Source organism: Tasmannia lanceolata, unplaced genomic scaffold (genome assembly GCF_043159265.1).
Source record: "Tasmannia lanceolata isolate RefF3 unplaced genomic scaffold, GAP_Taslan_0.1 ptg000023l, whole genome shotgun sequence".
NCBI classification, from domain to species: Eukaryota; Viridiplantae; Streptophyta; class Magnoliopsida; order Canellales; family Winteraceae; genus Tasmannia; species Tasmannia lanceolata.
This window is the reverse complement of record NW_027518700.1, coordinates 287,268-536,113: the sequence shown is the minus strand read 5'-3', so window position 1 is coordinate 536,113 and position 248,846 is coordinate 287,268. Positions and strand designations below refer to the sequence as shown.

At 37.9% G+C, this 248,846-nt stretch overlaps 4 protein-coding genes and 1 non-coding gene across 9 annotated transcripts; 3 read left to right on the top strand and 2 right to left on the bottom strand.

The window, feature by feature from the left end:
• The first annotated feature begins 9,363 nt into the window (after nt 1-9,363).
• LOC143856282 (aspartyl protease family protein At5g10770-like) lies at nt 9,364-11,732 on the top strand. Its single transcript, XM_077366464.1, has 3 exons — nt 9,364-9,517; nt 9,932-10,834; nt 11,148-11,732. The coding sequence occupies exons 1-3, from the start codon at nt 9,373-9,375 to the stop codon at nt 11,510-11,512; spliced, it is 1,413 nt and encodes a 470-aa protein (XP_077222579.1). The 5' UTR covers nt 9,364-9,372; the 3' UTR covers nt 11,513-11,732.
• An 11,924-nt stretch (nt 11,733-23,656) lies between these two features.
• Nucleotides 23,657-85,668, top strand: LOC143855700 (sodium/hydrogen exchanger 6-like). 2 transcript variants are annotated; one of them, XM_077365776.1, is made up of 22 exons: nt 23,657-23,998; nt 24,580-24,631; nt 24,734-24,793; nt 24,934-24,958; nt 25,060-25,145; nt 25,243-25,354; nt 33,794-33,856; nt 33,965-33,984; nt 34,078-34,175; nt 34,426-34,454; nt 46,526-46,557; nt 47,078-47,125; nt 47,217-47,277; nt 47,381-47,478; nt 47,585-47,660; nt 47,765-47,784; nt 48,381-48,478; nt 48,566-48,675; nt 62,174-62,257; nt 84,123-84,223; nt 84,316-84,398; nt 85,230-85,668. In XM_077365776.1, the coding sequence occupies exons 1-22, from the start codon at nt 23,827-23,829 to the stop codon at nt 85,238-85,240; spliced, it is 1,539 nt and encodes a 512-aa protein (XP_077221891.1). In that variant the 5' UTR covers nt 23,657-23,826; the 3' UTR covers nt 85,241-85,668. The 2 variants fall into 2 exon arrangements, with proteins under 2 accessions (XP_077221891.1, XP_077221890.1); XM_077365775.1 differs by having other exon boundaries at nt 23,670-23,998; nt 85,246-85,668.
• Nucleotides 85,669-87,475: 1,807 nt separating this feature from the next.
• On the bottom strand, nt 87,476-155,918 carry RUS1 (root UVB sensitive-like protein (Protein of unknown function, DUF647)). Of its 4 annotated transcripts, none has more exons than XM_077366245.1 (8): nt 155,019-155,913; nt 153,777-153,807; nt 153,532-153,647; nt 150,313-150,369; nt 149,889-150,087; nt 119,045-119,160; nt 88,349-88,525; nt 87,476-88,223 (listed from the first exon to the last, which is right to left on the bottom strand). In XM_077366245.1, exons 1-8 carry the CDS (start codon nt 155,685-155,687, stop codon nt 87,942-87,944), a joined length of 1,647 nt encoding a protein of 548 aa, XP_077222360.1. In that variant the 5' UTR covers nt 155,688-155,913; the 3' UTR covers nt 87,476-87,941. The 4 variants fall into 4 exon arrangements, with proteins under 4 accessions (XP_077222360.1, XP_077222359.1, XP_077222357.1 ...); XM_077366244.1 differs by having other exon boundaries at nt 153,532-153,807; nt 155,019-155,302; nt 155,372-155,912; XM_077366242.1 differs by having other exon boundaries at nt 153,532-153,807; nt 155,019-155,912.
• On the bottom strand, nt 116,900-117,018 carry LOC143856836 (5S ribosomal RNA). Its single transcript, XR_013238381.1, has one exon. It is a non-coding gene; the product is annotated as a 5S ribosomal RNA (ribosomal RNA).
• LOC143856701 (uncharacterized) lies at nt 136,695-138,015 on the top strand. The gene is made up of 2 exons (XM_077366970.1): nt 136,695-137,080; nt 137,171-138,015. Exons 1-2 carry the CDS (start codon nt 136,732-136,734, stop codon nt 137,386-137,388), a joined length of 567 nt encoding a protein of 188 aa, XP_077223085.1. The 5' UTR covers nt 136,695-136,731; the 3' UTR covers nt 137,389-138,015.
• Nucleotides 155,919-248,846: the final 92,928 nt, after the last annotated feature.

The window sequence follows — 248,846 nt, the reverse complement described above, 5'->3', positions numbered from 1 at the left end:
GACACTAAGGTGTCTCATATAGTATTTCCTATTCAAGTCTTTTGCTAGACAGATTTTGCTCCAATAGGGAAGAATGCAAGGAATTTTTCATCTTTGGAAGAATGTAAGGAATTGTTGCGCTTTGCTACTTAATAATTTATTTTAATCTAATTCATCTTCCCTTTTTATTGCATTTAATGCGGATTTCAGAGTTTTAGGGATAATGTATGGAGGTTCAAGGAGAATGCAAGGGATTCTTGAGCTTTGACACTTCATGGTTTAATTTATTTGCTTTAATATGCTTAGAATGCAATCTATCAATTCAAGCCTTAGGGGGTGGTCCATAGTTTTCAGTAGAGATGCCTTTAGTACGGCTATTCTTGCCATCATGATCGAATACACAACACGATCAACAAGCAAGTCTTGCCTCCTTTTATTGTAAAATATCAATGAAGTTCGGACTGAATTGTTCCATTACAAAACTTTGTAATTTTATCTCTATTTTAGGTGGTCTGCTAGCCCTTAGCTGTATCTCTTTCCTCACATCTGTCTATTGGTCAATCAGATATTATTTTACTTAAAATTTCTTTTTGTCATCTGTCATATATTTACCTTTTAGTTTCTAACCCGATTTTCGATCCTATGTTCTCTACCTTTTTTTCACCCGTCTCCACACTACTTTTTTGGGCTTGCTTTCTAAAAAATTACATTTCTAACGATTTATCTCTCATAGTATTGGCATCCGTATCCATCCTTCTGTTTATGGAGTTTCATTTATATTTATTTTTTATTTTTCTGATCTCAATGTCTTCTTATGGATTCAAAATTAGAGCTCGATAAATCCGTGATTGCAGATAATTTAAGAGGCAGAGGTAAGCTCACCAAATTCCGATCTAACTATGGGTTGTTTATTAATAAAAGGAAGGTTGTATTGTTTTTCTAACTGATCAAATGTTTCTACTTGTGCTTCATTTTAGCCAAAAAACAAAAAAGAAAATTCAACTTAGTACAATGATGCTAAATCTTTTTAATAATCGACTCTGATCGTGTAGGACTTGGATCCCTAAGGCTTGGCTACATTGAGATTGTTTCCCTTTTTTTCATATATTTGGAGGTTTGTACATTTCTTTCTTTCTTTTTTTTCTAATATTTCTTTTTCATTTTTTGTTTGTCTTCTTTAAAACATTTTCAAGATGCATATATGATCCTAATTTATCACTAGATTTTTTATTTGGAAAATATATGATTCCTACTTCATAGATTACATATATATGTGTGTGTGTAGATTCATATAATTAGTGGGTTATCCCCGTGCATCGCCCCGTTAAATGTGTGATTCATATATTTCTAATGGCTGTTTCACACTAGATTCATTTATGAAATTTCATACAAAGTTTTTATTATTTATCATATATAGGATGCATATATCGGAAAACATGCTACTTCCCTCATTATTTCATTTGTTTAATCCATATTGGGTAAGTTGCAATTTAGCCTTCCTTGTGAGTACAAACGGAAAGGGCCCAAATAGAAACCATCTTACAAATTGAAGATGCCAAAGACGGAAAGCGGGACATCTTCATTGCTTCGCTCCCATCATGTTTTGTCAAACTAAGGACTATGTGAAAATTATGCAATTGAGATGTATGTTATTCCAGCTTGGGCAATTGTACATATGTCTTAGTTTGTTCGTATGCACATGGTTAACCAAGAAATTTAAATAGAATCACTTGCTATTTTTGTTCTCATTTTGGAACCCATTGTAATCAATTCCTTTGTTTACTTTAATATATTTATTTATAATGTCAATAGAATATGGCATTTCTTTTCAGGTTTATCAACTTATGACGCTCTGTAAGTTGTTTTAAATATCATATTCAGCTTAGGATGATTTTTTGGGCATGGTCTATGTAACGGCTGTAACGGTGATGAATTCGATCATCCAATAACATGCCTAAGAAATGGATAAATTTTATGAATTCCTTAATTTTTGTGCTTTAATTTGTTATGTATTTTAATTATTCGTTCTTTTTTGTTGAAGATATATATGTCTTTGGATTGTTTTTGTTATGACCTCTTCTCTTGAAATTTTCTCTATATCTTCCTATGAATGTTTCTTCTTTCTTTTTCTTTTTTAAAACAAAATATAAGTTATAAAGCTTTCTTTTTTGGGCCGCCCCGTGCATTGCACGGGACTGCAACTATATATATATATATATATATATATATATATATATATATATATATATATATATATATATATATATATATATATATATATATATATATATATATATAGGAATGGAAACTAAGGGAATTAATGGTTAGGTTGGATTGGGTTAATGGTTAGGGTCAAGTGAGTCGGGTCTAAGTTAGGAGCAAACCCGAGACTAGCCATGGTCTAACCGGGAGGAAGCAGGGTATGAACCACGGTGCGGACCAGGGTGAACCAGGGTGCAAACCAGGGTCTAACCAGGGGCTAACCAGGGGGAACCAGGGTGTGAACCAGGGTGCGGGCCAGGGTGCGAACCAGGGTACAACCAGGGTGTGAACCAGGGTGCGACCAGGGTGCGAATTAGTAGGGAACCAGGGTGCGAACCAGCAGGGAACCAGGGTGCAACCAGCATCGAACCTGGGTGCAACCAGCAGCGAACCTGGGTGCAACCAAGGGGAAGCAGGATGTGAACCAGGGTGTGAACCAGGGTGAACCAGGGTGCGAACCAGGGTACAACCAGGGGCTAGCCAGGGGGAAGCAGAGTGTGAACCAGGGTGCGGGCTTAGGGTAGTGGCCGATTGATAATGGAGTAGGTTCTACAGAAGTTTGGAGAGGGCTTCAGATTGTAAAAATATAATAAAGGAAGATAGATTGAGAGAGATGAGAGATGCATCATATGATTATGAAATTTTCATTAATATGATTCTAACATAAAAGAAGATGAGAGATGAACATGAATGTGGGTGCATGAATAAGATGACCATGAAATCTAGCTCCTACATGAATTCTAATTTAATATGGATCTTAAACTTAAATAATAGCAAATAAACCAACATCTCTCGTTGTTTGATGTCGATCCTCTCTCCTTTGCCTCTTAAAAAGTGATGGAGATTTTGGGTATCCTTTGAATACGACAAGATTTGAAGGCGGGGATATGGAGGATTTCTCTAGTAGTTTTCTTTGAGTCTTATTCCTCCTCTCCTAAGAAAGAAGAGAGCATGGGTATTTATAGGTGAGGGATGAGTCAGGTTGCCATCTTTAAGGCCTAGAGGTGTAGGGTGGAGATTGAGTGATGGAAAAAGGAAGGGGAAAAAATGGCCAAGATCGGATTTTTCTAGAATATTCTCCCTCTTCTTTGGCATCTTCCATTTAAGCCATAGCTATGTTCAAAATGGCAGGCATTTATGCGGCCATGATCAAGCACTAAAGATTTAGGAACAATTCAAGGTCCAAGATGATGCCACTTGTCCTTGGAATCTTTGTAGATTTGGAAGCAAATTTCAAGGCAAGGGAAATGTCCAATTTGGTTGCCTTTGTAGAGAATGGCAACGATTTGGATGGTTGCGATTAACTGCAATCTTCATGTGATCGAAAGAACGGGCGAGATCGGGTCTCCAAATATCCTGAAATCTTTGCAATGATATGGAATAAGATTGGGTGGTTGAGATCAATTTCGATCGAAAGAATGGACGAGATGATGCCTCTAAATCTCCTAGAATCTTGTAAAAGATTTTTCAAATATTTTGAATGTGAAAATCGAAAAACGCGGTTTTCAGGAGATTTTGAAGTCCGATTTCGATAATTCTTTCGCCATTAAAATCGTTGATTTTTCCTTTTTCATTTAAGCCCAATATTGCCATAGAAATATTATTTTCAGAATTTTTGACCAATGCGAGCCGTCGGTTTTCCTCGGCAGATCATTTTTCCAAAGATTGAGCAAATCGGCGATCCAAATGAACCAACTGATTCGATCAATTTTGGATCAACGACTAAAACTATTAAACCATGACATCAACACCAATTAAGATTTAAATTTTTTTTGTTATCGATGATTTAATGAAATAATTTTGACGGTTCTCCTTCATCATGCCTTGATTCGTGATTTTTCACTGGGTTTTTGCTCAATTAAATGACACAATGTTTAATCTGAATTTGATATTAACCTTGATCGATCCTATTTTGACTAAATGGTCACAAATTCTTGGTAAAGAAAGATACTCACGTCAAGATTTGTCCTCGATCTGGCGATTTACGAAAATCGGGTCTCGGAATGGAATCAGGGCCCGGGCTGTGAAGTGACCCTAACTTATTCTGTCCCGATTGATGATCCGTAAAATCAGATCGAGATATTAATGACCTAAAACATATAAATCCATAATAGAGGGGCTCTCACATGGATTTAACACACTAAATTCACCAATCATGACATTTTTTCAACTTTTCGGATCTAATCATCTCACTAGGTACATCTCTTTATCATTTTGGTTTTCAGAAAATTTGAGGATGCATACTTTACCAATGAAATTCCACGGATCAATATATTAGGTTATTGTTGGTTAAAGTGTAGCTAAATGAGGGTGTCTACAGATGCCTCTCTTTGGTAGTGGTGACGTAGTAACCAGATGCCAAAGCAAAAGAGACAACAACATTTTGCGTAGCTTTAGCCAACAAAGGACCCTCTAGACAAGATGCAACCTAAATGCGAATGCATGCGACCTACATAATGCAACATCCTAGATGAAATCCTAGAATTTGAACATCTATAAAAAAATCATTTACTCTAAAACACCATGAGATGGCAGTTTAGAATAATGGAGAATCGGGTTTACTCTGGGTGCAAAAATCTTGCAATCAAGAATAAAAGATGATTATGATGCAACGTCGTTTTAGAACGGTCAATGAAGGAATGGGATACCATTTTCAAACGGATTTTCGGAGAGAAAAGAATACCATTTTTGAACGGTTTCAGAGGAAATGAGACGCCATTTTCAAATGGTCTTAGAGAGAATAATGGATGACTTTCGAAAGATTTTTAAAGGAAACGAAGCATAACATGCTTAGATAAAATGTGATATATATATATATATATATATATATATATATATATATATATATATATATATAGAGGAATGAAAACTAAGGGAATTATTTGAATTTTTCCCAAAAATCTGTGAGAATTACACATTACTTTTTTTAACTTTTTTTAACAAAGGCACCCATTCAACCTACATATTTACAATCATACCCCACCTTTATGCTTTCTATCAAAGGCCCCTGTTAAAACCATATAATTTCAATCCAACCCCCTCCTTTATGCTTTTGTAATAAAAAATCTATAGGGTGATCTTAACCATCAGATGTAAGAGGAATAGCATATTATGGAAACCTCTATAGATTGAACGGCTAGGATCAGCGTATGGAAATGATTTTTGGGGCACAACCTGTTGATGTTGTGTTTCATCACATGGACGGTTTGGATCAACCTATGATGTGGTTCGTACAGTTCTTGGGCCGGATACGGGTCTAAGATTCGTGACCCGTAAATTTTCTCTGGTCATTTTGACCTTGGCGTGTCATCCGGACCCTTACGGGTCGGGTCAAACCCTCCCATATTTTTCAAAATTATTTTTTAATGGGCCCAAAAATTAATTTCTTCAAATCTTTGAACTGATCTATCCCCCAACAGTTGGTGGGCCCAAAAATTAATTTCTTTAAATCTTTGAACAAGGTAGGCCCCACCTGTATTTTTCAAAATGAATTGTACGCACCACCCCATGATCCAAACCCTCCATTTGATAATCATAGCCCTCCGAGGAGTTTCGGCCGAAAATACCATAAATGTCCCTATTTTCTCTCCAATCCATATCCCATTCTAAACGAGGGAATAAAGTTTTCTCCGTCCACGCGTCTCACTATGGAAGAATTAAAATTTTAAGTGATTTGCTAGCGTCTATCGCAGAAGGCATTTACAGTTGAGAGCAGCCGCCTCATAAGTGTAGTCAAAATCTGCTGAAAAGTCAGCCTTGGTGGCTGTCCTCACTTCAAGCAGACCATCCACGAAATAACTTCTACGATGGATGCTAGCAAATCCCACTTTTTAATATAAGATATGGATGGAAAGTCAACAATCGCGGGTGTTGTGAAGAAACCCTCAAATACCCTCTCTCCCTCTCTCTTGCATATCTCTAACCTTTATATGTTCTGTGGGGCCCACTTAGGTAGATCTTCTACTACAATAGTCACTCCTATTTTGCAAAATGGACTATACAGCCCACACCATAAGATGATCCAAACCGTCCATTTGATGGCCACAGTTTAAATAGGTTGTGTCCCAAAATTGTTTTCCATAGGATGATCCTAGCCCTCCGATCTATAGAGAAACTCCATGTAATCAAACCTCTATAGATTAGACGGTTAGAATCATCCTATGGAAATGATTTTTGGGGCACAACCTATTGATATTGTGGCCCATCAAATGGACGGTCCTTTATGCTTTTTACCAAAGGCACCCATGAAAGCCACATAATTTCAATCTTACCCCCCTCCTTTATGCTTTTTTAATAAAAATTCTATAGGTGATCTTAACCATCCGATGTAAGAGGAACAACATATTATGGAAACCTCTATCGATTAGACGACTAGAATCAGCATATGGAGATGATTTTTGGGGCACAACCTGTTGATGTTGTGTTCCATCACATGGACGGTTTGGATCAACCTGTGATGTGGTCCGTACAGTTCTTGGGCCGGGTACGGGTTCAAGATTCATGACCTGTAAATTTTTCTGGGTCATTTTGACCTGGCCCGTGTCACCCGGACCCTTACGGGTCGGGTCAAACCCTCCCATGTTTTTCAAAATTTTTTTGATAGGCCCAAAAATTAATTTCTTCAAATCTTTGCACTGGTCTATCCCCCACAGTTGGTGGGCCCAAAAATTAATTTCTCTAAATCTTTGAACAAGGTAGGCCCCACCTGTATTTTTCAAACTAAATTGTACACACCACCCCATGATCCAAACCTTCCATTTGATAATCATATCCCTCCGATCTCAAGAAAAATTGCATATTACGGAAACCTCTATAGATTGGAGAGTTGTGATCATCCAATGGAAATGATTTTTGGGGCACAACCTATTTACATTGTGGCCTATTAAATGATTGGTTTCGATCATCCTATGGTGTGGGTCGTGTATTAACATTTAAGCCAAATTGTAGGCCCCACCCAGATTTTTCAAATTAAGTTTGCGGTCAATGCCACAGGATTACCCAAGCTGTCCATTTGATGGGCCATGACGCAAATAGGTTGTGCCCCCAAAATCATTTCAATGGGATGATTGCAACCCTCCAATCTATAAGGTTTCTGTAATATGCAGTCTCTCTATTATCTATCATGAGAAGCTAAATATAATGTTTTCCCACTCCCCGTGCATCGCACGGGGTGTCCCACTAGTATATATATATATATATACACTAGTAAAAAAACCTCGTGCGATGCACGGGCCGACAAAGAACTATACGGACCACATCATAGGTTGATCCAAACCATCCATGTGATGGAACACAACATCAATAGGTTGTGTCTGTAAAATCATTTCCATAGGCTGATCCTAGTCCTCCAATCTATAGAGGTTTCCATAATCTGTTGTTCGTCTGAAGGTGCCTAGAATTTGTAAATATTTTTACAGGTGTGCGGAATTCGTAATATCCTCAAAAAAATTAATAAGGAGAAGTAGTTTTTTGTAGTTGTCATATTTTGATACCTCTTCTTTGTAGTTTTTTCCGTAATTGTCATATCCAAGTACCCGTTGTCCGTAATTTCCCTCCCAGACTAAAATACGTAATGATTATTATTGATAGCTTTTTTCTTTCTTTATTATTGCTAGCAACATTTCAAGAAATAATATTTCCGTGCAGTTTTTCATCACATCTAATAAGACAAATCTCTGAATACATACAATTGCAAATGATGGGCGAGACATAGTGTTTGGAGAAGGTGGCTAGCGAACATTCATACCTTTTTTACCCTAGGGGAAAAAATGGTAAAAATCATCCACACTGACGTGTTAAATGGACAATAATTCTCCAATTTCTCTTCTGCTATATATATATATATATATATATATATATATATATATATATATATATGAGGAAAAGGATTGTACGCTCGAGTGTACCTAACCTTAGGTACGCTCGAGTGCCAAATCACATGGGTCCCACATTTTTTTTGGTCATCTAAACCATTCATTTGCAAGGCCCCATCATAGATAGGGTGCATACCAAAAATCAGCTCCATAGGATCATCCTAACCCATCCATTTGTGGAGGTCAAAATGGATAGACACTATTTGTCCACAAATCTGCCCATTTTGCCCTCCAGTTCTTACTCTCCGAAGTAGATAACTTATCTACTTTGTGGGCTTAAAATAATGTGGGGGCCACATTGTCTGCATGATCCAAAGCATTCATTTGATGGGCCCTCACATCGATAGGATGTGCCCCAAAAATCAGCTCCATATGATCATTCAAACCCTTCGATTTGTGGTGGCAAAAATGGACGGGTATAAACCTTCACAAATCTGTCCACTTTTTGCCTTCACAAATCAAAGGGTTAGGATGATCCATGGAACTTATATTTTGGGCACACGCTATATTTATCACTCTCCCTCCTCCCGGAAAGGAAAAGAAATTAATTACTCTTTTTTCCCCTCCCTCTAAGCCTTGAAAACAGAAACCCTTCAAGCTGCGAGCTCAACAATGTTTCAGTTTCTTTTCCACTGCAACTGTATGCACAGTCAAGGTTTGTTGACGGAAAGATGTGCAGTTTTCGCTTTCTTTCCCTGATAAAGAAGACAACTGAATCCACCCTAAAAGAAAGAAAACAAGCGTCTTTTTTTTTACGAGAAAGTTGAGGTCAGGCAAGACCTCCACCAGAAATAAATAAAAACAAAGGAGAATACAATGTCAAGGCCCAGGAGCCAAAAAAAAAGGAAAACAAACGACAAGCGTTGGGCCACGTACGGCAGTAGCACAAGCAGAACGTAAATTGGACTTACTACCCGGTCCAATCAGAGTAGAGAGGCATTCGGTACGTGTGTCACGGGCTGAGAGATAAGCTGCCAAATAGAAAGAAAGACCAAGTCATGTGATTGTCCCTAGTCTACAAGGAGGGCATATTTTTCTTTGCTTTCCTTTTCCTTCCTGTCACACGAGTCACGACCTTGACTTGAGACTTGAGACTTGAGACTTGAGACTTGAGACTTGAGAGGGATGACGCGGAAAAGGTAAAAAAAATTTATTTTAGTCGTTGCTTTCACATTCGTAACGCGGAATATGTTACATCTCTCTCTTTCTATAAATAAATACACGTAAAAAGCAATGTTTGTATCACGGCCCTCATCCAATGGCTAACCGTGCACGCCTTATCTTCTTTTTGCTCTCCACTTACCTTCTCTTTGCCTTTGGATTTGGAGCCGAGTCTGAGAGCTATTTTCACGTCATCAAAGTCACCTCTCTGCTACCACCCCCTCGCTGTTCCACACCCAAAGGTTTAAGATACACACTCCCCACTTTTGATTTTATTATTCTTCGTTTTTCTTCACTCTCCCTGATTCTTTAATAATTAATATTACATTAAAGAGTGACTTTTACTTTGGGAAATGATATCAGCACAACAATGTTTTAATAATTGCACAAACCCAGATTGTATTTTCCTTTTTAAATGGCATCGGAGAGCTTTTTGGAACCGAAATAACGATTTGACAGCTCATTAAATACTAAAAGACAAGATGAATCGGTGAAAATATCAAAACACGGCTGTGCTGATATCATTTCTTTTTATTTTTTTACCATGCTAAAATCATCCAATAAACTTTTATTTTTCCTATTTGGGAAACAATATGCGAGAGATCAACATAGAGAGAAGCTAATTAATTTTCGTGTGTGCATATTAATTATCACAGGTTCCAATCATCATGAGAATAGAAAAGGGGTGCTGAAACTAGACCACCGTTACGGACCTTGCTCACCCTTGGGCCATCGTGGAAAGCCCACTCTCCGCGAAATCCTGAGCCAGGATCAATCCCGAGTCAACTCGCTCCAATCCCGATTCAAGGCACAATTCCGCCAAGTTGAGGACACCAAGACCACTACACTCCCCGCTCATCTAGGAACCCTGATCGGAACTGGCAACTACGTGGTCACCATCGGATTGGGCACGCCTAAAAGTGACTTGACCGTCGTCTTCGACACCGGTAGCAACCTCAATTGGGTTCAGTGCCAGCCCTGTGCAGGCCAATGCTACCCTCAACAAGACCCCATTTTTGACCCATCAAAATCATCTACTTATCTCAACATATCATGCTCCTCCCAAGACTGCTCCCTACTCCCTTCTGCCACCGGACGCTCAACCCGCTGCGCCGCCTCCACCTCTACTTGTGTTTACGCCACCGCCTACGGAGACGGCTCCTTTTCTACGGGCTACTTTGCCCGCGACACCCTGGCTTTAACAACCTCCGATGTGTTCCCAAATTTTGCATTCGGCTGCGGCCAATCAAATGACGGTCTTTTCGGCAGAACGGCCGGCTTGCTGGGGCTCGGGCGAGATGCACTCTCTTTAATTTCTCAGACAGCTAAAGAATATGGCAAAGTTTTCTCTTACTGTCTCCCCCCAACGTCGAGTTCCAACGGAGGATATCTCAAGTTTGGGTCCGGCGATGCCACCTCCGTGAAATTCACACCGCTACTGACAAACCCCAACTCACCCTCCTTCTACTTCCTCCAGATGGCCGGAATAAGCGTCGGTGGACAACAATTGAATATCGCCCCATCCACGTTTGCCTCTCCAGGAACCATCATCGATTCTGGTACTGTGAAACAACCAATTAGTACTCCTCCAAAAGTAAAGGTTAAGCCGTTAAGAGTTTGTGTTATTTAATTATATTTATACTTCAATACCTCTATCCCCTCTAGCCCCCTTTTTGGGGGCTGGTCGTAATACGAGGCACATGTGGCTCCTCTTTGATATCAAGGAGTTGTTGCATGGGTTTTGAGCAGAGGACATGCCGGGAGGCAATTTCTCTGATACCAAGTGAAACAACCAATGACTCCTCGAAAAGCTTATATTATAAGTTGATGTTAGAGTTAGTGTTAGTTAATCATTTATATATACCTCAACAGGTACCGTCATCACTCGGCTGCCAATGTCAGCCTATGTTGCCCTCCGATCAGCTTTTCGGGAATTCATGTCCAACTACACGATGGCTCCAGCATCCTCCCTATTGGACACGTGTTATGACTTCACCCAACAAGATACAGTGACAGTCCCCAAGATTGTGTTACATTTTGGGGGAAATGTGGACGTGGACGTGCCACTATCGGGAATTTTTTCCATTCACAGCGCATCACAGGTCTGCCTGGCTTTTGCCGGAAACAGCGATGCAAGTGACCTGGCCATCTTTGGGAACCATCAGCAACAAACACTCCAAGTGGTTTACGACTTGGCAAGCAACAAGGTCGGATTCGAGGTTGCAGGTTGCACCTAAAGAAAGAAAGAAAAAACTTCTTCCCTTTCCACTGAGCTATATTACTTTTGCCTTAAAAAAACAATAAGGATAACAATAGTCGTAATACATATGTATTAAATATTCTTCTGCATTCCCATCTCTCGAGGAAGATATGAGAGTAGTAAAATGTAATAGTGTATTCTTAGTGAGAGAAGATATGAATCATAATAAGGAATGAATAAGCTTATGTATTCCCTCTCTTAGTTTATATGTCTTAACAAAAAAGAAAAAAAAAAACGTAAATATAGGGAAATGCAGCACTACTGTATTTTGATGAGGGCGCTACTCACTTTATTAAAAGTACGATATGGCCCACACCATAGGATGATCCAAACCGTCCATTAGATGGGCCACAGCCTAAATAGGTTGTGCCCCAAAAATCATTTCCATAGGTTGATCCTAACCCTCTGATCTGAATGTTAGAAGGTTGATCCTAACACTCTATAGATCGGAGGGTTAGGATCAACCTATGGAAATGATTTTTGGGGCACAACCTATTTAGGCTGTGGCCCATATAATGGACGGTTTGGATCATCTTATGGTGGGCGCCGTACCATACTTTTAATAAAGTGAGAAGTGTCCTCATCAAAATACAGTTACTACTGATAACATTTTCCTAAATATATTTATGATCCCCCCCTTAGTTTATATGCCTTCCGACAAAAAAAAAAAGCTAGTGCGATTGTTTGGATGTATAAACATTTTTTTCACCAAACAAAAAAAGCCTCCATGGGATGTTTGGATGTATAAACATTTTTGTTCATGGAAAATGAATTTCTAGCATTTGGTAAACTAATTTTTTCCCAAGATAAAAAATTTACCGGTTTTCAAGGAAAATTTCAAACCTATCAACTCTGGAATACTGTTAGCCCAAGAGTTCAAGCTTGATCTCTTTCTCAGTCATATTTTGATGACCCCAAACACAATATGGTCTTTAATATCATTTGTGATACTAATGCTTGGAATATGTGTAAGAATGTTTGTTTTACGCAAGCAAGGCATGGACCGAAATTGAAGATCATTGGAACTAGAGGAGATGCATGGATCCAACGCATGGACTAACTTGAAGATTATTGGAGCCAAAGGAAGAAGATGATCCATGGAGATGAGAGCTCCAGACTTGAAGAAAAAGATCACAATTGAATAATCAAGTCAAGTCTTGTCTAGTTCGTAAAATCTAGCCCCTCATGTAATTACTTATAATGGCACTTAAAAGATGATTAAAAGTAACAAAAATCACCGTTGGACATAATACAATAAAGGGACTGATCTTTGGCTTACTCGGACCCAAGTTGGTGCAACTCGAACCCAAATTTGATGTTACTTGGACCCAAATTTGTAGTACTATTGTAAATTTCATAATGAAAATAAAATGAAGAAATCATATTTTAGTTATCGATTTTGACGAAAATTCCTTTGCAAAAAATCAGATTGTTGATGAAGAAGGAAGAACGATTGAGTCGTGCCATGTGGTCATTATCTTTAAGAATCATATTTTCCCCCTACGGTATAACCGGAATTTGCAAATCGACACTCCAAGGTAAAACAGACCTAACATGCTCCAGTAGACATGCACTCGATTACCAGTACACTTCGAATCATCTTAAAATTATGCTCCGACATGAAATGGAACGGAGGAATAGAGAGTGAAAATGAGTAAAAAAGATTTAGTTTCTGTACACTAGTAGGTTTTTTCTAACAAACAGTGTGCTCTTCTCTATATATTGGACGAAGATTAGTTATATTTTTTATAGACATAACACCACCCCTTGGAAGGAAAAAAGCCCACTAAGGAGAGAAAAACATATCTTTCCAACAGTCATTTATTGTGGCTGCTGGAGAAGATGAAACAGTTCAAAATGGTAACATAATTTAATTGGCACAATTACAAAAAATGTTTAGGAAATAGAACCCAAGATAATTTCTCTTATAACTAATAACTAGTACTAAAGAAAACCAAAACCATTTTTTTACTAAAAAGATATTTTATTTATTTACCCAACCCAAGCCAGGAACCGGACCCTGACCTCGGACCACGGACCATGATCGCAGCCACGGTCCAGTGTGCATGTGTGTGTTATATGAACTTTGGTTCATGTAAAACTGGGTCACTCAACAAATTCGAATGCTTCTCGAAAGGCCCAAGCCCCCAAGCCTCTCCTTAGTCTCCTTAACTTTCCAGTGTGGTACTAAAAAAATGGCATTGGAGTTCGAACCCACTCATGCATCATAATAGGTTTTAGGTTCAAGTCTCAAGGCAACGTAAAAGACAAGTAGTTTTTAAAAAACACGAGGGAGATTCTTTATTTTGAATCTTCCCTCCAAAATTTTGGTTCAAATTTCACACTTTGAGTTCAAATTTTCTAACAATCATCCACAAGATTTGAAATAGAGTTACAATTAAAAATGGAAGTATCTGAGCACATTAGAATAATAGGGTAAATTCATAACTGTGTCTTATGGACTTCAGCCGATATTAAGGATAAACAGATTACGTTACCGAGTATGGGTGGAGTCAGACTCCTTCAACCTTTCCTCGTAGATATAACCGACTGTGGAGCCCCGCCCAAGATCTGATTAGGATCCGGTGGCACACCCACAAGTGTTGTCGTTATAGGCTTTGCTGGTTGTTTGTTGGCGTTTGCTCTATCCAGGTGTGTTGCATTCGATTTTCCTCGCTTTTTCGTTAACTAAGGATAAAGGATCTGAATTTTACGATAAAGGTATTGACCAGAGTCGCCACCTAGGTTGGGGCCTAGGACCCATGAATGACTCTGTGAACTAAGTCTGTGTTCCAATAAGATTGGGTTTGTTGCCTGATTACGAGAACGGAAGGTGTTAGACACCGTTCTAGCCCGGTTAAAACCGGTCTTTATATTTGAGAACTTTATTTATTTAAATGCTAACTAAAAGGGGTTAAAGTGTTTATTGAATTGATTTATTCAAAGGAACCTAATATTTTATTGAGTTGTTTTAGCTGTTCACTGTTTATACTCATGCGGGCCAAGAGTTTTGGTCTTAAATGCCTAGCTAAGATGCTTAAATGCCTAGCATGGATCTTATGTATCTGAGTATGGTTTGATTGAGTCTGAGAATGGGATGTTCATTGAATGTTAGTGAGAATATGCCTAAAATGCTGGTTCTATATGATCCTATAACTAATGAATGGAATCCTAAGAGCCTAAGCTAAAGCTAAGATTTGAGGTGAGGGATTCGGTGTCCTAGATTTCAGGATTCTAGGCCAGGGATTCCTAGGATGGGGGTAGGATTGAAATTATGTGGCTTTAATGGGTGCCTTTGTTAAAAAGCAGAAAGGAGGGCGTAGGATTGAATGAGTGCTTTTGTTAAAAAAAGTCAAAAAAAGTTATGTGTAATTCTATTATAATTTTAGGAGAAATTCAAATAATTCTCTCCTTTTCTCTTCTGCTATATATATATATATATATATATATATATATATATATAGAGAGAGAGAGAGAGAGAAGTGTTCTTGCGCAGCTCCTCAGGGAGCTCCTGCGCTTAAGTGGCTTAAAAAACCAACGATTGGTCGCCTTTTGTGGACCCCACAAAGGTGGACCCACCATACGAACCAATCGGTGGCTTTTTAAGCCACTTAAGCGCAGGAAAGCTCCCATCATGGATGTGGTGTGTACCAAAATCAGCTTCATTGGATCATCATAGGATGTCCATTTGTGGGAGTGAAAATGGACAGATACTGTTTGATTACTAATCTGCCAATTTTTTCACCCCACAAATGAACACCCTATGATGATCCAATTGAGCTGATTTTTTGTGGACACTCTATCCATGAAAGGGCCTTCCAAATGAATGATTTGGATCCCCCAACAATGTGGACCCACCTTGTTTTACGCTAGCGTAGCAGGTAAGCTTGCACGCTAACGTTAGCAGGAACCCTTTCCTCTCTCTCTCTCTCTCTCTCTCTCTCTCTCTCTATATATATATATATATATATATATATATATATATATATATGAGAAAAATGTTCATGCGCAGCTGCTCAAATAGCTTATCCATGGAAGGGCCTTTCAAATGAATGCTTTGGATCACCCCAAAAATGTGGGCCACATGAGTTTTTTAAGCAGCTGCTTATATAAGCTATCTGAGCAGTTGCACAGGAAAACTATATATATATTAAGAACATCACTATTACTGCCATTTGAGACATTAAATGAAAACAACATTATTGCTGTTATTCAAACCATCAAATGAGAATACGAACGTCGCTACCAATCAAATGATTAAATGAAAACAACACCAATGTTGCCATTTACATAAATCAAATGAGAATAACAACACTGCTGCCCTTCGAATCTTCGAATGTAAACAACCTTACAGTTGTCATTCAAATCATCAAATAAGAACCACAACATTGCTGCCAATCGAATGATTAAATGAAAACAACACCAATGTTGCCATTTACATACCAATGTTGCATTTACATCATCAAATGAGAACAACAATATTGCTGCCCTTCGAATCTTCGAATGAAAACAATATTACAGTTGTCATTCAAATCATCAAACAACATTGCTGCCATCTGAATCATTAAATGAAAACAACATTATTGTTGCCATTCTAATCATCAAAGTAGTCGTTATTTCTTGCAAGAACATGTCTACTGTGAACACAAGAAAATCAAGCGAATGATTTTTTGAAGAGCATGTCTCCTGTTATACTAAGAGATCAAAGGAATCATTTTTTTTTAATTGTAATGATTGAATGGCCTACCTCTTGTAAAGCTTGATGAAGACACTTAATGAAAGCCTTTGATGATGATGGTGATATTAGCTTAGTTGACTCCTCTTCTTGAATGATTTGAGAATGATCTTGGAATTGAATGAGAGCGTGCCAAATCCAGAACTTTAACCGAAGAAGGATTCACCCTTGTGTTGCTAGGCTTGAGAGGGGTTGAGAGGGGGGTCAAATGTACTAATTTTGGGGAAGGCTATGGGATTATGGGGAGAATAGGCTACTGAAAATTATAATGGGGAGAGCAAGCAATTGAATTCTTCCCTCAAGGGTTGGGGTTGGGTTCTATTTACAGGCCAAATCGGGGTCATTTTAGGTTTCTCACAAAGGGGCATCAAAGAGAGGGAGCCACGGATGTTCAAGATCAAACCCAAAATGGAGGGAAAATCCTTTCTATTGTGCACATGGGGGAATGAGATGGCGGAGAGAGAGAGAGAGAGTTGGTTGGATTGCCATCAAATGGACGGTTTAGATTAACTCATGATGGGAGAGATTGAAAGAGAGATTTGACATTCGTTGGGGGGGAGAGAGAGAGAGAGAGAGTGAGTGAGGTGGAAGAGAGAGATAGAGAGGAAAAGTAGGAGACGAATTAGGGGGTGAGAGAGAGGGGGTCAGTTGGGAGAGAGGGGAGAGAGGGGAGAGAGTGGCCAATGGACAACCTCTCTCTTGATCTTATCATTTTCCTATTTCTTCTCTTCCTTCCTTTGTGAAATGACAAGGTTATCCCTAACCTTTGTGAGAATTGCGGGAATGTCTTGTTTTATTTGCAAATGGCAAATCTACCCCACTTTTCTGGCCTTTAAATATAGTGATTTTGTCTTCCAAGTGACGGTTGATATGCGCTTTTATTGATTATCTTGAGATCATCTCTCGATTTGACGGTCAAGATTACATTTATCAACAAAGAATGAATGGGAATTGTTTGGACCGACGAGATTATGCCATGGGGCATTCAAAGATGGGAAGCATTTTATTTGGATAATGATTTTTCAGGAAAAACGAATCCAAGGAAAGTAAAACGATAAGGGAAATATTTTCTAGGAATATGAATTCCAAGGAAAATACTATCTCGATCTCAAATGCTCCATCTTTAACGAGAGCCATCGATTTCGCGGATAATCTAAACCTTTGTATTTTTAAGTGATCAGCGATAAAAAAACTCCCATCTTGATCATCGAGTTGAGATAAGATGGTCTCGGCCGTCGGTTCGTAGAATTATAGTCCAAAGTGATTACAACTTGCCAATCATCGCTCAAAAATTGATCTTGGCTCTTGATCTTGCAATCATTGGTAACCCTTTATTCAATATGGGCCCGGGAGAGAGAAAAACAAGAAAGTAGGGTCACGACGGGAGAGGGAAAATAATGAAAATAAAAAAACAAGGCAGGAAAATGATTCAAGGGGTTGGGTCCTAGAACATTGGGATCGACTCACGAGTGAGGAGTCAATGAGACTCTTTGATATAGACAATGTCCTAAGATATAAGAACTACATTTTAGGATTTTTCTGAATCACTCCGAAACGACTTGAGACACAAGACACTCCCTTAAGACACGAAGATTGTCCTAAACTTTAGGAAATACCTTAAAATGTAAAACTCAGATTGCTGGATATCTTTCCCGGGTTCGAAGGTTTCACCTAAAATGTTGGAACTACCTTAGAACATAGGACTCTCCTACAATTTAGGACATTTCCTAAAATTTAGAAAATAGTCCGAAATGACTCGGATTACCAGATATTCTTCCCGGGTTCAAAGGTTTCTCCTAAAATGTAGGAACTATCCTAGAACATAAGACTCTTCTACAATTTAAGGCATTTCCTAAAATTTAGGAAATGGTCTGAAACAACTCAGATTGCTGGATGCTCTTCTCGGGTTTGAAGGTTTCTCCTAAAATGTAGGAACTACCCTAGAACGTAGGACTCCTACAATTTAGGACTTTTCCTAAATTTTGAAAAATGGTCTGAAACAACTCATATCGCTGGACATCCTTTCCGGGTTCGAAGCTTTTTCCTAAAATGTAGGAACTACCCTAAAATGTATGGCTCTCCTATAATTTAGGACTTTTCTTAAATTTTAGGAAATGGTCCGAAACGACTCAGCTTACTAGATGTTCTTCCCGGGTTCGAAGCTTTCTCCTAAAATGTAGGAACTACCCTAAACCGTAGGACTCTCCTACAATTTAGGACTTTTCTTAAATTTTGGGAAATGGTCTGAAACGATTTATATTGTTGGACATCCTTCCTTGGTTCGAAGTTTTTTCCTAATATGTAGGAACTACCCTAAAATGTAGAACTTTCTTACAATTTAGGACTTTTCCTAAAATTTTAGAACTTTCCTACAATTTAGGACTTTTCCTAAATTTTAGAAAATGGTCCGAAATGACTCAGATTGCTGGATGGTCTTCCCGGGTTCGAAGCTTTATCCTAAAATGTAGGAACTATCCTAAAATGTAGGACTCCCCTACAATTTAGGATTTTTTCTAAATTTTAGAAAATGGTCCGAAATGACTCGGGACAGCTAGAAAAGACCTTAGGATCTGCGGAATGCCTCATTTTCTCAAGGAATCCCATGTCTACAAGACTTTCTTAAAATTTAGGGAATTTTCTAAAATTTAAGAAATGGTCTGAAACGGCTCGGAATAACCCGGTAGTCTTCCAATAGTATTTACTCTAGAGAGTTCTCCAAGTGCTTTAGCATGGAAGCCCTAACTAGTTTGAAATGGAGCAAAATGAGGGTGTCTACACTGACTAACCTATCACTCACACTCTACCTTCGATTCCTTAGTGATTCTTTCATATTTTTTGAACATTTTAGCCTTGTCTTCATCTTGGTTCTTATGAATGTTCTAGATAATCGCCCACAATTTCTCATATATAAGAAGCAGCCTCACCTTTACATTCATTTAGGTCGGTTATCAAGTATGCACCCCAGGTAACATACCACATATTTCTTGTTATGAACTGATTAAGAGTTTAAAAACTCATCCTCACGCATTTGTAGTGAACACTGTCTTCTATCTTTTTTATCTGGGAGTAGGGGTAATTGATAGTATTGACAAACCATCCAACGTCTTGTTGGTACCCATTGAACATAATTACAAGGATCTTCTTTTGCATAGGTTTGGTGTCCATCACAAATGACGTACGCTATGAGCTTTAACCTAGTTTCTTGTGATGCTTCATAAACCACCTTATTTATCTGTGACTTTGTCAGAGGATCTGTCAAATTCCTCTCTGACTCAACAAAATCGAGTGCTATCGTTCCCGCACTTAAATATTGCTTTACCAAATTATGCCTCGAGGGTATATCACTTCTTTTGCCATTATAGGTCTTACTTTTGGCCTTGTAAAGCATCTTGACATTCACATTGCAGTGAGATTCAGGGAATCCGTCTTTGCCATAAAGGACATCTGCCACAAAATTCATGAGCCATCCGGCTTCAGCTCTTACTATGGCTAAACTTATAAATTCTACTTTAATAATGGAACTTGTATTACATGTTTAATCGATTTTTAAGAAATCACACCATCATTTAAGGTGAATATATATGCACTAGTAGACATAGAATCCTTTGAATCAAAGATCTAATTAGCATCAATGTAGCCTTTTAAAATAGCATGATACCCTTTAAAGTGTAGATCAAGCTTTATTGTACCTTATAAGTACATTAAATGTCTAGCTAAAGTTTGTCTTTGTTCATGTTTTGATCTATGCGTGTGTTGGCTAAGTTTACCAACAACAAGGTCTACCAACAGCTAGGTCTATGTCAGACCTAGTACAATTCATCAAACATGAAACTGAGCCCTTAAATCTTGAGTATTCTTTTTGAGATATCACTCCACCTTTATTTTTCTTTAAGTGAACCTGACAGTCTAAAGGTGTCTTTACGGGTGTACTCTCATATTGTTCGAAATTCCTTACAATGTTATCTACATAATGAGATTGCGATAATATGATCTCTTCAGGTTCCCTGATAATTTTCTGACATCGGGAATCTTCTAGTAGATTTTACAATGTCTAAACTAGTACCCATAATCAGTGTATTATATATACATAATATCACACATTTATAGCCATACAATTAGACTCATTTATCTTATAGTCATTCGCAATTAACACACCATCAAACTTTTCATCCTTAGACTTGTAGACTCTAAGCAATGATATAAATAAAAAAATGATCTTTTTATAGATTTCTTCTATATCACATCATCTAGAGATGTTGTTGCTCCAGTGTAGGTTTTAAGATCTTTATCTATTAGATGGGTGAACATCCCATCTCCTAGATTATTTTTTCTTTATCTTTGACTTCTTCTAAGTTCTTGAACTTTAGATTCTAATTCATTACTTGTTTGTATTTGATTCCTTGAATCATTATTAATTTCCTTAAGGATTATCTTTTTTGTAGGAAAGTAATGTCCAAAGAACTCTGCATCCATTGATTCTATAATTGTGTTGTATTCTAAGATGTTCTCCACTGATTTCAAGACTAGATATCTATACGCAATACTATTTTGTGTGTATTCTCTTATTTGGGCGTGTTCTCATGGGATATGCACAATCACATGTTTTAGGTCCTAATTTTATTTTCGTAGGTTCAAGTATGCCAACCTTAGCCAAACAACCCACACTTTAAACGAGTCAAGCTAGGCATTTTCTTATACCACAATTCATATAGTGTATGGCCCTTCTTCTTTGGAGGTATTATGCTATATAAATAACATGCTGTTAGAAGCGCCTCTCCACAAGTTCAAGGGTAAACTAGGACTTATAAAAATAACACTAAACATGTTCTTTAAGATTTTGTTCATCTGTTCTATCATACCATTTGATTTAGGTTGGTACAGGGCTGTGGTCTCATGTATAATATCGCTATCATCACAAAACTTAGTTACAGAGTATTCAGTTCATCTAAATGTCCTAAGTCTCTTTATTCTTTTCTCTAATTAATTTTCTACTTCATTCATGTATTTTATAAATGCTTGTTCTGCTTCATCTTTAGTTATAAGTAGATATCCTTTGGTGTACCTAGACTAATCATCTATAAAGGTAATATAATACATTTTTTTCACCTTTAGATTCAAGTGATTTAAAATTTCCTACATCACTATGTATAAGTTCTAGTAATTTATTTTTTCTTTCGACACTAATGTGGGGTTTCTTTGTAAATTTGCCTCGACACAGATTTCATATTTTTTCTTTACTTAGTTCAATATTTCCATTTATTAAACCTAAATTATATAGTCTTTTAATGTATGATGCACTCCTATGACCTAATCTATCATGCCATATATCAAAATACTCAACTATATAATCGGAAGAAGGTTATTTTTTCATTCATAATTTCAATTACATTAAGTACAAATAGTCCATTGGCATTATAATATTTTCCTACAAATATATTGTTTTTGCTAATGATAACCTCATTCGCTTCGAAAGTGAGCTTTAAACTATTCTTGTTGAGAAGAACGCCTAACACCAAGTTCCGCCGCATATTCGGCACATGTATCACCTCTTAAAGTGCAAGTATCTTTCCTAAAGTAAACTTCAGTAGGAACGTGCCTTTTCCAATGGCTTTCGATGTCTCTGAGTTACCCATATAGACTTGATCTCATATTTCAATCGTAATGTAGTTGTAGGAGTTTCGGTCTCCGTAAAGTTGCTTGGTAGCACTGGTGTCCAACACCCACTCTTTTGAATTTCCCACCAAGTTCACATATGCAACAACCAATGCAATCATACCAGCCTCGGTTAAATTAACCTTAGCACTGGAAGAACCATTCTTCTTTCAATGTAGGTAATCCTTCCTATAGTGTCTGTGTTTTCCACATTCAAAACAATTACCTTTCTTTGGTGTATGTTTCTCAAACTTGTTTTCACTTTTCAATTTCATGTTCTTAAACATATCATTTTCATTTCAACTATATTTGCCTTAAAGATAAACTCCTTGGCTTTCTCTTGTTTATCTTTTAGCATGTTCTTTTCCTCAATTTTAACTCGAACCATACTTAGTCTAAGGTCCATTCTTTTGTCTTGTGTTTCATCCTGATCTTAAAATCCTTCTAAGATAGTGGAAAGTTCTCAGTAAGAGAACGAGCCACGAATCCATCAGGTAGCTTCATACATTCCTTAGCTAATTCACCAACTAAAAATTGATACTCATTAATTTGTGCAGAAATGGTTTTATCATCTTTCTTCATAAAATCCAAAAAAATCTTCTATCACATATTTCTTATTTCTAGTATCTTCAGGTTCATAGTTTATAACCAAGCATTAAGCATGTATATAAGAATAAGAAACATTACAGAGATCATTTGACAATCCATTCAATATGTGATTTCTGAAAACATAATCATCATGATTCCATGTGTTAAAATGAGTTCTATCTTCTGTTTTTTTGGTTGGGTAAGTGCAAAAGCCGACCCAATTTGTTGTAGTGCAAACAAAATTTGTTATTTTACCTCTTATAATTCGAACTAGTAAACTGTTCGATTTTTTAGAAATTAGGAATGACGGTTACGATTCGGTGCTGGGATCAACAAAACTCGGTTTGGGGTTTTCGGAAGTCAATCCCATATAATACAATTCTTAAGATTTGGAAATAATACAATAGATGAACTGATCTTTGGCTTACTCGAACCCAACTTGATGCATTGCGAACCCAAATTTGGTTGCTTGAATCCAAATTTGGTGTTACTCAAACCCAATATTTCTAGACTACCGTATAATTCGGAGATGATAAAATGAAGAAATCAGATTGCACTTATGGATTTAACAAAATTCTCTTTGCAAAAGATCAGATTGTTGATGATGAATGAAGAACGTCTGAGCCGTGCCACATGGTCACTCTCCTTAAGAATCATATTGTCCCCTACAGTGCAATCAAGATCTTCGAATCGACACTCCAAGATAAAATATTCCTAACAGGCACCATTAAACGTGCACTCATGTACTGGTCCACTTCGAATCACCTTAAAATTGTGCTCAAACACACAATGGAATGGAGGAATAGAGAGTGAAAAGGAGGATTGAAAACGATAATGTCTCTGTTAACTAATATTTTTATTTTATTTTTTGGGTAACAAACAGTGTGCTCTTCCTTATATTTAATGGGCACAATTACAAAAACTGTTAAGGGAATAAAACTCAAGATATTTTCTCTAAAAACTGATAACTGCTATCAAAGAAAACTAAAACTATTTTTACACAAAAGATATTTTTATTTACAATTTAGGAATCTACCATAGATCTCCTATGTCAAGGGTTCAATCGAAAAAAACCATCAAACTCAAACTGGGGTAGTGTTGCCTGTAGAGTCGTTTTGGTGGTAGAAAACGCAATGTAAAATCAACATTGGATTTGTATTCATTTGACATCCCTTCATTGAAAACTTTTTCAGTGAAAGTTTTTTCCAGTGAAAAAGTTGAAATTAAGAAATTAAGAAATTAAGAAATTGAAATTCGCCTAGAAATTGAAAATATAAGGAAGAAAAAGGAGAGGAGGGGAAAGGGAAGGAAGAAGGATGTCGGAAGTTGAAATATCTCCGGCAGACCCGTCGGGAAAGGAGCAGCAGGCGGCGGGCTTAGGCATACTCCTGCAGATAATGATGCTCGTCCTCTCCTTTGTCCTCGGCCACTTGCTCAGGCGTCGCAAATTCTACTATCTTCCCGAAGCCAGCGCTTCTCTATTGATTGGTAGGTTTGCTACCACCAAGTACTCACCCACGCTTCTTTTTTATTCTTCTTCTTTTTGTTATTCACTAATTTCCCTCACTGGGTTGAGATCGATCGACGCCCCTAGGGTTAGGGTTAGGGTTAGGGTTTGTGTTTAAATTTATTTATTTATTTATTAAATATATAGAGTGAAACATGAAAATCGAGCGAGCAGCTTTGAAGCTGCCTGCTGGGGGTGTGATAGTGTTCCTTGTTAGCTGTTATGGGATTGCTTGCTGGAATTCTCATCCATTCCAAGGGGCAAGGGGGGTTGCTTATTGATGATATGTGAGCGTTGGTCACTGGATAAGAGGAGAGAGAGAGAGAGAGAGAGAGAGAGAGAGAGAGAGAGAGAGAGAGAGAGAGAGAGAGAGAGTAAAGGAAGTGTGGATTTGCGCATAGCGCTCGCTGTCTTGTATTAAGTAAATGTGTTTCTACAAAGTTTCGTATTGTTTACTTGTCTTCTATCTAATGAAAATTAGAATTTCACCCCCAGTATGCGCAAATTTCATGATAGATGGTATTAGAATAAAAATGATTAATTGTTTTTTTTTCATTGGTAGGTTTGATAGTTGGCGCGCTTGCTAATATTTCAAATACAGAAAACAACATTAGGTTTGTGTCTGCTTTATCTCATTTTGCAATGGGATTTATTATATTTATCTATCAAACATACTTTTTTGTTCCCATAATTTTGTATTGTCACTTGTTTTGCAGGGCGTGGTTCAACTTTCATGAGGAATTTTTCTTCCTGTTCCTCTTACCTCCAATCATATTATATCCAGACTTCTATGCTCCCAAGCTCTTGTTGCTTCTTGAGATAAACATTTTTATATTAGTCTTAATGTTAAGTTAAAATTACATTTGTTGGCTAACATAGAGTTTTGTATAGACTGTTTCCCTTGACATCCGTATACTCAGTCAGGTTTCAGCTTGGCACCTGTAAGTTTATCTTTTGGCTTTAAATTTAAGAGATGTAAAGGCTGGTGGGCTGGTCTTGTGGAGTTATTGTCTGATGTCTTTTCAATTTGTTTTTCTATCAGAAACCTTTCTTTTCAAATTTTGGGGCCATCATTACATTTGCTATTCTTGGGACATTTATTGCTTCGATTGTTACTGGAGTTTTAGTGTAAGTATGTCTTCGATGCCACAACCCTCACTCTGCTGTAAAAGTTCTAATTATGCTTCACATCTATTGATTTTGTTTGGCATTTCTGTTGTTACAGTTACCTTGGGGGAGTTATTTTTCTCATGTACCGACTTCCGTTTGTTGAATGTCTGATGTTCGGTGCTCTTATATCAGCAACTGATCCTGTCACTGTCTTATCCATATTCCAGGTGTGCGAGTGCTTTCCATTTCTACTTGCATAATATAGGGTCTGATTTTTCATCTGCCACAAAAAAATTGCCTTGCCTTGGAGATTTAGAAATGGTTTTGCCTGCAACTTCTTTAAAGCAATATTTTCCCTAAAAGGTTGTATTTGTGATGTTCTTAGCATTTTCGAGAGAACTGAGAAGGTAAGGGGCTTGCATTTATTTGTCATACAGGGGTGTGGTGAGTGGGTTTTTTTTTTTGTTGGGGGAGGGGGGGGGGGGGATTTTTTTTTGGTAAAGAGGGGGTGGGGTTTGAATCTCACGCCACACCATCTGAAATGTAGGCTGTGCGATTGGATTTTTAGAATTTTGTTTTGTTTCAGCTAACGCGTGAAACACTTTGCCTGGGGAGTACGGTCGCAAGACCGAAACTCATAGGAATTGACGGGGACATTTAGTTTGGTTCCTGGCTACTTGTTGTAGTGGATTTTCCTCATTTGAAATTAGTCTATGGACTTTTCTTTTTGAATTTATCTTATGAATGGCCCAACTTATATGTGAAAGAAATGGGTCGTGTGAGGCAAGGTTTTAAATTTCAGTTTCGTCGTTGGTTTCGGCCACCACCAAAATTGAAATATTTCTATTTCGGTGGAAATTTCGGCTGAAATCATGTAAAATTAGTTTAAAAATTTTGGTAAAACTTCAGCGCGAGGAATATTTTAGTGGCTGTTTATTGGTAATAACTAGATGCTCGGGGACAATACATTATCCATTAAACCAAAAAATTTCGGCCGAAATTTAAAACTATGGCGCAGTGTTTAAAAACGCAGATGTGATGCGGAATGCGGCGAAGGAAAATACTTGTTGAATCGGCGTGGACACGGCCAAGACGAAGACGCTGGAACTCATAGTCAGCCCGAGATAGCGTGAAGGAATCATCAGCTGGTGTAGTGGCAGAAGTAGTGGGCTGAACAGGTGGGCCAAGCGAGCATGACGAAGCTCGGGATGAAGTGTGTAACAGATGTCGATGTGATGGCCCTCTCTCTGACAGTGAGTACAAAATGACCGACCACGGTCGCCACCAGCACGACCACCTCCCCGGCCTCCACGACCACGGCCAGAGGAGGCACCACCACGACTGGGACGACTATCATAGGCCGCAAGGGTTGATCCATCAGCCGGCACAGGAGAGTAAGAGTCAGTAGGAGAGCACTGCTGGACACATGAGTAAACCTCGGTGAGTGACAAAATATCGCCTGATCCAATAATCTGTTGACGGAGATGAGTGTACTCCGGACCCAAACTCTCAAGATACTGAATAACTGGGATCTGATCCCTCTGGCGGGCAGCAACACGGAGATTTGTCGTGAGAGGCATGTAGACATCAAACTGCTGGCAAAGGGCAACAAACTGACTGTAGTGAGTAGCAAGGGAAATGTCACCACGCCGAAGACGGATCCACTCGGAGTACGTGGAACAAATACGACTAATGTTGGTAACGCCAGAGTAGATAAGGGTGATCTGATCCCATATCTCCTTGGCAGTAGGAAGCAACATCAGAGGGCGAGAGATTTGAGGAATCATACTCTGCCAAAGTAGGGAACGAACTAGAGCATCCTCCTGTTCCCACCGATCAAAGGTGGAATCAGTTTTGGGAGGTGGGTCACGACGGATAATATGGGCCTTGCCATGAGCAACAAGATAGGTCTCGACAACGACTTTCCAAGTAACACAGTTCACCCCATCAAGCCTGACAGTAGTCATCGGTGGGAAGAAACCATCCACCGAGATCACAGACGAAGAAGAAGCCGCAGAAGGAGTCGTACTAACCACAAGAGCCACTCCTGTTGATGGGTTGACGATCACTGGATCCATAATGTCAACAACAATGAGGGTGAAAACCTTAGCAACGGCGAGACACACAAACATAACGAGAAAGCGAAGGGATGGGGCAAACAAAGAGGAGCACTAAACGCAGCTCCACGAAGGAAAGTAATCGAAAGCACACTCCCAGGCGGAGTCCATGAGATAGAAAGGTAGAGCCGCGAAGACAAGAGCCAGAGAAAATTTCAAAGAGGAATCTAGTACATGAGGGAAAAACTAGGGTCGAAAATTAGGTGAGGGGGGGGGGGGGGTTTCCATTGGGGACGGAGGGGGCGGGAGAGTAACAGAGGGAAGGGAGAGGGATACGGAAGGGAGGAGGTGGGTCGGGAGATTGCAGAGGTGTGGGGTGCGCGGGGGGCGGGGGGGTCGTACGGCAGGGAGGAGGGGGGCAGGAGAATGCAGAGGGGGGGGGGAGGGGTCTTACGACAGGGAGGAGGGGGGTGGGAGAATGCAGGGGGGGTTGGGTGGGTGGGTAGTACGACAGGGAGGAGGGGGGCGGGAGAATGCAGGGGGTTGGGGGGGGGTCGTACAGCCTGGAGGAGGGGGGGGGGTGGGGATGGTTAGGGTTAGGGCTTCTGTGGGGATGGGTGCGGAGAGAGAAGGAGAGAGAGACGAGAAATGGGTAGGGTTATGGTTTCAATACATGGAGTCGAGCAATGGTGGCGGGAGGTGGGGGAGCGGCGATGGGAAGAAGACAAGGGTCTTCAATGGAGGTCCCTAGGGCACACTAACCTTAGGGCTCTGATACCATGTTGAGAGAAGTTTGAGAGAAAATAATGCTTTGAGAGAGTGTCTCCCCCTCACTCTATTATATATATGAAAAAAACATGTACAAAGTCTATTATGCCCTTGGGCATATCACACATATTCTAACAATTGTCTTTATTGATGACTATTCTTGCATGACATGATTGTATTTACTTAAAGACCGTTATGAGGTCTGCTTTGCCTTTCGCATGTTTCATGCTTAAATTCAAAATCAATATAAATGCAATATCAAATGTCTGCGAACTGATAATGCTAGAGAATTTTTATCTGGTTCAAATGGTTTTCAGGAGTATCTTTCCACCCATGGCATCCTTCATTAGACTTCCTGTGCTCTAGTAAGCACGGATACTCTCCCGGGGCTCCCGTACCCGTACCCGACACATATTGGGTGCGGGTACGCTCGGGTACGTCTTGGGTACGTACCAACATTTTGAAAGAAAAAAAACCCAAATTTAGTTGTTGGGTGCGTGTCGGGTGCGTTTAGGGTGTGCACCCACGCGCACCCGACACATCCTGCTTCTCCCAGCTGGTGTAAATCCTTCCTGCTTCTTCTCTCCTCCCCTGTACTTAGTATTTACATGTAACCATTTAAGTAAATGTCTTTACTATTTTATTGTCCATTTTCTTAAGATTTACATGTAAATAACGGAATACCCCCATTTGGATTGATTAAAAATAGTTTAAGACCCAAATCTAAAAGGAAAAAAAAGTCAACTCTCCTGTTCTAGTACAAAATTCGAAAAAAAGGGTCGGGTCAAAATTTTAACTTTCGTAACTTCCAAACGGTGGGGTATTTTCAAATTTTAAAAATTCATAAAATCTATCATGTCTAAACATTATTAATTCCCAAAAGTCCGGTATAAAAAATCTTATAATTTGGTCTTTAAAAATTATTCATCTTGTCAGGCACTGGTCAACACACTGACGACAGACTTTTTTTTCTAATGAATGATGTATTGATGCCTCATGTTATGAAATATGGAACTTAATCACTTATGAAATGAAGAGTAATATTAGAAATTTTTATTTTGGTGATGTTATTGTTATTTGATTTATGTCCAATTATTTTTTTTTAATTTTTATAAATATATAATAAAATATTAAAATATATTATTATATTTGGTGTATCCGAACTTACCCGCTCCCGTTTTTTTTCTTCGGAAAATCACGTACCTACGTACCCGTGTCGTGTCGTACCCGCATCCCGTACCTGTACCCATGCTTCATAGCCTGTGCTTACACCTCTCAGCAGAATGGTGTTGCTGAGAGGAACCTCCGTTGCTTACTCGAAGTCACCCGCACCCTACATTTTCAAATGCGGGTACTTAAGCATTATTGGAGTGATGCTCTGCCTGTTATTGGGCTAGTCGCCTTCCTTCTTCCATTCTTCGCGGGGAATCACCCTTCATGGTTTTACATCCTGGCAAGGATCCATTTCCGCTTGCCCCTCTTGTTTTTGGATGTGTTTGTTTGTACACCACCTAGGTCCGGGTCGTGACAAACTGGATCCTCGCTCCGACCGATGTGTTTTCCTGGGGTACTCGCCTACAATGAAGAGGTATCGTTGCCACAGTCCTCGTCTTCGTCGATGGTTCGTGTCTGTTGATGTTACATTTTTTGAGTCTGAGCTATTCTTCACTCAGCTCTCTGAGCTTCGTCCTTCTCTTCCAGACTCAGAGATCGCTCTTCCTCTACCGGCTCTGCCGGATTCACTCGTGTTTCCGTCTATTCCTCCTTCTATTCCCGTGGCTCCTTCGCCAGCTCCTGCGACTTTGCCCCCTCCTGTGGCACTGCCAGAACCTCCAGTTATTATGAAGCAATATCAACGCCGCCGGCAAAAGATTGATCCCACACCACTCCCAGCCGATCTGTCCTCCTCTCAGGCGATGATCCCAGTGTCTTCTTCTCAGGTATCCACTCAACCTTCTTCTATTGAGGTTTCTGATTCCCCTATTGCTTCCCGCACTCACTCTCATTCTAGTGCACATTCTCTTTCTAATTTTGTTTCATATGATAATCTCATACCCTTTTTCAAAAGCTTTGTATTTTCTTTGTCTTCTGTCTCCTTACCGCAGACTGTGGTTGAGGCTCTCGCCCATCCTGGCTGGCGTGAGGCCATGGACCTGAAAATGGGTGCTCTTCACACTAATGAGACTTGGGATTTGGTTCCTTTACCATCTGGTGCTCGCCCCGTTGGTTGTCGAGGGGAGTTCTTCATTAAATACTTACCAGATGGCACTATTGAGCTCTTGTAAGCACGTCTAGTGGCAAAAGGGTATACTCAGACATTTGGTGTTGACTCCCATGAGACGTTTTCTCCAGTTGCAATGATTCCATCCGTTCGAGTTCTTCTCTCTTTGGTAGTAATTGGTGATTGGTCCCTCCATCAGTTAGATGTGAAGAATGTGTTTCTTCATGGGGATCTCACAAAGGAGGTGTATATGGAGCAACCATAGGGTATGTTGCTTGGGGGAGATGTCCTCCTCTATGTGCCATCTACGGAAATCTCTTTATGGACTCAAACAATCTTCTCGTGCGTGGTTTGGAAGGTTTGGCGAGGCAGTCATGCGCTTTGGCATGAAACAATGTGCAGTGGACCACTCAGTGTTCAGTCATCACTCCTCAAAAGGTTGCATTTTGCTGATCGTATATGTCGACAGCATCATCATCACAGGTAGTAACTCAAGAGAGATATAGAAATTGAAAACCTTCTTATTGAAAGAATTTTCAACTAAAGATCTGGGTTGTCTTAGATATTTCCTTGGAATAGACGTGGCACGTTCTTCTAAAGGGCTTTCTCTATAACAAAGGAAGTATGTCTTGGACCTACTGGAAGAAACATGCAATCTTGGGGTCAAGCTAGCATCTGTACCCATGGATCCTAATGTGAAACTGGTTCCAGAAGAAGGTGATATATTGGAGGACCCTGGTAGATATAGAAGACTAGTGGGTAAACTCATATACCTTACAGTTACCCGGCCAGACATATTATATGCTGTAGGATTAGTCAGTCAGTAGTACATGAGCTCTCCTCATACATCTCATTGGGCTGCAATTATTCAAATCCTTAAGTACCTAAAAGGCGCTCCAGGAAAGGGTTTGATGTTTAAAAGACATGGCCATATGAAAATTGAAGGGTTCTCTGATGCAGATTGGGCTGGATCTCCTGCAGATAGGAGGTCGAGTACTGGTTATTGTACCTTTGTAGGCTGTAACCTAGTGTCATGGAGAAGCAAGAAGCATGATGTCATAGCCAAATCTAGTGCAGAAGCAGAATACCGAGCAATGACACATACGAGCACGAAACTCGTTTAGTTGCGCTCACTTCTATCTGAGATTGGCTTTGGTCCCTCTTCTCCTTCGCAGTTGTATTGCGATAACAAGGCTGCGATACACATTGCTATCAATCCAGTGTTCCTTGAGCGCACACAACTTATTCGTCAAATAATCTGGAAAAGGGAAATAAGAACCGAGTTTACTCGTTCAGTGGATCAGCCACTTGGCTGCACAGTTGTAAATTTCGTTTCGTTTCATCCGAAATGGACGAAACGTTTCGGTTTCGGCCGAAAACTGGAACGAAATGACGAAAATTTCGTTTCGTTCTGGATTTTGGCCGAAATTGACCAAAATTGACCGAATTCGACCGAAATTGACCGGAATTTACTGAAATTTATAGAAATTTGACGAAATTTACCGAAAAGTTTCGAACGAAATTGTCTGAAATTATTCGAAATTTTGTTTCGGTGGCCAAAACGAAATGGCCACCGAAACGAAATTTACGACTATGGTTGGCTGACATGTTTACAAAGTCGTTAAGCAAGTCTAAATTGAGTGTAACAAGCTATGAATGTATGATATTATACATTCCAGCTTGAGGGGGAGTGTTAGAGTGTATGATATGCCTAAGGGCATAATGGACTTTGTACATGTCTCTCTATTATAAATATAATAGAGTGAGGGGGAGATCCTCTCAACTCACGTTTCTGTATTCCATCTCCTCTTCAACAATATTATCTTCTTGAGGGAGTGTTGTCTTCATGTCTTGTTTTCTTATCGTCTTTTCTTGTTGATGTGTTGTGTTGTCTTGTTTTCTCCGTGCTCATGTAGTTTCGACCGAGGGGGAGTGTTGTTGTGCTCCCTAGTCAGTCTTTGTCTTCTCGGCTTTACGCCTTATCCCCTATTTTCCGGGCGATGGCTTCCATATCTATCGTTAGTCGGCTCTCTTGGATCTCTTACTGGTAACGGTCTTTTCCCGTCGACCTCTCTTTTCCGGGCAATGGTGTCCCTATTGTTGGTCGGCTCCTTTTCAAGCGACGATGTTCATGCCGTCGACCTTGTCTCCAAGCGATAGTTTCCACATCGTTGGTTGTTTATCTTCTCCCTCATTTTCCGAGTGATGGCTTCTATATCCATTGTTAGTCGTCTCTCTTATATGCGACAGTCTTTTCCCGATTGCCTCTCTTTTCCGGGTGATGGTGTCCCCATCGTTGGTCGGCTCCTTTTCAGGCGACGATGTTCATACTGTCGACCTTGTCTCCAGACGATGGTGTCCCCATCATTAGTTGGTTTATCTTCTGCCTCCTTTCCTTCCTATCTTCAAGCGACGATGTTCATGCCGTCGACCTTGTCACTAGATGATGGTTTCCCCATCGTTGGTTGGTTATCCTCCTCCTCTTCTTATCTTCAGGCGATGATTTCCCAGTCGAATCTGTCTCCGATGATTTCCCCGTCGACCCTGTCTCCGATGGTTTTCCCATCGGTGGTTATCTTCTATTGGCGTGGTGCTGCTTAGCTGGTGTTTCTGCTCATGGAGCTTTGCCGTTTCCCATGTGCGTGTCCTTGGTGTGCTTATTTTGCTCGTTGGACCGTTGCTGATTTCTACCATCTCCATTGTTCGTTGATATGTGGGTGCGTTCGCCGTGCTCTCATTCAGGGGGAGGCCTTGTTTGATCGCTCTTGTTGTAGTGCTACTTCAGGGAGAGCTGCTCTTTTTGATGGCCGTCGATCTCACTGTTGTACTCTTGGCTATTGCTGTCTTTTATTATGTATTCACCACACCAGCTTGAGGAGTGTTATACCAAGTTGGATGTATATATGTGCTAATTGTACTTTTTGATGTATCGTCTTTTTTTTTCTTTTAGTTGTTGTTTTAGTTTCTTTGTAGCAAGCTGGAGTTCCATAGTGTATTAGCTTGAGGGGGAGTGTTGAATAATGTATTAGGGGTAGTGTAGTCATTACTAGTAGATTAGGGGTATTGTAGTCATTGTACAGTGTTACCCTAGTTTGGGCCTATATATACATCATTTACATGAGGAGCTCCCTAGTGGAGACTCCCCATCCTTCACTCCTCTTCTTCTTCCTCTTTTTCTAACCCTAATATGATTTCTAGCATGACCTTTTACATGTAATTCATATAAATATTTATACATAACGCATACACGATACACCACATTTTACATGCAATTTACACACACATAATTATGTAATGGATACTGATATTGTATACTAATACCACTAATACACTTATGGTTTTGGGTTCTTAATGTGAAAATAAGATGATCGATGATTGCTTCATGGTTTCCGAATTTCTGCAATCTTTTCTTTAGCAGCTGGGGGTAGTAATAACCTTTAAGTCAGATGATTAGAGATTCATTATTCGTTTAAAGTTTGTGTGTCTTGCCTCATTAGTGCCTTTTCTTTGGAGGATTATTTTGTTTGTTCTGGAATTTTCCATTTCATGCTAAGATTGTCTTATTTTGTAACTTGTAATTCCAATTTTCTTAAGATAAACTTGTTGTTTTCTATGTATAGGAACTTGGCACAGATACGAATCTCTATGCCTTGGTGTTTGGAGAATCCGTTCTAAATGATGCAGTATGTGTTTATATATTTTCCTAGGAAAAATATACAGTATTCCTGTTTTAAATGTGATTTTTGCTGACTGACATTATTCTGGCTTTGGCTTTGTTGGGAATGGTGAAGATTGCAATTTCATTGTACAGGTTAGCTTCAAGGGCTTTGCATGTGCTCTAATTCATTATCTTATTAGCTGTTTCTTGTTGACTGGTTTTGGTGCTTACTCATTTTTACTCCAGGACAATGTCATCAGTAAAGAGTCATGCACCGTCTAATCAAAACTTCCTGTTGGTCATTCTGAGGTTTCTTGAGACATTTGTTGGCTCATTGTCTTCAGGTTAGCTGTTCCATATCCCCATTTAACTATTATTCATACTCTTGCTATGAATTAATCTACTGTGACCAGAATATCAATCTTCTGACAGACCTTAATTATGGTGTCTTGGCAATTGAACTGCTAATATGTCTCATATAACTAAATAAATTTTATGTTATGGTTGAAAATTTCAATCTATTCCGATTGTACTTTTTGTTGATTTCACTTGATTGGATGTTTTGCAAGGTTGCTGACACATTCCTTTCTACAGGTGTTGCCGTTGGATTTACTTCTGCTTTGATATCCTTTTAAAAATTTACAACTTGTCATCATTTACAAAGTTATACCGATATCCATTTATGCTTTGGCTCTTGCCATCACCATTTTCTACTCTTTACTGGATGTTCTGATTGGTCTTCATCTTTTTAGTGGCTCTTGCCATCACCAGTCCCGAAAAATTATGTTGTTTAAAGTTTAAACTTGAATAATTATGTTGTTTATGGGATATAAGAATGTTTATGAGGGGTGAAACATTTGAATTTGGTTATCTTAAATGAGTTGTTATGGGGAGTACTGAAAAACTTCGATCAAGGTTCTTGGCGGGACTGGTTCTTAGAAAATAATTCCATCTAGGAGGAAGCCCTAGCTGTATGACATGCCTTGGTTAACCTTTCCTCGGTTCCTGCTTAGAAATAGTATACATTCTTTTACATGATTTTAATTAGTTTTCATTGACACATTTTGCATTGGTGAGTCTGGCTCTTTAATATAAAGGTGTTTAATTCCTATCCATCCTTTAGCGCACAGTGAAAAATACTGTGAATGTTGCTCATTGGAGATCTCAAATATAGTTTTTGATATTATATGCTTGAACTGAAACCTTTCTTTCTTATTATTTTCTTTATTGTGCCTTTATGTTATGCTTGTGCATTATTTTGTTTGTCCTTCAACATTCAACTTTTAGCTCATTACATTTTTCTAAAACTTGCTGATCAACTTGGAATTTGGATTATTTCTAAGTTCTAAACCAAGATTTTAGGTTTCTATTTCGGTATGTGTTTCAGTTGTGATGGAAATGGAAAAAATGTCGGTTTCAGATGTGGAAATTTCGTTGAAAATCCTATAAAATTTTGGTAATGGAAACATATGCAAATATTGTACAATTAAATAAGAAACTTGAGTAATTGACAGAATAAGCACAAATGCACGCTCGAAAACTATCATATTAGGAAAAAGCCACTTATAATGGTTTAACATTGAACGCCTAGTGACATTCATTGTTTTGCATGTATGATAATTCAATACAGACAACATTTCATATGTAATTCAAATAAATCTTTATATATATTACATAGACCACATTCTACATGCCATTCATATAAATATAATGATATAATACTTACCTTTTTTTTTTTTAGTTTGGGTCTGGATTTCGGTTTCATGTCTCGGTGGGATGGAAACATAAACATTTTGGTCATTTTGTGTAGATTTCGATGAAAATTTAAAACTAAGATTCTAACCATTGTTGAGCATTCAGCCAGAGTCGAAACTTCAATTTTAAAAGAAATCTCATAAATGTATCTTGTGGTATTAAAAACGTATGACGGGCTTTTAATTGACTAAGGGATTGCCAAACTCGGAAATCAAATGATGATATCCTGAGTTTAGTTGGACTTTTTGAGCAATGGCCATTCTTGTGGTAATGTTTAGTGCGAATTTAATAAATAGGGTGTGCCCAAAAAATCAGCTCCATAGGATCATCCCAACCATTAGAACCGTGGAGGCAAAAAATGGACAGATTTGTGAAGGTTTATACACGCCCATTTTACCTTCACAAATCATAGGGTTGGGATGATCTTATGGAGCTGATTTTTTGGGCACACCCTTTCTATGTGAGGGCCAATAAAAAATGAATGCTTTGGATCACCCAAACAATGTGGCCCCCGCTGTATTTTAAGCTAATGTGTAGATAACTTATCGACACTAGTGTGTAGAAACTCTTCTCCCCCCCCCCCTCTCTCTCTCTCTCTCTATATATATATATATATATATATATATATATATATCTTATTGGTGAGAGGGTGATTTATCTATCTGACATTCGTCCTCTAATTCCTTTTCTTCACTCAGCATGTTATCAGAGCCCTAGGCTTATTGTGCCCTAGGGACACCATCGCAAGCCGCTGCCCCTAGGGTTGCAAGTCTTCGCCCCCAACACCACCACCTCTTAATGCAAGCCGCCGTCCCTACCTTTCTCCATTAAAGCCACTGCCCTCCATTCTATTACATGCCGCCCCCTCCTCCCTTCTCTCCATTAGAGCCGCCCCCTTCTCTCCATTAGAGTTGCCACCCCCTACGCTTCTCCCTTCGCTTAGTGCCTCCTGTCTCCTTCCATTCGTGCCACACACCTCCCTTTCTTTCTACCCTAACCCAACAACGTCCAATACATTAACCCTAACCCAACAACTTCCAATACCCTAACCCTACCCAAACAGTTCCCATTACCCCACGCCTCCAAAACCCATTCGCCCAACCCTACTATTGCCCCCCCCCCCCCCCCCCCCCCACACACACACACTTATAGTCCACCCACGCCTTTCATCCATTATTTCTCTATTCCCTCTTCCTCACCCATTATTTGGGATTTCTCCCTCGTTCTCAATCATATTTTGATGATCTAAACTCTTTTTTTTAGCTTTCCAACTTGTGTTTGGCGGCTCCGGACAGATGTGATTGCTGATTTTTCGTCATCATTGGTGGTTGTGTGTATCGTTGGCTTTTTTCTATGTTTTGGAGCCGCGTGATGGTGTGTTGGACTGCGTACTTATCGCCGTCGTGGTTTTCTTCGTTGTCGTTGCTGGGTTTTTTTCTCTCTCTTTGTTGGTGTGCTGGTTGCGATTTGTTCGCTTGTTGGTATTGTCATGGCTGCGCCTACTTACTGTTGTGTTGGGAGTGGTCACATTACAAGCTCCCTTAATGGAGGGGTATTTCTGTCTTTGCATGTAACCCCATTTATAACACACACACACACACACATACTAGTATTCCAGGCCCATGCTATGCATGGGTGTAAATTGTTGGTCCACACCCATCAAAACATGGATCTCGCCCTAATGTAGAGGTTTGGGTAGAGACGGTTGACCTGCCTCGTCAATAATATTAGGGTTAATCTATTAGGATGGCTTGCATATCATAACGAGTATTATAAATACAATTTAAGCGTAAAGAGCATTATTGAAATTTACTTGGGAAAGGGGAATTGAATCGGTTTAGGGAATGATGGTAGAGAGCATTGTTGGGGGGTCAAGCATTCGACAGAAGTAATTTCATCCGCTGCAGTATAGAAAAGGAAAAAGAAATAGCAATAAAAATTGAACAGTTCTCACCGTTCTCATCTTTAAGAGGGAAGGGAGCACGAAACAAAGAAGAAAAATCTTTATTTTATGAGGAAAGACAAATTTACAACGGTAGGTATTTATTTTTTTCCTGAAAGAAAGTCAAGGCTATCTTTTTGAGTTTTTTCTTTGTATTTCTTTCTACTCCCATAGGGGCCGTGCCTTTCAAACCTCACTGTCTACAAATTACAGAAAATAAAATAAAAAAACAGTAAAAAATATGCAAATAGCAAGACACATAACAGCACACTGATCAGTAGCAAAACCAGGCCAAAAGAAAATACGTTCTTAGAAATTGTTGCTATACATATATTCATATTCATACAAAATCAAATGAAATTAATGTATAAAATCAAATGGAAATACCTTCGTAGAAATCTTGTTTTCCCAAACCTTGTATGTCTCATGAAGTAGAAGTAGATGAGAAATCCATGAACCAGCAGCTCCTGCATGGTTGGCGTTGGATGTGCGTGGTGGGCATCAAAACTAAGATGATAGAATAGATGTTAATAAAATCGAAATGGAAGAAGCTCTTCTTTTGACGTAACTTTACAATCAAACTCGATGAAAGGAAACTAAGATGAGAGAATAGATTTGTTTAGAGCAAAAATCTCTGAGAGTGGTTTATGGAATAATCAACCAATAGAAATCCTTTCCGGGGGGTTATTGCATGTTTGGAATGCTAAAAAAAAAAATTGAAAAGGGGTTATTATTGGAAACTAAATGAATATATATATAGAGAGAGAGATAGGGAGGGAGGATATGCTAGAATTGGTATTAAATCCCTCAATTAATGGTAAGAAAAATCAATTACGAATAAGTAAGGTAGCAAGCAAGCAGAAAACAGAAAACAGCTATAGTAATCGAATTTCTAGGTTGCAAATTAGTAATGGTAAATTAAAACCAAATTAGTAGGAGAATCTATCGGTTATCGTCAACACCTAATTAATAGCTACAAAACAAATTTGTAGGGGTCGTTTTAGTAGGTAAAGACGGATTTTTAAGGGAAAACTAATTTTGGGTGATCTTCGATTTTGTGGTGTATCATTGAAAGACTTTCAATTTTGTAGCGGCAAATTTAATTTTGTTGAGTTGGCAAACCAAAATTAATAGTAATAAACGATTTTGTAGGAGAAAAATTTTCCAAAAAAAAACTTTTCTTTTGAAAAAGACGAATGACGGGAAAGAAACATGCTTAGTGTGTGTGTGTGTGTGTGTGTGTGTGTGTGTCTATATATATATATATATATATATATATATATATATATATATATATAGGGCAAAGGTTTTCTGAGGTATCGCGCAGGGTGAGCAGCCCTTTATAAAACACCACCTACATGTTGTTTGACTCATCCTACCCATTCATTCTATAGGACCTCACATAAATAGGGTGTCCCTAAGAAACCACCTCCATACCATAATCCTAACCATTCGATTTATAGGAGTTTAATTTGCAGCCATCCATTTGAAAACCTCCACTAATCATAACCATAACCATAACCCATAACCCTAACCCTAACCATAACCCTAATCCTACCTATAACCTATAGAACCAATGGGTTGGATGACTCAACCAACTATTGGAAATGGAGTATCTAGAGGGCTGCTCAGGGTGAGCGATACCTCAGAAACCTTTTCCCGATATATATATATATATATATATATATATATATATATATATATATATGCGAGAGAGGACAATAACTCTCTTCTCACCGTATTCTCCATCTCTTCTCTCTTCTCCTTACCTCTTTCATCTCTTCCATTTAATGTAACATGGTATCAGAGCTTCAGGTTGAAGATCAAGAGTTTCTATCATTAAGATTTATTACTCCATCAACCCTAACCCTAACCGTCGCCAATTTACTTGATTTTTGGTAAAATGGGCTGCCGTTAAAAATCGACAGCTCTCATTAATCCAAATAACTAAATTTGGAATTTCTATGGCAATATTAGACTTAAATTAACAAGGAAAAATTAGGGGTCAAGAATTGGAAAGAAAAATTCAAAACTAGTTTCGAAATCTCACCCAATTTCCAAAATTCCCAAATGCACATTCACTTTCTCTCTCCTCTACCACACGCTTTTCCTTGGGAATAAGTGCCTTGCTGTCCCACCCTTATTTTTTAGGAATTAGTTAGATTTTGAAGATTTGGTGCAAATAAGTCCAAAATTGGGAAATGACATGTGTCATGATCTTACCAGTGTAGAGAATTGCTTGAAATTGAACAGGACACTCATCCTCGTACAATTGGATTGGGTTACTAAATTTCCAGCAATAGGGGCCAATTTAGATGTTTCTTCTTGTTCTCTAATTCATTCCAAAATTACAATAAGTATGAGGACAAGTGGCATCATCTTGTGCACACAATTGTTTCCCAATTTCCATGTGTGATCTAAACCATACAAAAGACCTCTAATTTTCAATTCCCACGCCCAATTTGGAAATTCACTTTTGCTCAAAAGGATATTGCCAAATAAAAAAAGAACAATCTGGTTCCTTTTTACATCTTACCCTTGAATTATTTCCTAATTTTGGCCATTCAATCTTAACCTTTGCCTTTTCTCATGCTTAAACTTAGCAACTCACCCAATTCTCACTCTATAAATACCTCATATCCCTCCCCAACTAGAGGACATGTTTTTCAAAGCCCTCCCCCTTTCCCAAAATTCGTGGTCTCTCTCTCTCTCTCTCTCTCTCTCTCTCTCTTTCCTCCTTAAAGATCCAACCATCCTTTGTGGGCCCATAATTTCTCACATCCCTCCTCTCTTCAACCTTCCCTCCATCATCCCTAACCTAAGAACAAACCCACTTCATCTCAACCCCACCACCATAGCCAATATCCTTGTTTCTTATCCCCGATTTTGATTAAAACCCCATTGGTCGAATTCTTTAATTCGACCACTTCGGATCAGATTTCTACATCAATTAAGAAATCGTCTACAAAGATCAAAATTTTGCATTAAGGAATCATTATCTAAGGATCTTCTTCAAGGAATTCAATAGGGGATCTTCATCAAACTACAAAGAAGGCAGGCCACCCAAAAATACGGGTTGTTCATGCATGCATAACGCTCACAATGTATAGGTTTGGCCATTCAATCCTTTCACAGGCACAACACTTGTAGGATTAGAGTGATGCGTACGGTGCATATTGAAGTGGGCTTGAGTTATTAGTATATAAAAGATTTGGGTGATGCACGCAATGCATATGTTTGGTTGTTCCACACATGTGCTTTGTACAATATGCTTAGGTACTCATAGGATGGATCCTTGGGTTCAACCAATAGGATCTTAGATTTTTGAACACTAAGGTTTTGGGTGCATGGTTTATGGCCAAGTAGGCCAAACTGTTCGGGTCTTAGGTTATAGTAGAGTGCGACTAAGTGGCTTTGGGTATGGTAAGGTGTAACCGAACGGTTTTGAGTAACAATAGAGGTTATAGTAGGGTGCGACCAAGTGGGTTTCAGGTCTTATTTGCCCTCAAAATTTTACAATTTTCAATTTTAATAAATGCTTGCCAATTTTCAATGGTTTCTTACCAATTTTGAACTTTCTTACAAGCTTACTAAATTTGGATCCTTCAATTGATTTTAGTACCTTTCTTATATTTTATTTCCAATTTTAAGGATTTTTCCCAATTTTAACAAAACTTTCCAATTTTAACTTTGTTAAATTAGAAACTTACCAAAAATTGAATAAAGGTCCCCATCTTAGGAATTTCGAATTTTGGGAACTTTTCCAAACTTGAAATTCGAATTTGGAATTCCCAAAGGGAAATGATTTTTGCGCTCCTATGTTTTGATAAACATGCACTCCAACTTTTGTCGTGTAGTATTTAAAGGGCTAGGAATATTACGGTTCTCAAAAAGCTCTTAAAGCCCTTAAATACTACACGACAAACATGTGGAGCGTATGTTTATCAAAACGTTGGAGCGCTGAAATCATTTACCTTCCCTAAATTCGAAAATCCTATTTGATTAAAAAGATTTGTTAAAACAAAAAAAACGAAATTGCGTGGTTTACCTTCTTTATTGGATTGATAAAGATTCCTTTTGAATTCTTTGAAGAAGATCCTTGACGATAATGATTCCTTAATGCAAAGCTTTGATCTTTGTAGACGATTCCTTACTTGATGTAGCATTCCGATCCGAAGTAGTCTAATTAAAGAATTCGACTGAAGAGGTTTTAATCAAAATTAGGGATAAGAAACAAGGATTTTGGCTGTGATGGTGGGGTTGAGATGAAGTAGGTTTGTTCTTAGGTTAGGGATGGTGGAGGGAAGGTTGAAGAGAGAGGAGGGAGGGATATGAGGTATTTATAGAGTGAGAATGGGTGGGTTACTAAGTTTAAGCGTGGGAAAAAGCAAAGGCAGTGATTGAATGACTAAAATTTGGAAATAATTTAAGGGTGAGATGTGAAAGGAACTAGATTGTTCTTTTCTTATTTAGAAATATCCTTTTGAGCAAAAGTGAACGTCCAAATTGGGCGTGGGAATTGGAAATTGGAAAGGCCTTCTGTATGGTTTAGATTATACATGGAAATTGGGAAACAATTGTATGCACAGGATGATGCCACTTGTCCCTATACTTTTTGTAACTTTGGAATGAATTGGAGGATAAGAAGAAACGTTCAAATTGGTCCCTCTTGCTGGGAATTTAGTAACAACCCAATCTAATTGAATGAGGACAAGTGTCATTTTCAATTTCAAGCAATTCTTTGCACTGGTGAGATCATGACACATGTCGTTTCTCAATTTTATACTTGCACCAAATCTTTAAAATCCAACTAATTCCTAAAAAAATAGGATTGGGGAGAGCAAGGCACGTTTTCCCAAGCAAGGGAGAACATGTATTAGAGGAGAAAGTGAAGGTGGATTTGTGAATTTTGAAAATTTGGTGTGATTTCGAAACTAGTTTTGAATTTTTCTTTCCAATTCTTGATCCCTGATTTTTCCTTGTTAATTTGAGTCCTATATTGCCAAAGAAATTCCAAATTTATTTATTTGGATTGATTACAGCCGTCGATTTTTAATGGCGGCCCATTTTCCAAAAAAATCAAGTAAATTGGCGATCCGATTAGACCATATTAATTAATTTTGGATCGATGACCCAACCATTAGACTATAGATTTGACACCAATTAATGCATTTAAAACTCTGTTATTAATTATTGGATTTAATAATTTCGACGGCCCACATTTATCTGCATTGATCTGTGAGTTTTATCAGGATTTTTCTTCAATTAAGTGATCCGATGTTTAATCTGGGTTGGGGTTGACCCTGATTGATTTAATTTTAATCAAATGATCCTAAAAATTATTGGTAAAACACTCGAATTAATCGCAACCATCGATTTGATGATTTAATTAGAAATTGGATCTCGCAATGGAATTGGAGCTCGGGCTGTGAAGTAACCCTACCTAATTTTATCCCGATAGATTATTCGTATGGTTGGATTATTGTTTTGACGACTTGAAGTATATAAATTCATGGTAGATGGCCTCTCACATGGTTTTATACACTTAAGTCACCAAACATTGCATTTTTCCAACTTTTTGGGTCAAATAAGTCTTGCCGGGCAAATCCTGTTGCATATTTAAGACCTTGGGAGTGTGGATTTTAGCAATTTACCAGTGATACTCCACTGATCAATATTGGAATATTGGAAGTTCAAGTGCAGCAAAATGGTGGTGCGTATAGAGGGACTCGCCTCTTCACACACTGTCTTTTGGAGGGACATTTAGTTGATTACTGCTATGATTTACATCCTGAGTTACATCCTCCTTGTTCGCTCACCATGCTTTCGCCAGTGTCTGAGGGAACCGCATAGCCTTCCTCTGGTCCTATAGAGCAGGATGATTCTATGCTTATATCTCGTGCCGAGTATGATGAGCCACTGCGTCTGAGCGGCAAAGGCAAGCAATCGACTGTCACCTTCACCTAATAACGTAGCAACTCCTCTTGTTTTTTACTGTTACCTCTTCTGAATCCTGGCTCATTGATTCAGGAGCCTCTAATGAGGCCACTCTGTTACATTATGACTAGTAAACTTAACATTCTTTCCTCCTTTCCGTCATATTCCTCATCAGGCCATTCTGTTACTTTAGTTGATGGGACTGCATCCCCTGTTTCAGGGGTTGGTGGTCCTCACTCTGCCCTTACTTTGTCTTCAATTCTTTGTGTTCCTATGTTCCCCTTTAATTTACTCTCTGTTAGTCAACTAATTAAATATCTTCACTGTTTTGTTTTCTTTTCCCCCTTTTATTATGTCTTTCAGGATCTGAAGACTACGAAGACGATTGGTTTAGGTTGAAGACTGGGAAGAAGATTGGTTTAGGTCGTGACATAGATGGCATGTATTATCTTGATCAGGGAAGTGATGGCATCACACTACGGAGCTCTGTTGATGCATATTAATGGCATTGTCGATTGGGCCACGCCTCTATTGAGAAGCTTAGGAAGTCTGATTTAGTGCATAGTCCAGTTCAGTCCTTTAATTGTGAGTCTCTTGAGTTGGAAAAACATCATAGAGTGTTGTTCCCTTCTAGAGTTGTCAGTCGTGTTTTGCGTCCATTTGAGTTAATGCACTATGATGTGTGGGGTCCTTGTAGAACTCCATCCTTGTTTGGATTTCGGTATTTTATTATATTTGTTGATGATTACCCCAGCATGACATGGTTATTTCTAATAAAAGACCGTTTTGAAGTTTTTATTGCATTCCGTACCTTTTGTTCTGAAATTACTCATCAATTCAAGTGTTAGATTTGTTCGATTGACTGCTTACGTACTGATAATGCTAGAGAATGTTTTTCTATGTGCAATGGGTTTCAACAATTTCTTGTTTCTCATGGTATTATACATCAATCTTCGTGTCCTATACATCTTAGCAGAATGGAGTCGTTGAGAGGAAAATCCAATTATTTACTAAATATGGCTTGGACACTTATGTTACAGATGAAAGTCCCTAAACTGTACTGGGGAGATGCAATCCTCGCTGCATGTTTTTTGGAATATCGTCTCCCTTCCTCTGTTCTTTTTTATCGGACTCTATTTTCCTTGCTATATCTATTGGGCACACCATTTCCCTTGGTCCCATGCATCTTTGGCTATATGTGTTTTGTTCAGAAGTTGGTTCTTGGTCTTAATAAGTTGGATTTTCGTGCGAAAAAATGTATATTTTTTTGTTATTCTCGCACCTAGAAAGGTTATAAGTGCTACAATCGTCTATTGAAGAGGACTTTCATTTCCGCCGATGTGACCTTCGAGTCTACCCGCTATTTTTCTGACTCTGCGACCGATCTTGTTGGTGGGATTGGATTACCTCTTCCATTAACGTCTGTTCCTCTAGATGTTCCTACTTCTCAGTTGTAGGTTTATACATGTGGGCCTTGTTGGACTCTGCAAGCTACTGCAAATGCATCTTCTCCACACGACTAATCTACTCTCCTGTCCTCCAGATCACCTTTAGGTAATCCGCCACTTGTTGATCCATCTAGTTCTACTCATTATGATTCTCCTATTGCTTCGCGTACCCTTTCCCGTAGTGTAGCTCATCCTATTTCACAGTTTATTTCTTATGACCGCATCTCACCAAGCTATAGTTCTTTTCTTTCTGGTTTGTTTGTCATCACTGTGCCTAAGTCTGTTACAAATGCTTTAGCTCATCCTGGTTGGCGTGCTTCCATGGATGCTCTCCACTCAAATGGTACATGGCAGTTGGTCTCTCTTCCATCTGGGGCTCATCCTGTTGGCTGCCATTGGGTATTCACTATTAACTATATATCAGATGAGAGTGTTGAGTGCCTTAAGGCGTGTCTTGTCGCGAAAGGCTACACTCAGACATTTGGTATTGACCATACAAAGACCTTTTCACCCGTTGCCAAGATACCTCTTGTTCGCGCGTTGATCTCCTTAGCTGTCAACTGGGGTTAGCCCTTATATTAGTTGGAAGTTAAAAACGCGTTCCTGCATGTTGATCTTATTGAGGAGGTGTATGTGGTGCAACCTCTTGTTTATGTTGTTTGCTCCTCAGTTTGTTGTCTTCGCAAAGCCATTTCCTCGAGCATGGTTTGGGAGATTCAATGATGTAGTTTTGAGCTTGGCATGAAGTTGGGTGTGGTTGATCACTCCGTTTTTAGCTACGAGTCTGATGTCGGATAAATCTTCTTGATAGTGTATGTGGATGATATTGTCATTACTGGGAATGATAGAACATGCATACAGAAGCTGAAGACTTTCCTTCGGAAGGAATTTTCCACTGAAGGCCTGGGTTGTCTCTGTGAAGCTTTTTCACCATTGATGCTTTTTCAGCATTGAAACTGTGAATCTTTTTCACCATTCAAAAGTTAAAGAAGACAGACTGATTACTGGTTTCTTATATAATTTCTAAAAACGACTACTGTGAGGCCACAAGTTAGTGAGAAAATTCTCCCGGTAAGCTTTGAAGTTTGAACAAATAGGAATGCCTTATCCCCTCAATAAAGGAGACGCCGATACTGCATTTTATTCTTCTTCTACCTTCTTGAAAGGAAGTGCACCACTAATATAGTTCTTCTTTGAAGCTTTTCAACATTGAAAAGTAGAGAGGAAAGACTAAATACTGGTTTCTTACATAATTTCTGGAAAGAATACCGTGAGGCCAAGAGTTACTGATAAATTTTTACCTGTAAGTTTTGAGCAAAGATGAATGCCTTACACAAGTTCTAGTCAAACTTTTGATGCAATTTTTAATATCATCCATATCCTATCTCAGACCAAAAACCCACATTATTTATTTTTATTTACAAGGTTACATTGCGGCACTATATGTTGAGGCATTGGAATTAATGAATTAAAGTTTATCTCCTCATGAAGCTTTTGTAACGGTGTGGTGATATTTTCCCTTTCTCATCCTACTTATTTTATTTGCTGAAGAAATATGTTGGATAACCATTCAAAAAAAACAGTATGTTGGATGACCTTAACCACAGCGTACCTTTTCAAGTATGCAGGCTTGGATATTGACAAGTAAGTGCTGCCACTCTCTCTCTCTCTATATGTATATTTATGTATGTATGTATGCATGCATTTATGTCTGTATGTAGAACATATTGGTATGCAGCAGTACACCAAATATATCTGATCCATCCAATACATAGGCACCATCGTGGATCACCTATGATTTTAAGGTCTCTCCTATTGGTTTGATGCCATGTATATGTTCAAGGCCGTTGAATGTGAACCATTGGTAGAGGTGGACCATTAATCTAGCAGCTAGCATGTCCCTGACTTTGAGATACTCGACTATGAGATATTTGGGTCATAGGCAATCCATGGTGGGGCCTATCTATTGAAAGGGCCTACATGCTCAAACATGTGGCATGTGTCCAGAATAGGAAACTACTTCAACTGGACCGGTACTACTTTAACCCAACTCTCTCTCTCTCTCTCTCTCTCTACATATGCTTGTGCATGCATTTATATATTTATATATACATATATAATCTTGAACAGACTCTCACATGGTTTTCCATTCATTTCTCTCCAGTCTTCAGAACTTGGAGTGCTGTCTTTTTGTCCTTTTTCCATATTTCTCGTAAGCAATTGTTCTTCTGCTTTTTTCTTAGCTTTCTTGTTTAATTTCCATCCGAAATGATTTTGTTAATATAATACCATTTTCTCTCTAGGTACATGCTAGCAGAAGGCGTTGGCCTTTCTGGTATTGTTTCAATATTATTTACAGGAATTGTAAGTAAATTTCTAGTGTCTGGACTCTTCACATTTCAGTCATTCTTCTTTATCTGATAAATTTTTGGAGGGACCATCTCATGTCTATCTTTTTTTCTTCCAGGTTATGAAGCACTATTCATTCTCAAACTTGTCTGAAAATTCTCAACGATTCGCTAGTGCTTTTTTTCATTTGATATCATCTTTGGCAGAAACTTTCGTGTAAGATTTTGCTCGCTTTAATGGTAGCTTACTTTATTTTTTTGCTAGAAAATATCCATATCAGCTACTGCTATAACCATTTTGATTTGGTCGTTTTAATATGCAGATTTATATACATGGGCTTTGATATTGCTATGGAACAACATAGTTGGTCTCACATTGGGTTCATCTTTTTCTCAATTGTATCCCCACAATATCAGTATTTAAAGGCTTAATTACTCCTTGAAATAATTATTTAGAGCTGTCTTCTGTCTTTCCTTAACTCTGTACCTTCGTGATGCCCCAGTTATTTATAGTAGTTGCAAGGTATGTATTATCAGCTCATGTTCTGTTCAACTTTAAAATGAAATTATATAATTGTGGGACCAACAGTTTGGATCACTTATCTAGATACCATCCCAATTGATTTTTCTTTTTAGTGAACAAGTAATACCAGCATTGATAAGTAGCATAAGCTCTCTCTTCCTATAATTTATTTATTTTATTAACTGGTAAAGTAAACTTTATTAAAACAGAAAAGCAGACATCTTTAGAACAGGATGAGAGATTACCCCACTTACATGGAATCCCTATTTACACTGACGTTAGCGAGGCAATCAGCTTTTTCCTGTGAATGCTTATATTATGCATTTTCCTACCATGTTTCCTAACTTCTATACTTGTTAAAATAAAAGTCGTGGGGCATCTGCCTTAGGGATTTGATTCATTTGCCTCTCTCTTGGGCAAGAAAATGACCTGCCTAAATTTTTCCCTATAGAAACATTGGTCTAAAGTGTACCCTTTGGTAGTGTATTTTTTCTGATTTACAAGATTTTATTTATTTATTTTCAACGGTTACAATGATTTTATTGAAGCCTTGAAAAATAAAAATTATTGACTGAATTCAGTAATTTAATTTGAAGGGCGGCAAATGTTTTCTCATGTGCATATTTGGTTAACTTGGTTCGTCCAGCAAATCGGCAAATACCTTTGAAACATCAGAAGGCACTTTGGTACAGCGGTGAGAAAATAAGCTGTTCTTCTATTTCTTAAGGAACTAATATTTTGGGATTTCATGCTAGATGATCAGTGATATGAACTTGAACAGGTCTTAGAGGAGCCATGGCTTTTGCCCTTGCTCTGCAATCTGTTCATGATCTCCCAGAAGGACATGGGCAGACAATATTCACTGCCACCACTGCAATTGTCGTTCTAACGGTAGGCATTCCTGTTTCTTAACTGGCTTGAGTACCAAATGTTAGATACAGAAATTATGCAATCAAAATGAACTATAAGAACTTTTATACACGCATCATTGCATACACATGCATGCATTTATTTGTTAAAATATTCATGTAAATGCACTTGATTGATCCATGAATCCGGTCTATTCTTCATTAGAGGAGCATAAACTTTTTATATTGTGGAAACATGCACTATAGGCTTTTTTCCATTAATTAGATTCCCTGTAAAAGAAAAAGACCTCTAATTATTTTCTTTGAAAGATGTCAAATTTCATTAATATCTATAAAGCATTTGGGACCTGTAGTCTCATCCTGTGATACAAAATATTAGTTTGAACTGGGTTGAGCATACCCAAACCCAGAGTAATGTGGACAAAATTACATGAGCCAGTCATTCCTTTCCTTAGTTCTACTATATGTGATACTGGAACAAACCCTTGCTCTTAAATTGGCTCTAATTCATTCCTCTATTCTCTCATCAAAACCACCATTCTGCACCAAAAAAACCAAGGAAACAGACTAGGAAGAGGATTTCTTTAATTCCAGGATAAGGCTCACGACCTCAGACGCATATACCTCCTCATCAAGACCCAAAGCCAAGATCTTCTCATCAGATGAGGTTTTGTCAACTGAAGCTTTCTTCCTGAAGATCATTTCCTCCAATTTTTGAATCCCTACCTTCTTTTCCTCTTCCCACTACAGGTGCCTTAAGGTTCGTTCTTCCTCCAAAAGTTTGATGAATAGAGGGTGCTTATACATAGGAGAATAAGATCTTAATGTGCCAAAAACCAGTCAACCTAAACAACATTTCAGGAGATTTGTTTGCCTCCTCCTTAAAGACCTTCCAATGTCTTTTTAAGGAATCCCTTGTGATTTCTCTTGGAGTGGGCAAGGACTTGGAGGCAAGTTCCTCTAGGTAGGCCAACGATCTCAGAGACTCTAAGGCCACCTCCATCTCAAGGAGATCAACCAAGGATTTCCTTTGTATGCCCCTGAAGGACCTTGAAGAGCTAGTACAAGAGGCCGAATCACTTTGGGCTTCCATCTTAGACCCAAGAACCCGAATCCAGAACTAGTAAGAGGGATAAGAACCGGGGAGAATGAACCGCCACAAAATGAATTTGCAAAAAACCATCTCGGGCTGAATATTAAGGGATGGCCAGATAACCATATTATGAAAAAACTCCCGCTATGATGAGGTACCATTAAAGGCGCTGAAGCAGCGGTTTCCAAAACTGCCTTAATTTTTTTAAATCAGAGATTATCCCCACTTACTATTAGGCTACCCTCCAATCCTAGTAGAGTAGATGACCGTCACGATACAATCATCATTACCTCTAAGGGATTGCTTATCAGCAAAAACCGCCAAAACTCAGGGTACTAAGACCTTGTAATCTCCACACAAGAAGGGGCAACAATTTGTACAGTAGGTAAATCAGGCAAATCTAATCCATCTTCTATCGAATCCGTAAAGCAACCAATTATACGTCATCTTTTGGGATGACCACAAGGAAAGTTCCCAAAAATACTAGAACCTATCCGATGAGAAGAATCCAGGGAACATAACCCTACGCCAAAAAGCCACATATTCAGAGGGGGAGGCTTTTAGGAATCCGGGCCATATTTCCGAATCATGACTAACCCCGACAATAGAAATGTGTATACTCAAACCAAGCAAGATACATGTCAAAATCCACCGCTTCTAACACTCTTCCCAAGAACCTGATTTGAAACCCTAAACTATCTATGCTTTATTTTTGTCCTAGGAAAGCTACACCTAAAGGGGGTAGAGGGCTTTTCTCCAAGCCTGACGACCCAATAGATGTTGCATGAGTTGACACGTCCGGAACAAGCCAATCTTTGAAGAAGAAGAATGAGGGTTTAGATTTTGCCCCAAAACGCTCCTCAAAAGGTTCCCTAGCAATTTATATGCTTTTGGATTTGACCTTCGAAACCTTTTGGAAGCTTGTCCTTGGCGCCCCCCTTGATGACCCGACGATACTCCACTTCGATTAGACAACTGATTATGAGATTTGACCTTAAAATACGAATCCTGGGCACCGCCCAAGTCAGAGCCTTGCACAGAAACTTTTTCATATGAAGATTTGAAATTTGAAAATTCTCCGGGGTTCAACGGCTTGCCAAGCAAGGAAGCCTCAATCACCAGTCGAATGGGGCCCACCAGATCAGGAGGGGAAAACCTATCAGCCACCGGAGCACTTTCCGCTGGCGAAGAAAGGTTATTCTTTGAAAGCTCAACCCCAACGATGTATGTTTGATTTAAAACCCTGAGCTTAACACCATAGGTAGGGAACATCCAACGGGGGGCCAAGATTTTAGCCGATACGTAGCTCATGCAATTCTGATTGGAACCTTCCATCTTGGTTTCCACAACCTTACCAAATAGGCCCCCTAATGCCTCCACTGTGGATACAGCCTCTATCAAAAGGTTCCCCTACAAATTAGATTTACAAAATTTACAGAATAGAACATCAGCATAAAATATATAACAGAGTCTCCATAAGTAGAAGTCTTGAGCTGGAAATCTTGAGCACCTACTTCGAGAAGCTTAAGGTAAGGGTAATCATCGATAAAAAGGTCATAGGTCTTAAGGTTATGGGGATCTGGTCGTAGGTTGTAGATTTTTAGATGGGCTGTGGCAGAGGTGGAATTCTGGGTAGTCATATACTCATATGGCCGGGATGGAATTTTCCGGGCAATTGTGTGACTGGGTGGAGAGTTCTGGCAGATGTAAAAGCTGATATGGGATTTCTCGGCAGTAGCAGGAGTGTAAGATTCGATACCAGAGTGAAAGTGGAAGGAGAGGGTGTCGAAGGTTTGATATGAGAAGGGGAAAAGAGGAGGTGAAGGTTGCTGGGTGAAAGCTGAGGCGGAGGGCAGTCATGAGGTGGGGATGTGGTTGTTCGTTTGTAGAGAAGGGGAAGAATGGTGGTTGATGGCATTCATGAGGTTGAGGGGTAACAGGTAAGTGGTCGTTGTAAAAAGTAAAAACGAAAAGCTAGAGGGGTTGAGAAGAAGAAGAGAAGGCGAAGGTAAGGGAAAGTATCTGGCGTCACATCACGTACCAAGCTTCACACCTATGAAGAAGAGGTAAGGAAAAGTATCTGGAGTCACATCACATACCAAGCTTCACACCTATGAAGAAGAGGTCTTACCCGATCTCAAGCAAAGCAATATTTATTCATTCAATATCAATTGCATTCATTAGAGGCCTATATACATATAAATAGATAAGATACTCCACAAAAACTTAAACAAAAATACTTAAACAAAAATAGAAACTAGCAACAGCTACTGGCACTCTTAATTTGACTTTTAATAGGATTCTAAATGAGCATAGAAAACCTCCATTCGACTTCCACGAAAACGATGAGTGGGCCTCATGTGCACTTAAGTGGCTTAAGTGTTAAAAGGGTTGAGGTAAAGATAATGACACCCAATTTAACAATGGTGTCAAAATTGATAAGGGCACCCAATACACCTTGGATAATGTAGGAAGTTAGGGATGATCCTCATCATTCTCCCTGACTTGAAAATATTGGAGCATTTATAGTATAATGAATTGTGTTACGTGTGGGAGTTCGTTGGCTCTCGTCCTCACACATGTTGCAAACAGTTGGCCTTTCCAGCAGACTAAGTATTTGTAACGCACAAGAAGCTTTGGGCAATTTTGTCTTTGGTTTGAAGTAATGTGATCACAAGCTTCTGCTTGCTATGTCAAATTACTTTACTTTTCTAGGTGTGCTTGATGACACTTGTTGTCCTTTTGATCCTCATATAATGCGCTTGTGCCAAAGATCGTTAGCACCAACGTTGATTGATGATGGCTACTTTCGTTTGTTGCTTTACAACGAGCATTCTTAGCACTGCCAATCCTAGCACACAAGCTTGAATTTAGATGGCTAAAGTCACTTGCCTCTTGTATGCTTGTTTGACCCTATACATCTTCCAACTCTTCTGGATTCTTAGACAAGTATAGTTGGGTCTCTAATAATTAATATTGTTGGTGGTCGCATTTTATATAAGGTGTTAGAGAGTATTAATTACCGAATATGTGTTATCCATCCCCCTACCCCTAGCCATGTGGCACTTAATTCGTCCATTACGGGTTTCCATCGTGGGAATCTAGGCTTTGAGTGCCAAGGAAACACTAATTTGGAGCTCTAATACCAAAATGATTAGGACAGATAAGGGAAGATCACCGAGTTTTAAATTTCGGTTTCGGTTTTGTTCGGCACCGAAACAAAAATATTTCAGTTTCTGTAGAATTTTTTGTGGAAATCTTGTGGAACAACGGAACGTATGAAATGATGAAATTTTAAGATGAAACTTTGGGAATTGCTAGAATTAGCACAAATACATACTTAGAAACCATCACACAAGCAAGAAAGCCGTCTATAGTGGCTTAATCACATCGAACACCTAGTGACATGCGTCGTCACACATGTCTGGAATTGAACAGTAAAGTGATAAAGAAGTGCAATGTAATAAAGTATAAGAACCATTGAAAACGCCTTCCTACATGGTGACCTCTTTGATTCATGTGTTCCTTTTTTTGGCAATTAACTGTGGTTGGCCTCTCTATCAGTTGGATGCTAAAAACGCCTTCCTACATGGTGATCTCTTTGAAGAGGTGTATATGGAGCAACCTCCCGGGTTTGTTGCTCAGGGGGAGATTGGTTCTGTTTGTCGACTTCGGAAGGCATTATATGGGCTGAAGCAGTCTCCACGAGCTTGGTTTAGCAGATTCAGTGACGTTGTTTGGCGGTTTGGTTTGAGATAGTGTGCTGTTGATCACTCCGTATTCAGTCCTCCTTCTGGTGATGGCTATATCTTGTTGATTGTGTATGTTGATGATATTGTGATTACTGGGGATGATGCGACAGGTATAAGACGTTCCTTCAAACATAATTATGTACCAAAGACCTAGGACGTCTTCGGTATTTTTTGGGTATCGAGGTGGCATACTCTAGAGTCTAGAGGAGGTCTTTTCTTATCATAGAGGAAATCTGTTTCGACATATTAGAGGAGATGGGATCCTTAGGAATAAGGCCGGCAGTTCCTATGGATCCCAATGCGAAGCTCTTTTCAGATCAGGGGGAGTTGTTGGATGACCCTAGGAGATACTGGAGATTGGTTGGGAAGTTGATATACTTGACTGCGACTTGTCGTGATATATCCTAAGCAGTGGGAGTGGTTAGGCAGTTTATGAGTTCTCCTCGTACTTCACATTGGCCAGCTGTCCTTCAGATAGTCAGATACTTGAAGAGTGCTCCTGGAAAAGGTTTATTTTTCAGGAAGCACAATCTGGAGGGGTTCACAGATGCCGATAGGGCAGGATCTCCAGCAGATAGGAGATCGACTACTTGTTATTGCACTTTTGTTGGAGGAAATCTTGTGTCCTGGAGGAGTAAGAAGCAAGTCCTGGTATCTTGTTATAGTGCAGAGGCAGAGTATCCAGCCATGGCCCATACCTGTGGGGAGTTGTCCAGGTTGAGGTCTCTATTGTTGCAGATCGGTTTTCCTCCTTCATCACCAGCATAACTCTATTGTGATAACAGAGCAGCACCTCACATTGCTTCCAATCCAGTGTTCCATGAGAGGACAAAGCATATTGAAGTAGATAGCCATTTTGTTCATGAGAAACTTCAAAATGGAAAGATTAACACCTCCTTCACTCGTTCTGCAGATCAACTAGCAGATATATTCCCCAAACCGTTGGCAAAGTCTAAGTTGAGAGATAGTTGTGACAAGCTGGCTTGTAGGCCACATGCAATGGTCCTGAGTTCAAACCTCCTTGATGTCAAAAAAATCCACATGCAATGGTCAACCCAAAAGTGGGGCCACATGTGCCACGTGTAGGCCAACCCAAAGAAATAGGGGTTGCATGTGAGGGGGAGTGTTAAAGTATAAAAGAATAAATAACGCCTTCTCCAACAGCGTAAGCTTTTGGAGTAACGGGTAGTTTCACATGATATTAGAGCTAAGATCCTAAGAGGGGAAAGAAAGGAAGAGTCCCTCATCACCATCTCCACCACCGGCGGCACCTCCACCACCAGCAGCACCTCCGGTGACCTCCACCACCTTCGGCCACCACAACCTTCGGCTCTCTCTCTTTTCGAAATACTAAACCCTAAATTCGAGAACCCTAAACCTTAAATCCATGAAACCCTTCCCCTTATCCCTAACCCGAGCTCAACCCCAAATCTGTGAACCCCACACCGTAAATTTGTGAAACCAACCCTTCCCTTCTTTTGAGTTCCTAAAGTCCACCCTTTTTTGTAAATACCATTTGTGAATCCATAAAAAAAAACCCAAGAAGATCCCCTTGTGTATATTCGTTTCCTTCTTTTCCCCATTTATATCTTCCTTATTGTTCTTTTTTATTCTATCCCCATAAATCTCTTTCTTTTTTCCATCAATCTTGATTTTTTTGTTCTAAATCCAACGATCCCTTTTTTAAACTCTTAGTCCATTGTTGGGTTCCTTCTAGTTCTCTTAACCATTTTCTTTCTGGTTTAAACACCCCCCCCCCTCTCTATGTTTTGAAACCCTCACCCTCCCCTCCATCATAATCTTTGTTTTCACTCTCTATATTCATTATGTTCTATGGTGTCTGTATTGATCTCAAAGGTGCACACCAAGTGTTTGGTGAAATGTCTAAGAGAGTGTTGTGCCTTGCAAGTCCCCTTTCGGCCTCAACTTGAGGGGGAGTGTTGAAGGCCTCATGTAGTTCCAAGGATGGAGTATTGTCTTGCTGTTGTCATCTCCGGGTTGATGTAGTCTTGCCCTCTTCGTTGGTGTGTTGTTATTGACTCCAGTTGATGTCATTTCACTATTCCTCGTTGGTAGTCTTGTTGTTGGTGGTTGTCTTGTTATCTTGTTCTTCTTCGCTGGTCTTTTTGTTAGTGGTTATTCCACGTGGAGTTCCCTGTTGGTGGTTGTTCCACATGGAGTTCCCTGTTGGTGGTTCTTGTTGGTGTTTGTTCTTCCTCTTCTGTCTTGTTGTCTTCTCTAGTTGATGTTGTTCACCATTCTTTGTTGGTAGTATTTTGGTTGTTGATGTGTTGGTGGACATGGGTTGATTTGTTGGTTGTTTGTTTGTGTTCATCATTGGTTGGGTTGGTTGTGGTTGTGTTGGTTTGTTGGTTGGGTTAATTGTGGTTATGATCCTCGTTGCTGTAGTTGGTTGTGGCTGATTGTTTCCACTTGATGTTGTTGATGCTTCTACATGGTGAATGTAGTTGCTTAGCGTAGTTTTACGCCTTTGTTGTGATTGTAGTGGTTTGCATTGCCATCCATCTTGATCTTGTTGGTGTTTCTACACGTGTGTAGTTTCCTTGCATAGTTTTATGCATTCATTGTTGTTGTAGTGGTTTGTGTTGCAATCCACTTTGTTGGTGGCGATATGCTCGGTCTTTAGCGTTGCTTTTGGCATTTTTGTTGTTGGTGGTTGTATGCCCGGTCGTAAGCGCTGCATTCGGCCTTATTGTTGATTCTCCAGGCGATGTGTTGTGTGACCGTCGTTAGTTTGTTGTTGTTGTGGGCTGATTTTCAATCGCCATTTTGTTGGTTCTTCTCACCTTTTTGGTGATTGACCTTCTTCTTCTACTGGCGATGTGCTGTGCACCTTATCTCTACTCTTGCTTCGTCGTTGTTCGCTATGTGCGCCCTTGGTGTGCGTATTTTGTTCTTAGTTCGTTGCTATTTCTCTGCTGCGGCGCTTCTGTTCGACCACTGATCCTGCTGTTAGCCATTGCTCGTTAGTATGTGGATTAGTTCGCCGCTGCTCTGCTTCAGGGGGAGGAGTCCCTTCAGGGGGAGGCCCTGTTGTGATCGCTCTCGCCGTAGTGCTAATTTAGTGGGAGCTGTTGTTTCTGATGGTTTTTGATTTCGTTGTTGTGCTCGCTTTGATAGTTGCTATTTTTTGTTGTGTTTTTTTTTTTTCACTGTGTATTCACCACAACAACTTGAGAGGGAGGGGGTGTTGTACCAAGCTGGCTATGTGTATGGGATTATCTTTTTTTATGGGTATTATAGTTGTTTATTGTAGTTTTATTTGTAACTAGCTGGAGTGTGGAGTTGTATGGTATTTACACTCCAGCTTGAGGCGGAGTGTTGAAGAGTGTAGAAGGGTACTTTGGTCATTCCATGTATGTTGGAGGGTATTGTCATCTTTGTACCATGTAACTCTATTTGGCTCCTATATATACGTCATATTACATGGGAGCTCCCTACTGGAGACTCCTCATCTTCTTCATCACTCTTCTTCTCCTTCCTCTTCCTCTTCCTTATCCACATCTACTTCTTAATAGAAGGTTTATAAATGGTAAATGTCCTTGAAAGGTTCTTGAATTTTTAAAAAGTTTAAAGAAAGGTTCAAGAAAGCTAAAGATTTGATAAAGAATAGGTAAAGAATGCAAAAACGGTAAATATCGATAAAAATTGGTTGGGATTCGCTAGGGACCATCTCAGAAGGCATTTCGCGGTTGGGCTGTTGCATGTGAGAGCTGCCACATAGGCTCAGATTTTGTCTTATTCACTTAATTCATTTGAGGTGGCTGCTCTAAGATGCAATGACCCAGCTACAAATGCCTTCTATGATGGTTCCTATCAAATCCAAAATTGGTTATATGGGGGATGATTGACAAAAATTGGTTCTTGAGCAGTTGGATGGTTTATAGGTTGTGTAAGGGAAGAGATTGTGGGTTGATTTGGGTTCGAAAAGACATTGAAATGGAAAAGGGAATGAGGAAAGGAGAAATGGGAAGGTGAAAGAGAATGCAGAAAAGAGGAAAATGAAATGTGGAAGAAAATAGAGAAAATAAATAATTCAAATAAAGAAAGAAAGACGAAGAGAAAAGAATAGAATAAGAATAATAAAAAGAAATAGTATAGGGCTATAAAACTGACCTAGAGTCACACAAGGGTTCTCTTAAGCATCACACCTTAGGATATTAAGCGTCACACTTTAGAAAAAGTATCACACTCAATCATCACCATCAATTTTCATTCATATTCAACTGTTTTTAGGACCAATAAGCATTTCATATTTATAAACTATGCAAGCCATACGAAAATCCTTAACTATTCTAAAAGCGAGAATGTTAAGTTTTAGGCACGTTCTTCAGTTGCTCTTCCCGCTGAGTCCCCTTTTATGGGGCCATTTTCGACATTTCCATGCATTGCATACTCTCGCATATCCATCCAAAAAATCTTCCCACTTGTCTCTTGATTTCCTTCCTAAACGAGTTTTTGTTGTTGTCGTGTATAGCGTCTACTCCGCCATCTACCTCCCAAATCAGCGCTTTGTACAACTGTAAATCTGAAACCAGCGTCATTTGTAAATTCCTTCTAAAAATTAATCTATGATACGCGCCATCTGTCGCCCCACAACCTTCTATTTCAACACGTGCTACCATCTCCCCCCCCCCCCCCCCCCACACACACACACGCACACGCACGCACACGCACACTTTTTTTTCTCCAAATGTCGGGTTACTGATCTATTATGTTATGTCGCTTCTATTACTTTTCTATTTGAACTTCGACTTGAGCTTTTATTCTTTGATAGTTCACAATGCTGGTCTTGCGGATCGTGATTTCTGAACAAAAAATTGTGGATGAAACAATGGGATTGCAACTCACGGGTTATTTTGAGGATTGCATCATCTTTCTATGCTTCAATAGGGGGTCATTTTTTTTCCAGAAGACCCATCTGGTATATTCTGATTTGCGAGCAAAAACTTGTGGGGAAAACAATGGGACTGCAATTTGAATCATCATTCTATGCTTCAAGAGGCAGTAACTTTTTTTTTCAGAAGACCCATCTGGTATATTCTGATTTGTGAGCAAAAAAATGTGGCAAAAACATTTTTTTCTCATTGTTTTTCCCACATTTTTTTTTCAAAGTTGAAAAAAATGTGGGAAAAACAATGGTACTGAAACTGTATGAATATTTGGAGGATTGCATCATCAAGCTGATTACTAAGGTTTCCCCAAGTTATTTCAACATTTGAGAATGCAATGGCGAGCTTCAAAAATTCACCATGCTGTTATTTTGTGAGTTTCTTGAGGAATTTGTGATGTAGAAAGCTGTGTGAGTCTTTTTTGTCTTGAGGATAGCTTTGAAGATGAGTATTTCAATGTGGATGGCTTGAAGAATTTGTGATGTAGAAAGTTGTGACTGTTTCTTCTCTTAAAGAAAGCTTTGAAGATAATTATTGCAAAGTATCTCAAATTAATGATAGATTAGAATGGAGAAGGTGAAATATGCTTTATTTAGTTTTCTATACATCTTTGTTGGTTTCTCGCACTATGGAAAGATGAATTGAGAAGGAATGCTGCAAAATATAGTGAAGTCATCAAAGGCTTCTAATGAATTGCTCTCTTATGCTACTATTCTCCTAATGATAGGGAAATTGATGAAATTTGTGTCCAAGAGCTTATGTTTTACTATGCTGCTGAGATGATGTTTTGTAGCACTATCTTCTTATTCATTTAAATGTTAGAAGGATCCCCTTTTTATTCATTTATACGTTAGAGCACTGCACATGCATTTTTACTAGTTTAAAAAAAATCCTAATCTTTGTTGTAAAACAACTCCTAGTCTAATTAGGACTCCTATTACACTTAAAACTACAAACTCCTCATTGAAATCAATATATTACATGGACTCTTCCTACTGCAAGTAAACTACTAGTAAACTAGGACTCTTTAAACCCATTAGGACTCCTAACTCATCATGGAAACTAACAAGCTTTAACTCCCACGAACACAAGGACTCCCTCACGTTGCAATGTGGGCCCTTATGGTCACTAAAGAACCTAAGTGATTATTTACAAATGACTTTAATGCCTCCATCATTCAAGATTTTCGTAATACACTTGTAGGTCCCATTGTAAACACCTAAAAATTAAAGAAACCAAGTCATATTGATGGGAAAAGACCGTGATACACCTTTATAACTTAAGGGACTTAAAGGACACCTAAACATTAATGTTTAGGCCTTAAGATGGTCCCCATCACTACGTGTGATAAGTGCATTTGCGTACCTTGTGTCCCTGACATTTATCATCATATACATGCACGCTGCCCTCTAAGTGGCAAGTGATGTAAATCATGTAATATCTTCTTATATTGAAATCATCCAAATATGTGGGTGATTAGACCAAGATTGCCAGAGCGGGAAGCGAAGGCTCTCAGGAAGGTGGGCTCTTAGGAAGGTGGGATGCGGGAAGCGGAGAATTTTTTAATAGTTAAATATTTAAAAAATAATAAAATAATAAAAATTACTAAAAAAATATAAGAAATAATTATATGAAACAAATATTAAAAACAGGAAAAGGTTTTTGAGGTATCGCGCAGCCTGAGCAGCCCTCTATATACAGCATCTCCCATGTTGTTTGACTCATCCAACCTGTTCATTCTACAGGACCTAATCAAGGTTTTAAATCTCGGTTTCGGTTTCGGTACGAAATTTCGGCCGAAATCTTGTAAAAATTTCACCGAAATTTCGGGTGAAATTTTGGCCGAAATCTTGTCAAAATTTCACCCGAAATTTCGGGTGAAATTTTGTACTTCACCGAAACGTTTCACCGAAATTTCCGAAACGTTTCTCCGAAATTTCCGAAACGTTTCGGCGAAATTTAGTACTTTTCCGGCTCACTGTGAATTTCGTTTCGTTTTCCACCGAAACCGAAATATTTCGGCTGAAACGAAACGTTTCAGCCGAAATTTAACACCATGGACCTAACATAGGTAGGGTGTCCCTAAGAAATCATTTCCATAGGATCATGGTATCTGTTGATTTGTGGAGTTTTAGAATGGACGGCTAGAAAGTGGGCTTGTACAGATCGAGTGGTTAGGATGATTGTATGGAGATGGTTTGTTAGGAACACCCTATCTATATGAGGTTCTATGGAATGAATGGGTTGGATGATTCAAACAACATGGAGATGATGTGTTTATAGTGGCTTGCTCAGGCTAAGCTATAGCTCAGAAACCTCCCCCCATAAAAAAAAATACTTTTTATTAAATGATTCATCATTTACTTAAACGAAAATCACTATGAAATGCCTCTGTTGACCAGTGCCTGGCAAGAAGATTTTAAACAAATTATGAGATTTTTTTACCGGATTTTTGAGATTTAATAATGTTTGGACATGATAGAATTTATGAATTTTTAAAATTGGAAAAATACCCCATCGTTTGGAAGTTAAGATTTTGACCCGACCCCTTTTTTTCGAATTTTGTACTAGAATTGGAAAGTTGACTTTTTATCCTTTTAGATTTTGGTCTTGGAACTATTTTTAATAGATTCAAATGGGGGTTATTCCCTTATTTACATGTAAATCTTAAGTACTTAAACGACTTTACATGTAAATACTAAGAAGAGGAAGAGAAGATGACTAGCAAGAGACAAGGAGTGTAGATAGGAAATACGCTTCCCATAGAGTGGTATATGTGTTTCTCATAGAGTGGGAATCAAATTTTTCATAGAGTGGGAATCGTGTTTTCCACGTTTCCGAAACGGGATTCCAAAAAATCGGGGAATCGAGAAGATTCCCGTTTCGGAATCTATTTTTGGGGAATCGAGATTCCCCATTATGAGTAGAGACTCCTGCTTCCCACGGATTAGACCATGTTCGCTTTGAACAAATGGGCCTTTGTGGAGCGAACAGGTGAAAGTTGACCTTCTTTAATGGGTGTTTGCTCAATTGCTAAATTCACCCCCTACATTCCTCGAAGAAACAAGGTGCGCCAAACTGCTTATGGAAAGAAAATCATCTCAACACTAAACTAAAACTATTGGGCCACTTACGACAATTGTTGAAACCCGCATGATTTTTTATTCCCAATTGCAACACCAGGTGTCACATTTTGCACTGAAACTAAGCCAGAGTTGTGAAAGCTCACCAAGCTGAGTCAACTACTTCTTAAAGGGGTGTTGGAAGTCACAACAGAGGGAATTTGAAACAAGAACCTTGATATTGAACAATCTAACCTACATTTTGCTATGAAAAGGAAAAATAGAAAGTTATGACGAGAAATTGAAATGTTGGTTTGGGAGATGCGTATGGGAAACTACTGGACCTGAGAAGGCATCAGCTAGTATTGACAAAGCATGTTAAACTACTTTACCAAGAAATAACAGATGCACCTTTAGCATATCATTTTCAAACAACATTAATGCGTATAATCGTCTTCGAGTTTTTGTCAAAATCAAAATATACTACTTATGAATCTTGATCAAGCTTTCATTGAACTACAAAATCTCTAAATCTTTGATAAATTAAGATAGTCATCAATTTTTTTTTTTAAACTTCCAGTAATGTTAGCTTTTGTTTACAAGTGCAATCCATTCTTTTCCCATGGTTGGTCATTTATGTTGTATATGTCGCATCATATTCACTTGATTCATCATTGATATATGAAGGGAAATGATGCAGGTCTTATTGATTGGAGGGTCAACGGGAACTATGCTGGAGGCTCTAGATGTTGTGGGTGATGGTCATGATGGCCCACTAGGAGAAGTAAGTTCCCTGACAAAAGTAACACATTTTCCTTGCAGTTTACTGTAGTCAAGGAAACCCTAAGCTTCCGAAGAATTTTTTTAGGAAAATCCACCGCAATAACTTTGAGTACTAGACACATGTTTGTGGTGCTAAGATCTTGTGTGACGCACCCTATCTATCCCTCAAGCTTCAACTCATCTCACGTCTGACCTATTTCTTTTGCTTTATTCTATCTTATTCATTTATATCCATTCTTCTGTAAGAACATTATTGTCATTCTTTTCCTCCATTGATGTTATTTTTAACATTTGTTGCCTGGAAAATATCTTTCTTTAATCATGTACCTCTCGGAAGGATAAACTCTATGTTTCCATGGATTCATCTCCATGCCCACTAATGCTGGCTCACTTTGGTTCATACATCTTTTATTGCAAGAAAGTCCATCATTGATATGTCCTTGACATCATTTGCATTCAGGAGATTTGTGTGCCACATTGACATCCGCAAGCATAAAAAAGAAAGAACAAAGATGGTTTGTAATTTGATGTGACATGACCTAACCATGCGTAACATTCGACTCTAGTCTCTAGGTACTTTTAATCCAAGTTAACATGTTTTGGGCTCCTATATACACTTTTGACTTTCCAATTTGGAGTCTCAACTTCCCACCTCTCGTATATATAACGATTTGAATTTTTTCCTAAGTACAATTAATTATGGACTCAAAGCAAGCCAAACTTCCAAACCGAAGAAGCCTACCCCTAACGTACAGATCTTTATGAAAGTTGCGAACTGTGAACTTGAACCAAGCAACCGATGAAACATGCTGTAATACCTCACATATAATAGATGGGATTTACCAAATTACAATGTCAAAAAGTGAAACATATGAATTTAGGGAGTCGAATTCACATGTAGTGCCTAGAGATGTAGGTAAATTCATGTAAATTGACATCACTCCAGCATGGATTTTTGTTGTTCAATTTGTATTGTGCATGGCTTGGTTTATGTGCCTGGGACTTTGCCTTCGTTTCCAAGAATGTTTCCTTTATATTCTGTCATTTAAATCTCTTGCTTATAACTCACTATTAATAACTCCACAAGTTAATCATTGACTCGCCGGAAATCATCTGCCTTTTACGTTTGTCGAGTTATAGTCCGTGGACGAGTTATCCCTACCAAGTCAATCAAAACTCCTTTGGCTTGTGCTAGTTAATGAAAAATTGATCGTGTCAATCTTTGACAACAGCCTTTTACGTTGGCTGAGTTATAGTCCGTGGCCGAGTTTTTTCCTACCTAGTCAATCAAAACTCCTTTGGCTTGCGTTAGTTAATGAAAAATTGATCTTGTCAATCTTTGACTTGCTGGAGTTGACTTCCTTTTAGTTCTCGTACTAGTTCGAGTTTTGAAACACTATTTTAAATTACAACTCATGGAAATGTCTTATGGTTGTAAAAGAGAACTCATCATCAATTTGCTTTGCTGCTCTTAGTCTCCGAGTGGTTTTCTAGTTGTAGTAGAAAGGATATTGATGCAGTGCAGATTCATAGATTCTTCAAACCAGAAATTGGAGAAGAATTATCATTAAGAATTTTTTTCATTATTTTTTTGATATTATTTGAGCTTTTGAAAATTTATATGGGTTTTAGAATGCCCATGTTTTGATGGAAATTAGGTTTCGTAAAGCTTCTAGAGTTTCTATTTTGAATTGAGGTTGTTTAAGCTGTAGTAGGAAGGTTTAATAATACTGGCTTATAATTACAAACATTTTAAAATTGAAAGTATGGAAAGCTTCTATGTTTTCATGGAAAAACCCTGCTTATTTATAATTGTTTTGAAGGTGTTTTAAAGTTTGAAATTTTTTAGGAAAGATCTAGGATGTTTGTGTCTAGGAAGAAAGTGTTCTGAAGGCAAAAATAGGCTATTTATATGATATTAATACTCTCTTTGGAGAGTTTTTTTTTTTTTAATTACTAAAATTGAATTTTATGCAAAATGTTTCTCTTTTCTCTAGTGTTTCCTCTTTGATGTAGCATTGTATTTTAAATTTTCACCAACATCTGTATCATTCGATTCGGTTTCACCTAGTGGACCAGAAAAGCCCGCTTATTGTCATCATTGACCTCGAGGATGAGAACCTACAAACCTATTGATCATGGATTCCTAAGGCTCGAGCCATAAAAATTGCGCTTCGCACTTCCAAGGGAGCGCCCATTATGGACTCAGCCTGTTGGATATGATCTTACTTATCCAAATCTTAGCCTATGATCTACACAAAAGAGGATTTTGATATGGCCTAAAAATCAAAGAGGGCCTCGACCCATTGCACTATCAAGGAGAAGATCTTCTGTTTGATGTTATAACTGCTTCTAGTCACGCCTTCGAAAACGTGGTTGTTTCTTTTCAAAAAAATTCAAACCATCGCTAAAAGATCCATATGCCACAAAGTTCGGTCCCTCTTAGGCCAAGGGATGGAGGTCCACTCTATCCAATCCGCTACGTGCTCTTGAAAGACCCAATTCATCTTGAACAACACTTACAAAATTCCATCTCTCTAGTTGTCCTGCGGTAAATGAAAATTTAATCCACTGTTTCACCAGCTTCTAAGCACTTCTAAGCATATGCCACAATGATCAATGATAAATATCCCTCGGTTATGCAAATGATTCAGCCCCAATGCCCATGGTTCTGCCAGTTTCACCACTTATTGCCGACCATATCAATGCTATACTTGCCGATGAGATCGTTATGTCACACCAACGTGGATTTCAGCGCTATCTTGTCAAGTGGCGTCGTCGACCAGATTCTAATACTACTTGGCTTACAGAGGAGGACATTCGCCATTTGGACCCGACATCTTGGAGTAGTACCACACTCTTCGCTCTTTGGATGAGAGTTTTTTTTTTAGCAGGGGGAGTTGATAGGGATCATAGACATCTGTTGCGGGTCTATTCTAGGTGGGGCTGCACTCCAGGGGGGGGGGAGGATATTTTTATTGTCCATGGCCCCGTAGGAATATTTATTATTCGGAGGGATATTTTTATTATTCATAGGGATATTTTATTGTTTGTAGGGGTATTTTAGGGATTTATTTGTGATTATTAGGGTTATTTGGTCTTCTATTGATTTCAGCGGTATTTTAGTCTTATTATTGTTGTTTGCCAATATATAGGTCAAATTACAGATTTTATGGTCACTTTTGATGCTTAATGGAATTGATTACAGATTTCTCCCCTAAAGATCTCTCTCCTTCTCCCTTATTCCCCCTTTTCTTCTCTTCTCTCCCTGGCCTACATCACTAACCATTGTACCCCGTACCTTTTCCCAGACCGTGTACCAAAACGAATCTCTTTATAGGTAACATTGGTCCCAAAAAACACCCTATCTCTTTTGCACGCTTCAAATCAGATTCGTCCAAGAAAAACTGGCAAACCCTTCTTGATATCTCTCTAAATAGTGTCCTCAGTGTTTCGATAGCAGTCGAGTGGATTACAACCTCCGAAGCATAGCACCATTTTTCTCCTTAATCACAATCTGCCACAAATTGGAACTGTCCTCTCCAAAACTCCACAACCAGTGGCCTAGAAGAGCTCTATTCATAGTCTTGATATCCCAATCTTGGTGCAAACCTGGGTTTTTCAAGTGAACTTCTAGGAATTTAGGAGCATTATATGAGTTCTCATTTTAGTAAAACCGCAAAATGCATTTCAAAGTCAGATTAAATAGGTCGTAATAATTAAATCAGCCTAGCTTCTTGTAGAAATTGTTAGTTTTTGTTCGTTCATCTTATATAAATTAAACAACCCAGGCAAGTCTCGTATAATAAGTCCAAATGGGAAATAACAATTAATGAGAAATAAAATCAGATCGCAACTAAAATTCTGTTGTAGCAATCAGATCTATAAATGTCTACCTAACTATGGCCCGAATGCTATCCTAGAAAGGTAAGAAATAATGCGTGATAATATGATCTGTGGATAGTGTTCAGGGTGACAAGCGTAGGGCTGATTAGGGAAATTAAAGTTGTAAATTTGATGGAAAAATTTTTGGGGTAGGGAATATGGGGGTAGGCTACTAAAATGAGTAGAAAACGATCTGTTCTTGGGGTGACGTGCCAGGCTTTGCGCCTTCATCTTCTGCTGTAAATAATGGTTGAGAGTAGAAAGAGAGAAAGCTAGAGTGCAGGAAAGAATGGATGATCTCAGCTAAGACTAGGAGAGATGAAGGAAAGAAGGATTAAGATAAAGAAAGATGAAGCTCATTGAGATCAAGAAATGATTGGGATTAGGACGAGAAAGGAAGATCAAGATCTAGAAAAGATCAAAACCAAGATCCAGTAAAGATCAAGAAAAGAAATTGAGATCAAGATCCATAAAAGATCTAGATCAATAAGTATGTTTAGTGTTGTTGGATATATGTATTAACCCGTAATTATGCTTATTCATTATTAATAAATATATTAGTGAGGGGGAGATCATTTCTCGAACTCACTTTTTCTCTTCCCAACTTCTCTCTCAACATGGTATCAGAGCCAAAGGTCTCGAGTTCAAACCTCCCGGATAGCAAACATCCACATGCGATGGTCGACCCAAAGTGGGACCACATGTGCCACGTGTTTGCCAAGTGGGCCACACGTGTGGGGGAGTGTTAAAGTATAAAAGATAAATAACGCCCCAATAGCTTAAGCTTTTGGAGAAGTTGGTAAGTTAACATGGTATCAGAGCCCTAGGGTTTCTGATCCCTAGGGAAATCCATAGCCTCCATCTTCTACATCTCCCACCATCATCTTCCCAAAACCCAAACCCTATCCACCATCATTTCCTTAATTCCTTCTACTCTCACCTCTACCCTAACCCTAACCCACGATCCCCCGCTCTTCCCACGCCCCCCTCTCTGCCCCCTCGTCCTCTTCCCGCCGCCCCCTCCCCCGGCCCCTGGGGCTCCTCCTTGGCCGCCACCCTCCCAACCCTGGCTTGCCCCCCCAACCCCCAACCCATGAAATTTTTCGGCCTGGAAAATTTTTCCTTGCTCTCTGAATTTGCAACCCCCTCGCCAAAAATAACTTACCTAGAAAATTTTTTCTACCCCTTATTTGCACCCAAACCCAATTTTTTTTTTCCGCCCCCCTCAATTCTTGGGTTTTCGGGTAAGCCTCCATAGATCTATGTGTTGAAGAATTTTCTTTTTTTGTCTTTCGTTCTCACCTAGCCTCTCTATGGGTCTCTCTCTGCACTTAGTCTTTTCTTGTGCGATCCTTCTATGTGCTTCTTGGTGGATTAGTTAGTTCTATTTTATCTTTTCTACGTCTCCTCGTTGGTGCCCTTGGTTGTGGTTTCTTTGTTTCTCGACCTTTGTTGTCCTGATGGACCCTCTGTCATCATTGATCCATCTCTTGGCATGACCATTGAGGTTCATGCTTCTTCCACACCGTCGGTTCCTTCTTCATCGTCTCATCCTACCTTGGCACCTGTGGAGGGTTCATACCCACAATTAAATATTGCCAAGTTTGATGGAACTAATTACCTACCATGGAAAGTTGCAGTTGAGACCTATCTCCTTGGACGAGGTAATGTCAGTTTTCTTCGTAAGGATCCCCCTTCACCTACGGATCCGCCCTTCACTCGTTGGGAAATGGAAGATGCTTTGATTCGTAGTCTTCTATGGTAGAGCATGACGCCAGCTATTTCGTCTATGATGATTCTCCTTCCCATTGCAAAGGAGATCTGGGATCACACCGCTGTTACCTACTCTGGGGTTGAGAACCTCAGACATATCTGCTCCACTTACTCTGAGTGGATGCGCCTGCGCCGTGGTGACATGTCTCTGGAGACTCATTATGGCCAATTTATCTCCTTATGTCAGCAGCTTGACTTTACTTACCCCTCACGTCTGACATCGATATCCTTTGCCGCCAGCGAGACCAGATACGGGTGGTTCATTATCTTGAGAGCTTGGGTCCTGAGTTTGCTCATTTCCGTCAGCAGATCCTTGGCTCTGGCACTATTCCTTCCCTGCGAGAGGCCTATTCATGAGCGCAACAGTGCCTTGATGATCCATCTCCCAGCCTTTCCTTTGAGAGTTCGGCTCTTGTTTCCTCTGACAGCATTGGTGGGTCTAGGCCACCTAGAGGAGGTGGCTCCTTTGCTTGGACTCGTGGGCGTGGCCTTGAGGTGGCCGCGTTGGTGGTGGATGTGGCCGTCCTTATTGTACCCACCGTCATAGGGATGGCCACCAGATTGAGACATGCTACACGCTTCATCTAGACCTTCGACCATCGCCCCGATCAGCTCATCTCACGACTTCTGGTCCAGCTAATAGTGTTACCCCTCAGCCTGTTTCTACTTCCGCTGATGAGTCTTTCACCTTCACGCGATCAGATTATAAGGAGCTGCACCGGTTCAGACAGAATGTCACCCACCCATCTTATTGCTGGGTTTGCTCAGCCAGGTAGCTCACCCACGACCTTACTTTCTAGCTCTGGGTCCTGGATTGTTGACTTGGGAGCCTCCAATCACATTACTGGTAACTCTTCTCAGCTTTCTTCTTTTCATTCTATTCCGACAGGAACTCAAACCATTACTCTTGCTGATGGGTCCACTTCCCCCATCATTGGTATTAGCACCGTTTGTCCTTCGCCTCATATTTCTTTATCATCTGTTTTATGTGTCCCAAAATCTCCTTTTAGCTTATTGTCTGTTAGCCAATTAACGAAACATCTTCAGTGCTTCATCTCATTTTATCCATTGTATTGTGTCTTTCAGGATCTTTCGACTGGGAAGACGATTGGATCGGGTTGTGAGGTGGAGGGTCTCTATCGCCTTGACTGCAGTCGTTCTCCTACAGCCTTGCACACCTCAGTTGACGCATATCAGTGGCACTGCCGTCTTGGTCATCCGTCCCTTTAGCGGGTGTGAACTTGGGAAGCATCACCGGGTGCGAGTCGTGTGAACTTGGGAAGCATCACCGGGTGTCCTTTCCTTCACGAGTCCTTAGTCATGTCTATAGTCCTTTTCTTTTAGTTCATTCTTGATGTATGGGGGCCCTCTAGGGTCGCGTCAAATAATGGATTTCGGTATTTCATTGTTTTTATTGATGATTATTCCCGTAGGACATGGTTATATTTGTTGAAAGACCGTTCTCAGGTCTTCAATGCCTTTCAGAAATTTCACGTTGAAATACAGAACCAGTTTAATTGCAATATCAAATGTCTTTGTACTGATAATGCTCGCGAATATTTCTCTTCCACACATGGTTTTGAGGATTATCTTACAGGTCATGGAATTATTCACCAATCTTCGTGTGCTTACACGTTGCAGCAAAATTGTGTCGCGGAAAGAAAATTGAGATACCTTCTTGAAGTTACTCACACACTCTTGTTTCAAATGCGAGTCCCTAAGTCTTTTTGGGGAGAGGCCGTATTGACATCTTGTTTTCTTGCAAATCGTCTTCCATCTTCTGTCCTTCGTGGTTCCTCTCCTTTTCATCTGTTGTATCCTCAACAGAGGATCCTTTCCCTCTCCTCCCTCATGTATTTGGGTGTGTCTGTTTCGTCCACCTTCTTGGACCTGGTAGGGACAAATTTGATCCTAGGTCAGAACGTTGTGTCTTTCTGGGATATTCTAAGACTCAGAAAGGTTACCGTTGTTATAGTCCTCACTTACGACGATGGTTTGTCTCTGCAGATGTGACATTCTTTGAATCAAAAACCTTTTTTGGTCCTTCGACTTCCTCTATTCCTAGTTCCATTCCGGATGAGGTACCATTGTTCCTTCCTTCGCTTTCTGAATCTGTACGGGTACCACTCCAGCCTGCGCCGCTCTCAGGACCGTCACCCTCTTCATCAGTTCCACTGGTTCGCCCACTAGTTACAAAAGAATATCAGCGACGATTGCAGAAGAATCGCCCCTACCTCCTTCTCCTCATCCATTGCCTGCTACAATCGAGGTCCCACTCATACCTACTGAGGTATCTTCTTTACCACCATATGTCATCACTTCTGATTCTCCCATTGCTTCTCGTACTAGGTCTCATTCTACAGCCTATCATATTTCTCATTTTGTTTCTTATGATCGAGTGACGTCTTCTTTTCAAGCCTTTGTTTCTTCCTTGTCCTCTGTAGAGTTACCCAAGTCATTACAGGAGACTCTTCAACATCCGGGCTGGCGAACTGCTATGGATCTAGAAATGGGGGCACTTCGATCCAACCAGACATGGGACCTTGTTCCTCTTCCAGCTGGGGCTAGACCAGTTGGTTGTCGTTGGGTCTTCTCCATTAAGTATTTACCTGATGGGAAGGTTGAACTTTTGAAAGCACGTCTGGTTGCCAAGGGGTACACTCAGACATTTGGGGTTGACTATCATGAGACTTTCTCCCCTGTGACCAAGATTCCTTCAGTTCGTATCATACTATCTGTTAGGCCTAAAATCGGTAACAGATGTGACAGTGACGTAAGAGCCGAGCTGGAGGACTCGAGAAACCGAGGTGAGAGAGCTGAGTAGCTGAGTCCTGCGTAAAGAGCAAACGAGGTCAGAATGACCAACCCGGAGTGTTACTCCGGACAGGCCCTTCGACACTCAAGTCAGTATGAGCAGGAGTGCAGAGCGAGTTTTAGAGTGGTGGGTGAATAGTTATTACCCTTGTTTATGAGCTTTGGAAGCCCTTTTATAGAGGGAAAACTGGGGTAGTTGGGGAGTTATTGCTCCAGGACAGGTGTCGGCCAGCCATAGGTTCGAGCTCACCTACTCTGCTGTAATTACCAAACTACCCCTGCTGACGTGAGATTTGCGGTGGGCCCCCTTTGGGCCACGTGTCGACAGCTAACAGGCTGCTGTTTTTATACCCCATCACTATCCATGGTAGCTAATCATGGTTGGCCTCTGCATCAACTTGATGTGAAAAATGCCTTTCTCCATAGCGATCTACAGGAGGGGGTTTATATGGAGCAGCCTCCAGGGTATGATGCTCAGGGGGAGATGTCCTCTGTTTGTCACCTTAAGAAATCCTTATATGGCTTGAAACAGTCTCCAAGAGCATGGATTGGCCGATTCAGTGAGGCTGTCATTCGTTTTGGTCTTCGACAGTGTGCAGTAGACCATTCAGTATTCAGTCATAACTCCTCTGCAGGGTGCATCCTTCTGATTGTGTATGTTGATGACATCATTATTACAAGAAACAACTCAGGTGGAATTCAGAGATTGAAGAGTTTCTTACACACAGAGTTTGCTACAAAGGATTTGGGTCGGCTTAGATACTTTCTAGGGATAGAGGTGGCTTCCTCGCAAGGAATATCTCTATCACAAAGAAAGCATGGATTAGACCTACTGGAAGAAACAAGAAATCTTGGAATAAAGCCTATATTTGCGCCTATGGATCCTAGTGTGAAGCTTATTCCAGAGGAAGGAGATCTCTTGGAAGACCCGTGGCGAACCAAGCGTCGAGTACCCTAGTTTTAGTGAACTGGGTTTCCAATTTGATGAGTACCCAAGTTTTAGCGAACTGGGTTTCTGAGGAGCTTTGGTTTTTGCATCCGGACTGGTTCCGGACCAGGAGTGCGCTCCCGGTCTTTGCGGAGACGAGCCGTGGCGAACCAAGCGTCGTGTACCCTAGTTTTAGTGAACTGGGTTTCCAATTTGATGAGTACCCAAGTTTTAGCGAACTGGGTTTCCGAGGAGCTTTGGTTTTTGCATCCAGACTGGTTCCGGACCAGCAGTGCGCTCCCGGTCTTTGCGGAGACGAGTCGTGGCGAACCAAGCGTCGACTACCCTAGTTTTAGTGAACTGGGTTTCCAATTTGATGAGTACCCAAGTTTTAGCGAACTGGGTTTCCGAGGAGCTTTGATTTTTGCATCCGGACTGGTCCCGGACCAGGAGTACGCTCCCGGTCTTTGCGGAGACGAGCCGTGGCGAACCAAGCGTCGAGTACCCTAGTTTTAGTGAACTGGGTTTCCAATTTGATGAGTACCCAAATTTTAGCGAACTGGGTTTCCGAGGAGCTTTGGTTTTTGCATCCGGACTGGTTCCGGACTAGGAGTGCGCTCCCGGTCTTGGCGGAGGCGAGCCGTGGCGAACCAAGCGTCGAGTACCCTAGTTTTAGTGAACTGGGTTTCCAAGGAGTACGAAGAGATTTGCAAAAAGAGCTTCTTTCATTCACATTCAGTATATATTTACAAAGTCACTTTTACGCCGCGCAGCTTACTACTGATAGTATTTCCGGAGATTCTTGGAGTTCCAAGCATGGGGTAATAGGTGCTCCTCTGGCGTTTCCAGCTTATAACTTCCCGGGCGAATCACCTCTTTTATTCGGTGCGGCCCCTCCCAGGTCGGGGAGAGTTTTCCGGCCTTCTTTGGTTGGGAGATAGCGGCTTTCCTTAAGACCAGATTCCCTGCTCGGAATTCTCTGGGGCGCACCTTGGAGTCATGATAGTTGGACACTTTCTGCTTGTAGGCGGCGACTCTGATTCAGGATTCTTCCCTGGCTTCCTCCAATAAATCGAGATTTGCGCGGAGCCCGTCACCATTGAGCTGTTCATTGAAGTTGGTGACTCTGGGAGACGGGGTGCCTACATCGACCGGTATGACTGCCTCTGTTCCAAAGGACAAGTTGAATGGTGACTCCCCCGTTGGTGTGCGCGGGGTGGTGCGATACGCCCACAAGACATGATAGAGCTCGTCTGCCCACCAGTCAGCTTTTTCGTCCAGTCTCTTCTTTATCCCCTGCAGTAGGATTCTATTTGTCACCTCTGTCTGCCCATTGGTCTGCGGGTGCGCTACTGAAGTAAACCTCTGCTCGATCTTCAAGTCGGAGCAGAACTTTCGAAAGTTCTGGCAGTCGAACTGTTTACCGTTATCTGTTATCAAGACGCGTGAGATCCCAAATCTGCAAACCACTGACTTCCAGAAGAAGTTCTGCACGTTCTGCTCTGTGATCTGGGCTAGAGGTTCAGCCTCCACCCATTTGGTAAAATAATCAATGGCCACTACTACGAACGCGCGCCTTCCGGAGGCCGGTGGAAAGGGGCCCAAGATGTCCATCCCCCAAACTGCGAAGGGGAGTGGGCTGATAATCGGGGCCATAGACACAGCAGGCTGGTGAATGGTGGGAGAGAACTTTTGGCATCTCTCGCACTTCTTGACCAGGGTCAGCGCGTCTTGTCTTAATGTGGGCCAGTACAGAGCTCTCAGCAACACTTTGATCGCCAGGGCCTTGCCCCCTAGATGCTCACCGCAAATACCTTCATTTGTCTCTTGCAAGGCGTACGCGACATCGCTGGGCCGGAGGCACTTTAGGTACGGGAGGGTGTAGGACCTTTTGAACAGGCTCTCACTATCCAGGGAAAACCGGGCTGCTCTTTGTGTCACTTTGCGGGCTTCTTTCTTTCTTCGCTTCAAGTAGTTTTCCACTACGTAGGTAGTCGATGATCTCGTCCATCCAGCAGGACTCGTGCTCCACTTGCATCGCTTCAGCGACCTTATTTTCGATACTGGATTTCTGGAGAAATTCCATACATATATTCCCGAGAGTTGTGTACCTGGACGCGGCCAGCTTAGATAGCACATCTGCTTTTGTATTTTCTGTTCTGGGGATTCTGATGACCTCAAAACTTTTGAACTTGCTGGACAACTGACGGACCTTGGAGAGGTATTTGATCATGCGCTCGTCGCGGGCCTTATAGACCCCTTGAATCCGGTTTGCAACCAGCTGAGAGTCACAGTAGGCTTTCAGTATTTGGGCGCCTGTTTGGACTGCGAGATTTATTCCGGCGAGGAGGGCTTCATATTCAGCTTCATTGTTGGATGTGCGGAATCCGAACCTCAGGGCGTAGTCTAAAGTGAAGTTATCAGGCCCGGTTAAAACCAGACCGGCTCCACAGCCACCCTTGTTTGAAGATCCGTCCACGTATACTTCCCAAAGTGGTCCGGCGGGCGATGGATCCTGTTCTGCTGGTATGGAGATGATTTCTTCTTCAGTTCCATCTTCCGGTCGCTCCTCATTCGTGATTACCTTTTCCACAGCTGGGGTTTGGACAACTTCGGATTCGGTGATCTGCTGGGGGATGGTGCATTCAGCCACGAAGTCTGCCAGTACTTGTGCCTTGATTGCTGGCCTTGGCACGTACTGGATATCGAATTCACTCAGCTCCATGGCCCATTTCACTAGCTGTCCTGAGGTGTCTGGCTTATAGAGAACTTGCCCGAGCGGTTGATCGGTCAAGACCTTTATTGTGTGGGCTTGAAAATACGACCTCAACTTCCGGGCTGCCGTGATCAGGGCGTATGCCAATTTCTCGACCCGCTGGTATCTGATTTCGGCATCATGCAAGACCTTGCTAACATAGTAGATTGGTTTTTGTTGGCTGTGCTGTTCACGAACTAGGACAGCTGCTAGAGCCAGGGTGCTCACGGACAGATACAAGAGTAGCTCCTCGCCTGGTTCCTGCTTTGTCAATAGTGGTGGAGAGGACAAATATTGCTTTAACTCCTCGAATGCGGCCTGGCACTCCTCTGTCCAGGGCGCTGTCTTGAGTCCTTTGACTGCGTTGAAGAAGGGCAGGCACCTCTCTGCAGACTTTGAGATGAAGCGCCCCAGCGCGGCCACCATTCCTGTCAGTTGCTGCACTTCTCTGATGGTTTTTGGTGGAGTGAGCTCCACCACGGCCTTGATCTTTTCTGGATTGGCCTCTATCCCTCTTTGCCTTACCATAAACCCTAAGAATTTTCCCGAGCCGACGCCGAAGGTGCACTTGGCGGGATTGAGCTTCATCTTATGCTCTCTCAGGACTTGAAATGTTTCTTTTAAGTCGGAGACGTGATCTTGTGCACTTCGGCTTTTGACCAGCATGTCGTTGACATAGACTTCCATATTGCGGCCGATCTGATTCCGGAAGAGCTTGTTCACGAGCCTCTGATACGTGGCCCCGACGTTTTTAAGATCGAAGGGCATGACACGGTAGCAGTAGGTCCCCTGGTCTGTTACAAAGGAAGTCTTCGGTATATCTGACTCATACATTCTGATCTTATTATATCCGGAGAAGGCGTCCTTGAAGCTCAGCTGTTCGTGACCTGCAGTGGCATCAATGAGCTGATCGATTTTTGGGAGCGGATAGCTGTCCTTGGGACAGGCTTTGTTCAGATCAGTGAAATCCACGCAGGTCCTCCCCTTTCCATTTGTCTTCTTTACCAGGACTACGTCTGCCAACCAGTCCGGGTATTGAATTTCTCGAATGAAGTCAGCTCTCAAGAGTCTCTCCACTTCTTCTTTGATCACCTGCCGTCTTTCGAGGGCGAAGTGTCTTCTTTTCTGCTTCACCGGCCTGCAGGTTGGGTCAACATCAAGTCTGTGCGTGCTGACCTTCGGGTCTATACCGGGCATGTCCATGGGAGCCCACGCGAAGACATCTGCGTTGTCTTGAAGAAATTGGGTGAGGCTGTGCCGGGTGCTGCTGCTTAGAGAGGAGCCGATCTGAACGATTTTCTCCTTATCATTTTCGCACAAAGGGATGGAGATGAGGTCATCAGCGGGCTCAGTCCCCTGGGCTTCATCCCTCAGATCTAGCAGCTCAATTGGCAGCGATTCCACCGCACTCTTGCCTTTTAGTGCCATGGCGTAGCACTCTCTGGACTGAGGTTGGTCTCCCCGTACTTCTCCCACACCGTTTGGTGTTATGAATTTAATCTTCTGGTGATACGCCGAAGCAACGGCGCGGATCAGGTTCTAGCCAGGCCGTCCCAAGATAGCGTTATAGACTGAAGTGGCCCTCACTACCAGGAAGTTGACCATGGCAAAAGCTTGGCAGAGCGGCTCTCCTACTAGGACTGGGAGTTCAATCTGTCCCTCTACCTTGACGACCTCTCCTGAGAAACCGAACAGATCTGAGTTCACCGGCCTTAAGCGGTCGTCTCCTATCATCATTCTCTCGAAAGCATGATAGTACAAGATGTCAGTCGAACTCCCGTTGTCAACCAGGATTTTCTTCAACTCTCAATTTGCGACGAGCATGGTTAAGACCAGTGCATCGTCATGTGGCAGTATCAAGTTGTCGAGGTCCGCGTCCTAAAAGGAGATCTCATTGTCAGTCTTCATCTTCTTGCTGCATGTGTGCACGGCGTTGACTCGGCGTGCGTATGCTTTTCTTGCAGCAGACGATGTGCCCCCTACGGCGGGTCCGCCCATAATCGTGCCGATGACACCCCTTGGCTGGGATCGGTGTGCCTCTGGTGGTGGACTGGATGGCGGAGGAGATTGACCCCGGGCAGGGGCGGCGGCGACCGCCGAGGGCTCTGGCCCTGGGGACTTTTCCTCTTGCGCTCAGTTCTGTGGCTGTCGCTTCGGATGCATTTTTTCAAATAGCCCCGGCCAATCAACTGCTCAATTTCTTCCTTGAGCTGCCAACATTCATCCGTGTCGTGACCGTGGTCCCTGTGGAACCGACAGTACTTCGACTTGTCTCTCCTGTTTCCCTTGGAGATCATTCTGGTCGGCCACTTTATGAATTCTTCTTTACTGATAGCGGCCAGTATGTGTCTCCGGGAGGTGTTGAAAGGGGTAAAGTTCTCCTCCCTCCTCTGGGGGGACTTTTCTCTTCTGGCGGCCTTGTCATCCCTACGCTGGTTGGTAGGGTTCTTGTCTTCAGAGGTTATCCTCCGATTTGAGTCCAGGGCCGCCAGTGTCTCTTCCACTGATTTATATTCCTTTGCCCCGGCCATTAGATCTGCTAGTGAGTGCGGATTCTGGCGGGCCACTTCTCGGCGGAAATCAGTAGATCTAGCACCTGCGAGAAGCGCGTTTGTAGCGGCTGAGGGATCTAGATTTGGCACTTGGAGTGCCTCCCTGTTGAAGCGGCTGACGAAGGCTTTCAGAGGTTCATTATCCTCCTTCCGCAAGGCCATCAAGGATGCTGTTGTTTTCCTTGGCCTACGGCTGCTCATGAAGTGGCGGACCAGATCGTCCCCGAAGTCATCGAAGTTGCTGATGGAGTTTGGTTTGATCCTCGAGTACCAGTCCCTTGCTGCACCAGTCAGTGTCGTCGGGAATGCTCTGCAGAGGAAGCCGTCCGACGCACCGTGGAGGAGCATCATTGTCCTGAACGTCTCCAAGTGGTCTACAGGGTCAGTGGTTCCGTCGTACTGCGGGACGGTTGGCATTTTAAATCCTCTGGGTGCTGGGGCACCCATGACGTCGTCGGTGAACGGCGTTCTGCTTGAGAACGCCCTAGAAGCGGGCCGGCTCTGATCCTTTGCCAGCTCTTCTATTTGGTGGTCCATTTCTTCCATCCTCTGTAGCATCGGATCAGCTCTACGGTCTGGTGACCTGTTTCTCTCCACCGATAGGCTCGCTGCGGAGCCAGACTGGCTTTCTGGACTCCTACGACGAGGCCAGAGTTTTTCCTGTGGCACGCGGTCTTCCTGGGCCCGATGCTTTCGTGCAGAGCGTGACCGTGATTTCCGGTGGTGGTGAGGTTCTGTGTGGGCGTGCCTGGCTCTGGAGTGCTGGACTTGCCTCGTGGAGTGGTGAGTTCGGTCCTCACCGCGGCGCGCTGACTCTCCCCTGTTGATATTTGACCTTTCTTGGACAGGTCGTGAAGCTTCTGGGGGAGGTTGGGGAGGCGCCTGGAGTAGTTGCTGGTACTGACCAACAAGGGCAGTCATCTGCTGAAAAAGAGCTTGAACTTGATCCGGAGTAGGAGTAGGATTGAGGTGGTCCGAACGGGCCGGGCTCTGTTCGGCTATAGCAGAGGTAGCCACCACCTGTGAGGCGATTCGCTCACTCCGAGTCCTGCGAGGTAGCGCGACTCGGGTAGCCCTTGCAGTCGGTACCCGGGCACTCTTCAGTCCTGCCATTTTTATAAGGGATCTGAACAGCTTTTAGTTCGCGGTCCCACGGATGGCGCCAATCTGTTAGGCCTAAAATCGGTAACAGATATGACAGTGACGTAAGAGCCGAGCTAGAGGACTCGAGAAACCGAGGTGAGAGAGCTGAGTAGCTGAGTCCTGCGTAAAGAGCAAACGAGGTCAGAATGACCAACCCGGAGTGTTACTCCGGACAGGCCCTTCGACACTCAAGTCAGTATGAGCAGGAGTGCAGAGCGAGTTTTAGAGTGGTGGGTGAGAAGTTATTACCCTTGTTTATGAGCTTTGGAAGCCCTTTTATAGAGGGAAAACTGGGGTAGTTGGGGAGTTATTGCTCCAGGACAGGTGTCGGCCAGCCATAGGTTCGAGCTCACCTACTATGCTGTAATTACCAAACTACCCCTGCTAATTACCAAACTACCCCTGCTGACGTGAGATTTGCGGTGGGCCCCCTTGGGCCACGTGTCGACAGCTAACAGGCTGCTGTTTCTATACCCCATCACTTACCCCTGCTGACGTGAGATTTGCGGTGGGCCCCCTTTGGGCCACGTGTCGACAGCTAACAGGCTGCTGGTTTTATACCCCATCACTATCCATGGTAGCTAATCATGGTTGGCCTCTGCATCAACTTGATGTGAAAAATGCCTTTCTCCATGGCGATCTACAGGAGGGGGTTTATATGGAGCAGCCTTCAGGGTATGCTGCTCAGGGGGAGATGTCCTCTGTTTGTCACCTTAAGAAATCCTTATATGGCTTGAAACAGTCCCCAAGAGCATGGATTGGCCGATTCAGTGAGGCTGTCATTCGTTTTGGTCTTCGACAGTGTGCAGTAGACCATTCAGTATTCAATCATAACTCCTCTGCAGGGTGCATCCTTCTGATTGTGTATGTTGATGACATCATTATTACAAGAAACAACTCAGGTGGAATTCAGAGATTGAAGAGTTTCTTACACACAGAGTTTGCTACAAAGGATTTGGGTCGGCTTAGATACTTTCTAGGGATAGAGGTGGCTTCCTCGCAAGGAATATCTCTATCACAAAGAAAGTATGTATTAGATCTACTGGAAGAAATAAGAAATCTTGGAATAAAGCCTATATCTGCGCCTATGGATCCTAGTGTGAAGCTTATTCCAGAGGAAGGAGATCTGTTGGAAGACTCTTACAGATATAGACGACAATTGGTAAGCTCATATATCTCACAGTTACTCGCCCAGATATCTCCTATGCAGTTGAAGTAGTTAGTTAGTTCATGAGTGTTCCTCCTACTTCTCACTGGACAACAGTAGTTCAGATTCTCTGCTATTTGAAAGGAGCACCAGGGAAAGGACTACTATTCAAGAAAAATAGACATGTTAGAGTAGAAGGCTATTGTGATGCAAGATTGGGCAGGATATCCAGCAGATAGGAGATCAACCACGGGCTAGTGTACATTTGTTGGGGGCAATATAGTGTCTTGGAAAAGTAAGATGCAAGAAGTTGTTTCGAAGTTAAGTGCTGAGGCAGAATATCGAGCTATGTCCTATACTAGTGGGGAGCTCCTTTGGTTACGTTCCCTCATGACAGAGATTGGTTTTCCTTGTTCTTCAGCTCAGCTTTATTGTGATAATAAAGCTGCAATTCACATAGCCACTAATCCTGTTTTCCATGAGAGAACTAAGCATATAGCGGTGGATTACCACTTTATTCGTCAGAAAATTTATAAGGGGGGATACAAGTTTCTTTTACTCGATCCGTGGCCAGTTTGATGACATTTTTACAAAACCCTTGCCTAAGTCAAAGTTGAATGATATTTGTAGCAAGCTAGGAATGTATAATATCTACATTCCAGCTTGAGGGGGAGTGTTGGATATATGTAATAAGCCTGAGGACATAGTTGTAATTATGCTTATTCATTATTAATAAATATAATAGTGAGGGGGAGATCATCTCCCGAACTCACTTTTTCTCTTCCCAACTTCTCTCTCAACAAGTGTGAAAGTTGCCTTGTTGCCCAAGACATACAATTGGTTTGGAACCAAGAATTAGGAAAGATTTCTTTTTAGGTTTTTTGGAAACCTAAATATAAAAGCTCTCATGATATGGATGTTGCGGAAAGAGTAGCTTGGGCGTGAGGTGAGAGAGAGAGAGAGGCTTTCTTCTCGGGTTTTTCTCTAGGGTTCTTTTTCGGGTTTTTCTCTCGGGGGTACTCTCGATGTGCGGTCTTGGGTGAGACAAGCAACGAAAGGGTGGCAGGTTTTTGGGTTTGGGTTAATCCATTGTAATCCTTGTATATTGTTTTCTCAAAGTGGAAGATCATGTTCTTGCTCGTGGATATAAGCATCTTCCCGAACTACGTAAAATCTCAGTGTGTTGCTTGTTGCTTGTTTTCTCTGTTTTTTTGTGCATGATCATATCGGATTTGCCCTGCGGATTTTCTCAAGTGGTATCAGAGCTGTGGTTGGAGTTATTGTTGAAGGCGGGTGGAGTGATCGTGGGTGTCGTGATTGATCGCGATTAGAGCGATCTTTGAGGGTAGAAAGATTGTCCAAGAAATTGTCGTTTGAGGTGAAGTGCCACATCGAGAAGTGTGGAGTAATATGAGATGATGGTAAAATCGAGTTCTTCGTAGTTCAATATCGACAAATTTGACGGAAATGACAGTTTCACCCTATGACAGATGAGGGTGAAAGGCATCCTAGTTCAACAGGGCTTGGCGAAGGTAAATGATGGGAAGCTGGAGAAGATGACAGATGCCGAGTGGGAAGATATTGAGTCAAAGGTGGTCATCACGATTCGACTATGTCTGACAGATAACGTTATGTTTAACATTATGGAAGAAGATGCGCCTAAGTTATGGGGGAAGTTGGAAAAGCTTTTACATGTCAAAAAGCTTGGCCAACCAGTTGTATCTAAAGTGGCAATTGTATAGGTTGAAGATGTACGAAGGCAGGAATCTTCTAGAACAAATTATTGTGTTGGGCTTGTGGATCAGCTTCACAAGGTTGAAGGAAAGACGAATTAAGAAGACAATGCCATATTACTTTTTACATCACGTCCTAATTTGTACGACAATCTGGTGACTACGTTATTATTCGGTAAGGATACCATGAAGATGGAAGAAGTCACAACGGTGCTCTTATCAAATGAGACTAGGAGGAGGCCTAATCAAGATGTTGGTCAAGAGCATGTGTTGATTGTTCGTGGGGAGAATCAAAGAGGAAGGTCGTCTAATAAGGGATCAAGAAAAGGCAGGTCAAGATCAAGTGTGAACGTAAAGGGTGTGTAACGTTACCGTTGCAAGGAATATGGCCACATCAAGTGAGATTGTCCGAAACAAGCTGACCAGGCGGACCATGGTGGTAAGAATACTGTGGTGGCCGTAATGAATGAGCAGAACAAAGAGGTTGGAGACGTTCTCACAGTCTCCACATGAAATCACACTTCTGCTCATAATGAGTGTATTTTAGATTCAGGGTGCTCTGTTCATGCATGCCCTAGGAGGGAGTATTTTGATACGTTCGAGGATACGACGGCAAGTGTTGTGTCCTTGGGTGACGGGTCTACATGTGACGTCACGGGAGTTGGAATTGTGAAGATCAAGATGTTTGATGGAGTGGTTCATATTTTAGATGGTGTGATGTATATCCCAAAGATACGAAAGAACCTAGTATCGCTCAGCCGGTTGGACTCTATGGGTTGTAGGTATTCCAGCTACAGGTGGAGCCGTAAAATCACACGTGGCCATATGGTTCTGATGAAAGGAGAGAAGTGTGGCGTATTATATCGTCTGTTCAGGGACACAGTGACTCGTGTTCTTAGGATCTCGATGGCTTATTGGAAACATGGTAATGGCCTGCACACGCGTAGAATCTCTTTCACATTTGGTGCAGAGACTGGTTTCCAGGTTTTTAGATGATGGTGAGAAGGTGACAATACTTCTGTTGGGGAGGATGGATCAAGATCCCTCTCCAGGGTTGACTGGTTGACTGGGTGAGTCAATAGGTTGGTAGCTACACATGTGCATTGGTCGTGTTGATCGAATCAGGTAGAGTCAGAACATGATGATTCGATGGTGTGTAACTGGTACTCCAGAAGGCCAATGGTGGTTTGCGGCGACTACAGAACGATGGTGTCATCACCGAAAAGTCTTCAGATGATTGGGAAACAAGCCAAGGTGGAGATTGTTGGGAAAGTTGCCTTGTTTCCCAGGACATATAATTGGGTGGGAAGCAAAAATTAGGAAGGATTTCCTTTTAGGTTTTTTGGAAACCTAAATATAAAAGCTCTTGTAAACATGATTTGGTTGTAAGAGTGGCTTGGGTGTGAGGTGAGAGAGAGAGAGAGAGAGAGAGAGAGAGAGAGAGAGAGAGAGAGAGAGAGAGAGGTTTTCTTCTCGAGTTTTTCTCTAGGGTTCTTTTTCAGGTTTATCTCTCGGTGTACGCTCTTGGGTGAGACAAGCAAGGAAAGGTTTGTGCGTTTTTGGGTTTGGGTTAATCCGTTGTAATCCTTGTATATTGTTTTCTCTTAGTGGAAGATCGTGTTCTCGCCCGTGGATGTCGGCTTCTTGCCAAACCACTTAAAATCTGGTGTGCATCTTGTGGCTTATTTTCTTATATTACTTTTCCGATTATTTGTTCAGGATCAAATTGGATTTACCCGGCGGATTTTCTCAATATATAGCATACCCCCTTCATATTGCGTATCGGGCCAAGCATCAGACTCGTACCTGTTCCCTGACCGCATGCTCGAATGAACCGTGTTTTAGGTAACATTGGTCCAAAACAACACCCTATCTCCTTTGCACACACTGAATCAGATTCCCCTGAGGAAAGCTGTCAAACCCATCATGATACATCTCTAAATAGTGACCTTAGTGTTTCAATATTGGTCGAGTTGATTCCTCGCCTACTGTCTTATGCTTGTAATCCTCTCTCCCCTACTTAAACCTCTTCCCTCCAAGTCTCCAACATAATAATGATCAGGTCCTAACTCCTATCTAGTCTCCTACTCCGTGCTCCACTTGAATTGCAGATCTAGTAGCGATATGGACAATGAAGAGGAAGCCCAGCTGGATCATTCTTGGATAGTGATCTGCCTCGTTTGGGGGGAGGATATTTTGGTCTCCTTTTTGTCTTCTATTGAGGCATGCGCTTGGTTTTGTTTTGAATTTGAACCTGCATTTGTTCTATTTGTTCTGCACCGTAATTGGTATCAAAACAAGTTTGATCTTAGGACTTATATTTGGTTGGCTATACAGAATTGTGGTCATAAAAATTATATTAAAGGTTGAGGGAATATCAACCGGTGTTCAAAAACTGTTAATGCCATTAATAAGACAACTAGATGCGTTAAGGATACAATTGGATTGAGTTATATGCGAGATTCAATTCGTTTGTCAGGGATTGGCTGAGAGCCAAGACTACATTGATGGAGAGGCCAAAATCCTTAAGAGAGTTCTACCAATCAACTGGAAGATCTCCAATGTGGAACTCAAGCCACAACCCAACGAAGAGGTAGAAACAAGGTTCGATTTGGTAGAAATCAGCATGGAGGGGTCTTTTGGGAACCAAACTCAACACACCAAAATGGAGGATGAAGCCTACGACAAATAGGTGTTCAACTTCATCCAACAGGCTAGTGAATGTGAAGAGCTGTTGAAGGAATTCATGATCAAGATTACAATGGATATCTGGAAGAGAAGGCGGATGATTCATAGTTGATGGGGTCTTGATAGAAGGAATTAATGATCTAGATTACAATGAATATCTTGAAGAAAAGGCAGTTTTCTTCTAATTGATGTATGTTTGGTTTCATTGCGCATTAAATGCATGTGCCCTTTATCCTAAACTATCGTGGTAAATGATCTATTTTTCCAATAACCTTGCCTGTTTCGTTAATTTATACCTTTGTGTTTTATCACATAATTCAATGTTATGGATATCATATGGGTCGTCTGCATTCATTCAAATTATGTATTGAACTCTTTCTAGAAATTACTCAGATTGATACAAGCTATTTCTTCTCCAAATTTTTTATTTTCCATTATCTGGTTTCAGAGCTTTGAAGGGAACAATGCCAACGGCTACATTGCACCTCTTTATGATGAGGGCACTTCGTCTGGGAACAAGCTGAAGATGAGACTCAAGGAGTTCAAAAAGTATTTTTTTATGTGTTACCCTCTGGATCTTATATTTTCACCACAGTTGCATTTTTTTCATTTGTTAACCATCTCTTTTGGGCTTCGTGCAGTAGCACTGCATCTTTCACTGCATTAGATAGGAATTACCTCACACCATTCTTCACAACTCAAAATGAAGACGAGGAGGAGCAAGGTAAGATAAAAGCTCTGTGATTCTCTTTACCTGCATTTCTTTTTGTATGGCATGGACGCATGGTATCTAACATGGGGCGCACAATGTGTTCATACTATTGTGTGCTACCGTTTAAGTATAAAACATGGAAGTAGAAAACTATATGATATGATACTAAAATCAAAAGAAAAAAAATGAAGCATCAAGGTTGTTTAGGGTACAATACATTCTGAAATTGGGGTTTATGCAAAAGGTGCACCTGCAATGTGCATGGAGAACGTGTCAAGCATATTCTTTATGTATACTACTTGGAGGGTTCCTCGCACCACATGACCTTTTCAATTAGTTTTACTTTGGGCTGGTAATGGCTTATGCTTTGTTTATTTTTCCTATCAAAGCAACGAATTATTCTTGGGTCTCAGGAGGCAGTTTTTCGGCATTTCCTTTTCTTGGTAGGAGTTTCTACAGTCCCGAATAAGTTGGTTCGCAGCACTCTGTTCGTGTTTGCAGCTGTAATTTGACCTAGAATCTTGTTCCTTAAATGAGGATTATACTTTCATTGATTCACACGACAATGTGAAAATTTAATTGGAAAAAACGTTAATTCTTCTCCATCATGTCCCAAATATTATATTTCTCTCCGTTCTCTCTGTCACTTGTCTTTTCAAAGCTTCGTCTTTTCAGCATTTTTTTTAGCACTCTGCAAAGAACCTCAAAATTTTAGGCACATGCCTCATCTCAAAATATGTAAGAAATAACAGTTTCTGTGTAACATAAGAGCCTCTACACATTCGTGTTTTAAATAAGCTTTCATTTCTTTCATCTGTTACCTCTTGCCTAAAACTCGTGCAGCTTTGCTTTGAAACAGAGGAGGAGCCAGCACGAAATTCTAGAAGAGCAGGAGTTTCCCGTGGGCATGGGTAAATTTGTCAAGCTGTTGATGTGATTTGATAACGACTGACTGTCCCAACGTCTGTGGATACCAGAAAATCGAGTTTCGACAACCTATGGGGAAAGTAAGGACCAAATTGCAGAAATGATCACATTGCTAATCATAGTATCAGATATAAGGTAAAGTATTAATGAGAGAGAATGATTTTAACTACAGATGTAAAAAATGCCTACTTATTTGTTACCCAAAATTAATATGATACTGGAAAGAATGAATAACAGCATAGTTGGGTGATGAGCTACACAGAAAACAAGCTTATTGTGCACCTAGCGTGATAGTCTGTCTGTATATCACATGTTTGTATAATATACATTGAAAGAGAGAAAAGATTCATCTGTCCGTCCCTGCTTTACATCCAAATCTTATGGCTGTTGCTGAGCTCAGGTTTGTTTCGCTCTCTGAGCAGAGGCATTGAAATCATGCTTAACTTGGCTCTTACGTTTAACTGCATACATTAAAAGAGTTCACACCTCCAAGCACAATAATATTTGCAACCCTCTTGTTTCAGTATTCTTTATTATTTTTGTTTGGTGGGTAGTAAGTAGTGACACACGTGTTAGTTAAAGATTAACAGATGGGGGCTGGCCTTGCTATCTGATGGGAGATATATATATATATGCTTGAATTCTAGACCATTTTTCAATTGCCCGACTAATGGCTGGCTGGCTGGCTAAAATGGGAGAGCAATGGCTGGGCTTCAGTTGACCACCCCAACTTAGCCGACATTATTACATTGGGCATGCATGCTCTCAAAAGCTATCATTTATGAGGCCTTATTACAAATTGTAGTGTGTTTCATAATCAATTTATAGTTTGGTCCTACATGTAGTTGGTTATGCACAGACAAACATAAATTAAGCAAATGATTACCATATCCTCCCCTTTTAACCTACTTGTACTGAAACCATCCTTCTCATTTTATTTGTTTTTGGATTTCCCCCTTTTTCCCCTCAGGCCGTCTCTTTCTACGTAAAATGGGCATAAAACAAATTTTACATGGGCTGTGATAAATTCACCCCCCCTTCACTGGTTATGAAGCCACAATCGGTACAACATGGGTACCCTATTATACTGCTCTCTCTCTCTCTCTCTCTATGAACCATTGGTGGGACTCAACAACTTAATTGTTTAGATCTTTAAACAAGGTAGGCCCCACCCACACTCACAACAAGCACTCTCTCTTCTCTCTTTGAAAATGAATCCTTAGTGGGGCCCAAAAAGTGAATGGTTTAGATCTTTGAAGAAGGCAAACACCATAAAGTGTAATTAGAAAAAAATAAGTTAAGCTCACTTTGTTTGAAGATCCCAAAATTCATATCCCTAAGATGACGCTAACTCTTCCAACCATAGAGTTTTTTATACGAGGGTCATCATGTTTGAGGCACAACCTCTTTACGCTGAGGCTCAACAGCTTAATGGTTTGAATGATCCTAACTCTTCAATCTATAGAGATTTCTATATGGCACAGTTTATCTACGAATTAGAGGGTTAGGATAATCCTCATATAACTCCTTCACTACCCCATTTTGCCACGTTGGTCTCGTCACTACCCTCTTCCAGCCATTGCCAAAATGGGTGGAATGTGGCTTCGTGTTAGATTCAATTCTCTCTAAGCTATTTCTAACGTCTTCCTCCAAGTCCTTTTCTTTATACGTAAGCTGGTTTTGGCAGACTCCCTAACAGATGTAATGACTCCCAATCATATAATTTTCTATAAAAAAAAAAAACCAGTTTTGAAGATCCATAGCTCAAATCAATTGAGGCAAATTCGTCAATTTTTACATGCAAAGAACATGAGGAATTCAATTTCTCATCATCATATCCAATACGCTTCGAAAATTCGGTTATCACCGCTTTTTCTAGATCGAAATTAAAAAATCTCAAGCAATCAAAGACTCAACACTCACATCCTCATCTGTACAAAATCTACAAAAGAAATCAGTCGTTTTAAAAAAAAGCCTCTTCACTGAATTCACCAAATACCTACTGGCAAGCCACATCATAATAAACCTTAAAAGTCTGTTTACTTTTAACAGCTCCACTACAAAAAAACCAACCTCAATTTATACCATAACAAATGAGCAGAAAGTAATATCAACCCACAAGAAAAAAATTATTTTTGAACCTATATAATGCAAAAACAGCAAAGAGAAAGGAAGGCTCTCATTTCTCAAAAATCAGTCCTTCATTACAAATGAAGAAAATGTAAAACCACAAAAACTTAATCCATTCCTATCGGTAGCGATTGACCATGAACGTAGGGATCTCATCCACATACTAAAGTAGCTTCCCTGAATGCAAAATAATGATAAACCCACCCTGGCAGCTCCCATTAGTAATAATAATAATATAGTAATCCAACATTAAGACCCTTAGGTTACACATGCTTTAATGGGAAATGATATCAGCCTAACCATGTTTTAATAATTGCACAAATGCAGCTAGTCTTTTTCTTTTTTAACTTGCTTGTGTCAGAGCTTTTTTGGAACGGTAATACCTTTAGCAGCTCTCTTTTTTTGTGCAAATATCAAAACATGGTTGTGCTGATAACATTTCCAGTTTTAAAATTTCTAGGAAAGTCTTGAAAATATTTCTTTTCCAATGCGTGGGATTCAGTGAGTAGAGGCGGCTAGATAGCCTGGACGAATCCTGTTGGGCAATGGCCTTGCTATAAGCCCTTCCATCACCCACCCAGCTACTTGCCCATCATTCTTCACATGGTTAAATTCCCTTTGAACATAATCCAAAGATATTTGCAATCTTCCACCGCGTGTGCAGTCAGCAACTACACCCTTTGACCTTATCCCCGCATTTGCCTCCAGCCAATACAAATAGTTGACATGGAACATTGACTTGAGCATGTCTTCTGGTGAGGAGCGCTCTTTAAGTATTACCTGATCCCAAACAACAAACATTCACCCACAAAACTACTACACTCATAAAAAAAATTGGAAAATCATAACAGCTCATAACAGCCCTTTCCCTCTTTTTTTTTTTTTTTTTCTTTTTAAAAACTTACACAGAACCTTCCTTTGTGCTCAGTCAACATGTAACTTTCGTTTCTGAATAGATCAAATAGAGCAAATGCATCCTCTTTATTGTTGATGACTTCACTGAGCTTGGATCCCAGTTGCAGCCGATGCCCAATTTTCGCTGCAGCATCTATGGCTTCCGCAGAGAGTACCCCTGACTGTGCCTGAGTAACACAAGTCACAATTTATGGGAATAACAAAACATGTATTTCTCATGAAAATAGAAATGGATTTGTCCCTAAAGCCTCTTAAGCACTGCCCATTGCTAATGAGCAAAGCACCTGCACTAGTGGAGAAAGAGGGCACACTGCAAAGTGGACCCTTTATTTCCTGCAAAGTGGACCTTCAGAAAAGGAAACATGCAGGTCGGCTTATTGCAATTGATAAACAAAACAGTAAAAATCTTAGCTCCAGCAAGTCACAAGCAATTCTTAACAGGTCCAGTGAATGGATGACTATAATGCTTTGGTGTAGGGGAAAAGAACCAAAGTACATAGAAACTGGAATCCTTAACCCCGTTACAGGGGGAAAAAAGTGACATAGTCTCCCTCAAATACATAGAAACTGGGTGGAAGTGAAAAACCTGAAGTGTCACGGTTAGAAGTAAATAGAAACTGCAATCTCCAAAACTTGACAGCGCCACAGCATTATTATTCCATATAACTAGCATCACATTCCCAGTTGGATTGATACAATGATCTTGTTTGTAAATTTTAGCTAGAATTTTACTGTATACAATCAGGAATAGTACATATGTGGCATAGATACATGGGTGGAAGTGAAAAACCCAAGTGTCATAGATTAATAAAAAAACTAAATATGCAAATCAACTATACAAAATATAACAGGTCCCCTAAAAGAGTATTCCAGATTAAGAGATGCAAGAGTTCCAGTCGTGGTTGGGGAAAGGAGAAAAATATTAGGGCGGGAGTGTTCAGTAACCACTCTCCCGATTCCGTTTCTAGAATGCGGAATCTCGATATCATGCCAACAAGTCGATGAATCCACTTTGGATTGAATCTACCTATGTCTTGGTCACGATCTGTTCGGATCCCATACCAGTTGAGGCCTTTTCGGATTGCTTTCCGGATCGTACTTTTTGAGTCTAAGCCACATCGAGTTTTGATTTAGATAGTCTATCGCAGTGTCCTAGATCCTACTTTCTGTACACATAGTGGGGGCTTAGGCAAGGTTTTTAAATTTCATTTTCGGTTTTGGTTTTGGTCGCCACAAAAAGACAAATATTTCGGTTTCAATTGGAAATTTTGGTGGAAATCTTGTAAAATCACAAACATATGGAAACATATGCAAATGATAGCATTTAAAGATGAAACTTCAAGAAATACTAGAATAAACATAAATACACACTTGGAAATCATCACATAAGCAAGACAACCATCCACACTGGTTTAAAAACATCAAATACCTAGTGGCATGCACCGTCGCGCACCTATGATAATTTACTACATACCAAATTTCACATGTAATTCATATAATTATTTATAAATAATACATGCACCACATTTCGCATGCACTTCATATAAATATAATACATAATAATATAGTATACCACTACCGACAAGTAAATTTTCGCCCCCCTGAATATTTGCTCTACCTGTCAATAAGGGTGGATTAAACAAAAGTTTGATGGGAGTAGTAAATTATCTAATGTGAACAATACAAAGGTAAGGATGACAGGGTTTGGATGCACTATCTTGGAATCCATTGGCAACATTAAGTTTGTCAGCGGGTCCCGGCCAAAGATTGTGGGTAATATTTCATGTAGGGTACCTATTTCTTTTCACCATTTCCATGTGATAGGGCATGTGCTTGTGTATATAATATTCCATGAGGGGTAGTTTTTTCCTTTTATGTTAGTAGGGATTAGTATAAATAGGGAGAGTTTTGTCATGTTCGAGGACATTTTATATACGATTTGGAGGTTTTTCTTCTTTGCTGGGGTTTTCTCCATGGAATTCTGCTGCCACTGGAGCATACAACATCCCTATGAAAGCTCTAAGAACAAGGCTTGTGTAAGTTTCTGCTTCTTGGAACTTCTACCTGTGTTTTCTTGTTGCATGCAAGAAAGTTACTTGTAATTTCCGTGGATCTCTCCATCTCAACCCCTTGAATGGAGTTCCAGTCCTGTACCTCTATCCTTTTTTTTTTGAATGAAAAGTATATTATATTAAAATGGCAAGGGGCCCGAAAAAGAGTACAAGAGAGAAATACAACTCAGAAAAATAGGAAATCAAAGAGGAAGGAAATCAAATCTCTGTATGCTATCCCTAGAAACCCCCTCCCTGGCTAGTTTGTCGGCAACACCATTAGCGGATCTTTTTACATGATAGGCTTGAATATGATAGTCACCGATGATATCTTGAATTTCATCGAACCATGCAACAAATCTCCATGGAATTGAATGAGATCCACAAATCCATCTAATCACATTCTTCGAGTCCCCTTCGATTTCAACTTTAGCGAGGTCATCCTTAGATAATAACTTTATACCGAAGTGAATGGCTCGCACCTCAGCTTCATTTGCATCCGAGATCCCAATAGGACCCGAATAAGCCCATTTGACTCTTCCAAGATAAGTACGCCTCCAATACCGGATGGCCTCGGATTTCCCAAACTTGAACCGTTAAAGTTTAATTTCGAAAATCCATGCATCGGAGGTTCCCAAACTTGATTCACAAATGGGGCTCCCCTAGTCCCATTACAAATCACAGTCCACCTGTGCCAAAGATCGAATGCTGACACAAATGCAAAACTGGGGATGATTCTCACCCAAGAAACAATGAGAGCAATAACCTTATTAAAGAGAAAGGCAGGTCACCTAGAGAAACCTTTGAACACCCTTCCATTTCTTTCTTTCCAAAGGACCGATATTGTGGCAAGAAAGGATACCTTCCAAAGAGTTTTCCCTTTACCTCTCCATGGCACCATTTCCAAATGGTCAAACAAATCTTCAAGCTTTGATGGGAGAACCCAAGCAACACCGAACCTGGATAATAATCTATTCCATACCTCTCTTGCAACCCTGCACTGTAATAATAAATGATCAACCGTTTCCCCCTCCTCGATGCACAATGGACAATAATCGATAATCAATATGTTTCTCTTCCTAAGGAAATCCACAGTCTGAATTCTTCGAAGAATAGCCTCCCATGCAAATACTTGAACCCTAGGAGGAGCTTGGATGCTCCAAACTTTGGCTACTTTAGAGGGTGCAGCGCATGGCAACAAATGATGGTAAAAAGATTTAACTGAGAAAACCCCTTCCGAATCAAGCTCTCTGTCAAAAAAGTCTCTTCTAAAAGAAGGAACCCAGGTCACTTTACTATCCTTTCGAACAAAACAATCCTTTACAAGAACATCTTTGTCTAATGCCACAACAAACAAATCAGGAAAAAGGTCTCTTAAAGGATTTGCCTCACACCAAGCATCCCACTAGAATCTAATACGATTCCCTGAATACACCCTAAACCTTATCCCTTTTTCGAATTTAGATTTGAGTTTCATCACTTCCCGCCACATAGTGGATCCCTTCTTTCTGTATTTGTCCCCTGATTCCCATTCACCTAACTTGGCACCATACTTACTATCAATCACCTTAACCTAGAGCTGACAACTTTCCTCCCCAAACCTCCATAATCACTTACCTAACAAAGCTTGATTCGTCTCTTTGATTCTCCGAATTCTAAGGCCTCCTGCCTTAATTGGTGTGCATACTTTATCCCATTTTAGCAAAGGAATGCCATTCTTTTCATTCGATCCACCCCAAAGAAATCTCTTTGAATTTTTCCCAATCTTAGTGCCACACTAACAGGGCATTTGACCATAGATAATTGGTATATAGGAATATTTGCTAAGACATCTTTGATCAAAGTGATTCTCCCCCATCTGGATACAAGATTTCTTTTCCAAGTGTCCAGTCTTCTCTCCACCCTTTCAACAATTGGTTCCTAGCATTCCTTCTTAGGGCAACCCATACCAAGTGGGAGGCCTAAATAAGTAGAGGGAAGGGAATCTACTGCGCAACCCAAAATACCTGCCAAATTAGTGATCGCTTCCTGATTCATATTGATACCAAACACCTTTGATTTATGGAATTTAGATCTTTGTGTAGACACCCCATTTTAACCGGACCCAAGCTCGCTGCGTTTGTGCAAAACCTCATCCAATCACCAAGCTAAGATCCCAAATTGCATTACAAGTTAGGATCGGGTCTCACCAGGGTCCCCGCCAAATTTCATCAAAATCCGACCAGATTTGTCAAATAAGACAGGCAATGTAAGAGGCATAGTATAAATCTAAAGGGGGGTGAGTTATCTGCAGAGGGGGATATCCATTTGAAAAGGGGGGCAAATTATCCTGTGATGGTCGCGCCCAGGCCAAATAGGACAAAAATGGCGGGCGCGACTCATCCAGATTAGCGCGCCTCATCAAATGGGTAGTGCGGATATCGGCTTTCAGATTTTTAATATAAAAAAAAATATTCGAAGAACAGAGGGGAGGAGGAGAATCATTTTCGTTTTCGAGTCTGAGAAAAGAGAGAGAGAAAAAAAGAGAGAGAGTGAAACCCATTTCCTTCTCCGATCATTTTCTGGTGTGTTTGCCGGAGGTCCGATCAACTCCGATCCTCGTCGTTACCTTCATTTTCTTCTCCATCGACTCCTCTTCATTCGATTTCAATCATTCATCACAGCCATCATCGGTACCTCTAATTCCTTTATCCTTTGCAACCATTTCTACTAGATCTCAGAAACTTCAGTAATTTCGTTGACTTCCAACGAAATCCGATCATTTCTTCATCTTTTCCGGTGCGGTGCGTATCTTGCCGGAATCCGGCTATTGCCTCGGAATCCGACCTCATTTTTTTTCCCCTTTATTTTTTCTACCGCCTCTCCTGTTTTCATTTTCTCCTTCTACCTCAAGCCATCCCCATCTCTTTTGCTTTCGAAACCCTAACTGAGTCCCTTCACTCTCTCCGACCGATTCGTTTTCTCCGATTGAAATCCGGTGAAATTTTGGTTAAATCGCTGCCCTTTTTGTCATCGATCTGAGAGTCCTTGGCTTTGATTTGGCCGTTTTCAGCCAAGATCTGATAATTTCTCTTTCAGATCTGATGAGCCTTAAGGCATTTTTTTTTATATCTTCCTGCAGATCTGAGCATATGCCTCAGATCCAATCGTGTAAGGTGAATCAAAGCCTGATCTGAAAGAAGGAGTGGATTTGATCCCTTGTAGCATTTTCATCTTCAATTAACAGGTTCATGTTGATCCTCGATCGTTGCTATGAGATTCATTTACAATTTTATTGGCAAATATGGATATATATTTTCATTATCATTATTATTCTAACGCCAGTTTAGTATATTTGTTCAGGTTTTAATCGTCTATAATTAAGGAATGATCTGTGTATGGTGGAGGTTCAAGTAGATTTAAAAATTTAGTATAGTCCTAAAGCATTTTAGTGATGGCTGAGAAATTATTCATGATTTGTGCTTGGAATGATCTGAAATTTCAAAGGCTTTTATGATGCTCGTGATATTTTAATTAGTCTCTTGAGCAATTTTCTAAATTGAAATTGGATTTTCCTGTGTTTTGAAGTGTTCGTTATTACTCTTAATTTAATCTGAATCAAAGGATATGTTGTTTCCAGAATTATTTTCTTATTGAATCTGATAAGATATTGATGGATAATCTTGTCGATCAATATTTCAGCTGTGATTTTGAAGAATTCTTGTGCTAAATTCATTTTACATGAGATTTGATTATTGTTACCAGTGGTTTAAAGAATTTTAGACTAAGATTGTTTGGCTTTATTAACCACTTGAATTTTATTTTTATTTGTTGTTCTAATTCTCATGATGAAAATTGGCAGGAATTTGATTAATTCTTTGTGATTGTGTGACTATTATTAACTTATAGTTCAGTCCCTGTTTTGTATAATACACAATCAGCTTATAGAGCAGTAAATATATATGTATGTCTATGTAAGTCTCTATATGTTTATATGTACAGGGGTATGGCTGTAAGTGAGTGTGAATGGCTGTCCGTATATGTGTGTACGTGTTTGTGAAGGCATGTGAATATATATGTGAGTGTCCATAAGGATCAGGTATTTGGTATTCTTGTGGGAGCAGGTTGATCATTTTTAGAAGAAAACAACTGGATTCTGTCATTGGATGAGTTGTGCAGCTTATAGCATAATTTGTAGCTTTCGTGAGAGCAAATTGATTTTAGGTTGGATGTGTCAATGGATGGAAATATATAGTGACAATCTTACTTGTTCATGTTACTAGATGGAAGGACATAATGATAATCTCAATTAATTGTTTTAAATGGATAGATAGCATGATGTCATGTGCATAGTTGTGCAGTTTTTTTTATTTTTTTATTTTTTTAGAACATCTATTTTGGGTTTTGAGAACTAAGAACTTTATTTTGATTCACCATTGGCTTTCATCCCCATCTTTTCTTCCACATTTCCAACATTGCTTTCTCTAACCCCATTAAATCAATGTCATGACTGCTTTCGTTTCCTTCAGCTGATCCATCTTCAAATAAATCTGAACTTAAACTCCCATTCATCATCACCTTTTATCCCATCTTTCAACTAGTAGACTTACTTAGTCTTTTAGACATCATTAGATGGTAGTTCGTCTCTTTCTCATTACAAGGGCAATGAGAGAGTTATCTGGCCCCCATTAGGAGACATGATTTGTCTCACTAGGCAGCTCTCCTCTGGGGACAAGCCTCGTTGCTTAGAGCCTCCCCCTTTAGGGAGTCAACCTTCGTCTCATTAGCAGAGTCCCCCATAGGAGACACACTCTGTCTCGTTGAGGTAGTTCTCTTTTGGAGACAAGCCTCATTTTGGACCTACCCTTAGGGAGGTCACTTTAGTTTGGTAGGGAGTATACCCATAGGAGGCATGCCTTGCCTCATTTATAGAGTCCCTATTTGGAGACAAACCTTATCTCATTTAGAGGGTTTCCATTTTTAGAAGGCTTACCCAGCCTCATATTAGAGCGGCTCTTTTTAGAGAGTCGTTGACTCCCTCGTCCTTCGTGTAGTGTTGTTAGAGAGTCTTTGACTCAGTTGTCTTTAGGTAGTTATTAGAGAGTCTCTGACTCATTTGTCCTTAGTAGGGAGTCTTTGACTCGGTTATCTTGCTTAGCAGTGTTATCGGAGAGTCTTTGACTCATTCATCTTTTCGTGGTGTTATTAAAGAGTCCCTGACTCATTTGCGCTTCTCTTTAGTATTATTAGTTAAGAGTTTCTCCTTTAGAGTTGTCATTATTACGCTTTGATTAGAGACTAACTCAGTCTTATTAGAGTTTGGCTTGTTTGAGATCTTAGATTCATTTTCTCTGTTCTTGGGGCACTTCTTTGCGTGTTGTGGTTCGTCTCTTTAAGACGCATGTTGTTTGTTCGGGGTTTCCCCTTTTGATTTAGGGCTTTGCCCTAGTTTGTGGTTATGCTTGCGTGTCCCCTTGAAGGGTGAAAACAATTAAGAATCCAAAAGCATTGGAATATTTTAAAATCCAAAAACATCAGAAATTCGAAACTTAAAAGCATTTGAAAACTTTAAAAATGTCAAAAACATTTGAAAAATATTAAAAACCTTAAATCTTGTGGATTGTTAGGTTTTAATTAGGAGAGTCCGTTTCGAACTACGTTGGCTTGATCCTCTTCCGAGGTACATAGTGCAGCTTGGGATTTATATCCCAAGTCCAGCCAAACTTTTGTAAATAGCGTTTTAAACCTTTTTGAATAAACAGCATTTGATTTCGAAAAGCTCTTCCTTTAGAGTTAGGACTGTGTCCTAGATAGAGAGTTTTAAGTTAAGTTTTGATCTTTGTTTTGTTGTGTGCTTGTTTGTGATTGTTTTAGAGTTAGGGGTTTGTCCTAGAGTTATAGGAGCGCCTCTGTCCGATCAGTCGGCGATCTATATCGCCGAGTGATGACTAGAGCAGGATACGTTAGTCCACCCTTTGTTTTCCTTAGGAAGCACAGCCTAGTTACACACAGGTTGTAGGAACCACCTGCATTAGTTTAGAGCTAATCTGCATTTAGTTAGGGCATATAGGGTAGAGGTCTTTTAGATAATCGTACAAGAAACTTTAATAACTGGTCCGGTCTTTTAGATCGAGTCTAGGATAGAGGTCTAGGTGTCTTAGGCATCCTAGCTTAGAATAGGCGCGAAGAACTACGTTGCCTTGATTCTCGTGGAGGCGGGGATACGTAGGCTTCTTTGGATGAATACCAGACCATCCGAAGACTCGGGCAAATCATTTAGAGTTTTAGGATTTGTTTAATTATTGTATGTTTTGATGTGTTTTCTTACTTTCTAGTACTGATCCTATACCTTTTAGCTATAGCTTGCATGTGTTTGCACATCAGAACTTAAATACCCATTAGGCATGTCACTCATAACCTAGCTATGCTTAGGTGACACATCTTTCATTTTATTTTATGTGTTTATTATCTTTATTCTCAGAAAATGCATGCTTAGGTAGACGACTCTTGAGGATTGTTCCCATTTCACATGATTTTTTACCCAAACTTCTTTGGAGTTAATAAAAATGGCATAAGAGACCAAGTGCTTGCACTCGGACGAATTGGAGGTGCTCTCAGACCTTCTCCATTTGTAAGCAGGCACGAACCCATATATATTTCTGGTTATCCATTGCACAGAGGATTTGATTTTAGGGTTCCATGGCATATCCATGGATGGCGACTCTGAGTTTATTTTAAGTATGTCTCGGTTTCGAGCCTTGGCTCCGGATCAAGACATATCTCTTTCTTTTTATATCGCCACTCGTGCTATGCTATGAGGGTGGCATCCGTTTCGAGAGTTCCTTGGCAGAGCTCTCCTTCGTTGTGGAAGATCCAGAGGGTGTTAGGGACCAGTTCCCTCGCCGCCTCTCTCGGATCGGGGTCCACAGGCTGGCGACTCTGCTGGGGAGTTTTTGAAACATTGCCTAACTCTATAAAAATGCCATTTTTACTAATTTTGGAGAAATTTGGGATTAAATCATTTTAAATGGGAATTCTATCGTTAGAATCCAGGGGCACCAGATAGGTGCGTAATTAAAACGAGGGATTCACACACTACACATCATGCATTATCATATTTGTTATTTCTTTCATCGTTTTTCCTTGTTTTTTATTCTTGGCTCCGCGGGATAGATTCAATGCGTGCCCGACTGGGATGTCATTACACCTTGATGGTACTGTTGAATCTATTTCCAAGCTATGCGCCAGAGCTGCAGTCGTAGACATTGGGCGTACTTTTGTCTACAGCAGCCGATGAGCAATGAAGCATACTATGTATAACACGGGGCGTACTTGTGTTATACATGTTAAGTATGTTTCATACGCATAGTACCCATTAGATTGAGTCTGGAGCCTTACTTTGTTTTATATATTATGTATATACTTATTGACCTAGTGAAACCCAACTAGGAAGTACCCGTGTTTATATAAGTATATTGCATTCATATAGGGTCGAACATGTGTTGCTCACACATGTATAGCCTAGAGTTAGGAGCTTTGCCCCATTTGTAGACTAGGGTAGCTCATTTTATATGGCTACAGCACGGTCCTAGCACACTCATCAGTCTGTCTTGAGTCGAGACTTCCTTGACTCCGCTAGATTAGAATTAGGGCTGGTGCCCCTGGTTAGGATTTGTGTATATGTGTATATACCTATATATACTGATTATGTATATTATAGTTCTCCTCTTAGTAAGAGATTCCTTATTCAATTCAATCAGTTATATCCATTCCGTTATTCAGATCTAGGTCTAGTCAGTGGTTTTTTATCGCCATTACCTTGGCCGGGTTTAGTCCTTGATCTGTTAATTATAGGGTTTGACCCATTGTTGTATATTCTCACCTTTGGTTAGTCCATCTGTTGATCACCTTTCTCTAGTAACCGTTATTCAGGTACTTTCGATTGAGCTAGGGTGATCCCTTGTATAGCCGTTATGCTGCCGGATTTTATGCAGAACATTTAGCATAACCGCTATTTCTTAGAGTTAGGAAAACCATGAGTTCACATTTCCCTGACTTTCTTGTTTAGCCGTTATGCTGCCGAATTTTTCGCAACATATTTTGAGCATGACGGCTACTCTTTAGAGTCAGTTTACTTAGTCAAGACCTTGACCTCCTTGTATAGCTGTTGTGCTACCGAATTTTTCGCAACACATGTTGAGTATGATTACTATCCTTTGGGGTCAGTTTACCTTATCTTGATTCCCGTATACAGCTTTGATTAGCTTGAAACCCACTTCCAGTGAGATCTTCTGATTTGATCAGTTGTATTTATATCCTTTCAGTTTCATTTGGTCAGTGGCTTGTATATATTGTTCTTGTGGTCACAATTTATTTGTTACCCTTTGATTATGTATCCACTCTTTTGTTATGTCATAAATTCATCCTGTGTATTCATTGCCCAGTAGGATTAGATCCTTACCTGTTTTGTCTTGAGATCTGGCCGATAGCTCATTTGCTATTCCTATGACCATGGTCTATCATTTTGATCCTCTTGATGGCATAGTTGATGATATTCATCGCCAGATTTGGATCCGGTTTGCGACCTACTTTTGTCATTTTATGGCCGCGGTCTATTGTCTGATCTCTTGGTGATCTCTCATCTTTGATGAAAAATCCAATGTCCCCGATTGTATCCTTCCTGTATGTTTGATTGTCAAGTGTATTCTTATTATTTACTTAAAGGTTATCTTCCCTCCCTTATCATTTTGTTCTATCTGAGTGTCAGGTCTGATCATGGCGAACAATTTGTTAGACAAGTGGATAGTTGAGACTATTAAGTCTTTTCCGTTGAGGTGTGAAGAATGGAGTATCACTGAGCGTTTCATCGGTTCATCTGAATAGTCGCGGTATAAATTGGAAGTTTTTTCAAGCAACTGCTGGATGTTGGGATCCTGTTTTCCATGTCTTCCGATATGGGTCTTTTCAACTTTGTCCTATATTTGAAGATTGGTGTGCCTTGTTAAAGCTTCCTCCTGAGGGACTTTGGATCCGACCTTCAAGCGTAGACTCCCCTCATGATCTTTTTTGCAAGCTTTTTGAAAATAAAATCATGAAAACTCTGCCATGCTTAACTGAGAAAAATGTGCAATTTCAAGCCCTCATTGAGCTTTTTTCTAAAAACGTCGATCTTACTGACTCCCGTTTTCAGGAGTGTCGACGTAATGCCTTAGTATTTGCTGTCTTTGCACGTCATGTCCTTCGCAGAGACTCTAGTGCCGCCCCTTTCACTTTGTTGACAATAATAGATCAGATAAATGAGGGAAGAAATCCTGTCCCTACAATGCTAGCTGAAACCTTTTATGGGTTAGACTTTATTGCTAGTAAAAAGGTGCAGGATAACTTTTTCGGCTGTGCCAAGCTGTTATACGTGTGGTTATGTGAAAAACTCACTATCCTTCAACCACCAAACCGCATTGAGTACACCCTTAAGAGTTTTCATTCCTGGAAGGTAAAGATTAAGCAACCTCAGCTTAATGAATGGCACCATTGGTTGCAGAGCATAGGGGAAAACCAAATTCGTTGGGTGAGTCAATCATGTCCACAAATTATTATCAGTACTTGCCCATACTCATTTGTCCATCTTATGGGTTTAGAAAAATCATCTTTCTATGCACCTTTATGTTTCCCTTCTCAGATTATTGGAATCTTGTGTCCTCCTAAGGTTATCACACCACCTTGTTGTGAAGACCTTACTCCTGATCTCATTGCATCCATAGTAGCTGGTTGGAGAAACAAAATCACGGAGAGGAGATCCGCTTTCATGTTTAAGCTTCGAAAGGGAGGAGTATTTGGAGAGCCTGCAAACCGAAGAACTCGAATTGGTGAACCATAAGGATCTTTAGATCAAGATTGTCATTTCTTTTATTGTTTTCAAGATTGTAAATCTGATTTCATTATAGATGAAAATTTAAAGAAAGAAATTTTACTTGATACATGTTATAGACAGTCAATGATTCATAGTTTCAGCATTTTACATTGTAACCAATCGTTGTCAATATAATCAATACAAAGGATATTTGTTTTTCTTTTCTCTCTATTGGTGCAAACTATCTTATTTCATTTGTCAATCATTTAATCTAGTTTGTTAACTTCCAATCAGGATTCTGAAAGATAGCAACCATCGCTCCCAAAAAGGACTCCCAAGCTAAACCTACCTGGTCTAGACCTACTTCAGTGTCTAGACTTGTTCGTCACTTTGATTCCCCTGTGTCATCCATAGTACATTTACCTTCTTCACCAGAGTCTTCAAATTCCTTTGAAGTAAATCAAATGGCAGACCCAACTGACCTTCTGTTGAGCATGCAAGAGATGATGAAAAACCTCACCCGAGATATGGCGGGTATGAAAGAAGAGATGGCAAACATGAAGACCCAGATAAGTGATAAGACTTCCACCTCTAAACCTGTACTTCAGCCTACTCGTGCTACATCTCCGGAAGCACGTAGACCTGCTATCTCGCCCTTTGAGGTTGATATAGATGATGCCCAATATGCTGCAGAGTATTGTGCTCCAGGGGTTGATAGAGAAAAAGAAAAGTTCGAAAAATTTGAGAAGGAAATGTCTGAAAAATTTAGCAAGATGGCTCATGAGATGGAGCAGATGAAGGTACAGGGGCCAAAGAAATTTAATGTCTCCGAATTAATACTGTCTTCAACAGTATCTCTACCGCCCAACTTCAAAGCTCCTGATTATGATAAATATGACGGAACCGGGTGCCCGCGTAACCACATGAGGTGGTTTATCATTTTATCCCAGCAGTACGGTTTGAGCCGTGAGCAGATGGCCCAGTTATTCCCGATCTCTCTGACTGGAATTGCGAAGAAGTGGTTCCTAAGGCTGAAACCGGAAGAGGTGAGAACCCTGGAGAAGCTGATAGAACAGTTCTCGATGGAGGAAGGTATTGAGGTCACGAAGAGAGACCTAAAACAGTTGAAGCAAGGTTCTCAGGAGACCTTTACTTTCTTTATCAGGCGCTGGAGACGCAAATCTGCCCAGCTAAGCCAGAGAATGACTGAATCAGAGCAGATAAAGCTGGTTCTGAAGAGTTTGTCTCCCCAATATTTTCATTTTCTTGCTCCTCAGCATTACCCGAGTTTTGACCATTTAATCAAGACCGGTACTCAGACAGAGGATGCTATAGCAAAAGGCTTGAGAGCCAAAGTTTCTTCTGAAATCCGAGAAGGGAAAAGACCTATGGTTCAGCCCAAAGAAATTCACGCTGTCAGTTATACCACGCCTGTGGCCAGAGTTGCTGCAGAAGCTGCCAGAGCACCGAAGAGAGTTGCATATGACAGAAAGTTTGATCCTCTTCCATATCCTATCATAATGATATTCAAGAGGCTTATGAAAGACAGAAAGATCCGGCTCCCGGATATCAAACCTCCACCCAATCTCTTGCCCACATTCTGGAAAATGGATCAGTACTATGAATATCACAGAGGTCCAGGGCATTTGACCGAGAACTGTTTAGCCTTGAAGCATGCCATCCAGAACATGATTGACAAAAATGAGTTGGCAGTGGAGAGACCAAACGTCACTCAAAACCCACTTCCTAACCATCATGCTAGGCCTCCTCCTACCACCAATGCCATCTTTACTGATGAACCTCTGCTTGACCCATCCACCCTCATTTGTGCCATTACCACAGAAAAAACCTATGTCATGAAGTTTGATGATAGGGAGCTGGAAGCGGCAGAAAAGAGAGAGCGTTACGTGATTTCCTTCAATGATGATGAATTTGCTGAGTCGTCTTCTTCTCAGTCTTGTGTATTTCAGACTGACAGTGCCAGAAATACGAAAAGAGCTCCGTATGTCCTAAGGGCTGAGGATTTTGAAGAAATAGACGATAGAGAGCCGTATGTTGTCCGCATTGATGAGGACGAGCTATTGTTATTAGACGACCATTGTGACGAGATGCGTCACGTGACCCGTGGTGGGCGTGTATTCAAGCCTCAGGAATTGTTCGTTGAAAATCCTGCAGAATTTGCAAGGAATGCAGAGAATCCGAGGCAGAATAAGGTCAGTGTAGATGAAGAGGAAGAGAGCTTGTTAAAACAGTTGAAAAAGACTCAGGCTAATATTTCAGTATGGGGTTTACTCATGGCCTCATCTAAGCACAGAAAGTTAGTCCTTCAAGAGCTTAACTCAGCACAAGTCTCTGTAGACACTACTCCTGATGAGCTGGTAAGCTTGGTTGCCATGACAAGAGTGTCTAAGACTTTGTCTTTCACTGATGATGATCTGCCTTCTGAGGGCCGAGACCACACTAAATCTTTGAAAATCACAGTAGTTTGCAACAAAAAGAGGGTACCAGAGGTGTTGGTTGACAACGGCTCTGCTTTGAATGTCTGCCCGCTGAGTACTGCTACGACTCTTGGATTTGGTCCTGCGGATTTCATCCCATCCGAGCAAGGTATTCTGGCGTACGACGGTACTCGCCGAGATGTCATCGGAACCCTGGTAACTGAGATACAAATCGAAGGAGAAGACTTCGAAATAGAATTCCAGGTTTTGGACATCAAAGCCTCCTTTTTGCTGTTACTTGGGCGCCCTTGGTTACACAAGCTCGGGGTTGTTCCATCCTCTCTTCACCAAAAGCTGAAATTTCTTCGCAAAAACGGAGTGATAACTGTAAAGGGAGACCCAGACCTTGAAGTAGGGCTGATTACTCAGGACCTGACTATGGAGAAGGCTGAGGATGTTAGTTTGACTGGATTTTCATTAGAGGTGACTGCCATCACCTTTAAAGAAGCTATGAATGAGGAAATTTGTTTCCTGACCAGTACAAACTCAAATGTTGTCAGGATGATTCGCCGACAGGGATACGTGCCAGGCGCAGGGCTGGGTAAATACCATCAGGGTTTGACCGAGTACCCTGAGTTCAAAGCATTCAATGGTCTATTTGGGCTGGGGTACAAGCCTTCAAAGAAGGAAGTTAAAGAAATGAAGCTGCTGATGATGAAATGGGCTGAATGTCGCCGCAAGGGGTTAGAATTACCAATGGCGCCGATTAATTTGACAATGAACGGCCGGTTTAGACAAGAGGGTGCTGATGTCCCTTTCTGTGGCTTTGCCGAGACTTGGCTGGATGAGAGTTCAGGGCAAAGGTTGCCAGGCTTTGAAATTTTCTTCGATTTGCAGTTAGAAGATAAGCAGATCGGTGTGCAGACAGAAGTTGAGTCAGAAGCTGATTGGGCTGAGCATATAGAGCCAAGCCTGCTGAATTCAATGTTCCTTGAAGATTCGCAGACTATTGCTATGATTGATCGGAGGGCTGTAATTCTGAATCCTACTCATTTAATCACCCCGGCAGAGGAACCATTGACCAACTGGACCTTTCAGGTCATACCTCAGGTTACTTTCCTAAACAGTCATGTCCCTCCAAAAGAGTCGGTTGTCCGTAAGTCCACGTCAGTCTTTGGGTCTGATTCAGAGTCTGTTTATTCTAACAATTCTTTTGATGCAGGTACTATAAAGGTCGAGTCTCCTGAGGTCGATGGTGATTCCTCTTCTTCCAGCGAGATCGAGTCAGATGCTGTTTCTATCGTTGATTCAGATATTATTTCCGTACAGAGTTCAGAGTCAATTGACACAAATGTCAATCTATACGTTGAGTCTGTAAATTTGTTTCAAGAATCTATTGTAAAGCCCGATGTGGGTAATTCATCATTTGATGTACTTGATTCAACATTCAATGAAATAAAGGATTCTTCTGTGTACATTCCTGTCTCTACTTTTATTTCTAAAGTTTCTGCTTCAGAATTTGATAATCGTAATAATAACAATCAAGACTCCCCCTCTGATGAGGATGCCGACGACACTCCCCCTGAAATCAAATACATGATTCAACAGGATGAGAGTCGCCGAGCAAAACCACTCGAAGAAGAAATTGAAACTGTGAATATAGGTGATGAAACCTTGATTCAGGAAATTCGAATTGGCAAAATTTTATCTCCTGAAGAACGCGAGGAATTAATCGCCTTACTTAAAGAGTTCAAGGAAGTTTTTGCTTGGTCATATGATGACATGCCAGGGTTAAGTGAAGAAATTGTTCAGCATCGCTTACCCTTAATCTCTGGTATTAAGCCAAAGAAGCAAAAACTCCGAAAACTTAAAACTGAATGGGAGTTGAAAGTTTACGAAGAGGTTAAAAAGCTGTTAGAAGTAAAGTTCATTCAAGTGGTTGAATACCCAGAATGGCTTGCGAACATTGTATCGGTACCCAAAAAAGACGGAAAAGTTTGAATGTGTGTCGATTTTCGAGACCTGAACAAGGCAAGTCCTAAGGATGACTTTCCTCTTCCAAACATTGATCTCCTGGTTGATAATACAGCTGGTCATGCTCTTCTATCCTTTATGGATGGGTTCTCAGATTACAATCAGATTAAAATGGCGCCAGAGGACATGATGAAGACAGCGTTCATTACTCAGTGGGGTACATACTGCTACAGGGTGATGCCGTTTGGTCTGAAAAATGCTGGTGCTACATATCAGAGGGCTGCTACAACTCTTTTACATGATATGATCCATAAAGAGGTCGAAGTATATGTCGATGACATGATTGTAAAAGGCAAGACTCGACCTGAGCACATTGTCGCCCTGAGAAAGTTCTTTGAGCGAATCAGGAAATATCAGCTTCGCCTAAACCCGAGTAAATGCGTCTTTGGTGTTACATCAGGAAAGCTCTTAGGGTTTATGGTCAGCGAAAGAGGGATCGAAGTGGACCCACAGAAGATCAAGGCGATTCAAGAAATGCAGCCGCCGAAAACAGAAAGGCAGATCCGAGGTTTCCTTGGCAAAGTTTAGTATCTGAGACGGTTCATAGCACATCTGACGATGACGTGTGAACCCATTTTCAAGCTTTTGAAGAAGAATTCGTCAAAGAAATGGAATGAAGAATGTCAAGAGGCTTTTGAAAAGGTTAAGCAGTGTCTATCCTTGCCCCCTGTTCTATCGCCTATCATTCCAGGCCGGCCATTATTGTTGTACTTGTCTATCACAGATACAGCGATGGATTGCATGCTTGCTCAGCAAGATTCAGAGTCTAAAAGAGAGAAGCCAATTTACTACATCAGTAAGAAGATGCTAGAGTACGAGTTAAAGTACACAGTTTTGGAAAAGACTTGTCTAGCATTAGTTTGGGCTACCCAGAGGCTTAGACATTATTTACTTTCGAGCAAGATCTTTTTGCTTTCACGAATGGATCCGCTAAAGTACTTGTTTGAGAAGCCCGCCCTTACAGGAAGAACTGCAAGATGGTTGTTGTTATTGTTTGAGTTTGACATCACCTATGTCACTCAGAAATCAATTAAAGGGCGTGTCGTTGCTGAACAGTTGGCTGATGCACCTGTTGAAGAGAATGCTTTTCTGAAGGCAGAATTTCCTGACGAAGAGATCATGGATATTGAAGAAGAAGCGTCAAGTACTAAGTGGCTCATGTACTTTGATGGAGCTGTCAACAATCGAGGACAAGGAGTAGGAGCTGTGCTTATATCCCCTCGGAAAGAGTATATTCCTGTTTCTATCAAGCTACAGTTTGAATGTACGAACAATATGGCTGAGTATGAAGCTTGCATCGCCGGGTTAGAGGCAGCCTTAGCTTTGGAGATTCCGGATATTGATGTGTTTGAGGATTCTATCTTGATCATTTGCCAGATTAATGGGCTATGGAAAACTCGAGAAGATAAATTGATTCCTTATAACACTTATTTGGAATCTTTGGTCAGAAAGTTCAAGAACATTACGTTCACTCACTTGTCAAGGACCAAAAATCATTTTGCTGACGCTTTGGCTACTTTGGCTTCGATGTTAGACATTTCTGTATCAATGGAGGTTCAGCCGTTAGTTGTCAGACTTCAGTGGGCTCCTTTGCATGTGAATGCAATAGAGATTTTAGCCAGATGTTCGGATGGGAAGCCTTGGTATACGGATATCAGGAATCTTATTTCAGGCGAAGGGCATCCTCCAGAAGCTTCGAGTAAAGAAAGAAAGACGCTTCAGAAGTTGGCTGCCAACTTCGTTATTTGTGGTGAAGAGTTGTACAGAAGGTCATTTGATGGCATACAGCTTCTCTGTGTTGATGAAGACAAAGCTGCAGAGCTTATTGAGCAGACCCATGAGGGAGTTTGTGGACCTCATATGAATGGGAAAATGTTGTCAAGAAAGATTTTGAGACTTGGATTCTATTGGCCCACAATGGAAGCAGACTGCTTCGCATTTGTGAAGAAATGTCATAAGTGTCAAGTCTATGCAAATCTTATTCATGTACCTCCTTCGGAGTTGCACTCTATGACTTCTCCATGGCCGTTTTCAGTATGGGGAATTGACATAATTGGGAAGGTTCATCCGAAGTCTTCGAGCGGGCATGAATACATTCTGGTCGCAATTGATTACTTTACGAAATGGATTGAAGCCGCTTCGTATGCTTCCATTACTTCGAATACAGTTGCGAAGTTCATCCATGCCAATATTATTTGCAGATATGGAGTGCCTCATGAGCTGATTTCAGATAATGGGTCGCATTTCAAGAAAGAGGTGTTACACCTGTGTGAAGAGTTCAAAATAAGACATCACAAGTCATCTCCTTACAGACCTCAAACAAACGGGGCTGTAGAGGCTGCGAATAAGAATGTCAAAGGCATTATTAGCAAAATGACTGAGACTTCCATATGCCTTATGGGCTTATCGGACATCGATCAGATCTTCAACAGGTGTAACTCCGTATTCTTTGGTATACGGAATGGAGGCAGTCCTCTCTGTTGAGCTAAGAATTCCCTCTTTGAGAGTGATGATGGAAGCTGACCTGTCAGAGTTTGATTGGGCTAGAGCCAGACATGATGAGCTGCATATGATAGACGAGAAGAGGTTGAGAGCCTTGTACCATATCCAGAGATATCAGAGGCGAATCGAGAGAGCTTTCAACAAAAAAGTTCGCGTCCGAGATTTGAAGCCTGGAGATCTTGTTTTGAAGTCCTACAGGGCACCGGTATTTGATCCAAGAGGTAAATTCAGGCCAAACTGGTCTGGTCCTTATATAGTTGATGAAGTCTTGCCTGGAAAAGCCGTAAGACTCCTCAATGAAAATGGAGAAAAATTTAAAAAGTATTATGCTTAAATACACCAAGAGGCCGTCTTTGATCGACCTGAGCTTTGAGCCAACAACCTAAATGTTTTAAACCGTTTTGCAAACCCTTTGAGCCTATAAACAATTTGTTTCTTTGATAAACCCAAACTAAGGGCATTTCTTTTTATAGATATATATAAAAAAAAAAGTAGTAGTTTGAACTACGTTATGACCTGATCCCTTTTTAAGGGTACGTAGGTAGCCTGTTCAATTCAGGTTCGGTCACGTCTCTTGCATCTTTTGCAAGTCCAAATGGGGCGAACTACGCAGACCTGATTCCCATTTTCTTCAGGGATACGTAAGTAGTCTGGAGAGTCCAGATTCGGTCTAATGACATGCAAATACATTAGGGTTTAGCCTTTTTGAACCTAAGCCTACCTGAAAGTCCTTCTGGTGTATTTAGGCCCAGGTTTGTAGAGAAACAGAAAAAAAAAATGGAGTCTTAGACCCGCTAAGCTGAAAATCTGAAAGGGCAGTTTAGGCAAAAATCAGGGCATTGAGCCTGCTGGATGGAAAATCTGCAAGGGCAGACAGTCCAGGCAAAAATTAAGGTATGCGGTCCGCTAAATCGAAAACCCAAAAAGACGATTTAGTCATGGCAAGACTTCATGAAGGACAGAGCTTTCTGAAAGCCGGTTGAACTTCTATTTTTCTCTTTGGCTCTTCTTTAATGTCTGAGTAAGTGCCATCAGAGCTTCTTTTGTTACTCTTTGAGTCAGGAGATTAAAACTAAACAATCTGAAGGGATAATAACCATGATGGAGATCTTGAAAAGAGGTTGAAACATCTTTAAACATGGTATTTAAAAGACTCTAAGAGTGGTAGACCTTTAACCATTTTAAAATGTTTATCAGTTTAAGAAGCAGATTCAGTCTCTTTTGGAGTCTTGTTTAAAACTCGTCAAAGTCTTTGGTCATTATCTATCAAAGTCAATCAGTTGTCGAGTCAAAGCCAATTTTTAAATTCCTGTTTAGTCAGTATTCCTCCCAAAGCTGGGGTGATAAAAGCTCAGAGGTTCAGTGAAGCAGAGAATTTGTGGTTCCTGTGGACAATGTAAAGCAGAGCAGTGTTCAGATATCGACAAGCTTTCAGCTCAGTTCCGATATCAGCAGATGGCGGAGATGAGAAAATTTTGAGCGTAACAAGTTTCTTATACCTGTGGAAAGCCTTGTAAACCGGTGTTTATCAGAAAAATTTGTTGTAATCTCAAATGTTCAGTAATAAAGGCCTTTGGCCCATTCCCTTTTTGTTGCTCTCTAATGAATTTTGTCATGGAAGTAATCATACTAGGAGCATCTTTTATGACTTGCGTCATAAAAGATATTACACAATGATAACTGGGATATCTATTCTTAGCAAATAGAAACCAGAGAAGCTTGAGCATACTCTTTGACTTGAATTCCTTGATCAAATTGTTTCTTTTGGAGTCAGTTTCAAAAACTTCAATTCTCAGCAGAGTATAGAATCTACTCCTGCATCCTTCAAACCTCATCAGAATGCTTTTCACCTGTTAAAGAGAGTCAGCACCTGAAAATCTCATCAATCTACTTGAGTTTTGCTTTCAGCAAAGATCGTGCGCTCCTAGTTATTCTCGGTAAGAGATAACTGGCCCATTAGTGAAATCAATCAAAGATGGTAAATTCTTCATTCCTTTTGAAGGTTTTTAATAAGGATAGAAATTGATGGTTCCGTGTTCCACGGTTTGGTTTTTCTTCCATGGTTTTAGAAAGTTTTCAATAAAGGAAGAAATTACTATATTCTGTGTTACACGGTTTGATATTTTCTTCCATTATAAAAAAAAAAAACCTTTGGTTTGCACTTGTTTTGACAAAATTTAAAAAAAAAAAAAACACCAAGCTCTTTGAGTGATTAGTGTGTACTTATCTGATTTGTACTCTTTGAGAGTTTGGTTTTTGTTTGCTTTGACAAAGTTTTAATTCGATGACAAAAACTCTTTGAGTGTTTTTAAGAGATGAAAATTACCGAACCTGTGTTACACGGTTTGGTCTGTTTGAAAGGTTTTAATGGGGAAAATATTGCTGATCCTGTGTTACACGAATTGGTCTTTTCTTCCTTCTCCCGGGTATTTAGTACCACGATGATTAGTAGTGTAATGTCAAGTAGTGACTTACCTAATCATCGTTCCGCAATGTGCAGCTTCCTAACGTGTTAGGAGTCATGCGTATCTGCGAAGAGGTTTGTATGGGACTGTTTAGCAGGACATACGAATTTGGGTTTATGTGGAACTGTTTAGCAGAACCGCGTGATCCGGAGTGATTCGCTACCTTGAAAGAGAGGAGTCAGAATTACTCTGATAGTTAAACAGATTCATTTTCAGCAATGATCTGTATATCTATCGCCTGGCTTGAGACTTAGTCTCGCCTCGGTATTAGGAGTTTGAGTTTAGCTCAAATATTCGAGTACCTTGATGATTAGTAGTGTAATGTCAAGTAGTGACTTACCTAATCATCGTTCCGCAATGTGCAGCTTCCTAACGTGTTAGGAGTCATGCGTATCTGCGAAGAGGTTTGTATGGGGCTGTTTAGCAGGACATACGAATTTGGGTCTATGTGGAACTGTTTAGCAGAACTGCGTGATCCGGAGTGATTCGCTACCTTGAAAGAGAGGAGTCAGAATTACTCTGACAGTTAAACAGATTCATTTTCAGCAATGATCTGTATATCTATCGCCTGGCTTGAGACTTAGTCTCGCCTCGGTATTAGGAGTTTGAGTTTAGCTCAAATATTCGAGTACCCTAGTATTTGGTCAAGTTTTAGACTGATCAGAGTGATATAAAAAAAGGAAAGCTCTTTGAGTGATTGAAGTGATTAATTTGTTTGTTTTGTTGCTGCTCTTGGAGCAATTGTTATGTTTACTTTAGTTTAGCCCGATAAAAAAAAAAGAGTGTTTGTGTTTTTTATAATCGTTCGTTCATCTTTGTTAACTAGTTTAGATAGTTGAGTCATGAGTACTAGGGAGAGACTATCTCTTTGAGATGTCTTAGTTGCCGAGTTAAGAGTCGGTGAGAGGCTATCTCCTTATTGTTAGTGGAGTCTTACCCTTATAAATACTGTTCTTAGAACCAAAAATCAAAAAAAAATTTGCTTTGTTTTGCTTTCGGGTCAGTCAAAATGTGTCGTCTGTTCAGCTTTGCCATTCGCGTGTTACACACGCTCTGCTAAAGAGGGGCATCTGTAGACACCCCATTTTAACCGGACCCAAGCTCGCTGCGTTTGTGCAAAACCTCATCCAATCACCAAGCTAAGATCCCAAATTGCATTACAAGTTAGGATCGGGTCTCACCAGGGTCCCCGCCAAATTTCATCAAAATCCGAGCAGATTTGTCAAATAAGACAAGCAATGTAAGAGGCATAGTATAAATCTAAAGGGGGGTGAGTTATCTGCAGAGGGGGATATCCATTTGAAAAGGGGGGCGAATTATCCTGTGATGGTCGCGCCCAGGCCAAATAGGACAAAAATGGCGGGCGCGACTCATCCAGATTCGCGCGCCTCATCAAATGGGTAGTGCGGATATCGGCTTTCAGATTTTTAATATAAAAAAAAATATTCGAAGAACAGAGGGGAGGAGGAGAATCATTTTCGTTTTCGAGTCTGAGAAAAGAGAGAGAAAAAAAGAGAGAGAGTGAAACCCATTTCCTTCTCCGATCATTTTCCGGTGTGTTTGCCGGAGGTCCGATCAACTCTGATCCTCGTCGTTACCTTCATTTTCTTCTCCATCGACTCTTCTTCATTTGATTTCAATCATTCATCACAGCCATCATCGGTACCTCTAATTCCTTTATCCTTTGCAACCATTTCTACTAGATCTGAGAAACTTCAGTAATTTCGTTGACTTCCAACGAAATCCGATAATTTCTTCATCTTTTCCGGTGCGTATCTTGCCGGAATCCGGCTATTGCCTCGGAATCCGACCTCATTTTTTTCCCCTTTATTTTTTCTACCGCCTCTCCTGTTTTCATTTTCTCCTTCTACCTCAAGCCATCCCCATCTCTTTTGCTTTCGAAACCCTAACTGAGTCCCTTCACTCTCTCCGACGGATTCGTTTTCTCCGATTGAAATCCGGTGAAATTTTGGTTAAATCGCTGCCATTTTTGTCATCGATCTGAGAGTCCTTGGCTTTGATTTGGCCGTTTTCAGCCAAGATCTGATAATTTCTCTTTCAGATCTGATGAGCCTTAAGGCATTTTTTTTTTATATCTTCCTGCAGATCTGAGCATATGCCTCAGATCCAATCGTGTAAGGTGAATCAAAGCCTGATCTGAAAGAAGGAGTGGATTTGATCCCTTGTAGCATTTTCATCTTCAATTAACAGGTTCATGTTGATCCTCGATCGTTGCTATGAGATTCATTTACAATTTTATTGGCAAATATGGATATATATTTTCATTATCATTATTATTCTAACGCCAGTTTAGTATATTTGTTCAGGTTTTAATCGTCTATAATTAAGGAATGATCTGTGTATGGTGGAGGTTCAAGTAGATTTAAAAATTTAGTATAGTCCTAAAGCATTTTAGTGATGGCTGAGAAATTATTCATGATTTGTGCTTGGAATGATCTGAAATTTCAAAGGCTTTTATGATGCTCGTGATATTTTAATTAGTCTCTTGAGCAATTTTCTAAATTGAAATTGGATTTTCCTGTGTTTTGAAGTGTTCGTTATTACTCTTAATTTAATCTGAATCAAAGGACATGTTGTTTCCAGAATTATTTTCTTATTGAATCTGATAAGATATTGATGGCTAATCTTGTCGATCAATATTTCAGCTGTGATTTTGAAGAATTCTTGTGCTAAATTCATTTTACATGAGATTTGATTATTGTTACCAGTGGTTTAAAGAATTTTAGACTAAGATTGTTTGGCTTTATTAACCACTTGAATTTTATTTTTATTTGTTGTTCTAATTCTCATGATGAAAATTGGCAGGAATTTGATTAATTCTTTGTGATTGTGTGACTATTATTAACTTATAGTTCAGTCCCTGTTTTGTATAATACACAATCAGCTTATAGAGTAGTAAATATATATGTATGTCTATGTAAGTCTCTATATGTTTATATGTACAGGGGTATGGCTGTAAGTGAGTGTGAATGGCTGTCTGTATATGTGTGTACGTGTTTGTGAAGGCATGTGAATATATATGTGAGTGTCCATAAGAATCAGGTATTTGGTATTCTTGTGGGAGCAGGTTGATCATTTTTAGAAGAAAACAACTGGATTCTGTCATTGGATGAGTTGTGCAGCTTATAGCATAATTTGTAGCTTTCGTGAGAGCAAATTGATTTTAGGTTGGATGTGTCAATGGATGGAAATATATAGTGACAATCTTACTTGTTCATGTTACTAGATGGAAGGACATAATGATAATCTCAATTAATTGTTTTAAATGGATAGATAGCATGATGTCATGTGCATAGTTGTGCAGTTTTTTTTTATTTTTTTATTTTTTTAGAACATCTATTTTGCGTTTTGAGAACTAAGAACTTTATTTTGATTCACCATTGGCTTTCATCCCCATCTTTTCTTCCTCATTTCCAACATTGCTTTCTCTAACCCATTAAATCAATGTCATGACTGCTTTCGTTTCCTTCAGCTGATCCATCTTCAAATAAATCTGAACTTAAACTCCCATTCATCATCACCTTTTATCCCATCTTTCAACTAGTAGACTTACTTAGTCTTTTAGACATCATTAGATGGTAGTTCGTCTCTTTCTCATTACAAGGGCAATGAGAGAGTTATATGGCCCCCATTAGGAGACATGATTTGTCTCACTAGGCAGCTCTCCTCTGGGGACAAGCCTCGTTGCTTAGAGCCTCCCCCTTTAGGGAGTCAACCTTCGTCTCATTAGAAGAGTCCCCCATAGGAGACACACTCTGTCTCGTTGAGGTAGTTCTCTTTTGGAGACAAGCCTCATTTTGGACCTACCCTTAGGGAGGTCACTTTAGTTTGGTAGGGAGTATACCCATAGGAGGCATGCCTTGCCTCATTTATAGAGTCCCTATTTGGAGACAAACCTTATCTCATTTAGAGGGTTTCCATTTTTAGAAGGCTTACCCAGCCTCATATTAGAGCGGCTCTTTTTAGAGAGTCGTTGACTCCCTCGTCCTTCGTGTAGTGTTGTTAGAGAGTCTTTGACTCAGTTGTCTTTAGGTAGTTATTAGAGAGTCTCTGACTCATTTGTCCTTAGTAGGGAGTCTTTGACTCGGTTATCTTGCTTAGCAGTGTTATCGGAGAGTCTTTGACTCATTCATCTTTTCGTGGTGTTATTAAAGAGTCCCTGACTCATTTGCGCTTCTCTTTAGTATTATTAGTTAAGAGTTTCTCCTTTAGAGTTGTCATTATTACGCTTTGATTAGAGACTAACTCAGTCTTATTAGAGTTTGGCTTGTTTGAGATCTTAGATTCATTTTCTCTGTTCTTGGGGCACTTCTTTGCGTGTTGTGGTTCGTCTCTTTAAGACGCATGTTGTTTGTTCGGGGTTTCCCCTTTTGATTTAGGGCTTTGCCCTAGTTTGTGGTTATGCTTGCGTGTCCCCTTGAAGGGTGAAAACATTTAAGAATCCAAAAGCATTGGAATATTTTAAAATCCAAAAACATCAGAAATTCGAAACTTAAAAGCATTTGAAAACTTTAAAAATGTCAAAAACATTTGAAAAATATTAAAAACCTTAAATCTTTTGGATTGTTAGGTTTTAATTAGGAGAGTCCGTTTCGAACTACGTTGGCTTGATCCTCGTCCGAGGTACGTAGTGCAGCTTGGGATTTATATCCCAAGTCCAGCCAAACTTTTGTAAATAGCGTTTTAAACCTTTTTGAATAAACAGCATTTGATTTCGAAAAGCTCTTCCTTTAGAGTTAGGACTGTGTCCTAGATAGAGAGTTTTAAGTTAAGTTTTGATCTTTGTTTTGTTGTGTGCTTGTTTGTGATTGTTTTAGAGTTAGGGGTTTGTCCTAGAGTTATAGGAGCGCCTCCGTCCGATCAGTCGGCGATCCATATCGCCGAGTGATGACTAGAGCAGGATACGTTAGTCCACCCTTTGTTTTCCTTAGGAAGCACAGCCTAGTTACACACAGGTTGTAGGAACCACCTGCATTAGTTTAGGGCTAATCTGCATTTAGTTAGGGCATATAGGGTAGAGGTCTTTTAGATAATCGTACAAGAAACTTTAATAACTGGTCCGGTCTTTTAGATCGAGTCTAGGATAGAGGTCTAGGTGTCTTAGGTATCCTAGCTTAGAATAGGCGCGAAGAACTACGTTGCCTTGATTCTCGTGGAGGCGGGGATACGTAGGCTTCTTTGGATGAATACCAGACCATCCGAAGACTCGGGCTAATCATTTAGAGTTTTAGGATTTGTTTAATTATTGTATGTTTTGATGTGTTTTCTTACTTTCTAGTACTGATCCTATACCTTTTAGCTATAGCTTGTATGTGTTTGCACATCAGAACTTAGATACCCATTAGGCATGTCACTCATAACCTAGCTATGCTTAGGTGACACATCTTTCCATTTATTTTATATGTGTTTATTATCTTTATTCTCAGGAAATGCATGCTTAGGTAGACGACTCCTGAGGATTGTTCCCATTTCACATGATTTTTTACCCAAACTTCTTTGGAGTTAATGAAAATGGCATAAGAGACCAAGTGCTTGCACTCGGACGAATTGGAGGTGCTCTCAGACCTTCTCCATTTGTAACCAGGCACGAACCCATATATATTTCTGGTTATCCATTGCACAGAGGATTTGATTTTAGGGTTCCATGGCATATCCATGGATGGCGACTCTGAGTTTATTTCAGGTATGTCTTGGTTTCGAGCCTTGGCTCCGAATCGAGACATATCTCTTTCTTTTTATATCGCCACTCGTGCTATGCTATGAGGGTGGCATCCGTTTTGAGAGTTCCTTGGCAGAGCTCTCCATTCACGTGGATGATCCAGAGGTGGTGTTAGGGACCCAGTTCCCTCGCCGCCTCTCTCGGATCGGGGTCCACACTTTGACCCGAAATCACTTCATAGCAACGCAAAATAGCTTTTAGGTTTGCGGTTTTCAACACATCAGGAGAACTAAACAGTAGGGTATCATCTATTTGCTAAGTGCGAGATCTCTAAGCTCCTGTACTCAATCCTATTGTCGCATTTTTCTGCATACTCAACTCAACAAAGCCTTTGTCCCAAACTAGAAGAAAGTTTATCAAATTTTCTGCATACAAAATTGATAAAATCCCAGCATCATAGAATTTGCGTTGAGACTTGAGAGATAAGTACCAAGACTAGAATTTGTATGCATGAATTTATTTGTGAATTCCAGTTCTGTCAGCTCTTGCTAGTTACTTGATTAGAGTTTAATGTTTTAGAACTAATAAAATACTGCCCGAGGCAGAGCAGATCAAAGAGTTCACAGAACTTTTGAAAGCAAAATTTATTATGTGTTCTAACCAAGGTTTTAAATTTCGGTTTCGGGGTATATTTCGGTCCCCACCGAAACCGAAATTTCAGCTAAAATCCTGAAATTTCGGCCGATATTCGGTAAAGGGCCTCGAAATTTTGGTTTTTTGGGCCAAAATTACCGCGGTAATTTCAGCTGAAATTTGGTAACAGATTAAAAAATTAATATATTTTCCGAAATTTCGGCGAAATTACCGAAATTTGGTACATTTCGCCGATTTCGGATTTCGGATTTCGGCCATTTCGGTTTCAGTCTTGACCGAAATCCGAAATTTAAAACCTTGGTTCTAACACATGGAGCAGAACAACCATTCAGCTTGGTAAGAGACTTGAAAGATCATCTGGAAGGAGAAACTGAGAGTTGCAATTAGTCTCTTACTGGACATACTTCCGAACTGTCTTCAAACCCTCTTATTGTTATGCTGCGAGAAGCTTGTTATGAATCAACACTTGGACACATCTCTGATCAGTCGCAATTAGAGCGCTCTTTCCTTGTTGCAGAAATTGGAGCATTCTGTTTGTGATGAACCTTATTCACGGTTCCATGGCCATTCATATTAGAAGTTTGTGTGAAGAATTTCTGTTGACACACATGCTGTGTTCCTTTTGTTTTCTGGAACTTCTGGGCAGTGTACTGGTTCGTACTCAATTCTGTAATTGAAAGATATCCAACCAACCCAGCTGAACCTAAGAGTCGAGTGGCTATCACTAGCACAATCAATGTTTGATGAAAAGATAACATGAGCAATCTGCTGCCATGTGAATGTAATGCAATAGTTGCTACTGCCATTTTACTCACTGTTGAAAGGGCTGTCTCTTCACTTATGTCTTTTCATTTTCTTTTTTTTTTGAAAATTTAAGAACAGAAAATTAGAAGGGTGCAACACGAGGACTTCCCAGGAGGTCACCCATCCTAGTACTACGCTCGCCCAAGCACGCTTCACTTCAGAGTTCTGATGGGATCCAGTGCATTTGTGCTGGTAAGATCGCACCCCAAGTACTTATGTCTCTTCACTTATGTTGATCATACAAAATGGGACCTATGATTGTACCTTTGTCATCTTAATTATGCTGAAAGATGTCACTAGCTAGTTCATTAAGTCTGGAGATTTGAGGGCTTATTTAAAGTAATTGAATTGGTGCAATCCTATTAGTATTATGCTTTTTCCTGACAGCAAAAGATTGTTCTAACCTTGGATAGTAACCACAATCAATTCCCACACATGAGAAGGATGATTTCAATTTGAAATAAAGTTTGTCATTTCATTCCTCTTGGTATTTTCCTTTAGCACTAGCAAGAATAAGTTGATCTAACTCATGAACATCCTCTTGTTCGGATCAATTGGTGTTCAAGCTTCGTTTGGTGACCAATTGAAGGCAATGTTGGGACTGTTTCCTTTGTGGAGAAAGTCTAAGGACCGTTTGGATTTAGACACTAATGTTGATTGCATCAACTGCGAGGCTGAACTAGATTGCGAATAAGCTTCCTTTCAGAGGTTGATTGCATCAATTTTGGTAATCGGAATTCACTTGATTACACATACATTTAAGCAAATTACACTATTTGGTGTCAGAACCCCATCCCGGCATCACAAGCAATGCTTCTGCGTGTTTCACCCTGCCTCAAGGTCCTTGTGGAAGCGTCAAGCTATCAAGGCAGAGGTTTTTGTGATCTGGAATGATATGAAGTTGTTGTCACGGCTTTGCACCCACAAGTTATGTGAAGGTAACAATCAATGTTGACAAATGATTAAAAGTTGAGGCTCCTCTTTGGAAGTTTTGACTTTTTTCAAGGAAATTTGAAATATTATTGCCTGCTTGAATGAGTGTATCTGTTCCCTGATTCATTGCGAAGGAAATAATGTGGGAGATGCTTCAGTAAATCATGGGGTAACATGTACTAATTGAGGGCGAGGGATGGAATGTGTGTTTTCAGCGACATGAGTCGGCTGCTTTTATTGCCCTTTTAAGTAATTCCATGTTCAGGAGAGAGAGAGAGAGAGAGAGAGAGAGAGAGAGTAAAAAATGGATATGAGACGGAGATGACAACTTACACAAACTAGATTGACCGAACTAAACTCGGACAGAAAAAATAGAGAAAACAAAAGAAAGGTCAAGGGGGAAGATAATCGAATTGCACAAATGACTCCCTGTGAGCCCCATCCCTAGCAAGCCTATCCGCCTCCCTGTTAGCCGATCTTCTAATGTGTCGGAAAAAGATACTCGATGAGGCAACAATGTCATTAATCTCATTAAAGAAGTCCGCAAATCTCCAACGGGGGAGATGAGACCCTGACAGCCACCTAATCACATTGAGGGAGTCACCTTCCACCATCACTTTGTCTAAATCTTGGCCCACAAGAAGCTTAATCCCTTGATGTACCGCGCACACTTACGCCTCATTGGAATCCGCCAGACCAATAGGGCCTGAGAAAGCCCACCTAACTGAGCCACCCTCGTCTCTTAGAACACCCCCAATCCGACTCGGAACCAGGTTACCCAAACTAGACCCATCGAAATTAAGCTTTAAAAATGGCATATATCACAATATTATAGTTTTAACAAAACAAAAGTACTTAACACAGTAGATTCAATTTATATGAAAATGGGATTTATTAGGGACCATCGTAGAAGGCATTTCACGGAGTGGCTGTTGCATGAGAGCAGCCACCTCATGAATAAGAAAAAATATGTTGAAAAGTGAGCCTACGTGGCTGCATTCTCATGCAACAGCCGACCTGTCGGTGAAATGACTTCTGCGATGGTCACTAGCAAATCCCTACAAAAATTATCAAGATATTATCATTTAAAGGAATTATTGCAATAAAGTCAAATTATCAAGGATATCTTAGACATAGCTTAGCAGTCAGTGCATATAAATTATGGAACAAACTTAGAAAACTAACATTCTCATGTCAAACATTAATCAAAATAAAAGTAAGCCCACTTGTAGATTCAGTTCAAAGCAATAGAAACATAAGTAAAGAGGCCATATATAAAAAAGAAATGAAACCACTCACTTTACGCATGGGGTTAACATTGATAAGGACCAGGCCTGGAAAGAGTGGTTCCTCATCATTGACTTCTTTTACAGGAGGAACTTGGCCGCTCAGTAGATATTCACTAAACACAAGATCTGTTTAAAACTCAGACGAGAAAATTATAGGATTAGAAACTAAACCTATTTGATGAGTAAAATAAAACAAAAGATTATCAAGAAAATGATATACACACATCATATCATATTATATGAGGGAGTCTAGACTCACAAGTGACCTTGCAAAAAAGGGTGCAAAGGGCACCCCTATTTGTCAAACCTCATTTAAGATGGCACAGGAAATTAACATCATAAATGGGGGGCTGTGGAATTTGACCAATAAGGGCGCACTTTGTCCCTTTTTTGCAAGGGCACCTATGACTCTAGACTTTCATATATATATATATATATAGGAAAAGGTTTTTGAGCTCGAGCGCAGAAACACTATCTCCCATAGTTTTTTGGCTCATCCAACCCATTAGTTCTATAGGTTATGATTAGGATTATGATTTCTGGCTATTGTTAGGGTTATGATTTGTGGAGGTTTAAAATAGATGGCAAGAAGATGTGCTTCTATAGATCGAATGGTTAGGATTATGGTATGGAGATGGTGATGCAGCACCGTGAAGAGAAATTGAGGAAACGGGAGAGAAATAGACAAAAGGGGATAGAATTAGAAGAACAGGGGAAGAAGAGATGAAAATAACCTGAAGAAGAGACGAATTTAGGGAGAAGTACAAGAAGAAGAGAATAATAGACGAATTTAGGGAGAGGAGATGAAATCAGAAGAGGGAAGAAGAAAACCAGAATTAGAAGGAGAAGAATCTTTATTCAATATCAATCAAAGTTACAAAATAAGCTCTAAAGAGGCCTATATATAGGCAAATAAACAACCTAAAAGATAGAAACCTACTAAAATAAAAATTCCTAAAAATAACATGGAAATAAAATCCTAGAAACTAATAACATGGAAATAAAATACTAGAAACCAAATAATGCGGAAATAAATCCTAATATTTGCATCATTCTCCCCCGCTTGAAAAGAACTCGCCCTCGAGTTCTAATCCGTCTGGATCAAATACGTAGACGACCCACTCAAGCAGCATGAGTCGCAATCTTTCGGCGACACTCCTGATGTGTAATGCTCGTAACAACTGTGAGAAGTGTCTGAAATGCCGACGGACTGAGAGGGAAGAAATCGCCCATGTAAAACCATAAATGCGCAAGCCTCTCCTGACAAGTAAATGTAGCGGGGAAAATGGCAACGTACTCCTCCTGGATCGGCATAACAGCAATGGGCAGCACCAATCCATAACTAACTTCAATAAGGTCATCATCCGCTGGTACCACATCTGGCGCAATGGAATCAACAATAAAGTCATCTGCTAGAATCATATCTGGCAGAGTGATATCAAGCGGATCCTCTTGATCAATCTGCGTAACAAGCGCCTCTGTGTCAGCACAAATCTCGACAATCTGCTCAACCGGCTCAAAAATGATGCAATCCTCAACAATATGCTCTCGAACATCCATCTCAATTAATGCCTCACCAGTCAGATCACTCGGTTCGGACTCAAGCAATGGATCAGCCTCACGTGGATCTGCCACAATATCTGCCTCAGAAGAGTGAAGCTCACTCTCTAGATAATCGGCAATCGGTGCGGCAGAAATCTCAGAAGCATCATTCGCAACGATGTCGATATCAGCAATCAATTGAGGCTCTACCTCTGGATCGTCCATCTCAGAGTCTGAATCTGATGGAATCAAAGGCTCAACATCAAGGATCTCATCAATATTAGCATCTCGACCTCTAAGAATATCAGCAACGGGTAAGACGGATGAAGTAGTGGAGCGGCTCTGCAAATATGACTAGCGCATGCGATGCTCGAAATATCAGTTTTCAACTGCAATTTCAGCGTCTCGTGCACGACGTGCTGCGGCTTGTCGTTCACGGTGAGCTGCTTCTTCTCGTCGAGTGGCTTTTTCACGCATCAATCTTTAGTCATACGCTGCTCGCTCATGTTTTAATCTTTGTTGATTTTGATAGTGGTATGTAAACTCATAACGAACATCCTCCCATCGACAAAATGGAGGCTTACAAAACTCGCGACGCTCATTAACGAAGAAATTCCACTTCGACTTGGCTTCGCAGCATACTGTATCCGTGACTTTGCGAATTGTTATTTGATGATCATAACCACAGTACCTATAGTATGCATTAATTGCCTGGATCCAGTCTAAACACGCATTCTCAACATCTCCATAGGGATAGGTACAGTCATCATAACTATAGAAATATGGAACCTGTGGTGCAGAAGAATATCGAGGATCATATCTATTAAAATATGGAGCAGCTAGAGGAGCCATAGAGATCGGCATCAAAAACTGAAATCAACCGTTTGATTTGTGTGTCATGTCGAAAGGAACACAACGTCTATCGCGGATCTGAAATCGAATGACTGAAAGCTGATGATCGGAAGAAGGGGCGAGATCAACGACTGAGATGACTCCTGAAACTGTGCGGAAAACTGCTGTCCGCTACTGAAAATAGGCTGAATGCGCTCTAAAAGTTGTCACGAACAACTATCGTGTTGAGGTCGAGGGCCAATTTTGAGCGAAAATGGCTCGAATGAAGAGAGAGAAAACTAGAGAGTATGGAAGACGAGAGAGAAAAAGAAAATTCTATTTCTCTTTTTTTCTGATTTTTTGGTGGGTGCCGAAAGGTAAAAAGGGTGGGGATAAATTAAACCTAAATAATATAAAAAGGGCGCCTAAGGGGAAAAGATTAATTAGTCTTTCCTAATGGCAGGAGGGTGTCCAAGGGAATAAAGGGGTGGATATAAAGTAAGTGAACTCATGGTATTTTTTTTTTCCACTCAATGACACGTACAACACTTTGGTGGCATGAAAATAGGCAACATGCACTTAGCTTCCCCAGGAAGGAATTCGCTTCCTCTCTTTGATATGACACCGTACTATGCAAGTTACCTACTTTGATATGACAAGTTATTGTGGGCTACAGATAAGGCAAGTCATTGTGGGCAACAAGGTGTCAAACAAAAGTAAGTGTGGGTGCCGCCTGTCACTTGCCTAGTTTTTTTCTCTTTTTTTTTTTTTTTGTTAACAACTATATAGAAAGAAAGAGGGTCACGTGACTTATTTGAGATAACCCAGCCGTATTACTCAGTTGCCTTTTTTTGTATTTTTTTTCTTGTTACCTACAACTGTAGGTTTACCATACAGCTTAGCAGGTAACTTTCCTAGTTACCAAATCACTAGTAACTATGGCAAACGTGAAGTTCAAGTAACCGCAGAAAACTCTAGGAAGGTTGAAGGTTGCCTTCTTCCTCACGAACACTGGCCGGAATAAAAGAATATGTGGCCGGTTACTTCGGGACGCTCGGCACTTCTAGCGGTTGCAACTCCTGTGTGAAGATAATGCATGCATTGAATTGGTTTGAGGTTGAACATGGAGTCAACTGGGTTTCCAATAACCGAGTTAACACGGGAATAATGGAAAAATCTGATTTAAGAGGACGGATTTCAGCTGAATTTTCTTGGGGTTTAGAGGATGAAACAAGGTGAAATAAAGGGCCAAAGGACTCTTTGCTGTTGGAATATAAAAGCGGGTTAGTGGACTAAGCAAGGTGGCTGGTTTTGGATGAAAGATGGATGCAAGTTACTGATTTTAGGGCAGAGCACAGAAGCTTGTATGTGAGAAAGATGGCTGCTAATCGTTCATAAGGGAACTGTTTTGGGTGCAGGGAGATATGGGAATAGAGGCTGTGTTGGGTGTTGTTGCTTACGAGGGATTTTAATGATATATTAGGATCGGTTGATGGAGTGAAATCAAAGGGAAGTTGGAAATTGGATTTGGGTTTTTGGGTTTTGGGGTGTTGATGGGTTGGGAATGGTGGGTTTGGGCTTAAAACAGGGACTGGTTTTGGGTTGATAATCGGTTGATTAAAATGGCAGCAAGATGGGTACTTGGGTGGCTAAAAATTTCGAAGTTTCTGGGCAGATCTGTAAGGTAATAGGATTGGTTACAAGAGAAGGGTCACGGATTATTATTTTTTCAAGTTTGGTTCACGAATTTCTAGTGCGAAATTTCCAGAGATTGTCGAAATCGTCTTCAACCGCGAAGAAATCGTCTTCAACCGCGAAGAACGCTTGGATCTTTGGCTCTGATTTCGCTGAAATTCTTGGATCTTTCACTTTGATACCAAATTGATGCAGCACCGTGAAGAGAAATTGAGGAAAGGGGAGAGAAATAGATGAAGGGGATAGATAGAATTAGAAGAATAGGGAAGAAGAGATGAAAATAACCTGAAAAAGAGACGAATTTAGGGAGAAGTAGAAGAAAAAGAGAAAAATAGACGAATTTAGGGAGAGGAGAAGAAATCAGAAGAGGGAAGAAGAAAACCAGAATTAGAGGTAGAAGAATCTTTATTCAATATCAATCAAAGTTACAAAATAAGCTCTAAAGAGGCCTATATATAGGCAAATAAACAACCTAAAAGATAGAAATTTACTAAAATAAGAATTCCTAAAAATAACATGGAAATAAAATCCTAGAAACTAAAAACATGGAAATAAAATACTAGAAACCAAATAATGCGGAAATAAATCCTAATATTTGCATCAGATGGTTTGTTAGGAACACCCTATCTATGTGAGGTCCTATAGAATGAATGGGTTGGATGAGTCGAATAACATGGAGATGGTGTTTTTATAGTGTCTAGCTCAGGTAGAGCTAGAGCTCAGAAACCTTGCCCTCTCTCTCTCTCTCTCTCTCTCTCTCTCTCTCTCTCTCTCTCTCTATATATATATATATATATATATATATATATATATATATATATATGAGGAAATGGTTTGTGAGCTCTACTCAGATAAGGCTACTCACAAACCATTTCCTCTCTCTCTCTCTCTCTCTCTCTCTCTCTCTCTCTCTCTCTCTCTCTATATATATATATATATATATATATATGAGGAAAGTGAAGCTACACCGCCGGCTTAAAATACAATGGACCCACATTGTTTTGGTGATCCAAAGAATTCTTTGGATTGGTCCTCACATAGATAGGGTGTCCACCAAAAATCAGCTCCATAGGATCATCCCAACCCTACGATTTGTGGAGGCAAAAATGAACGTGTAAAAACCTTCACAAATTTGTCCATTTTTGCCTCCACAGTTTAAAGGGTTGGGATGATCCTATAGAGCTGATTTTTGGTGGACACCCTATCTATGTAAGGGCCAATCAAATGAATTCTTTGGATCACCAAAACAATGTGGGCCCATTGTATTTTAAGCCGGCGGTGTAGCTAAGTTAGCTACACCGGTGGTGTAGCTTCACTTTCCTCTCTCTCTCTCTCTCTCTCTCTCTCTCTCTCTCTATATATATATATATATATATATATATATATATATATATATATGAGGAAAGTGTTTCTACTCGGTCCCCTAGATAAGCTTATCTACTCCTCCCTTTAAAAAAATACAGTGGGCCCACGCTGTTTGGATGATCCAAAGCATTCATTTGATAGGTCTTAACATGGATAGGGTGTGCCCAAAAAATCAGCACCAAAGGGTCATCCTAGCCCTTCGTTTTGTAGTGCCTTGTGGTGCCCAGAATGGACACATATAAACGTCCACGTTTATATGTGTCCATTTTGGACACGGTGTGCCCAACAAAACGAAGGGCTAGGATGACCCTTTGGTGCTGATTTTTTGGGCACACCCTATCTATGTTAAGACCTATCAAATGAATGCTTTGGATCATCCAAACAGCGTGGGCCCACTGTATTTTTTTAAAGGGAGGAGTAGATAAGCTTATCTAGGGGACCGAGTAGAAACACTTTCCTCTATATATATATATATATATATATATATATATATATATATATATATATATATATATATATCAGAAAAGTGTTGGTGCGCTGATAGCGCACCAAAAAATAGTGCGCTTAAGTTTTTAAAACGTATCCTATTGCGTTGAATGTTTGGGTCCCACATACAGGAACCAATAGGAAACGTTTTAAATACTTAAGGGCACCATTTTTTGGTGCACTGTCAGCGCACCAACACTTCTCTCTCTCTCTCTCTCTCTCTCTCTCTCTCTCTCTCTCTCTCTATATATATATATATATATATATATATATATATATATAGGAAAGTGAAGCTACACACGTGTAGCTAACTTAGCTACACCGACAGCTTAAAATACAGTGGGCCCACATTGTTTGGGTGATCCAAACCATTCATTTGATAGGCCCTCACATTGATAGGGTGTGCCCAAAAAATCAGCTCCATAGGATCATCCCAACCCTTCAAACTGTGGAGGCAAAAATGGACAGATTTGTGAAGGTTTTTACACATCCATTTTGCCTCCACAAATCGTAGGGTTTGGATGATCGTATGGAGCTGATTTTTTGGGCACAACCTATCTATGTGAGGGCCCCTCAAATGAATGGTTTGCATCACCCAAACAATGTAAGGGCCCACTGTATTTTAAGCCGTCGGTGTAGCTAAGTTAGCTACATCGCCGGCTTAAAATACAATGGGCCCACATTGTTTTGGTGATCCAAACCATTCATTTGATTGGCCCTCACATAGATAGGGTGTCCACCAAAAATCAGCTCCATAGGATCATCCTAACCCTTCAAACTGTGGAGGCAAAAATGGACAAATTTGTGAAGGTTTTTACACGTTCATTTTTGCCTCCACAAATCGTAGGGTTGGGATGATCCTATGGAGCTGATTTTTGGTGGACACCCTATCTATGTGAGGACCAATCAAATGAATTCTTTGGATCACCAAAACAATGTGGGCCCATTGTATTTTAAGCCGGCGGTGTAGCTTCACTTTCCTCATATATATATATATATATATAAGAGAACGGTTTCTACACACTAGTGTAGATAAGTTATCTACACACTAGTTTAAAATACAGTGGGGGCCCACATTGTTTGGGTGATCCAAAGCATTCATTTGAAGGGCCCTCACATAGATAGGGTGTGCCCAAAAAATCAGCTTCATAGGATCATCCTAACCCTTCGAACCGTTGAGGCAAAAAATGGACAGATTTGTGAAGGTTTATATGCGTCCATTTTACCTCCACAAATCGTAGGGTTGGGATGATCCTATGGAGCTGATTTTTTGTGGACACCCTGTCTATGTGAGGGCCAATCAAGTGAATGGTTTGGATCACCCAAACAATATGCCATCCACTGTATTTTAAGCTAGTGTGTAGATAATTATCTACACTTGCGTGTAGAAACCGTTTTCTCACTCTCTCTCTCTCTCTCTCTCTCTCTCTCTCTCTCTCTCTCTCTCTCTCTCTCTCTCTCTCTCTCTATATATATATATATATATATATATATATATATATATATATGAGGAAAGTGTTTCTACTCGGTCCCCTAGATAAGCTTATCTACTCCTCCCTTTAAAAAAATACAGTGGGCCCACGCTGTTTGGATGATCCAAAGCATTCATTTGATAGGTCTTAACATGGATAGGGTGTGCCCAAAAAATCAGCACCAAAGGGTCATCCTAGCCCTTCGTTTTGTAGTGCCTTGTGGTGCCCAGAATGGACACATATAAACGTCCACGTTTATATGTGTCCATTTTGGACACGGTGTGCCCAACAAAACGAAGGGCTAGGATGACCCTTTGGTGCTAATTTTTTGGGCACACCCTATCTATGTTAAGACCTATCAAATGAATGCTTTGGATCATCCAAACAGCGTGGGCCCACTGTATTTTTTTAAAGGGAGGAGTAGATAAGCTTATCTAGGGGACCGAGTAGAAACACTTTCCTCTATATATATATATATATATATATATATATATATATATATATATATATATATATATATATATATATATATATATATATATATATATATATATATATACATATATATATATCAGAAAAGTGTTGGTGCGCTGATAGCGCACCAAAAAATAGTGCGCTTAAGTTTTTAAAACGTATCCTATTGCGTTGAATGTTTGGGTCCCACATACAGGAACCAATAGGAAACGTTTTAAATACTTAAGGGCACCATTTTTTGGTGCACTGTCAGCGCACCAACACTTCTCTCTCTCTCTCTCTCTCTCTCTCTCTATATATATATATATATATATATATATATATATATATATAGGAAAGTGAAGCTACACACGTGTAGCTAACTTAGCTACACCGACAGCTTAAAATACAGTGGGCCCACATTGTTTGGGTGATCCAAACCATTCATTTGATAGGCCCTCACATTGATAGGGTGTGCCCAAAAAATCAGCTCCATAGGATCATCCCAACCCTTCAAACTGTGGAGGCAAAAATGGACAGATTTGTGAAGGTTTTTACACATCCATTTTGCCTCCACAAATCGTAGGGTTTGGATGATCGTATGGAGCTGATTTTTTGGGCACAACCTATCTATGTGAGGGCCCCTCAAATGAATGGTTTGCATCACCCAAACAATGTAAGGGCCCACTGTATTTTAAGCCGTCGGTGTAGCTAAGTTAGCTACATCGCCGGCTTAAAATACAATGGGCCCACATTGTTTTGGTGATCCAAACCATTCATTTGATTGGCCCTCACATAGATAGGGTGTCCACCAAAAATCAGCTCCATAGGATCATCCTAACCCTTCAAACTGTGGAGGCAAAAATGGACAAATTTGTGAAGGTTTTTACACGTTCATTTTTGCCTCCACAAATCGTAGGGTTGGGATGATCCTATGGAGCTGATTTTTGGTGGACACCCTATCTATGTGAGGACCAATCAAATGAATTCTTTGGATCACCAAAACAATGTGGGCCCATTGTATTTTAAGCCGGCGGTGTAGCTTCACTTTCCTCATATATATATATATATATATATAAGAGAACGGTTTCTACACACTAGTGTAGATAAGTTATCTACACACTAGTTTAAAATACAGTGGGGGCCCACATTGTTTGGGTGATCCAAAGCATTCATTTGAAGGGCCCTCACATAGATAGGGTGTGCCCAAAAAATCAGCTTCATAGGATCATCCTAACCCTTCGAACCGTTGAGGCAAAAAATGGACAGATTTGTGAAGGTTTATATGCGTCCATTTTACCTCCACAAATCGTAGGGTTGGGATGATCCTATGGAGCTGATTTTTTGTGGACACCCTGTCTATGTGAGGGCCAATCAAGTGAATGGTTTGGATCACCCAAACAATATGCCATCCACTGTATTTTAAGCTAGTGTGTAGATAATTATCTACACTTGCGTGTAGAAACCGTTTTCTCACTTTCTCTCTCTCTCTCTCTCTCTCTCTCTCTCTCTCTCTCTCTCTCTATATATATATATATATATATATATATATATATATATATATATATACAGAGAGAGAGAGTGAGAAAACGGTTTAGGCGCTCCATTGGATCACGCTAGGGTGGGGGGATCCAAAGCATTCATTTGATAGGCCCTTTCATGGATAGGGTGTCAACCAAAAATCAGCTCCATTGGATCACGATAGGGTGTCCATTTGTGGGGTGAAAAATGGGCAGATTTGTGGACAAACAACATCTGTCCATATTCTCCCCCACTAATGGACACCCTAAGATGATCTAATGGAGCAGATTTTGGGTACACCCTCCATCCATGACGGGGTTTGTCAAATGAATGCTTAGGATCACGCCCCCCCCCCCTAGGGGTGTGCACAATTCGGTAGTCACCGAACAAACCGACCGAACCGAATTATATTTCGGTTTCGGTTTCGGTTATTTATAATTTCGGTTCGGTTTAGGTTTAAGAATTTGTGTTTTCGGATATCGGTTACGGTTTCGGTTTTAAAGAAGAAATTATTCGGTTAGACCGAATAACCGAATTATATTTTGGCTATTTGGTATTTTGGTTGCTAAAACTAAAAGTAAAATTAAAACTCAAGGGATTCATTACAACCACATAAAAAGCATCTTGTAAAGAGAATAATTATTACAAAGGACAAGGCAACCTGACGTGGCTAATAGCTATCCTAGCTTTTCCTCTTTACTTTTGAATTAAACCTATTTCCATTCTCATTTCTCATTTCTCACAGCAAAGCTTTTCCTCTTTATTTTTGAAATGGGTTTCTCTCTCGACGCCACCTCCACGACTCACCGACGGGCTAATGGCCTTCGAATCTTCTTCTCTCTCTCAAAGCCTCGACGAGTTTTTTTCTACTCTTTTCTCGAGAGGGTTTTTGCTACAAGCCTCCTCCAACTCCGGTCAGATGACTCAGATGAGAACACTCAGAAATCAGAGGTGCATGCCTTTTTTTATTTTTTAGGTTCTGCTTTTAGGGTTCTCCTTTTTTTCCAATTGACATAGGGTTTTGTGTCTTTTTTCATTGATTTCGTTGTTCTACTGGCATTGAATAGCTTACTGCTCTTTTTTTCCATGAATTGATTATTGATGTTTCATGGAGAAATGGGTGCAATATTTTTTTTTACCCCCAATCTTAAGTCAAAAGAAACAGGATTTGATTATTCGGTTAGATTGAACTAACCGATTAACCGAATTAAAATTTCGGTTTCGGTTAGATTCTGTCATATAAACTTTCGGTCACGGTTTCGGTTATGGGTTTTAGCTAACCGAATTTAATTCGGTTAGTAATTTCGGGGCAATTCGGTTTGGTTAAAACCGATTGAACACCCCTACCCCCCCCCCCCCCCCACGCCCAATGTGGCCCCACCCCTGTTTCTAGCACTCGAGCGCAGGAACCCTTCTCTCTATCTCTCTCTCTCTCTCTCTCTCTCTCTCTCTATATATATATATATATATATATATATATATAGTGTTTGTCCACTAATCTGCCCATTTTTTCCCTCCACAAATGGAAGGGTTAGGATGATCCAATGGAGTTGATTTTTGGTACACACCCCACCCATGATGGGGCCTTCCAAATGAATGCTTAGGATCACCCCCAAAATGTGGGCCCCCAATGGTTTGTGAGCTGCTCACAAACCATTTCCTCTCTCTCTCTCTCTCTCTCTCTCTCTATATATATATATATATATAATATATATATATATAGAGAGAGAGAGAGAGGAAAGTGTTCCTGAGCTCAGATAAGCTTAGTAGAGCTATAGCTCAAAAACACATGTGGCCCCATATTTTTTGGGGGATCCAAAGCATTTATTTGGAAGGCCCTTCCACGGATAGGGTGTACCAAAAATCAGCCCTGTATGATCATCCTAACCCTGCCATATATATATATATATATATATATATATATATATATATAGAGAGAGAGAGAGAGAGAGAGAGAGAAAACGGTTTCTACACACGTGTAGATAAGTTATCTACACACTAGCTTAAAAAACAGTGAAGGGCATATTGTTTGGGTGATCCAAACCATCCATTTGATTGGCCCCCACATAGATAGGGTGTCCACAAAAAATCAGCTCCATAGGATCATCCCAACCCTACGATCTGTGGAGGTAAAATGGACGTGTATAAACCTTCACAAATCTGTCCATTTTTTGCCTCCACGGTTCGAAGGGTTAGGATGATCCTATGGAGCTGATTTTTTGTGGACACCCTATCTATGTGAGGGCCAATCAAATGAATGGTTTGGATCTCCCTAACAATGTGGGCCTCCACTGTATTTTAAGCTAGTGTGTAGATAACTTATCTACACATGTGTGTAGGAACCTTTCTCTCATATATATATATATATATAGAGAGAGAGAGAGAGAGAAAAGGAGAGAATTATTTGAATTTCTCTCAAAATTCTATGAGAATTACACATCACTTTTTTGACTTATTTTAATAAAGGCACCCATTCAACCCACATATTTTCAATCCTACCCCCTCCTTTATGCTTTTAACAAAGGCACCCATTAAAGCCACATAATTTCAATCCTACCCCTCTCCTTTATGCTTTTTTAATTAAACCTCTATAGATAGGAGGGCTAGGATCAACCTATGGAAATGATTTTACGGGCACAACCTATTGATGTTGTGTTCCATCACATGGACGGTTTGGATCAACCTATGATGTGGTCCGTACAGTTCTTTGTCGGCCTGAGGAAAAAGAAATTTCTTTTCTTTTTATCTGAGATTTACACGTCAGCATTACTCTTTTACCATTAACCCCTTTGCTACTATCTAACATCTATATCTATGAGAAATTATTTGAGGGTAAAATCGTCAATATATTCCTGATATTTTACATCTCTATTAGATGTCTATGATTTTCTCACAATTTCTTTGTCTTATTCATACGAAAAGTACCGACACAGGGTAACTGTCTATGACAATTACGGAAAAAACTACCAAGAGATGGTATAGACATATGACAATGACGACAAAACTACTTGATATTCGCATTTCGGACAACTTGCAAAATATTGACAGATTCCGGGCACCTGAAGAGGAACAACAATTATGGAAACCTCTATCGATTGGAGGGCTAGGATCAGCCTATGGAAATGATTTTACGGGCACAACCAATTGATGTTGTGTTCCATCACATGGACGGTTTGGATCAACCTATAACCCTCTATAGATCGGAGGGTTAGGATCAACCTATGAAAATTCTTTTTGGGGCACAACCTATTTAGGCAGTGGCCCATCTAATGGACGGTTTGGATCATCCTATGGTACGGGCCATACCGTACATTTTAATAAAGTGAGGAGTGCGATCATAAAAATACGGTGAGTAGTGCAATTATAAAATATGGTAGTGAGGACATTAGTGCTATATATAATTTGAAACCATCACTGTTACTTGGATGTTCCCACGCTATTCAAGAAATACAAAATGATTTATGCCTTTGTTTGGATTGCCACAGTCAGGCAATGGAACCAGTATGTGATTCCGTGCCATTATCAAAATATGGTAGTGAGGGCATTGGAATTAGATATATATATATTATATATATATATAGAGAGAGAGAGAGAAAAGTGATACCAAAAACACTTGGGTCCCACATTTTTTGTGATGATCTAAAGCATTCATTAGATAGGCCCCATCATAGATAGGGTGTCCACAAAAAATCAGCTTCATAGGATCATCTTAACCCTTCCATTTGTGGAGCTAAAAAATGGACAGATTTGTGCCGATTTATAGCCGTCCATTTTAAGCTCCACAAATCACAGGGTTGGGATGATCCTATGTAGCTGATTTTTTGTGGACACCCTCTCTATGTCAGGGCCCATCAAATGAATGCTTTGCATCACCCAAATACGGTGGGACCCATGATTTTTGGTCGCCGGACTGGAGAATGATCTCTAGTCGGCAGACTAGAAACAGCAAAGAACTGTACGGACCACATCATAGGTTGATCCAAACCGTCTATGTGATGGAACACAACATAAATAGGTTGTGCCCCAAAAATCATTTCCATAGGCTGATCCTAGCCCTCCAATCTATAGAGGTTTCCATAATTCCTCTTAAATCGGATGGTTAAGATCACCCTATAGATTTTTTATTAAAAAAGCATAAAGGAGGGGGGTAAGATTGAAATTATGTGGCTTTAATGGGTGCCTTTGTTAAAAAGCATAAAGGAGGGGGTAGGATTGAAAATATGTGAGTTGAATGGGTGCATTTGTTAAAAAAAGTAAAAAAAAGTGATGTGTAATTCTCATAGAATTTTCAAAAAATTCTCTTCTTTTCTCTTCTGCTATATATATATATATATATATAGACTATAGAGCAGAAGAGAAAATGAGAGAATTTTCTGAATTATTTGAAAAAGCTGTGGAATTAACACGTCCAATAGGTATTTGCTACCCATCTTCTCCAAAGGCTACGTCTCGCCCATCCTTTGCAATTGTATGTGTTCAGAGATTTGTCTTCTTAGACGTGGTGAAAACTCCATAGAAATACTATTTCTGGCAAGGTGGCTAGCAATATGACAATGACGAAAAAACTACTTTTCCTTATTCAGAGGGTAAAATTACGGAAAGTTTGATATTACGAATGCAACACACCTGTAGAAATATTGACGAATTCCGGGCACCTTAAGAGGAACAACAATTATTGAAACCTCTATTGATTGGAGGGCTAGGATCAGCCTATGGAAATGATTTTACGGGCACAACCTATTTATATTGTGTTCCATCACATGGACGGTTTGGATCAACCTATGATGTGGTCCGTACAGTTCTTTGTAGCCTGTACATCGCATAGCAGAAGAGAAAAGGAGAGAATTATTTGAATTTCTCCCAAAATTCTATGAGAATTACACATCACTTTTTTTAACAAAGGCACCCATTCAACCCACATATTTTCAATCCTACCCCCTCCTTTATGCTTTTAAACAGAGGCACCCATTAAAGCCACATAATTTCAATCCTACCCCCCTCCTTTATGCTTTTTTAATTATGGAAACCTCTATAGATTGGAGGGAAAGGATTAGCCTATGGAAATGATTTTACGGGCACAACCTATTGATGTTGTGTTCCATCACATGGACTGTTTGGATCAACCTATAATGTGGTCCGTACAGTTCTTTGTCGGATCACCACAAAAAATGTGGGACCCATGTGATTGGGCACTCGAGCGCACCATAAGCTTGGTGCGCTCGAGCGCACCAACACTTTCCTCATATATATAGGGAAATGATATCTGCGCCAAAGTGTTTTGATAAACATGCGCCCCACTTGTCTGTCGTGTAGTATTTAAAGAGCTTTAAGAGCTTTTTGAGAACCGTAATATCCTCTGACATCTCTTTAAATACTACACGAATTACAATTGGAGCGCATATTTATCAAAACACTTTGGCGTTGATATCATTTCCATATATATATATATATATATATATATATATATATATATATATATGTATATATATATATATAGGAAAAGGTTTATGAGCTTGAGCTCAGCCTGAGGTAGAGCTCAGAAACATCATCTCCCATAGTTGTTTCACTCATCCAACCCATTCATTCTATAGGTTATGATTAGGATTATGATTTCTGGTTATGGTTAGGGTTAGGGTTATGATTACTGGAGGTTTAAAATGGATGGCTAGAAGATATGCTTCCATAGATCGAGTGGTTAGGATTATAGTATGCAGATGGTATGTTAGGAACAACCTATCTATGTGAGCTCCTATAGAATGAATGGATTGGATGAGTCAAACAACATGTTGATGGTGTATTTATAGTGGTCTAGCTCAGCCTGAGCTAGAGCTCAGAAACCTCGCCCTCATATATATATATATATATATATATATATATATATATATATATATATATATATATATATATATAGGGAAAAGTGTTTGTGATCTAGAGCTCATATAAGCTTATACAAGCTAGAGCTCACAAACACGTGGAGCCCACATTGTTTGGATGATCCAAACCATTCATTCGATAGACCCTCATATAGATAGGGTGTGCCCAAAAACTCAACTTCATAGGATCATCCTAACCCTTCGATTTGTGGAGGTTAAATGGACGGGTATAAATGGACAGAATCCCCTGTCATCAGGTCCGCAACTTCCTTGACCTTCCAGCACTGGGCAGGCGTCAACCTCCATACATGGTCTTACGACTTTGCGGAGACTTGTGTTTTCGGTAAACAGTCGCCCGGGCCTGGTCACTGTGACCCCCTTTGTGAGGAGGCACCCCTTCTCCCGAATTTACGGGGCTATTTTGCCGAGTTCCTTAGAGAGAGTTGACTCGCGCCCCTAGGTATTCTCTACCTACCAAGGTTATAAATTTCGTTTCGTTTCGTCCGAAATGGACGAAACGAAATCTTCAAAATTTCGTTTCGTCCGAAATTTCGGTTATTTCGTTCGAAATGGACCGAAATTTTGGATTTCGTCCGAAATTGGCTATAACGGCTAGTTAAACTGGATTTTGCAGATTTTACAACAATGCCCCTGGAATGGCTCTTTTTGGTTTTTGACCATTTTAACCTCAAAATGTGACCGTTTATAGCTGTTGGGAAGGGTATTTTAGTCATTTTTAAATGCACAATCAATTAAAAACTCTATAAATAGCAGTTTCCCTACCTTCTTATCCTCCACCTTCACATAAGTGATTCTCCTTCTTTCTCTACTTTCACTTACACTATCTATTCTACTAAATTTCCTACAAGTCTACCCTCTTCTTCAACTCAATCCAAGTCTATTTTGGAGCAAGGGAAGGCATACATTCAACTTACCACTACAAGAAGTCAAGAACTATTCCCAAAGGCTTATTTCAAGTGAGTGAAGGCTAATTTTTTCTTCTTCTCTTCAACTCAAGTTCAACCTCAAGGTTCTCTTTATTTCTTTCCATTTCCTTTCTTTTATTTCTTACTTCATTTGTCTCCTTCTACTTCATTTTTTTGTAATTTGTTTCAATTTTCTTTCTTCTAATTCATTTTTCCCCTTCTTCTACTTCATTTCAGAATGAGTGGGTCGGGCTCGGGACCTTCTGCAGAAGCATCCTCTATTGGTTCGGCACCCGCTAGATCGGATGACCCGGCATGGGCTTACGGTACATTGGTTCCGGGTCAAAAAAATAAAGTAACTTGCATATTCTGTGGCAAAGTCATATCGGGTGGAGGTATAACTCGCTTGAAAGAACATTTAGCGGCTGTTCCTGGTGAAGTAGCATTGGCACACAATTGCCTCAGCGAAGAGGTAAGGAAGTTTTTGTAGAACCGAGTGGTAGAAAAAAGAAGAAGAAAGGAATCACAGGAGGGATCAGGAATTTCTTTGCACCACGAACAACCCCTAGATCCTAGCCAAGCATTAAAAATGCTTTGGCTACCAAAGAAACAATGGATAGAGCAGACATGGTGGTTGGCATGCTTTGCTACGATGCCAATCTCCCTTTCAACGTTGCCAATTCACCTTTCTGGCAACCTATGTTTGATGCTGTGAATGTCGTGGGTTCGGGTTATAAGGCACCTACTTATCATGCTTTAAGGGGTTCCATTTTGAAGAATACAGTGGATGAGGTAAACAACTACTTGGAGGAGATTAAGATGTCATGGAGATACACTGGCTGTAGCATTATGGCAGATGGATGGACAGACACCAAATAACGTTCCCTAATCAACTTTTTGGTGTACTGCCCTAAAGAAGTCATATTCCTCAAATCCGTTGATGTATCTGGCATAGTGAAGAATGCCGATGAATTATACAATATCTTTGAAAAGATTGTCGGAGAGGTGAATCCGGAATATGTGGTGCAATTTGTAACTGACAGTGAGCCAAGTTACAAAGCTGCTGGGAAAAGACTAGAAGCCGCGTTTGGTACATTCTTTTGGACTCCGTGAGCAGCTCATTGCTTAGATCTCATCTTGGAGCATCTGTGCAAACCGACTGTATTTCCTCACATAGCAACCACAATTGAGAGGGCTCGGACGATTACAAAGTTCATCTACAACCATGGAAGCCTCTTGAATTTGATGAGGAAGAAGTTCACAGGTGGGAAGGAGTTGTGCCGCCTTGCTGCAACCAGATTTGCTACAAATTTCATTAGCATACAAAGTCTGGTGTTGAATCGAAAAGCACTTCAGCAAATGTTTGTGTCTGATGAGTATAGTACTAGTAGGTTTGTCCCACACCCACTGAGTGAAGGGGTAGTTAGTACTGTGTTGGATAAATCTTTTTGTGACCAATGCAAGTACATTCTAAACATTAGCGAGCCTTTAGTAAGAGTGTTGCGTTTGGTAGATCGGCAGGACAAACCGGCGATGGGTTACCTATATGAGGCCATGGATAAGGCCAAAGAGAACATCAAGGAGAGGTTGAAGAGAAAATCAGATTACATGCCCATCTGGAGGATCATCGACCAAAGATGGGATAGGCAACTCCACAGTCCCCTCCATGCAGCAGGATATTTTCTTAACCCTGCTCTCTTTTTCACTCCTACCTTCTCTAGGCACAGTAAAGTAACTAGAGGCTTGTTGGCATGCATCACTCGACTGGTACCTGATGAAGCTACACAAGACCTCATCACCAATCAGATTGAGGATTATCGAGAGGCTAAGGGTATGTTTGGAATGAAGCTTGCAATCCGCAACCGAACGAAGTTGGGACCAGGTATATTTGAGTTGTTTGTTTAATTAAGTATAATTCATTTTAACTTTCAGTTTCTCAACAAATAATGCTTTACTATTTGTTACTTTATAGTTGTATGGTGGAATCAATTCGGAGGTGACGTGGAAGAATTACAGACCTTTGCGATCAGAATCCTCAGTCAGACCTGCAGTGCGACTGGGTGTGAAAGGAATTGGAGCACTTTCGAACACATTCACTCTGCAAAGAGAAATAGGTTGGAGCACCAGAGATTAGATGACTTGGTGTTTGTCCATTACAATCTTAAGTTTCGAGAAAGGTATACAACGTAATATAATGTTTTCAACTCTCACCTCATCACTTTAAGCTTTTAAGTTTAACCTTTGACATTAAACTTAATGTTTTCCTTTTCAGGGACTTGTTGAGAAAATCATCTACCACTAGTGACCCTTTGAGCATAGACCATCTGGATGTCATGATGGATTGGGTTGCAGAAGAAGAAGATGTCATATTCACGCCGGAAGACATTGGGCGGGAAAATCTTGAACCACCTACTGTTGTGGTTGGGGCCAGGGACGACGACGACGACTTTCTCATGCCTCTTGAAGAAGATGTCCCTACTGGTGGTCCAAGTGGTGATGACGGCGGCGACGACGACGACGAAGAAGACATTGAGTATGATCATCCGGGTTATGATGACTGAGAGTTGTTGCTACTAGCTATTGTCTATGTTTCACTTTCATGTATATCTTTTTTTTTATGTTTTTCTATGTATCAGACTATCAGTTGGACTTATGCAAGACTTTATGTGTTTAAGTAATGAATATGCCTTTTGGGACACATATTTTGGACTATTTATTAGTTTTTCATCTTTTTCTATTGATTTTTTATTTTTTTGGATTTTTCTCATATTTTTTAATATATTTTTTGTGTGAACGAAAAGTTTCGACCGAAATGCACCGAAATTTCGTTTCAGTGGCCAAAACGAAATGGCGATCGAAACGGAATTTACAATTACGCTACCTACCTACCTGTGTTGGCCGGGCTCTCGAAAGCTCATGTGACCGGAGGTGGGAAGACAGGGGCTGGAAAATAATGTTAATAATAACCGCAAAGCCTGCCCTTATGCCCCAAGTGCTCAGCTTCACGCCAGAAGTGGAACTAACTGGAGGGTTGGTATGCGAAGAGAGATCTCCCTTGTTACAGGAGTGAAGAATGACCCGACCCAACAAGGACCACAAGAAGACAGGCAGAGTGGCGGGGCAATGGTACCAGACGTGAAGGAGAGAGAAGTGAGTTGGTCTCGATGAGAGCCTAGACGAGTCTCGTGTGTGATAGCTTATTGATTAGGGCCCAACCAAACTTCCAAAGTCAACTTACGTGAGAGGGCTTTTTTTATAAATTAAGAGGTGGGGGGGTTGCTTGGCCGAAGCTGTCGAAGTCTACTTTACAACGAAAGAAACGAAAGTTACAAATTCCAAGTATTTTGAGAGTTATGAGCAAAACAGTGAGACCAACGCACTTTCGTCGTGGTGATTTCGGACCTATCTCTGACTAAACGACTATAACTCACTCAATTCAACTCGGAATTTAGTGAAATTTGCGCCCACTTGAAGCTGTTGAAGTCTACTTTACAACCAAAGTAACGGAAGTTAAAAATTACAAGTATTTTGAGAGTTATGAGCAAAACAGTGAGACTAGCGCGCTTTTGTTGTGCTGATTTTGGACCTATCTCTGATTAAACGACCATAACTCACTCAATTCAACTCGGAACTCAGTGAAATTTATGCCCACTCGAAGCTGTCGAAGTCTACTACAAGTATTTTGAGAGTTATGAGCAAAACAGTGAGACAAAATGGGTGGATTTATGGAGGTTTATACCCATCCCTCTAACATCCACAGATCGAAGGGTTAGGATGATCCTATGAAGCTGATTTTTTGGGACACCATATCTATATGAGGGCCTATCGAATGAATGTTTTGGATCATCCAAACAATGTGGGCCCCATGTGTTTGTGAGCTCTAGCTCATATAAGCTTATATGAGCTCTAGTTCACAAACACTTTTCCCATATATATATATATATATAAAGAGAGAGAGAGAGAGAGAAAAAACGGTTCCTACACATATGTGCAGATAAGTTATCTACACACTAGCTTAAAATACAGTGGGGGCCACATTATTTGGGTGATCCAAACCATTCATTTTTAAGGCCCTCACATAGATAGGGTGTCCACAAAAAATCAGATCCATAGGATCATCCTAACCATTCGAACTATGGAGGCAAAAAATGGACTAATTTTTTAAGGTTTAAAGACATCCATTTTACCTCCACAAATCGTAGGGTTGGGATGATCCTATGGATCTGATTTTTTGTAGACAGCCTATCTATGTGAGGGCCTTTAAAATGGATGGCTTGGATCACCCATACAATGTGGGCCCCCACTGTATTTTAAGCTAGTGTGTAGAGAACTCTCTACACATGTGTAGAAACCGTTTTCTCATATATATATATATATATATATATATATATATATATATATATATAGAGAGAGAGAGAGAGAGAGAGAGAGAGGTTTCTACACACAAGTGTAGATAAGTTATCTACACACTAGCTTAAAAATACAGTGGGGGCATATTGTTTGGGTGATCCAAACCATTCATTTGATTGGCCCCCACATAGATAGGGTGTCCAATAAAAATTAGCTCCATAGGATCATCCCAACCCTATGATTTGTGGAGGTAAAATGGACATGTATAAACCTTCACAAATTTGTCCATTTTTTGCCTCCACGGTTCGAAGGGTTAGGATGATCGAATGAAGTTGATTTTTTGGGCACACCCTATCTATGTGAGGGCCCATCAAATGAATGCTTTCGATCACCCAAACAATGTGGGCCACCATTGTATTTTAAGCTAGTGTGTAGATAACTTATCTACACTTGTGTGTAGAAACCTTTTTCTCACATATATATATATATATATATATATATATAACATCATAAATTGGGGGTTGTGGAATTTGACCAATAAGGGCGCCCTTTGATCCCTTTTTTTGCAAGGGCGCCTATGAGTCTAGACTCTCTCTCTCTCTCTCTGAGTAGGCCAGAAATCAGCACGCTGAAAACAGATGACTTTTACCATTTCTGTCATAACTCTCAAAATACTTGTAATTTTTCGATGATGTTTCTTTCGTTAGAAACTAGACTTCGAGCCGCTCGATTCTGTACCAATTTCACTGAATTCCGAGTTGAATTGAGTGAGTTATGCTCCGTCGTTCAATCAGAGTAGGCCAGAAATCAGCACGTCGTAAATAGACGAGTTTCACTATTTCTGTCAATTCTCTCAAAATAAGTGGAATTTTCGGTGCCGTTTCTTTTTTTTATAAACTCCCTTTCTTAGTCTGATTGTTGCGCAGGCATACCTACTTCTTTTTGGGAAAATTCCTTTCTTCTGACTTGCTGGGGAATCGCTTTCTACTCTTCCAGATGCCCTTGAGGAGAGGACTGCTTTCCCCATTGAATCAGTCTAATGTGGAAATGTAGGCCTATAGAAGAAAGAAAAGAACGGCAAGCAAATGCTTCCTAGGAAGCAACATCCCCTAGGAACCTAACATATTGAGAACCTGGTAGAATGTAGTAAAACTGTTTTTGAGCTCGAGCTCCAAAAAAGTGTGGGCCCACATTTTTGGGGTGATCCAAAGCATTCATTTGAAAGGCCCTTACATAAATAAGGTGTCCACAAAAAATCAGGTCTATAGGATCATCCTAACCCTTCCATTTGTGGAGGGAAAAATGGCCAGATTTGTGGAGAAACAGTATCTAACCATTTTGCCCTCCACTTTTGGATGGGTTAGGATGATCCTATGGACCTGATTTTTGGTACATAACCTATCTATGTAAGGGCCTTTCAAATGAATGCTTTGGATCAGCCCAAAAAATGTGGGCCCACATGAGTTTTTAACGCCTGAGGTCAGATAAGCTAAATGAGCTCGAGCTCATAAACAATTTTCCCATATATATATATATATATATATATATATATTTGTGTTCACACACACACATACACACACAGAGAATTCCACATATCTTCGACTTGAATATTTGCTTCATCCACGCTGATAGGACACATGAAAATATGCAACCAGGTTGTGCATATAAATGGTGAAATGCTAGCAGAGAAGTTCGGTTATATCGCAAAGGAATTAAGGTACGTTTTGATTGCTGGAATTAGGAACTAGAATCAGCATCTTATTCTAATTCCTATTATGATTCTCCTAGAAAAAGAATGAAGGTAGAATAAAAAATTTAATTCAAATAAAAATTTCATTGCGACCCGGGTGGAATCAGAATACCACCTCTTGGGGCAGGAAATAGATTCCAGCATTCCTCCCCCCCCCCCCCCCCCCCTCGCCCTGCACTAGAGCAAATAGAAATCTGACGCGGCCAAGCTGTAGAAGGTATTGCGAGACAACCAGAAGCAGAGGGTAAAATACGAGGTACTTTATTGCTTACTATTTATTTTTCCTTCTTTTCATATTCTTCGATTCAGATTGAAAATAGAAGAGTGGAGGGTGGAATCCGTTGAGGCCTACGTGTAACATTACTTTCCGTAATCCAAAATCCGCCTCCCACCATCGGATTTTGCTAATTCTTGCTGGAATTACGTTTATCGAAACATTCAAAACAAAGACCCCAAAACCCATTTCTTCCTGGCATACAGAGATGCCCGAAACCCTAGCTCTCCTTTCTAGTTTGAACTTTCACACCCTGCCAGAAATCGTTCTTCCTCCTCTTCCTCGGAAAGACTAGTCCATAACCATGTGCTTTAGTGGCCGAAATCCTAATGAAACAAGAAAACCCATCCAACGGACACTTTTTGGAGAAAAGCCAGAGTAATCGCCATTCTAGAGAAGGCCAGAGTAATGGCCTCATGATGACATGGAAGGGTTGAGGAACTCTTCCCTCTTCTTCTGGTTTACAACCTGCATACAAAACCCTATTTTTTTTTAAAATATCGCCATTATTGCCCCCTCTCATTCCATATCCGAGCCATTAATCTAATTTTCTCATCTTCTCGTTCGGTGAAACTTCCTTTCTCGTCCTAAGTAATATGCCATCAGATTAAGCTTCTGAATTTTTTATTTTCTGAATATCTTCCACTAGTTAGAAATTTGTTCAGTGGAATAATTTTTGGCTGATGTGTCTATTATTGGGTTGTTTCCTTAGATGCCATGGTTTATGGATCAAGAAATTTGAGAGTATTAGGATTAATTTGGGGCAAATATTCTGCTACCATTCAAAAAAAAAAGGATTAATTTGGGGCAATGTTAGGTATGTAGAGCCATTTAAAGAAAATGTTCGGTATGTAGAGCTATTGGTTGTTCATTGTTTATGGCTTCTCCTCTGAAATTTGAGATTTCTGGTAATAAAACACCCATATCACAGGCTTTATTTTTCCTTTCTTTTCTAATTCTGTTTCCTCAAAACTGAATGCACATTGCTGCTGTTTTCTTATCCTTTTCTATTCCTTTCCTTTTCCATTTGCCATGTCATTTCTGTTTCCTTTCCACCCGAGTAGAGCAACTGAACAGACCCTTAGTTATAAATTTCGTTTCATTTCGGCCGAAATGGCCAAAACATTCCGGTTTCGTTCGAAATTCGGAAAGAAACGACCATAATTTGGTTACGTTCCGGATTTCATTCGTATTCGGAAATTTCGGACGAAATCCACCGAAATACAGAATTTCATTCGAAATACGAGATTTCATCTGAAATGCCCCCAAACGGCTAGTTTCTGGTTTTTCACAGAATTTACGACAATGCCCCCAAACGGCTAGTTTTTGGTTTTGAAACCATTTTAACCCCATTTTAGGATCATTTATAGCCATTTTATAGCTGTTGGGAAGGGTATTTTCCTTTAAACCTCTATATATACGCCTTTTCCCTCCAACTTCTCCTCCACCTTCTCTTACAGCTTTCTTTCCTACACTTTTCTACTTACACACTTCAATTTACACTATTGAACTACACTCTTCAACCTTCTATAATCACTACATTCAATTCTATTTTTCATCCAAAAGTACAAATATTTTGGATTAATCTCATTTTCAAAGGGAGGCTTCAACAAACAACCACATTACAAGCTTTTACTACCTACAAGTTACAACTACAAGACTACTACTAGTTTCCAATGGCTTCAACTTCAAAGTTTAGCTCTTCCAAAGTCTTCAAGTGAAGGGACTGGGGAAGTGAAAGCTACTCTCTTGAACTCAAATGCTTCTATTATATCTGATTCTCCTCCAAAGGCTTCAAGTCAAGGAAAGTTAAAGCTTTATTTAATTCCATTTCCTTTCTTTCATTTTATTTCATTTCTTTAATTCTTCTACTTCATTCTAATTAAAATTTAAAATACAATATGGGTTCGGGACCTTCAAGAGGAGCCTCCTCTATTGGTTCCACACCCGCTAGATCGGATGACTCGGTATGGGCTCACGCACCATTGATTCCAGGTTAAAAAAAACAAAGAACTTTGCACATTTGGTGGTAAAAACATATCGGGTGGAGGTATAAAATGATTGAAAGAACAACTAGCTGGTGTTCCGGGTGAAATAGCGGAATGTACAAAAGTGACTACCAAAGGAAAATGGAGAATGGGGCAAATCTTAGATTCAAAGAGAAATGAAAGGGCTAGGAAGAATGTAGCTAGAACAGAGGTAGGTAGTTTTTATGGCACACTAGAAGAAGAAAGGGGAGAGGAGGAAGAAGACAGTGATAGTGGTAGACCACCTCCACCTATGAGTTGACAAAGGGAAAGGAAGAGGTTCCGCACCCGATAGATCGGATGACGCACCATTGATTCCGGGTCAAAAAAAAAAAACAAAGTACTTTGCACATTTGGTGGTAAAAATCATATCAGGTGGAGGTATAACCCGATTGAAAGAACAACTAGGGGTGTTCCTGGTGAAATAGCAGAATGTAAAAAAGTAACTGCTAAAGTAAAATGGAGAATGGGGCAACTCTTAGATTCAAAGAGAAATGAAAGGGCTAGGAAAAATGGAGCTAAAACAGATGTAGGTAGTTTTTATGGCACACCAGAAGAAGAAAGGGGGGAAGGAGCAAGAAGACATTGATAGTGGTAGACCACCTCCACCTATGAGTTGATAAAGGGAAAGGAAGTTGTTGTAGAACCAAGGAATTGTTTTTGCACCACGAACAACCCCTGAGTCCCAGCCAAGCATTAGAAGTGCAATGGCAACAAACGAAGCCGTAGATCTGGCAAACATGGTGGTTGACATGCTTTGCTATGATGCCAACCTCCCTTTCAATATTGTTAATTCACCTTTCTGGCAACCTATGTTTGAAGCTGTGAATGGCATAGGATCAGGTTATAGGGCACCTTCTTATCACGATTTAACGGGGACCATATTAAAGAGTAAAGTGGATGAAGTAAATAGCTACTTGGCAGACATAAGGTGTCATGGAGATCCACTGATTGTAGCATTATAGCCGATGGATGGACAAAAACCAAACAACGTTCCCTAATAAGCTTTTTAGTATATTACCCTAAAGGAGTAATGTTCTTGAAATCCATTGATGCATCTGGTGTAGTGAAGAATCCTGATGAATTATTGAATGTCTTTGATCAGATTGTCGTAGATGTAAATCCGAAAAATGTAGTGCAGTTTATAATTGATAGTGAGCCAAGTTATAAAGCTGCTTGGAAAAAATTAGAAGCCAAATATGGCACATTCTTCTGGACTCCGTGCGCAGCCTAATGCTTAGATCTAATCTTAGAGCACCCAAGCAAACCGAATGTATTACCTCTCAAAGGAACCACAATTGAGAGGGCTCGAAAGGTTACAAAGTTTATATACAACCATGGAGCCCTCTTGAATTTGATGAGAAAGTTCATAGGTACGAGGAACTTGTGTCTTCTTGCGTGGACCAGATTTGCTACAAATTTCATATGCATACAAAGTCCGGTGTTAAATCGGAAAGCACTTCAACAAATGTTCGTGTCTGACGAGTATAGTACTAGTAGGTTTGTCTAACAACCATTGAGTGAAGAGATAGTTAATATTGTGTTGGACAAATCTTTTTGGGATAATTATAAATATATTTTCAACATCAGCGAGCCTTTAGTGAGAGTGTTATGTTTGGTAGATCAACAATACAAACCGGCGATGGGTTCCTAGATGAGGCCATGGATAGTGCCATGGAAAACATAAAGGCTAGGTTAAAGAAAAAATTAGATTATATGCCCATCTAGAGGATTATAGACCAAAGATGAGATAGACAACTTCACAGTCCCCTCCATGCAGTGGGATACTTCCTTAACCTTGCTCTCTTTTTCAGTCCTACCTTTTCCTAGCATAATGAAGTCACTAAAGGCTTGATGGAATGCGTTACTTGATTAGTAGCTGATGAGGTTGCACATGACATCATCAACAATCAAATTCAGAACTATCGAGAGGCTGCCGGTGTGTTTGGAATGAAGCTTGCAATCCGCAACTGAGACAAGTTGGGACCATGTTTATTTGATTTGTAGATTTAATTAAGTTTACTTCATTTAAACTTTCAACAAATAAATTAAACTATTGGTTACTTTACAGTTGCATAGTGGAATCAGTTCGGAAATGATGTCCGCCGTCAGAATTTTCAGTCAGACCTATAGTGCGACTGGATGCGAAAGGAACTGGAGCACCTTCGAACACATCCACTCCACAAAGAGAAATAGGTTGGAGCACCAGAGATTGAATGACCTGGTGTTTATCTATTACAACCTCAAGTTCCGGCAAAGGTGTACTACTTAATTTAAAATGAAATTGTTAGATTACTACATGGTTGGAAGAGAGACAGAGAGTTAAAGAGAGAAAGAGAGATAGATAAGAGAAGAGATAGAAAATGGCATGAGTATGAGAGATCCCTCCACACGAAAATAATATATATGTGTGTGTGTGTGTGTCCAACACTCAATGGCCAGAATACCCTTAATGAGTGGTGAGTCCAACACTCCCCTCAAGCTGGAATGTATATATCATACATTCCGAGCTTGTTACAAGAATCATTTAACCTAGCGGGCCCTCATGGTTTAGTGAACACAACTGCAAGTTGGTCTGTTGATCGAGTGAACATAGTGCATATCTCGCCTCTTTGAATTCTTTGACGAATGAAGTGGCAGTCTACCTCAATGTGTTTGGTTCGCTCATGAAAGACTAGGTTAGTGGCAATATGAATCGTAGACTTGTTATCACAATATAATCATGCTGGATCTAGAGATGAAAGACTAATCTCAGATAGAAAAAAGGCGTAACTAAATCAATTCTCCACTTGTATTTGACATAGCCGTGTATTCTACTTCCGCACTGGATTTGGACACAATATCTTGCTTTTTACTTCTCCAAGATACCATATTACCTCCAACGAAGGTACAATAGCCAGTTGTAGATCTAATGTCTGCTAGAGACCTGCCCAATCTACATCAGTAAACCCCTCTATTCTTTCACGACCATTTCTCTTGAAGCACAGTCCTTTTCCTAGGGTAACCTTCAAGTACCCGCTGATCTAAATTACTGCTGCACAATGGGATGTGGGAGGAGAATTCAAAAATTGACTAACAACTTCTACAACAAACGAGAAACGAGATATCATGATGAGTAATTGTCAAATAAATCAGCTTCCCAACTAATCTCCTACATCGTCATGGATCATCCAACAAGTCTCCTTGATCTGGAAGGAGTTTGACATTAGGATCCATAGGTGTGGATGCAAGTTTTACCCCCATAGAGCCTGTCTCCGCTAATATGTCTAAAGTATACTTTCTCTGTGACAGAGAATCTGTCACAGAGAAAGCACATAACAAGAATGTGCTACCTCAATGCCAAGAAATATTTGAGGAATCTTAAGTCTTTGGTGGAAAACTCTCCATGGAGGAAAGTCTTTAATCTCCGTATACCAACTTAGTCATTTCCCGTGATCACAATATCATCCACGTATACTATCAAGAAGATATATCCGGCAGTGGACTGATAGCTGAAAACAAAGTGATCAACCGCACACTGTTTCATGCCAAATCGCAGAACTACACCACCGAACCTCCCAAACCATGCCCTCGGAGGTTGTTTCAGCCAAGGTTTTAAATTTCGATTTCAGGAGTGATTTCGGTCCTCATCGAAACCGAAATTTTAGGCCGAAATTTCGGGCGAAATCAATGAAAATATTATTTTATTCCATAGAAAATTTCTACTGAAATTTCGGAAAACTATTATTTAACAGAAAAAATCTACCTTTTGGGATAAATCCCTTAAATTTTGGCCGAAATTTCCGGGAAACGAAATTTTGAAATTTCGACCGAAATTTTATACGGTTTCGTGTATAGCCAATTTCGGTTTCGTTCTCGACCGAAACCCGAAATTTCGGATTTCGGTCGAAATTTAAAACCTTGGTTTCAGCCCATAAATTGCTTTCCGAAGGTGACAAACGGAGGAACACATCTCTTCCTGAGCAACATACCCAGGAGGTTGCTCCATATATACCTCCTTAGTCAGATCGCCATAAAGGAAAGCATTCTTCACATCCAACTGATATAATGGTCAACCACTATTAACATCAGTAGATCTGAGAACACGGACGGAAAAAGAATTCCGTTCGTGCAGCTGAACGAAACGTTTCGACCAAAATAGGAACAAAATGACCGAAATGATTGAAATGTACCATTCGAGTGAGCAAAATGAAATGCTCACCGAAACGAAATTTACAACTACGATGACAGGTACGGAAATAATTAAAGATTAATAACCCTAATTTAATTTAGCTACCTCAGCTAGTATAGTTGCCTAGTCTAACACCCAGATGATCTAATTGTGAGCTCTGGAGATCTTATCCAATGGTGAGATCTCATATTCTCCAAAACAACACTCAAACGTAAGCGGTTTGAAAACAACATACATTTTTGTACGATAAAATGGCCCCATAAGAAAAGTAAAATCTTCCGGTTTCATGCACACTGTCGAATGTTGATCTATTGTTGAGCGTCTGCCGATGACTGACGTTTGTCAGTGATGCAGAAGAGGGTGTCACTTTCAAGATGGGCCGTGAATTGGGCTTTTGAAAACCAATGGGTCTCAATGGACCATTGCGTCAATGGGCATATGGGCCTTGATGGGAGAGTCCTCATGAGCTGGTTTTGGATATCGATCCTCATGGAAATGGGTCACTTTTCAGGTACACATATATTGAACACTCAAAGATATAAACATAGCAAGATGATGATAGAGATGGAAATAGAAAAAGATAAGAATAATCCTAATCTGGCCAAAGTACCTTATCCAGTCTAGTTGCCTAATCTAACACATGATGATCCAATTCTGAGATACAGTGATCTCATCCAACGGTGAGATTTCTCTAACAGGTTTTTCATTTCGTCTTGACTTCTGAGGATCACATCATTGCCAAAAATCATCATATTCCTCACTTCACTAACAAGAACTATTAACAATCCCATATAAATCTTGTAAGTCTCACTCAGTACCACTATAGAGTTGAGGAAATTGTTTTCTCATTCCAAATTCTTGCTGATCCGATCTTATAAATGTTGTTTAGTAAGTAAAGAAACCAGTTTTACAATCACATATTTAATCCTTAATTTTTTTCCACACAGTTTCTATTGAGATTTTTCAACGACTACATTAATGTCTGGAGAGAGAACATGAGATGACCATAACATAGAAAAGAAGTACCAAAATGGTCGAAACATCCCCGACATTAAGTTCGGATAGTAAAAAATTTACTTGTAGATATAAATGTTGTTTAGTAAGTAAAGAAACCAGTTGTTAATTTCGTTTCATTTCGGCCAAAATGGCCGAAACATTTTTTACTTGTAGATATAAATGTTGTTTAGTAAGTAAAGAAACCAGTTGTCAATTTCGTTTCATTTCGGCCAAAATGGCCGAAACATTTCAGTTTCGCTCGAAAACCGGAATGAAATGACCAAAATAATGTTTCGTTCCGGATTTCGTTCGATCTCGGAAATTTTGGACGAAATTCACCGAAATCCGGAATTTCGTCAAATTCGGGATTTCGTCCGAAATTTGTCCATTTAGTTTTCTTTTTGTTCTACTCTCCTTGCCTCTTCTTGGTTCTCTTCTCTTCTTAATATTTACATGTAAAGTCATTTAAATAAATGTCCATTTACTTAAGATTTACATGTAAATAACGGAATACCCCTCATTTGGATCTATTAAAAATAGTTTCAAGACCCACATCTAAAAGAATAAAAGTAAGCTCTCTAGTTCTAGTGCAAATTTCGAAAAAAGGGTCGGGGTCAAAATCTTAACCTCCAAATGGTGGGGTATTTTTCTAATTTTAAAAATTCATAAATTCTACTAAATTCTATTATGTCCAAACATGATTAAATCCTAAAAGTCCAGTAAAAAAAAATCTAATGTTGGATCTTTTACATATTGTTCATTTAGTTGTTTCTTATATTTTCTAACAACTTTTAATATTTTTCATATTTTTAACTATTAAAAAAAAATTTCCCTCATCGTAGTGGAACGAAAAGTTTCGACCGAAATCGGAATGAAATGACTCAAATGAGCGAAATGTACCATTCCAGTGAGCAAAACGAAATGCTCACCGAAATGAAATTGACAACTAAGGTGTGTTCATATTAAATAATGAGGTTGTCAATCTTGTGTCGCCTGCACACACATAAGAAAGTAGAAAATGTGATGGTCATTGGGAGTTGATTCCCAGCTTCTGCAAATTTGCATACCATTTCATGAGCAGAAAATATATGAAAAGTGAAAGAAGGGAGATGAAAAAATTACTTGCACGATATGGATTCAGAGTTCTTATCTGAATAGACTGATATGACTTCAGATTGCAAAACATATGGACCCCAGTAACTAAACTGAAAGAAGCAACAGCTAATGATTTCGAGGAGCCAATGTAGTTAGCCAAGCCTATCCCAAGCATAATACCAAGAGACTTGCTCACCATTCCTTGAGCTTCACCCTTTGCAATTACCTGCCATAAATACTAAACTTAGAAAAAAGCACAAATCTGAATGACCAACTGAACTAGAAAACTTTCAAGCTGGAAATAGAATACAAAGGAAAGGAGCTATGGTTGATGCCACTTGATAAACCACCAAAGACAAACAAGACAAAACATAACACCATGAGGTTTCTTCATTTCAGTGCAAGTGTAGAGGCGTGGAAAATTGAATTAACTAAAGGGAAACAGGTTTACCTCGGCGAAATTCCTTTGAGCAGCAAAGCCTGCATAGAAACAGCTCCTCGTAGCAGCCTGAGAAGGAATAATTTTCAACTTTTAAAGTATGCAACCTAATAACAATGTTTATAGATAAGATGATGGGGACCATACTTCAAAAATAAAAAAGAGGGCAAATATGGTGATGGGGCCCATTATTAGTGCTTTAGTTTTTTTTCTCTCTTGTTCTTAGGACAACTCAACTCAACTAAGACTTTGCCCCAAACTAGTTGAGGTCGGCTTCTTGTACTTAGGAGACACGACTTTTATTTTAGGAGGGGCATAATGTTTTTTTGGTATTTTAGTTTTAATGTAATTGGGATGGGATAGTGTTTTAGTTAGGGTTACTATTCAAAACACTATTCACGGTACTTTTTTTTTTGAAAGATACTATTCACGGTACTATTCACAGCATGTTTAGTTTTTATTTTTGTTAGGATTTTTCTTTTTTTTGAATGGCAGCAAATTCATTCAAGAATAAGGAAAGGACTGAGATGGTCAACCCCAAGAGATATACAATAGCATCATTAGAAAAAAAAATACAAACAATGAGAACCGGATCATGGGGTAAGGAAGTCAAACATCTCAAGTACCTCCTTTTCAGACCCCACCCTTGCCAGGCCGTCAGCTGCACAATTGGCAAACTTTGCACATGATTAAAGACAATCAAGGACCCAACCACACGATCTTGGATTTCATCAAACCACTGCGCAAATCTCAAAGGTGGCACATGAGAGCCTCTAAGCCAACAAATGGCATTGAGGGAATCGCCCTCCACAATCACCCTATTCAAGCTTTCCTTGTCCAAACACTTAATACCTTGATGGACAACACGCACCTCTGCGTCACTAGCATGTGCAACCCCTATAGGCCCTGCAAACACCCATAAGACTAATCCCCCATCGTCCCTAAGGAATCCACCAATTCCACCGGACTTGGGTTTCCCAAGCTTGAACTGTCAAAATTTAGCTTCAAGAAGCCTTGAGGAGGGGGTTCCCAATTTTGAACAATCACTTGATGATGCTTTGAGCTGAAGCAGATCTCCCTCCATCCATTCCATAGATAAAAAAACCGAGACAAAATTAAAGGAATGGTGAGATGTCACCCAAGCTACCGTTAGTGGAATCACTTTCATGTATGCGAAAGAAGAGGATTTTACAACGCCTTCAAAGACCCTGTCATTGTGTTCTTTCCAAAGAACCCACAAAGTAGCTAAAAGGCAAACATTCCAAAGAATCTTGCCTTTTTTCTTCCAAGACACTAACAACCACCCCTCTAACAGATCTGGAACCGTTGAGGGGAACACCCAACACATTCCAAACCTACTTAAAATGTTACTCCACACCTCCCTGGCAAATCTGTAATGTAAAAAGATATGGTCCACCGATTCCCCTGTTGATATACAAAGAGCAAAATGGTCTACTCTCAACATCCCCCGCTCTCGCAAGAAATTTTCTAGAGTTTAGGATTTTGTGTCTATTAGAATACATGTGTAATACCTAAGGGCATAGCTGTCTTTGTACTTTCTCTCCTTTAATATAAATACTCACATGAGGGGGAGGACTCTCCTAACTCACTCTTTTCTTCTCTCATCCTCTCATCTAACATGGTATCAGAGCCCTAGGGTTTCAATCCCCTAGGACCACCATTACCAACCCCTCCTCTCTCCTTCATCTCCATCTCTCTCTAACCCTAACCCTCGGACAATCCCTAACCCTATCCGTAACCCGCGACCCCCTCCCCTCTTCTCCCATCCCCGCGTCACCTCCCCTCCCCTCTTCTCCCACGCCATGACACCCCCCCGCGCCCTCTTCCCACTCCCGCAGCACACCCTCACCTCCACTCCCACAATGCGGCACCTCCCCTCCTCTGATCCTCTCTTCTCCCACGCCGCGGCACACCCCCACCCTCTTCCCCCTCCTCCCACCCCGCGGCACCCCCGTCCTCTTCTCACCCCGCGGCACCCCCTGCCCTGCCGCGGCACACCCCAGCCCTCTTCCCCCTCCTCCCAAGCGCCCCCCCTCCCACGCCGCAACACCTCCGTCCTCTTCCCACCCTACAACTTCAAAGTAAACCACTTCATGTGAATTTCTTTTCGGTTAACCATGATCATATCACAAGATTTGTCTTGTCTATGATATCCCATTCAGGTATCATTAAAAAAAAAACATGATATTCCATTCAGGCACTCCTCGACATCTGGCAGCTGAGGAGTTCCGCCACTAATATCCTACTACAAAGCATCCATCGGTCGGGTAAAAGGTGAGCACCGTGTTTGAATCATCTTCTCCCATTAAAGGCTTCACTAGAGACAGGTGGGTGGAGTATATTCAGGATGGGATGGGAGTACTTTACAAGAATGATGATTGGGAGATAATTGTCAGACCATCAGAAAAAAAAAAAACAGTTGGCTGCAAGTGGGTATTTAAACAAAAACAAAGCCTATGCAACATTGTCGATTGGTGGGAGGCTTACTTAGTGGCCAAGGGATACAATAAAAAACATGGATTGGACTATGATGAAAAGTTTAGCCCTGTTGTCAAGACAAGCACGATTCGATTGGTCTTACTAGCTCTGGCTCACATTTTTGGTTAGCCCCTCAATCAAATTGGTGACTGAAAATCCAGTGTGTTACTTGAAGGAGGCAACTTATAGCCTTAAGCAAGCTCCCCGTGCATGATTTCACAGGCCCAACCAAGCACTCAGAAGATAGGATTACATGCCTAGCAAATCTTACCACTATTTATCCATCACAAAGACATGAGCATGGTGCTTGTTTTGGTCTATGTTATGATGGCATAAACACTGAGACTGAAACTGTTGGAATTCAGAAGTTGAAATTGAGCATAAGGAAAGATTATGATAAGTTGAAATTTATCTTTCTTGGTGTTAAGATTGAGAGAGCCCGAAAAGGGTATACACTTCAATCCTTGTAAAGTAACACTCATTCGATATAAAACATCATTACAAAGATAAATCATTATGTTAGGTATTGAAAAGCATGTAAGCCAACATCTCCAATCACCAATATCATAATCCCATTCAATCACATAAGAGTAATGAAAAGAAAAGAAAAACGAAGTTTATTACTACTGCAGCATAAAAATAGGTATTATAAGTGATATGTGGAGGCTAAAATCCACTGTGAGTATCATAACAATTTTAGAGAAAGTATTTTACAACTACAAAATATCATACCTGAATTAATGCAGCTGCCGAGCGACCAGCTCCAGCAGCTGCTCCAATCAGAACAAAAAGATGAGGAAATGCAGGAGTTAATTGCTCCATTCCATAGGCAGTGTTTTCCAAAAGATCTGCAAATAGTCTCCATCCTTTAGGATTAACATCAAAATGACGGCCATATTTTGATAATAGAATTTTGCTGAGATAGCCAATTCCATCCTTAAGTACCCAATTCACAGCTGCAGCTGTTGGAATCACACCTTTTCCCAGTCCAACAGCATAAAGTAAAGCCTGAATGGAAAGCAAATTAAAAAAAGTATATAAGAAAAAATAGTTGGCTTCAATAGCATATGGGGGCATAAAATAGAAAAGTAAATCTGTGCTAAAACAGTTTCCTGGACAAGAAAAAAAGTTTCATTCTGGATAAGAAAATGATATGAGAATTCATTTAATGACCAACAGAGGAACCTACAGTTAGGAGATTCCACGGGTTTATGATAGAAATCTGGGAACTGCTTACTTCGGCTCCCCAGTTTGATAAAATGACCAAAATTGTGCTTTCTCAATAAAATGACCAAAATATCCTTATGTCACTGTCTACTGAAGCTCATGGCTGTATGATCGCTTCCCCCCTGTCTCCTTGCACATTTTTTCAATTCGATTTGGCTTGAACTTAGTCCAATATGTTGCAATCACATTGAGGACAAAATCCCCCCAGTCGGTTTCTGTCACCGTTCAAATGCCCACCCATTTTATTTGACAATGTCTGTTCCAGATGAACGGATCCTGTATGGTCCTTTGCAGGTTTGGAGCATAGATCGTAATAGCCAGTGATGAAAGGCAGTGGAGAGAGGTGATGGAACAGAGACAGTAAGAGCGTCTGGAAGAAGATAGAAATAGAGAGAGGGAGAGGCTATAGTATCAAGCGATGACAATGAACAGCAGTGATAGTGATGGTGGAAAGTGGAGAAAATGGGCCAGAATTGGGGGAAAAGGAGATTCAAAACCATATAGAACTAACCTGCTTGAACGCTTCGCTAGTTTCAAATGAAACCAAGAGAAGCATTTCCCAGTTTCTCTAGCTACATGGAAACGTGGGAGTATCCATTACCCAAGCTCGGCTATATGCCGGAGTCCCTTGTAGAACTCTTATGGATGTAATGAAAAAAATAGGCAAGTATACATTGATAGAAATATTCATAGCTAATTACAACTCGGCAAGTCAACAAATAGTTGTAGCATAAAAATATGATGTCACGGAACTGTGGTAAACCATGTGATAGGAAAACAGTAGTTGAAATAGTTAGAAGCATTTAACATTCAGAGAGAGAGAGAGAGAGAGAGAGAGAGAGAGAGAGTTAGAAGTATTTGATAGCTTGATAGTCATTCACTTTCTTTTGTCCTAAGAAGTAATACATCAATGTAAAATATAATCCTTTGAGGAATTATTACAAACACAAACAATGCCAAGTCAAACAAAACGGGATATGATGTAGCAGCACCTGGGTGGAAAGGACGCCGTTGATTTGGCTGGCAACACCCTGGATCCCTCTCCAAAGAGTATATTCCAAGTAATCACTAGTTACGCTGTGGGGATAACCCTGGGGTAGCATCAGCCTCAGAAAAAGATGAATGCACCACCGCCAAGAACTCAATCCCCACCGTTGGAAAGAGCTATCCCCACCGTCGATGGTGGAGATGATAAAGGCATCCTTAGAATCATCGGCAACGATCCTGGTCCACTTGCCTCCCCTCACTTCCCAAAGGACCTCAGGTGACGTTCTTGCTAGGGCACAACCCAATTGTGAGCAACCCACTAGTAATAATAATATGAAGAAGAAGAAGAAGAAGGCACCTTTGTGTGGCGAAGAAGAAGAATCCCACCAGCCTTCGAATTCAAAGGGATTCCACCCACCACCACCACCACCACCACTACTACTACCGTTGTTGTTGTTGGTTCCATTTTGATTCTCATTCCTTCCGCACCCCAGAATCGGAAGGAGAAGGGAGTTAAATCGAACGGTGGAGAAGGAGGAGGAGATAGGTCGGAGGGGGATAATGGGCCGATTGAGAGGAGGAGGAGGGAGTCGTTTTGCGTGGTGGCAGCAAGAGGAGGAGGGTTGGAATGTGGACTGATTAGTAGACAACAATCTACTAGAAAAGGCGGCCATGGCAAAATAATACAAGAAGAATGTTCATTTCTCTCAACGGATTTCGATTTTCAATCCTCTACAAGACTCTGGAATTTTTTTTCCATTCCTTATTTTTTCCATAAAATTTCTTCCTACCACCAAAGTCGAAACGTCCCCCTAGAGCCCGAACAATGAAATAGGTGTTGTTGCCAACTCGTGGTTCATCAGATAATAAATAACCAGGTGAGACCGGTTTGAAAGAAATTATGGATTGAAACATGAAAGAAGTTTCAGGAAAACACTTTGAAAACGGGATTGCATTTGGAAAATAAAAAAGGGACAGACATGACCGTAGATTTCACCTTTTTCCCAAATCGGATTCTGTTTTCCTAGCAAATCAATAAAGATGCAACCATCAAAATAAGGGTGTTGGTATTAATTACTTAGATATTTAAATATATTTTTCAAATGAGATATTTAAATGGGAAGTGATATATCCGCCCCTTTTGATCACTTGGGACACCCAGCACAGTGTATCAATGACTGCGGAGGGGTTAATGTACTTCACGTCAGAAGGATTCGGACGAGCTGATTGCCATGAACATTGCTGCTGGGTGTCCCAAGTAATGAAGAGGTGCGCATTTATCATTTCCCTTAAATATATATAGCACTAACTATTGGAACTTGGACACTTTCAATATTTTTTTCATTTTAAATTTCAGGCAATGATATTTCGGGCACAGTGTCTACATATGCCCCTCTTTGGCAGAGTGTGCTTGTCACACGAATGGCAAAACTGACAAGATAACACATTTTGGCCGACCCAAAATCGAGAAGAATCAAATTTTGAATTTTTGGTTCTGAAAGTGATATTCACAAGAATAAATGGGTGAAATAGCCTTTCACCGGACTCTAACTCGGAAAAAACTTATTATATTGGTGAAACTATTTTTCATTAAACTTTAACTTTGCAAGCATTGGTGAGATAGCTTCTCTTTGACTCTTAACTCAGCAAAACATATCATATTGGTGAAATGGTTTTCACCAGACTCGTAAACTCGACAATCATGACATATTGGTGAGATAGCCTCTCTCCAGACTTTTAACTCATGGGTAATTTGGATTTTGGTTTTAAAATTTCAACATTCAACATGACTTATAAGTAATTTGGTGAAACGTTAGACACATAACTCGGCATTCAGAACATATTAGTGAGATAGCCTCCCACCAGACATATAACTCGGTAACACATCGATAACACAGGTATACCTGACTCCGCACTTGGGTAGCGGTACACTGCGGAACAACGGATCATGACTTAACTTTTCATTACTAACAGCAGAATAACTAGATAGAGTTGCGATCCAGCTTTCCACCAAACTAGACAAGAAAGAACAATAGTTGAATGGAAATTTTGATCGAGGGTCCATGGCGATGAGCCACGAAGAGCCAAGCAAATATCAAGGGTCCACGGTGACAAGCCGTGAAGAGCCAAGCAAGCAAGAATTGAGGGTCCGTGGTAGTAAGCCACGAAGAGCCTCGCAGAAAAGACATTAGGTGATTGATGGGTTAGGAAGCTGGAAATCGGGGGTCCGTAGCCATAAGCTACGAAGAGCCAAGAAGTAATCGAGGGTCCACGGTGACAAACAGTGAAGAGCAACGCAATGAATCTAGGGTCCATGGCAATAAGCCACGAAGAGCCCAGCAGAAAGGAAGCAAGGGTCCATGACAATAAACCGTGAAGAGCCAAGCAATAATCCTGGGTCCATGGCAATAAGCCACAAAGAGCCCATCAAGAATCAAGGGTTCACGATAATAAACCGCGAAGAGCCAAGCATTGAATCTGGGGTCAGTAGCAATAAGCCACGAAGAGCCCACCAGGAACAAGGGTTCACGGTAATAAACCGCAAAGAGCCAAGCATTGAATCTGGGGTCCGAAGCAATATGCCACGAAGAGCCTAGCAGGAACAATGAAAAGTAATGGAGATGAATGGAATGACAATGGATAGTGGCTCCATGAATACCCTAAAGGACATATCACAAAGAGCCACTTAGGAAGCAAGGGTCCATGGTGTACCGGAATAATAGACAACGAAGAGCCAAGAATAAAAAAGATAATGGGTCCATGATACAGCCTAAAAGACAGATCACGAAGAGCTACTTAGAATGCAATGGTCCATGGTGTACCTGAATGGTAGACCATGAAGAGTCAAGAATGAACAATGATAGTGGGTCCATGATACAGCCTAAAAGACAAATCACGAAGAGCCACTTAGACTGTAAGGGTTCATAGTGTATCTGAATGGTAGACCACGAAGAGCCTTGGATGAACAATGATAGTGGGTCCATGATACATCCTAAAAGATAAATCACGAAGAGCCACTCAGAATGCAAGGGTCCATGGTGTACTTGAATGGTAGACCACGAAGAGCCTTGGATAAACAAGGACAGTGGGTCCATGATATAGCCTAAAAGACAACTCACGAAGAGCCACTCGGAATGCAAGGGTCCATGGTGTACTTGAATGGTAGACCACGAGAGCCTTGGGAACCAACAACTGTTGCTGAAAATTGATTAATTTTTGAAATCCAAATATAAGTTCGGTTTGGCAACCTAAAGGGGGGGGGGTGAATAGGTTGTTTAGAAGACTTTTACCTTTTGAAAAACTTTTTCCAAAATCACCCTAGTTTTATCCCTTAGTTAATTAAGTTTAGTTAGTTGAGCTTAAATGACTATTACAATTAGTGTAAGCTCAAAATTCAAGTTGATTCACAAACTTAATTAACAATGTAATTTGGCCTAATTAGCAATGGTAATGATATGTATGATAAATGCCTATGCTGATCACTCACTTAAGTAAAGATAAGAAAATGCAAGCAAACATATAAGTGAGAGGGGGGAGTGAGAGATTGCACCAAGATGGAGAAGAAGATTGCACACAAGATTTTTATAGTGGTTCGGTCTTAAACCCAAGACATACTCCACTCTTCCCAAGTTGATCTCTTGAGGAATCCACTAATAATCTTCTTCGCCACACTGGCCGATTACAACGAGCACCACCGCTCCAAGGGACTTAAATACAGCGCCCCTTTCGCCAAATACAAACCGAGCTTCCAAGCTCTAAGGGTCTTCTACGGCGCCCTTTGTTGCCAAATACAATGAAGACTTGAAGATGTAGCTTACTTGCCTCTTAATAGGCTGATTACATATAAATATCCCTCACTCTCACTCAAGAAAATGATGAACAAATAAAAGCTCTAAGGTCTCTCAAGAACAATCTAAAGTCAAGGCACAAGAGAGAAGGAGAGAGTGAAAATCTTGGTAGAATGTAGTAAATATGCCTTTAAATGCTCAAAGAATGTTAGGTTTAACCATTAAGTAAGTTCCCAAAGGCCCCAAGGTTCATATATATAGGGGAGGTCAAGATATGCCTTTTTTTAGACTCCCCAACGGTCTTCTTGGAGTCCGCGCTCGGAGTTCCGAGTGGACCGTTACAGGTTCATTTTTGAACCTAGACCATTTCTCGGAGCTCCGAGAAAAGCTCCGAGAATAATTCTCGGAGTTTCGAAACTGGATTTCCAACAATCAATGTCCAACTTGAAAAATTCATATCTCCTTTGTTTCTTGTCGGATTTTGATGTCCTTATACTCTACGGATATGAAAAAAAAATGAGATCTCTATGTTAAAAATATTTTTAAAAATATTTGAAAACATTTTAAACAAGTTTAGATAGGATTTAGTTGCTGGGCCAGGTTGGTCTTCAGTACTTGGTTTTTGTTCAAATGTGATGGAATGCCATATGGGTCCTAACATGTTGGTACACCACCATGGCCATTCACTTGTCCATTTAAGTCATTGTTTAAGCTTATTGGTCTCTTTGAAAAACATATTTTTAGGAGTTTTAAGATGTGCCTTGACTAGAGAAAACACAAGAGAGATATGTGATACAATCTATCCTTTTTACCACTCTCTTGAATGAACTCTTGAGGTAGCCATTGCTTGATCTTCTCTTTGAGTGCATGGATTGCAAGGTTGAGCTTCTTTGCTTGACACCTTCCAATGATGATGCCACCATTTGGTTCAAGCTCCTTTACAAGTTGTTGATCCACAAGCTTTGGCCTTCATTGATCTTCCGATCTGCTCAATGCTTTGAGATGACTAATTTTGAGTTTCTCCTTGGTTGATCCTCCAAGGTATGTTTGATCCAAGTATGCTTTAGCTCATTTGCATTGTGTTTGATCCATCTTCAAGTATAGGCCATCTGTGTGTGTGCTAATATGAATTATCATATGAATTACCTATCTAAAGCACAACATTCAAGGCAAACTATTAGTCCATAAAGAACTAATCAGTTTGGATTTGTTGATCATCAAAACAAGATAAGAGGATGAACCCTTGGGCTAACAATCTCCCCCTTTTTTATGATGACATACCAAATTGATTAGATAGGTGGGAGGATCCTTATATGGGGATTAGATAAGCAAGATAATAGTGACTACTACCCCTCAACATATGCATAAGTTAGATTTAACCAATTATAGAATAAAATGCATACGACTTATGAATCTAATCAATTTCTCAAATTCCCTCCCTTTTAGCATCGATAAAAAGGAAGAATATACATTAAAGCACAAATCATAAAGCATCAAAGATATGAAAATGAGTATAGATGCTCCCCCTAACTTCTTATCATGATTTACCAATTGAAATCAAAGCATATATGACATGATAAGAAACAATCAACATAGGAAATGAATAAACACAAGATAAAGCAATCCTATGTTAAGAAGAACAAAGAGACATTCCATTTTAGCTCAATTTTGGGTGTATATGAATAAACCTAGTGTAAATCAACCATATGACCCATAAAACAATAATAATATGACAATTTGAACCTCATGTTATACTTATCATGAAAGAACTAAAGCAAGTTTAAAGCTTAGCATGACAAGGCCCCATTTTTTTTTAGTATGCAGAGAAAGATATGTAATTTAAGCACAATCAACGGGTGTTTAATAGTATGAACATTCTAGACACAATCCTATGAAACCTATGATCATATAAGATTTGACAGCTAAGCTTCCCCGTAAATTTTTGTTATGCATACACAATAGATCACTAGAAAATATGGCATAACAAGCAAAATGATTGAGATGATATAACATTTTATGGTTCTATTATGAAACTATCATGAATATATGATAGTCAATCTTGAAATACACATGATAGGAATAGGGACAAGCAACACTTAGAGATATGATTTGCATTTGCAAGACAGTTTTATATTTGGTCATATGTGGAGCTATGTAAGATGGGCACATGGAACGGATATAGAAATACTACAAACTAACTCTATGGCCCATGAGAACATGAATGATATGTCAATTTAAGCTCTCCAAATAATTATCATAAGAGATTTAACAAGGAAATTCAAACACAGTTAATGATCAGTAGTTTTTTTTTTGTATATTGTAAGATTCACAATGAAAGCTCAACTACAGGGGTAATGGACAATGTGAACACATTATAATGGTCCATATAAATATAAAGATAAGTCAATTAAGCTCTCCCCCTAAGTAATCGTCATTGGCCTTAGGAAAAACTTAAGAGTCAAGAGACATGACAAACATGAAAGCTATTGATATAACAATGATAGCTTAACTAATCAATCTTATCATGCATATTGATATGAATAGCTTCTAGAGTACATGATAAGTGTGTGAATTCATAGGAAATAAAATAATTACAATGATACAATATCCTATGAATGGGATTCTAAGAGATTTGCAAAATTAGACTTAGAATGAGATACTTATTAATGGCAAAAATGATAAACAACATTGTGGACCCCGATCCGGGAGAGGCGGCGGTGAGGGACGAGCCCCACGCGCTAAGGTCTCTATGGATCATCCACGTGAATGGAGAGCTCTACCAAGGAACTCTCGAAAGAAGAATGCCTCTCACAGCATGAGTGGCGATAAAAAGGTGAGATACCTCTCGATTCGGGGACTAGCCCAGATTCGAGGCGTACCTTAAACAAAAAAGAGTCGCCATCCAAGGAAAAAGGCAAATGGGCCCTGGATCCCATACTATGCTCTGTTGCAACGGATAACCAGAGATATAAAATAAGGTTCGTGCCTGGTTACGAATTCGGAAGGTCTAAAGAGCACCTCATCCGCCCAAGTGCAAACACCTGGTCTCTTATGCCATTTACTTAATAATTTTAAAGAGTTTTGGGCGAAAATCATATGAAATGGGAACACAAATCTCCGAGAAGACGTCTATCTAATCATGCATGTCTCGGAGGAATAATAAACACACATAAAAGAAATAAAAGTGTCACCTGAGAATAACTAGGTTATGAATGTCAAACCTAAATTGGTGTCTAAGTTCTGGTGTGCAAACACATGCATGCTACAGCTAAAAGCATAAGGTCTGCGCAATAAAGTAAGAAAACACTGCAAAACATAGAAAATGACTCGATACCATACAATCCTAAGACTCTAATCTATACATAGGCCCGAGTCTTTAGATGATCTGATGTTCATCCAAAGAAGCCTACGTATCCCCGCCTCCACGAGAATCAAGGCAACGTAGTTCTTCGCACCTATTCTAAGCTATGATGCCTAAGACATCTAGACCTCTATCCTAGACTCGATCTAAAAGACCGGACTAGTTCTTAAAGCTTCTTGTGTGATTATTTAAATTCCAATGGATTATAGATTTTAGGACACCCTATATGCCCTAACTAAATGCAGGTTAGCCTTAAGCTAATGCAGGTGGTTCCTATAATCTATGTGTAGCTAGGCTGTATATCCTAAGAAAAACAGTAGGATCTATCGCATCTTAGACCTAGTCATCAATTGGCGATGTGGATCGCCAACTGACCGGACGGAGGCGTAAAAACTCCTAGCTAGGACTCACTCCTAACTCTAACACAAACAAATAAAACACACAACAAACAAACAACGAACGAGGGAGCAACTCCCGACTCAAAAACTCTCTAACTAGGACAACCTCCTAACTCTAGAGGAAGATCCTTTCAAAAAAACAATATTTTAAAAGATTTTTGTAATTTTGAAAGATTTAAAATGCTTATTTTTAAAGGTTTGGCTGGACTTGGGATGTGGATCCCAAGCTGCACTACGTACCCTGTTGAAAGGGATCAAGCCAACGTAGTTCGGAACAGATTTCCTAACTACTCCTAATGACTCAAGATTTTTGAGATTTTTGGTTTTTCAGATGTTTTTGTTGTTTTTAAGTGTTTTTGACTAAAGGGGGACAAATCCTATCATCATAAGGGGAGGACAGACTCCTGATATCCCGCAAAGGTTGGACAGCATCCTATGCTTTGCGGGGGAAAAGAACAGAAACACAGCTCTGCAAGGGTTGGACAGCATCCTATACTTTGCAGGAGCGGATAGAAAAAACACATGATTTGATAAGAGGTAGAATAGAATCCTAACCCCTATGATGATAGAATTTGATTTCTGAACAAGAGAATTGACTCTCTAGACTAAGGACGGATTCCTATGCTAGTGGACTATCAAACTAATATAAAGTTCAACAAGTAATAAGGAAAAAGAGACCTTGTGCATATTTGGCAAAGGTAAAACACCCAGCCGGGCCGGACAGCTACTTAGCCCTAGGGTGCAACAAATGTGCAACCCAATACCCATAAGGGTAAGGGTATGATGCCAAGCCGAGTAGGATGTTCTCCCAAAACCAAATGATGCACAAAGAGGAGGTTTAGTAAGAGAATGAGACTGGGTAAGTCTCTTAGACACATAGGTAGGATAGAGAAAAATGTTAACAAGGAAAAAGAGACCTTGTGCATATTTGGCAAAGGTAAAACACCCAGCCGGGCCGGACAGCTACTTAGCCCTAGGGTGCAACAAATGTGCAACCCAATACCCATAAGGGTCGGGGTATGATGCCAAGCCGAGTAAGGTGTTCTCCCAAAACCAAAAGACGCACAAAGAGGAGGTTTAGCAAGAAAATGAGACTGGATAAGTCTCTTAGACATAGAGGTAGGATAAAGAAAAATGCTAGCAAGACTGGGCAAGTCTCCTAAGCACAAGGATGGGCTCCAAGAGAGGTGCTGACGAGACATGGCATGTCTCCTAAAGGTGAACCCACTAATGAGACAAAGCTTGTCTCTAAAGGGTATAACTTTTCTTACATGAGACATAGCCTGTCTCTCTAAATTGAGGCTCTAAATGACAAAGTTTAAGGGTATCTCAAAAGACTGGGCACGTCTTAAAAAACAAACGAGGGGAGGGCTACTCGGACTAAGAGAGTCCCCTAAGGATGGGCTTAGGCTAGCGCCTTCATCGCCCTACAAGAAAAATGGATTCTAGTATCTAAAGAAAATTAACAGCAATCTATAAGACTGTGTTAGTCTATCAAAAAGAGAAGAAAAGGCTACCAGATAATCGCAAATTCCACTCTATTCTTATAAAAATAAATCAAGTGCTAAGCAAAGAAGAATTTTCAATAAAGAAAAAAAAATACACAATCTATAGCAATCGTAAAATAATAAACAACATTAATTAGTCCAGACCAGCCGCTGGATAGCCTAATAAAGTGAAAGAAAGCAATATCAAACACTTCTATGCCCAACCACAAACACCACCCCAATATGGGGATGCAATCAGATGATGCTAAAGTAATCATTTGATATCATAATACACATGATAATATTTCTAATCCCGCCTTGAGATCAGACAGTACTCATGTCGATGATATCGAATAGAGTAGTCATCTGATCTCCTTCTTCCTATTAACAATTTAAATAATAAGGAATGAGTATAATAAGCTTTGAGATAATCTCACCTGAACAATCCATTTATTACCGTCTTCGAACCCTAACTCAAAGCTTAGTATGAAAGAGAAGTAATAAATTCTCAATGTTTTATACAAATTTTTCCAATGATATTTCTAATCTATACAAAGTATAAATTAAAAGAGGCATTTATTTAATATATGTAAGCAGCGAAGTATAACTAAATTAAAAAAAATGATATTTGCTATTATCAGGGTGAAGTAAAGCTGTTAATATCAAAATAGAAATGGCTACCACTATTAAGGTGTGAGAGGAAAAATTCTAAGACTTACTAAAGGCTGGATAAGCCTAAAAATGAAAAGGGGAGCGCTATTCAGATTATGTAAGTCTTCTAATAATGGGCTTGGGCTATCGCCTTCATCGCCCTATGCAAGGATTTAACTCTCTTATAGAATGAACCACAACGATTATTGAAATACAGGTTACTTCTATGTACATTCCTCAAAAGAATAGCATTATTCTAACAAATTGAAAATCATATTACTAATGAGAAAACTGTTGTAAATAAGTTGAAAATCAATTATTCAATGTATTCCAGAATTTTATTGAGTAAGAATAACATTAAGGAAGAGAAACAGAATTCAACCAAGTCATTAAGGAAGTCAGTATAATACTTTAATCAACTACTTCTAAGCAAAAACTCCCTTCTAGTTTATCCTGTACTAACATCATTTTGGCTTCTTAACATTACTATCCTTTCCCTTTAACCAACAATTTGTCACTACCACTTGCTGCAGACAGAGCATATCAGTAAATTAATACCATCAGATTCTACCCCATTGTAAGACATTGATCCTCAAAGAAATTTAAATGAGTTCCCATCCAATTGATCCCCTTTACGCATGAGAACCAACTATAAGATTATAGCTACTACTTTAATCATTGAAATCAGCAAGTAAATATATGCAACATGCACAGTGCTCAGGAGATTCCATAAAAATCTATGGTTCTTACCAAGTATTTGACAGGTCAGTAAGTACTTTGTAAAAAGAATTGGCTTCCAAGTCATGATATATCATACTTGGATTGAATATATTCAAAGAGTATTTGAACAAAAGCAAAGAAACAAAACTGCTCTCCATGTGACAGTTCTAGGAGAGATTAACATGAGGATAAATGGATCCACTTCGCAGGATCACAAGCAAATGTCACAGCATAAAAAATCATTCTGGTTATAAACTCAACCATATGATAGAAACCAAAAGGTATCGCTCATGGACCAAACCAGGAATAGATGAACAAAAAATTGAACAGCCAATCATCCTTTGGAAAAAATGGAACAAGTATTTATGTACCTAAAATTTTCTACACTTGTGTACTATCAACAAAATTATAGTGGACCAAATATGTGCATCAAATAAACTAGGCACTATTATCTCAAATTGACAACAGGATATCAAGACCAAATACTACACTATGTACAGACAAACCACTTCTACTTCTCTTAAACTCTTGTATATGGAAAAAACAAACATTATCACCTTATGAATATACTGTTTCAAATAAAACTAAACCAATCCACTCATTTAATATTCAAAGATTATTGGATGTAACACCTTATGCTTCCATTTTTTATCTAATTTCTAAGAACAAGGCAAACAAAAATCCAGCAACATTTTTTTTTTACTAGGAACAGAAAGAGGCTGAACCTTCTTTGCTTTTCATCTAAAAAAAAAACAGATTTTGGTATTGGACAGATGAGGGAGATGTGTGCAATTATCCAAATTAACATGATAGTATCATTTTAACACGAAGAACAGAAGAGTCTGAATAAAAAAAAAATGAATTAAAAACAAACACACAGAACACACACTTGTATTGATACTTTGATCTATGATCTGATCACAGATGAAAAATAAAAAAGGAAAAAAAGATTACCTAAATAGATTTCATGATTCTGAGATGAAGAAAGTCTCCTTCTCGCTCTATCTCTCCCTGCTTTGATCCCTTCCACAAATCATTGATTCGGAAGAGGTGGAATTGCCGGAGAAGAAGACCTGGGAAGAGTAAGATTAGGGATTTGGGGATTTTGCTCTCTCTCTCAGATCTTCTCTCTGAAATCTTTCTCTCCCTATTTCTCTCTCTGTTAAGATGTGCAGCCGGAGCTTCGATGAGGCTACCGAAGAAGATGAAAATGATTAGAAAATGAGATTTCCACCGGCTGGAGTTTGATTGAAACCGAAATAACTATATCAAGTAGCAATAGATCTGGATCTAGAGTTTTGACAATGCAGATCTAGGGTTCGGAGGTTTAGATCTGAGATTTAGGGTTTATGGATGAGAATAGGGTTCCGGTGGAAGAATTCTTCAAATCTGGAGCTTAACAACAAGCTTTAGGTCAAAGGAAATGAAACTTGGCCGGCCGACGCTCAGGATTCCGGTGAGATCCTCCGAAGAAGGTGATCGGAAAATAAGGTTTGTGAAGATGAAGATCGAGTTCTGGCAAAAGACAAGTGAAATCTAAGACGAATTTGATGAAAGAAGAGGTTATCAAGTTGCAGAGATAAGAGCTCCGGCAAGAAATCGACCGGAAATTTAACCGGAGAAGATCGGAAATAGAATCGGGAAATTTGGGGAAAAATTGGGGAAGAAAACTCTCTCTCCCTCTCTCCTTTTTTTTTTTTTGAAAATGAAGTTTAGCAGATATTTATATCAAAAAATAATGTGCGGATATTGGCACTACCATTGATAAGCGCACAAATGTGCGACCCTGACCGGATGATTCACCCCTTACTGTTTGATAACTGCACTAACTCCGCTTGTCTTTTTCGAATTTTCTTGGCGGATTTTTCTGAAATTTTGCCGAGACAATTCTGAGATCCTAAGGCTTCTGAAAATGTATTCATGGATATTTGGGGTCTTTGGATAACTTGAATTTTTCCTAAAATACAAGGTTTTTAGGGTAAAATGAAAAACCTAGTGGGCCACCCCCTATTTACACTACACACACCCTCTTGCCCGATTGCTGGGCAAACGAGTCCTGATCTCGATGAAATTCTGTAAGGGGTTAGAAGAGACCTTAATCCAGCCTAAGGCGAAGTTTGGAACCCTAATGCTGAGATTTGGTTGGGTTTTTGCTTAAACACGGGAGGCTCAAGGTATGGTCAAAATGGGGTGTCTACAAACATGTGGCCATTCAAGATAAGTTTGAAACTTAGAAAGATATGAAATTAAGGCACAAGTTAAGGCCTTTTGTCGATACAAAATATGATTGATGTTCTCAAAATAGGGACACAAGACAAGCCCAACAACACAAATGAAATTGTGTAGCTTCAAATGTGAGTACTTATCATATGTGAAGAGATATATACTTGAGGAAACATATGATAAGTCCAAGATAGGACACATAACTTTAAAGCTCCCCCTTTGTTGTTGACTCATACAAGGTATGAACGCAAAGGGCTGTCCTAAATATAGTCTCTAAGGGTCTTTAGGTGAATAGTTGAAGTTTAACTTTGCTAATACCAAATAGAATCATGGGAAAACTAAGCAAAACATACTCCCCCTGAATATGTCAATATAGTATACATATAGTAAGGCAAGACACAAGATTGATCATGGTTTAGATGCTGGTAAGAAGCCAAAGGAATTAGATGTCTTAATTAAGGTGATGGTACCGACTCCCCCTTTGGTCGAAGTGGGCTATGGACACTAATTGAGTAGTTTTTAACTTTAAGGTTTAACATCTTTACCATGCAGCTGATACGGATCAAGGGGTAATAAATATATATAGAGTGCAGAATGTTACAACCATCAAACAAACATACCAAGGATAGTAGATATAACCATTCAAACAACCTATCATAGGACAAGCAACTTGAAATTCCAAGGGTAGGCCCGAGTACTACTCTAATGGCAACAAATGAGGAGGTAAAATTAGGTTACTAACAAGTTTTAAGCTTTTGAAAACTCTAACCAAATTTTAAAGATTTAAAAGATCAAAAAGGCAATTAAGCATTCAAGTTAAATCCTAAGTGCAATGCAAATATAAAGCAAGAGATACGAGAGAATGCACCCGAGATTTAAAGTGGTTCGGTCCTCAAATCGCGAGGCCTACTCCACTCCACCAACCAAACCCGTTGATGCCTTCACTACGAAGATCGGTGCCAATTACAATTCCAATTGCCTTTAACCTTGGTGGCAATCCTCACCACGGAGAGTGGGCTTCGCTTCTCCGAACACTCGCCCGAATACAATCGTTTGAATAAGAAAGAAAGAACAAAAAATCCCTCACAAGGGTTTACAAGGTTTGTAGAAGATGTACAAATTTGAGCCTAATGATCCAAATCCTAACTCTAGAGGATGGGAGGCATAAACAAGCTTGATTCACTCTTAGGATGTTCAAATAGAGTTTTTGAGTGTTAGGATTTGATGGTTGGGAAGTTTAGAATACCCATATATATAGAAAACCCAAAATGTGACAGTTTGCGGGCATAGTGGTAATTCTGGCAAAAACCCCAACGGCTTTAATTTCTTCCTGAAATAGTGGTCTCGGAGTTCCGAGAGATCCTCGGAGTTCCGAGAATTTCTCTCAGAGTTCCGGGAATACAAACAGAAGATGGAAAAATGCTACTGGACCATTTCTCGGAGTTCCGAGGATTTTCTCGGAGTTCCGAGAAGCCTAAATGCAACTGGTTTTTCAATTCTGTTTCTTATTCATTTGGGCTTCCAACACTACACCAAGTAATTAGTTTCATTTCGAAGGAATCGAAGTGTAGTTTAAAACGAAAGAAACGGAGATGAAAAATTCCAAGTATTTTGAGAGTTATGATGGAAATAGTTAGACTCGCGCTTAGGTTTAGCAATTTATTGACCTTCCTCCGATTGATTGACCATAACTCACTCAATTTTACTCGTAATTCATTGAAATTAGTTTCATTTCGAAGGAATCGAAGTGTAGTTTAAAACGAAAGAAACGGAGATGAAAAATTCCAAGTATTTTTAGAGTTATGATTGAAATAGTTGGACTCGCACTTTGGTTTAGCGATTTAATGACCTACCTCCGATTGATTGACCATAACTAACTCAATTCAACTCGTAATTCATTTAAATTAGTTTCATTTCGAAGGAATTGAAGTGTAGTTTAAAACGAAAGAAACGGAGATGAAAATTTCAAGTATTTTGAGAGTTATGATGGAAATAGTTAGACTCACGCTTAGGTTTAGCAATTTACTGACCTTCCTCTAATTGATTGACCATAACTCACTCAATTTTACTCGTAATTCATTGAAATTAGTTTCATTTCGAAGGAATCGAAGTGTAGTTGAAAACGAAAGAAACGGTGATTAAAAACTCCAAGTATTTTGAGAGTTATGATGGAAATAGTTAGACTCGCGCTTTGGTTTAGCAATTTACTGACTTACCTCCGATTGATTGCCCATAACTCACTCAATTTTACTTGTAATTCATTGAAATTAGTTTCATATCGAAGGAATCGAAGTGTAGTTTAAAACGAAAGAAACGGAGATGAAAAATTCCAAGTATTTTGAGAGTTATGATTGAAATAGTTGGACTCGCGCTTTGGTTTAGCGATTTAATGACCTACCTCCGATTGATTGACCATACTCACTCAATTCAACTCGTAATTCATTGAAATTAGTTTCATTTCGAAGGAATCGAAGTGTAGTTTAAAACGAAAGAAACATAGATGAAAAATTCCAAGTATTTTGAGAGTTATGATGGAAATAGTTAGACTCGCGCTAAGGTTTAGCAATTTACTGACCTTCCTCCGATTGATTGACCATAACTCACTCAATTTTACTCGTAATTTATTGAAATTAGTTTCATTTCGAAGGAATCGAAGTGTAGTTTAAAACGAAAGAAACGGAGATGAAAAACTCCAAGTATTTTGAGAGTTATGATTGAAATAGTTGGACTCGCGCTTTGGTTTAGCGATTTAATGACCTACCTCCGATTGATTGACCATAACTCAATCAATTCAACTCGTAATTCATTGAAATTAGTTTCATTTCGAAGGAATCGAAGTGTACTTTAAAACGAAAGAAACGGAGATGAAAAATTCCAAGTATTTTGAGAGTTATGATGGAAATAGTTAGACTCGCGCTTAGGTTTAGCAATTTACTGACCTTCCTCTGATTGATTGACCATAACTCACTCAATTTTACTCGTAATTCATTGAAATTAGTTTCATTTCGAAGGAATCGAAGTTTAGTTTAAAACGAAAGAAACGGAGATGAAAAACTCCAAGTGTTTTGAGTTATGATGGAAATAGTTAGACTCGCGCTTTGGTTTAGCAATTTACTGACTTACCACCGATTAATTGACCATAACTCACTCAATTTTACTCGTAATTCATTGAAATTAGTTTCATTTCGAAGGAATCAAAGTGTAGTTTAAAACGAAAGAAACGGAGATGAAAAACTCCAAGTATTTTGAGAGTTATGATGGAAATAGTTAGACTTGCGCTTTGGTTTAGCAATTTACTGACTTACCACCGATTGATTGACCATAACTCACTCAATTTTACTCGTAATTCATTGAAATTAGTTTTATTTCGAAGGAATCGGTGTAGTTTAAAACGAAAGAAACGGAGATGAAAAATTCCAAGTATTTTGAGAGTTATGATTGAAATAGTTGGACTCGCGCTTTGGTTTAGCGATTTAATGACCTACCTCCGATTGATTGACCATAACTCACTCAATTGAACTCGTAATTCATTGAAATTAGTTTAATTTCGAAGGAATCGAAATGTAGTTTAAAACGAAAGAAACGGAGATGAAAAATTCCAAGTATTTTGAGAGTTATGATGGAAATAGTTAGACTCGCGCTAAGGTTTAGCAATTTACTGACCTTCCTCCGATTGATTGACTATAACTCACTCAATTTTACTCGTAATTTATTGAAATTAGTTTCATTTCGAAGGAATCGAAGTGTAGTTTAAAACGAAAGAAACGGAGATGAAAAACTCCAAGTATTTTGAGAGTTATGATTGAAATAGTTGGACTCGCACTTGGGTTTAGCGATTTAATGACCTACCTCCGATTGATTGACCATAACTCACTCAATTCAACTCGTAATTCATTGAAATTAGTTTCATTTCGAAGGAATCGAAGTGTACTTTAAAACGAAAGAAACGGAGATGAAAAATTCCAAGTATTTTGAGAGTTATGATGGAAATAGTTAGACTCGCGCTTAGGTTTAGCAATTTACTGACCTTCCTCTGATTGATTGACCATAACTCACTCAATTTTACTCGTAATTCATTGAAATTAGTTTCATTTAGAAGGAATCGAAGTTTAGTTTAAAACGAAAGAAACGGAGATGAAAAACTCCAAGTATTTTGAGTTATGATGGAAATAGTTAGACTCGCGCTTTGGTTTAGCAATTTACTGACTTACCACCGATTGATTGACCATAACTCACTCAATTTTACTCGTAATTCATTGAAATTAGTTTCATTTCGAAGGAATCAAAGTGTAGTTTAAAACGAAAGAAACGGAGATGAAAAACTCCAAGTATTTTGAGAGTTATGATGGAAATAGTTAGACTTGCGCTTTGGTTTAGCAATTTACTGACTTACCACCGATTGATTGACCATAACTCACTCAATTTTACTCGTAATTCATTGAAATTAGTTTTATTTCGAAGGAATCGGTGTAGTTTAAAACGAAAGAAACGGAGATGAAAAATTCCAAGTATTTTGAGAGTTATGATCGAAATAGTTGGACTCGCGCTTTGGTTTAGCGATTTAATGACCTACCTCCGATTGATTGACCATAACTCACTCAATTGAACTCGTAATTCATTGAAATTAGTTTCATTTCGAAGGAATCGAAGTGTAGTTTAAAACGAAAGAAACGGAGATGAAAAATTTCAAGTATTTTGAGAGTTATGATGGAAATAGTTAGACTCGCGCTAAGGTTTAGCAATTTACTGACCTTCCTCCGATTGATTGACCATAACTCACTCAATTTTACTCGTAATTTATTGAAATTAGTTTCATTTCGAAGGAATCGAAGTGTAGTTTAAAACGAAAGAAACGGAGATGAAAAACTCCAAGTATTTTGAGAGTTATGATTGAAATAGTTGGACTCGCGCTTTGGTTTAGCGATTTAATGACCTACCTCCGATTGATCGACCATAACTCACTCAATTCAACTCGTAATTCATTGAAATTAGTTTCATTTCGAAGGAATCGAAGTGTACTTTAAAACGAAAGAAACGGAGATGAAAAATTCCAAGTATTTTGAGAGTTATGATGGAAATAGTTAGACTCGCGCTTAGGTTTAGCAATTTACTGACCTTCCTCTGATTGAATGACCATAACTCACTCAATTTTACTCGTAATTCATTGAAATTAGTTTCATTTCGAAGGAATCGAAGTTTAGTTTAAAACGAAAGAAACGGAGATGAAAAACTCCAAATATTTTGAGTTATGATGGAAATAGTTAGACTCGCGCTTTGGTTTAGCAATTTACTGACTTACCACCGATTGATTGACCATAACTCACTCAATTTTACTCGTAATTCATTGAAATTAGTTTCATTTCGAAGGAATCAAAGTGTAGTTTAAAACGAAAGAAACGGAGATGAAAAACTCCAAGTATTTTGAGAGTTATGATGGAAATAGTTAGACTTGCGCTTTGGTTTAGCAATTTACTGACTTACCACCGATTGATTGACCATAACTCACTCAATTTTACTCGTAATTCATTGAAATTAGTTTTATTTCGAAGGAATCGGTGTAGTTTAAAACGAAAGAAACGGAGATGAAAAAGTCCAAGTATTTTGAGAGTTATGATTGAAATAGTTGGACTCGCGCTTTGGTTTAGCGATTTAATGACCTACCTCCGATTGATTGACCATAACTCACTCAATTCAACTCGTAATTCATTGAAATTAGTTTCATTTCGAAGGAATCGAAATGTAGTTTAAAACGAAAGAAACGGAGATGAAAAATTCCAAGTATTTTGAGAGTTATGATGGAAATAGTTAGACTCGCGCTAAGGTTTAGCAATTTACTGACGTTCCTCCGATTGATTGACCATAACTCACTCAATTTTACTCGTAATTTATTGAAATTAGTTTCATTTCGAAGGAATCGAAGTGTAGTTTAAAACGAAAGAAACGGAGATGAAAAACTCCAAGTATTTTGAGAGTTATGATTGAAATAGTTGGACTCGCGCTTTGGTTTAGCAATTTAATGACCTACCTCCGATTGATTGACCATAACTCACTCAATTCAACTCGTAATTCATTGAAATTATTTTCATTTCGAAGGAATCGAAGTGTACTTTAAAACGAAAGAAACGGAGATGAAAAATTCCAAGTATTTTGAGAGTTATGATGGAAATAGTTAGACTCGCGCTTAGGTTTAGCAATTTACTGACCTTCCTCTGATTGATTGACCATAACTCATTCAATTTTACTCGTAATTCATTGAAATTAGTTTCATTTCGAAGGAATCGAAGTTTAGTTTAAAACGAAAGAAACGGAGATGAAAAACTCCAAGTATTTTGAGTTATGATGGAAATAGTTAGACTCGCGCTTTGGTTTAGCAATTTACTGACTTACCACCGATTGATTGACCATAACTCACTCAATTTTACTCGTAATTCATTGAAATTAGTTTCATTTCGAAGGAATCAAAGTGTAGTTTAAAACGAAAGAAACGGAGATGAAAAACTCCAAGTATTTTGAGAGTTATGATGGAAATAGTTAGACTTGCGCTTTGGTTTAGCAATTTACTGACTTACCACCGATTGATTGACCATAACTCACTCAATTTTACTCGTAATTCATTGAAATTAGTTTTATTTCGAAGGAATCGGTGTAGTTTAAAACGAAAGAAACGGAGATGAAAAATTCCAAGTATTTTGAGAGTTATGATTGAAATAGTTGGACTCGCGCTTTGGTTTAGCGATTTAATGACCTACCTCCGATTGATTGACCATAACTCACTCAATTGAACTCGTAATACATTGAAATTAGTTTAATTTCGAAGGAATCGAAATGTAGTTTAAAACGAAAGAAACGGAGATGAAAAATTCCAAGTATTTTGAGAGTTATGATGGAAATAGTTAGATTCGCGCTTAGGTTTAGCAATTTACTGACTTACCACCGATTGATTGACCATAACTCACTCAATTTAACTCGTAATTCATTGAAATTAGTTTCATTTCGAAGGAATCGAAGTGTAGTTTAAAACGAAAGAAACGGAGATGAAAAATTCTAAGTATTTTGAGAGTTATAATTGAAATAGTTGGACTCGCGCTTTGGTTTAGCGATTTAATGACCTACCTCCGATTGATTGACTATAACTCACTCAATTCAACTCGTAATTCATTGAAATTAGTTTCATTTCGAAGGAATCGAAGTGTAGTTTAAAACGAAAGAAACGGAGATGAAAAAATCCAAGTATTTTAAGAGTTATGATGGAAATAATTAGACTCGCGCTTAGGTTTAGCAATTTACTGACCTTCCTCCGATTGATTGACCATAACTCACTCAATTTTACTCGTAATTCATTGAAATTAGTTTCATTTCGAAGGAATCGAAGTGTAGTTTAAAACGAAAGAAACGGAGATGAGAAATTCCAAGTATTTTGAGAGTTATGATTGAAATAGTTGGACTCGCGCTTTGGTTTAGCGATTTAATGACCTACCTCCGATTGATTGACCATAACTCACTCAATTCAACTCGTAATTCATTGAAATTAGTTTCATTTCGAAGGAATCGAACTGTAGTTTAAAACGAAAGAAACGGATATGCAAAATTCCAAGTATTTTGAGAGTTATGATGGAAATAGTTAGACTCGCGCTTAGGTTTAGCAATTTACTGACCTTCCTCTGATTGATTGACCATAACTCACTCAATTTTACTCGTAATTCATTGAAATTAGTTTCATTTCGAAGGAATCGAAGTGTAGTTTAAAACGAAAGAAACGGAGATGAAAAACTCCAAGTATTTTGAGAGTTAAGATGGAAATAGTTAGAGTCGCGCTTTGGTTTAGCAATTTACTGACTTACCTCCGAATGATTGACCATAACTCACTAAATTTTACTCGTAATTCATTGAAATTAGTTTCATTTCGAAGGAATCGAAGTGTAGTTTAAAACGAAAGAAACGGAGATGAAAAATTCCACGTATTTTGAGAGTTATGATGGAAATAGTTAGACTCGCGCTTAGGTTTAGCAATTTACTGACCTTCATCCGATTGATTGACCATAACTCACTCAATTTTACTCGTAATTCATTGAAATTAGTTTCATTTCGAAGGAATCGAAGTTTAGTTTAAAACGAAAGAAACGGAGATGAAAAACTACAAGTATTTTGAGTTATGATGGAAATAGTTAGACTCGCGCTTTGGTTTAGCAATTTACTGACTTACCACCGATTGATTGACCATAACTCACTCAATTTTACTCGTAATTCATTGAAATTAGTTTCATTTCGAAGGAATCAAAGTGTAGTTTAAAACGAAAGAAACGGAGATGCAAAATTCCAAGTATTTTGAGAGTTATGATGGAAATAGTTAGACTCGCGCTTAGGTTTAGCAATTTATTGACCTTCCTCGGATTGATTGACCATAACTCACTCAATTTTACTCGTAATTCATTGAAATTAGTTTCATTTCGAAGGAATCGAAGTGTAGTTTAAAACGAAAGAAACGGAGATGAAAAACTCCAAGTATTTTGAGAGTTATGATGGAAATAGTTAGACTTGCGCTTTGGTTTAGCAATTTACTGACTTACCACCGATTGATTGACTATAACTCACTCAATTTTACTCGTAATTCATTGAAATTAGTTTAATTTCGAAGGAATCGAAGTGTAGTTTAAAACGAAAGAAACGGATATGAAAAATTCTAAGTATTTTGAGAGTTATGATGGAAATAGTAAGACTCGCGCTTAAGTTTAGCAATTTACTGACCTTCCTCTGATTGATTGACCATAACTCACTCAATTTTACTCGTAATTCATTGAAATTAGTTTCATTTCGAATGAATCGAAGTGTAATTTAAAACGAAAGAAACGGAGATGAAAAACTCTAAGTATTTTGAGAGTTATGATGGAAATAGTTAGACTTGCGCTTTGGTTTAGCAATTTACTGACTTACCACCGATTGATTGACCATAACTCACTCAATTTTACTCGTAATTCATTGAAATTAGTTTTATTTCGAAGGAATCGGTGTAGTTTAAAACGAAAGAAACGGAGATGAAAAATTCCAAGTATTTTGAGAGTTATGATTGAAATAGTTGGACTCGCGCTTTGGTTTAGCGATTTAATTACCTACCTCCGATTGATTGACCATAACTCACTCAATTGAACTCGTAATTCATTGAAATTAGTTTCATTTCGAAGGAATCGAAGTGTAGTTTAAAACGAAAGAAACGGAGATGAAAAATTTCAAGTATTTTGAGAGTAATGATGGAAATAGTTAGACTCGCGCTAAGGTTTAGCAATTTACTGACCTTCCTCCGATTGATTGACCATAACTCACTCAATTTTACTCGTAATTTATTAAAATTAGTTTCATTTCGAAGGAATCAAAGTGTAGTTTTAAACGAAAGAAACGGAGATGAAAAACTCCAAGTATTTTGAGAGTTATGATGGAAATAGTTAGACTTGCGCTTTGGTTTAGCAATTTACTGACTTACCACCGATTGATTGACCATAACTCACTCAATTTTACTCGTAATTCATTGAAATTAGTTTTATTTCGAAGGAATCGGTGTAGTTTAAAACGAAAGAAACGGAGATGAAAAATTCCAAGTATTTTGAGAGTTATGATTGAAATAGTTGGACTCGCGCTTTGGTTTAGCGATTTAATGACCTACCTCCGATTGATTGACCATAACTCACTCAATTGAACTCGTAATTCATTGAAATTAGTTTCATTTCGAAGGAATCGAAGTGTAGTTTAAAACGAAAGAAACGGAGATGAAAAATTTCAAGTATTTTGAGAGTTATGATGGAAATAGTTAGACTCGCGCTAAGGTTTAGCAATTTACTGACCTTCCTCCGATTGATTGACCATAACTCACTCAATTTTACTCGTAATTTATTGAAATTAGTTTCATTTCGAAGGAATCGAAGTGTAGTTTAAAACGAAAGAAACGGAGATGAAAAACTCCAAGTATTTTGAGAGTTATGATTGAAATAGTTGGACTCGCGCTTTGGTTTAGCGATTTAATGACCTACCTCCGATTGATTGACCATAACTCACTCAATTCAACTCGTAATTCATTGAAATTAGTTTCATTTCGAAGGAATCGAAGTGTACTTTAAAACGAAAGAAACGGAGATGAAAAATTCCAAGTATTTTGAGAGTTATGATGGAAATAGTTAGACTCGCGCTTAGGTTTAGCAATTTACTGACCTTCCTCTGATTGATTGACCATAACTCACTCAATTTTACTCGTAATTCATTGAAATTAGTTTCATTTCGAAGGAATCGAAATGTAGTTTAAAACGAAAGAAACGGAGATGAAAAACTCCAAGTATTTTGAGTTATGATGGAAATAGTTAGACTCGCGCTTTGGTTTAGCAATTTACTGACTTACCACCGATTGATTGACCATAACTCACTGAATTTTACTCGTAATTCATTGAAATTAGTTTTATTTCGAAGGAATCGGTGTAGTTTAAAACGAAAGAAACGGAGATGAAAAAGTCCAAGTATTTTGAGAGTTATGATTGAAATAGTTGGACTCGCGCTTTGGTTTAGCGATTTAATGACCTACCTCCGATTGATTGACCATAACTCACTCAATTCAACTCGTAATTCATTGAAATTAGTTTCATTTCGAAGGAATCGAAACGTAGTTTAAAACGAAAGAAACGGAGATGAAAAATTCCAAGTATTTTGAGAGTTATGATGGAAATAGTTAGACTCGCGCTAAGGTTTAGCAATTTACTGACGTTCCTCCGATTGATTGACCATAACTCACTCAATTTTACTCGTAATTTATTGAAATTAGTTTCATTTCGAAGGAATCGAAGTGTAGTTTAAAACGAAAGAAACGGAGATGAAAAACTCCAAGTATTTTGAGAGTTATGATTGAAATAGTTGGATTCACGCTTTGGTTTAGCAATTTAATGACTTACCTCCGATTGATTGACCATAACTCACTCAATTCAACTCGTAATTCATTGAAATTATTTTCATTTCGAAGGAATCGAAGTGTACTTTAAAACGAAAGAAACGGAGATGAAAAATTCCAAGTATTTTGAGAGTTATGATGGAAATAGTTAGACTCGCGCTTAGGTTTAGCAATTTACTGACCTTCCTCTGATTGATTGACCATAACTCATTCAATTTTACTCGTAATTCATTGAAATTAGTTTCATTTCGAAGGAATCGAAGTTTAGTTTAAAACGAAAGAAACGGAGATGAAAAACTCCAAGTATTTTGAGTTATGATGGAAATAGTTAGACTCGCGCTTTGGTTTAGCAATTTACTGACTTACCACCGATTGATTGACCATAACTCACTCAATTTTACTCGTAATTCATTGAAATTAGTTTCATTTCGAAGGAATCAAAGTGTAGTTTAAAACGAAAGAAACGGAGATGAAAAACTCCAAGTATTTTGAGAGTTATGATGGAAATTGTTAGACTTGCACTTTGGTTTAGCAATTTACTGACTTACCACCGATTGATTGACCATAACTCTATCAATTTTACTCGTAATTCATTGAAATTAGTTTTATTTCGAAGGAATCGGTGTAGTTTAAAACGAAAGAAACGGAGATGAAAAATTCCAAGTATTTTGAGAGTTATGATTGAAATAGTTGGACTCGCGCTTTGGTTTAGCGATTTAATGACCTACCTCCGATTGATTGACCATAACTCACTCAATTGAACTCGTAATTCATTGAAATTAGTTTCATTTCGAAGGAAAAGAAATGTAGTTTAAAACGAAAGAAACGGAGATGAAAAATTCCAAGTATTTTGAGAGTTATGATGGAAATAGTTAGATTCGCGCTTAGGTTTAGCAATTTACTGACTTACCACCGATTGATTGACCATAACTCACTCAATTTAACTCGTAATTCATTTAAATTAGTTTCATTTCGAAGGAATCGAAGTGTAGTTTAAAACGAAAGAAACGGAGATGAAAAATTCCAAGTATTTTGAGAGTTATAATTGAAATAGTTTGACTCGCGCTTTGGTTTAGCGATTTAATGACCTACCTCCGATTGATTGACCATAACTCACTCAATTCAACTCGTAATTCATTGAAATTAGTTTCATTTCGAAGGAATCGAAGTGTAGTTTAAAACGAAAGAAACGGAGATGAAAAAATACAAGTATTTTAAGAGTTATGATGGAAATAATTAGACTCGCGCTTAGGTTTAGCAATTTACTGACCTTCCTCCGATTGATTGACCATAACTCACTCAATTTTACTCGTAATTCATTGAAATTAGTTTCATTTCGAAGGAATCGAAGTGTAGTTTAAAACGAAAGAAACGGAGATGAAAAATTCCAAGTATTTTGAGAGTTATGATTGAAATAGTTGGACTCGCGCTTTGGTTTAGCGATTTAATGACCTACCTCCGATTGATTGACCATAACTCACTCAATTCAACTCGTAATTCATTGAAATTAGTTTCATTTCGAAGGAATCGAACTGTAGTTTAAAACGAAAGAAACGGAGATGCAAAATTCCAAATATTTTGAGAGTTATGATGGAAATAGTTAGACTCGCGCTTAGGTTTAGCAATTTACTGACCTTCCTCTGATTGATTGACCATAACTCACTCAATTTTACTCGTAATTCATTGAAATTAGTTTCATTTCGAAGGAATCGAAGTGTAGTTTAAAACGAAAGAAACGGAGATGAAAAACTCCAAGTATTTTGAGAGTTAAGATGGAAATAGTTAGAGTCGCGCTTTGGTTTAGCAATTTACTGACTTACCTCCGAATGATTGACCATAACTCACTAAATTTTACTCGTAATTCATTGAAATTAGTTTCATTTCGAAGGAATCAAAGTGTAGTTTAAAACGAAAGAAACGGAGATGAAAAATTCCAAGTATTTTGAGAGTTATGATGGAAATAGTTAGACTCGCGCTTAGGTTTAGCAATTTACTGACCTTCATCCGATTGATTGACCATAACTCACTCAATTTTACTCGTAATTCATTGAAATTAGTTTCATTTCGAAGGAATCGAAGTTTAGTTTAAAACGAAAGAAACGGAGATGAAAAACTCCAAGTATTTTGAGTTATGATGGAAATAGTTAGACTCGCGCTTTGGTTTAGCAATTTACTGACTTACCACCGATTGATTGACCATAACTCACTCAATTTTACTCGTAATTCATTGAAATTAGTTTCATTTCGAAGGAATCAAAGTGTAGTTTAAAACGAAAGAAACGGAGATGCAAAATTCCAAGTATTTTGAGAGTTATGATGGAAATAGTTAGACTCGCGCTTAGGTTTAGCAATTTACTGACCTTCCTCTGATTGATTGACCATAACTCACTCAATTTTACTCGTAATTCATTGAAATTAGTTTCATTTCGAAGGAATCGAAGTGTAGTTTAAAACGAAAGAAACGGAGATGAAAAACTCCAAGTATTTTGAGAGTTAAGATGGAAATAGTTAGAGTCGCGCTTTGGTTTAGCAATTTACTGACTTACCTCCGAATGATTGACCATAACTCTCTAAATTTTACTCGTAATTCATTGAAATTAGTTTCATTTCGAAGGAATCGAAGTATAGTTTAAAACGAAAGGAACGGAGATGAAAAATTCTAAGTATTTTGAGAGTTATGATGGAAATAGTTAGACTCGCGCTTAGGTTTAGCAATTTACTGACCTTCATCCGATTGATTGACCATAACTCACTCAATTTTACTCGTAATTCATTGAAATTAGTTTCATTTCGAAGGAATCGAAGTTTAGTTTAAAACGAAAGAAACGGAGATGAAAAACTCCAACTATTTTGAGAATTATGATTGAAATAGTTGGACTCGCGCTTTGGTTTAGCGATTTAATAACCTACCTCCGATTGATTGACCATATGTCACTCAATTCAACTCGTAATTCATTGAAATTAGTTTCATTTCGAAGGAATCGAAGTGTAGTTTAAAACGAAAGAAACGGAGATGAAAAATTCCAACTATTTTGAGAATTATGATTGAAATAGTTGGACTCGCGCTTTGGTTTAGCGATTTAATAACCTACCTCCGATTGATTGACCATATGTCACTCAATTCAACTCGTAATTCATTGAAATTAGTTTCATTTCGAAAGAATCGAAGTGTAGTTTAAAACGAAACAAACGGAGATGAAAAACTCCAAGTATTTTGAGAGTTATGATGGAAATAGTTAGACTTGCGCTTTGGTTTAGCAATTTACTGACTTACCACCGATTGATTGACTATAACTCACTCAATTTTACTCGTAATTCATTGAAATTAGTTTCATTTCGAAGGAATCGAAGTGTAGTTTAAAACGAAAGAAACGGATCTGAAAAATTCCAAGTATTTTGAGAGTTATGCTGGAAATAGTTAGACTCGCGCTTTGGTTTAGCAATTTACTGACTTACCACCGATTGATTGACCATAACTCACTCAATTTTACTCGTAATTCATTGAAATTAGTTTCATTTCGAAGGAATCGAAGTGTAGTTTAAAACGAAAGAAACGGAGATGAAAAATTTCAAGTATTTTGAGAGTTATGATGGAAATAGTTAGACTCGCGCTAAGGTTTAGCAATTTACTGACCTTCCTCCGATTGATTGACCATAACTCACTCAATTCAACTCGTAATTCATTGAAATTAGTTTCATTTCGAAGGAATCGAAGTGTAGTTTAAAACGAAAGAAACGGAGATGCAAAATTCCAAGTATTTTGAGAGTTATGATGGAAATAGTTAGACTCGCGCTTAGGTTTAGCAATTTACTGACCTTCCTCTGATTGATTGACCATAACTCATTCAATTTTACTCGTAATTCATTGAAATTAGTTTCATTTCGAAGGAATCGAAATTTAGTTTAAAACGAAAGAAACGGAGATGAAAAACTCCAAGTATTTTGAGTTATGATGGAAATAGTTAGACTCGCGCTTTGGTTTAGCAATTTACTGACTTACCACCGATTGATTGACCATAACTCACTCAATTTTACTCGTAATTCATTGAAATTAGTTTCATTTCGAAGGAATCAAAGTGTAGTTTAAAACGAAAGAAACGGAGATAAAAAACTCCAAGTATTTTGAGAGTTATGATGGAAATTGTTAGACTTGCGCTTTGGTTTAGCAATTTATTGACTTACCACCGATTGATTGACCATAACTCTATCAATTTTACTCGTAATTCATTGAAATTAGTTTTATTTCGAAGGAATCGGTGTAGTTTAAAACGAAAGAAACGGAGATGAAAAATTCCAAGTATTTTGAGAGTTATGATTGAAATAGTTGGACTCGCGCTTTGGTTTAGCGATTTAATGACCTACCTCCGATTGATTGACCATAACTCACTCAATTGAACTCGTAATTCATTGAAATTAGTTTCATTTCGAAGGAAAAGAAATGTAGTTTAAAACGAAAGAACGGAGATGAAAAATTCCAAGTATTTTGAGAGTTATGATGGAAATAGTTAGATTCGCGCTTAGGTTTAGCAATTTACTGACTTACCACCGATTGATTGACCATAACTCACTCAATTTAACTCGTAATTCATTTAAATTAGTTTCATTTCGAAGGAATCGAAGTGTAGTTTAAAACGAAAGAAACGGAGATGAAAAATTCCAAGTATTTTGAGAGTTATAATTGAAATAGTTTGACTCGCGCTTTGGTTTAGCGATTTAATGACCTACCTCCGATTGATTGACCATAACTCACTCAATTCAACTCGTAATTCATTGAAATTAGTTTCATTTCGAAGGAATCGAAGTGTAGTTTAAAACGAAAGAAACGGAGATGAAAAAATACAAGTATTTTAAGAGTTATGATGGAAATAATTAGACTCGCGCTTAGGTTTAGCAATTTACTGACCTTCCTCCGATTGATTGACCATAACTCACTCAATTTTACTCGTAATTCATTGAAATTAGTTTCATTTCGAAGGAATCGAAGTGTAGTTTAAAACGAAAGAAACGGAGATGAAAAATTCCAAGTATTTTGAGAGTTATGATTGAAATAGTTGGACTCGCGCTTTGGTTTAGCGATTTAATGACCTACCTCCGATTGATTGACCATAACTCACTCAATTCAACTCGTAATTCATTGAAATTAGTTTCATTTCGAAGGAATCGAACTGTAGTTTAAAACGAAAGAAACGGAGATGCAAAATTCCAAATATTTTGAGAGTTATGATGGAAATAGTTAGACTCGCGCTTAGGTTTAGCAATTTACTGACCTTCCTCTGATTGATTGACCATAACTCACTCAATTTTACTCGTAATTCATTGAAATTAGTTTCATTTCGAAGGAATCGAAGTGTAGTTTAAAACGAAAGAAACGGAGATGAAAAACTCCAAGTATTTTGAGAGTTAAGATGGAAATAGTTAGAGTCGCGCTTTGGTTTAGCAATTTACTGACTTACCTCCGAATGATTGACCATAACTCACTAAATTTTACTCGTAATTCATTGAAATTAGTTTCATTTCGAAGGAATCAAAGTGTAGTTTAAAACGAAAGAAACGGAGATGAAAAATTCCAAGTATTTTGAGAGTTATGATGGAAATAGTTAGACTCGCGCTTAGGTTTAGCAATTTACTGACCTTCATCCGATTGATTGACCATAACTCACTCAATTTTACTCGTAATTCATTGAAATTAGTTTCATTTCGAAGGAATCGAAGTTTAGTTTAAAACGAAAGAAACGGAGATGAAAAACTCCAAGTATTTTGAGTTATGATGGAAATAGTTAGACTCGCGCTTTGGTTTAGCAATTTACTGACTTACCACCGATTGATTGACCATAACTCACTCAATTTTACTCGTAATTCATTGAAATTAGTTTCATTTCGAAGGAATCAAAGTGTAGTTTAAAACGAAAGAAACGGAGATGCAAAATTCCAAGTATTTTGAGAGTTATGATGGAAATAGTTAGACTCGCGCTTAGGTTTAGCAATTTACTGACCTTCCTCTGATTGATTGACCATAACTCACTCAATTTTACTCGTAATTCATTGAAATTAGTTTCATTTCGAAGGAATCGAAGTGTAGTTTAAAACGAAAGAAACGGAGATGAAAAACTCCAAGTATTTTGAGAGTTAAGATGGAAATAGTTAGAGTCGCGCTTTGGTTTAGCAATTTACTGACTTACCTCCGAATGATTGACCATAACTCTCTAAATTTTACTCGTAATTCATTGAAATTAGTTTCATTTCGAAGGAATCGAAGTATAGTTTAAAACGAAAGGAACGGAGATGAAAAATTCTAAGTATTTTGAGAGTTATGATGGAAATAGTTAGACTCGCGCTTAGGTTTAGCAATTTACTGACCTTCATCCGATTGATTGACCATAACTCACTCAATTTTACTCGTAATTCATTGAAATTAGTTTCATTTCGAAGGAATCGAAGTTTAGTTTAAAACGAAAGAAACGGAGATGAAAAACTCCAACTATTTTGAGAATTATGATTGAAATAGTTGGACTCGCGCTTTGGTTTAGCGATTTAATAACCTACCTCCGATTGATTGACCATATGTCACTCAATTCAACTCGTAATTCATTGAAATTAGTTTCATTTCGAAGGAATCGAAGTGTAGTTTAAAACGAAAGAAACGGAGATGAAAAATTCCAACTATTTTGAGAATTATGATTGAAATAGTTGGACTCGCGCTTTGGTTTAGCGATTTAATAACCTACCTCCGATTGATTGACCATATGTCACTCAATTCAACTCGTAATTCATTGAAATTAGTTTCATTTCGAAGGAATCGAAGTGTAGTTTAAAACGAAACAAACGGAGATGAAAAACTCCAAGTATTTTGAGAGTTATGATGGAAATAGTTAGACTTGCGCTTTGGTTTAGCAATTTACTGACTTACCACCGATTGATTGACTATAACTCACTCAATTTTACTCGTAATTCATTGAAATTAGTTTCATTTCGAAGGAATCGAAGTGTAGTTTAAAACGAAAGAAACGGATCTGAAAAATTCCAAGTATTTTGAGAGTTATGCTGGAAATAGTTAGACTCGCGCTTTGGTTTAGCAATTTACTGACTTACCACCGATTGATTGACCATAACTCACTCAATTTTACTCGTAATTCATTGAAATTAGTTTCATTTCGAAGGAATCGAAGTGTAGTTTAAAACGAAAGAAACGGAGATGAAAAATTTCAAGTATTTTGAGAGTTATGATGGAAATAGTTAGACTCGCGCTAAGGTTTAGCAATTTACTGACCTTCCTCCGATTGATTGACCATAACTCACTCAATTCAACTCGTAATTCATTGAAATTAGTTTCATTTCGAAGGAATCGAAGTGTAGTTTAAAACGAAAGAAACGGAGATGCAAAATTCCAAGTATTTTGAGAGTTATGATGGAAATAGTTAGACTCGCGCTTAGGTTTAGCAATTTACTGACCTTCCTCTGATTGATTGACCATAACTCATTCAATTTTACTCGTAATTCATTGAAATTAGTTTCATTTCGAAGGAATCGAAGTTTAGTTTAAAACGAAAGAAACGGAGATGAAAAACTCCAAGTATTTTGAGTTATGATGGAAATAGTTAGACTCGCGCTTTGGTTTAGCAATTTACTGACTTACCACCGATTGATTGACCATAACTCACTCAATTTTACTCGTAATTCATTGAAATTAGTTTCATTTCGAAGGAATCAAAGTGTAGTTTAAAACGAAAGAAACGGAGATAAAAAACTCCAAGTATTTTGAGAGTTATGATGGAAATTGTTAGACTTGCGCTTTGGTTTAGCAATTTATTGACTTACCACCGATTGATTGACCATAACTCTATCAATTTTACTCGTAATTCATTGAAATTAGTTTTATTTCGAAGGAATCGGTGTAGTTTAAAACGAAAGAAACGGAGATGAAAAATTCCAAGTATTTTGAGAGTTATGATTGAAATAGTTGGACTCGCGCTTTGGTTTAGCGATTTAATGACCTACCTCCGATTGATTGACCATAACTCACTCAATTGAACTCGTAATTCATTGAAATTAGTTTCATTTCGAAGGAAAAGAAATGTAGTTTAAAACGAAAGAAACGGAGATGAAAAATTCCAAGTATTTTGAGAGTTATGATGGAAATAGTTAGATTCGCGCTTAGGTTTAGCAATTTACTGACTTACCACCGATTGATTGACCATAACTCACTCAATTTAACTCGTAATTCATTTAAATTAGTTTCATTTCGAAGGAATCGAAGTGTAGTTTAAAACGAAAGAAACGGAGATGAAAAATTCCAAGTATTTTGAGAGTTATAATTGAAATAGTTTGACTCGCGCTTTGGTTTAGCGATTTAATGACCTACCTCCGATTGATTGACCATAACTCACTCAATTCAACTCGTAATTCATTGAAATTAGTTTCATTTCGAAGGAATCGAAGTGTAGTTTAAAACGAAAGAAACGGAGATGAAAAAATACAAGTATTTTAAGAGTTATGATGGAAATAATTAGACTCGCGCTTAGGTTTAGCAATTTACTGACCTTCCTCCGATTGATTGACCATAACTCACTCAATTTTACTCGTAATTCATTGAAATTAGTTTCATTTCGAAGGAATCGAAGTGTAGTTTAAAACGAAAGAAACGGAGATGAAAAATTCCAAGTATTTTGAGAGTTATGATTGAAATAGTTGGACTCGCGCTTTGGTTTAGCGATTTAATGACCTACCTCCGATTGATTGACCATAACTCACTCAATTCAACTCGTAATTCATTGAAATTAGTTTCATTTCGAAGGAATCGAACTGTAGTTTAAAACGAAAGAAACGGAGATGCAAAATTCCAAATATTTTGAGAGTTATGATGGAAATAGTTAGACTCGCGCTTAGGTTTAGCAATTTACTGACCTTCCTCTGATTGATTGACCATAACTCACTCAATTTTACTCGTAATTCATTGAAATTAGTTTCATTTCGAAGGAATCGAAGTGTAGTTTAAAACGAAAGAAACGGAGATGAAAAACTCCAAGTATTTTGAGAGTTAAGATGGAAATAGTTAGAGTCGCGCTTTGGTTTAGCAATTTACTGACTTACCTCCGAATGATTGACCATAACTCACTAAATTTTACTCGTAATTCATTGAAATTAGTTTCATTTCGAAGGAATCAAAGTGTAGTTTAAAACGAAAGAAACGGAGATGAAAAATTCCAAGTATTTTGAGAGTTATGATGGAAATAGTTAGACTCGCGCTTAGGTTTAGCAATTTACTGACCTTCATCCGATTGATTGACCATAACTCACTCAATTTTACTCGTAATTCATTGAAATTAGTTTCATTTCGAAGGAATCGAAGTTTAGTTTAAAACGAAAGAAACGGAGATGAAAAACTCCAAGTATTTTGAGTTATGATGGAAATAGTTAGACTCGCGCTTTGGTTTAGCAATTTACTGACTTACCACCGATTGATTGACCATAACTCACTCAATTTTACTCGTAATTCATTGAAATTAGTTTCATTTCGAAGGAATCAAAGTGTAGTTTAAAACGAAAGAAACGGAGATGCAAAATTCCAAGTATTTTGAGAGTTATGATGGAAATAGTTAGACTCGCGCTTAGGTTTAGCAATTTACTGACCTTCCTCTGATTGATTGACCATAACTCACTCAATTTTACTCGTAATTCATTGAAATTAGTTTCATTTCGAAGGAATCGAAGTGTAGTTTAAAACGAAAGAAACGGAGATGAAAAACTCCAAGTATTTTGAGAGTTAAGATGGAAATAGTTAGAGTCGCGCTTTGGTTTAGCAATTTACTGACTTACCTCCGAATGATTGACCATAACTCTCTAAATTTTACTCGTAATTCATTGAAATTAGTTTCATTTCGAAGGAATCGAAGTATAGTTTAAAACGAAAGGAACGGAGATGAAAAATTCTAAGTATTTTGAGAGTTATGATGGAAATAGTTAGACTCGCGCTTAGGTTTAGCAATTTACTGACCTTCATCCGATTGATTGACCATAACTCACTCAATTTTACTCGTAATTCATTGAAATTAGTTTCATTTCGAAGGAATCGAAGTTTAGTTTAAAACGAAAGAAACGGAGATGAAAAACTCCAACTATTTTGAGAATTATGATTGAAATAGTTGGACTCGCGCTTTGGTTTAGCGATTTAATAACCTACCTCCGATTGATTGACCATATGTCACTCAATTCAACTCGTAATTCATTGAAATTAGTTTCATTTCGAAGGAATCGAAGTGTAGTTTAAAACGAAAGAAACGGAGATGAAAAATTCCAACTATTTTGAGAATTATGATTGAAATAGTTGGACTCGCGCTTTGGTTTAGCGATTTAATAACCTACCTCCGATTGATTGACCATATGTCACTCAATTCAACTCGTAATTCATTGAAATTAGTTTCATTTCGAAGGAATCGAAGTGTAGTTTAAAACGAAACAAACGGAGATGAAAAACTCCAAGTATTTTGAGAGTTATGATGGAAATAGTTAGACTTGCGCTTTGGTTTAGCAATTTACTGACTTACCACCGATTGATTGACTATAACTCACTCAATTTTACTCGTAATTCATTGAAATTAGTTTCATTTCGAAGGAATCGAAGTGTAGTTTAAAACGAAAGAAACGGATCTGAAAAATTCCAAGTATTTTGAGAGTTATGCTGGAAATAGTTAGACTCGCGCTTTGGTTTAGCAATTTACTGACTTACCACCGATTGATTGACCATAACTCACTCAATTTTACTCGTAATTCATTGAAATTAGTTTCATTTCGAAGGAATCGAAGTGTAGTTTAAAACGAAAGAAACGGAGATGAAAAATTTCAAGTATTTTGAGAGTTATGATGGAAATAGTTAGACTCGCGCTAAGGTTTAGCAATTTACTGACCTTCCTCCGATTGATTGACCATAACTCACTCAATTCAACTCGTAATTCATTGAAATTAGTTTCATTTCGAAGGAATCGAAGTGTAGTTTAAAACGAAAGAAACGGAGATGCAAAATTCCAAGTATTTTGAGAGTTATGATGGAAATAGTTAGACTCGCGCTTAGGTTTAGCAATTTACTGACCTTCCTCTGATTGATTGACCATAACTCATTCAATTTTACTCGTAATTCATTGAAATTAGTTTCATTTCGAAGGAATCGAAGTTTAGTTTAAAACGAAAGAAACGGAGATGAAAAACTCCAAGTATTTTGAGTTATGATGGAAATAGTTAGACTCGCGCTTTGGTTTAGCAATTTACTGACTTACCACCGATTGATTGACCATAACTCACTCAATTTTACTCGTAATTCATTGAAATTAGTTTCATTTCGAAGGAATCAAAGTGTAGTTTAAAACGAAAGAAACGGAGATAAAAAACTCCAAGTATTTTGAGAGTTATGATGGAAATTGTTAGACTTGCGCTTTGGTTTAGCAATTTATTGACTTACCACCGATTGATTGACCATAACTCTATCAATTTTACTCGTAATTCATTGAAATTAGTTTTATTTCGAAGGAATCGGTGTAGTTTAAAACGAAAGAAACGGAGATGAAAAATTCCAAGTATTTTGAGAGTTATGATTGAAATAGTTGGACTCGCGCTTTGGTTTAGCGATTTAATGACCTACCTCCGATTGATTGACCATAACTCACTCAATTGAACTCGTAATTCATTGAAATTAGTTTCATTTCGAAGGAAAAGAAATGTAGTTTAAAACGAAAGAAACGGAGATGAAAAATTCCAAGTATTTTGAGAGTTATGATGGAAATAGTTAGATTCGCGCTTAGGTTTAGCAATTTACTGACTTACCACCGATTGATTGACCATAACTCACTCAATTTAACTCGTAATTCATTTAAATTAGTTTCATTTCGAAGGAATCGAAGTGTAGTTTAAAACGAAAGAAACGGAGATGAAAAATTCCAAGTATTTTGAGAGTTATAATTGAAATAGTTTGACTCGCGCTTTGGTTTAGCGATTTAATGACCTACCTCCGATTGATTGACCATAACTCACTCAATTCAACTCGTAATTCATTGAAATTAGTTTCATTTCGAAGGAATCGAAGTGTAGTTTAAAACGAAAGAAACGGAGATGAAAAAATACAAGTATTTTAAGAGTTATGATGGAAATAATTAGACTCGCGCTTAGGTTTAGCAATTTACTGACCTTCCTCCGATTGATTGACCATAACTCACTCAATTTTACTCGTAATTCATTGAAATTAGTTTCATTTCGAAGGAATCGAAGTGTAGTTTAAAACGAAAGAAACGGAGATGAAAAATTCCAAGTATTTTGAGAGTTATGATTGAAATAGTTGGACTCGCGCTTTGGTTTAGCGATTTAATGACCTACCTCCGATTGATTGACCATAACTCACTCAATTCAACTCGTAATTCATTGAAATTAGTTTCATTTCGAAGGAATCGAACTGTAGTTTAAAACGAAAGAAACGGAGATGCAAAATTCCAAATATTTTGAGAGTTATGATGGAAATAGTTAGACTCGCGCTTAGGTTTAGCAATTTACTGACCTTCCTCTGATTGATTGACCATAACTCACTCAATTTTACTCGTAATTCATTGAAATTAGTTTCATTTCGAAGGAATCGAAGTGTAGTTTAAAACGAAAGAAACGGAGATGAAAAACTCCAAGTATTTTGAGAGTTAAGATGGAAATAGTTAGAGTCGCGCTTTGGTTTAGCAATTTACTGACTTACCTCCGAATGATTGACCATAACTCACTAAATTTTACTCGTAATTCATTGAAATTAGTTTCATTTCGAAGGAATCAAAGTGTAGTTTAAAACGAAAGAAACGGAGATGAAAAATTCCAAGTATTTTGAGAGTTATGATGGAAATAGTTAGACTCGCGCTTAGGTTTAGCAATTTACTGACCTTCATCCGATTGATTGACCATAACTCACTCAATTTTACTCGTAATTCATTGAAATTAGTTTCATTTCGAAGGAATCGAAGTTTAGTTTAAAACGAAAGAAACGGAGATGAAAAACTCCAAGTATTTTGAGTTATGATGGAAATAGTTAGACTCGCGCTTTGGTTTAGCAATTTACTGACTTACCACCGATTGATTGACCATAACTCACTCAATTTTACTCGTAATTCATTGAAATTAGTTTCATTTCGAAGGAATCAAAGTGTAGTTTAAAACGAAAGAAACGGAGATGCAAAATTCCAAGTATTTTGAGAGTTATGATGGAAATAGTTAGACTCGCGCTTAGGTTTAGCAATTTACTGACCTTCCTCTGATTGATTGACCATAACTCACTCAATTTTACTCGTAATTCATTGAAATTAGTTTCATTTCGAAGGAATCGAAGTGTAGTTTAAAACGAAAGAAACGGAGATGAAAAACTCCAAGTATTTTGAGAGTTAAGATGGAAATAGTTAGAGTCGCGCTTTGGTTTAGCAATTTACTGACTTACCTCCGAATGATTGACCATAACTCTCTAAATTTTACTCGTAATTCATTGAAATTAGTTTCATTTCGAAGGAATCGAAGTATAGTTTAAAACGAAAGGAACGGAGATGAAAAATTCTAAGTATTTTGAGAGTTATGATGGAAATAGTTAGACTCGCGCTTAGGTTTAGCAATTTACTGACCTTCATCCGATTGATTGACCATAACTCACTCAATTTTACTCGTAATTCATTGAAATTAGTTTCATTTCGAAGGAATCGAAGTTTAGTTTAAAACGAAAGAAACGGAGATGAAAAACTCCAACTATTTTGAGAATTATGATTGAAATAGTTGGACTCGCGCTTTGGTTTAGCGATTTAATAACCTACCTCCGATTGATTGACCATATGTCACTCAATTCAACTCGTAATTCATTGAAATTAGTTTCATTTCGAAGGAATCGAAGTGTAGTTTAAAACGAAAGAAACGGAGATGAAAAATTCCAACTATTTTGAGAATTATGATTGAAATAGTTGGACTCGCGCTTTGGTTTAGCGATTTAATAACCTACCTCCGATTGATTGACCATATGTCACTCAATTCAACTCGTAATTCATTGAAATTAGTTTCATTTCGAAGGAATCGAAGTGTAGTTTAAAACGAAACAAACGGAGATGAAAAACTCCAAGTATTTTGAGAGTTATGATGGAAATAGTTAGACTTGCGCTTTGGTTTAGCAATTTACTGACTTACCACCGATTGATTGACTATAACTCACTCAATTTTACTCGTAATTCATTGAAATTAGTTTCATTTCGAAGGAATCGAAGTGTAGTTTAAAACGAAAGAAACGGATCTGAAAAATTCCAAGTATTTTGAGAGTTATGCTGGAAATAGTTAGACTCGCGCTTTGGTTTAGCAATTTACTGACTTACCACCGATTGATTGACCATAACTCACTCAATTTTACTCGTAATTCATTGAAATTAGTTTCATTTCGAAGGAATCGAAGTGTAGTTTAAAACGAAAGAAACGGAGATGAAAAATTTCAAGTATTTTGAGAGTTATGATGGAAATAGTTAGACTCGCGCTAAGGTTTAGCAATTTACTGACCTTCCTCCGATTGATTGACCATAACTCACTCAATTCAACTCGTAATTCATTGAAATTAGTTTCATTTCGAAGGAATCGAAGTGTAGTTTAAAACGAAAGAAACGGAGATGCAAAATTCCAAGTATTTTGAGAGTTATGATGGAAATAGTTAGACTCGCGCTTAGGTTTAGCAATTTACTGACCTTCCTCTGATTGATTGACCATAACTCATTCAATTTTACTCGTAATTCATTGAAATTAGTTTCATTTCGAAGGAATCGAAGTTTAGTTTAAAACGAAAGAAACGGAGATGAAAAACTCCAAGTATTTTGAGTTATGATGGAAATAGTTAGACTCGCGCTTTGGTTTAGCAATTTACTGACTTACCACCGATTGATTGACCATAACTCACTCAATTTTACTCGTAATTCATTGAAATTAGTTTCATTTCGAAGGAATCAAAGTGTAGTTTAAAACGAAAGAAACGGAGATAAAAAACTCCAAGTATTTTGAGAGTTATGATGGAAATTGTTAGACTTGCGCTTTGGTTTAGCAATTTATTGACTTACCACCGATTGATTGACCATAACTCTATCAATTTTACTCGTAATTCATTGAAATTAGTTTTATTTCGAAGGAATCGGTGTAGTTTAAAACGAAAGAAACGGAGATGAAAAATTCCAAGTATTTTGAGAGTTATGATTGAAATAGTTGGACTCGCGCTTTGGTTTAGCGATTTAATGACCTACCTCCGATTGATTGACCATAACTCACTCAATTGAACTCGTAATTCATTGAAATTAGTTTCATTTCGAAGGAATCGAAGTGTAGTTTAAAACGAAAGAAACGGAGATGAAAAATTTCAAGTATTTTGAGAGTTATGATGGAAATAGTTAGACTCGCGCTAAGGTTTAGCAATTTACTGACCTTCCTCCGATTGATTGACCATAACTCACTCAATTTTACTCGTAATTTATTGAAATTAGTTTCATTTCGAAGGAATCGAAGTGTAGTTTAAAACGAAAGAAACGGAGATGAAAAACTCCAAGTATTTTGAGAGTTATGATTGAAATAGTTGGACTCGCGCTTTGGTTTAGTGATTTAATGACCTACCTCCGATTGATTGACCATAACTCACTCAATTCAACTCGTAATTCATTGAAATTAGTTTCATTTCGAAGGAATCGAAGTGTACTTTAAAACGAAAGAAACGGAGATGAAAAATTCCAAGTATTTTGAGAGTTATGATGGAAATAGTTAGACTCGCGCTTAGGTTTAGCAATTTACTGACCTTCCTCTGATTGATTGACCATAACTCACTCAATTTTACTCGTAATTCATTGAAATTAGTTTCATTTCGAAGGAATCGAAATGTAGTTTAAAACGAAAGAAACGGAGATGAAAAACTCCAAGTATTTTGAGTTATGATGGAAATAGTTAGACTCGCGCTTTGGTTTAGCAATTTACTGACTTACCACCGATTGATTGACCATAACTCACTGAATTTTACTCGTAATTCATTGAAATTAGTTTTATTTCGAAGGAATCGGTGTAGTTTAAAACGAAAGAAACGGAGATGAAAAAGTCCAAGTATTTTGAGAGTTATGATTGAAATAGTTGGACTCGCGCTTTGGTTTAGCGATTTAATGACCTACCTCCGATTGATTGACCATAACTCACTCAATTCAACTCGTAATTCATTGAAATTAGTTTCATTTCGAAGGAATCGAAATGTAGTTTAAAACGAAAGAAACGGAGATGAAAAATTCCAAGTATTTTGAGAGTTATGATGGAAATAGTTAGACTCGCGCTAAGGTTTAGCAATTTACTGACGTTCCTCCGATTGATTGACCATAACTCACTCAATTTTACTCGTAATTTATTGAAATTAGTTTCATTTCGAAGGAATCGAAGTGTAGTTTAAAACGAAAGAAACGGAGATGAAAAACTCCAAGTATTTTGAGAGTTATGATTGAAATAGTTGGATTCACGCTTTGGTTTAGCAATTTAATGACTTACCTCCGATTGATTGACCCTAACTCACTCAATTCAACTCGTAATTCATTGAAATTATTTTCATTTCGAAGGAATCGAAGTGTACTTTAAAACGAAAGAAACGGAGATGAAAAATTCCAAGTATTTTGAGAGTTATGATGGAAATAGTTAGACTCGCGCTTAGGTTTAGCAATTTACTGACCTTCCTCTGATTGATTGACCATAACTCATTCAATTTTACTCGTAATTCATTGAAATTAGTTTCATTTCGAAGGAATCGAAGTTTAGTTTAAAACGAAAGAAACGGAGATGAAAAACTCCAAGTATTTTGAGTTATGATGGAAATAGTTAGACTCGCGCTTTGGTTTAGCAATTTACTGACTTACCACCGATTGATTGACCATAACTCACTCAATTTTACTCGTAATTCATTGAAATTAGTTTCATTTCGAAGGAATCAAAGTGTAGTTTAAAACGAAAGAAACGGAGATGAAAAACTCCAAGTATTTTGAGAGTTATGATGGAAATTGTTAGACTTGCGCTTTGGTTTAGCAATTTACTGACTTACCACCGATTGATTGACCATAACTCTATCAATTTTACTCGTAATTCATTGAAATTAGTTTTATTTCGAAGGAATCGGTGTAATTTAAAACGAAAGAAACGGAGATGAAAAATTGCAAGTATTTTGAGAGTTATGATTGAAATAGTTGGACTCGCGCTTTGGTTTAGCGATTTAATGACCTACCTCCGATTGATTGACCATAACTCACTCAATTGAACTCGTAATTCATTGAAATTAGTTTCATTTCGAAGGAAAAGAAATGTAGTTTAAAACGAAAGAAACGGAGATGAAAAATTCCAAGTATTTTGAGAGTTATGATGGAAATAGTTAGATTCGCGCTTAGGTTTAGCAATTTACTGACTTACCACCGATTGATTGACCATAACTCACTCAATTTAACTCGTAATTCATTTAAATTAGTTTCATTTCGAAGGAATCGAAGTGTAGTTTAAAACGAAAGAAACGGAGATGAAAAATTCCAAGTATTTTGAGAGTTATAATTGAAATAGTTTGACTCGCGCTTTGGTTTAGCGATTTAATGACCTACCTCCGATTGATTGACCATAACTCACTCAATTCAACTCGTAATTCATTGAAATTAGTTTCATTTCGAAGGAATCGAAGTGTAGTTTAAAACGAAAGAAACGGAGATGAAAAAATCCAAGTATTTTAAGAGTTATGATGGAAATAATTAGACTCGCGCTTAGGTTTAGCAATTTACTGACCTTCCTCCGATTGATTGACCATAACTCACTCAATTTTACTCGTAATTCATTGAAATTAGTTTCATTTCGAAGGAATCGAAGTGTAGTTTAAAACGAAAGAAACGGAGATGAAAAATTCCAAGTATTTTGAGAGTTATGATTGAAATAGTTGGACTCGCGCTTTGGTTTAGCGATTTAATGACCTACCTCCGATTGATTGACCATAACTCACTCAATTCAACTCGTAATTCATTGAAATTAGTTTCATTTCGAAGGAATCGAACTGTAGTTTAAAACGAAAGAAACGGAGATGCAAAATTCCAAATATTTTGAGAGTTATGATGGAAATAGTTAGACTCGCGCTTAGGTTTAGCAATTTACTGACCTTCCTCTGATTGATTGACCATAACTCACTCAATTTTACTCGTAATTCATTGAAATTAGTTTCATTTCGAAGGAATCGAAGTGTAGTTTAAAACGAAAGAAACGGAGATGAAAAACTCCAAGTATTTTGAGAGTTAAGATGGAAATAGTTAGAGTCGCGCTTTGGTTTAGCAATTTACTGACTTACCTCCGAATGATTGACCATAACTCACTAAATTTTACTCGTAATTCATTGAAATTAGTTTCATTTCGAAGGAATCAAAGTGTAGTTTAAAACGAAAGAAACGGAGATGAAAAATTCCAAGTATTTTGAGAGTTATGATGGAAATAGTTAGACTCGCGCTTAGGTTTAGCAATTTACTGACCTTCATCCGATTGATTGACCATAACTCACTCAATTTTACTCGTAATTCATTGAAATTAGTTTCATTTCGAAGGAATCGAAGTTTAGTTTAAAACGAAAGAAACGGAGATGAAAAACTCCAAGTATTTTGAGTTATGATGGAAATAGTTAGACTCGCGCTTTGGTTTAGCAATTTACTGACTTACCACCGATTGATTGACCATAACTCACTCAATTTTACTCGTAATTCATTGAAATTAGTTTCATTTCGAAGGAATCAAAGTGTAGTTTAAAACGAAAGAAACGGAGATGCAAAATTCCAAGTATTTTGAGAGTTATGATGGAAATAGTTAGACTCGCGCTTAGGTTTAGCAATTTACTGACCTTCCTCTGATTGATTGACCATAACTCACTCAATTTTACTCGTAATTCATTGAAATTAGTTTCATTTCGAAGGAATCGAAGTGTAGTTTAAAACGAAAGAAACGGAGATGAAAAACTCCAAGTATTTTGAGAGTTAAGATGGAAATAGTTAGAGTCGCGCTTTGGTTTAGCAATTTACTGACTTACCTCCGAATGATTGACCATAACTCACTAAATTTTACTCGTAATTCATTGAAATTAGTTTCATTTCGAAGGAATCGAAGTATAGTTTAAAACGAAAGGAACGGAGATGAAAAATTCTAAGTATTTTGAGAGTTATGATGGAAATAGTTAGACTCGCGCTTAGGTTTAGCAATTTACTGACCTTCATCCGATTGATTGACCATAACTCACTCAATTTTACTCGTAATTCATTGAAATTAGTTTCATTTCGAAGGAATCAAAGTTTAGTTTAAAACGAAAGAAACGGAGATGAAAAACTCCAACTATTTTGAGAATTATGATTGAAATAGTTGGACTCGCGCTTTGGTTTAGCGATTTAATAACCTACCTCCGATTGATTGACCATATGTCACTCAATTCAACTCGTAATTCATTGAAATTAGTTTCATTTCGAAGGAATCGAAGTGTAGTTTAAAACGAAAGAAACGGAGATGAAAAATTCCAACTATTTTGAGAATTATGATTGAAATAGTTGGACTCGCGCTTTGGTTTAGCGATTTAATAACCTACCTCCGATTGATTGACCATATGTCACTCAATTCAACTCGTAATTCATTGAAATTAGTTTCATTTCGAAGGAATCGAAGTGTAGTTTAAAACGAAACAAACGGAGATGAAAAACTCCAAGTATTTTGAGAGTTATGATGGAAATAGTTAGACTTGCGCTTTGGTTTAGCAATTTACTGACTTACCACCGATTGATTGACTATAACTCACTCAATTTTACTCGTAATTCATTGAAATTAGTTTCATTTCGAAGGAATCGAAGTGTAGTTTAAAACGAAAGAAACGGAGATGAAAAACTCCAAGTATTTTGAGAGTTATGATGGAAATTGTTAGACTTGCACTTTGGTTTAGCAATTTACTGACTTACCACCGATTGATTGACCATAACTCTATCAATTTTACTCGTAATTCATTGAAATTAGTTTTATTTCGAAGGAATCGGTGTAGTTTAAAACGAAAGAAACGGAGATGAAAAATTCCAAGTATTTTGAGAGTTATGATTGAAATAGTTGGACTCGCGCTTTGGTTTAGCGATTTAATGACCTACCTCCGATTGATTGACCATAACTCACTCAATTGAACTCGTAATTCATTGAAATTAGTTTCATTTCGAAGGAAAAGAAATGTAGTTTAAAACGAAAGAAACGGAGATGAAAAATTCCAAGTATTTTGAGAGTTATGATGGAAATAGTTAGATTCGCGCTTAGGTTTAGCAATTTACTGACTTACCACCGATTGATTGACCATAACTCACTTAATTTAACTCGTAATTCATTTAAATTAGTTTCATTTCGAAGGAATCGAAGTGTAGTTTAAAACGAAAGAAACGGAGATGAAAAATTCCAAGTATTTTGAGAGTTATAATTGAAATAGTTTGACTCGCGCTTTGGTTTAGCGATTTAATGACCTACCTCCGATTGATTGACCATAACTCACTCAATTCAACTCGTAATTCATTGAAATTAGTTTCATTTCGAAGGAATCGAAGTGTAGTTTAAAACGAAAGAAACGGAGATGAAAAAATACAAGTATTTTAAGAGTTATGATGGAAATAATTAGACTCGCGCTTAGGTTTAGCAATTTACTGACCTTCCTCCGATTGATTGACCATAACTCACTCAATTTTACTCGTAATTCATTGAAATTAGTTTCATTTCGAAGGAATCGAAGTGTAGTTTAAAACGAAAGAAACGGAGATGAAAAATTCCAAGTATTTTGAGAGTTATGATTGAAATAGTTGGACTCGCGCTTTGGTTTAGCGATTTAATGACCTACCTCCGATTGATTGACCATAACTCACTCAATTCAACTCGTAATTCATTGAAATTAGTTTCATTTCGAAGGAATCGAACTGTAGTTTAAAACGAAAGAAACGGAGATGCAAAATTCCAAATATTTTGAGAGTTATGATGGAAATAGTTAGACTCGCGCTTAGGTTTAGCAATTTACTGACCTTCCTCTGATTGATTGACCATAACTCACTCAATTTTACTCGTAATTCATTGAAATTAGTTTCATTTCGAAGGAATCGAAGTGTAGTTTAAAACGAAAGAAACGGAGATGAAAAACTCCAAGTATTTTGAGAGTTAAGATGGAAATAGTTAGAGTCGCGCTTTGGTTTAGCAATTTACTGACTTACCTCCGAATGATTGACCATAACTCACTAAATTTTACTCGTAATTCATTGAAATTAGTTTCATTTCGAAGGAATCAAAGTGTAGTTTAAAACGAAAGAAACGGAGATGAAAAATTCCAAGTATTTTGAGAGTTATGATGGAAATAGTTAGACTCGCGCTTAGGTTTAGCAATTTACTGACCTTCATCCGATTGATTGACCATAACTCACTCAATTTTACTCGTAATTCATTGAAATTAGTTTCATTTCGAAGGAATCGAAGTTTAGTTTAAAACGAAAGAAACGGAGATGAAAAACTCCAAGTATTTTGAGTTATGATGGAAATAGTTAGACTCGCGCTTTGGTTTAGCAATTTACTGACTTACCACCGATTGATTGACCATAACTCACTCAATTTTACTCGTAATTCATTGAAATTAGTTTCATTTCGAAGGAATCAAAGTGTAGTTTAAAACGAAAGAAACGGAGATGAAAAACTCCAAGTATTTTGAGAGTTATGATGGAAATTGTTAGACTTGCACTTTGGTTTAGCAATTTACTGACTTACCACCGATTGATTGACCATAACTCTATCAATTTTACTCGTAATTCATTGAAATTAGTTTTATTTCGAAGGAATCGGTGTAGTTTAAAACGAAAGAAACGGAGATGAAAAATTCCAAGTATTTTGAGAGTTATGATTGAAATAGTTGGACTCGCGCTTTGGTTTAGCGATTTAATGACCTACCTCCGATTGATTGACCATAACTCACTCAATTGAACTCGTAATTCATTGAAATTAGTTTCATTTCGAAGGAAAAGAAATGTAGTTTAAAACGAAAGAAACGGAGATGAAAAATTCCAAGTATTTTGAGAGTTATGATGGAAATAGTTAGATTCGCGCTTAGGTTTAGCAATTTACTGACTTACCACCGATTGATTGACCATAACTCACTCAATTTAACTCGTAATTCATTTAAATTAGTTTCATTTCGAAGGAATCGAAGTGTAGTTTAAAACGAAAGAAACGGAGATGAAAAATTCCAAGTATTTTGAGAGTTATAATTGAAATAGTTTGACTCGCGCTTTGGTTTAGCGATTTAATGACCTACCTCCGATTGATTGACCATAACTCACTCAATTCAACTCGTAATTCATTGAAATTAGTTTCATTTCGAAGGAATCGAAGTGTAGTTTAAAACGAAAGAAACGGAGATGAAAAAATACAAGTATTTTAAGAGTTATGATGGAAATAATTAGACTCGCGCTTAGGTTTAGCAATTTACTGACCTTCCTCCGATTGATTGACCATAACTCACTCAATTTTACTCGTAATTCATTGAAATTAGTTTCATTTCGAAGGAATCGAAGTGTAGTTTAAAACGAAAGAAACGGAGATGAAAAATTCCAAGTATTTTGAGAGTTATGATTGAAATAGTTGGACTCGCGCTTTGGTTTAGCGATTTAATGACCTACCTCCGATTGATTGACCATAACTCACTCAATTCAACTCGTAATTCATTGAAATTAGTTTCATTTCGAAGGAATCGAACTGTAGTTTAAAACGAAAGAAACGGAGATGCAAAATTCCAAATATTTTGAGAGTTATGATGGAAATAGTTAGACTCGCGCTTAGGTTTAGCAATTTACTGACCTTCCTCTGATTGATTGACCATAACTCACTCAATTTTACTCGTAATTCATTGAAATTAGTTTCATTTCGAAGGAATCGAAGTGTAGTTTAAAACGAAAGAAACGGAGATGAAAAACTCCAAGTATTTTGAGAGTTAAGATGGAAATAGTTAGAGTCGCGCTTTGGTTTAGCAATTTACTGACTTACCTCCGAATGATTGACCATAACTCACTAAATTTTACTCGTAATTCATTGAAATTAGTTTCATTTCGAAGGAATCAAAGTGTAGTTTAAAACGAAAGAAACGGAGATGAAAAATTCCAAGTATTTTGAGAGTTATGATGGAAATAGTTAGACTCGCGCTTAGGTTTAGCAATTTACTGACCTTCATCCGATTGATTGACCATAACTCACTCAATTTTACTCGTAATTCATTGAAATTAGTTTCATTTCGAAGGAATCGAAGTTTAGTTTAAAACGAAAGAAACGGAGATGAAAAACTCCAAGTATTTTGAGTTATGATGGAAATAGTTAGACTCGCGCTTTGGTTTAGCAATTTACTGACTTACCACCGATTGATTGACCATAACTCACTCAATTTTACTCGTAATTCATTGAAATTAGTTTCATTTCGAAGGAATCAAAGTGTAGTTTAAAACGAAAGAAACGGAGATGCAAAATTCCAAGTATTTTGAGAGTTATGATGGAAATAGTTAGACTCGCGCTTAGGTTTAGCAATTTACTGACCTTCCTCTGATTGATTGACCATAACTCACTCAATTTTACTCGTAATTCATTGAAATTAGTTTCATTTCGAAGGAATCGAAGTGTAGTTTAAAACGAAAGAAACGGAGATGAAAAACTCCAAGTATTTTGAGAGTTAAGATGGAAATAGTTAGAGTCGCGCTTTGGTTTAGCAATTTACTGACTTACCTCCGAATGATTGACCATAACTCACTAAATTTTACTCGTAATTCATTGAAATTAGTTTCATTTCGAAGGAATCGAAGTATAGTTTAAAACGAAAGGAACGGAGATGAAAAATTCTAAGTATTTTGAGAGTTATGATGGAAATAGTTAGACTCGCGCTTAGGTTTAGCAATTTACTGACCTTCATCCGATTGATTGACCATAACTCACTCAATTTTACTCGTAATTCATTGAAATTAGTTTCATTTCGAAGGAATCAAAGTTTAGTTTAAAACGAAAGAAACGGAGATGAAAAACTCCAACTATTTTGAGAATTATGATTGAAATAGTTGGACTCGCGCTTTGGTTTAGCGATTTAATAACCTACCTCCGATTGATTGACCATATGTCACTCAATTCAACTCGTAATTCATTGAAATTAGTTTCATTTCGAAGGAATCGAAGTGTAGTTTAAAACGAAAGAAACGGAGATGAAAAATTCCAACTATTTTGAGAATTATGATTGAAATAGTTGGACTCGCGCTTTGGTTTAGCGATTTAATAACCTACCTCCGATTGATTGACCATATGTCACTCAATTCAACTCGTAATTCATTGAAATTAGTTTCATTTCGAAGGAATCGAAGTGTAGTTTAAAACGAAACAAACGGAGATGAAAAACTCCAAGTATTTTGAGAGTTATGATGGAAATAGTTAGACTTGCGCTTTGGTTTAGCAATTTACTGACTTACCACCGATTGATTGACTATAACTCACTCAATTTTACTCGTAATTCATTGAAATTAGTTTCATTTCGAAGGAATCGAAGTGTAGTTTAAAACGAAAGAAACGGATCTGAAAAATTCCAAGTATTTTGAGAGTTATGCTGGAAATAGTTAGACTCGCGCTTTGGTTTAGCAATTTACTGACTTACCACCGATTGATTGACCATAACTCACTCAATTTTACTCGTAATTCATTGAAATTAGTTTCATTTCGAAGGAATCGAAGTGTAGTTTAAAACGAAAGAAACGGAGATGAAAAATTTCAAGTATTTTGAGAGTTATGATGGAAATAGTTAGACTCGCGCTAAGGTTTAGCAATTTACTGACCTTCCTCCGATTGATTGACCATAACTCACTCAATTTTACTTGTAATTTATTGAAATTAGTTTCATTTCGAAGGAATCGAAGTGTAGTTTAAAACGAAAGAAACGGAGATGAAAAACTCCAAGTATTTTGAGAGTTATGATTGAAATAGTTGGACTCGCGCTTTGGTTTAGCGATTTAATGACTTACCTCCGATTGATTGACCATAACTCACTCAATTCAACTCGTAATTCATTGAAATTAGTTTCATTTCGAAGGAATCGAAGTGTACTTTAAAACGAAAGAAACGGAGATGAAAAATTCCAAGTATTTTGAGAGTTATGATGGAAATAGTTAGACTCGCGCTTAGGTTTAGCAATTTACTGACCTTCCTCTGATTGATTAACCATAACTCACTCAATTTTACTCGTAATTCATTGAAATTAGTTTCATTTCGAAGGAATCGAAGTGTAGTTTAAAACGAAAGAAACAGAGATGAAAAATTCCAAGTATTTTGAGAGTTATGATTGAAATAGCTGGACTCGCGCTTTGGTTTAGCGATTTAATGACCTACCTCCGATTGATTGACAATAACTCACTCAATTCAACTCGTAATTCATTGAAATTAGTTTAATTTCGAAGGAATCGAAGTGTAGTTTAAAACGAAAGAAACGGAGATGAAAAATTCCAAGTATTTTGAGAGTAATGATGAAAATAGTTAGACTCGCGCTTAGGTTTAGCAATTTACTGACCTTCCTCTGATTGATTGACCATAACTCACTCAATTTTACTCGTAATTCATTGAAATTAGTTTCATTTCGAAGGAATCGAAGTGTAGTTTAAAACGAAAGAAACGGAGATGAAAAACTCCAAGTATTTTGAGAGTTATGATGGAAATAGTTAGACTTGCGCTTTGGTTTAGCAATTTACTGACTTACCACCGATTGATTGACTATAACTCACTCAATTTTACTCGTAATTCATTGAAATTAGTTTCATTTCGAAGGAATCGAAGTGTAGTTTAAAACGAAAGAAACGGATATGAAAAATTCCAAGTATTTTGAGAGTTATGATGGAAATAGTTAGACTCGCGCTTAAGTTTAGCAATTTACTGACCTTCCTCTGATTGATTGACCATAACTAACTCAATTTTACTCGTAATTCATTGAAATTAGTTTCATTTCGAATGAATCGAAGTGTAGTTTAAAACGAAAGAAACGGAGATGAAAAATTCCAAGTATTTTGAGAGTTATGATGAAAATAGTTAGACTCGCGCTTAGGTTTAGCAATTTACTGACCTTCCTCTGATTGATTGACCATAACTCACTCAATTTTACTCGTAATTCATTGAAATTAGTTTCATTTCGAAGGAATCGAAGTGTAGTTTAAAACGAAAGAAACGGAGATGAAAAACTCCAAGTATTTTGAGAGTTATGATGGAAATAGTTAGACTTGCGCTTTGGTTTAGCAATTTACTGACTTACCACCGATTGATTGACTATAACTCACTCAATTTTACTCGTAATTCATTGAAATTAGTTTCATTTCGAAGGAATCGAAGTGTAGTTTAAAACGAAAGAAACGGATATGAAAAATTCCAAGTATTTTGAGAGTTATGATGGAAATAGTTAGACTCGCGCTTAAGTTTAGCAATTTACTGACCTTCCTCTGATTGATTGACCATAACTAACTCAATTTTACTCGTAATTCATTGAAATTAGTTTCATTTCGAATGAATCGAAGTGTAGTTTAAAACGAAAGAAACGGAGATGAAAAACTCCAAGTATTTTGAGAGTTATGATGGAAATAGTTAGACTTGCGCTTTGGTTTAGCAATTTACTGACTTACCACCGATTGATTGACCATAACTCACTCAATTTTACTCGTAATTCATTGAAATTAGTTTTATTTCGAAGGAATCGGTGTAGTTTAAAACGAAAGAAACGGAGATGAAAAATTCCAAGTATTTTGAGAGTTATGATTGAAATAGTTGGACTCGCGCTTTGGTTTAGCGATTTAATGACCTACATCCGATTGATTGACCATAACTCACTCAATTCAACTCGTAATTCATTGAAATTAGTTTCATTTCGAAGGAATCGAAATGTAGTTTAAAACGAATGAAACGGAGATGAAAAATTCCAAGTATTTTGAGAGTTATGATGGAAATAGTTAGACTCGCGCTAAGGTTTAGCAACTTACTGACCTTCCTCCGATTGATTGACCATAACTCACTCAATTTTACTCGTAATTTATTGAAATTAGTTTCATTTCCAAGGAATCGAAGTGTAGTTTAAAACGAAAGAAACGGAGATGAAAAACTCCAAGTATTTTGAGAGTTATGATTGAAATAGTTGGACTCGCGCTTTGGTTTAGCGATTTAATGACTTACCTCCGATTGATTGACCATAACTCACTCAATTCAACTCGTAATTCATTGAAATTAGTTTCATTTCGAAGGAATCGAAGTGTACTTTAAAACGAAAGAAACGGAGATGAAAAATTCCAAGTATTTTGAGAGTTATGATGGAAATAGTTAGACTCGCGCTTAGGTTTAGCAATTTACTGACCTTCCTCTGATTGATTAACCATAACTCACTCAATTTTACTCGTAATTCATTGAAATTAGTTTCATTTCGAAGGAATCGAAGTGTAGTTTAAAACGAAAGAAACAGAGATGAAAAATTCCAAGTATTTTGAGAGTTATGATTGAAATAGCTGGACTCGCGCTTTGGTTTAGCGATTTAATGACCTACCTCCGATTGATTGACAATAACTCACTCAATTCAACTCGTAATTCATTGAAATTAGTTTAATTTCGAAGGAATCGAAGTGTAGTTTAAAACGAAAGAAACGGAGATGAAAAATTCCAAGTATTTTGAGAGTAATGATGAAAATAGTTAGACTCGCGCTTAGGTTTAGCAATTTACTGACCTTCCTCTGATTGATTGACCATAACTCACTCAATTTTACTCGTAATTCATTGAAATTAGTTTCATTTCGAAGGAATCGAAGTGTAGTTTAAAACGAAAGAAACGGAGATGAAAAACTCCAAGTATTTTGAGAGTTATGATGGAAATAGTTAGACTTGCGCTTTGGTTTAGCAATTTACTGACTTACCACCGATTGATTGACTATAACTCACTCAATTTTACTCGTAATTCATTGAAATTAGTTTCATTTCGAAGGAATCGAAGTGTAGTTTAAAACGAAAGAAACGGATATGAAAAATTCCAAGTATTTTGAGAGTTATGATGGAAATAGTTAGACTCGCGCTTAAGTTTAGCAATTTACTGACCTTCCTCTGATTGATTGACCATAACTAACTCAATTTTACTCGTAATTCATTGAAATTAGTTTCATTTCGAATGAATCGAAGTGTAGTTTAAAACGAAAGAAACGGAGATGAAAAATTCCAAGTATTTTGAGAGTTATGATGAAAATAGTTAGACTCGCGCTTAGGTTTAGCAATTTACTGACCTTCCTCTGATTGATTGACCATAACTCACTCAATTTTACTCGTAATTCATTGAAATTAGTTTCATTTCGAAGGAATCGAAGTGTAGTTTAAAACGAAAGAAACGGAGATGAAAAACTCCAAGTATTTTGAGAGTTATGATGGAAATAGTTAGACTTGCGCTTTGGTTTAGCAATTTACTGACTTACCACCGATTGATTGACTATAACTCACTCAATTTTACTCGTAATTCATTGAAATTAGTTTCATTTCGAAGGAATCGAAGTGTAGTTTAAAACGAAAGAAACGGATATGAAAAATTCCAAGTATTTTGAGAGTTATGATGGAAATAGTTAGACTCGCGCTTAAGTTTAGCAATTTACTGACCTTCCTCTGATTGATTGACCATAACTAACTCAATTTTACTCGTAATTCATTGAAATTAGTTTCATTTCGAATGAATCGAAGTGTAGTTTAAAACGAAAGAAACGGAGATGAAAAACTCCAAGTATTTTGAGAGTTATGATGGAAATAGTTAGACTTGCGCTTTGGTTTAGCAATTTACTGACTTACCACCGATTGATTGACCATAACTCACTCAATTTTACTCGTAATTCATTGAAATTAGTTTTATTTCGAAGGAATCGGTGTAGTTTAAAACGAAAGAAACGGAGATGAAAAATTCCAAGTATTTTGAGAGTTATGATTGAAATAGTTGGACTCGCGCTTTGGTTTAGCGATTTAATGACCTACATCCGATTGATTGACCATAACTCACTCAATTGAACTCGTAATTCATTGAAATTAGTTTCATTTCGAAGGAATCGAAATGTAGTTTAAAACGAATGAAACGGAGATGAAAAATTCCAAGTATTTTGAGAGTTATGATGGAAATAGTTAGACTCGCGCTAAGGTTTAGCAACTTACTGACCTTCCTCCGATTGATTGACCATAACTCACTCAATTTTACTCGTAATTTATTGAAATTAGTTTCATTTCCAAGGAATCGAAGTGTAGTTTAAAATGAAAGAAACGGAGATGAAAACTCCAAGTATTTTGAGAGTTATGATTGAAATAGTTGGACTCGCGCTTTGGTTTAGCGATTTAATGACCTACCTCCGATTGATTGACCATAACTCACTCAATTCAACTCGTAATTCATTGAAATTAGTTTCATTTCGAAGGAATCGAAGTGTACTTTAAAACGAAAGAAACGGAGATGAAAAATTCCAAGTATTTTGAGAGTTAAGATGGAAATAGTTAGACTCGCGCTTAGGTTTAGCAATTTACTGACCTTCCTCTGATTGATTGACCATAACTCACTCAATTTTACTCGTAATTCATTGAAATTAGTTTCATTTCGAAGGAATCGAAGTTTAGTTTAAAACGAAAGAAACGGAGATGAAAAACTCCAAGTATTTTGAGTTATGATGGAAATAGTTAGACTCGCGCTTTGGTTTAGCAATTTACTGACTTACCACCGATTGATTGACCATAACTCACTCAATTTTACTCGTAATTCATTGAAATTAGTTTCATTTCGAAGGAATCAAAGTGTAGTTTAAAACGAAAGAAACGGAGATGAAAAACTCCAAGTATTTTGAGAGTTATGATGGAAATAGTTAGACTTGCGCTTTGGTTTAGCAATTTACTGACTTACCACCGATTGATTGACCATAACTCACTCAATTTTACTCGTAATTCATTGAAATTAGTTTTATTTCGAAGGAATCGGTGTAGTTTAAAACGAAAGAAACGGAGATGAAAAATTCCAAGTATTTTGAGAGTTATGATTGAAATAGTTGGACTCGCGCTTTGGTTTAGCGATTTAATGACCTACCTCCGATTGATTGACCATAACTCACTCAATTCAACTCGTAATTCATTGAAATTAGTTTAATTTCGAAGGAATCGAAATGTAGTTTAAAACGAAAGAAACGGAGATGAAAAATTCCAAGTATTTTGAGAGTTATGATGGAAATAGTTAGATTCGCGCTTAGGTTTAGCAATTTACTGACTTACCACCGATTGATTGACCATAACTCACTCAATTTAACTCGTAATTCATTGAAATTAGTTTCATTTCGAAGGAATCGAAGTGTAGTTTAAAACGAAAGAAACGGAGATGAAAAATTCCAAGTATTTTGATAGTTATAATTGAAATAGTTGGACTCGCGCTTTGGTTTAGCGATTTAATGACCTACCTCCGATTGATTGACTATAACTCACTCAATTCAACTCGTAATTCATTGAAATTAGTTTCATTTCGAAGGAATCGAAGTGTAGTTTAAAACGAAAGAAACGGAGATGAAAAAATCCAAGTATTTTAAGAGTTATGATGGAAATAATTAGACTCGCGCTTAGGTTTAGCAATTTACTGACCTTCCTCCGATTGATTGACCATAACTCACTCAATTTTACTCGTAATTCATTGAAATTAGTTTCATTTCGAAGGAATCGAAGTGTAGTTTAAAACGAAAGAAACGGAGATGAAAAATTCCAAGTATTTTGAGAGTTATGATTGAAATAGTTGGACTCGCGCTTTGGTTTAGCGATTTAATGACCTACCTCCGATTGATTGACCATAACTCACTCAATTCAACTCGTAATTCATTGAAATTAGTTTCATTTCGAAGGAATCGAACTGTAGTTTAAAACGAAAGAAACGGATATGCAAAATTCCAAGTATTTTGAGAGTTATGATGGAAATAGTTAGACTCGCGCTTAGGTTTAGCAATTTACTGACCTTCCTCGGATTGATTGACCATAACTCACTCAATTTTACTCGTAATTCATTGAAATTAGTTTCATTTCGAAGGAATCGAAGTGTAGTTTAAAACGAAAGAAACGGAGATGAAAAACTCCAAGTATTTTGAGAGTTAAGATGGAAATAGTTAGAGTCGCGCTTTGGTTTAGCAATTTACTGACTTACCTCCGAATGATTGACCATAACTCACTAAATTTTACTCGTAATTCATTGAAATTAGTTTCATTTCGAAGGAATCGAAGTGTAGTTTAAAACGAAAGAAACGGAGATGAAAAATTCCACGTATTTTGAGAGTTATGATGGAAATAGTTAGACTCGCGCTTAGGTTTAGCAATTTACTGACCTTCATCCGATTGATTGACCATAACTCACTCAATTTTACTCGTAATTCATTGAAATTAGTTTCATTTCGAAGGAATCGAAGTTTAGTTTAAAACGAAAGAAACGGAGATGAAAAACTACAAGTATTTTGAGTTATGATGGAAATAGTTAGACTCGCGCTTTGGTTTAGCAATTTACTGACTTACCACCGATTGATTGACCATAACTCACTCAATTTTACTCGTAATTCATTGAAATTAGTTTCATTTCGAAGGAATCAAAGTGTTGTTTAAAACGAAAGAAACGGAGATGCAAAATTCCAAGTATTTTGAGAGTTATGATGGAAATAGTTAGACTCGCGCTTAGGTTTAGCAATTTACTGACCTTCCTCGGATTGATTGACAATAACTCACTCAATTTTACTCGTAATTCATTGAAATTAGTTTCATTTCGAAGGAATCGAAGTGTAGTTTAAAACGAAAGAAACGGAGATGAAAAACTCCAAGTATTTTGAGAGTTATGATGGAAATAGTTAGACTTGCGCTTTGGTTTAGCAATTTACTGACTTACCACCGATTGATTGACTATAACTCACTCAATTTTACTCGTAATTCATTGAAATTAGTTTAATTTCGAAGGAATCGAAGTGTAGTTTAAAACGAAAGAAACGGATATGAAAAATTCTAAGTATTTTGAGAGTTATGATGGAAATAGTTAGACTCGCGCTTAAGTTTAGCAATTTACTGACCTTCCTCTGATTGATTGACCATAACTCACTCAATTTTACTCGTAATTCATTGAAATTAGTTTCATTTCGAATGAATCGAAGTGTAATTTAAAACGAAAGAAACGGAGATGAAAAACTCCAAGTATTTTGAGAGTTATGATGGAAATAGTTAGACTCGCGCTTAAGTTTAGCAATTTACTGACCTTCCTCTGATTGATTGACCATAACTAACTCAATTTTACTCGTAATTCATTGAAATTAGTTTCATTTCGAATGAATCGAAGTGTAGTTTAAAACGAAAGAAACGGAGATGAAAAATTCCAAGTATTTTGAGAGTTATGATGAAAATAGTTAGACTCGCGCTTAGGTTTAGCAATTTACTGACCTTCCTCTGATTGATTGACCATAACTCACTCAATTTTACTCGTAATTCATTGAAATTAGTTTCATTTCGAAGGAATCGAAGTGTAGTTTAAAACGAAAGAAACGGAGATGAAAAATTCCAAGTATTTTGAGAGTTATGATTGAAATAGTTGGACTCGCGCTTTGGTTTAGCGATTTAATGACCTACCTCCGATTGATTGACCATAACTCACTCAATTCAACTCGTAATTCATTGAAATTAGTTTCATTTCGAAGGAATCGAACTGTAGTTTAAAACGAAAGAAACGGAGATGAAAAATTCCAAGTATTTTGAGAGTTATGATAGAAATAGTTGGACTCGCGCTTTGGTTTAGCGATTTAATGACCTACCTCCGATTGATTGACCATAACTCACTCAATTCAACTCGTAATTCATTGAAATTAGTTTCATTTCGAAGGAATCGAACTGTAGTTTAAAACGAAAGAAACGGATATGCAAAATTCCAAGTATTTTGAGAGTTATGATGGAAATAGTTAGACTCGCGCTTAGGTTTAGCAATTTACTGACCTTCCTCGGATTGATTGACCATAACTCACTCAATTTTACTCGTAATTCATTGAAATTAGTTTCATTTCGAAGGAATCGAAGTGTAGTTTAAAACGAAAGAAACGGAGATGAAAAACTCCAAGTATTTTGAGAGTTAAGATGGAAATAGTTAGAGTCGCGCTTTGGTTTAGCAATTTACTGACTTACCTCCGAATGATTGACCATAACTCACTAAATTTTACTCGTAATTCATTGAAATTAGTTTCATTTCGAAGGAATCGAAGTGTAGTTTAAAACGAAAGAAACGGAGATGAAAAATTCCAAGTATTTTGATAGTTATAATTGAAATAGTTGGACTCGCGCTTTGGTTTAGCGATTTAATGACCTACCTCCGATTGATTGACTATAACTCACTCAATTCAACTCGTAATTCATTGAAATTAGTTTCATTTCGAAGGAATCGAAGTGTAGTTTAAAACGAAAGAAACGGAGATGAAAAAATCCAAGTATTTTAAGAGTTATGATGGAAATAATTAGACTCGCGCTTAGGTTTAGCAATTTACTGACCTTCCTCCGATTGATTGACCATAACTCACTCAATTTTACTCGTAATTCATTGAAATTAGTTTCATTTCGAAGGAATCGAAGTGTAGTTTAAAACGAAAGAAACGGAGATGAAAAATTCCAAGTATTTTGAGAGTTATGATGGAAATAGTTAGACTCGCGCTTTGGTTTAGCAATTTACTGACTTACCACCGATTGATTGACCATAACTCACTCAATTTTACTCGTAATTCATTGAAATTAGTTTCATTTCGAAGGAATCAAAGTGTTGTTTAAAACGAAAGAAACGGAGATGCAAAATTCCAAGTATTTTGAGAGTTATGATGGAAATAGTTAGACTCGCGCTTAGGTTTAGCAATTTACTGACCTTCCTCGGATTGATTGACAATAACTCACTCAATTTTACTCGTAATTCATTGAAATTAGTTTCATTTCGAAGGAATCGAAGTGTAGTTTAAAACGAAAGAAACGGAGATGAAAAACTCCAAGTATTTTGAGAGTTATGATGGAAATAGTTAGACTTGCGCTTTGGTTTAGCAATTTACTGACTTACCACCGATTGATTGACTATAACTCACTCAATTTTACTCGTAATTCATTGAAATTAGTTTAATTTCGAAGGAATCGAAGTGTAGTTTAAAACGAAAGAAACGGATATGAAAAATTCTAAGTATTTTGAGAGTTATGATGGAAATAGTTAGACTCGCGCTTAAGTTTAGCAATTTACTGACCTTCCTCTGATTGATTGACCATAACTCACTCAATTTTACTCGTAATTCATTGAAATTAGTTTCATTTCGAATGAATCGAAGTGTAATTTAAAACGAAAGAAACGGAGATAAAAAACTCCAAGTATTTTGAGAGTTATGATGGAAATAGTTAGACTCGCGCTTAAGTTTAGCAATTTACTGACCTTCCTCTGATTGATTGACCATAACTAACTCAATTTTACTCGTAATTCATTGAAATTAGTTTCATTTCGAATGAATCGAAGTGTAGTTTAAAACGAAAGAAACGGAGATGAAAAATTCCAAGTATTTTGAGAGTTATGATGAAAATAGTTAGACTCGCGCTTAGGTTTAGCAATTTACTGACTTACCACCGATTGATTGACCATAACTCACTCAATTTAACTCGTAATTCATTGAAATTAGTTTCATTTCGAAGGAATCGAAGTGTAGTTTAAAACGAAAGAAACGGAGATGAAAAATTCCAAGTATTTTGATAGTTATAATTGAAATAGTTGGACTCGCGCTTTGGTTTAGCGATTTAATGACCTACCTCCGATTGATTGACTATAACTCACTCAATTCAACTCGTAATTCATTGAAATTAGTTTCATTTCGAAGGAATCGAAGTGTAGTTTAAAACGAAAGAAACGGAGATGAAAAAATCCAAGTATTTTAAGAGTTATGATGGAAATAATTAGACTCGCGCTTAGGTTTAGCAATTTACTGACCTTCCTCCGATTGATTGACCATAACTCACTCAATTTTACTCGTAATTCATTGAAATTAGTTTCATTTCGAAGGAATCGAAGTGTAGTTTAAAACGAAAGAAACGGAGATGAAAAATTCCAAGTATTTTGAGAGTTATGATTGAAATAGTTGGACTCGCGCTTTGGTTTAGCGATTTAATGACCTACCTCCGATTGATTGACCATAACTCACTCAATTCAACTCGTAATTCATTGAAATTAGTTTCATTTCGAAGGAATCGAAGTGTAGTTTAAAACGAAAGAAACGGAGATGAAAAATTCCAAGTATTTTGAGAGTTATGATTGAAATAGTTGGACTCGCGCTTTGGTTTAGCGATTTAATGACCTACCTCCGATTGATTGACCATAACTCACTCAATTCAACTCGTAATTCATTGAAATTAGTTTCATTTCGAAGGAATCGAACTGTAGTTTAAAACGAAAGAAACGGATATGCAAAATTCCAAGTATTTTGAGAGTTATGATGGAAATAGTTAGACTCGCGCTTAGGTTTAGCAATTTACTGACCTTCCTCGGATTGATTGACCATAACTCACTCAATTTTACTCGTAATTCATTGAAATTAGTTTCATTTCGAAGGAATCGAAGTGTAGTTTAAAACGAAAGAAACGGAGATGAAAAACTCCAAGTATTTTGAGAGTTAAGATGGAAATAGTTAGAGTCGCGCTTTGGTTTAGCAATTTACTGACTTACCTCCGAATGATTGACCATAACTCACTAAATTTTACTCGTAATTCATTGAAATTAGTTTCATTTCGAAGGAATCGAAGTGTAGTTTAAAACGAAAGAAACGGAGATGAAAAATTCCAAGTATTTTGAGAGTTATGATGGAAATAGTTAGATTCGCGCTTAGGTTTAGCAATTTACTGACTTACCACCGATTGATTGACCATAACTCACTCAATTTAACTCGTAATTCATTGAAATTAGTTTCATTTCGAAGGAATCGAAGTGTAGTTTAAAACGAAAGAAACGGAGATGAAAAATTCCAAGTATTTTGATAGTTATAATTGAAATAGTTGGACTCGCGCTTTGGTTTAGCGATTTAATGACCTACCTCCGATTGATTGACTATAACTCACTCAATTCAACTCGTAATTCATTGAAATTAGTTTCATTTCGAAGGAATCGAAGTGTAGTTTAAAACGAAAGAAACGGAGATGAAAAAATCCAAGTATTTTAAGAGTTATGATGGAAATAATTAGACTCGCGCTTAGGTTTAGCAATTTACTGACCTTCCTCCGATTGATTGACCATAACTCACTCAATTTTACTCGTAATTCATTGAAATTAGTTTCATTTCGAAGGAATCGAAGTGTAGTTTAAAACGAAAGAAACGGAGATGAAAAATTCCAAGTATTTTGAGAGTTATGATTGAAATAGTTGGACTCGCGCTTTGGTTTAGCGATTTAATGACCTACCTCCGATTGATTGACCATAACTCACTCAATTCAACTCGTAATTCATTGAAATTAGTTTCATTTCGAAGGAATCGAAGTGTAGTTTAAAACGAAAGAAACGGAGATGAAAAATTCCAAGTATTTTGAGAGTTATGATTGAAATAGTTGGACTCGCGCTTTGGTTTAGCGATTTAATGACCTACCTCCGATTGATTGACCATAACTCACTCAATTCAACTCGTAATTCATTGAAATTAGTTTCATTTCGAAGGAATCGAACTGTAGTTTAAAACGAAAGAAACGGATATGCAAAATTCCAAGTATTTTGAGAGTTATGATGGAAATAGTTAGACTCGCGCTTAGGTTTAGCAATTTACTGACCTTCCTCGGATTGATTGACCATAACTCACTCAATTTTACTCGTAATTCATTGAAATTAGTTTCATTTCGAAGGAATCGAAGTGTAGTTTAAAACGAAAGAAACGGAGATGAAAAACTCCAAGTATTTTGAGAGTTAAGATGGAAATAGTTAGAGTCGCGCTTTGGTTTAGCAATTTACTGACTTACCTCCGAATGATTGACCATAACTCACTAAATTTTACTCGTAATTCATTGAAATTAGTTTCATTTCGAAGGAATCGAAGTGTAGTTTAAAACGAAAGAAACGGAGATGAAAAATTCCACGTATTTTGAGAGTTATGATGGAAATAGTTAGACTCGCGCTTAGGTTTAGCAATTTACTGACCTTCATCCGATTGATTGACCATAACTCACTCAATTTTACTCGTAATTCATTGAAATTAGTTTCATTTCGAAGGAATCGAAGTTTAGTTTAAAACGAAAGAAACGGAGATGAAAAACTACAAGTATTTTGAGTTATGATGGAAATAGTTAGACTCGCGCTTTGGTTTAGCAATTTACTGACTTACCACCGATTGATTGACCATAACTCACTCAATTTTACTCGTAATTCATTGAAATTAGTTTCATTTCGAAGGAATCAAAGTGTTGTTTAAAACGAAAGAAACGGAGATGCAAAATTCCAAGTATTTTGAGAGTTATGATGGAAATAGTTAGACTCGCGCTTAGGTTTAGCAATTTACTGACCTTCCTCGGATTGATTGACAATAACTCACTCAATTTTACTCGTAATTCATTGAAATTAGTTTCATTTCGAAGGAATCGAAGTGTAGTTTAAAACGAAAGAAACGGAGATGAAAAACTCCAAGTATTTTGAGAGTTATGATGGAAATAGTTAGACTTGCGCTTTGGTTTAGCAATTTACTGACTTACCACCGATTGATTGACTATAACTCACTCAATTTTACTCGTAATTCATTGAAATTAGTTTAATTTCGAAGGAATCGAAGTGTAGTTTAAAACGAAAGAAACGGATATGAAAAATTCTAAGTATTTTGAGAGTTATGATGGAAATAGTTAGACTCGCGCTTAAGTTTAGCAATTTACTGACCTTCCTCTGATTGATTGACCATAACTCACTCAATTTTACTCGTAATTCATTGAAATTAGTTTCATTTCGAATGAATCGAAGTGTAATTTAAAACGAAAGAAACGGAGATAAAAAACTCCAAGTATTTTGAGAGTTATGATGGAAATAGTTAGACTCGCGCTTAAGTTTAGCAATTTACTGACCTTCCTCTGATTGATTGACCATAACTAACTCAATTTTACTCGTAATTCATTGAAATTAGTTTCATTTCGAATGAATCGAAGTGTAGTTTAAAACGAAAGAAACGGAGATGAAAAATTCCAAGTATTTTGAGAGTTATGATGAAAATAGTTAGACTCGCGCTTAGGTTTAGCAATTTACTGACCTTCCTCTGATTGATTGACCATAACTCACTCAATTTTACTCGTAATTCATTGAAATTAGTTTCATTTCGAAGGAATCGAAGTGTAGTTTAAAACGAAAGAAACGGAGATGAAAAACTCCAAGTATTTTGAGAGTTATGATGGAAATAGTTAGACTTGCGCTTTGGTTTAGCAATTTACTGACTTACCACCGATTGATTGACTATAACTCACTCAATTTTACTCGTAATTCATTGAAATTAGTTTCATTTCGAAGGAATCGAAGTGTAGTTTAAAACGAAAGAAACGGATATGAAAAATTCCAAGTATTTTGAGAGTTATGATGGAAATAGTTAGACTCGCGCTTAAGTTTAGCAATTTACTGACCTTCCTCTGATTGATTGACCATAACTAACTCAATTTTACTCGTAATTCATTGAAATTAGTTTCATTTCGAATGAATCGAAGTGTAGTTTAAAACGAAAGAAACGGAGATGAAAAACTCCAAGTATTTTGAGAGTTATGATGGAAATAGTTAGACTTGCGCTTTGGTTTAGCAATTTACTGACTTACCACCGATTGATTGACCATAACTCACTCAATTTTACTCGTAATTCATTGAAATTAGTTTTATTTCGAAGGAATCGGTGTAGTTTAAAACGAAAGAAACGGAGATGAAAAATTCCAAGTATTTTGAGAGTTATGATGGAAATAGTTGGACTCGCGCTTTGGTTTAGCGATTTAATGACCTACATCCGATTGATTGACCATAACTCACTCAATTCAACTCGTAATTCATTGAAATTAGTTTCATTTCGAAGGAATCGAAATGTAGTTTAAAACGAATGAAACGGAGATGAAAAATTCCAAGTATTTTGAGAGTTATGATGGAAATAGTTAGACTCGCGCTAAGGTTTAGCAACTTACTGACCTTCCTCCGATTGATTGACCATAACTAACTCAATTTTACTCGTAATTTATTGAAATTAGTTTCATTTCCAAGGAATCGAAGTGTAGTTTAAAATGAAAGAAACGGAGATGAAAACTCCAAGTATTTTGAGAGTTATGATTGAAATAGTTGGACTCGCGCTTTGGTTTAGCGATTTAATGACCTACCTCCGATTGATTGACCATAACTCACTCAATTCAACTCGTAATTCATTGAAATTAGTTTCATTTCGAAGGAATCGAAGTGTACTTTAAAACGAAAGAAACGGAGATGAAAAATTCCAAGTATTTTGAGAGTTAAGATGGAAATAGTTAGACTCGCGCTTAGGTTTAGCAATTTACTGACCTTCCTCTGATTGATTGACCATAACTCACTCAATTTTACTCGTAATTCATTGAAATTAGTTTCATTTCGAAGGAATCGAAGTTTAGTTTAAAACGAAAGAAACGGAGATGAAAAACTCCAAGTATTTTGAGTTATGATGGAAATAGTTAGACTCGCGCTTTGGTTTAGCAATTTACTGACTTACCACCGATTGATTGACCATAACTCACTCAATTTTACTCGTAATTCATTGAAATTAGTTTCATTTCGAAGGAATCAAAGTGTAGTTTAAAACGAAAGAAACGGAGATGAAAAACTCCAAGTATTTTGAGAGTTATGATGGAAATAGTTAGACTTGCGCTTTGGTTTAGCAATTTACTGACTTACCACCGATTGATTGACCATAACTCACTCAATTTTACTCGTAATTCATTGAAATTAGTTTTATTTCGAAGGAATCGGTGTAGTTTAAAACGAAAGAAACGGAGATGAAAAATTCCAAGTATTTTGAGAGTTATGATTGAAATAGTTGGACTCGCGCTTTGGTTTAGCGATTTAATGACCTACCTCCGATTGATTGACCATAACTCACTCAATTCAACTCGTAATTCATTGAAATTAGTTTAATTTCGAAGGAATCGAAATGTAGTTTAAAACGAAAGAAACGGAGATGAAAAATTCCAAGTATTTTGAGAGTTATGATGGAAATAGTTAGATTCGCGCTTAGGTTTAGCAATTTACTGACTTACCACCGATTGATTGACCATAACTCACTCAATTTAACTCGTAATTCATTGAAATTAGTTTCATTTCGAAGGAATCGAAGTGTAGTTTAAAACGAAAGAAACGGAGATGAAAAATTCCAAGTATTTTGATAGTTATAATTGAAATAGTTGGACTCGCGCTTTGGTTTAGCGATTTAATGACCTACCTCCGATTGATTGACTATAACTCACTCAATTCAACTCGTAATTCATTGAAATTAGTTTCATTTCGAAGGAATCGAAGTGTAGTTTAAAACGAAAGAAACGGAGATGAAAAAATCCAAGTATTTTAAGAGTTATGATGGAAATAATTAGACTCGCGCTTAGGTTTAGCAATTTACTGACCTTCCTCCGATTGATTGACCATAACTCACTCAATTTTACTCGTAATTCATTGAAATTAGTTTCATTTCGAAGGAATCGAAGTGTAGTTTAAAACGAAAGAAACGGAGATGAAAAATTCCAAGTATTTTGAGAGTTATGATTGAAATAGTTGGACTCGCGCTTTGGTTTAGCGATTTAATGACCTACCTCCGATTGATTGACCATAACTCACTCAATTCAACTCGTAATTCATTGAAATTAGTTTCATTTCGAAGGAATCGAACTGTAGTTTAAAACGAAAGAAACGGATATGCAAAATTCCAAGTATTTTGAGAGTTATGATGGAAATAGTTAGACTCGCGCTTAGGTTTAGCAATTTACTGACCTTCCTCGGATTGATTGACCATAACTCACTCAATTTTACTCGTAATTCATTGAAATTAGTTTCATTTCGAAGGAATCGAAGTGTAGTTTAAAACGAAAGAAACGGAGATGAAAAACTCCAAGTATTTTGAGAGTTAAGATGGAAATAGTTAGAGTCGCGCTTTGGTTTAGCAATTTACTGACTTACCTCCGAATGATTGACCATAACTCACTAAATTTTACTCGTAATTCATTGAAATTAGTTTCATTTCGAAGGAATCGAAGTGTAGTTTAAAACGAAAGAAACGGAGATGAAAAATTCCACGTATTTTGAGAGTTATGATGGAAATAGTTAGACTCGCGCTTAGGTTTAGCAATTTACTGACCTTCATCCGATTGATTGACCATAACTCACTCAATTTTACTCGTAATTCATTGAAATTAGTTTCATTTCGAAGGAATCGAAGTTTAGTTTAAAACGAAAGAAACGGAGATGAAAAACTACAAGTATTTTGAGTTATGATGGAAATAGTTAGACTCGCGCTTTGGTTTAGCAATTTACTGACTTACCACCGATTGATGGACCATAACTCACTCAATTTTACTCGTAATTCATTGAAATTAGTTTCATTTCGAAGGAATCAAAGTGTTGTTTAAAACGAAAGAAACGGAGATGCAAAATTCCAAGTATTTTGAGAGTTATGATGGAAATAGTTAGACTCGCGCTTAGGTTTAGCAATTTACCGACCTTCCTCGGATTGATTGACAATAACTCACTCAATTTTACTCGTAATTCATTGAAATTAGTTTCATTTCGAAGGAATCGAAGTGTAGTTTAAAACGAAAGAAACGGAGATGAAAAACTCCAAGTATTTTGAGAGTTATGATGGAAATAGTTAGACTTGCGCTTTGGTTTAGCAATTTACTGACTTACCACCGATTGATTGACTATAACTCACTCAATTTTACTCGTAATTCATTGAAATTAGTTTAATTTCGAAGGAATCGAAGTGTAGTTTAAAACGAAAGAAACGGATATGAAAAATTCTAAGTATTTTGAGAGTTATGATGGAAATAGTTAGACTCGCGCTTAAGTTTAGCAATTTACTGACCTTCCTCTGATTGATTGACCATAACTCACTCAATTTTACTCGTAATTCATTGAAATTAGTTTCATTTCGAATGAATCGAAGTGTAATTTAAAACGAAAGAAACGGAGATGAAAAACTCCAAGTATTTTGAGAGTTATGATGGAAATAGTTAGACTTGCGCTTTGGTTTAGCAATTTACTGACTTACCACCGATTGATTGGCCATAACTCACTCAATTTTACTCGTAATTCATTGAAATTAGTTTTATTTCGAAGGAATCGGTGTAGTTTAAAACGAAAGAAACGGAGATGAAAAATTCCAAGTATTTTGAGAGTTATGATTGAAATAGTTGGACTCGCGCTTTGGTTTAGCGATTTAATTACCTACCTCCGATTGATTGACCATAACTCACTCAATTGAACTCGTAATTCATTGAAATTAGTTTCATTTCGAAGGAATCGAAGTGTAGTTTAAAACGAAAGAAACGGAGATGAAAAATTTCAAGTATTTTGAGAGTAATGATGGAAATAGTTAGACTCGCGCTAAGGTTTAGCCATTTACTGACCTTCCTCCGATTGATTGACCATAACTCACTCAATTTTACTCGTAATTTATTGAAATTAGTTTCATTTCGAAGGAATCAAAGTGTAGTTTTAAACGAAAGAAACGGAGATGAAAAACTCCAAGTATTTTGAGAGTTATGATGGAAATAGTTAGACTTGCGCTTTGGTTTAGCAATTTACTGACTTACCACCGATTGATTGACCATAACTCACTCAATTTTACTCGTAATTCATTGAAATTAGTTTTATTTCGAAGGAATCGGTGTAGTTTAAAACGAAAGAAACGGAGATGAAAAATTCCAAGTATTTTGAGAGTTATGATTGAAATAGTTGGACTCGCGCTTTGGTTTAGCGATTTAATGACCTACCTCCGATTGATTGACCATAACTCACTCAATTGAACTCGTAATTCATTGAAATTAGTTTCATTTCGAAGGAATCGAAGTGTAGTTTAAAACGAAAGAAACGGAGATGAAAAATTTCAAGTATTTTGAGAGTTATGATGGAAATAGTTAGACTCGCGCTAAGGTTTAGCAATTTACTGACCTTCCTCCGATTGATTGACCATAACTCACTCAATTTTACTCGTAATTTATTGAAATTAGTTTCATTTCGAAGGAATCGAAGTGTAGTTTAAAACGAAAGAAACGGAGATGAAAAACTCCAAGTATTTTGAGAGTTATGATTGAAATAGTTGGACTCGCGCTTTGGTTTAGCGATTTAATGACCTACCTCCGATTGATTGACCATAACTCACTCAATTCAACTTGTAATTCATTGAAATTAGTTTCATTTCGAAGGAATCGAAGTTTACTTTAAAACGAAAGAAACGGAGATGAAAAATTCCAAGTATTTTGAGAGTTATGATGGAAATAGTTAGACTCGCGCTTAGGTTTAGCAATTTACTGACCTTCCTCTGATTGATTGACCATAACTCACTCAATTTTACTCGTAATTCATTGAAATTAGTTTCATTTCGAAGGAATCGAAATGTAGTTTAAAACGAAAGAAACGGAGATGAAAAACTCCAAGTATTTTGAGTTATGATGGAAATAGTTAGACTCGCGCTTTGGTTTAGCAATTTACTGACTTACCACCGATTGATTGACCATAACTCACTGAATTTTACTCGTAATTTATTGAAATTAGTTTTATTTCGAAGGAATCGGTGTAGTTTAAAACGAAAGAAACGGAGATGAAAAAGTCCAAGTATTTTGAGAGTTATGATTGAAATAGTTGGACTCGCGCTTTGGTTTAGCGATTTAATGACCTACCTCCGATTGATTGACCATAACTCACTCAATTCAACTCGTAATTCATTGAAATTAGTTTCATTTCGAAGGAATCGAAATGTAGTTTAAAACGAAAGAAACGGAGATGAAAAATTCCAAGTATTTTGAGAGTTATGATGGAAATAGTTAGACTCGCGCTAAGGTTTAGCAATTTACTGACCTTCCTCCGATTGATTGACCATAACTCACTCAATTTTACTCGTAATTTATTGAAATTAGTTTCATTTCGAAGGAATCGAAGTGTAGTTTAAAACGAAAGAAACGGAGATGAAAAACTCCAAGTATTTTGAGAGTTATGATTGAAATAGTTGGATTCGCGCTTTGGTTTAGCAATTTAATGACCTACCTCCGATTGATTGACCATAACTCACTCAATTCAACTCGTAATTCATTGAAATTATTTTCATTTCGAAGGAATCGAAGTGTACTTTAAAACGAAAGAAACGGAGATGAAAAATTCCAAGTATTTTGAGAGTTATGATGGAAATAGTTAGACTCGCGCTTAGGTTTAGCAATTTACTGACCTTCCTCTGATTGATTGACCATAACTCATTCAATTTTACTCGTAATTCATTGAAATTAGTTTCATTTCGAAGGAATCGAAGTTTAGTTTAAAACGAAAGAAACGGAGATGAAAAACTCCAAGTATTTTGAGTTATGATGGAAATAGTTAGACTCGCGCTTTGGTTTAGCAATTTACTGACTTACCACCGATTGATTGACCATAACTCACTCAATTTTACTCGTAATTCATTGAAATTAGTTTCATTTCGAAGGAATCAAAGTGTAGTTTAAAACGAAAGAAACGGAGATGAAAAACTCCAAGTATTTTGAGAGTTATGATGGAAATTGTTAGACTTGCGCTTTAGTTTAGCAATTTACTGACTTACCACCGATTGATTGACCATAACTCTCTCAATTTTACTCGTAATTCATTGAAATTAGTTTTATTTCGAAGGAATCGGTGTAGTTTAAAACGAAAGAAACGGAGATGAAAAATTCCAAGTATTTTGAGAGTAATGATTGAAATAGTTGGACTCGCGCTTTGGTTTAGCGATTTAATGACCTACCTCCGACTGATTGACCATAACTCACTCAATTGAACTCGTAATTCATTGAAATTAGTTTCATTTCGAAGGAAAAGAAATGTAGTTTAAAACGAAAGAAACGGAGATGAAAAATTCCAAGTATTTTGAGAGTTATGATGGAAATAGTTAGATTCGCGCTTAGGTTTAGCAATTTACTGACTTACCACCGATTGATTGACCATAACTCACTCAATTTAACTCGTAATTCATTGAAATTAGTTTCATTTCGAAGGAATCGAAGTGTAGTTTAAAACGAAAGAAACGGAGATGAAAAATTCCAAGTATTTTGAGAGTTATAATTGAAATAGTTTGACTCGCGCTTTGGTTTAGCGATTTAATGACCTACCTCCGATTGATTGACCATAACTCACTCAATTCAACTCGTAATTCATTGAAATTAGTTTCATTTCGAAGGAATCGAAGTGTAGTTTAAAACGAAAGAAACGGAGATGAAAAAATCCAAGTATTTTAAGAGTTATGATGGAAATAATTAGACTCGCGCTTAGGTTTAGCAATTTACTTACCTTCCTCCGATTGATTGACCATAACTCACTCAATTTTACTCGTAATTCATTGAAATTAGTTTCATTTCGAAGGAATCGAAGTGTAGTTTAAAACGAAAGAAACGGAGATGAAAAATTCCAAGTATTTTGAGAGTTATGATTGAAATAGTTGGACTCGCGCTTTGGTTTAGCGATTTAATGACCTACCTCCGATTGATTGACCATAACTCACTCAATTCAACTCGTAATTCATTGAAATTAGTTTCATTTCGAAGGAATCGAACTGTAGTTTAAAACGAAAGAAACGGAGATGCAAAATTCCAAATATTTTGAGAGTTATGATGGAAATAGTTAGACTCGCGCTTAGGTTTAGCAATTTACTGACCTTCCTCTGATTGATTGACCATAACTCACTCAATTTTACTCGTAATTCATTGAAATTAGTTTCATTTCGAAGGAATCGAAGTGTAGTTTAAAACGAAAGAAACGGAGATGAAAAACTCTAAGTATTTTGAGAGTTAAGATGGAAATAGTTAGAGTCGCGCTTTGGTTTAGCAATTTACTGACTTACCTCCGAATGATTGACCATAACTCACTAAATTTTACTCGTAATTCATTGAAATTAGTTTCATTTCGAAGGAATCAAAGTGTAGTTTAAAACGAAAGAAACGGAGATGAAAAATTCCAAGTATTTTGAGAGTTATGATGGAAATAGTTAGACTCGCGCTTAGGTTTAGCAATTTACTGACCTTCATCCGATTGATTGACCATAACTCACTCAATTTTACTCGTAATTCATTGAAATTAGTTTCATTTCGAAGGAATCGAAGTTTAGTTTAAAACGAAAGAAACGGAGATGAAAAACTCCAAGTATTTTGAGTTATGATGGAAATAGTTAGACTCGCGCTTTGGTTTAGCAATTTACTGACTTACCACCGATTGATTGACCATAACTCACTCAATTTTACTCGTAATTCATTGAAATTAGTTTCATTTCGAAGGAATCAAAGTGTAGTTTAAAACGAAAGAAACGGAGATGCAAAATTCCAAGTATTTTGAGAGTTATGATGGAAATAGTTAGACTCGCGCTTAGGTTTAGCAATTTACTGACCTTCCTCTGATTGATTGACCATAACTCACTCAATTTTACTCGTAATTCATTGAAATTAGTTTCATTTCGAAGGAATCGAAGTGTAGTTTAAAACGAAAGAAACGGAGATGAAAAACTCCAAGTATTTTGAGAGTTAAGATGGAAATAGTTAGAGTCGCGCTTTGGTTTAGCAATTTACTGACTTACCTCCGAATGATTGACCATAACTCACTAAATTTTACTCGTAATTCATTGAAATTAGTTTCATTTCGAAGGAATCGAAATGTAGTTTAAAACGAAAGGAACGGAGATGAAAAATTCCAAGTATTTTGAGAGTTATGATGGAAATAGTTAGACTCGCGCTTAGGTTTAGCAATTTACTGACCTTCATCCGATTGATTGAACATAACTCACTCAATTTTACTCGTAATTCATTGAAATTAGTTTCATTTCGAAGGAATCGAAGTTTAGTTTAAAACGAAAGAAACGGAGATGAAAAACTCCAACTATTTTGAGAATTATGATTGAAATAGTTGGACTCGCGCTTTGGTTTAGCGATTTAATAACCTACCTCCGATTGATTGACCATATGTGACTCAATTCAACTCGTAATTCATTGAAATTAGTTTCATTTCGAAGGAATCGAAGTGTAGTTTAAAACGAAAGAAACGGAGATGAAAAATTCCAACTATTTTGAGAATTATGATTGAAATAGTTGGACTCGCGCTTTGGTTTAGCGATTTAATAACCTACCTCCGATTGATTGACCATATGTCACTCAATTCAACTCGTAATTCATTGAAATTAGTTTCATTTCGAAGGAATCGAAGTGTAGTTTAAAACGAAAGAAACGGAGATGAAAAACTCCAAGTATTTTGAGAGTTATGATGGAAATAGTTAGACTTGCGCTTTGGTTTAGCAATTTACTGACTTACCACCGATTGATTGACTATAACTCACTCAATTTTACTCGTAATTCATTGAAATTAGTTTCATTTCGAAGGAATCGAAGTGTAGTTTAAAACGAAAGAAACGGATCTGAAAAATTCCAAGTATTTTGAGAGTTATGCTGGAAATAGTTAGACTCGCGCTTTGGTTTAGCAATTTACTGACTTACCACCGATTGATTGACCATAACTCACTCAATTTTACTCGTAATTCATTGAAATTAGTTTCATTTCGAAGGAATCGAAGTGTAGTTTAAAACGAAAGAAACGGAGATGAAAAATTTCAAGTATTTTGAGAGTTATGATGGAAATAGTTAGACTCGCGCTAAGGTTTAGCAATTTACTGACCTTCCTACGATTGATTGACCATAACTCACTCAATTTTACTCGTAATTTATTGAAATTTGTTTCATTTCGAAGGAATCGAAGTGTAGTTTAAAACGAAAGAAACGGAGATGAAAAACTCCAAGTATTTTGAGAGTTATGATTGAAATAGTTGGACTCGCGCTTTGGTTTAGCGATTTAATGACTTACCTCCGATTGATTGACCATAACTCACTCAATTCAACTCGTAATTCATTGAAATTAGTTTCATTTCGAAGGAATCGAAGTGTACTTTAAAACGAAAGAAACGGAGATGAAAAATTCCAAGTATTTTGAGAGTTATGATGGAAATAGTTAGACTCGCGCTTAGGTTTAGCAATTTACTGACCTTCCTCTGATTGATTAACCATAACTCACTCAATTTTACTCGTAATTCATTGAAATTAGTTTCATTTCGAAGAAATCGAAGTGTAGTTTAAAACGAAAGAAACAGAGATGAAAAATTCCAAGTATTTTGAGAGTTATGATTGAAATAGCTGGACTCGCGCTTTGGTTTAGCGATTTAATGACCTACCTCCGATTGATTGACAATAACTCACTCAATTCAACTCGTAATTCATTGAAATTAGTTTAATTTCGAAGGAATCGAAGTGTAGTTTAAAACGAAAGAAACGGAGATGAAAAATTCCAAGTATTTTGAGAGTAATGATGAAAATAGTTAGACTCGCGCTTAGGTTTAGCAATTTACTGACCTTCCTCTGATTGATTGACCATAACTCACTCAATTTTACTCGTAATTCATTGAAATTAGTTTCATTTCGAAGGAATCGAAGTGTAGTTTAAAACGAAAGAAACGGAGATGAAAAACTCCAAGTATTTTGAGAGTTATGATGGAAATAGTTAGACTTGCGCTTTGGTTTAGCAATTTACTGACTTACCACCGATTGATTGACTATAACTCACTCAATTTTACTCGTAATTCATTGAAATTAGTTTCATTTCGAAGGAATCGAAGTGTAGTTTAAAACGAAAGAAACGGATATGAAAAATTCCAAGTATTTTGAGAGTTATGATGGAAATAGTTAGACTCGCGCTTAAGTTTAGCAATTTACTGACCTTCCTCTGATTGATTGACCATAACTAACTCAATTTTACTCGTAATTCATTGAAATTAGTTTCATTTCGAATGAATCGAAGTGTAGTTTAAAACGAAAGAAACGGAGATGAAAAATTCCAAGTATTTTGAGAGTTATGATGGAAATAGTTAGACTCGCGCTTAAGTTTAGCAATTTACTGACCTTCCTCTGATTGATTGACCATAACTCACTCAATTTTACTCGTAATTCATTGAAATTAGTTTCATTTCGAATGAATCGAAGTGTAATTTAAAACGAAAGAAACGGAGATGAAAAACTCCAAGTAATTTGAGAGTTATGATGGAAATAGTTAGACTCGCGCTTAAGTTTAGCAATTTACTGACCTTCCTCTGATTGATTGACCATAACTAACTCAATTTTACTCGTAATTCATTGAAATTAGTTTCATTTCGAATGAATCGAAGTGTAGTTTAAAACGAAAGAAACGGAGATGAAAAATTCCAAGTATTTTGAGAGTTATGATGAAAATAGTTAGACTCGCGCTTAGGTTTAGCAATTTACTGACCTTCCTCTGATTGATTGACCATAACTCACTCAATTTTACTCGTAATTCATTGAAATTAGTTTCATTTCGAAGGAATCGAAGTGTAGTTTAAAACGAAAGAAACGGAGATGAAAAACTCCAAGTATTTTGAGAGTTATGATGGAAATAGTTAGACTCGCGCTTAGGTTTAGCAATTTACTGACCTTCCTCTGATTGATTAACCATAACTCACTCAATTTTACTCGTAATTCATTGAAATTAGTTTCATTTCGAAGGAATCGAAGTGTAGTTTAAAACGAAAGAAACAGAGATGAAAAATTCCAAGTATTTTGAGAGTTATGATTGAAATAGCTGGACTCGCGCTTTGGTTTAGCGATTTAATGACCTACCTCCGATTGATTGACAATAACTCACTCAATTCAACTCGTAATTCATTGAAATTAGTTTAATTTCGAAGGAATCGAAGTGTAGTTTAAAACGAAAGAAACGGAGATGAAAAATTCCAAGTATTTTGAGAGTAATGATGAAAATAGTTAGACTCGCGCTTAGGTTTAGCAATTTACTGACCTTCCTCTGATTGATTGACCATAACTCACTCAATTTTACTCGTAATTCATTGAAATTAGTTTCATTTCGAAGGAATCGAAGTGTAGTTTAAAACGAAAGAAACGGAGATGAAAAACTCCAAGTATTTTGAGAGTTATGATGGAAATAGTTAGACTTGCGCTTTGGTTTAGCAATTTACTGACTTACCACCGATTGATTGACTATAACTCACTCAATTTTACTCGTAATTCATTGAAATTAGTTTCATTTCGAAGGAATCGAAGTGTAGTTTAAAACGAAAGAAACGGATATGAAAAATTCCAAGTATTTTGAGAGTTATGATGGAAATAGTTAGACTCGCGCTTAAGTTTAGCAATTTACTGACCTTCCTCTGATTGATTGACCATAACTAACTCAATTTTACTCGTAATTCATTGAAATTAGTTTCATTTCGAATGAATCGAAGTGTAGTTTAAAACGAAAGAAACGGAGATGAAAAATTCCAAGTATTTTGAGAGTTATGATGAAAATAGTTAGACTCGCGCTTAGGTTTAGCAATTTACTGACCTTCCTCTGATTGATTGACTATAACTCACTCAATTTTACTCGTAATTCATTGAAATTAGTTTCATTTCGAAGGAATCGAAGTGTAGTTTAAAACGAAAGAAACGGAGATGAAAAACTCCAAGTATTTTGAGAGTTATAATGGAAATAGTTAGACTTGCGCTTTGGTTTAGCAATTTACTGACTTACCACCGATTGATTGACTATAACTCACTCAATTTTACTCGTAATTCATTGAAATTAGTTTCATTTCGAAGGAATCGAAGTGTAGTTTAAAACGAAAGAAACGGATATGAAAAATTCCAAGTATTTTGAGAGTTATGATGGAAATAGTTAGACTCGCGCTTAAGTTTAGCAATTTACTGACCTTCCTCTGATTGATTGACCATAACTAACTCAATTTTACTCGTAATTCATTGAAATTAGTTTCATTTCGAATGAATCAAAGTGTAGTTTAAAACGAAAGAAACGGAGATGAAAAACTCCAAGTATTTTGAGAGTTATGATGGAAATAGTTAGACTTGCGCTTTGGTTTAGCAATTTACTGACTTACCACCGATTGATTGACCATAACTCACTCAATTTTACTCGTAATTCATTGAAATTAGTTTTATTTCGAAGGAATCGGTGTAGTTTAAAACGAAAGAAACGGAGATGAAAAATTCCAAGTATTTTGAGAGTTATGATTGAAATAGTTGGACTCGCGCTTTGGTTTAGCGATTTAATGACCTACCTCCGATTGATTGACCATAACTCACTCAATTCAACTCGTAATTCATTGAAATTAGTTTCATTTCGAAGGAATCGAAATGTAGTTTAAAACGAATGAAACGGAGATGAAAAATTCCAAGTATTTTGAGAGTTATGATGGAAATAGTTAGACTCGCGCTAAGGTTTAGCAACTTACTGACCTTCCTCCGATTGATTGACCATAACTCACTCAATTTTACTCGTAATTTATTGAAATTAGTTTCATTTCGAAGGAATCGAAGTGTAGTTTAAAATGAAAGAAACGGAGATGAAAACTCCAAGTATTTTGAGAGTTATGATTGAAATAGTTGGACTCGCGCTTTGGTTTAGCGATTTAATGACCTACCTCCGATTGATTGACCATAACTCACTCAATTCAACTCGTAATTCATTGAAATTAGTTTCATTTCGAAGGAATCGAAGTGTACTTTAAAACGAAAGAAACGGAGATGAAAAATTCCAAGTATTTTGAGAGTTAAGATGGAAATAGTTAGACTCGCGCTTAGGTTTAGCAATTTACTGACCTTCCTCTGATTGATTGACCATAACTCACTCAATTTTACTCGTAATTCATTGAAATTAGTTTCATTTCGAAGGAATCGAAGTTTAGTTTAAAACGAAAGAAACGGAGATGAAAAACTCCAAGTATTTTGAGTTATGATGGAAATAGTTAGACTCGCGCTTTGGTTTAGCAATTTACTGACTTACCACCGATTGATTGACCATAACTCACTCAATTTTACTCGTAATTCATTGAAATTAGTTTCATTTCGAAGGAATCAAAGTGTAGTTTAAAACGAAAGAAACGGAGATGAAAAACTCTAAGTATTTTGAGAGTTATGATGGAAATAGTTAGACTTGCGCTTTGGTTTAGCAATTTACTGACTTACCACCGATTGATTGACCATAACTCACTCAATTTTACTCGTAATTCATTGAAATTAGTTTTATTTCGAAGGAATCGGTGTAGTTTAAAACGAAAGAAACGGAGATGAAAAATTCCAAGTATTTTGAGAGTTATGATTGAAATAGTTGGACTCGCGCTTTTGTTTAGCGATTTAATGACCTACCTCCGATTGATTGACCATAACTCACTCAATTCAACTCGTAATTCATTGAAATTAGTTTCATTTCGAAGGAATCAAAATGTAGTTTAAAACGAAAGAAACGGAGATGAAAAATTCCAAGTATTTTGAGAGTTATGATGGAAATAGTTAGACTCGCGCTTAGGTTTAGTAATTTACTGACTTACCACCGATTGATTGACCATAACTCACTCAATTTAACTCGTAATTCATTGAAATTAGTTTCATTTCGAAGGAATCGAAGTGTAGTTTAAAACGAAAGAAACGGAGATGAAAAATTCCAAGTATTTTGAGAGTTATAATTGAAATAGTTGGACTCGCGCTTTGGTTTAGCGATTTAATGACCTACCTCCGATTGATTGACCATAACTCACTCAATTCAACTCGTAATTCATTGAAATTAGTTTCATTTCGAAGGAATCGAAGTTTAGTTTAAAACGAAAGAAACGGAGATGAAAAAATACAAGTATTTTAAGAGTTATGATGGAAATAATTAGACTCGCGCTTAGGTTTAGCAATTTACTGACCTTCCACCGATTGATTGATCATAACTCACTCAATTTTACTCGTAATTCATTGAAATTAGTTTTATTTCGAAGGAATCGGTGTAGTTTAAAACGAAAGAAACGGAGATGAAAAATTCCAAGTATTTTGAGAGTTATGATTGAAATAGTTGGACTCGCGCTTTGGTTTAGCGATTTAATGACCTACCTCCGATTGATTGACCATAACTCACTCAATTCAACTCGTAATTCATTGAAATTAGTTTCATTTCGAAGGAATCGAAATGTAGTTTAAAACGAATGAAACGGAGATGAAAAATTCCAAGTATTTTGAGAGTTATGATGGAAATAGTTAGACTCGCGCTAAGGTTTAGCAATTTACTGACCTTCCTCCGATTAATTGACCATAACTCACTCAATTTTACTCGTAATTTATTGAAATTAGTTTCATTTCGAAGGAATCGAAGTGTAGTTTAAAACGAAAGAAACGGAGATGAAAACTCCAAGTATTTTGAGAGTTATGATTGAAATAGTTGGACTCGCGCTTTGGTTTAGCGATTTAATGACCTACCTCCGATTGATTGACCATAACTCACTCAATTCAACTCGTAATTCATTGAAATTAGTTTCATTTCGAAGGAATCGAAGTGTACTTTAAAACGAAAGAAACGGAGATGAAAAATTCCAAGTATTTTGAGAGTTATGATGGAAATAGTTAGACTCGCGCTTAGGTTTAGCAATTTACTGACCTTCTTCTGATTGATTGACCATAACTCACTCAATTTTACTCGTAATTCATTGAAATTAGTTTCATTTCGAAGGAATCGAATTTTAGTTTAAAACGAAAGAAACGGAGATGAAAAACTCCAAGTATTTTGAGTTATGATGGAAATAATTAGACTCGCGCTTAGGTTTAGCAATTTACTGACCTTCCTCCGATTGATTGACCATAACTCACTCAATTTTACTCGTAATTCATTGAAATTAGTTTCATTTCGAAGGAATCGAAGTGTAGTTTAAAACGAAAGAAACGGAGATGAAAAATTTCAAGTATTTTGAGAGTTATGATTGAAATAGTTGGACTCGCGCTTTGGTTTAACGATTTAATGACCTACCTCCGATTGATTGAACATAACTCACTCAATTCAACTCGTAATTCATTGAAATTAGTTTCATTTCGAAGGAATCGAACTGTAGTTTAAAACGAAAGAAACGGAGATGCAAAATTCCAAGTATTTTGAGAGTTATGATGGAAATAGTTAGACTCGCGCTTAGGTTTAGCAATTTACTGACCTTCCTCTGATTGATTGACCATAACTCACTCAATTTTACTCGTAATTCATTGAAATTAGTTTCATTTCGAAGGAATTGAAGTGTAGTTTAAAACGAAAGAAACGGAGATGAAAAGTTCCAAGTATTTTGAGAGTTAAGATGGAAATAGTTAGAGTCGCGCTTTGGTTTAGCAATTTACTGACTTACCTCCGAATGATTGACCATAACTCACTAAATTTTACTCGTAATTCATTGAAATTAGTTTCATTTCGAAGGAATCGAAGTGTAGTTTAAAACGAAAGAAACGGAGATGAAAAATTCCAAGTATTTTGAGAGTTATGATGGAAATAGTTAGACTCGCGCTTAGGTTTAGCAATTTACTGACCTTCATCCGATTGATTGACCATAACTCACTCAATTTTACTCGTAATTCATTGAAATTAGTTTCATTTCGAAGGAATCGAAGTTTAGTTTAAAACGAAAGAAACGGAGATGAAAAACTCCAAGTATTTTGAGTTATGATGGAAATAGTTAGACTCGCGCTTTGGTTTAGCAATTTACTGACTTACCACCGATTGATTGACCATAACTCACTCAATTTTACTCGTAATTCATTGAAATTAGTTTCATTTCGAAGGAATCAAAGTGTAGTTTAAAACGAAAGAAACGGAGATGCAAAATTCCAAGTATTTTGAGAGTTATGATGGAAATAATTAGACTCGCGCTTAGGTTTAGCAATTTACTGACCTTCCTCTGATTGATTGACCATAACTCACTCAATTTTACTCGTAATTCATTGAAATTAGTTTCATTTCGAAGGAATCGAAGTGTAGTTTAAAACGAAAGAAACGGAGATGAAAAACTCCAAGTATTTTGAGAGTTAAGATGGAAATAGTTAGAGTCGCGCTTTGGTTTAGCAATTTACTGACTTACCTCCGAATGATTGACCATAACTCACTCAATTTTACTCGTAATTCATTGAAATTATTTTCATTTCGAAGGAATCGAAGTGTAGTTTAAAACGAAAGAAACGGAGATGAAAAATTCTAAGTATTTTGAGAGTTATGATTGAAATAGTTGGACTCGCGCTTTGGTTTAGCGATTTAATGACCTACCTCCGATTGATTGACCATAACTCACTCAATTCAACTCGTAATTCAATGAAATTAGTTTCATTTCGAAGGAATCGAACTGTAGTTTAAAACGAAAGAAACGGAGATGCAAAATTCCAAGTATTTTGAGAGTTATGATGGAAATAGTTAGACTCGCGCTTAGGTTTAGCAATTTACTGACCTTCCTCTCATTGATTGACCATAACTCACTCAATTTTACTCGTAATTCATTGAAATTAGTTTCATTTCGAAGGAATTGAAGTGTAGTTTAAAACGAAAGAAACGGAGATGAAAAACTCCAAGTATTTTGAGAGTTAAGATGGAAATAGTTAGAGTCGCGCTTTGGTTTAGCAATTTACTGACTTACCTCTGAATGATTGACCATAACTCACTAAATTTTACTCGTAATTCATTGAAATTAGTTTCATTTCGAAGGAATCGAAGTGTAGTTTAAAACGAAAGAAACGGAGATGAAAAATTCCAAGTATTTTGAGAGTTATGATGGAAATAGTTAGACTCGCGCTTAGGTTTAGCAATTTACTGACCTTCATCCGATTGATTGACCATAACTCACTCAATTTTACTCGTAATTCATTGAAATTAGTTTCATTTCGAAGGAATCGAAGTTTAGTTTAAAACGAAAGAAACGGAGATGAAAAACTCCAAGTATTTTGAGTTATGATGGAAATAGTTAGACTCGCGCTTTGGTTTAGCAATTTACTGACTTACCACCGATTGATTGACCATAACTCACTCAATTTTACTCGTAATTCATTGAAATTAGTTTCATTTCGAAGGAATCAAAGTGTAGTTTAAAACGAAAGAAACGGAGATGAAAAACTCCAAGTATTTTGAGAGTTATGATGGAAATAGTTAGACTTGCGCTTTGGTTTAGCAATTTACTGACTTACCACCGATTGATTGACCATAACTCACTCAATTTTACTCGTAATTCATTGAAATTAGTTTTATTTCGAAGGAATCGGTGTAGTTTAAAACGAAAGAAACGGAGATGAAAAATTCCAAGTATTTTGAGAGTTATGATTGAAATAGTTGGACTCGCGCTTTTGTTTAGCGATTTAATTACCTACCTCCGATTGATTGACCATAACTCACTCAATTCAACTCGTAATTCATTGAAATTAGTTTCATTTCGAAGGAATCAAAATGTAGTTTAAAACGAAAGAAACGGAGATGAAAAATTCCAAGTATTTTGAGAGTTATGATGGAAATAGTTAGACTCGCGCTTAGGTTTAGCAATTTACTGACTTACCACCGATTGATTGACCATAACTCACTCAATTTAACTCGTAATTCATTGAAATTAGTTTCATTTCGAAGGAATCGAAGTGTAGTTTAAAACGAAAGAAACGGAGATGAAAAATTCCAAGTATTTTGAGAGTTATAATTGAAATAGTTGGACTCGCGCTTTGGTTTAGCGATTTAATGACCTACCTCCGATTGATTGACCATAACTCACTCAATTCAACTCGTAATTCATTGAAATTAGTTTCATTTCGAAGGAATCGAAGTTTAGTTTAAAACGAAAGAAACGGAGATGAAAAAATCCAAGTATTTTAAGAGTTATGATGGAAATAATTAGACTCGCGCTTAGGTTTAGCAATTTACTGACCTTCCACCGATTGATTGATCATAACTCACTCAATTTTACTCGTAATTCATTGAAATTAGTTTTATTTCGAAGGAATCGGTGTAGTTTAAAACGAAAGAAACGGAGATGAAAAATTCCAAGTATTTTGAGAGTTATGATTGAAATAGTTGGACTCGCGCTTTGGTTTAGCGATTTAATGACCTACCTCCGATTGATTGACCATAACTCACTCAATTCAACTCGCAATTCATTGAAATTAGTTTCATTTCGAAGGAATCGAAATGTAGTTTAAAACGAATGAAACGGAGATGAAAAATTCCAAGTATTTTGAGAGTTATGATGGAAATAGTTAGACTCGCGCTAAGGTTTAGCAATTTACTGACCTTCCTCCGATTGATTGACCATAACTCACTCAATTTTACTCGTAATTTATTGAAATTAGTTTCATTTCGAAGGAATCGAAGTGTAGTTTAAAACGAAAGAAACGGAGATGAAAACTCCAAGTATTTTGAGAGTTATGATTGAAATAGTTGGACTCGCGCTTTGGTTTTGCGATTTAATGACCTACCTCCGATTGATTGACCATAACTCACTCAATTCAACTCGTAATTCATTGAAATTAGTTTCATTTCGAAGGAATCGAAGTGTACTTTAAAACGAAAGAAACGGAGATGAAAAATTCCAAGTATTTTGAGAGTTATGATGGAAATAGTTAGACTCGCGCTTAGGTTTAGCAATTTACTGACCTTCCTCTGATTGATTGACCATAACTCACTCAATTTTACTCGTAATTCATTGAAATTAGTTTCATTTCGAAGGAATCGAAGTTTAGTTTAAAACGAAAGAAACGGAGATGAAAAACTCCAAGTATTTTGAGTTATGATGGAAATAATTAGACTCGCGCTTAGGTTTAGCAATTTACTGACCTTCCTCCGATTGATTGACCATAACTCACTCAATTTTACTCGTAATTCATTGAAATTAGTTTCATTTCGAAGGAATCGAAGTGTAGTTTAAAACGAAAGAAACGGAGATGAAAAATTTCAAGTATTTTGAGAGTTATGATTGAAATAGTTGGACTCGCGCTTTGGTTTAACGATTTAATGACCTACCTCCGATTGATTGAACATAACTCACTCAATTCAACTCGTAATTCATTGAAATTAGTTTCATTTCGAAGGAATCGAACTGTAGTTTAAAACGAAAGAAACGGAGATGCAAAATTCCAAGTATTTTGAGAGTTATGATGGAAATAGTTAGACTCGCGCTTAGGTTTAGCAATTTACTGACCTTCCTCTGATTGATTGACCATAACTCACTCAATTTTACTCGTAATTCATTGAAATTAGTTTCATTTCGAAGGAATTGAAGTGTAGTTTAAAACGAAAGAAACGGAGATGAAAAACTCCAAGTATTTTGAGAGTTAAGATGGAAATAGTTAGAGTCGCGCTTTGGTTTAGCAATTTACTGACTTACCTCCGAATGATTGACCATAACTAACTAAATTTTACTCGTAATTCATTGAAATTAGTTTCATTTCGAAGGAATCGAAGTGTAGTTTAAAACGAAAGAAACGGAGATGAAAAATTCCAAGTATTTTGAGAGTTATGATGGAAATAGTTAGACTCGCGCTTAGGTTTAGCAATTTACTGACCTTCATCCGATTGATTGACCATAACTCACTCAATTTTACTCGTAATTCATTGAAATTAGTTTCATTTCGAAGGAATCGAAGTTTAGTTTAAAACGAAAGAAACGGAGATGAAAAACTCCAAGTATTTTGAGTTATGATGGAAATAGTTAGACTCGCGCTTTGGTTTAGCAATTTACTGACTTACCACCGATTGATTGACCATAACTCACTCAATTTTACTCGTAATTCATTGAAATTAGTTTCATTTCGAAGGAATCAAAGTGTAGTTTAAAACGAAAGAAACGGAGATGCAAAATTCCAAGTATTTTGAGAGTTATGATGGAAATAATTAGACTCGCGCTTAGGTTTAGCAATTTACTGACCTTCCTCTGATTGATTGACCATAACTCACTCAATTTTACTCGTAATTCATTGAAATTAGTTTCATTTCGAAGGAATCAAAGTGTAGTTTAAAACGAAAGAAACGGAGATGAAAAACTCCAAGTATTTTGAGAGTTATGATGGAAATAGTTAGACTTGCGCTTTGGTTTAGCAATTTACTGACTTACCACCGATTGATTGACCATAACTCACTCAATTTTACTCGTAATTCATTGAAATTAGTTTTATTTCGAAAGAATCGGTGTAGTTTAAAACGAAAGAAACGGAGATGAAAAATTACAAGTATTTTGAGAGTTATGATTGAAATAGTTGGACTCGCGCTTTTGTTTAGCGATTTAATGACCTACCTCCGATTGATTGACCATAACTCACTCAATTGAACTCGTAATTCATTGAAATTAGTTTCATTTCGAAGGAATCAAAATGTAGTTTAAAACGAAAGAAACGGAGATGAAAAATTCCAAGTATTTTGAGAGTTATGATGGAAATAGTTAGACTCGCGCTTAGGTTTAGCAATTTACTGACTTACCACCGATTGATTGACCATAACTCACTCAATTTAACTCGTAATTCATTGAAATTAGTTTCATTTCGAAGGAATCGAAGTGTAGTTTAAAACGAAAGAAACGGAGATGAAAAATTCCAAGTATTTTGAGAGTTATAATTGAAATAGTTGGACTCGCGCTTTGGTTTAGCGATTTAATGACCTACCTCCGATTGATTGACCATAACTCACTCAATTCAACTCGTAATTCATTGAAATTAGTTTCATTTCGAAGGAATCGAAGTTTAGTTTAAAACGAAAGAAACGGAGATGAAAAAATCCAAGTATTTTAAGAGTTATGATGGAAATAATTAGACTCGCGCTTAGGTTTAGCAATTTACTGACCTTCCACCGATTGATTGATCATAACTCACTCAATTTTACTCGTAATTCATTGAAATTAGTTTTATTTCGAAGGAATCGGTGTAGTTTAAAACGAAAGAAACGGAGATGAAAAATTCCAAGTATTTTGAGAGTTATGATTGAAATAGTTGGACTCGCGCTTTGGTTTAGCGATTTAATGACCTACCTCCGATTGATTGACCATAACTCACTCAATTCAACTCGTAATTCATTGAAATTAGTTTCATTTCGAAGGAATCGAAATGTAGTTTAAAACGAATGAAACGGAGATGAAAAATTCTAAGTATTTTGAGAGTTATGATGGAAATAGTTAGACTCGCGCTAAGGTTTAGCAATTTACTGACCTTCCTCCGATTGATTGACCATAACTCACTCAATTTTACTCGTAATTTATTGAAATTAGTTTCATTTCGAAGGAATCGAAGTGTAGTTTAAAACGAAAGAAACGGAGATGAAAACTCCAAGTATTTTGAGAGTTATGATTGAAATAGTTGGACTCGCGCTTAGGTTTAGCAATTTACTGACTTACCTCCGAATGATTGACCATAACTCACTAAATTTTACTCGTAATTCATTGAAATTAGTTTCATTTCGAAGGAATCGAAGTGTAGTTTAAAACGAAAGAAACGGAGATGAAAAATTCCAAGTATTTTGAGAGTTATGATGGAAATAGTTAGACTCGCGCTTAGGTTTAGCAATTTACTGACCTTCATCCGATTGATTGACCATAACTCACTCAATTTTACTCGTAATTCATTGAAATTAGTTTCATTTCGAAGGAATCGAAGTTTAGTTTAAAACGAAAGAAACGGAGATGAAAAACTCCAAGTATTTTGAGTTATGATGGAAATAGTTAGACTCGCGCTTTGGTTTAGCAATTTACTGACTTACCACCGATTGATTGACCATAACTCACTCAATTTTACTCGTAATTCATTGAAATTAGTTTCATTTCGAAGGAATCAAAGTGTAGTTTAAAATGAAAGAAACGGAGATGCAAAATTCCAAGTATTTTGAGAGTTATGATGGAAATAATTAGACTCGCGCTTAGGTTTAGCAATTTACTGACCTTCCTCTGATTGATTGACCATAACTCACTCAATTTTACTCGTAATTCATTGAAATTAGTTTCATTTCGAAGGAATCGAAGTGTAGTTTAAAACGAAAGAAACGGAGATAAAAAACTCCAAGTATTTTGAGAGTTAAGATGGAAATAGTTAGAGTCGCGCTTTGGTTTAGCAATTTACTGACTTACCTCCGAATGATTGACCATAACTCACTAAATTTTACTCGTAATTCATTGAAATTAGTTTCATTTCGAAGGAATCGAAGTGTAGTTTAAAACGAAAGAAACGGAGATGAAAAATTCTAAGTATTTTGAGAGTTATGATGGAAATAGTTAGACTCGCGCTTAGGTTTAGCAATTTACTGACATTCATCCGATTGATTGACCATAACTCACTCAATTTTACTCGTAATTCATTGAAATTAGTTTCATTTCGAAGGAATCGAAGTTTAGTTTAAAACGAAAGAAACGGAGATGAAAAACTCCAAGTATTTTGAGTTATGATGGAAATAGTTAGACTCGCGCTTTGGTTTAGCAATTTACTGACTTACCACCGATTGATTGACCATAACTCACTCAATTTTACTCGTAATTCATTGAAATTAGTTTCATTTCGAAGGAATCAAAGTGTAGTTTAAAACGAAAGAAACGGAGATGAAAAACTCCAAGTATTTTGAGAGTTATGATGGAAATAGTTAGACTTGCGCTTTGGTTTAGCAATTTACTGACTTACCACCGATTGATTGACCATAACTCACTCAATTGAACTCGTAATTCATTGAAATTAGTTTCATTTCGAAGGAATCGAAATGTAGTTTAAAACGAAAGAAACGGAGATGAAAAATTCAAAGTATTTTGAGAGTTATAATTGAAATAGTTTGACTCGCGCTTTGGTTTAGCGATTTAATGACCTACCTCCGATTGATTGACCATAACTCACTCAATTCAACTCGTAATTCATTGAAATTAGTTTCATTTCGAAGGAATCGAAGTGTAGTTTAAAACGAAAGAAACGGAGATGAAAAAATCCAAGTATTTTAAGAGTTATGATGGAAATAATTAGACTCGCGCTTAGGTTTAGCAATTTACTGACCTTCCTCCGATTGATTGACCATAACTCACTCAATTTTACTCGTAATTCATTGAAATTAGTTTTATTTCGAAGGAATCGAAGTGTAGTTTAAAACGAAAGAAACGGAGATGAAAAATTCCAAGTATTTTGAGAGTTATGATTGAAATAGTTGGACTCGCGCTTTGGTTTAGCGATTTAATGACTTACCTCCGATTGATTGACCATAACACACTCAATTCAACTCGTAATTCATTGAAATTAGTTTCATTTCGAAGGAATCGAAGTGTACTTTAAAACGAAAGAAACGGAGATGAAAAATTCCAAGTATTTTGAGAGTTATGATGGAAATAGTTAGACTCGCGCTTAGGTTTAGCAATTTACTGACCTTCCTCTGATTGATTAACCATAACTCACTCAATTTTACTCGTAATTCATTGAAATTAGTTTCATTTCGAAGGAATCGAAGTGTAGTTTAAAACGAAAGAAACGGAGATGAAAAACTCCAAGTATTTTGAGTTATGATGGAAATAGTTAGACTCGCGCTTTGGTTTAGCAATTTACTGACTTACCACCGATTGATTGACCATAACTCACTCAATTTTACTCGTAATTCATTGAAATTAGTTTCATTTCGAAGGAATCGAAGTGTAGTTTAAAACGAAAGAAACGGAGATGAAAAACTCCAAGTATTTTGAGTTATGATGGAAATAGTTAGACTCGCGCTTTGGTTTAGCAATTTACTGACTTACCACCGATTGATTGACCATAACTCACTCAATTTTACTCGTAATTCATTGAAATTAGTTTCATTTCGAAGGAATCAAAGTGTAGTTTAAAACGAAAGAAACGGAGATGCAAAATTCCAAGTATTTTGAGAGTTATGATGGAAATAATTAGACTCGCGCTTAGGTTTAGCAATTTACTGACCTTCCTCTGATTGATTGACCATAACTCACTCAATTTTACTCGTAATTCATTGAAATTAGTTTCATTTCGAAGGAATCGAAGTGTAGTTTAAAACGAAAGAAACGGAGATGAAAAACTCCAAGTATTTTGAGTTATGATGGAAATAGTTAGACTCGCGCTTTGGTTTAGCAATTTACTGACCTTCCTCCGATTGATTGACCATAACTCACTCAATTTTACTCGTAATTCATTGAAATTAGTTTCATTTCGAAGGAATCGAAGTGTAGTTTAAAACGAAAGAAACGGAGATGAAAAATTCCAAGTATTTTGAGAGTTATGATGGAAATAGTTAGACTCGCGCTTTGGTTTAGCAATTTACTGACTTACCACCGATTGATTGACCATAACTCACTCAATTTTACTCGTAATTCATTGAAATTAGTTTCATTTCGAAGGAATCGAAGTTTAGTTTAAAACGAAAGAAACGGAGATGAAAAACTCCAAGTATTTTGAGTTATGATGGAAATAATTAGACTCGCGCTTAGGTTTAGCAATTTACTGACCTTCCTCCGATTGATTGACCATAACTCACTCAATTTTACTCGTAATTCATTGAAATTAGTTTCATTTCGAAGGAATCGAAGTGTAGTTTAAAACGAAAGAAACAGAGATGAAAAATTTCAAGTATTTTGAGAGTTATGATGGAAATAGTTAGACTTGCGCTTTGGTTTAGAAATTTACTGACTTACCACCGATTGATTGACCATAACTCACTCAATTGAACTCGTAATTCATTGAAATTAGTTTCATTTCGAAGGAATCGAAATGTAGTTTAAAACGAAAGAAACGGAGATGAAAAATTCCAAGTATTTTGAGAGTTATAATTGAAATAGTTTGACTCGCGCTTTGGTTTAGCGATTTAATGACCTACCTCCGATTGATTGACCATAACTCACTCAATTCAACTCGTAATTGATTGAAATTAGTTTCATTTCGAAGGAATCGAATTGTAGTTTAAAACGAAAGAAACGGAGATGAAAAAATCCAAGTATTTTAAGAGTTATGATGGAAATAATTAGACTCGCGCTTAGGTTTAGCAATTTACTGACCTTCCTCCGATTGATTGACCATAACTCACTCAATTTTACTCGTAATTCATTGAAATTAGTTTCATTTCGAAGGAATCGAAGTGTAGTTTAAAACGAAAGAAACGGAGATGAAAAATTCCAAGTATTTTGAGAGTTATGATTGAAATAGTTGGACTCGCGCTTTGGTTTAGCGATTTAATGACCTACCTCCGATTGATTGACTATAACTCACTCAATTCAACTCGTAATTCATTGAAATTAGTTTCATTTCGAAGGAATCGAACTGTACTTTAAAACGAAAGAAACGGAGATGCAAAATTCCAAGTATTTTGAGAGTTATGATGGAAATAGTTAGACTCGCGCTTAGGTTTAGCAATTTACTGACCTTCCTCTGATTGATTGACCATAACTCACTCAATTTTACTCGTAATTCATTGAAATTAGTTTCATTTCGAAGGAATCGAAGTGTAGTTTAAAACGAAAGAAACGGAGATGAAAAACTCCAAGTATTTTGAGAGTTAAGATGGAAATAGTTAGAGTCGCGCTTTGGTTTAGCAATTTACTGACTTACCTCCGAATGATTGACCATAACTCACTAAATTTTACTCGTAATTTATTGAAATTAGTTTCATTTCGAAGGAATCGAAGTGTAGTTTAAAACGAAAGAAACGGAGATGAAAAATTCTAAGTATTTTGAGAGTTATGATGGAAATAGTTAGACTCGCGCTTAGGTTTAGCAATTTACTGACATTCATCCGATTGATTGACCATAACTCACTCAATTTTACTCGTAATTCATTGAAATTAGTTTCATTTCGAAGGAATCGAAGTTTAGTTTAAAACGAAAGAAACGGAGATGAAAAACTCCAAGTATTTTGAGTTATGATGGAAATAGTTAGACTCGCGCTTTGGTTTAGCAATTTACTGACTTACCACCGATTGATTGACCATAACTCACTCAATTTTACTCGTAATTCATTGAAATTAGTTTCATTTCGAAGGAATCAAAGTGTAGTTTAAAACGAAAGAAACGGAGATGAAAAACTCCAAGTATTTTGAGAGTTATGATGGAAATAGTTAGACTTGCGCTTTGGTTTAGAAATTTACTGACTTACCACCGATTGATTGACCATAACTCACTCAATTGAACTCGTAATTCATTGAAATTAGTTTCATTTCGAAGGAATCGAAATGTAGTTTAAAACGAAAGAAACGGAGATGAAAAATTCCAAGTATTTTGAGAGTTATAATTGAAATAGTTTGACTCGCGCTTTGGTTTAGCGATTTAATGACCTACCTCCGATTGATTGACCATAACTCACTCAATTCAACTCGTAATTGATTGAAATTAGTTTCATTTCGAAGGAATCGAATTGTAGTTTAAAACGAAAGAAACGGAGATGAAAAAATCCAAGTATTTTAAGAGTTATGATGGAAATAATTAGACTCGCGCTTAGGTTTAGCAATTTACTGACCTTCCTCCGATTGATTGACCATAACTCACTCAATTTTACTCGTAATTCATTGAAATTAGTTTCATTTCGAAGGAATCGAAGTGTAGTTTAAAACGAAAGAAACGGAGATGAAAAATTCCAAGTATTTTGAGAGTTATGATTGAAATAGTTGGACTCGCGCTTTGGTTTAGCGATTTAATGACTTACCTCCGATTGATTGACCATAACACACTCAATTCAACTCGTAATTCATTGAAATTAGTTTCATTTCGAAGGAATCGAAGTGTACTTTAAAACGAAAGAAACGGAGATGAAAAATTCCAAGTATTTTGAGAGTTATGATGGAAATAGTTAGACTCGCGCTTAGGTTTAGCAATTTACTGACCTTCCTCTGATTGATTAACCATAACTCACTCAATTTTACTCGTAATTCATTGAAATTAGTTTCATTTCGAAGGAATCGAAGTGTAGTTTAAAACGAAAGAAACGGAGATGAAAAACTCCAAGTATTTTGAGTTATGATGGAAATAGTTAGACTCGCGCTTTGGTTTAGCAATTTACTGACTTACCACCGATTGATTGACCATAACTCACTCAATTTTACTCGTAATTCATTGAAATTAGTTTCATTTCGAAGGAATCGAAGTGTAGTTTAAAACGAAAGAAACGGAGATGAAAAACTCCAAGTATTTTGAGTTATGATGGAAATAGTTAGACTCGCGCTTTGGTTTAGCAATTTACTGACTTACCACCGATTGATTGACCATAACTCACTCAATTTTACTCGTAATTCATTGAAATTAGTTTCATTTCGAAGGAATCAAAGTGTAGTTTAAAACGAAAGAAACGGAGATGCAAAATTCCAAGTATTTTGAGAGTTATGATGGAAATAATTAGACTCGCGCTTAGGTTTAGCAATTTACTGACCTTCCTCTGATTGATTGACCATAACTCACTCAATTTTACTCGTAATTCATTGAAATTAGTTTCATTTCGAAGGAATCGAAGTGTAGTTTAAAACGAAAGAAACGGAGATGAAAAACTCCAAGTATTTTGAGTTATGATGGAAATAGTTAGACTCGCGCTTTGGTTTAGCAATTTACTGACCTTCCTCCGATTGATTGACCATAACTCACTCAATTTTACTCGTAATTCATTGAAATTAGTTTCATTTCGAAGGAATCGAAGTGTAGTTTAAAACGAAAGAAACGGATCTGAAAAATTCCAAGTATTTTGAGAGTTATGATGGAAATAGTTAGACTCGCGCTTTGGTTTAGCAATTTACTGACTTACCACCGATTGATTGACCATAACTCACTCAATTTTACTCGTAATTCATTGAAATTAGTTTCATTTCGAAGGAATCGAAGTTTAGTTTAAAACGAAAGAAACGGAGATGAAAAACTCCAAGTATTTTGAGTTATGATGGAAATAATTAGACTCGCGCTTAGGTTTAGCAATTTACTGACCTTCCTCCGATTGATTGACCATAACTCACTCAATTTTACTCGTAATTCATTGAAATTAGTTTCATTTCGAAGGAATCGAAGTGTAGTTTAAAACGAAAGAAACGGAGATGAAAAATTTCAAGTATTTTGAGAGTTATGATGGAAATAGTTAGACTTGCGCTTTGGTTTAGAAATTTACTGACTTACCACCGATTGATTGACCATAACTCACTCAATTGAACTCGTAATTCATTGAAATTAGTTTCATTTCGAAGGAATCGAAATGTAGTTTAAAACGAAAGAAACGGAGATGAAAAATTCCAAGTATTTTGAGAGTTATAATTGAAATAGTTTGACTCGCGCTTTGGTTTAGCGATTTAATGACCTACCTCCGATTGATTGACCATAACTCACTCAATTCAACTCGTAATTGATTGAAATTAGTTTCATTTCGAAGGAATCGAATTGTAGTTTAAAACGAAAGAAACGGAGATGAAAAAATCCAAGTATTTTAAGAGTTATGATGGAAATAATTAGACTCGCGCTTAGGTTTAGCAATTTACTGACCTTCCTCCGATTGATTGACCATAACTCACTCAATTTTACTCGTAATTCATTGAAATTAGTTTCATTTCGAAGGAATCGAAGTGTAGTTTAAAACGAAAGAAACGGAGATGAAAAATTCCAAGTATTTTGAGAGTTATGATTGAAATAGTTGGACTCGCGCTTTGGTTTAGCGATTTAATGACCTACCTCCGATTGATTGACTATAACTCACTCAATTCAACTCGTAATTCATTGAAATTAGTTTCATTTCGAAGGAATCGAACTGTACTTTAAAACGAAAGAAACGGAGATGCAAAATTCCAAGTATTTTGAGAGTTATGATGGAAATAGTTAGACTCGCGCTTAGGTTTAGCAATTTACTGACCTTCCTCTGATTGATTGACCATAACTCACTCAATTTTACTCGTAATTCATTGAAATTAGTTTCATTTCGAAGGAATCGAAGTGTAGTTTAAAACGAAAGAAACGGAGATGAAAAACTCCAAGTATTTTGAGAGTTAAGATGGAAATAGTTAGAGTCGCGCTTTGGTTTAGCAATTTACTGACTTACCTCCGAATGATTGACCATAACTCACTAAATTTTACTCGTAATTTATTGAAATTAGTTTCATTTCGAAGGAATCGAAGTGTAGTTTAAAACGAAAGAAACGGAGATGAAAAATTCTAAGTATTTTGAGAGTTATGATGGAAATAGTTAGACTCGCGCTTAGGTTTAGCAATTTACTGACATTCATCCGATTGATTGACCATAACTCACTCAATTTTACTCGTAATTCATTGAAATTAGTTTCATTTCGAAGGAATCGAAGTTTAGTTTAAAACGAAAGAAACGGAGATGAAAAACTCCAAGTATTTTGAGTTATGATGGAAATAGTTAGACTCGCGCTTTGGTTTAGCAATTTACTGACTTACCACCGATTGATTGACCATAACTCACTCAATTTTACTCGTAATTCATTGAAATTAGTTTCATTTCGAAGGAATCAAAGTGTAGTTTAAAACGAAAGAAACGGAGATGAAAAACTCCAAGTATTTTGAGAGTTATGATGGAAATAGTTAGACTTGCGCTTTGGTTTAGCAATTTACTGACTTACCACCGATTGATTGACCATAACTCACTCAATTGAACTCGTAATTCATTGAAATTAGTTTCATTTCGAAGGAATCGAAATGTAGTTTAAAACGAAAGAAACGGAGATGAAAAATTCCAAGTATTTTGAGAGTTATAATTGAAATAGTTAGACTCGCGCTTTGGTTTAGCAATTTACTGACTTACCACCGATTGATTGACCATAACTCACTCAATTTTACTCGTAATTCATTGAAATTAGTTTCATTTCGAAGGAATCGAAGTGTAGTTTAAAACGAAAGAAACGGAGATGAAAAATTTCAAGTATTTTGAGAGTTATGATGGAAATAGTTAGACTCGCGCTAAGGTTTAGCAATTTACTGACCTTCCTCCGATTGATTGACCATAACTCACTCAATTTTACTCGTAATTTATTGAAATTAGTTTCATTTCGAAGGAATCGAAGTGTAGTTTAAAACGAAAGAAACGGAGATGAAAAACTCCAAGTATTTTGAGAGTTATGATTGAAATAGTTGGACTCGCGCTTTGGTTTAGCGATTTAATGACTTACCTCCGATTGATTGACCATAACACACTCAATTCAACTCGTAATTCATTGAAATTAGTTTCATTTCGAAGGAATCGAAGTGTACTTTAAAACGAAAGAAACGGAGATGAAAAATTCCAAGTATTTTGAGAGTTATGATGGAAATAGTTAGACTCGCGCTTAGGTTTAGCAATTTACTGACCTTCCTCTGATTGATTAACCATAACTCACTCAATTTTACTCGTAATTCATTAAAATTAGTTTCATTTCGAAGGAATCGAAGTGTAGTTTAAAACGAAAGAAACGGAGATGAAAAACTCCAAGTATTTTGAGTTATGATGGAAATAGTTAGACTCGCGCTTTGGTTTAGCAATTTACTGACTTACCACCGATTGATTGACCATAACTCACTCAATTTTACTCGTAATTCATTGAAATTAGTTTCATTTCGAAGGAATCGAAGTGTAGTTTAAAACGAAAGAAACGGAGATGAAAAACTCCAAGTATTTTGAGTTATGATGGAAATAGTTAGACTCGCGCTTTGGTTTAGCAATTTACTGACTTACCACCGATTGATTGACCATAACTCACTCAATTTTACTCGTAATTCATTGAAATTAGTTTCATTTCGAAGGAATCAAAGTGTAGTTTAAAACGAAAGAAACGGAGATGCAAAATTCCAAGTATTTTGAGAGTTATGATGGAAATAATTAGACTCGCGCTTAGGTTTAGCAATTTACTGACCTTCCTCTGATTGATTGACCATAACTCACTCAATTCAACTCGTAATTCATTGAAATTAGTTTCATTTCGAAGGAATCGAAGTTTAGTTTAAAACGAAAGAAACGGAGATGAAAAAATACAAGTATTTTAAGAGTTATGATGGAAATAATTAGACTCGCGCTTAGGTTTAGCAATTTACTGACCTTCCACCGATTGATTGATCATAACTCACTCAATTTTACTCGTAATTCATTGAAATTAGTTTTATTTCGAAGGAATCGGTGTAGTTTAAAACGAAAGAAACGGAGATGAAAAATTCCAAGTATTTTGAGAGTTATGATTGAAATAGTTGGACTCGCGCTTTGGTTTAGCGATT

Bases quoted from the DNA above. Each gene is read 5' to 3' on its own strand.
- LOC143856282 (XM_077366464.1), top strand. From the start codon at position 9,373: ATGGCTAACCGTGCACGCCTTATCTTCTTTTTGCTCTCCACTTACCTT. The intron at 9,518-9,931 runs GTTTAAGATACA...TAATTATCACAG, and splicing joins TCGCTGTTCCACACCCAAAG to GTTCCAATCATCATGAGAAT. The intron at 10,835-11,147 runs GTACTGTGAAAC...ATACCTCAACAG, and splicing joins AGGAACCATCATCGATTCTG to GTACCGTCATCACTCGGCTG.
- LOC143855700 (XM_077365775.1), top strand. From the start codon at position 23,827: ATGTCGGAAGTTGAAATATCTCCGGCAGACCCGTCGGGAAAGGAGCAG. The intron at 47,126-47,216 runs GTAAGCAATTGT...TTTTCTCTCTAG, and splicing joins GTCCTTTTTCCATATTTCTC to GTACATGCTAGCAGAAGGCG. The intron at 48,479-48,565 runs GTGAGAAAATAA...GAACTTGAACAG, and splicing joins GAAGGCACTTTGGTACAGCG to GTCTTAGAGGAGCCATGGCT.
- LOC143856701 (XM_077366970.1), top strand. From the start codon at position 136,732: ATGGGTTACCTATATGAGGCCATGGATAAGGCCAAAGAGAACATCAAG. The intron at 137,081-137,170 runs GTATATTTGAGT...GTTACTTTATAG, and splicing joins CCGAACGAAGTTGGGACCAG to TTGTATGGTGGAATCAATTC.
- RUS1 (XM_077366242.1), bottom strand. From the start codon at position 155,687: ATGGCCGCCTTTTCTAGTAGATTGTTGTCTACTAATCAGTCCACATTC. The intron at 150,370-153,531 runs GTATGATATTTT...ATTCCTTCTCAG, and splicing joins CGGCAGCTGCATTAATTCAG to GCTGCTACGAGGAGCTGTTT. The intron at 119,161-149,888 runs GTAATTTTTTCA...AGTTTTAAACAG, and splicing joins TCTGAATCCATATCGTGCAA to ATCTTGTGTTTAGTGAATAT.